General features: G+C 37.5%; 1 protein-coding gene and 2 pseudogenes across 5 annotated transcripts; 1 reads left to right on the top strand and 2 right to left on the bottom strand.

Moving 5' to 3' along the window:
• Positions 1-77,153: 77,153 nt before the first annotated feature.
• LOC131819624 (TAR DNA-binding protein 43-like) lies at positions 77,154-78,653 on the bottom strand (annotated as a pseudogene).
• A 31,054-nt stretch (positions 78,654-109,707) lies between these two features.
• Positions 109,708-249,918, bottom strand: EMCN (endomucin). Of its 5 annotated transcripts, none has more exons than XR_009353030.1 (14): positions 249,654-249,915; positions 211,446-211,565; positions 204,929-205,006; positions 194,602-194,712; positions 182,098-182,136; positions 171,652-171,747; positions 171,148-171,201; positions 169,337-169,432; positions 166,201-166,225; positions 164,744-164,805; positions 159,437-159,510; positions 113,157-113,254; positions 110,089-112,420; positions 109,708-109,892 (listed from the first exon to the last, which is right to left on the bottom strand). XR_009353030.1 is itself a non-coding variant. In XM_059172246.1 (13 exons), exons 3-12 carry the CDS (start codon positions 211,483-211,485, stop codon positions 159,476-159,478), a joined length of 636 nt encoding a protein of 211 aa, XP_059028229.1. In that variant the 5' UTR covers positions 211,486-211,565; positions 243,894-243,986; positions 249,654-249,915; the 3' UTR covers positions 136,967-137,517; positions 159,437-159,475. The 5 variants fall into 5 exon arrangements, 3 of the variants coding, with proteins under 3 accessions (XP_059028229.1, XP_059028203.1, XP_059028221.1); XR_009353032.1 differs by having other exon boundaries at positions 112,295-112,420; XM_059172246.1 differs by lacking the exons at positions 109,708-109,892; positions 110,089-112,420; positions 113,157-113,254 and adding exons at positions 136,967-137,517; positions 243,894-243,986.
• On the top strand, positions 128,708-130,523 carry LOC131824084 (tubulin alpha-2 chain-like; annotated as a pseudogene).
• Positions 249,919-288,358: the final 38,440 nt, after the last annotated feature.

Raw genomic sequence — 288,358 nt, 5'->3', positions numbered from 1 at the left:
TTCAAAAAGGAAGAAAGAAAAAAAAAAGAAAAAAGAAAAAGAGGAAGAAATTAAAAGAATTAAAAAAAGAAAACACATAACAAAAGTATAAAAAAGAAAATATATATATATATATATTAGATAAACTAGTTAAAAAACGTTAAAAAATAAAAATGTAAAAGTTAAAAAAAAATTTTACCCGAAGGCGAGAAAAAAAAAAAAAATGAAAAAGAAAAAAATTAAATTAACTGCAAGACTAAAAGAAATCACAGGGAAAAATCCATGAGTTCCGTGCTTGGCTTTCTCCTCCTCTGGAATTCTGCTGCTCTCCTTGGTTTTGAGACTGCACTCCTTGGTAGGTGAACTTGGTCTCGGCTGGATTTCTTGTTGATCTTCTGGGGGAGGGGCCTGGTGTAGTGATTCTCAAGTGTCTTTGCTCCAGGCGGAATTACACCGCCCTTACCATGGGCCAGGGTGAGTAATCCACTCGGGTTTGCTTTCAGGAGCTTTTGTTCCCTGAGCGCTTTCCGTAGAGTTCTGGAGGACGGGAATACAAATGGTAGCCTCCTGGTCTCCGGCCCAGAGGAAACGAGAGCCCAGGGCCCCACTCCTCAGTGCGCCCTCAGAGAACAGCGCCCAGTTACTCCCGTCTGCCTGACCTCCGGCCGCACTGCGAGCTCACCGAGCCTGCGACCGGTTCAAGGTAACACAGAGCTGTGAGCTTACTGTCGGCTCTGTCTCTGTAGCCGGCTTTCCTGTTCCAATACCCGCAAGCTCTGCGACACTCAGACACTCCCGATCCTTCTGTGACCCTGCGGGACCTGAGGCCATGCTGACCCCGCGTGGGCTTCGCCCCGGTTTAGCCTCTGGAGCGATGACCCTTAGCGGAACACACTTTTAAAAGTCCTGATTTTGTGCGGCGTTGCTCCGCCGATTGCCGGGAGCCGGCCCCTCCCCCTGGGGTCTATCTTCCCGTCGCTTTGGATTCACTTCTCCGCCGGTCCTACCTTTCAGAAAGTGGTTGTTTTTCTGTGTCCAGAATTGCTGTTCTTCTTCTCTTCGATCTACCGATGGATTTTCAGGTGTTTGCAATCTTTAGATAAGCTATCTAGCTGATCTCCGGCTAGCTGAAGTAGTCTCAGCCTCCTACTTCTCCGCCATCTTGACTCCTCCTAGTCTTGCTATCTTTTATTGTGGTTTCTTATTCCATCAATTCAGATACCTCATGAATTTCTCTTCTTTGAGAGGTTATACTCAAAGAATGCAAAAAAGAGTCTATGGACATGTTTATCCATTTGGTTGTTGGCTTTTGACCCTTTTGATGAAATTAAACAGAATCCAATTCAAATTGGTTATTTTCCCAAAGTCTTGCAAGAGTTCTTCCTTAAACAGATTTCCTCTGATATCCAATATGCCATCAAATCATGTAGAGTCTAGTTTTAGGTAGCACTGCTGTGCAATTTGTAACTGCTCCGAATTGGATATCCTAACTCATATTCTCAGGGTTGTGTAGGCATCTGATACCTTCTAAATTGCTAGAAATGGACCAGAAAGGAGAGTCTGACAGTTTTTATTATTCTGTTTTCCTTCTACCTTTATGACTGAGAGACTGTCATCTTCCCTGTGGGACTAGCAGGAGAGACCTTTTGGAATTAAAAGCATGTTCCAGGATTTCCTTTATGTGTAGTCTTGCTCAGTGTCAGAGCTGGATATTTGAAGAAGATGATGGGGCTCCATGGTCTTAGTAGAAAGTAGTATATTCTGGCAGGTGGAGGGGTTAGTAAATAAATGACAGAGACCTGCCAATCATGAAGGCTCTGCCCAGGAGTCCAAGATTATGATACTGCTCGATTGTGGTTAGATTAGGCTCAGAAGAGTATCTTAGGAATTGAGCACATCCCATTACAGAGAATCAACAATGCAGCACAGATTTGTGCTGGAGTACCCCAGCAACAATGTAACGGTTTCTTAATATCTACTTTGGTGCAGGCACCTTGATCAGTCTTGATCCATGTTATGTATCATTAAGAGATAAGTATTGTTGTTACCATTTTTTATAGATTAGGAGACCAAAGCTCCAAGACTCTGCTTGATCAAAATCATATACCTACAGGGTAGAAGCAAGATGAAAACCCTGGTTTTTGTGACTTTGGTAGTCCTGCTCAGAGGCCCATGGGGCATTATTACTCACAGCACCCTGGCCAGTGAAAGGAATCAGGGCACAGTGTACAAGAAAATGCTGAAAAAACTGTTGAGGGGCCTATTGGGGAAGAGTGGAGGGAAAGGAAGGTTGTGGAAGGAATGGAGGCTGTTATCAAATATTTTAAGGGCTATAATGTAGAAGGGAGGTTAGATTCTCTCTCTCTCTCTCTCTCTCTCTTTTTTCTTAATGACTCCAAAGGAAATAAAAGGATTTTTGGTGGGAGTTACTGAGCCATAGATCAAAGAAGGATCTTACTAACTCTAAGGGGTATACAGAATAGGGTTGCTTTTGGAAGAAATGAGATCTCTGTCTGTAGCTGTGTTGCATAATTGGCAGAGGTAGAGTAGAAATGTGCATTAGATGTGTGGTGGGCTCGCTTTAAAAATTTTTTTCAACAGTGAAATATGTGTATAAACACACTTTGTAGACTAGAGAACATTGATCTGGAAGCTCATGCATTTTAATAGGCTTTGTACTTAGAGTTGTTTTTGTAGTAACAATGAGAGTAATCCATAAGCCCTGTCTTCTTTGGTTTCCTCAGTGTTTATACCATGAACTAATGGGATGTTTGTCACAGGGGTTGGGGTCTGCGGTTGGAGATAATCAAAACGATTCCTCCTCAAATAAGTCTGTTACTTTGGTTTCATTTATAACATGCTCAATTCCAGTATTTTTTTTAGCTGCTAAATGGACAGGGTGGACAAAAACCGTGTTTACACCAAGAAACCCACTTGGAAGTCAGGCTCTTCGTTATCCTTTCTAAGGTGGAAATAATCCATCACACTGGTGAAGGTGAAAAGAGTGTATTCAAGCCTTGATTCGGCAGTAGCAACTTTGGATATTCCCTTTTAGCAATCAACTGCCTTGGGGATGCTCCGTTTCAACATATCTCTAGTAAGGAGTTCCTAATTTTGGTGCCATTCTGTTTTTAATTCACAACATATAAATTCAGAAGTTGTGTGAATTGCTTACTAGGCAGTGTAATGATCTGTGGGGAGGAGCAGGGGCAGCACAGAAATCCTTCCAGATCTGGGCAGATAGGACTGTTGTCTATTTTATAGTCTCTTTTATTATCTTGTTCATGTTAACTTTTTATTTTTATCAAAGGATTTATTGTATACAATTTTAAAAGTCAAATGATAGCACGAGGTTTACTTTATCTTCTTATCATCTCCTTTTCCAGTCCCCAGGGATAACCATTTTCAACTGTTTCAGCTACTGATTCTGGTAATTACCTAAATATTTCTAACAGCTTGTTTATTTACACTACTGCTCCAACCCATGTTATATTTTAGATGTTACCTATTGGCTGTAGACGATGAAGATTTTGCTTTCTTATACCCTCTTCACCCACAGACACCTTTGTTCTTCCTGAAAACTTATAAAATAGCTTCATGGTTAAGTCCATCAACAGGGTCTTCATTATTTTGTCTTTGTAAATATTAACTATACTTTTGGTGCAAACTTTTATTTTTATGAATATATTACCCCTTTCTTTCTTTTTTTCTTTGGCTCATCTTTCTTCAAGTTTCTGGTTAAGACTTCCTATATCCTCCAATGGTTCTCTAAACTAACCTTCAATCCATGTCTTCCTTTCTGCTTAGCTATGCTCCTGGGACTCCGCTGTTATTCAAAGAGATCTTCTCTAGCATTACAGCGCCCGCTTCTTGGATTTTATGTCTTGATCTTTTGCATTTAATTCTTTGTTTTGATGGAGCACATCTTTGGAGAGTTTGGGTGTCTGAAAATGTGTTTATTCTAGTGTAATGTTTGATTGATACTGATTTGGGTTTGAAAAAGTTGTGCTCTCTATAGGGGAGAACTCAAATGGTAACAATCTATGGTCCCCAACAAAACTGTCTGATCTCATTTGCATTTAGGAAGAGAGTGGCCTGAGGGCAAATTCAGGGCCTACTGGCAGCAGCTTCTCTGGATATCAACAGAACAAAGTGAATTCATTTTTATTACTTAGAGATAATTGGCATTACATGAAAAGATGATGGTTTGTTGTTATCTTACTGGGTAGTAATGTTACATATCTACTGGCAGGTAATTTTCCATCTATTATTAGAAGGGAGTGGGTCACACCAGGCCATGGGATTGTGTGTGACCCAAGTAGAATATGTACTTGCACTTTGAGAAAAGAAATGCACAGATAGAAAGATTATGAGCTCTAAATCTGACACTCTTAACCTGAAGTCTTCTATAGATCATCTATGTGGTTCTTGAATTCCCCGAAATTGGGTGCAAATTTTATTTTGTGCTACTTACATAGTCTAAGCTTCAGGGGCCTATTAATAAGGTGGAGATAATATTAATACCTCCTCATACAGTGGTTGTGATTTTTAATATTTAAAGAGACCCACGACCCACCAAAATGTTGAGAACAGTTGAACTCTAATCCTGTCTTTCATCCATTTAATAGATGGAGAAACAGATTCCATAAAGGTTAGGTATTATGCTAGTGTAACAAGTAATCCCCCACAGCTGGGACACACCCTTGGTTTTCTGCCTCCTTAACTGGGAGTCTTCCCACATCAGCTTCAGGTAAGATTATATTCGAGCCTTATCTATCTACCTTCCTCACCTACTTTCCAAGGGAAGGTCGAGGTAAAGGTCTTTTTTATGAGATTCACAGTCAAATGTGGCTGAAAGAGGCCTCTGAAACCAGAAAACTGTCAAGGGAGCAACATTTATTTTTGTCATTACTCATTCTTCTGGCTCGGCCATGAGAGACATGGGAATATGGATAAATCAAGGTAGATACAAAATCTTGACTGTATTACTTGGCTCAAGTGTATGCTGGAGTCTCAAGATAATTACTACCATATTGGAAGAATAAACATTCTGCTAAGGCACTTTTGACAAAGGAGACTAGGGTCTTTGTTAAATTGGCTTCTTTTGGAGAATAAGTTCATATAATTCTATGGGACTCAGCTACTTAGTTGATAACCTGTGACCACAAAATATTAAATGTTGATTACTAATTACACGTTATCTCTTACATGTATATACTGTTTCATTGTTTACAAAGTGCTTTTACTTATTATTTTATTTAAGAACAATCTGGAATGCTACAGTATCATTCCCCACATTTACAATTGAGAAACTGAGGACAGGGGACTTGATGAGAAGTGCTTGAGGTCATGTTAGCTAATAGGGTTAGATTTGGAATAAGACTACTTGCCTTCTGGTTCAAAATCTGGTTCTTTTCCCATCCTACCATGTAGCCTCCTAATAACCATTAGTCATGCTACCTTTCGTACTCCAGTGATGGATATGTTTCAAAAGTAAGAGGGACATCGCAATGGGCATGCTGTCCTTGAGGGTTTGCAGCCACTCCCTGCGTGAAGGAAACATGCTCTGCTAGCCTGCCAGACGTGAACAGGCTGAGGACATGTGGACTCAGGGACTTGCCAGATACAGGATCCTAGGGAACTTGGATGAGCACGGTCATTCAGCAAGAGATCAACTTTACTCTTTCTATTTCAGGTAGGTGTTAATAGTAGATAAGGGTACAAAATTCTATACAAAGAACATGAGGCAATGCCTCCCACAAAGACTTATTAAGTTATTATGCTCCTCGAAGGACCTAATATAATGTAATTCATGTCTAGTTTTCTACCAACTATGTGGATCAATAATGGTTTTCTTTAAAATGATGGTGAGTTAGGATTTTCATCCCTTGGTTTAACCTGATAATTAAAAGCACATAAAAATGTACCATACATAAATAGTAGCTTTTCATTAACCTTATCTTTTTTTAATTTAGATTTTAATGAAAAGAAAATTTTAAAACCCTAAATTTTTTTTTCTTTCTTTTTTTTTTTTTTTAGAATTTAACTTCTTTTTTGAGGTATAATTGGCATACAACCTTAGTTTTGATCCTCTATTTTTTTTTTTTAGTTTTTATATAATTTTTTATTTTTTATAAACATATATTTTTATCCCCAGGGGTACAGGTCTGTGAATCACCAGGTTTACACACTTCACAGCACTCACCAAAGCACATACCCTCCCCAATGTCCATAATCCCACCCCCTTCTCCCAAACCCCCTCCCCCCAGCAACCCTCAGTTTGTTTTGTGAGATTAAGAGTCACTTATACCCTAAATTTTTTACTTTGTGAATAAATCTGCCATATGTCAGGTCATGAGTTGATGTTACTGATGAAGTGAACACTTCTGACTCTCTTGAGGTGGAGAGAAAACTTTTAAATCCTTCTTCTGTTCTTGATTTAACACAGGTGGGATATCATACGGCCATGTTCACGATTAGTGGTGTTTAAAAAAGAGTATGAATTAGGGGAGCCTGGGTGGCTCAATTGGTTAAGTGCTGGACTCTTGGTTTTGACTGGTGTCAAGATCTCACAGTTCTGGGATCAAGCCCTGGGATTGAGCCCTGCAACTGGCTTCTGCAGAGCCCTGAGTCAGCTCTAGATTCTCTCTCCCTCCCTCCTGTTCCGCACCCCCTTCCTCCCCCACCCTTTGCTCTCTTGTGTGCGCGCTCTCTCTCTCTCTCTTTCTCTCTCTTTCTAAAACAGATAAATAAAATCTAGGGGCACCTGGGTGGCTCAGTTTGTTGGACCTCTGCTTTTAGCTTAGGTCATGATCCCAGGGTCCTGGGATCAAGCCCCGTGTTGGACTCCCAGCTCAATGGGGAGTCTGCTTCTCCCTCTGTCCCTTCCCCCAATTGTGCCCTCTCTCTCCCTCTTTCTCTCTCAAATAAATAAATAAAAATCTTAAAAATGAATGAATGAATGAACGAACGAACGAATGAATAAATAAAATCTTAAAAAAAGCAAGAAGAGTATGAATTGTTGCAGCTGCAGTAGGAAGCCCAAAACAAATCCTGAACCTGATGATCAAGGACTACAGAACTCCAGACTGCTCTGGATGCACGACAGACATTGGTCTCACCAGACCCTAAACAGGACCTCGCTTTCTCATAAATAGAGAAATTCCTCTTTAGCAAGGAGCTTATAATCTTCTATGTAAAATAAAAGTTACCCTTCTTAGATCATATTCCTGCTGGAGTCCTGAAGAGTATATCTCCTTTCCTCTTGCATGACTGCCAATGTTTCCAACACTGTATATACTTACGTTGTTGAAGACACTGTTTCAGAGATGCATCAGGAGCCACATAAGAAGAACACTCAGCTCCAAGTCCAGCAATCTTGGCTCTAACTCCTTGATCACCTCGTTTTGCCCTGCCTCCATTTTTTCTCACTCCATTCTCTCTAAAATACTGACCGCTCAGACTTTCCTCTTTATTGTCTCCCCTTCAGCACAGTTTTCACCATTGCTTGTGTTTTCCTACGTGTTTTTAGGAATTTGAAGGAGGCCTCTTGGGGGGCATCTCTGCCTCCCTCTGGTCATTAGCTTTATGCTGCCTCTGCTCACAACCCACCTTTCTGGCCTCTTGGGCAGAGCTCAGACATAATGTGGGGGTCATTGAAGAGGCTGTGTATGAACCCTAGGAAATTACTAACCCAATTAAACAGACAATTTACAATTAACTTCCATTTGGCCACCTCTACATCTGTATTGGTACCTTCTAGGTGTTTCTGTCTATAAAGTCTTCAGTATTCTACTTGCTGGAGAGATGGCAGGTGGGCAGGCAGTGTATGTAAACAACCAAGCAACCGCTGGAAAATCTTGATGGATATGCTGTCCATTGCCTCTGCTATTTTCCTTTAACTCTGATTGTGGTCTTGAATTCTTTGAAGACTAAAGGGAAAAGCCTGCATTTGACAACTGAACTAACAGCAAGACTAGGGGAAAAATACTGCTGAAATCTGTCAGTGAGTGTTGCTAACATATGTTACCTTTATAGACAGGGAGAAAACTAAACCTGGCAAGTCCTTGGAAAGATGGGTGAGTTGGCTGACAGGTGTGACATCTCAGGACAACGAGTTAAAGGAACACTGAACAATGGGTTGTGTCCAGTGAGACTTGACTGGCCACAGAAGACAATTCTGCTCACTGAGCTATTTCTCTGGTGTCCATGATGCATATCAAATGCCAGGCGAGGCTTGTTTCCAATAACAAGGTTGGAGGTCAGTTAACACAGCATAGGGTTTTAGTTTTCCATAGCTCAATCAAGCCATCCAGGCACTTCCTGGGGGATTATCCCCGGGATGAGTTAGATAAAAGAGGAGCTGAAAGGGGTTTCTTCCTGAGGCAATGCTTCAAGTAGCACATGGCAGAAGCAGATACCTATCACTTGCATGAGGAAAAGTATAGCAGATATTTTTTTTAGCCAAACATGTTAGATAGACCAAGTTTGAAGATTGTAAGATAAACTCAGGTACAAGCTGGATGACACACAATCGTGGAACAAATGGTTTCAATCACAACCAATGTTGGGACACATGTTTTCAGAGTGGGTAAGGAACAGGTTCTGTGATGTTGAGCTGTTTATGCGTCCATTCTGCAGTGTGATTGACTATCAAGGTGTTTGTGTGTGTTGATACATTTTCTTGTGTTTGATGCCTATAGTAGACAGGGTCCTGTAAGCATAAGAAAAATAAAGTGTATATATTTATTTTGCTAAATATATTTTTATAGAAGGTGCTTAAAATCAGGAGTGTTAATTTAACATGGTGTGTATAGAAACCATAGATGATTTTTTTGTCTTTTGTCTCCAGAAATCGGTTATGCGAGAGCCTTAAAGTGTGAGTGTGTTCCTGCTTCAGATGATCACACTTTTGGGGGGAGTTGGTGAGCATTAGTAACAAAATTATATTTATCATGTAATTTTAAATTCCTTTGGTCAGGGTTTTCAAAGAAACTCAGAAAGTTCAATTTAAACATCTGTATTCTTTGTGGCCCTCTATGTCCAATTTATCACTTCTATCTCTATGCCTCTCTCTTCAGATATTTATTCATCAATAATTCCACAAGGATCTGAAGCAGATTAAAACAATGGTATGAATAATAAGATAATAATATAGAAATACAAAGTCAAAATTAAATAAATCCCTATTATAAATAAAGGGACAATAGGTCCTAGGGAATTATTTAAGGTGCATAACAGAATTCGGAATCGGGAACTGAGAGTGCTTGGATCTACACTTCCAATTCTTTAGTCAGACAAGAGCTCTGTGTACCATCAATGACCAATCGCATAGGATCTTTAGTGGTTGGAGGACAAGTCAATACATTTTGTATGTCCAGAAGGGACAGCAAGAATTAGATTGGTTTTGAAACTAAGTTTACATGACACCAAAATCAGCAATTAAAAAGATTTTAAAAATCAGTCTATTTTCTTTTAATTTTTTTCAACAATTTTCAGCAAGTTAGCTGCTTGATGAATTATCTTAATGGGATGTTTGTGTTTTTATGTAGATCCATTCTGTAATGTTTGCACACACCAAGGAAAAACATAGTCCACAGGCTATGCATTTCCTTTTTCTGGGCCATTCATCTCTTTGGCATGCTTGCATGATTGTTTGCAATCTGTCATCATTATGGGGAAGTCATCTATTAAGAACCATCTGCCGAAGAAAATTCCAGTCCCTAATACTACATCCCTGCTCGATCTGTCCATGTTCCTCCCCACTTTGGATTCTACACTCGGCACGGAGTCTACTTAAAAAAAAAAAAAAAAAAAAAAAGAAAAGAAATACTTCTGCACAGCAAAGGAAAACATCAACAAAATGAAAAATCAACCTATGGAGTGGGAGAAAATATTTGCAAACTATGTATGTGATAAGGGGTTAATATCTAAAATATACAAAATTTTATACTATCCAATAGCAAAATATTCCACAAATAAACCAATTAAAAAATGGGCAAAGTACCTATAAACACTTTACCATAGAAGACATACAAATAGCGAAGAGGTAGATAGAAAGATGCTTAATATGATAAGTCATCAAATGCAAATCAAAACCACATGAGATGACATCTTACACCTGTTAGGATGTCTATTACCAAAAAGCCAAGGCATAACAAGTGTTGGTGAGAATGTGGAGAAGAGGGAACCCTTGTACACTGTCCATGGGAACATAAACTGGTACGCTATTGTGGAAAACAGTACGCAGTTTCCTCAAGAAGTTAAAAATAGAACTACGTATGATCCAGCAATCCTACTTCCGATATTGAATCCAAAAGAAATAAAATCAGTATTTTGACAGATATATATACTTTCATGTTCATTGCAACATAGTTTATAATAATCAAGTTATGGAAACAACCTAAGTGTCAGTTGATGGATGAATGGATGAAGAAAATGGGGGATATGTATACAAGGAGTATTATTCAGCCTTAACAAAGAAGGAAATCCTGTCATTTGCAACAACATAGGTGAAACTGGAGGATGTTATGTTTAGGGAAATATGCCAGATGGAGAAAGACAAATACTGCATGGTATCATTTATATGTGGAATTCAAAAGAAATTTAAAAAGTTGAACTTATTGAAAGAATCGAAGGGTGATTGCCAGAGATTGGGGTGGTTGGGGAAAATGAGAGAGGTTGGTGAAGAGGTATAAACTTTCAGTTGTATAGTGAAGATCTGAAGATCTAGTAGTGTATAACTTGATGATAACAGTGGATTATAACTGTATTGGATAATTGAAATTTGCTAAGAGTAGAAACTAAGTCTTCTCATAAAGAAAAAAAAGAAGGAGAAAAAATATGGGAGGTGATGGAGATAGTGATTAACTCAGTGGAGGGAATCCTTCTACAATGCACACATATATCAGATCATCATGTTATACACTACTTTAAATATATTACATTTCTGTCAATTATATGTCAATAGAGCTTAAAAAAAGTAAAAATATTCATAGAATTTCTGGGAGGATTAAATATAAAATATTCACAAAGTGCTTAGAACTATATGCATGCAAATATTACTATAAAAGAAATCAGTAAATGAATATTTAGACTTCTATTTATTACTATCAGAAAGAAGGAAGGAAGGAAGGAAGGAAGAAAAGAAAAAAAGGAAAGGAAGGAAACCATGCCTTATAGCTAGTTTTTCCAGCGATGGAGCTGAGAAAAGTCTCAAAATGGATTCTGCTGTTAGCACTCAAACTCATGGCTAGTTATCTAGTTCTCCCCTCTTCTTTATGCCTATGGGGGCACTAGTTGGGGCTCCCTCAGGAATAGGCTAGCAGAGGAAAGCCACCAGCTCTGATCCTTCTCTGCTTGCTTAACTTTGCCTTACAATGAACAGAGGATTTTACCCTTTTTGTGAAGGGTATGAACTTGGATTGTAGTTTCTTGGTCAATCCAATGAGGAGTTAAAGTCAGATGATCTTTAAGTTATTACCATCTCTAGTTTATTTATTTATTACCGCCCTATCTTTAAAATGTTACTCCCGGGGTGCCTGGGTGGTTCAGTGGTTTAGGGCTTTGCCTTTGGCTTGGGTCATGATCTCAGGTTCCTGGGATTGATGCCTGCATGAGGCTCTCTCCTCGGTGGGGAGCCTGCTTCCCCTGCCACCCCCGCGCCCCCTGCCTGCCTGCCTCTCTGCCTACTTGTGATCTCTGTCAAATAAATAAATGAAATCTTTTAAAAAAATAAATAAAATGTTACTCCCATGCTTATTATACCCAGGAGCCTCATGGGCTCTTCGAAGGTTTAAACTATTTGCTCATTTTTGCCTCACCAGCACCGACAATAGCCTAGTATACAGAAAGTGCTCTATAAGTCTGAATTGCCGTGAGTCATTTGTTGCTATTCCTAAATCTGCAGACACTGCCATACTTCCTAATTTCTAAAGGTTATGAAGATGTTCAGCGCTCAGGAAATCAGGCTTTAGCCCAGCTGAAGCTACCTTCTCTTTTCAGTCAATGGTTTTGTTGAAAGCTCATTTTAATAAATGTACCAGAGAGGTGTTTTTGAATAGGCAAGAGTCATTTGGTTTTGTAAAATGTTGAGGTGGAATAAGTATTAGATGCTTTTGTTATTTCTGCCACTTTGGTTAATGAAGCTGTCTCCTTTACAATATAATTAGAGCAAGAACAATTCTCTCCCCAAATATAAAGTGACACACACAGGATCTTGTTGCTCGAGTGTCCCTCTGAAGAGTCACAGGAAACCATTCAAACACGGGGCTAGACATATGAGGGTAAATACAGCCAATTAAGAAAATGGTAAGTAATTTCATGAGAGAAATTGCAGTTCTCACTAAAGATGTTCAAACGTCCCTTTTGGATCAAACCACCTCTTATTTTTTAAGATCTGGAGGAAGTTGCTGCGTAAACATGTTTTTGTTTTCTCTGGGTGATACATTATTATAGGGCCATGGTCACATTTACATTTCTAAATGCAAAATCAGAATTCAAGGAGAAAAAAAAAGTGTGATTATAGTGATCTCCTTGAGACCAAGACAAAATTAGTCTTTTAAATTCAGTGTTCTGATGCCTCAGAGGGCCAGATAAGTCAACAAAAATCATAGAGCTCCCAAGAGAAGCAATTCAGCTCTTCTTCATGGTTTATTAGGCTAGAAACTTTTCTATTAGATAAGACTTTCTTCAGTCTACCTCGTGGAAATTAGTATTATACATAAAGTGTCAACTCCACGACACTGGTTTGGTTCCCATTTTCATCGCCTGACTTTTCCTTCCATCCATCCCCCAAAATGCTTGTTTTCTAGAACAAGCATTTTTTTTTTTTTTCCTCCAGGACTTGATACATCTTTCTTAGCCAAAGATGTCTATAGACAGTCAAGAAATTGGGCTTCATAGAATTGAAACATCTTGGGCTTTATCTGAGACACATTGATTTCCTCCACCAGACTGAATGACTTGAGATCTGTATCAATCATTCAGAGTTGTACTGTAGTTGAAGTATGATGACTTTTTTTTTTAAAGCCATGAAACAACTTATATTGGGATCTGGCAGAGATCTACACTAAATCTTAGGCATCTCTGAGTTACTAAAGCAGGATCACACACACAGGATAGATCATGTTTGAATTTGTAAAATGTGTGAGATTTTAGGTTTGCAGGGTTTTGACATAGGTAGGTTCTCATGTTGTTTATAAAGAAGAGGTAGATATCCTAATATTATTCCTCTGTCAAAACTTCCTTCTTCATTCAAAGATGTAGGACACTTTTGGGAAGTACTGAGCTTAGTTAAAAGAATCTGAGATTTAGCATCTGAGACAATGAGAGTCACATCTCCATTCTGTCATTTACTAGATTTGAGGCTTTTGGCTACCTCTAAATCTACCTAAATCTTGTAAAATGAGGCCAATAATACCTTTGTCCCAGGATGAATGTCAGGGGGACAAAACTGACATTTACATTGCTTGGTTTTTGTATATAGCAGGGGCTAAATAAATGGTAACTATTTACCACATTGTTCTGTAAAATTTTAATATTTGTTTTGGGGAATTCTGTATAATAGATGTTGTTTTAATTGACTAAAATGAAAAGCATATTGTAATTTATAACAGCATTTATAGATAAAAAGTTCCTAGACCTGGGGCCCCTGGGTGGCTCCGTGGGTTAAACCTCTGCCTTGGGCTCAGGTCATGATCTCAGGGTCCTGGGATCGAGCCCCGCATTGGGCTCTCTATTCAGTGCAGAGCCTGCTTCCCTGTCTTTCTCTCTGCCTGCCTCTCTGCCTACTTGTGATCTCTTTCTCTCAGTTAAATAAACAAATAAAATCTTTAAAACAAAAAAGTTACTAGAGCTATTCAAATTATTCTGAAAGCAGTGTTACTAGATATTTTTACCCTAGTCACCAAAGAAAGGCCATTTAATTCTCACATTTTGGTTTTCCATTCTAGATCTATAAACCAACATGGCTGTGCCTTCCAGGGCCAGTCAGAGTGGCCCATTACATATGGTAAAATTGTTTGTGTATGTTTTGTAAAAGAAATTCCTTAAGTTGTTAGTTTGGGAAAGGGGAGATGAGACACCAAAGATGTGCTTGGGAATTACTTAGAAATGAACAGAATGAGGGGTGCCTGAGTGTCTCAGTCAGTTGAGTGTCTGACTCTTGATTTCAGCTCAGGTCATGTTCTCAGGATCTTGAGATGGAGCCCCATGTTAGGCTCCGTGCTCTTAAGACTCGGTTGGTTGTGCAAACATGTGTGTGTGTGTGTGTGTGTGTTATTTTTCCCTTGGGAAATTGCTTGAGAATCCTCTCTCTCCTTCTGTGCCTCCCCCTCCCATACTCTCTCTTTCTCTCTAAAATAAATAAATAAATTTTAAAAAAAGAAAGAAAGGAAGGAAGGAGCAGAGTGTGGATAATTTAGAATGCCTAAAGAACAGAATGACTAAATCATTTTAAAGGTTGATGTGTAGGAAGTAGAGGGACACTTATCAAGACAAGAACCAATGGGAGGTTCATTGCACAAAGCAGTAAAATGGTAGGGGTGGAAGTGGTGAAAACATGTTGTGTGGAGTTTTTTTAGCCCTCAGTTGGTCAGACTGTGGGAGGGTAAACAGATTGAAGACCCAGTTTGCTTATCGACAGAATAGCTGGGAGAAAATTACATGAAAATGAGAAAAGACATTTTGGGTCATTTTGCTACATTTAAAGTGAAAACTTTAGATACAACGCTGACAGAGAACAAACTTTAATTAAGCATGGGTTGTTTGTGTGAGTGTATGTGTGTTATTTTTCCCCTGAGGGATTCTTCTTTAAAGACACAACAGTCCATCTGAATTATTTTTTTATTGGATTTTGTGTAATTTCTCCACTCACTTCAGCAATGGTGTTATTGATGCAGTTGGCGCTGGTTTCTAAGAGCCCTCTTTGACTTATATCATGACCTCATTGGCATTTAGTACAAACACGAAGAAAATTCCTCTTTTATAGGCAAAGTATCTGCAAAATATAGGGTGCTCAGTATTGAACGCAATGCCTAGTATTTTGAATTTTCTGGTATGGAAGTATCAAATATGCCCAATATTTTTGTTGAAACTGTGTGGTACAACTATGACTTCATACTTGGCTATATTCAGTTACAAATATTTTAACAAAAAGCCAAAAGAAAGCCAGACAAGATGGAGGTCACAATGGAAGTTTCCTGTGTTGGAAAACCTCCCTCTTCCTAACCAGAGCCCTGTTGAGGTATTGGTGGGGGAGTGGCTTCAGAAACAGGGGAGATGTGGGAAGGAGAAACGCCTTGTTAAAAAGACTGAGGGGACTGCCAGCTGACCTGAGCTGGAAGGATCCAGAGACTGAGTGATAATTCCCTCTGTGGCCCTTGTGCTTCTGGCATATTGGCAAGGACAAATTATGCTTTTTGAAAGATTTGGGAGGGATGGTCAGAATCACTTAATGTATCCCAGCTCTAGTTATGAATATGCTATCAACAAACTCACTATATGACCTGAGGCTAGTAATTCATCTCTAAAAGGAGGGAGTCCAATTAAAATGATCACTGAAGACCTTTTCAGGCGTTTTGGTTGTTGTTAATATTAATTCTGTTCAATGAATGACACAGAACTGCTGTGACTTGGAAGAAAAACCAGGGACTTTGGTAGAAAATAGTCAAAGGCAAAATTTGCGCATATGATCCTCAGATATTCAGATTTTAGAATGTGAAGGAAAACACCAGAAGACTTCCTCTTTGCTCGGAAGTGCTGCTGTGTTAGAAACCGTTGGACAGCATGTCTGTCGCCTGGCTTTCCATCTTCCCCACTCCACTATTTGCTTTGGAAAATTCACTTTAAGGAAGGCCAGAATTTGCATTTATAACGCAAGGGAGATGAGAAGTAGGTGACCATTTCTTCTTAGAAGCTGGGAGCACGGAGACAACAGAAATTACTTTTAGAAACTGTAGGCCTATTATCTTGGCCCTAGAGCTTCATAATTCTGATGCTGGATACATATAATGACCTCTACAGACAAGGTTGCACTGAGCCACTGATCTTTGGATTCTTTGTAATGTGTTTGCTGTTTTCAGAAAAACGAATGGTGGTTTAAAAGAACTTAACTTTGGACCATTGGTACTTATTGAGAAGACCTTACAGGGTCTCAGTAAGAAGAACTTACTGGGGGATATACAGCCTTAGGAGCGATTAGCCCATATTTATTGCTGAAGGCAATATACTGTGCTTTTCCATCTTGATTTACAGAGGAATGTGGAGTAATTTTCTACTAAGCAAGGAATCTTCCTCTTGCCTATTCAAGTAATGTTTCACCTTTGTTTTCCAAAATAATTTTAAGATTTAGAATGTTTTTTTTTTTTCAGGACTTTTCTCATCTGTATGACATTATTAATTTCAATTAAAAATTAATTAAGAAGTTAAATCCAAATCCCAAGCCTGATTTATCACTGTTTCCACCTCTGGATAGCCATCTTGCCTTAGGTAATTCCCTCATTGGATGTAGCCTCAAGATGTTTTCTACAACCCTAGATTCATTGCCTGCTAATGAAAAGTGCAATCAGAGAACTGGTTGTTTGTTCTGCAAATTCCAAACCAGCAGAATAGTTACCTTCAATTAACTGAATATAGACAGAACCATGTGATTATTTCTTCAGTGTGTCCATCGTCATTAACCCACTGAGCCACCCAGGCGCCCCTGTGTCCATGGTCATTAAGGCTCAGACTATTAAAAGGCAAAAGGTACCTATAGGCTACAGTGTACATATTCATGGTAGGGTAAAGGGGAGATAGGAATAGACTCAGATGATTTGAACCTTTCAGGGCAGTCTCACCTTCTCTTTCACAAAGTATTTTTCCCCTCTACTTTTAAGATCTGCCTTTAGAATTTTAGGGAGAACTAAAGGGTCTACTTTAATTCTTGATATTAAATGTCAAAGAACACAAGTGGTCCTTTGCAGAAGTTACAGGGGACATTTTTTGAGGTAAATTTTTATAAAAACGTGATCTGGAGAATGGAGCACTGGGTGTGGTGCAAAAATAATGAATACTGTTATGCTGAAAATAAAAAATAAATTAAAAAATTAACAAAAAAAATGTGATCTGGATTTTAAATACTTAATCCAGTGAAGTAAATAACTTGTTAAAATTTAGGTACTCAGTGGTCCATTTGTTCATCATCAAATTATGAAGTGTCTACTCTGAGCCCACCTAGCCCTTAAAGCAACAGGAATTCCTGCATAATTCTTACAGCTGGGTTCATTATTTTGGATGACTTACCACAGGTGCTTTAGCAGATTGCACAAAGACTTCTGTTCTTCATTCATTTTGCTTCAAGTTGGAAGGTTGGAAAAATATGATGCCACATTAACCTTCAAGTGACCATCGGCCTTATTTAATTTGGAAGTGCAAGAACCAGGATTCTTTTTATTTTTTTTTTAAGATTTTATTTATTTATTTGAGACACAGAATGAGAGTGGGAGAGAGAGAGAGCATGAGAGGGGGAGGATCAGAGGGAGAAGCAGACTTCCCACTGAGCAAGGAGTCCGATGTGGGACTCTAGGATCATGATCTGAGCTGAAGGCAGTCGCTTAACTGACTGAGCCACCCAGGCATCCCAATGAGCCAGAATTCTATTCAGAGATTCTTGCCAAAATAAGCAAGAAGAGCGGTGCCTGGGTGACTCAGTCGGTTAAGCGGTCTGCTTTCAGCTCAGGTCATGATCCCAGAGTCCTGGGATAGAGCCCTGCATTTGGCTCCCTGCTCAGTGGGGAACCTGCTTCTCCCTCTCCCTCTGCCCCACCCCCACTCTTGCTCTGTCTCTTGTTTTCTGTCTCTCTCAAATAAATAAATAAATAAACAAACTCTTTAAGCAACAACAACAACAACAACAAGACAAAGTAGGCAAGGGGAAACCCAGATCACACTTAACAGGGGTTATACAGCTGTACGGAGAGGGGGTTACAAATGGGAAAAGGAATAGTAACATTAGAAGTTAGGAGTATCTTCACAATGTAAAGGAAGTAAGGGAAAGTGATTCAGGATTTTTAATTTTGCTCAAATTTTTAAGCAAAAATATTTTGCTTAATATCCATTTTTCTATTAACACCTTCTAAATCCACTTCTAAAAGTGGTAGCCTGGAGATTTAAAATCATGTCTTGGGCATGTTCTGGGTCCCTTGCAACCCAGTGTGTTAGTTTCTTGTGGCTGCTGTAACCATAATCACCACAGATTATGGCTTCAACCAACAGACACTTGGCCTCTCAAAACTCAGAATGCTAGAAGTTGAAATCAGTTTCACTAGGGTGAAAGCAAGGTGTCAGTCGGGCCGTGCTCCCTTTGGAGGCTCAGGGTGTCTTCTGGTGCTTGCTGTCTTTGCTTGCGGCTCTATTGTTAATCTCTGTTCTGTGGTCACACTGCTGCCTCCTTGGTGTGTGCAGAGTCTCCCTTCACCACCCCATTACAAGATACAGGTAGTTATACTTAGGGTCCACCCAAATAATCCAGGAGAATCTCCCCATCTCAAAATCCCTAATTTTATCCCATCTACATGGACATCACCCCCTAAAAACTATGTAAGGTTATATGATCAGCTGCCAGATATTTTAGGATTAGCCATGGATATCTTTAGTGGGGGGGGGGCGGTAATTTTAGCCTAGCACACCCAATAGCTCTCAAGTGATGAGAAAAGCTAGACGCGATTGGCTCAGTGGTAGAAAAGAGTTTCATCAAAGTTGGCCCATTGAAGATATTTCCCTTTACTGGCATTCTCTCTCCTCTGTCTTCTCAGGAAGAAACATGGAAGCCAGACAAGCAACCACAGCTGTCTGCTGCAATTCTTTATCATTGTCTGTCTTGCGGGAAACATCTTGAATGCAATCCTAGACCCATGTTGAAGGATCTAGGCCATTAAGTTTCCTGTGGAGGAGGGAAAGGGTAGGAAGGAGAAAAGGGAGAGAAAGACAGAGAGAAGAGGGAAAGAGAGGACAAGGAGGAGGAAGACCCATGAGAGAGAAGAGAAAATGTACAAGGCACATCAGGTTTCCACCCTTAAACCAGAAATTTTAGCCAATTTTAAACATTTTATTTATTTATTTTAGAAAGAGAGAAAGAGAGAGAGTGCAAGAGCACAAGCAGTGGGGGGGAAGAGGCAGAGAGAGAGAGAGAATCTCAGGCAGACTCCCCGTTGAACGTGGAGCCTGACGGAGGCTCAATCTCATACTTTGAGGTCATGACCTGAGCTGAAATGGTGAGTCAGACATTTAACCGACCCTGAGGTTAAGTGACACTGAGGCATCCCATTTTTAGCCATTTTGGTGGAATTGATCATATGTTTATAATCAAACAGTAACTATTATAATACAGTATATGAACATTAAATAAGCATCACTCATGTGCAATTGTGTATCTGAGTAATTCTGTAGAAACAATGGACACAGCCTGAGTAGAAGAGTAAAATGTCATCTCTTCTCTGATATTGGTTTTGAGTTCTCTGTGTAGGATTACTCATCCTATCTTGTTTGCCCCCAGAGGATAGCTACGTTCACTTGCAGTGTTGCTCAGGACTGCGTGTTGCCCACTTTTCTGTCTAGTAGATTGCGAGCTTTGTGAGAAGAGGAACCCTGTCCTCATAACTTCTATTTAATGAGAACTTGATATGTGCAAACCACTTTATGTGTATTTAATATTTAAATAATCCTCCAAGGCAAAGATTTTGTTCCCATTTTAAAGATGATAAAGCCAAAGCAAAGAAAGTTATCAATTGTCAAGTCACAGAGCGGGAGAGAAAGGTAGAGCTGAGATTTGGAAGTAATGGTCAATGGTCTGATTCCCAAACCTTTACTCTTATATCATCATTACATTATGCGACCCTGCACTGCACATAGTATGGTAGTTCAGTTCCTTGAATTGGTAATGGTCAAATTCTTTCAAAATCCAACAAGTAAAGTATATGTATGAAAAGCAATCTTATTTTATTTTTTAGCTGCAGTTTTATTTTGTTTTTAGAATTTATTTTTAAGAAGGTTATTGCCTTACTCTTTAGATTATGTTTCTTTCCAAATCAGGAAAAGTGTGGAATACCTCTAATTATGTAATCAAACAATGTAAGCTATAAAATGTTGTGATAGACTCAAACTTCAGTTTCCATCGATGTTAGAGGGAGAGGAGGAAAGGTAAAATGAATGTCTTATTTTAAGCTTATTTTCCTAATAGATGTAATTTATTTTGCAGAACTCACAAGTGCACTCAGAAGGCCAGGATGTAAATGCCATCTACATCATGAATAAAAAGAAGTAGACAAAGTGGATTTCGTGGAAGAACTGAGCCACCATACTGCGTTCATTGATGTATTCAAGAAACATTTATTGGATGCCAATCTGTTTAGAGTTATTTTTTAAAAATATTTTATTTATTTCTTTAACAGAGAGAGAGAACATGAGAACAGGGTGAGAGCAGAGGGAGAAGCAGACTCCCCGCTGAGCAGAGAGCCCGATGCGGGCCTCCATCCAAGGACCCTGGGATCATGACCTGAGTTGAAGGCAGACACTTAACCCACTAAGCCACCTAGGTTTCCTCTGTTCAGAATTTTTCACAAGAAACTCAGAATGTAAGTTGCTGAATAGTATCTCTGCTTACCTTTGAACCATCAGGAAATCCGGGAGTGTCACTCCATAGTTTGAACTTTGGTGATTTTTTGGATAGCTTCTCTTTTTTTCTTTTCTTTCTTTCTTTCTTTCTTTTTTTTTTTAAGATTTTTTTTTTTAATGGTTGAATGATGACTTAGTGTGTACCACATCTACTTTATACCCATTCATCCATCAATGGACATTTAGATTCTTTCCATGTGTTGGCTGTTGTAAATAATATAACATGAACATATATCTTTTCAAATAAATGTTCTTGTTTTCTTGATATAAATACCCAGAAGTGGAATGGATGTATTATGTAGTAATTTTATTTTTAACTTTTTGACGAATTTCCACACTGTTTTCCATAGTGGTTGCACCAATTTACATTCCTAGCAGTGGTGTGCAGTTTTTCTTTTTTCCACATCCTTGCTAACAGTTATTTCTTATCTTTCTGTTAAAAGCCATTCTAGAAGGTGTAAGGTGATATCTTACTGTGAAGACTCCTGCATTTTTTTTTTAAGATTTATGTATTTATTTTAGAGAGAGGGAAAGAGAGCTCATGTGTGCATGAGTGGGGGGAGGGGCAGAGGGAGAGAATTCTCAAACAGACTCTCGGCTGAGTGCAGAGCCTGACCCAGAAGTAGATCTCAGGACCCTGAGATCACAGTGGGAGTTCATCACATGAGATCATGACCTGAGCTCAAACCAAGGGTTGGACACTCAACCAAATGAGTCACCCACACACTCTAAAACTCCTGCATTCTTTTTTTTTTTTTTTTTAAGATTTTTATTTATTTATTTAACAGAGAGATTGTAAGTCGGCAGAGAGGCAGGCAGAGAGAGAGGAGGAAGCAGGCTCCCCATCGAGCAGAAAGCCTGATGTGGGGCTTGATCCCAGGACCCTGAGCTCATGACCTGAGCCAAAAGCAGAGGCTTAACCCACTGAGCCACTCAGGCACCCAAACTCCTGAATTCTTGACATTATATCATTCCCTTGCTTTCATTCTTTCTCCTGACATTCTTTCTAGCCAAGATTCTTCGGAGAACAGCCTGTAGTCACTCTACCTGTGACTACCTTCCCACTGTACTCTGGTGCTCACCCCCCTGACTTACACAGCTTTGGCCAAACCTCGTGGATTTTTCTACCCTTTCCTCTTAGGCTCCTATTAATAAGGTAGTTTTGGAAAATACTCTAATATATTAATAGAATTTTTCTTTGACCTTCCCTTACCTCAAACTTCTCCTGTAGGTGGTGATGCCAAGGGTTCATGTGTAGTTCATGGTGAAGACTCTTCCTGTGTGATCCCCTCATGTTTTCCATTTTAACTATTATCTATATTAATCCTTCCCAAATCCCTATATATGTATTTGTGAAATTTCCTCTAAAGTGCAGATTTATGCCAATTCCTTTCTGGATATACACATTTGGATGTTTCTTGAACACTTTAAAATCAACCATTCTGGCAGGATCACTCACATGCTTTTTATAACTGGGACTTCCTCCTGTGTTTCTGATCACAGGAAACAGTAACACCATCTACTCACTTATCCAAACCAGAATCCTGGAGTCCCTCTAGATCCTTTGCTTCACTATCCTCTCTATTTCACTACCTAAATGCATCTTATGTTCAGCCCATTCTCTGTGTTTCTGTATGTATTTTTCAAATATGTTTCTCCAGCATCCAGTTTTGCCCCCATCAATCCTATCATTCCTGTTGTTGCTGGAGTAATTCATCAGACAACACTCTTCACTCTTTCATTTGCTTCATTTATTTGTATCATGTTTTTAGTAACCCCAGTGTAACACACTGATGCTGGAGTGCTCTCTTAGAACCAAGCCCTATAGGTACCCTGTAGCACAAGCATGATTATGTCACTTCCTAAGACCCTCTAATGCGTTCTGATGACAGTTGAGATGAAAATTTATAATCATTTTTGGCCCTCAAGCACCTGCTGCGCCCCTGCTTGTTTCTCAACCTAATTTTGAACCACTTGCCATCTTGTTTTCCACATAGATCATAAGTTTGTAGGACCTGCTAGGCTGCTTCCTGCCTCAGGGCCCTTGGATGTGCTACTCCCCCATTGCTACTCCCTTCCCTCCTTCTTACTCTGGAACACATATACATTTAAATGAAAATAAAATGGAGATTTACTTTTGAGGTTATTCTAGGATCTCAGAGAACTATGTCCCTTTCCTTCAGAGGACTTGCTTCAGTCTGTAACTAGATAATCATAAATACAGTAATTTAACTAATGGCTATCTTCCTCAGTTCCCTGTTAGGCAAAAACAATGACAGTTTTGCTTATCATAGCAACTGTGCATCAGTTCTGTGCATATAGTAGGCACTTAATACATGTTAATTAAATGAATGTTCTTTTTATCATTTCTGATGTTTTAGGTGACCTTTTTCCCCCAGAGAATCATCTTCAATAGACACTCATTTATCTATAAGAAATGGCAAATGGGGTTTTTTGATTGTAAAGAAATCTTGATCTCTCTTAAAACAAGCAACACACACACTCTGCAAGGAGGAAAGAACATGTGGGGAAGGCAGATGTTTTCACTGAAGTTTTAATTTCATTTGGGATTTTCTCACAGGAGGAATGTGTATCCCCTACCATACTTGGTTCTGAGGCATTAACTACCACCATCCCTCTTTATATTCTGTGCCAAGAGGAAAACATTCCCTTCTTTTATTTACTCGTAGCCCTGTTGACATTTCCCCCCTAAAAAGCATTTTCTCTGTAATATGGAAGAAGGGGGGTAAATATTGCAGCTCCCAAGGAACAGACGGGTTGCTGAGTGCAGTGTCACTCTGTGTGAGGATGGCAGATTTGTTTCCCCTCTCACCACATCTCACTGGTAGTGGCTGTCTGGAGACATGTGTGAGAGGGAATCTGAGGGCATGGCCAGTCTCGGTGGGAAAGTGCCCTGTGACTAATTCATTCAACACATACTTATTGAGCACGTGTTATATAATTACCAGGCCGGCCAGGGGTGTGGGAGGAGAGAGAGTCAGCAACCCGCTAGTCCTTCTCTATACACGAAGGGCTGATACAGTTTTATAAGCATCTTGCTTATTTCCTTTCTCCCCTTACTCAAAGCTTATCCATCACTTGCATGACTTTTGGGCACCATTGTGACTTGCTGATTTCAGAAACAGGGCTAATAGAGAATTTTGTTCTGTCACTGGACAGGAATCAAAAACTCTTTCCTCACAAAACCCCCAAATTTTCATGGCTTAAGCCATACATGCATTCACTTTCCTCCTTGTTTTTCTACCTCCCTCCTTACTCCCGTCTCTCTTTCTCTCTTCCACCGTTTTTTAAAAAACGATTTTATGTATTCAAGAGAGAGTGTGCATGTGGGGGTGGCAAAGGGAGAGGGATAAGCAGGTTCCCCACTGAGCAGGGAGCCCAGAAGCAGGAGTTGATCCCAGCTGGGGTCCTGGGATCAATACTGGAGCCAAAGGCAGATGCTGAACCCTAGTACCCCTCTTTCCTTTTCCTTACCCCTGACTCCTGTCCTTCCTCCCCTCCCCCATACGCCCTTCAGCCCTCCCTCCCTCCATCCTTCCTTCTTTCCCTCGTTCTTTTTTCTCCTCTCTTTCTCTTTCTTCCGTTCTTTCTCTCTTTCTTTTTTTGAGAGATATACTTTGCTCCCATCTAATTTTTACTGACAGGTCCATGAACTCTCTGAGGCGCCTGTAAATAGTTTGGCCCTTAATTCTTGAGCTATGGCAGACTGCTACCTGTTTGTCCAGCATTCATTTTTTTGTTTTCTTTCTTAATGGCCACTTACTGGTCACTGGGTAGGGATGCACATTGGATACTTTCCCCCTCCTTGTAGGATACAGAGTGCGGGATGCAGGATGCAGGATGTGATAGCTGGAATTTCAGGTATCATTTTGTGGCTTGGAGGCTAGAAATCATGAAGGTAGAGCAGAAAGATAGACCCCTGGTCTCTGCTGAACCTAATAGAGCTACCCTTCAAGCAAGAAAAACAATATGTTTAAGCTACTATAGTCTGGTTTCTATTATTTGAAGCTAAATGTAATTCTTAGCAGTACATGGGTTATTCAGTTCTGGTTTCTCTCAGATTCTTTTATTATATGCTAATTCATGTGATACCTTTTTCTTTTTCTTTTACTTTCAGGAAGGAATCTCACATTCACGTTCCTCTAAGACTGTGTATACTCCATGAAGGCACAAAATGTGACTATTCCACAGTTTTTCCTTTGTCTAATGCATTGCCTGACATGGAGTAGTTGGCTGAATAAATAACTGATGTCTAAATGAATTAATAATAACACATACTTTCTTCAAATACAAGTTATATTAAAAAGAATTAACAATTGTAAAATGATCAGAGAGCCAATCTCAGTGTTTAATTGAATATCTTGCTTACCTAAAGGCCAATAAATACTATATGTAGTTGTAGGTTTTTTGTAATAAGGAAAAAATAATGTTCAACATTAGAGCACAGTATAGTTTTGGGATCCCTGGGTGGCTCAATCAGTTAAGCATCTAACTCTTGGTTTCAGCTCACATCATCATCTTATGGGTCTTGGAACTGAGCCCTGTGTCTAGCTCTGCGCTTATCAGGGATTGTGAAGATTCTTTCCTTCTGCCCCTCCCCCAACTCATGCATGCGTGCACTCTTTCTTTAAAATAAACAAATCTTTTTAAAAAAACACAATATAGTTTGAAATTTGATAATTTGTAAGAAATTTGAATTTGATATTTGTGAACTTAACTATAATAATAGTAACATTTCTTTAATGTGCTCACTTAAGAGCATTCCACACTCTTCGTGGCTTAGATAAAAGAAAGCATGTTAAAACCTTCCCACAATGTACACCTGTACTTTTTAGCTTTAATCTTTGCTGAATGCTTCCTACATATTGAACTCAGTTACAATTGCTTTACATGCACTGGCAGTTGTAATCTTACCAATGAAGCAAGAACTATGTTTTTTCCACTCTATAGTTGAGAAAACGAAGTTACAAGAAAGCTTAGGTAACTTGCTGGTCTTAATATTGTATTTGATAGTTTTTAGGAATGTGTTTATTCAATCATATGTTCATCCATTCATCAAACACAAATTATTGTCTGTTTGCTTATTGAATTTTTTGACTTGGAGGCTAGAAGTCATGAAGGTAGAGCATTACCTGCTGGACACTGTGCTAAGCTCTGGGGAAGTAGAAATATTTTGTTTCCTCCACTAAGATATATATAGTACAACGTAGCATGATACCTGTTTTGATAAAGAGCATACCTGGACTATCCATCTAGATGAGTATGGGTAGAGGAAAGGAGAGATCCCAGAGGCTTCCAGGAAACAGTGGCAATGCTAGAAAATTGCAAGACTTTCAGATTTGGCCAGATAAAGAACAGGGAGAATGGAGTGTTCCATTCTAAGGAGGGAGGTGTGTAAAAACATGAGGGTAACAAAGCATGGCTTATTCCAAAAAACAAAATGTAATGAATGTGGTGGAGGTATAGCCTGGAGTGGACAAAATGGAGAGACATATGACTCTCAAAGGCGATCAGCTGTGGCCAGGTCATTGAGGGCTTCCTTCACCCAAGAGAGCTCAGATATTATTTTATTTGAACCAAGGAAACCAAAAAAGAGTGCTGTAGTTACCTTTATAGTTCAGTAGCATAACTGCCTGCAGTGTGGAGAATAGCACAGAATAACTCCTGAAGACTCAGGTAAGGATGAATGAATTAAGATCCCGCCATATTGTTTAATTTGAATTAATTAAATTAATGTGAATTAATTTAATTGAAACGAGATCGCCTGTAAGTTTTGTAAGTCAATCCCCATTTAATCCTGAAAGTTTATAAGCCCATGATGTATCTGCATTATGGTTGAGTATTTCAAATAGGGTCAAATTTTTATTTTCCTCCCTAGTGAGGAGAAACAGAGAAGTGTATAATACAAAGAGGAAGATAACTTAAACTGGTTAATTCTATTTTTGATAATTCTATCTTGATAACTCTATTTTAGGAATTTCTAATATCATGAAAATATATTCCCAGAAAACACTGTGCAGAAACACTGGGAGAGCCTCAGGAAGTGTTCTATTGCTCCATGCTGATCTTGCCTTTCTGTCCATAGTCTCCCTCCACTATATTCCATTCTGGGCATTGCCTGCTATCTTCTCAAAAAGATGCACAAAAACAGCTTTTCCTCAAAACTTCCGGATGGAAGTATTCTTTCTTTTTTTTAATTTGACAGAGAGAGAGAGAGGGAGGTCACAAGCAGGCAGAGAGGCAGTCAGAGAGAGAGGGGGAAACAGGCTCCCTGCTGAGCAGAGAGAGAGAGGGAGGTCACAAGTAGGCAGAGAGGCAGGCAGAGAGAGAGAGAGGGAAGCAGGCTCTGCACTGAGTAGAGAGCCCAATGTGGGGCTCGATCCCACGGCCCTGAGATCATGACCGGAGCCGAAGGAAGAGGCTTTAACCTACTGAGCCACCCAGGTGACCCGGATGGAAGAATTCTTTTTTTTTTTCTTTTTTTAATTTTTTATTTTTTATAAACACATATTTTTATCCATAGGGCAGTTTTTTATCATAGGGCAGTTCTATTTTCAACATTTTGAGGAACGTCCATGCTGTTTTCCAGAGTGGCTGCACCAGCTTGCATTCCCACCAACAGTGTAGGAGGGTTCCCCTTTCTCCGCATTCTCACCAGCATCTCTCATTTCCTGACTTGTTGATTTTAGCCATTCTGACTGGGGTGCGGTGATATCTCATTGTGGTTTTGATTTGTATTTCCCTGATGCCGAGTGATATGGAGCACTTTTTCATGTGTCTGTTGGCCATCTGGATGTCTTCTTTGCAGAAATGTCTGTTCATGTCCTCTGCCCATTTCTTGATTGGATTATTTGTTCTTTGGGTGTTGAGTTTGTTAAGTTCTTTATAGATTCTGGACACTAGTCCTTTATCTGATATGTCATTTGCAAATATCTTCTCCCATTCTGTCAGTTGTCTTTTGATTTTGTTAACTGTTTCCTTTGCTGTGCAAAAGCTTGATCTTGATGAAATCCCAATAGTTCATTTTTGCCCTTGCTTCCCTTGCCTTTGGCGTTGTTCCTAGGAAGATGCTGCTGCGGCTGAGGTTGAAGAGGTTGCTGCCTGTGTTCTCCTCAAGGATTTTGATGGATTCCTTTTGCACATTGAGGTCCTTCATCCATTTTGAGTCTATTTCGTGTGTGGTGTAAGGAAATGGTCCAATTTCATTTTTCTGCATGTGGCTGTCCAATTTTCCCAGCACCATTTATTGAAGAGGCTGTCTTTTTTCCATTGGACATTCTTTCCTGCTTTGTCGAAGATTAGTTGACTGTAGAGTTGAGGGTCTATTTCTGGGCTCTCTATTCTGTTCCATTGATCTATGTGTCTGTTTTTGTGCCAGTACCATGCTGTCTTGATGATGACAGCTTTGGAATAGAGCTTGAAGTCCGGAATTGTGATGCCACCAACGTTGGCTTTCTTTTTCAATATCCCTTTGGCTAATCAAGGTCTTTTCAGGTTCCATATAAATTTTAGAATTATTTGTTCCATTTCTTTGAAAAAGATGGATGGTACTTTGATAGGAATCGCATTAAATGTGTAGATTGCTTTAGGTAGCATAGACATTTTCACAATATTTATTCTTCCAATCCAGGAGCATGGAACATTTTTCCATTTCTTTGTGTCTTCCTCAATTTCTTTCATGAGTACTTTATAGTTTTCTGAGTATAGATTCTGTGCGTCTTTGGTTAGGTTTATTCCTAGGTATCTTATGGTTTTGGGTGCAATTGTAAATGGGATTGACTCCTTAATTTCTCTTTCTTCTGTCTTGCTGTTGGTGTAGAGAAATGCAACTGATTTCTGTGCATTGATTTTATATCCTGACACTTTACTGAATTCCTGTATAAGTTCTAGCAGTTTTGGAGTGGAGTCTTTTGGGTTTTCCACATATAGTATCATATCATCTGCGAAGAGTGATAATTTGACTTCTTCTTTGCCGATTTGGATACCTTTAATTTCCTTTCGTTGTCTGATTGCTGAGGCTAGGACATCTAGTATTATGTTGAATAGCAGTGGTGATAATGGACATCCCTGCCGTGTTCCTGACCTTAGCGGAAAAGCTTTCAGTTTTTCTCCCTTGAGAATGATATTTGCAGTGGGTTTTTCATAGATGGCGTTGATGATATTGAGGTATGTGCCCTCTATCCCTACACTTTGAAGAGTTTTGATCAGGAAGGGATGCTGTACTTTGTCAAATGCTTTTACAGCATCTATTGAGAGTATCATATGGTTCTTGTTCTTTCTTTTATTGATGTGTCATATCACATTGACTGATTTGCGGATGTTGAACCAACCTTGCAGCCCTGGAATAAATCCCACTTGGTCGTGGTGAATAATACTTTTAATGTACTGTTGAATCCTATTGGCTAGTATTTTGTTGAGTATTTTTGCATCTGTGTTCATCAAGGATATTGGTCTATAGCTCTCTTTTTTAAAAAATTTTATTTATTTATTTGACAGAGAGAAATCACAAGTAGATGGAGATGCAGGCAGAGAGAGAGAGAGAGGGAAGCAGGATCCCTGCTGAGCAGAGAGCCCGATGCGGGACTCGATCCCAGGACCCTGAGATCATGACCTGAGCCGAAGGCAGCGGCTTAACCCACTGAGTCACCCAGGTGCCCCTATAGCTCACTTTTTTGATGGGATCCTTGTCTGGTTTGGGATCATGGTGATGCTGGCCTCATAAAACAAGTTTGGAAGTTTTCCTTCCATTTCTATTTTTTAGGAACAGTTTCAGGAGAATAGGAATTAGTTCTTCTTTAAATGTTTGGTAGAATTCCCCTGGGAAGCCGTCTGGCCCTGGGCTTTTGTTTGTTTGGAGATTTTTAATGACTGTTTCAATCTCCTTACTGGTTATGGGTCTGTTCAGGCTTTCTACTTCTTCCTGGTTCCGTTGTGGTAGTTTATATGTTTCTAGGAATGCATCCATTTCTTCCAGATTGTCAAATTTATTGCCGTAGAGTTGCTCATAGTATGTTCTTATAATAGTTTGTATTTCTTTGGTGTTATTTGTGATCTCTCCTCTTTCATTCATGATTTTATTTATTTGGGTCCTTTCTGTTTTCTTTTTGATAAATAATTCTTTCAAAGAACCAGCTCCTAGTTTCGTTGATTTGCTCTATTGTCTTTTTGGTTTCTATTTCATTGATTTCTGCTCTGATCTTTATGATTTCTCTTCTCCTGCTGGGCTTAGGGTTTCTTTCTTGTTCTTTCTCCAGCTCCTTTAGGTGTAGTGTTAGGTTGTGTAACTGAGACCTTTCTTGTTTCTTGAGAAAGGCTTGTACCGTTATATATTTTCTTCTCAGGACTGCCTTTGTTGTGTCCCACAGATTTTGAACTGTTGTATTTTCATTATCATTTGTTTCCATGATTTTTTTCAATTCTTCTTTAATTTCCTGGCTGACCCATTCATTGTTTAGAAGGATGCTGTTTAGTCTCCATGTATTTGGGTTCTTTTCAAAATTCCTTTTGTGGTTGGGGTCTAGCTTTAGAGCATTGTGGTCTGAAAATATGCAGGTAATGTTCCCAATCTTTTGATACTGGTTGAGACCTGAATTAGGACCGAGGATGTGATCTATTCTGGAGAATGTTCCATGTGCACTAGAGAAGAATGTGTATTCTGTTGCTTTGGGATGAAATGTTCTGAATATATCTGTGATGTCCATCTGGTCCAGTGTGTCGTTTAAGGCCTTTATTTCCTTGCTGATCTTTTGCTTGGATGATCTGTCCATTTCAGTGAGGGGAGTGTTAAAGCCCCCTACTATTATTGTATTATTGTTGATGTGTTTCTTTGATTTTGTTATTAATTGGTTTATATAGTTGGCTGCTCCCACGTTGGGGGCATAGATATTTAAAATTGTTAAATCTTCTTGTTGGACAGACCCTTTGAGTATGATATAGTGTCCTTCCTCATCTCTTATTATAGTCTTTGGCTTAAAATCTAATTGATCTGATATAAGGATTGCCACTCCTGCTTTCTTCTGATGTCCATTAGCATGGTAAATTCTTTTCCACCCCCTCACTTTAAATCTGGAGGTGTCTTCGGGCTTAAAATGAGTTTCTTGGAGGCAACATATAGATGGGTTTTGTTTTTTTTATCCATTCTGATACCCTGTGTCTTTTGACAGGGGCATTTAGCCCATTCACATTCAGGGTAACTATTGAGAGATATGAATTTAGTGCCATTGTATTGCCTGTAAGGTGACTGTTACTGTATATGGTCTCTGTTCCTTTCTGATCTACCACTTGTAGGCTCTCTCTTTGCTTAGAGGACCCCTTTCAAGATTTCCTGTAGAGCTGGTTTGGTGTTTGCAAATTCTTTCAGTTTTTGTTTGTCCTGGAAGCTTTTAATCTCTCCTTCTATTTTCAATGATAGCCTAGCTGGATATAGTATTCTTGGCTGCATGTTTTTCTCATTTAGTGCTCTGAAAATATCATGCCAGCTCTTTCTGGCCTGCCAGGTCTCTGTGGATAAGTCAGCTGCCAATCTAATATTTTTACCATTGTATGTTACAGACTTCTTTTCCTGGGCTGCTTTCAGGATTTTCTCTTTGTCACTGAGACTTGTAAATTTTACTATTAGGTGACGGGGTGTGGGCCTATTCTTATTGATTTTGAGGGGCTTTCTCTGAACCTCCTGAATTTTGATGCTCGTTCCCTTTGCCATATTGGGGAATTCTCCTCAATAATTCTCTCTAGTATACCTTCTGCTCCCCTCTCTCTTTCTTCTTCTTCTGGGTCCCAATTATTCTAATGTTGTTTCGTCTTATGGTGTCACTTATCTCTCGAATTCTCCCCTCGTGGTCCAGTAGCTGTTTGTCCCTCTTTTGCTCAGCTTCTTTATTCTCTGTCATTTGGTCTTCTATATCACTAATTCTTTCTTCTGCCTCATTTATCCTAGCAGTGAGAGCCTCCATTTTTGATTGAACCTCATTAATAGCTTTTTTGATTTCAACTTGGTTAGATTTTAGTTCTTTTATTTCTCCAGAAAGGGCTTTTCTATCTCTCGAGAGGGTTTCTCTAATATCTTCCATACCTCTTTCGAGCCCGGCTAGAACCTTGAGAATTGTCATTCTGAACTCTAGATTTGACATATTACCAATGTCTGTATTGATTAGGTCCCTAGCCTTCGGTACTGCCTCTTGTTCTTTTTTTTGTGTTGAATTTTTCCGTCTTGTCATTTTGTCCAGATAAGAGTATATGAAGGAGCAAGTAGAATACTAAAAGGGTGGCAACAACCCCAGGAAAATATGCTTTAACCAAATTAGAAGAGATCTCATATTGTGAGGGGGGAGAAAGGGGATAAAAAGAGGTTCAAAAAGGAAGAAAGAAAAAAAAAGAAAAAAGAATAAAAACGAAAAGAAAAGAATAATAAAAAAAAGAAAACAAATAAGAAAAATATAAAAAAGAAAAAATATATATATTGGATAAACTAGTTAAAAAACGTTAAAAAAGAAAAAGGTAAAAGTTAAAAAAAAATTTACCAGAAGGCGAGAAAAAAAACAAAAAATGAAAGGAAAAAATTAAATTAACTGCAAGACTAAAAAAAATCACAGGGAAAAAGCCATGAGTTCCATGCTTTGCCTTCTCCTCCTCTGGAATTCTGCTGTTCTCCTTAGTATTGAAACCGCACTCCTTGGTAGGTGAACTTGGTCTCGGCTGGATTTCTTGTTGATCTTCTGGGGGAGGGGCCTGTTGTAGTGATTCTCAAGTGTCTTTGCCCGAGGCGGAATTGCACCGCCCTTACCTGGGGCCGGGGTGAGTAATCTGCTGGGGTTTGCTTTCAGGAGCTTTTGTTCCCTGAGCGCTTTCCGTAGAGTTCCGGAGGACGGGAATACAAATGGTGGCCTCCTGGTCTCCGGCCTGGAGGAGCCGAGAGCCTAGGGCCCCACCCGTCATTGCGCCCCCAGAGAACAGAGCTCAGTTACTCCCATCTGCCTGACCTCCGGCCGCGCTCCGAGCTCACCGAGCCTGTGACCGGTTCAAGGTCACCCCGAGCTGCGAGCTTACTGTCGGCTCTGTCTCTGTAGCCAGCTTTCCCGTTCCAATACCCGCAAGCTCTGCGACACTCAGACACCCCCGATCCTTCTGTGACCCTGCGGGACCTGAGGCCACGCTGACCCCGCGTGGGCTTCGCCCGGTTTAGCCTCTGGAACGATGTCCCTCAGCGGAACAGACTTTTAAAAGTCCTGATTTTGTGCGCAGTTGCTCCGCTGCTTGCTGGGTGCCGGCCCCTCCCCCCGGGGTCTATCTTCCCGTTGCTTTGGATTCACTTCTCCGCCGGTCCTACCTTTCAGAAAGTGGTTGTTTTTCTGTTTCTAGAATTGCTGTTCTTCTTCTCTTCGATCTGCCGATGGATTTGTAGGTGTTTGCAATCTTTAGATAAGCTATCTAGCTGATCTCCGGCTAGCTGAAGTAGTCTCAGCCTGCTACTTCTCTGCCATCTTGACTCCTCCCCTCGGAAGAATTCTATTAGAAAATTGCAATCCCCAATTTTACTCTGCAGTATTTGAAATGAAGAGAAACAGGAGCTATCAAACGTATCGGTCAGTGATATCCATCCATGCTTTCCTCTATGTGAATTTATCATTTTTTATTTGTAGTTTCCAATCCAAAAAGCTCTGAAAAACTTAAGTATTTTCAGTGGCTGATTTGTCAGCAATACCTGACTAACTCTGAATGCACCTCGCCACAAAATCTGACCTGAGGTGATGAAAGATTATTTTATAATCTGCATTTCACTTGGAGTGAAGACTCTCATGCTTTGCTGAAGTATTAATATGTTTAATGAGTCTTGTAGGGTCACATAAGACACCAAATATGCATTTTATTGCCTTTTAAAACACTGGCCTTAAAAAATTTATTTTGATACTTATAGATTCACGTGCAGTTGTAAGAAATAATTGATGCAGTATAACTTTCACCGAATTTCACCCTTTGGTAACATCTGGCAAAACCTTAGAACAGTAGTACAACCAAGACATTGACATTGATACAAGTCATTGACCTTATTTGGGTTTGGCCAGTTTTATATACCCTCACTTTCTGCCTATGTGTCTGTGTATTTAGTTCCATGTAATCTTGTCCCATGTAGGTTTGCATGACCACCACCACAGTTGGATGTGGAAGAGTGCATCCCACGTATCTTTCAGGACTACCCTGTTAGAGTCACAGCACTCCCCCTCTGCCTAACCATTGGTAAACACTAATCTGTCCTCTGTAATTTTATTATTTCAACAATGCTAGATAAATGGAATCATTACGGGATCATCTACAATTGGCATTATTTACTCAGGATGATGTTTTGGGAAATTCGTGTAAGTTGCTGCATGTTTTTTAACATCTGAAAATTCTGAACTCCAAAATGCTTCTAGCCCAGAGTTTTTGGATAAGGAGTTGCCGAGCTGCCCTGAAGGTCTGCTGCCACAGACAGAGCCCTGCCTGCTCTTGGAACCATTGAGGAACTGGGCTGGCAGGACGTTGGTGGCATGTTCTCATCAGTGGTGGTGTCTGGAAACAGCTGGAAATGTACTTTTCTGGTGTCTGGTTTGAATGCTGCTTCTGCTGCCCCTGTGACATTTGCATTGTGGTGTTGCAACTCTTTTTAGTCTACATTCACAGCCAGCTGCCTCACTTGCCTTCCCCTGGGTTTCTCATTCTCACTGCATTTTCCCTCCTGGCCATCAATTCTAACCCCAATTAAGCAATCTGCTTTCCTTTTGTTTCTATCAGCCCCTTTCCCTGGGACTGCACCTGGTTTCCTGTATCACTTACACTGACTCCAGTCCCCAGCTGATCTAGGACTCAGGGCTCCAATTTCAGCACTTGCTCGTCCCAGGCCTGTGCTGTGTTCTTTCTGCCCCTCAGACTCCAGAAGTTGGATACGGGGTCTTTCCTGGAGCGCTTCCAAGTTTGGATTCTCATCATCATAGAGGAAGTTCTGCTGTCTATAAAATTAAACCATAAGCATAGCAAACGCTTTTGTTCTAAAGCAAAATTTGCCCCATTGAGGCTGACATACAGTTCAAAAGATAACTTTGGTAAATTCCACAGCAGACACTGCCACTAAATATAATAAGATAATGTTCTATTCTTTTTTTAAAAATATTTTATTTATTTATTTGCCAGAGAGAGAGAGAGAGAGAGCGCGCGAGCGAGCGTGCATAGGCAGGCAGAGTGGTGCAGAGGCAGAGGGAGAAGCAGGCTCCCCGCAGCAAGGAGCCCGATGTGGGACTCGATCCCAGGACACTGGGATCATGACCTGAGCCGAAGGCAGCCGCTTAACCAACTGAGCCACCCAGGCATCCCGATAATGTTCTATTCTTGACATTTGACATTTGACTCAAACTTATCTCTGAGAAGTATGTGTGTGTGTGTGTGTGTGTGTGTGTGTGCGTGTGTGTGTGTTCCTCGAAAATTGCTAATGATAGATATTTAGGGAAAAGGATACAAGACAGAATGACCCAAGAAAGGGCATTTATCATGTTCATCCTTCAATCTCCATTCTCATTCCAGCCTGCTGTAAGGAAAAACATCAAGATTGTCGATGTTATAATCTTATGGTCCCAGTTGACCTTGATTAAAAATGCATATGCAGAAGAATGAAACTGGACCATTTCCTTATACCACACACACATAAAAAGACTCAAAGACCTCAGTGTGATGAAAGACCTCAATGTGAGACAGGAATCCATCAAAATCCTTGAGGAGAACACAAGCAGCAACCTCTTTGACCTCAGCCGCAACTTCTTCCTAGAAACATAGCCAAAGCCAAGGGAAGCAAGGGCAAAAATGAACTATTGGGACTTCATCAAGATCAAAAGTTTTTGTACAGCAGAGGAAACAGTCAACAAAACTAAAAGACAACTGACAGATGGGAGAAGATATTCACAAATGACATATCAGATAAAGGGCTAGTATTCAAAATCCGTAAAAAACTTATCAAACTCAATACCCAAAGAACAAGTAATCCAACCAAGAAATGGGTAGAAGAAATGAACAGACATTTCTGCAAAGAAGTTATCCAGATGGCCAACACACACATGAAAAAGTGCTCAACAATACTCAGTGTCAGGGAAATACAAATCAAAACCACAATGAGATACCACCTCACACCAGTCAGAATGGCTAAAATTAACATGTCAGGAAATGACAGATGTTGGCGAGGATGTGGAAAAAGGGGAACCCTCCTACACTGTTGGCGGGAATGCAAGCTGGTGCAGCCACTCTGGAAAACAGCATGGAGGTTCCTCAAAAAGTTGAAAATAGAGTTTCCCTACGACCCAGCAATCACACTACTGGTATTTACCCTAAAGATACATATGTAGGGATTCAAAGGGGCACACGCACCTGAATGTTTATAGCAACATTGTCCACAATAGCCAAACTATGGAAAGAACCTAGATGTTCATCAACAAAAGAATGGATAAAGAAAATGTGAGATATATATATATATATATATATATATATATATATATATATACCATCCAAAGAAATGAAATTTGCAGCTACGTGGATGGAATTAGAAGGTATTATGCTGAGTGAAATAAGTCAATCAGAGAAAGACAATAATCATATGATCTCAGTGATATGAGGAATTTGAGAGGCGGAGTTTTGGGGGGTAGAAAAGGAAAAAATGAAACAAGATGGGATTGGGAGGGAGACAAACCGTAAGAGACTCTTAATCTCATAAAACAAACTGAGGGTTGCTGGGGGTGGGGCCCTAGGGAGAGGGTGGCTGGATTATGGACATTAGGGAGGGTATGTGCGATAGTGAGTGCTGTGAAATGTGTAAGCCTGATGATTCACAGACCTGTACCCCTGGGGCTAATAATACATTATATATTAATAAAAATAATTTTTAAAAATGCCTTCCTTTTGGGGAAAGCTAAACCAAAGAAGGAGTTGTTGGATCACTAAGATTTTGTGTCTAGCCCTACAGCTATTTAAAAAAACACACATCCAGGTGAAAAGTAAAAAACTTGATTTCTAGTAAAATTCATGGAATTTGTTCAGGTGAAATGATGTTCTGGGAAATTTCCAGATGTTTCAACGTTTCACTTTCCCACCTGGTGTTTGCCATTGTGAAGAACAGTGTAACATTGTCCTGTGATACTTTTGGTTAGCATTGGCTTGCCAAAATTTTGCTTGAGAATGTTAGTAGGATCCGTTGATCCCCTGAAGTCAATTAGGCAAGAAGACGAAAGAGAAGAAGAAAAGGTAATGTCTAATCTTGACTCACTTTCTCATCTGAAATATTGTTAATCTTCTTTCCAAAGAGAACGAGTGACACAGATTTGGCGACTAAGAAAGAAAATAAGGGCAAATTAAAAATAGGTAAGGTAATTTGAGCAATCTTAAATATCTATACAGAAGAAATAAGAAAACTGAATATGCCTTTTTTAGAGTGCTTGGAAGAAAGGAGATAAACAAATAAACCAGTTTTCCTTCCTTTAAAATGTTTTACGTCTTCCTGTGGTTTTAGAAACTCCTCCCATTTTCTCAAAATCTCCCAGAATAGCAATGAGAGGAGTTCCTCTGTGTGATTTTTACCTTCAGTCAGAAGTCTTTTTTATTCAAGTGCATCCTCACTGAAGAAACAGCCACACTGATAAGCCTTTGCTTATGCTTTGCATGTCAAATCTACTCTCTGAAAAATAATTTTTACTCTATTTCGCAATTCTATTCACAGTTGAACAAATCAAACAGCGCATAAACTGAAAAGTATTCAAGAAAGTGGATGTGTCTGGCTGGTTACCCATTATGGAATCAGTGAGGTTAGGATAAATGAACATGAAAATACATGCAAATGGGTTTCTATTTTTCAGTCTAAATTAGAGACATAACTATTTGTTGTCATTATCATTGGTTTGTCTTGAATATTTAAATCACCACTTCAAGCAGGCCTTAGAATCTTTTTACTATTGGGTATCCGGAAAATTGGTGGACACAAAGTGGGTGCTGAATAAATATTGACTGATCAAATGCATGCATGAATAAGGATCTCTGTATTTATTCTTTCTCAGTCCTTAAAAAAATATCATATGCCAGTCCCAGCACCTTGACCAGAGCAAGTGTGACTTTCTGAGTCTTGAACTAAAATGATTTATTTTTGAAAAGTGGGAATGCTTTGCTTGGGGAATTTTAGTTGCACATAATATAATAGCTACAGAAATAAAGATTTTTTCTTCTGCTATCCGGTTTAATTATCTAATTAGAACTCAGTAAGCTATGCAGAGGCAAATCCCTATGGGGCTCATTAAGCCAGCAGGGTTAGAAGTGTTGCAAGTGAAGAAAATACATTTTTGAGTCAAGCCTGTTGTTGCTGAAAAGCCATTTGGTTACTACAACAGTGTTTGCGAAGAGGAAACAGCCTTGGGGCCAGATGGCAGGCAGGTATCCTGGGAGGACTAGGGGCCCGAAGTCCCGGGCAGAGGAAGAGATTGGCTTACAGCTCCGGGACTCAGCGCCCAGGGAGGGGGGGGGGGGCGGGGAGAGGGGCAGGGACAGCGGGGTTCTGCTGATGCTCAGGGTCACCCAAACTTCATCTTTTGAGCTGGCTGACCCCAGCTTCGCTGCCAAAGGAACAGTTTGAATCACCATGGCCTTTGGATTGAAATCTAAGCTCCAGGGGAACATGAACCCTTTCCTGTTGCTGCCTTGGCGGTATTGGCTGCTAATGCGGGGGATTCCAGCGTCTTGGTCTCCGTGGCCTCTGGATCTAAATCATTTTACCAGCTTGAAAGTCTCACGGAGTTGTTAGAAAGAAAGAAAGAAAGAAAGAAAGAAGGAAGGAAAGAAAGAAAGAAAGAAAGAAAAAAAGAAAGAAAGAAAGAAAGAAAGAAAGAAAGAAAGAGAGAAAGAGAGAAAGAGAACAAAAAAAGGCACACACAAAGCCACAGGCCCTTCACATCTAGTTTTGCTGGACAGGGAATCATGCTAATTGGAAAACAGACCGCACAGCCTGTTTCGTAAACTGAGAGAGACTTGGGTGCTGTTTGTCTCGTATTTTAAACTTGAGATCGCCATGCCATGAATTTCGTAACCAGAAAACAGAACAGTTATTTTTGCACCTGGATATAAAACGCGGCAAGTTCGATAATGTGGCAAGCTGCTACTGTCCCACAAAAGGCCCGTTTTGTGATGTTGAGTTACACTTCCAAAGTGCAAAACCACTGAGTTGTCAACAAATCTAACTCCAAATGGCTGGATTCAAAAACAATCTGGAGGAGGTCTGTCGTTTTGATGTTTCCGACAGCACGGTGTGTAGCTTTCTGAGGGCTCTTTTCATCGTTTGAGATGGTTTTCTGTTAGGCTATTCCTCGAATGAAATGCATTTCCATGTGAATTTACTGGGGTTTGCAGCCCTCCACGGCGCCTGTCCGCCTTCTTGATTTTGGCTCTGCTACCGGTTCCTTTTATTGGTTTTTGGCAAGTGGCTGAGGGCATATGTTTTGGACTTTTCTTGCCTAATTTGTGAGATTCTGCTGACATCCAGGAAAGTGCCGCAAAAACCTGTTGCTCATATCCAAGCTTATGTGTTTCATGGCAAATCCACCAGCACTGAGCTCAAGTTTCTTGACGACAAGGCTTATTTATGGAGGAACAGACGTAGGCAGTATTTTGTGGGGCCATGCTGTTCTTTTTCTGGGAGCAACATTTGGCATTTTCACGCAGAAGGGCAAAGAGTTTTTAAGCATCTCCTATTAAATGGGTGTCCTGGAGGGAGTGATTAGCCGCCCCCATCGCCAGCGGCAGCCGTACCATTTTATCCAGCAGGTTCCATACACCAACCAGTTTGTCCTGATGCATCACCTCCAAGCTGCAAGGGAAATGCTCTTGAACACATTTTGGAGATGAAGAAACTGAGGTTAAGTAGCTTTCCTACAGTCTTAGGGAGTGGTGAAGCCAGGGTTTTAACCTTCAGACTTTCTGTGTCTAAAGTTTAGATCTTTTTCCCCCAGAGAAATCTGGGACACAATGCTGCCCCTTGGCTTTTTTAATAAAGAAAATTTTGTTTTGTCATTTCTGTTCAATTTTATAGCAATCAGTAAATATGTATAATTTGCAGTCGTTGGTGTTGTGAGTAACGAGAAAGACTCAGACCAGAGCAATCTTGTTGACTAGGGGTGATTTTGCCCCATCCAGGGAACATTTTCCAAGGTCTGGAGCCATTACGAATTGGCAGGTTGGGTGAATGTGTGTGGTGCCTAGTGGGTTAAGACCAGGGATGTTGTTAAATGTCCTAGAATGTACAGACAAAACCCTGCAGCAAAGAATTTTCTGGCCCTAATATGTCAACTGTGGGCTAGAAGCGCGACCCTGAAACATGGTGGGATTTATGCTGTAGTTTTAAAGATGGTGGGAAAGATTGTATATTTGTTCAAAATACTTGCTGATGCTCCCTTTTGGGACCATCCATGTGGGAGAATTATACATCCTACTCCGTTAAATACCAGGCACGGCCATTTGCCTTGTCGACCAATGAAATAAACATACCAACATACAGAGCCATTCTGTAGCTTTCTTTCCCTTCTGTCTCAAGACTCAAGTTCCAGAAAGGACTTCTTCACCTGGAGCCTTGAATGAGGATGCCATGGAGGAGATACGAAGGCCGCTCAGAAGAATCGGTATCGCATGCAACAAGTAAACTTCTGTTGAAAGCAAATGAGAGTTTGGGTGTTTTTTTCCTGCAGCGTAACTGAGTCCATGCTGGCTGACATAGATGTGGTTATATTGGCAAAGCTGAGGATAAAACGGGGCCATAACAAGAGGAAAACCTGGAAGAAAAGACTGGAGCCAATGCATGCCAGATGGCAAAGAGTGGGTTTGAACTTTATGGGTGGGAATTTTAGTGGGGGTGAGGAAAAAAATCAATTCTGAGAGAGCAGAGGGAAAGAGGAATCAGAAAGGAATAGACACAGGAGGCCAGAAATCAGAGTGTGTAACAGTAGTCTCAATGAGAGAAGCAGGAGCCTGAACCTGGGGAGGGTCAATATAGGTGAAAAGTTGGATGCTTACACAAGAGTGATTCGGAAAGAGAAAACAATTGTTGGCCATGAAAACTGACTTGGTATGGACAAGAAGAAGATGATGCAAAGGTGGTATCAAGATTTTGAGAGTGATTTTCTTGGAAAATGGTGTCACATAAGAACGTATTTTGAAATAGATGTGATGATTTCCCTTGGGAGTATGTTAAACTTGAGATAAAGATGGGCTGCCCAGTGGGAGATGTTTAGAGGCAATGGGCTATGAGGGTCTGGACAGTGGGAATCCTGATGTGATTTACATATTTCACATCATCTGCAAACGGGTGCAATTTGGACAACATTAACTAGGGATAGTGACTGGAACTGAAAGAGACACTCAAGGAAGTGGAAACTGGAGTTTGGGCAAAGAATGAACCTGATGGGAAGAATTTCTGGCATTCAAGTAGACAGTGCTGCCAAGCTAGCATGTGAAGAGCTGCTTGGATCTTGTAGAGGTAATCAAAAGTGTAAGGAGGCAAACTGATGCCTACTTCTTGGTGCTTAGATGTCTTTGCTATTATTCTGAAATAGTTAAGCTTTGGTTAAAAAAAAAAAAAAAGTAGTCCATGGTTACAAGGTCAGGAATGTGTGAACACTCAAGATGAAAGTTTAAGTTTCAAGTTTTCCTTAGTGTAAAAATGAAAACCAGAATAACAGTAGCACTTACTGGAAAAAAGAAATCTTAATTTATATTTGAAAGTGTAGTTCTAAACTTTATTTATTCTGTTTGGGCTATGCTTATCAGTTAGAAGTGAGTTTACTACAGTCTTTATGTATTGGTTATATTTTGAAGTAAAGTTGTTCTTGATTAGGTCATGGTCAGTTATCTTGCTTCTCAGTTTCCAGACCTCAGAGAAACCTAACTAGCAGACTCTTCACTTAACAAAAGGTCCGACCGGGCTTCTTGTCCATACTGTTTCCCACCTCCTCCCTGGTTCACAAGTAAGACACTCATTAGTTTTGAAGTTTTGCCAAGGCAGCTCGATGGATAAAATAGGCTGGTGATATGTCACGTTCCTGGAGCAGAAGTCAGAGCACCACTTACTTTCTCTTCCTCTGGCTTCACGCTTCAGTAGGTTAGGATTCTGGGACTCCATGGCAGAGAAATGCTCTCCTAATGGCTCACCATCAGTCAGCTGGTGGCCGCAGGAATTACGGACAGAGCGCCTGAGAGAAGTCACAGGGATGCATGTGATTGTCTTAGGGGAAATAGCATTAAACAGGAGTGTGTTAAATACCACTCTTCTCTGTGAAAATAGAACTCGTCTCTCTTCCGAAAGCAACACTAACCGGAGTGATCTCATCCGGAATAATAATTTCCTTTCATTCCTCCGCTGTACCGGTCTGTCAGTTTGTATTTACTGTGACTAAAGACCCGGGGACCTTTCTCTGATTTGGAGAGTTTAGAACACGTTCCTCTTTCAGGATATCTAGTAAATTATTCAGTAAGGCCAGTCCTTTGTAGATCTTGCAATTTACAGCAGAGAAGGCCACTTGATCTTTTATTTTCTGCGGCTAAGCAATCTTACCACCACCAGTAAAACATCTCCTCTGATTGTACAGTAAATTGGAATTGTGGAGTTAAGTTATGGAGCCTCTTGTATCCAGGCCCTGAATTCACCAGGTTCTACCGCATTTCCTTTTCTGGAGGCCCAGTGTCCTCACGTGCCCTCTGCAGCAACCTCCGTTTCTCTTCAAGCTCTGACCATTCCTTTCCATCTTTTTGGAAATGTTGTGCATGTTGTCATGTACCTGACAGCTCACTGGCATTAGTGACAGACTACTAATTTGATTAGCTAATCACTGGAATATGTTATAGGGAGTGGCCATCTCAATGGGCTTTTTCCTAGGTTCTATATTTTCCTGTTAATGCAGACCTTCCAGACACATAAAGCATTAACCCAAAGAACTGTCATTAACGGAATAATGTTCAGGAGGGTAGAGGAGATATATCTGAGAAGCCTTCAGACCTCCTTTTCATTATACGACTTCATTGATCAGCAACTTGTCCTCTCCACTCTGTGTCGGGAATCATAATTGAATGCCATTCTGGTGTGGCTTGAGCAGAGATAAAGCTATGGCCCATTTTTTTTGTATTGTTGCATTTCAATTAATGATGAGCGGGGGATCAGATGATTTAGCTTTAGTCTGTTTTCTGGGTTCCAGCTTTTTTATTGTAATTTGTAGTGCAGAGTCCTGAGGAAACAGTGACTAATTCACAAGAGGCAATGAAGAAAGAAGGGGGGAAGTGTCAGGGTAGGCGCCCTGGTGAGGAGGGTGGCGTACCCGATCTTGTGATTCTCTTAGTGATCCTCGCTGTTGCTCTCCCCTGGCAGTTTAGTAGGGAGGAGAGTCATTTTTTAAACGACTTTTGCCTTTCAAGGCAAGTCGTTCTGTGGGTGAGGTAGTGCTATTGAGAGCTGGACGGAACAAGGGACAATAAAGGTGAGGAGACTGAGGAGGAGAAAAACAAGCAGGCTGTGGCTCAGACAGTAGAGGAATGTGCCCCTCCTGAAACCATTCAAGAACTGGTTTTGGACTGGGGAATAGCTGAAGCCAGAGAGCAGGGAAAGGCCTACGGTAATGGGATCCGACAAACGCCAAGAGCAAGAGCTGGACGCAGGGGTCCTGGGTGACTCCGTATGTCTGGCTGCTTTGCTATGAGGACAGACCTGCTCCTTTCCTCTGGTTTGACATTTTCTGGAACATGCATCTCTGCAATATTCAGACCCTGAAGGGTCTTCGGTCATGATGGGCTCTAAGAGAAGCTCAAATGTCTGCACTTTTGGAGGCCAGAAAGGATGGGGGAAGGGTATCCTTCTGTTACTTACAGATGAAGAAATGGGATTAAGCAGATGAACTTACTCATCCCCAGGTCTCTCAAAAAGAGAGAAGAATTAGTTTTTGGGTCACATACTTTTTTATTTCACAGCTTGGGTTTTCCACATTCATTCTGTTGTGTTAAAGTGGCACAAAATACGGATGCTGCAAATACTAAAATACAGCGAGTGACTCTTCATAGGTATTTTCTCTTTTCTCAGCTATCCATATGTTCTGGGTCCCTCTTGTGGTGGTTGGGATGGGCCAGGCAAGGGTGTCACGCAAAGGGCCTGCGTGGACGTGTCAGGTCCTCCAGTCAGATGGAATCCCTGAGGTCTTTGCCAATGACAGTAACAACATTCAAGGTGAGAGAATTCATACCATGGATTAGGAGTAAGACAGAGAGGTCTGAGGAAAATTGAAATAATCAGAAGGGAACTTGCCCAGATGCACACTACCTCATCTAAGTGCAAACAGCATCCACACTGTCATAATCTGCTTTCCTGAATTTCTGTGCCCTCAGTACCACCAAGCTCTCCACTTTCTCACTAGATCCCATCAACTGTCTCTCAAAGGACATCCCTCCGGCAATTCTTTCTTCTATCTTGGATCAACTTTTCACTCTCTAGTGGTTTCTAGAAGCCATCACATGTTCTGTTATTGTCCTAGTTTTAGAAAAATCTACCCTTGACTCTTTTCTCTTTTAGCAACTGCAAATGCTGAAAATTTCCTTTCTTCCAATTCTATTTCCAACCCACTCCAATTTGACTTTGTCCTGGACCACACTACTGACACTGCTCTTGCCAAGGTCACTCATGACCTCCATGGTGCCAAAACCCATGGTCAGTTTTCAGTTCCATCTTAACCCACCAGTAGCAGGTGATAGAGCTGGTCTCATTCTTTCCTCTGATATACCTTCTTTGCTTGATTTCTAAGGTACCATAGTCTCCTAGTGAGTGGTTCGTCTCACGGGCTAGACTCTCCTTTTCTGTCTTGCTTCTTCTTTCTTTTGCTCTTGACCTCCTCCAGAGAACACGAGCATTCAACTTTGATCTTCTCCTCTTCTTTGTCTACATTGACTCCCTTGATGCTGTAATTCAGTCTCATGGCTTACAGTTCGACCTATATCTTAAAAATTTCCAATTTATGTCAGCAATCCAGATCATGTTGCTTTTGTACTCAAAACCCTCTAGTGAATTCCCACCTTATGTAGAGTAAAACCTGAAATCCTTCCGTCTTGGAGCTCATTGCCTGCTATCTTCTCTTCTCTCATTCCTTTCTAGGCACACAGTGCTTAGGGCTTTTGACCTGGAACACTTTTTTCTTAAACAGCCCTGTAGCTAACTTCTTCACTCTTTCATGATTTTTTCAAACATTCTCTCTTCAGGGAGACCTAACCTGAAAGCACCTCTTAAAATTATAGCACATTCTTATCCCCCAGCACTCTGAAATCCCATTACACTGTTGTATTTATTCCTTTCCCTCATAATATTTATCAACTTCAACATACCATGTAATTGACTCATTTGTAATATCTATTGTTTATTGTCTGTTACTTTCTGGAATGTCAGCCCCACAGAGGCACAGACTTTTGTCTGTCTTGTTCCCTGATGCTTAAAATATTTAGAAGAATTGCTTGGTATGCAGTTGATGATGGACATATTAAATGAATGAATGCATAAATACTTTCCTTTACCAGGGGGAAGGTTATCATGGGGAGGAGAGAAGGTGAAGCAAATGGTCCAGGACGAGGATCATGGACAAGCCTAAGATGGTAGAGCTTTGTTTTATGATGTAGAGGTGGGTTTGACTTATGTCAGTCACCCCAAAGCCCTGGAAACCTAGTTCATTCCCAATTCTTATGGTGTGGCTTGCAGGAGCTCTACTTACCTTGATTTTCTCCTTCGCATATATTTTAGTATGTTGGAATCCTTTTTTAAAAATATGGTGCTCAAAATGAAACATAATGTTCCAGATGCACTCAGACCAGCAGCCCATTAATGTAGTCAGTTCTCATCTCCCTCTGCCTAAACCTATACATTGAGCAATTTAGCCAAAGAGATCGTTAGCTTTCCAGGGTCAAATGACACATGACTCAGATTGAGCCTGCTATCAGCCAAGCCACAAGCTACTTTTATTTATTTTTTTCACATGAACCACACACATAAAATTTGCTCAATCCTATTCTTTTAACCATATGCGTATGACTCTCATTTTTTTTCTATGAAATTTATCTTTTCAATTTAGATCCATTATTTTGATCTGTCAAGGTCTCAATCCAGAATTGTAGTTTACTTACAGAAAAAGATTGTCAAGGTATTGATAAAGTGTTCTGGGCAGGGTCCATAGCAAAAATCTGTGCCAAACACTTACACACCTTTATTTTCATAATAACAGTATCTGTTTAATTCTCACAATATATAGGTTTAAGCCGGCTATTTCTTAATCTTGCCCACAAGAATGTTACTGAATACTTTTTCAGATGGTTAGCTGAAATCCACATGTCCTATGCCTGCTGGATTTTGCTGAGTTTCCAGTCTAGCATTTTTACCAAAAGAGAAAACGAGGGCTGTTTGGCATAATTTTATTAGATAAGCCTGTGTTGGCTCTTCACGAGGCCATTAGATGAGCTCACAAGCCATCTTGTATTAATTCTGTGTTGAGGTCAGGCTTACTCTTTGCAATTTGAAGATCTGATCTTCTCCATCATGGTGACATCTTATCTCTGTTTATTTTGTGACTTATATTTGTAAGGAATCATCCCTTTCAAACTATTCTTTCTGGATGGGTGGCCCTTGTCATTTAAAAAAATATGAAAAATTGTAATATGTTGTTTTATATAAACACATATATTAATCTTATCATACAGATTTGAGTGCTGTCTTTCCTTTCCTGTTTTGCTTGGCCCTCTTCTCTCCTTATCTCTCCTCCTCCACTCATATTGTTGATTCTGTATTAACACCTACTGAACATATTATGTTTTCCTGTATTTTAGCACACTCATGTAATCCTAGGTGACCTTTATGAACTCTTAGCCTATTCCAAAGAGAATCAGTTTGAATATCCTTCTCCAAGAGATGATATTACCCACGAAACTGTTCTGGAAGCATTTGTTAAAGACTTTGAGACCCCAGCCTAAAAGTAATAGAATAACTCATTTGTCATTTCTTTCAGTAAGACTTGCTGAGCACCTCTTGTGTGCTCGGCACCGTGCTAGGGTGTGCAGGAAGTCCCAACCTTTCAAGGTGTTGTGTTTAATCCATGCCTCTATCTTTTCATTTGCATTTGGGCGGGGAAAAAAAAACCAACAAACAAAACCCCAAACAACAACAACCACAAGCTCTCTTGCTTAGGGTGTTTCTTTAATAGACAAAAGGTTTGCATCCTCCTCAAAATCATATATTGAAGCCTTACCCACCAGTGTGAATGAATTTGGAAAGTGGCCCTCTAAGAAAATAAAGTTAAATGAGGTCATGAGGGCAGAGCACTGATCTGATAGAATTCATAGCCTTTTAAAAATACTAATACTAATACTAACGATACTTCCCCAGATGACAATAGAGCCTGCTGACTGAGAGCTTCAAAGTGCCACAGATTTCTACCACAATTTTTTTTTTCTTTCTGGGGAGGGGCTTGGGGCAGTGAATGAGAACATATTCTGCAGTATAGAGGGAAAATATCTTGATTTAATAACATTAAAGGTTGTAAGTATTCATTATCTGAATATTGCTACTTGGGTGGCTTACTTTCTCTCAAGACTCAACCATGCAGATTCCTGCTAAAATATTCAGCAATATCAAATATGAGTGTGCATATTATGAGCTGAATTGTGGCCCCTCTCCCAAACCTTCTAGTACCTCAGAATGTGACTGTATTTGGAGAGAAGGCCTTTAAGGAGGTGAAGAGGTGAGTAAGTAAACATTGGGTCATTAGTACGGGTCCTACGCTAATCTGACTGGTGTCCTAAGAGGAAGAGGATTTTAGGATGCCAAAAGAGACACCGGACTTCTGCCCACAGAGGAGAGACTGAGTGAGGAGACAGGGAGAAAGGGGCCTCCTGCAAGTCAAGGAGAGAGGCCTCAGGAGAAAGCCAGGCTGTCGACAGCTTGATTGTGGACGTCCAGTCTCCACAACTGTGGGAAATACACATCTGTTGTTTAAGCTGCTCAGTCTTAGTATTGCCTTATGGCAGCCCTAGCAAATTCATATGGACTGGATATAAACTTGGTCTCTGTTTTGTTTTTCAATTTCCCCTTCTCTCAGGTTTTCTAGGTACTGCAAGACCTTGTGGTCCTTTTGCTATTTAGAAAAATTCTTCAGGTCTGCTTTCAGATACACTAGCACAGTATCATTTCTATGAATATTAACTATTGGCAGATTCCCGTGAAGACCATTATTCTCTGCTAACCAAAAAGCTGGTCATAATGGGGTTAACCAGGCATTTTAGAAAACATGTAGAGTACAACACTCTGTCTATTAAAAAATTGGTTCTTTTATAACAATGAATAGCCTTGCCTAGGACACACTCTGAAAGCACTTTCAATTTATTATGAAGTTTAACATTTCATTTGCTTGAATTTTCCTTCCAAGTTCTGCCTGTGACATTCTCCATCTCCTTTTTACAAGGATAAAATAGAAGTGTACTCATGCAGATGGTAGGAGGTTGGTAGAAACAGACCTTAGAATGAGCCTTAACTCTTAAAGCCATGCTCAGTCCTCAAGGCCAAGGTGACTCAATGTAGCATGCAAAGAGATGAAGCTAGGGCCTGGGCTCATGCCAGGCTGTATTCAAAATAAATAAATAAATACAGGGATAGAGACGGGAAATAGCTGGAGTGACTCAGAACTTATTCCCTGGAGCCCAAATCTCCTTGAGGTTCCTTAGCTAAATTCCCACACTTAGTGTATTTTATGGAGCCAGTTTCTAATCTGTTCCTTGCTTTACCACGGAAGCTTTTGCCCTGCAGCTGGACCTCATTTGGTTTGGATTTTTATCTATAAATTGCTGTCAGTAAGAATCTTTTGGTCCTAATTGGTGAAAGTGACCTAAAAAAGGGAACCCCAGAAAGGAACCAGAAAGAACTGAATTTTCATCCGTTCTTCTCCCAAGAATTTGTATTACCCTTTGCCAGGGAACAACTAGCTTTGAAGCTGGAGTAATCTCTTTTATTTAAAAGCTAAAAACCACCTTAGATGAAACGCCATCAAACAAAGTTTGTTTCTCAGTCCTGGAGTTGAGTACGGAGTGGCTAGTGTTTGCGATTCAAAGTCCCATTTGGACACACTTCAAAGAGAGACTCCAGGCAGAGCTGCTAAAAGCTCCACCAGCACCAGGACATACGGATTGCCAGTCACTGGGGCCTGAACTCAGTTCCTGCATCTGAGGAGGAACATAATTGCTGTCCTTTTAATCTTCTTTGCAGCCTGTCAAATGGAGGCCACTTCACAGCAGGACACATAGGTTCACAATAATAGTAGCAAAGTTTATAATGGTTTGATGTTCCTTAAAAAAAAAAAAAAACTTTGCAGTGAAACTGGGGCTTAAATTGGAACGAAGGACTTCAGGAGTAGCTCAGATGATGGAAAAGCAATTCTGTCATCTAAGAACTGGTCATGGGCCAGGTATAGCTGTTGTGAATGTCTGTTTGCAAACTAAGGTGTACCTACATATAAATTTTTGTATTTCTATAACAACCAATTTTTAATCTCTAGATCCCATGCTATGAAGGTGGAGTAACTTGATCTCAGTCTTTTCAGTGTCCTCAAATCCAGATGGTGACTCAAGATCATCTGTAAAAATGTCTCAAATAGGAAGTTTTAGAGTACTCGTGATGCTGTTGGGACTTGACCATGTGCCTAAATGACTTGCTATCTTGATGCTTCTGTACCTACCTAAGCCCACTGGTTCCAGCAGCTTTGTTTAAGACTTCCACTGTAGAGTTTGGGACACAAGAGTCGTTAGCCCACTTGACACATGGCATGTGAGGCTCACTATGGGTCTAGACCAGCCATTCAGCCAGTACCTTCCCAGGGTCCTGCCACTTCCTCGAGGTTCTACCAGGTGAGACATCTATTCTTCTGCTTCCGGAGTTTTCATAAATCTTTCCGTTTGGCCACATTTCAGGGACAGAGTAAGTGCCCTCTCTAGACTTACCAATGTTTCTTTTTTTTTTTTTTTTTAAATTTATTTGACAGAGATCACAAGTAGGCAGAGAGGCAGGCAGAGAGGGAGAAGCAGGCTCCCTGCTGAGCAGAGAGCCCGATGTGGGGCTCGATCCCAGGACCCTGGGATCATGACCTGAGCCGAAGGCAGAGGCTTCAATGCACTGAGCCACCCAGATGCCCCTTACCAATGTTTCTAACTTCATCATTTCGCCACCAGCTCTTTCTCTGCCCCCAGCCAGGGGGACATTTTTTGCATTGGAGGTAGAGAGAGACAATGTGAGGAACTCTACTGTCCTTAAGTCTTCCTGGATTGGGCAACCCGACATTCCTCACTTCTCTTGCTCCCAAAGAGTTCTCCCTGTCACCAGTCCTTTCCGTATCTAAAGACTTTGTCTTTGAAAACAATATACAGGAAGATATTTCTTGCTCTTTTGTTGTGATATATCCTTCCCCTAGGGCAAGAAGTGCAGGGTTTGTAGGAATTGGGGTGAGGGAGAGGGATGTAAGATGCAGAGAAGAGACAGTGAGGAAATTTTTAGGAAAAAATAGTATTGACGGGCGCCTGGGTGGCTCAGTGGGGTAAGCCGCTGCCTTCGGCTCAGGTCGTGATCTCAGAGTCCTGGGATCGAGTCCCGCATCGGGCTCTCTGCTCGGCGGAGGGCCTGCTTCCCTCTCTCTCTCTCTGCCTGCCTCTCCATCTACTTGTGATTTCTCTCTGTCAAATAAATAAATAAAAAATCTTAAAAATAGTATTGACTAACATTTCAAAAATATGATTGTAGGGTGCCTGGTTGGCTCAGTGGGTTAAGCCTCTGCCTTCAGCTCAGGTCATGGTCTCAGGGTCCTGGGATCGAGCCCCGCATTGGGATCTCTGCTTGGCGGGGAGCCTCCTTCCTCCTCTCTCTCTCTGCCTGCCTCTCTCTCTACTTGTGATCTCTGTCTGTCAAATAAATAAATAAAATCTTAAAAAAAATATGATTGTACCTTGGTAGCTTCCTATTGATAGATCAGAGCTCACAGTTGACTACACTTGGATCATGCTTGCCAACAATACCTCAGCTTCCACTTATAATTTAGACGCTTTCCTTGTCTATTCTGCTGTTCGTGCCTCTGAACACACTCACCCCACCTTTACGCTCTATTGATCTTAAGCAATTTTTTGGCTGGACAACCAAAAATCCTCATGCTCTAAAATTTCTTTCCACACACGTGCTTTCCCGTTCTTGAAGTCCTTTCTAACCAATCCCCAATGGCTAGAGTGAGCTCCCCCTGCTATTCACTTTTCTCCTGCCCTATCATTCTCCTCTCATAACACACTCATGTCATAGCAGTGAGTATTTAATCATGCTATTATTTGCTAAATATTCATCTTGCCCACTATGAAGATAGGAACCCGTCTTTCTTGCTCACTGCCGTTCCCACAGCACTTGGTATCTAGCAAGTGTGTAATAAAATATTTATTAGCTAATGAATTAATGAATAGTAAACCAGCTAGATGTAAGGGGAGGAGAACAGGGGACCAAATTTGAGTTCCTACTATTCCAGGCACTTTCACATAAACCTTACCTCAGTCCTCTGAAAAAAAACTTCATTACCCCTGTTTTGTAGTAAGGTTTCTGAGGGTCCAAGAAATGAGGAAGGTTCTTTCCAAGATTCTTCAGTTAATAATTGATAAAGGGCAAATGTTTGGTTGCTTCTCTACTTAGCCTTGTGTTATTCTTAGCATCTGGCTTATGTTTGAAAATAACTTTGTAACTTCTAAGAGCATCTGATATCTTACCAAGTGATACTTGCTTTTTTTTGTTTTTGAGCAGAATGAGTATCTCATCAGGTGAGTACTCTGTAGAAAGGATTTTAGGCAGATCACGGTGACAGAATCTTTTGGAAATCCTTCCATAAATTACTTACATAGAGATATACCTGTGTTTTGCCTGTTGCCTTCCTGTCTTCTAAATACTAAACGTGTTTCATTTAAAATATTGCATCCATTCTATTTTTAGGGTCTTGTTTCCAGAATATGAGTTTGGAATTGGGGATAGAACATCCACACTGTGCTAAACATTAAAACAAGGCAGAATAAAAACAAACAAAAGGAACACATTTCTATGATAGTAGCTTATACTGTCAAATGCAAGAACCATGTGACAACATATATATTTAGTCCAAGAAATATATGATGAATTTGGGGGTTTAAAAATGCATCAGGGCAAGGAGTGACTGGCTGAGGGAGATCAACACAGATAGGGCATTAGAAGGGTTCTTGGGGATGAGGAGATTTGGGCCAGGCCCTGAATGAAGCATAGCATTTCTGCAGACGGATAAAAGGTGATCGCAGGGAACGTGGACATTCCAAGAAAACCAAGTGGTTTGTTCTGGCTCTAGATGTCCAATTTATAGAACTTCCGAGAAGTACAGGCAGCCCCAGTGTCAGCTTACACGTTGTAATATAACACATGGGGTTTGAGTTTCTCTGAGGTTTCAGTGTGTCAAGGCCAGCTTAGGTGTTCCTCGAGCAGAGCCAAACTCTGGATTAGTTTCAGCGCGTTCCTGATTTCCTGGAAATGCTCCTGACCACAAGACCAGTCTTCAGGTCTGAGCAGATGAAGAGATCAGGAAGCCCTCCCCAGCATGGCTCCCACCCCCTCCAGATGGAGTTAATAATTTCCCTGCCCCAGCAACCTCTGCAACTCTTACTTCCCTGGCTGCAGTCACCACATTGTTCGTTTTGTGTGCAGGCTGTCTTCCCTCCATGCTCTGAACTCCTTGAGAGCAAGCCTTTGTTTTATGCTCAGTGGCTCCAGGTGTCTTCAGCATCTAATACTTTTCTAGCACTTAGCAGAGAAGGGACTCAATTAATTGAGGGTAAATGAAGAGACATCGCTCCCAATCCCAATTCCCTGCTAGGCTTTACAGAAGCAGTGTGTTTTTTATATAGGTTGTTATGAAACTCATCTAGCTTTATGAATTATTCTTTAAAGAAATTACTTGGGTATATTGACACACAATGTTACATTAGTTTCCGTCATACAGAATAGTGATTCAACTCCTCTGTATGTTATGCTATGCTCACCACAGGTATAGCTACCATCCCTCACCATCACCATAGAAGACTATTATAACATCATTGACTATATTCCCTTGCTGTGCCTTTTTAGATATTCTTATGTTACTATTTGACAGATGAAACAGTGGAGGCTAAGTGATTAAATGACTAGCTTGCATTGTTAATAAGTGCATCTTCTAGACTTGAATTCCATTTTTTTCTTTTCCTTTCCTTTCTCTTTTCTTCTCTTCTTTCTTTTCTCTTTTCTTTTCTTTTTCCTTCCACCTATCTTTCCTCCCTCCCTCCCTTCCTTCCTTGGTAGCAGATATTGTGCTTTGCCTTGAAGAGCTAGTTTCAGATCTATGTTTAGGAAGAGGAGCAAATTCTGAAGAAAAGATTAATGAGAGTCATGAAACTCCCTAATTATATCTATGTCACTTACCATTTGTCATGAATTCAGAAATGTCCTTTTTAAGAATTCTATTAGCATGATCTTCACAAGATTCCTTTTAAACTTCATACATTTTCTGACAGCAATTACTGATAATAGCGCTTACATGACGTGGGTCAGTTATTTTTCCACAAAAAATAATAAACACTTGATAGTGCTTTCCTAAGTGCTTTATATATTTTATTTCAATTAGTCTTCACAACCACCTAATGAGATAGATACTACTGATGTCCTCATTTTACAGACAAGGAAACTGAGGTTAATATACATGAAAAAACTTTACAGAGATGATACAGGAAGTGGCAGAGCTAGTATCCCAGTCTAGTAGATGCCCAACGTTATCAAATATTTATTGAAGATCTGCTCTATACCTCATACCACGATGTGCCGAGAAATAGAGTGATGCACGAAATGGATAAGTTTCTGTCTTCATGGAGCTTTTATTCTAGAAGTGGGTGACAGGCTGTAAACCAATAAATAAATATGATAAATCAGACAATGCTAAAAGCAATGAAGCAAATATCTAAGGCAACGTGATAAGGTCTGACCAGGTTAAAGGAGGAGTGTGGCTACTAGAGATAACATGGCAGGGAAGGGAGGTGACAGTTAAACAGGACTCGAAGAGTGGGAAAATGCTGCCTATCCAAAGTTCTATGAGAAAGGAAGAGGGAAGACCATGTTTCTTCTGACTGGAGCTGGGGAAAGAGTTGTGCAAGGAGAAGAAACGGGGCAAGGCCACCCTGTATAATCACAGTAAGAGTGAGTTTATTCAAAGTACAATGGGAAGAGTTTTCCACAGGAGAGTCAAGTGATCTGGTCTGTGTTTTATACACATCACTCTGGGTTTTTAAAAATTTTTATTTGTTTTATTTCTACATAACTTTCCACATAAAGAAAACTTACCTTTGAGGTCAGGAAATGTACAGTATCTCTTGTTTGTATCCCACACAATAAAGAACACAAGCCAATCATGTAACACATGTTCAACATAAAATAATATCCCTACTTCATAGGTTTACTGTGAAGATGAAATCAGTTAAAGCATGTACGATGGTTGGAGTAGTGCCTAGCATGTGGCTAGAGAGCAGCATGTGTTTACTGTGACTACGACTACTGTTGTGGCTTTCTTAGTTTTCTTTGATTAAACCTCTTGCACCATTCAAATGAGTTGAAAAGATGAGGAAATTTAACTGGCTAACCCAAATTGAAGTTACTTACAGTAGATAGAGAGTCCGGCCTTGGCCATGTGACTCTGTTTTGATCAGGGTAATCCGGAGCTGGTGTAGATGTGGGAGTAGGGAGGGCAGTGGGGAGGCCACAGCACGGTGCTGGCCAGTGATGGTGGCTCCTGGGGTGAGCATGGTGGCTGCAGGAATGGCGAGGAGGGACTTGGGTGGGAAACATTTTAGAGGCTGAGCCTATAACTCTTATGGTGGTTTAAGAGTGGAAAACAGGAAAAGAAGGAAAAGAGGCCAACTTCTATATTTTTTACTTCAGTTACTGTTGGAATCTTTGTGTCATTTTATGGAGTTGGGGGAGGACTGAGGGAGGAACTAGTCTTGAGCAGTGTGCTGGAATTCAAGAATTTTCATTTGAAATACGATTTTGAGTTTCTTTTAGATCTCCATCTGGAGCATTCAGGAAGCAATTGCGTGTGGACTCAGGAGCTCGGAGGTTGTCCACTTGAAACAGAAGCTGGGCAGCCAGATTCAATAACATCACCATTGAACTTTTGTAGTTTCAACATTCTGCTCTAGAGGAGAATCCACTTTTTCAAACATATGCCTTAACATTGAAAGTTTTAATTCTTATCAAAGCAAGTAGGCTATAATTTGCATCACCACCTCAGAATGGCAGTAAGGTAAATTAGGAAGAATATGGAGGAAACAGGCCATGCTCTTCCGAGAGATAAAAATTGCAGGTGTGTGCACGTGTGTGCACTGGAAGCAAGCTTACACTGTTCCTTGGAAAGCAGGTCACAGCAAAGATTGTCTAGCAGAAGTTAAGAAAGCTTCTTAATGAGACTGCTGAAGATATTGCTGTTAAAAATGGAACTTTGAACAAATACAGAGGTGATGCCTAGTAACACAAATATAAAATGCACCTCATTCCGTAGTAGAGCAATGTAGAACTGGAGTACATGTTGGGCAGATTAGCAAGATATACAATACAAGGGGAAGCTGAATTCACACCACATCAGAACAGAAACTATTCTCTCAGACCTATCCTAACAAAGGATTTTCACCAACTTGTGGTGATGAGGAGCTAGAAATTTCTGTCAGAATTCCCATTGTATATCCTGTATAATTTCTTTTAAGATTTTATTTCTTTGACACACACACACACACACACACACACACACACACACAGCAGTAGAGGCAGAAGGAGAAAGAGATTTCCCACTGAGCAGGGAGCCTGATGGGGGTGGGACTCGATCCCAGGACTCTGAGATCATGACCTGAGCCAAAGGCAAATGCTTAACTGAACCAAAGGCAGAGCCACCCAGGCACCCAATCCTTTATAATTTTTTGAGTGCCTGAGTTAACTGTGTAATAAGATAATATATCTAATTTTAGTTTTGGTTCAATCTTTTAATGAAATCCATTTTTATTTTCATACCCACTAAGTCTGGGATAAAGAGAACCTCCAGATTTTATTAGTGCCCTGCTGGCTATCACAGTTAAGATTCTGGTATCTGCAGGAGGAGCAGACCCAGTTAGCAGAACTGCCCACATGTTGCTCTCTTAGTCGAGTTAATTCCTTCCTGGATCTGGTACAAGTTTTGAGTAACACCTTAAAACATGAACACAGATAAGCTGGTCATATTTCCTATCTGAAAGCTAGCAAAGAACAGTCCTAAGCAAGTAGGACCTAGCCTAAGTATTTTGTATTGGCAAGAGGGGATATGCAAATGTGTGGAGCAATCAGCCCTTCTAAGGATAAATGGCCCTGGGTTGTCCGTCTTATCTGCTGGGGGAGAAGATCCCCACCACTACTCCTAGACTCAAATCAATCTGTCCTCCATAATTACAGAACCCAGGTATTGTCCCTTTAGACCTTGCCCAAGTCCCTAAATTGCTTAGGAAGTCAAGCAGAATTATTCATCCTTGTCAGTTAATGTTTACAGCTCATTCCCTCTATGCTGGCCATTTCACTGACTAGGCAACTCGCTGTGAACCATGCTCCCTGGGATGTTGAGGATTAATAGAGCAAGACAGAGGATTTGGCAAATTTGGCTCCCTGTGGATAGTCTGTGTTTTCCAGGGAGTTGAGCACTGCTGGGACAGTGACTAAGCCAGAAGTTCATCTTCCAGAGTTCTACTTGCTTTCTGTTATTTTATGCCACTCATCACGCCCTGTGTTTGTGGAGTGTTTATTTGCCTACCTAGATGACCATGAACCAGATACGAGAAAAGGTATCACAAAGCCGGTTTGACAAAGAAACAAAACTCGAACTCCTGTTAGGCCTTATTAAATGCATTCATGAAAGTATGTGGACATATGTACGGGGCACAGATAGTAACAAGAAATGCACCCTTAAATCATACAAAGAGATATCAAGGAATGACAGAGTCAGATGTTTCTTAAAAGATTTCTAAGTCTTAGAAAGCTTTCTTCAACTGAAGAGTTGTGCGGAAGCCCAATGTATAGAGTAAGGGTGAGGGCTGTCTTTCCTAACCTTCCCTGAGGCACTTCCCTTGAACTGTAGAGGTTGGGCAGGATCATTCTGCAGGTCTAGTTCCCAGGCTTTATTGCTAAGGTAACTGTAGCTCCAAGGAGCTCCACGGTGATTGTCCAAGGTCATGTCATAAATTACTTGAGTAATTATGGCTAGAACCTGGTTTTACTGACTCTGGATCCATTGCACCGTGCATTAGGAATCTATGTTACACACTCAAAAATTCTGTGTAATCAGTGAATAAAGGACTCTATAGTTACTGTTGTTTTTGTTTAGATCTTCTCCACAGTCAAAAAGGAGTTGGATGGTTAGAAGGAACCACATGGTTTTATAATTTGGCCTTTTCTATCTGGCTGTTGGGAAAAGTCCAGCTTTCTCAGCTAAGGATGTGAGTTCCTTAGGTCTGCTCGTGCATTGCCTCTTCAGCCTGCAGACAACTCCATGGTCCACCCACCTGACACACCAGCTTCTCAGGGTCCTATGCTGACCTCTTCCCTCCCCCTCAGCCCCACATGTCTTGACTCCTGCAGACTCTTCTCCGGATGCCCTCTTCCTGTTGTCTCTTGCCCCTGATACCCAAGCATCTCAGCTGTTCCATTTTCAAATGCCCTTCTGCTCTTGTCTTCCTTCTGCTATTTCTCCAATGAGCACTTGTCTGAGATTGCCTGTTATTCATGTTAGTTACTGTGTATCTATCTCCTTCCTTCTCAGTTGTGAATTGCTAAGAGAGATCTGGGAAATATTCATATTTATATCTTCGGTTAAATCCCTGCCCATACCCAAGGCCCCCAAATAGTTAGTGCAATAGAATTGTATAAATATATTGAAATAGTCTTACTTTCAAGTTTTGATTACATGTGACAGTAGAAGTCCAAGATGGTCAGTAGAGATAACCCAATTGTGAGAGTGCATGGGGCTTTGGAATTTTTAAGATTTATTAATTTTCTTGAGAGAGAAGCAGGGCAGGGGCAAGGGAGAGAGAGAGAGGGAAAGAAGCACACTCCCTGCTGAGCGTGGAGCCCCACTTGAGGCTCGATCTCACAACCCTGAGATCATAACATGAGCCAAAATCAAGAGCCAGCTGCTTAACTGACTGAGCCACCCAGGTGCCCCTGGAATTATATATTTACATGTAAATGTAGGGATATTCCATATTCAAGGAATTGAACACTATCGAAAATTTTACCTCAATTTTGAGTATGTAGGACTTGAGTTAACATTCTTCCCAGTTTTTTATTCTTTTTGGAATAGTGCATCTCAGTGGATATTTAATTGCATGATCAGAAATAAAAATTATTTTTTATTTAAAAAAATTCTAGAACTTTTTTCCTGGCTTGTTTTTCCTAGAAAGTATGAAGGTATTGATAGTTAATTTATTTTCTGTATGTAAATATATACAATACATATTCTATCTATTCACCTATCTGTCTGTCTCTGTAAGATGGGAGCAGGTTTGAAAAGACTATCGTTTTGGGGGCACTTGGGTGGCTCAGTGGGTTAAATCTCTGCCTTCGGCTCAGTTCATGATCCCGGGGTCCTGGGATCAAGCCCCGCATCGGGCTCTCCACTCAGCGGAGAGCCTGCTTCCCTTCCTCTCTCTCTGCCTGCCTCTCTGCCTACTTGTGATCTCTGTCTGTCAAAGAAATACATAAAAATCTTAAAAAAAAGAAAAAAAAAAAAGAAAAGACTGTTGTTTTGGTTTCTGCTTGATTATAGACTTTAGTAGAGGAAGAGTCACCCATGTTTTTGGGCCTGCTAGAATAATCTTTCAAAATATTTTTACTTGGGGCACCTGGTTGGTTCAGTTGGTTAAACATTTGACTCTTGATTTTGGCTCAGGTCATGATCTTAGGGTCCTGAGACTGAACCTTGTGTCAGGCTCTCCACTCATCAGGGAACTTGCTTGAGATTTCTTTCCCTTTTTCTCTCTCCCTCCCGCTCTTCCTCTGCTCCACCCTCCACCCATGTGCATGCTCTCTCTCTCTCCCTCTCTTTCTCAAAATAAATAAATAAACCTTAAAAAAATTTTTTTAATTTGTAACGAAAGGCCACATGATATTATAATCAAGTGCATGAACTTTGGAGTTAGGCTACCTGTATTTGAGTCACAATTCTACTTCTCAGTTGTGTAAGTGAGGGCAACTTGTTTTAACCCTCTGTTACCTTGACTGTAAAATGGGGCAATAATGGTACTTACCTCCTAGAGGTGCTATGAAAACCAAAATGAAGTAACATGTAAAGTACTTAGAATGGTACCTGATACTAGTTCTAAGTTCCAGTTTCATAGGTACTAGTTGTTATTTTATTCTAGTACCCTCTTTTCATTTTCTTTCTCCTACCTCTACCCCCCCCCCCCCGGCCCCTGCACATGCTCTTGGATACATTCTTGAGCATTAGTTTTATGGCTGAGATGTACATGAGTAAACACAGACATACTCACTGCAAAGAACACTGCATACATCTTTTCACAGAGTAGCCATTAATGGCACGAGAGCGTTCTTACACCCAGGGTTTTATGAAGGTGTTAATGGCTTTGTTCAAAACTAAGAGTAGAATATATGGAAGAGTGATTAGAAATGCAGCCACTGCATTAAATAAATTTTCAGATAATATAGCATGGGCTTTACCACAGGCAACTTTAGTGTATTATTAAAGGATGAGCAGAGCTGTATATCTCAAAAAGCCATTCTAGACTGAGAAGTTTGCTGATGTTAAAGAAGTGCAAATATATGCAGTTAATGGGTGAACCATAGGGGAAAAGTGTTTGCTGACTCAGCCCAATATCCGGTTCCATCTGATTGATATTATTTACAGCTCTTTGGGAAAAAAGTCCTCCTGGATTCCTTGAGATGGTTTTAATGATCCCGTTGCTTCCCATCAATCTGCATAATAAGATTAACCTTCATAGGCATTTTCCCTGAGTTCTGAGACTCTGCAGGTTTTTTTCTTACCCTCTTTACATTTCTAAAATGTATGTGTTTAGTAGAGAAAGGCTCCAAATTGTGCTCACCGTGCTTGATTGGGTGCATAGCTTTTCCACTTTGGGTTTTAAACAGATTTGCAGATTCAGGAATCTGCAGAGGAAAAGCTGCTCTATGCCTTCCTGAATGGACAATCTAAGGCCCCTGTAGCCAGATAATTCAGCACTCACCAAACTTCGCAGTTGTGTTTGCCATGCTAATTCATAAGTGCAAATTCCAAACCTTACATTTACCATTATTTTTAGTATTATCAATTACAGAAAAAATACTGTGAATCCTTTGTTCATAGAAACTGTAGAAGGCAAGACAATGGTAATAGGAAATGAGGTGTATATAATATATATCTGTATCTATCTTATCTCTCTCTCTCTATATATATATATATAAAGAGAGAGAGCCATTGAAAGTTGTGGCATGACTGAGGAGCCTGACAAGGACTTGTCTGGGAAAGTATAGGTTAATGCCAGATACCTAAATAAACACCAAAGACTTCATATAGATATTCACACATCCTGTCTACACAATAGCAGATATCCAGAAGCATGAAAATATTTGCATAATCAAGTAGATTCTATCTGACACTGATGTCATTTAGAGGTAGACCTGACCTAAAGGGTTACATTCATTCTTGGAGGTCTCTAGTGCTTTCTTCTGTGTTTGTGACCTGAGGAGCTACTGGAGAATTAGAGACTTACCTGCTTATCTACTTAGCTTGGAATGATACCACCTTGAAGAATGGATCTTAGTGATCTACTAAGTTAATTCATCACGGATGATAAGCTGCTTTCTGAAAATAACTTCAATAATTTAGAAATGATATAAAAACATCTTGGGAAATTTGGCTTTGTTTCTAAAACAAATCAAGAAAAATTTTGTGTTGCATTACCTGGAGTCACCACTAATTGTGACCACATCAATGTTTCTTAACCAATTTGATCTTTAGTTCCTTCCCAAGTAAGGGGGGCATAACTATATCAATTTTGGAGTTTTTATGAGAGTAAGTAAGAATATTTGTGTTAAAATGCTAATCCAAGGGCACCTGGGTGGCTCAGTGGGTTAAGGCCTCTGCCTTCGACTCAGGACATGATCCTAGGTTTTGGGATCGAGCCCTGCATCGGGCATCAGCCTCTCTGCTTGGTGGGGAGCCTGCTTTCTCCTCTCTCTCTGCCTGCCTCTCTGCCTACTTGTGATCTTTGTCTGTCAAATAAATAAACATAATCTTTAAAAAAAAATGCTAATCCAAGACCATGCATAATAGGTGTTCAATAATTGGTAGCTGAAGGTTGGCATCAGATACTTGGATTTATTGACAAAACTTTGAGATTGTGTAGTATAATTGCACTCAGTCACATGGTAACTGTGGCATGAGTGTTTGATGTTTTTCTCTCTTATTACTTCTCAATAAAGTAAGTTTTATTTTTAATAAAACTGGGACTTGAGAGTATGCCATTCTGTAGTTTTCGGTTGAGAATGCTTGACTAAAGGGCTTCCCTCCTCGAGAGCTCAAGTTAATAGTTGATAGCCTTTCTGTTAGTCTCTGCTGCCCAAAGGAATTTCTCTCTGCTCCCAAAAGAGGTAAAAGAGACAGATGCAATGTTTTATCAGTTTGGGAAATGATTATTGAAGGTAATGCTTACTACTGCATGATTTTGATTCTCAACTTGCCAAAGATTTTGAGGAATTTAAACTCCTAAGTAGTTTCCACCTATTAGATTTTTTCTATTTAAGTAATTATTGGGAGGAGTAAATATCGTATGTAATTAGATTACTTTTGTGTGTATTAACTCAGGACCATATGCTACTATATTTCAGGGATCATGAATGCTCAGAACATTGGTGGCCATATTGCTAGGAAACAGACATGAATAAAATGTGTCAGGATGATTTGAACTATGGACTCCTGGATATTGCTCCCAAGAACCCCAAGATGAAGGTTGGAACTTGAATTCTGAGTTCTCTTTCCTGTTAGGAGATGGTGCAGAAAAAGAGACCTCCTGTCACTCTGGAGACACTCTTTCCTTGCTCCTTCACCAGGAGGCACAGAAAAATAGGGTCTTAGCAAGGGTCCAGTTTTGAGACAGAAACTACACTAATTATTTTAACAGAGAGAATTTAATGGGAACCACTGTTAATTTGGTATTAATGAACTGAAAACGTCAAAAATGAACATTATTGTGTCCCAGAGGTAGTCCCTTATTGGTAGAGCTATCTTCATGTGTGTGTGTGTAACCCCTGTGCTTGCACAGGATCTCAAATGTAAAAGGCCCCATGAGTGATTTAATACTCTGCTGCCACCGTCTTGAAATTCTTGGTAATTTTTGAACAAGTGGTCCACATTTTCATTTTTTTTAGTGGACTCTGTAAGTTATGTAGCTGGATCCACCTGGAGGAAGCAGTTACCATTCTTAAGGGTAAGGAGACAACCAGAAGAGGTTGACATTATTCAACAGAAAATCTTAGAGAAGGGGGCCTCTGAAGTGTGGATGGTACCTGGTACTAATATCTCTGACTACAAAGAAGGGACCCTCAGATCAGGACACTGAGAGTGGGTGTTGGAGTTGTAGAGGGGCATGCCAAAGCTCATTCTAGAATGCCATGAGGCTACTTTCTTGAGTTTTAGAACCTCAGACTGGGCTGAAGAAGGATTGTTCAAGGATGCCAAGAAAGCCACAGCCCAAGTGGGGCAGGAAACAAAAGAGATCCAGGAAGTAGAAAAGAGGAGCCAATGCCTTCTCCCTTTTCCAATCTTTCCAATTTCCCTTTGTTCCCTACTGGCAGAGTTTAACAGGCACCGAGCTGAGAAGGCATCCCCTTGGGCTGCAGATTTAGACCCTGAGTCATAAATAAAGACAGAAAGGTGAGTGTGAAGGGAGAGCTTAGTAACTTTCACCAGCAGTCAGACACTAGGAGACATGGACAAAACATCTCAAATCTCTGTCCCCCAGCTGCCTCTGCCATAGCCTCTCTTGAACCTGTTTAGGCAGAACTTCGCAGGGCTCAATGAACCAGCCAAAATGACCTTCTTGAAGTATTTGTGGCTGCACTTTGTCCCGAAAACTTTATGATAAATCATGCAATCATTCTGGGTCAGACCGGTAGAGTCTTCAGATAGATGCCCGTGTGTCTGAAAAAGGTAGGTAATCCTTTGTCATGCAAAAGAGTGTCTTTGTCTCTGAGTGCTTCCTGGAAGAAACATTTGAAGTAAGCATCAGACATTATGTTCCTCCCTTCGTCTTTTCTCAGGTTCGGAGTTGTGTTTGTTCCCATACCTGGGTGAAATCTGAGAAATGTGCAGTTCACATCTAGTACCATCATATTGTGGGGGTGGTTGTTCTTTTCACTGTACTCAGGGAAAGGGAGGATTATTACTTCATTTTAAATGACGTCTTTTGCATTTAAAGATTCAAAGTTACTATACAAGAGGCCACCCTCCAGGCTAGTGGGTGGGTGTGTTTGCTTCTCAACTCCATCTCCTCAAGCTCTTCCTGGGGAGGTGGGCTCGCATCTTGCCCCAGCCCCGGAGCCATAATGAGCAGTTCAGCTGTAATAGCTTTGTAGGGTTAATGAAAATCAGGTTCTGTGATGCTACTTGATAAGAGCCGCTTTCTTACCACACATTTTTTTCCTACATCCTTTTTTTTTTTTTTAATGTACACAATCATTGCTTGATAGTAAATTTGCTGAGTTGTACAACCATCACCACGATTTTAGAACATTTCCATCACTTCAAAAAACAACCCTTTTCTTTTACTTAGCACCCTCCAATCTTTTCAGCACTCCTTACCCCAGGCCTCAGTAACAGCTCATCTACCTTCTGTCTATACATTGCCTTATTCTGGACATTTTATGTAAGGCTATACTTTTTTTTTTTAAACAAGTCCTTGGATGAGGATTAAGTACCATGTTTCCCAACACACGTATGTGTTAAAAAGAAAAGCTTCATTAGAATAATGATGCCAGGCAAGGTAACTATATGAATTTAAACTTAGGCTTATCCTCCTAAGGCTAGTTTCTCCACCTCTAGGCCTGCCCCCCTAACAACGCCTTTAAAAATCAGAGGACTATGGTAGCCAAAGTTACCCAACTTGTAGAGGGAAGAGAGAAGGTCTGGGACAGAATTGCTTTGTTCGAGTTGTTGGCAGATGAAGAACAAGTACAGTAATAGCTCATATGCTTGTCATCCATCATCCATCCCAGTCAAAGAAGAGTGTAAGACACCTTGTACTAGAATCTCAAAGCTTGACCTTGGGCAGTTCAGCCAGCCCCAGCTGACATGCTCAGCTTGAGCTGTCATTCAGGGACATGAAGATAGGTAGACAGGTTAACTTGATACACTTGATTTCAACATCATCATTGGATCAAGGACAGAAATAGCAAAGGTGATGAATTCAGAGAAGTTATTGCTTACAAAATGCCAGAGGTGGGTTCTACACAAAAATATATAAGATAGATCCCTCTGTGAGATGCATTTTCTTCACAAAGTGCACAATTTACCACAAAGCATGCAAGAATAAAGCTACCCTTCCTGCTGCTTGGCTTGTCTCTCTTTTTCATTTACCAGCACGGATCCCCAAATTATATAGACATGTAGAGACTTTGGTGCACTTCTGGGGAAGGCAAGAAAGAGACCCAGCTGTATCAGCTACCTAAACTACTGCATTATTTTACCCTGATGGTTTTAATTAGAGAAAAATAACTGCATTGAGACCATCTGCATATTCATAATGTGGAACATATGGCTGGTTTTCAGGATTTTGAAAAAAAGAAAATGCATTAATAACCATGCTTCTTTCCATTCATTTCTCACATTCCAGGTTATTTCTTTGAGAAATAATATATTTGAAAAATCTCTACTTTTTACGTGAGCCAAATGTTCTCATTCCTTTAGGCCTCGTGTGTTGTGTCTGCTACTATTGTGCATTTCAGCAACAAATACTAAAAAGGATATGGTTATTTATGATTGAGAATGCCCCATAAGTTGGTTCAAAACACTTTGTAGATGTGTATTTACATCAACACATTGTCTTTTGTTAGGCATGAGTTACTGGGGTTAGATTCATGGGAAAGTCTTGTCAGAATTTCCCGAGAGCATGCCAAGAACTCAAACCAAGATGGGTGTGTGTTGGGTGTGCTCATGGACATGTGTGTGTGCCTGTGAGATGAGCATGTGTATCTCAGATAAGACATAATAATACACATCTAATTAGACCAAGTGAAAAAGTCAACAGTTGCAAAAATGAAAATTATCAAGTATATAAAAAGCATTTTGGACTTAATGTCGTTCTGGTAAGACAGTAAATGAGATGGATTGATTTCTGAATTTTAAATTCTTTAACCCACTGAGCCACCCAGGCCCCCCTGAATTTTAAATTCTTAATGGAAGGAAAAGCAATCTCTATTTATAGTAGAAGAAAGTAGAAAACCAGTAGAAGTGTGTTTTTTTTTCTGGCTTTTGGGTAGTCACTGGATCAATAAATCCAATTCCCAAGGTGAGATAACAAAGAGGAAAACAACCAAAGAACTAGAACTAGCAATAGTTGCCTCAGTAACAAAGCAGAAAAAGGTGTAAACAGGGGAGAAGAAAAGATTAGGAAAGAAATGATATTTTGCTCTTCTGAGACCAAGCTACCATGTTTGTAAAGCAAAGGTAAAAGAGAAGAAGGGAAATAAAATTCAGATGGCAGAGACATATATGTTGAGAAGAATTGGAGGAAATCCATCTGTTCCCTAGGAGATTGTCCTTGAAGAACTCGCCCTGTGGGCCTCGTGTATCTTAATTACTCTTGGTGCCCCAAGGAGCTCTAAGGCCTCCAAGGGCTCAAAGATACAATTTCTTTCTTCTGTGTTGCCACATTCTTTCAGAGTTTAGCTGGGGTCTTAGGTGCTTGGATAAAACAGCTTAAAACTTCCTGCCCAATTCACAGACAAAAAAATGGAGATATTTGGACCAGGTATTGTTTATTTAAAAGAAAAGCCTTCAAGGTAGGGGTTGAAATAAACAAATAGCTTATATGGAAATTATGCCAGAGTATCTGTGTTAAGAAAAGAAACAATTTGACACTTCCATTTGTTCAGTGAGGGCATTGGAGAATTCCAGTATTTCACAAAATCTACTGGGATGACTCAGATTGGGAATGAGCTTGCTTTTATGGGCATAGTGAGTGACTCCTTTTCAAGGAATTGACTTAATCTGAGTTAATTCCGTCCTTTTTTCCCATTCCAGTTAGAACATTATACCTATGATTTCACCAATATCCTGTTTTGAAATAGACTGTACTAACTCCGTTCAAATGCCATACCTCTTTAAATAGTAGAAAGGCTGTCTTCTTTGTTTTCCTGATCATCCCCTTTCTAGTGACGATGATACAAAGTTAATAATTTTCTTCATATGGTTTTGAAATTCATTTTATATTTTCTGTCTTTATATGTAGCAAAAATTCCCTTCGCTTTATATGGAACTTTTCCATAATGGGTCCAGCCTAGTGTTCCTTGTGCATACATTTATCTTGGATAGACGCAGTATAATGTAGGTATTCTTTATGGTCTGGGTACCATATTGTTTTATTTGTCCTACTCAGGATTTTTGTTTTCTATCAGTTTTCTAGTATTGCAGAACTCGCTTCTAGCTGATAACATTGCCCCCATTCTCTGTCAGGAAACAAAGGATGCTTAGATGTAGAAACGTGCCATGTTTTAGTGAAATATGGACCATTGGATCAGTGTGAACTCTTTTTCTTGTTAAACTATGTTTGGCTTCATGCCAATCCAGAAGTGACCATGAAATAAAAAATCTTCATCAATAACTGTTTTTCTTTTCTCAGTGACTTGTGACAAAAGACGATCGATACTTTTTAGTTCTGTGCATTTGACAATTCCTCAAAAACCTCAATCAAATCATTATTCAATATGAAGTGACCAAACATTTTGAATGAATTTTCCTTTTTCTTTTATTGTGGTAAAATATATGTAACATAAAATTGACCGACTTAACCATTTTTAAGTGAATGGTTTGGCGGCACTAGTACATTCACGCTGTGTGAAACCATCACCACCATCCATCTCCAGAACTTTTCACCATCCCAAACTAAAACTCTGAGTTTACTCAACCATGACTCTGCCATCTTCCCAGCCTAGCCCCTGCTCACAACTATTGTATTATCTGGCCCTATGACTTTGACTATTCTAGGTACTTCATATAAGTGGAACCCTACAATATTTGTCCTTTTCTGTGAATTTTCCCTTTTTGAATAATATTGCAGCATGAAGGAGATAACTTGGACCCCAAAAATGGCTCCTTCATCTTCCAGTCAGCAGAATATGGTCAGAGACCCACGAGGGTTTCCCCATTAGTCCCAGTAAGGGTATACTTCAGTTAACTTCATCGAAAACAAATTCATCTCACATACTACCAGATGATAGAATATATATACTCATATGAGAATACTTTTAAGTTCTTGGAGCCAACGCTATAAAAATATTTTGAAATAATACACTAACTCAAAGTATTCCCTCTTGAGTGTGTGTGTTGTGTATATTCTCATAAAGGAAAGGATTTTGCTTGGTAACATTAATAAATAATCTCGAGGGGCGCCTGGGTGGCTCAGTTGGTCAGACATCTGTCTTCTGCTCAGGTCATGATCCTGGATCGAGTCCTGCATCAAACTCCCTGCTCAGTGGAGGACCTGCTTCTCCCTCTCATTCTGCTTCTCCCCCTGCTTGTGTGCGTGTGCTCTCTCTCTGTGTCAAATAAACATTGCTTAAAAAAAAAAAAAACTAATCTCCATAAGCCATATTGGAGTTTACAAAGGATTTTTCACAGGCCTCTTCCTATGAAACATCAGTCTTGAAAACGGTAATGTTCATCCCCATGTTTAGATGCTACAATTCAGTCTCATTGAGATTCACTCCCTTGCACACACAAGGCAAGTGTGTGATGTTGCTGGGGCCCTGAGCGTTGTCCATTTGTGTTGGCCCCACACCCCTCCATCTCTCTAATGACCCCCCAGTGGCACCGGAAGTCATGTCCGCATGTGGAGTCCCAGTCTGTGCACTATTCAGCATGGGCAGTGCTCTCCTTCATTTCATTTGACCTTCTAAGACACCCTCCTTTACGTCCAGCCCTCTGTTAATTACTACGCCCAATACTCTGCTACTCCCAGAGCCAGCACTTGACCTACACATTGTGCGATTCCCGGAGGGTCAGATACTTCCCACGTCTGGCAAAGAGTTTCTCCCAAGCTGCTACACTTAAGGGTCAGGAGCTCTTTCATCTCACCAAAACTGGGTCAGGTTACAGATAGTGGGGAGAGATAGTGTGCGACTAGTTCAGAGTGGCAGCCGACCAAGTTCTGCTGCTGGCAATGAAAGTGGAAAATGGTTTATGCTAACATCCAACATGAAATTGCAGAGAATTAAAATAATAATAAAAAACGCTGCCAATGGTATTTAAAAAAAAAAAAAAAACGCTCAAAACTTAAGGAACATAGTGTAGAGCATCTTGGTTTTGCCTGGTAATCTCTCAGCTCTGCGTGTCTGGTCTGTGGAGGAAACCCGGCAAAGGGAAGGAGATATGAAGCAGAAACCTCGCGTCTGTGCTTTCTTAACTCTTGGAACCTCATGTCCCCAAGAGAATTGTCGGAGTGGTTTCTAAATTAAAAAAAAAAAAAAAAAAAAAAAAAAAAAATGTAGCTTGGCAGGGCTGCAGAGTGTTTTATTTCTAAAACTCTAGCCGGCCGCAACCATTGACAGAACCATCTTCAGCTGGTCCTGGGAAGCTGCCAAAGTAGGGAAATATGCTCTGCTGTGTGGATTCATCTCTCCCTCCTTCTCATTTGCTTCTATTTTCCGTGGCCCTTTGATCCTTTCTCCTTTTCCACTCCCAATTGGTCCCTGTATGTCCTGTGCCAATTGGCATGCTTCTGTTAAAGAAGTACTTTGCTAATAATATCCTAGCTGCTCTGACTTCTCTACGGTTTCTCCTGCCCTGTCCGGGTACACTGTCCCTTGCTCTGAATCCTGCTGCTGAATCTTGCTAGTGCAAGAGGGTTTAGCCTTACCTTCTTTACCTTATGTATCGATTTACCAAACATCTTTGTTCCAAAGAGTTTAAATGTTTTCCAAAGCTTTTCTTTTTCTAGATAACATTCTGTTTGAACAATTTGATAAAAAGATAGTCATCAAGAATTAAGGCTAGTTTGTTAATGTCACCTACCACGTTGAGGCTAGTTTTGGGTTTAAAAAAGTAAATCTGATCAAGAGATACCTTAACAGAACAGCTCAAATGCCTGTCCTTCCCACCAGCTGTGCTCTCCCTCCTGACTGAGGGAGGCTTCTATTCTGCGTCACAAATAAGGAGTGGAAGATTCCACTTGCCTCCTGCCATTAACATGCAACAATTCTATGCATTTCTAAAATAAAGAGCAAGCTTGGCTTGTTGCCCGAGGACTCCTAAGACTCACATTTCAGATACTCCTGGCTATGGGTTTCTAGAAATTAATTTCCTCGTTAGTCCTTTTTCAACTAATTTTGAAATTTGGATTTTTTTCTGTCTCCTTTCCCCCTGTAGCTCCATTCCACATCCTATAGGTGCCTTAAAACAAAGCTATATCAGCCACTGAGAGCTGTATGTGACATATAAGTAAGAGAATTTCATAGAAGAATAACTTTTAAGGTGGTGCCCTTCTGTACTTTTCTTTTTTAGCCTGCTGAACCGTTGTCAAGCATAAATGTGATTTCTGCGCTTTGTTTGAATTATGTGGCTTGGTTTACATGAATATTTTATCATTATACATTAACTTTATCTGGAACATGATTTTTTAAAGAGTTCTGTTTGAGTAAGGAGGTTTTTATTATGCCCTAGGCCTCGTTTTTTCTATGGAAATGTGCTTTCAGCATTATAATAGAAGTCTATTGGAAACAGGATTAAAATAAAAGCACTTCATTTTGAAAGCAACCTTTCAGTAATACTGTGTCTAAGGCCTTGATAAAGTTTTTAGGCTTTTAATATTTAGTAAGGTAAGTTGTAGTTTTGAGAGAGCACTCATATTGCACAGAAAGAGAGCACACCTCACCTCTGTGTTTCATCAAGGAAGATGTCTAGGTCTTAAACTAGGGAGCCTTGGACTTTAATTTCATACCGCCCCTTAGCTGAGTGATATTGGATGAGTCATTTCACCTCTTTGAGCCTTGGCTTTTCACCTGTAAGGTGAGCACACTTCCCGGGATTAGAGCTCAACCCCATCTAGCTCCCAGGAGGCACAGAACGAACAATATTTGGATGGCTTTCTATTAGGAGATGGGACAGAATCCAGTCCTGCCTGCTGTGGGGTACCATATATTATTTTTCTTTTGGACTTAAAGTAAGAATTCACTAGGAACAATTGTGCAATTTAGCTTATCACCTTAATAAATTTGTCTTTAAATGGTATCTACCAATGGTTTCTTTCATACCTAAAACTGAACTTTTATTGTACCCTCAGCCTTAAAAATTAACTGCCACCAAAGTGAGTCAGTGATTTATTAGATTTTTTTTTCTTTCTAGCTGAACAGTGCTTCTCTGCTTCTAGTATATAGGTGAAATCTCCATCGTATGTCATTTTGCTTCTCTATTGGTATTCTAATTTGAATCAGCAACATTTCTCTTTCTGTCTCAGTCCTCCCTTCTCTGTGCTTTTCTTTCTTCCTTTCATTTAACATGTATTTCCTGAGGGTCTGTTACTGGTGTGACACTGTTCTAGGTCCTAGGGATACAGCAGTAAAAAACTACGAGGCCTTCTTTAAAAGAGCTGCTTAGAGAAAACCTCTCTGAGAGGGTACCATTCAGGCTGTGCAACCTTAATAATATGACATTTGTGACAAAATACTATTGTGTTGCCGTCACCCAGAGGCTTCTAAACTGCTCCTGTTTCTTCATCCATGTCTCAATCTTTGTGGTTACACTTTCTAGATATACACAGTTACCTGGCTTTGTCTTAACCTCATCATGAATTCCATTTGATTGTTTCTCAAAAATACTTGGGAGGTCATATATGCCAAGGGTGGCTCTACCCACTTTTTCCTATAAACCTTTCCAATTGAACTTTTCAACATGGACTGAGAAGCCATTAGTGAGTGGGTGTCCGTGATGGTTAATTTTATGTGTCAACATGATTGGGCCACAGGATGCCCAGATATTCGTTAAACATTGTTTCAGCGTGTGTCTGTAAGTGTTTCTGGATGAGATTAGCGTTTGAATCTACAGACCCAGAAAGCAGACTGTTCTTCCTTATGTGGGTGGGCTTCACTCAAGCCATTGAGGGCCTGAATAAAGGGCAAAGTTGGAGGAAAGGAGAATTTACTCTCTGCCTGACTGCTTGAATAGCATATTGGTCTTCTCCTGTTCCAGGCTGGAAATTCTATCATTGGGTCTCCTGTTCTCAGGCCTTTGGACTTGGCCTGAAACTATGCCACTGACTTTCCTGGAACTTCAGCTTGCAGGGGCCAGATCACAGGACTTCTCAGCCTCCACAAATGAGTCAATTCTCTTTCTCTCTCACGTGTGTGTGTGTGTGTGTGTCTGTGTGTGTGTGTGTGTGTGTGTCTGTGTGTGTAATATACATATTATCAGCTCCCTTCCTGCCACATGGATGGGAATATGACCCAGACTTAGACAATTCTGTTACCTTGCATCCTATGCCTTCAACACCTGAAAAAATCCTATGAAATGGATATTACCATAACTTACAGATGTGGAACAAGGTCAGAGATGTTATGCAAGCTAACAAGGTCATCAGCTAATAAGTGGTAAGGCTCAGTTTAATGCTCTTGTTCTCCCACTGTTCCATGTTACCATTATATCATAATGTTCATTTTAGTGAACAATACTATTGCCTTAAATCCTATAACTAAGATGATTAGCAATACTTCTTTTCTAGCTAGCAGATACCTTATACATTTAGCCAAAGCTCTCATTAACTGAAAGATGAAGTTGAACCAAATACTCAAATAATTTAACTTTAAATAATATAACTTTATTAGCATAAAAAGGGGATTAGAGAGCAATGGCAAAGGTCATATGTTATTTTTGTTTGCTTAGCATCTCTTCCTTTAGGAAATTACCCTACCCCCACATGGGTCTGGACATATTTTCTTTCTTTAAAAAAATTTTTTAAATTTATTATTATTGTTTTTTATAAACATATAATGTATTTTTATCCCCAGGGGTACAGGTCTGTGAATCACCAGGTTTACACACTTCACAGCACTCACCATAGCACATACCCTCCCCAGTGTCCATAATCCCACCCCCTTCTCCCAACCCCCCTCCCCCCAGCAACCCTCAGTTTGTTTTGTGAGATTAAGAGTCACTTATGGTTTGTCTCCCTCCTGATCCCATCTAGTTTCATTTATTCTTCTCCTACCCCCCTAACCCCCCATGTTGCATCTCCATTTCCTCATATCAGGGAGATCATGTGATAGTTGTCTTTCTCTGCTTGACTTATTTCACTAAGCATGATACCCTCTAGTTCCATCCACGTTGTCACAAATGGCAAGATTTCATTTCTTTTGATGGCTGCATAGTTGTGTATAGCTCCATTGTGTATAGCTCCATTGTGTATATATACCACATCTTCTTTATCGATTCATCTGTTGATGGACATCTAGGTTCTTTCCATAGTTTGGCTATTGTAGACATTGCTGCTATAAACATTTGGGTGCACGTGCCCCTTCAGATCACTATGTTTGTATCTTTAGGGTAAATACCTAGTAGTGCAATCGCTGGGTCATAGGGTAGCTCTATTTTCAACTTTTTAAGGAACCTCTGGACATATTTTCAATCAACTCCTTTGGCAACCAAGTGCCAACACCCTTAGCTCCCTTCCTGCCATGGTGATGAAAATGTGACCCAGATTTGGACAATTCTTATATCCTAAGCTAAATGATGCCTCTGAAGAGTGGAGTCATGACTCAAGGAAGGCCAATGAAAATCTTTTGCCAGGACTGACATATTGTTGTCAGGAGAGAAAAATTTATTTTGGTTGAAGAACATACATATCTACTGACAGTAATCATTTCTCTGAAACATAAAGTCTGCAATATGATGTATACACATTCATATACATATGTACATAGAATATACATACACACATATATACTTTTTTTTGGTCTCTTTCTCCAGCTACAAACCCAAACAAATTCTGATTAATAGGAACATTTCAAGAGGCTATAAAAAAGAAGAGGCATTTAAAGGTTATATCCTGAGCTAATGAGAAAAAATAAGGGCCAGAAAGTCTAAATATATGCTAGCTTCATGGATCCAGGGTTAAAATTTAAGCCAGCATTTGTGTTTCTTATTTTGTTGTTATTTCTATCAAACAACACTATATCAATCTTTCAGAGATTCAAGTTTGCCTGACTTGATAGGAGAGGTAGGAGGCATTTACCATATTCAGGGAGCATGTTAAGTGTTGCAAGCGAAAGGTGATCTGGGATCTCACAGAGTTTAAGGCAAACCATAAAACTTGTTCTGGTGCCTGTTATTTCCAGGCATTCCCAGGGCCCAGGATAGGATCTAACTAAATTGATGATTTTGTTGGTTTATTCATTCTTGAATGAGGATGTGATGTTCTTACACTGGGGGCCAGGGCATCACTGAACCAATATGCACTGAGAGCCTACTGTGTCTCAGGTGTTATACTGGAAAGTAGAAGGGAATGCTGATGACACTGAATTTGATTTCTGCTTTCATGTAGATTACATTCTTGCCTAAAGGTAGACATTATGCTTCTAAACACATCATTATTTACAGAAGTACATAAATGATAAAAGTATTTACATTGTATTTGCATGTGTTTTACAATCCTGTGAGGTAGTTACGGGTTATAGCCCATGTTCCAAAACTAAGTATCCTCTTTCCCCACATGGTTATACAGCTCGGCAGCACCACCGGATTCTCAGTCAGCATTCCTGCAGGAATACAACAAAACCTGCCTGATGGTTGTTTTTTGTTGTTATGTTGATATCTGCATTAGCAGTGTCAGTTCTGCATTCTTACTCTTTTTTTTTTTAAAGATTTTTTAAAAATTTATTTGAAACAGAGAGAGAACATGAGTGGGGCCAGAGTGGCAGAGGAAGAGGGAGAAGCAGGCTCCCTACTTATCAGGGAAGCAGTAGTTTTCTTGCCTACTAAATGGAGCAGCTTGAGCACAGGTGACCTTACCTCATGCTATAGCTCTATTCCTAAAAATGGCACTAAAGTTGGATGCTTACAAATCCAGATACTGACAGTGATGATATAGCTTGGAAGGCAAAGAAATCCTACACTGGAAATGTTAGCAAAACATACCATCTCTCCATTTATTTTTTAATTAGAAATTCAGTTTTGTGTACATTTGGCCTAAGGAAATATGACCTGCCTAAGCTGTATTCTTAGACTAGAGTTGTCAGTAGAAGCTTCAGTCTGAGGTTCCTTGTCAAGATGTCAGTGGTGAATGACCTTCCACTTCTCTATAGAAAAAACAAAGCTTCTCATCCGGCCAACATTATTTTTCAAAATTAGGGAATCACCTGTACTTCCAATCTGGTTTTTTGTGTATTGACTATTTTTATTTAAATAAATGTATAAAATATATACACTGTTAGTTTTGCAGGCTCCCCTTTAGCAGAGTGGCAGGTGGTATTGAAAAGCTTGGGCACAGCATTGCTCTTGCTCTCCATCAGTAAGTATGAAGTTTGGTGGGTACATAAGGAATATCATTCTCCTGGAATAGGAATTATTCTGTACTTCTAAGCCTTAAGTGTTTGGTGTGGGCCCCTGGGTGCCTGGGTGTTCACAAGCATCTGTCTCTTCACGCCCCTCGAGAATCTGCCCTGCATATTCCTTTCGCACTGGAGCCAACTTAGAACCCATCCTTTTCCAGCCAATGTCTTCTCCCTGGTCTTTGGATCTTGCTCATTCTGTTTGTGATTTGTCCTGATCATCTTCCTCAATTTTCTGCCTCAAAATTCATCCTAGCAAGATATAGCTACTTGTTTATGCATTTTATTGTTTTTTGAACTTTGCTCATGTTGCACTTTGGCTTGGAATGTCCGAGCCAATAAAACACTCACTTCTTTGAAGACCCAAGTCAGATGTCAATTCCTTCAGGATCACTTCCTCAGTCCCTAGACTAGGTAGATTGTCTTCTTTTGTTCCAAGGTAAACTGAATTGTAATTTCCAGTTTTGTATTATTTAAATAAGTTTGTTTAATAATTTTCACCGTTAACAACTCTTCTAGAAAAGCATCCAAGCACAGGACACAGAACTGCATTAAGCAGCATTTGTATGTATCCCTAACAGACATTAGAACTTTCACCCTTCTTTGTGATACCCCCAAACTTACTGGTGAACTCTGTTTTTGAATACTCCTGCGAAGCCCACCACAAGCTCAGTTCATGTCCTCAACCCACCAGCTTCCGTTCATATGATCACACTTACAGTGTAGTAGTAGAAAAGAACACACACCATATAGCATTCATGGTAGTTGGCAAAGGGGTAGGGGGAATACAAGTGTTGTTTCATTTAACACATTCAACTAACATGGGTTATCTAAGAACAAAACCCACTTAAATTCTGCCAACAGATGTGGATGTCCTTCAACTGCAAAAAAACTTTTGTACATTATTTGCTATCTTTGCCATCTGCACACTCTCTCACCAAAGACACAGGACTGAGAGACACACCTCGCCAAGTTGAAAAATGTCCATTATGCACTACCATGTCTCTGCATGGCCTTTCTCCTTTTCTTGCTCATACTAACCTTTCATGTCTTGGCGCCACCATCAGTCCCACACAAAATTTCAAAAGTTCCAACGGCCTTCTGGCTCCATATTACAGGCTTGTGTTCATAGCATTTGGACAACTCCATGAAATAAAGAGTAGCAGATAAAAATGGGACACCCACTGTCAAAAACACAGCCTCTGCAGCGTGCTGACAAATTTTTGAATGAGAAAGCATGTGGACAGAAATATTCCTATGGCAGAGTATTCACAGCACTACTTTCAATGAAGTGCTTCTTCCATAAACATTTGAAATGAGATGAATTGCAGAGAGTAAATGAAGGCTTCATAGTGCATTTTTGCATATGAAGAGAGACAAGTGTTAAAAAACAAAAGCAAAACCAAAAGAACTGAACACTGTGTTGTCATGATCTCCGAAAATGGAGAATCATCCTAAGGAAAAATGCATATGGTGGGGTTCAAATTAAGTCAAGGAGAAAAGATGGGGTACCTGGATGGCTCAGTTAGTTAGGAGTTTGACTCATAATTTTGGTTCAAGGTCATGGCTCAGGTCATGAACTCAGCGTTGTGAGATCTTGTCTCACAACAGTTCTGCACTCAGCCTGGGAGTCTGCTTGAGATTCTCTTTCTCCCTTTGCCCCTCCCCCTCCTTGCAGGTGCATTCCCTCGCCCCACCCCCATAAATAAATAAATAAATAAATAAATCTTTTATAAAAGAACAAAGGGAAAAGAATGTAGTTCTAATCAATGGTTTCTATTTTAAACATGCAAAGAATCCACTTGACACCTGCAGGTATAAACTCTTACAGGCAAAACTTTTTTAAAAAATAATTTTATTTATTTATTTATCACAGAGAGAGAGAGCATGCACAGGTAGGGGGAGCAGCAGGCAGAGGGAGAAGCAGGCTCCCTTTTAATCAGGGAGCCTGATGTGGTACTCAATCCCAGGAAGCTGGGATCATGACCTTAAGCCAAAGGCAGATGGTTAACCAACTAGTCCCCTCGGCGTCCCCACGGGAGAAACTTTCTGTTAGCAATTGTAGTGTGTTGGTTTTTACTAGTCAGGCAAACAGCTGTTCACTTTTAAACATATTCCTACCCTTTATGTAACAAAACTTATAAAATTTCTTTAGTTTTTCCTCTTTTTTTTTTTTTAAAGAAAAAGGCCCTCAATACTGCTGAATATACTCCACACTGAACAAACCTTTTTTTTAATGAATGACAACTGACAATTTTTTTTTTAATTATAGATTTTATTTATTTATTTATTTGACAGAGCACACCAGCAGGGGGAGAGGCAGAGGGAGAGGGAGAAGCAGACTCCCTGCAAAGCAGAGAACCCAGTGTGGGGCTGGATCCCAGGACCCTGGGATCATGACCTGAGCTGAAGGCAGATGCTTAACTGACTGAGACATCCAGGTGCCCCTGAATAAACCAATTCTGAAAATTCCTTGTACATATGTATTTTATAATATACTTACCACATGTTTAGAAAAATTTGAATTCCCATCAGTCTATACCAACCCTACTGTCTATATTCTCTAGCCAGAATATTTAGAATCCACACTTGAGCCAAAGCCTCCATTAATACCACTGCCTGACCTTGCATTTGAAAAGGATCCCCAACCCACTGCTCCACCTGAATTAGAACTGCTATGGGAGGGACGCCTGGGTGGCTCAGTTGGTTAAGCAGCTGCCTTCGGCTCAGGTCATGATCCCAGCGTCCTGGGATCGAGTCCCACATCGGGCTCCTTGCTCCACGGGGAGCCTGCTTCTCCCTCTGACTCTGCCTTCCACTCTGTCTGCCTGTGCTCGCTTTCACTCGCGCTCTCTGACAAATAAATAAATAAAATCTAAAAAAAAAAAAAAAAAAAAAAAAACTGCTATGGGAGTTATTTCCAGAACCAAAGGCCTGATTTGGCTCCCTGTTCGTGTTATCTTGGACTTGGTTATTGCCTGATGGAGCTGGCTGGAGTTATTTCCAGAACCAAAGGCCTGATTTGGCTCCCTGTGCGTGTTACCTTGGACTTGGTTATTGCCTGATGGAGCTGGCTGGTTCTGCTGAGTGGCTCATATGCCCCTCGAACCCCAGCTGCTCTGCAGTGCTGTTTGGGCTATACCCGAATAATGCCTAGCACCAAAGTTCACCCCTCCACCCATAATACTATCTTGATTGTTTTCAAACCAGCTCCCTGCCTTCTACTTTTACCAAATCCACCCTGATTCTCAAAGCCCCTTAGGTTACCACCAAGTCTTTCACATCTTTCTGTCTATTGCTATCCTACTTAGGTTCAGCATTGGATATATGAATGCCAATTCCTTTAATGATCAAGTCCTGTCCAAAGAGAGACTGGGTGACTGGATCATCTGCAAATATAACAAAGGCAGATGACGGGAATGGTCTGGGAATAAAGACAATGATCACTTCCCTGTCTTGGCAAAAGAAGTGCTGCCTCTCCTCAGCAGTCATGTCCTCTGTACAATGTCCAACAAAGGCCCTCCTTCTTCTCAAAGTCTCACCTGGGTGCTACTTAGAATTAGGAAGTTTCCCAGTGACACCATCGTCCATCAATCCTAGTTGCTGTGACTTTCCTTTCAGCTGGACTTCATATTCAGTAAAACAAAGCTAATCCTTTTTCAGTGACCACTTTTAGTATCTTTCCTTAGAACCATAAAAATGTCTCCAAAGGTACTAAAATATTCTTTTGGATCTGTTCAGTTGTTTTCCATTCTTAAGTCAGATGTTTTCTGGACAGCTTTTCATTTTCATAGCAATGAAGTATCGGTCTCGTCCATTTTTTTCCTTTGTTATCTTTGGGATAGTTGACAACAGTTACTAGTTTTCTCCAGCCAGTCTCAGGGACATGCAGAATTTCTTCTATCAGCCGGCTACCTCCCTATACTGAGACACTCCTGGAGCACAGCCCACATGTCCCTGGAAAGAAAGGGGTAACAGAAAGCAACACTGTCTCATCGTCTTCTGATGATACTTCAGCGGGTTCATTATTATCATCTTCAGTTACCTGAATATATTCAGTCATCTTATTTTTCCACGAGGCCACTGCTAGGAAACCTGACAGGGAAACCAAAGCAGCAAGGGACCCAGGAAGAGTCATGCTACCTCTTCACTCCCACTGTAATTTCCTGTTTGTATATATGTTTCTAATAAGATCCTGCTTCTGTTCCATCCCATTCCCACCCTCATAGCCTGTGAAATTGCTCAAGATAAGAACCAAAGCATTCATCTTTGCATGGTCAACACTCTAAGATATTGTTGGACTCTCAGTAAATGTCTGCTGGATGACCGAATGCTTCCTGGATCCATAGTCATTAGCTGGGGTCTTTATCAGTCTGGAAAACCTTTTCTGGAACCATGAGTCTTGCTCACTGGCCACGAATCCTTATCATGGACTTACCCCTCAAATCAGACTATGCAGAATGGGGCCAGAGTAGAGAAGATCCAGCTTTACCATTGCCTCATTAAAGTTATGGTATGCCAGGACCTTTGTAGAAGGGAGTTGGAGTTACTGTGAGAGACTTCCCTTGGGTTTATCTCTGTGGCCTGCATCCATTTATTTCTGGATGACTTCCACATCTTAATGGGCCCATTGTTGAATGCCCAGCAGACCTTGAAGTCTTGAGACATGTAAATTATAAGACAAACCTCCAAATGCCATAAATGTTCCCATCTTTGTACCTACTTTTATATTGTATCTTTCTGGAATGCCTTCCACTAGCTTCTCTGCTTAATTAAACCCTATAAATCCAAATTTTATTTCAGGTTCTAGCTCCTTTGTGAAGTTTCTTTAACCACAAAAGCTCATATTAATCCCCTCTCTTTTGTCCTCCCCACTCCCAAACTGGTTCTTGTCTTTCTTTTGTGTCATCAGTTTCTTTCTACACACCTATGCTGTCTTTTCAGTAGGATTATCAGCTTCTCTAGGGTGGGTGTTTTCACTTGGGAATGCCTAAAGTCAGAACATGTGGGGAATTCAGTGACATAGGCCACAAGAGGACAGAGGGTGGAGTGGCAGAACAAGGTCAGAAATAAATGGGGAGAAGTTGACCTGTCTATGAAGGGCTCTTAGGGGCCTTGGGGCTGGCCAGTGCTCTAGGTCCCAGCTATATGCGGAGATGAGAGGTGACTTATGCCTATGCTGGGATCAAGGGGACTAATCTGCTGTGTGGAATGGGATGATGTGAAGGGACTCTGGGCCATAGGATTTTGTTGTGAGTCCCGTTAAACAACGCTCTCCTAAGAGGAAGCCAGTCAGGCTGTAGGAGTAGTGAAGGCTCTGGTAATATTTAGGTAGAGTGTGAAAAAATGCTCCCAGATCAGTAGAAAATGAGGTTGGGTTAGCAGGTTGGGGCAGAAGCCCAAACAATATGGTGCAGGTGAAGAAAGGGTAGGAGGAGGAGGAGAAAGAGAGAGAGAGAAGGAGTAAGGGAGATAGGAAAGGGAAATGAGGGGAAAGTAGAGAGGCTAGTCGAGAGAGAAGAGAGAGAGAGAAGGGAGAAATAATGAAAGAGGAAAGAAGAGAAGGAAAAGAGGAGACAAATGAAAATTAAAGAAAGGAAAGAGGAAAGAAGAGAAAAAAAGACTAGAGGGGGAAAAACAAAGAGAAGAGAAGGAAATGGGAAGGTTTATCCCTGCACACCACCTGCTTAAACAGTCCAACCTGATGGTCATGTGAGAGGGTGGGTGAAGGTGCATTATAGCTCTCTAAAATCACCATCAACCTTTACTGCTCAAAGAGAGATTTTTGACATGGATAACTGTCATTTTTGGAGAGTGTGAATAAAAACATTTTAAGAAAATTTGGCTGCATTTGATTTGCATTCTTTATACATTCTGCATTATGTATATATAATCTAAAATTAAGTGTACATTTCATTTATTATACATGTATTCTTCATTGGACACAAATAAGCTGTGATTGTTATACTCATGCAGCTTTGGAACTGATTTTCTGACTGCCTCACTTTACCAGCAGCTTCACTATATCCACATTGCAACCAATAACCCTGAGTTCCTGTGCACACTCCTGGGTTGGTCTTGGTTCCAGTCATAGCCAGCTTGTAGGCTAGAGGCTGTTGATGCATTCCTGAGCCTCTTTAGAACTGACTTATCTCTGAACAGTGTCCAGATGGTTGATAAAGGTGTTTATGATGCACTTTTAACATCCAAGTAAGGACAGCATCAAGAGTCACTCATTCCCAATGTCCTAACATGTTAGCTATGACATAGATTAATGCAAGCAAAATAATACTTGGATGTGTCGTGGGGTTGTTAGGATGGAGAGATAATCACTTATGATATTATCTATGATACTTTCATTTGTATTATTAGTGATTACATTTTCACACGCAGTATCTTGCCTGGTGTTCACAGATGTCACAAGGCTGACAGAGCAGGTGCGATAACCTTGTTGGGCAAGCAAAAAAGTAGCATTTGGCTATGGTGATTCAAGTTCACACAGGGAGCCCCCATACTCCTCAGCTGCCTAGTTAAATGCTGTTTGTACTCTTGTGAGTAGCCTTGTCCAAGAAGAATGATTATTTCTATGTCATTTCAGAATGGGAACAAAATAATGTAAGGGATGCCCTGACAAGCCCCCAGTAAAAGATTTTGCAGCTGTATATTGCTTGATATACTTAAATTTTTTTTTGTTTTGTTTTAGCCAGAGTTTATTTCTGTGCTCTTTCTCCCTTATCTTTCAAAATTGGGAAAATAATCCTCAAAATTTTAAGGCTAAAGGGCCCCTGGGACCAAGGGTTCAAAATAAAACTGGCTTCAAAACTACTTTCAGTTTTATTAGTGTGTGTAAAACTGACATTGGGTGGTGATTGTGTGTGGTTTTGAAGTTATCCCTTGTTGAAGTGAAAAGACAAAGTGGTAAATCCAGGAGGAGAATCAGGATAGCCAATTTTTGGCTTGCTCTGTGACTCTTGACAAGTCATTTAATATCTATACCTTGTTATCTCCTAAATGCAAACTAGGGCAAACACCAGGGCAGGGGGGACATGGGGCATTGTGATGACCAGGTATCATGTATCTGACAGATTCTGAAACTATTTGTGTGGGAGCAACTTTTCCTTATAGGTATCAGAATGTTGGGTGGATGAACAGGCTCACAGTTCAGATCCCCTTAGGGGATACCATTGAAGGCATTGATTTGGGGTGTTGTACACCAGTTTGTATTCACTGGCTGCTTTGGGGGCTTGGTGATTTAATAAGGGACATACTGTGAGCATAGCTACTGTCTCTGATAGATGCATGTTAATTATCCTCTCATGGCCTCCAAGAGATTGTGGAAGAAAATCTTGAGAAATGACTTTGGATTCTACTCAGACAAAAGGTTTTCTTACAAAAGGCCTATAGTCAAGCACTGGTTATGATTTGATGAGGTATTTCAGGCATATTTTAAGTGTGTGAAACCCGAGGGAATCAAGAAATGTAAGTCTAAAGAGATCGTATTTCTTTCCTATCCATGTATTTCTTCATCAACTTGGCCATGATGCTTTCTTTACACCCTTAAATAAGGATTTTATATAATTTTCTTGAGAAACAGAGTAGTCTCTCAACCCTCCATGATTTTAAAGAACCTCCAAATAATTATTTTAGGATAAAATTTGCTCAGACACTAATTCATATTTCAAATTTATGGTGCTCTTCCCTATTGATTTTCACTCCCTAGGTGATCTCATATGGTACCATGGCTTTAAATACCACCTATGTGCTGACACTTCCATGTTTACATCTCTGGCCTAGACCTTTCCTCTGAACTCCAGGTAATATAACCAGTTCCCTGCCTCACACCTCCACATGGTGTCTAAAATCTCCTCAAGCCTAACATGTCCACAACGAAATTCCCTTTTCCCCCCAGCAAACCTGTTCTTTCCAAAGGCTTCTCCAATTCTGAATGGCAACTGCATTCTTAAGTTACTCAGCCCAAACAGTTGGGGTGACTCTTTATTTCTTCTTATCTCACAGCCCATATTCAGCTCCTCAGCAATTCCTATCAGACTGAGTTTTCAAAAGTTTCAAATGTGGAACCTGACCACTTTTTGCCACCCTCCCACCACCAGGCTGGCCCCAATCCCTGTCACCTTTCCTCTGAATTATTATAGCAATGTTCTAACTGGTCTTCATGTCTGTTAACCCCATAGGATTTCCTGTGTGATCCTTTTGGATCCTTTTAGAATGGAAGTCAGATTATGTCACCCTTCTACCGAAACCTTCTGGAATCTTCCCAACATAAGGACAGTAAAACAAAAGCCCTTAAAATGACTTACAAATTCTGCAGTGCCTATAACCTCCCTCAGCTCCTAATAGTCTTTCTTGTGTTCTGTTCCAGATGCTAGCCTACTTGCTCTTCCTCCATAATGCCAGGTACCCTGTAATCTTGGGTCCTCTGCATTTTCTTGTTTCTTTTCCTTGCAATGCTCATTCACTAGATAGTCTTGTGGTGGATTTTTATACTTGTCTGTCAACATTCAGATTCAGATAATTGCTTCCTCCCTTCCTTGCCATCTTTGGGTTATGGATGGTGAGAAAACTTGGGATAATGCACCGTTACTTGTAGTTCCCTTATATCACATCTTAGCAAATTGTTCTTTTGTAACAAGCCTTCCCTCAATCGTCCTAATTTGAATATGCCATCCTGCTATGGCCCTGAGTGACACAATAATTAATATTATATTTAGCATTCATGGTACTGTAAGTGGCCATTAGGAATAGGCCTATAAATTAGGATTATGATGAGTTTCTCCCAAATTCATAGAGCACAGGGATAATCATCTTGCCAGGGAAGGTGGGACATAGGCACTTCATGGAGTGAAGAGGCATTACTATTACCCAGATCATCACTGATGCTATAAAGGATAAGCAGATGGAGGATGTGGCAGTGGAAGGTCATTATGGCAACAGTAGGGATTATAAAGACTGTGAGTGCACTGACTTATTCTCTCTCTCTCTCCATAGCTTACTTAAGGGGAAAATGAGAGATACAAACTTATATAACACATGTGGAGAACCAGATGGCCTATATGGAAGATTTGAAGGAATTCCTCTTCTCTTACTGTTGCAGGATATATTTGGTGTAGGCACAAGTCCAAAATGTAATTGTAAAGGGTGAGGTATTGCAGAGTTAAATACTCATGTCTGTCAGGTTTCTCTTCTAAAGCAACTGGTAGAAAAGGAGTTGCACCCTGAGGCAGGGAATTGGGACATTTGAGCAGACACTGGGTTGAAAATTTTGACTCTCAAAATTATCCTTTCTGCATCATTCCCTTCCTCTAAGTAATCCTCCTCTGCAGAAAAGTTTTGAAGTGATTTGGCCAAAAGTTGTCGTCTCATAACCTGAGGTTAAAATTAACCTCACAACTCAACTTTGCCACCTGTCACTCCTTCTGACCTAAAATGAGGGTTATTTTACAACATAGCACAGTTTGAGAAGCTTAAGACCTGCCTCTGTGAGGAAGTACATATAGAAAAGGACCGAAGAATTGACTAATCTGTAACACCAGTTGCCTGAAAAGGTTATGTGAGAATGGATTCTAAAGGTTCTAGAGCAGGGGAGAAAACTGTAAGGCTGGATCAGGTCAACATCATCATGTGGGCCCACTTAACTGACAGTTAGATGGAAAGTGTTATCTCTAGGACCTGGAAATGGCACTAATAATCTATAAGGTTCCTTAATCAAAATTCTAGACTGATGTGTGGAACTTGCTGGTATATTGAAGAGGAAAGAGTCTTATAATTATGTTTATTCCAACAGATAAGTATTGGAATAAAGATATTATAAATAAAACTGCTTAGTCACTTCCTGGTCATATCCTTCCGGAGTACTCAGAGAATTCATCATTTATCATAGCATTAAGAAATGCATTGTTTCACATCAGAATGAAAGTATCTGTGATGGTTCCTCTTGCACTGCAGGTAATGGAGAAGATGATGCAATGTAATTGGGTATGCTGATCTTACTATGAATAATGGAAATCTCAGATTTGTAGAGGACATTTAATAACAATTCATTGTCAGAGAAGGGGTGGGTGCTATTACTATAATAAGCCACAGGATTTGAATGGTAGTCATGAAATTTGCATTTGAGGAATCTGTGACAATGCTTAATTGATGAGGGAATTCCTAGTAATAAAATAAATGGTAACCTATGTACAGGATTTTGACATATGTAAGAGGGAAAAGTTTTGGTCCACAGTACAGAAACCTAACTCAGATTGTTACAGTAAACTTCATGCCTTTGATACAATGTCTAAATCTAAGTTGGTTCATATACCTGCAGTCTCTTAACTAAGGAGTAGTCTGGGTCTCTTTAAAGACAGACATTTGGTATGGAGCTACCAATCCTATGACTCTTTACCCAAGACTTCCCTGGGAGACCTGAAGTCATTTATTGTGGTGACCATTCATGGAGAAATGGGTAAATGCCCAGACAGCTCCACATTCTGATGAGCAGAAGGATGGGGAAAAATACTGCAATTAATTCCCTTATCCAGAAAGTTTAACATAATTAATATTTTTAGGAAGAGACAAAATCCCTGTATTGACCTGCTGACCTATGAAGTGGGAGCAGGGGAGGGATGTTATAGTAGAAAAGATCAAGTAGAAATCCCAGAAACTGCCTCCAACTCTACCTGCTCTTCCTCCCATAACACCAAAAGCAATATTCAATTCCTGGAGATATTGCAGAGATTACTGTTGTTATCAAAATTTTGAGAAACAAAATGGCTATACTTGCCATATATTACTTAACATTACCCTTTGAGGTTGCTAAAAAAGTCAGATATATTATGAAGAATAATAGTAGACTGTAGCAAATTTGATTGTGTGGTGATAATATTTGCAGCAGTGCTATCATTCTATCAGAATGGTGCTATCAGAAACAGTTTGCATTTACATGGCAGAGAGTACAGCATACTTCCACTATTTTGCCCAAGGGCTATGTCAACTATCTTACTCTATGTTGCAACCTAGATGGACCTTAATCATCTTGTTATTTCACCGAACATCTCACCTGTCTACTACATAATGATGACATTGTTAACTGGGTCTGGTAAGTAGGAAGTGTCAAGCACTCAAGTTACCTTAATAAGATGTATGCATTCTAGACCATTAGGAATAAAAAGTATGAAATCTCAGGGTCTAAAATATGATTGAGCATAATGTCATCTTTTTTCTGAAGTAAGGAAGAAGCTGCTACATTTTACACAACACTCACCACTTAGAAAATGGTATACATCGAAAACCAGTCAGGATTTTGCAGACGACACCTCTATTTGGGGATGAGCCTCTCACCATTTATTGGCAAATCATAAGGCTACAATTTTTGAGTGGGACCTGTAGGAAGAATGGGCTTGGTAGCAGGTCTGGGTTGCAACACAGGTTGCTCTGTTATCTGGGCCTAATGATACAGGACACTATAAATAAAGGGAGCATTTGTGGCAGACAAGATATTCGTTGAGCCTCTGGCAAATTCTCAGTAGGAAAATCACAACACAGGGACCTGGAATGAGGCCATGTCCTTCTTTCTTGACAACTATTTTCCATTTGAAAAACAGCTCCTTTCTTGCTAGCAGGTTCTGAGAGACACTAACCACTTGACCATGGGATAGAAAATGACCTTGCAATCTGAACACTGTGTATATGGGTATCAGCTGGCCTACAGAATTTAAAGTTGAACATAAATGATAAAATTGAAATAGTATATACACATCCAGTCCTGAGCATCTTCACCAGTTATAGGGGCTGGTGGTTCCGATTCATATTGTATCTGCTTCTCTTGCTTTGTCATCTTTTCCTCATCCACACCTATGACTGCACGGAGAGTTCAAAAATAACTACTTACTTGTGGAGGCAAAGCAGGGGCCCGATTTATGGATTGACCTCCACAATTTGCTGGCACCAGATGAAGAAGGACAGATACTACACAACAATCACACTCAGTGGTGACCTTGAAAGACAGGTGCCAGTATGATGGAGTCACTAACACTCCATGAAAGTGCCACAACTGATGGAATTTCATATGTCCCCCGAGATGAGAACAAGTACTTTTCAGCTGGATGAAGGAAAACAATAAATGATGAGGGGCGAAGCACGTAGGCTTTGTTCAATATCTTTCATTTGAAGTTGCAGGTCAACTTTCCCACCCTGCTTAACTTTGATCTGTGTCCTGGGAGAATGATGTGTGTAGGCTACATCCTGGGCTTCTCTGAATTTTAGCTGGGTATGGCCAGTAGGGATCTCAGGCAGGAGATTGGAACTAGAGAGACTGTGTATTCCCATGCCTCTTCTCTTATGAATTCACTTTAAACCACCCTTGATTCAATATCATTGTTTATTTCAAGGTAACTTTTTTTCTGTATGACTCTATCCTTTTGTGTTCTGATCTGGTCCTTCCTCTTGTCTTTTTAGGCCTATGGGAAATTATAGTACTGTTCTAACCAGCTCTGAGTTACTGCACAACCCTTGTGGTTCTGATCCACTGTACCTACACCTTTGGAAATAGAACCTTAATTTAAAAAAAATCCTCTAAGATTTTCCAATTTGAGAGTGCCATCTGTTTCCTATTGGGAAATACACCTCAGGCAGTCTTCTTTCCTCTTAACTGTATGCTGTTTCATTATTTAGAGCTAATGTATTTGCAAGTGACAAAAATATTCCAACTAACCTTGCTTAAGTTGAATAAAGCTAGGGATTTATTAGCTTGCATCACTAGAAAGTCCAAGGGATAATTCTGTGTTCAGGCATGGTTGATTCCAAGAGCTCACATGATGTTGGCAAGGTTCTCCCCCTCTCCTGGCTCTACCTTGCATTCATTCCTTTCCATTTTAGGCAAGTCCTTTCCACAAAGTGACAAATATGGACACTGGTTCTGGCTAACAATGTCTTTACAGATTGCAATCTTAGGAAAAAGAGCATGAGAGATACTGCAAGTGTCCTAACATACACCGTGATGTGATTCCAATGGTGAACTGTTGGATGTACTTGAGACTGCTTCCCTGGCTGGCTTCATGTTGGCACTCACATAGAATAAATTAACAAACCCACTGCATTTTGGCAGAGGAGTGGCTGTGAATAGAAAAGAACATTGCCTGGCTCAGAGGAGATCCGTCTCCCAATCCTTCATTGGAACTGATCCTCTTTGAAGTATAGATTTGAAAACAGAAGAATATTGATAGTAGAGTGTATAGGGCAAACCAAGGGCAGCTTCTCTTTTAACTGAAATGCTTGTCTTGCTAGAATACAGTGTCACTTGTCTGCTTCAGAATAAAAGCTGATTTAGCAAATCCATTTGGAATGGCCTCTCAGACTCAGTTGGATTGCCAAATTCAATAATATTGTAAAGAGGGATTCCCTTGGGTGAACCATGAAGTAGAACTGTTCAAAAGACTTCATAAAAGACAAGAAAGCCCTTTGCCAACTTTGTGTTTCTTCTTTGGCAACTGTGTTGTAAATAATGACTTAAAACAGTTTGCTTGAATTTTTGGAATGACAGTGGATGTAAGGGAACAAGCTTGTCTGGGATGGTGGGTGTATTTCACCTTCCATAATACATAATGCATGATACAGCTGGATTATAGCAGCAGAGGGACCAGACAGGTAGGGTGGAGTGAGCTCCTGAAGGGAACAGCCCCCATTTGCATACTTAGTAGAGCCAGAGGAAACCTGTGTGATTTCTTATTGAAGCACAATGTGAGAGTGGCAGGCATGAGAGACAGCCTTGGCTTTCATTTTGGTAGACTGATGTTATAGCTGCCTACGAAAGAAGTGCCTGGGGTCTAGACTAGGAAATTCACAGTTTACTGGAAAGAAAGTAAGACAAAGAAATAAAGAAACAGCTCTGTGCTGAAAACAGAATAATATATGCTAAGAAATAGTAGACAGAATTCATTTGCCTTTTAGATTCTTGTTTGCAATACATGGAACCAGGAGCCAAAGTACTGTAGAAACACACACTGCATCTTTCACGGAACAGATAACATTCTGTGACTGGAGCTTTTGGCATGTTTGTTAAATTCTTCATTTATTATTATGTATTTAGTACCTACTCTGAAAATGAGTGTGAGATAGTGGAAAAATAGTTTTGTGGGTTTGTTTTTTGTCCTGCAAGATAGGTTTTAAATACCTGTTCTGTCCCTTACTAGCTTCGTGCTTTGAGCCAAATATCTGAACTTCATGCATAAAACACAGCACACAATTCCTAGCTCTCAGGATTTTTGTAGATCTTACATTGGATCCCGAGTACAAAGTGGTGGCCTAATTATCACTCAACAAATGGTTGTTGCTCTTATTACCAATCCCTTAATCAGGAAAGATCTTTGCTAAAACCAAAGCAGCATCATAGTTATAGTTAGTTGACGTGTATGTCAATATTTACTCCTACCCACCTACCCTACTTTAAATTATTTAAACAAATGGAACATGTGAAGTTTCACCATCTCGGACTTTCCAGCCTAGTCAAGGAAGGGGTTTGTGGTTTTTCTGTGGTCTGGTTTAATCCCCCATGGGGATCTCAAGGTGGCATATACATCACACAATGCATTGGAGGGGACGTAGCTTACCTCTGCTGAGATCTGCAAATCTAGATGTTGGAAATTTCTGCTCTACACCATGGACTTGTTCCCATACATTTCAATAGCTCCAATATCTTCACTGTGTATTTAAATGTCGATGTAGTGTGACCTCTGGATCTCCCCTCATTTTTCCACCAGTTAAAGCTGCCAGTAGAGAGCTTTTTGTTTTTACATTACCAGATTGGTGAGAGAGGTACACTTCAATGGCATTTATCTGTTCTCTTTTAAGGGAGTGAGTGAACTCGGAGAATGGTGCTACAGCAAGTGTACCAGCAGGGGGCAGGTGTGAGTTAAGGGCAAGAGTCTTTTTAACTTTTATGCACATCATTTTAAAAAATGATTACAACAAATTATATTTTCCTTATGGTTATTGGATGACTTTGGCTTGTTACCCAGTTTAAAATATGACTTACGGAAATCATATTTCGAAATCTGGAACTAGAATCCAATGTTAGAAACTGCTTTTCTTGGGTGCCTGGGTGGCTCAGTCGGTAAAGCATGGGCCTTCTGCTCAGGTCATGATCCCAGGATCCTGGAATCAAGTCCTGCATCAGGTCTCTTGCTCAGAAGGGAGTCTGCTTCTCCCTCTGCCTGCTGCTCCCCCTGCTTGTGCCCTCTCGTGTTCTCTCTCTCAAATAAATAAATATAATCTTAAAAAAACAAAGAAAAACCATGTTTTTTTGATCATTTCTAAAAATTAACATATAAGGTATTATTTGAATCATCAGTCTTATACAATTCACAGCACTCATCATAGCACATACCTTCCCCAATATTCATAAGTCAGTCACCTTATCCCCCTCCCACATCTTCCCCCAGTAACTCTGTTTGTTTCCTGAGATTAAGAGTCTTTTACGGTTTGTCTCCCTCCCATGTCCCATCTTCTTGATCATTTTTTAACCAGACAAAGTACATGGTGACTGGCATTTGTGGATGTATTCATTTTGGAAAATTTCTGTTTGCTTTGTGCTAATTCTAATTTAGAGCAAAGTATCCTGTTCTCATTTTCTTCTCAGTTATCTTACATTTGTAACTACTTTTCGATTTTCCTAGTTATGTAAAAGGATATCTTGAGATGTACGTTAAAGCAACAGCAAACAGGAACATAATTGTGCAAAGCAGAAGTATCTCATTTAAGTTACTTTTTGACAAGTTAGTTTAAGAAGTCAAGAATGACTTTTAAAACTAAAAAACATTGGTTTTAATTAGTCAATGTATTTCTCTATTCAAAACCTATATACAAGGGGTGCCTAGGTGGCTTAGTTGTTAAGAGTCCATCTTTGGCTCAGGTCATGATCCCAGGGTCCTGGGATCAGAGCCCCGCATCGGTTCCTTGCTCAGCAGGAGGCCTGATTCTCCCAGTCCCAGTCCCTCTACTTGTGTTCCCTCTCTTGCTGTGTCTCTTTCTGTCAAATAAATAAATAAAATCTTTTAAAAATGTGAGACATTTTGAGGTTGTAAAGAACAGAGGCATACTCAAGGTACCAAAGGTCAGTGTTCTCAGGGAGCATATAAAGAAGAGTGCATAAAGTCTTTAGAACATCATTAGGGAAAGCAGAGTAGTTCTGATGACCTGGTTGTTCAGCAACTACCAGCTGGTGGTGTCCATAAATGTTCTATCACTACAATGTGTCAGACATTTCATCTCTGTTTCAACTGCTTCAACCTCTCCTACCATTAAGGACAACTGAATTAATGTGGAACTCAAACTTTGTAAATTTAATCCTGTGAAGGGAGACAACCACAGAGACAGACTGTGGGACAGAAACAGAGTGAGGAGATATGGTTTGATGCCCTTTATGAAAACTTCTTATGCTTCAAAACACCTGGTCAACCTCTGGCTCAGGGTGGGGGGTAAGGAGTGGTGGGGACATCCTTTGTTCTAATCAGCTGTGGGCCAGAAGAGCAGGTCATCTATACAGAGCATGAGATCACATGCCTGAGGGGCCATCTGGTATAAATGATGGTGTCCTTTTATGTCTTTTCTAAATAGAGGACATTGTCATGGTAAACATTCAAAACAAGAAGGAGTCCTCTACAATACATGTCATTAAATCAAAATACAGAATCTAGAACCTTCCAGGAACTTAAAACACGTACGGTATTTCACAGCCATTAAGACAGCTGATGTTAAAAAAGAAACCTGGTAAATAACATGTGTAAGTGAGGATGTAGGGAAATTGGAACCCTTGTGCCTTGTTGGTAGGAATATAAAATGGTGTGGCTGCTAGGGAAGACGGTATGAGTACTCTTCAAGAAATTAAAAATAGAATTACCGCATGATCCATCAATTCCACTTCCGGGTATATATCCAAAAGAATTGAAAGCAGATTTTCAAGATATCCCCCCTTCCCCCCACGCAGAGCGGCATTTTTACTAACAGCCAAAAAAGTCTTCGTACCAGCACTGGCGAGCAGGGTGTGGTGGTATAGTGTGCACTCCCTGGAACCAGGCTGCCTAGGCTCCACTCTTACCTCTAGCATCCAAGAACGGTGTGATCCTCAACAACTTAACCTCTCCCAGCTTCAGCCTCCTGATCTGTAAAACAGGGATAGTAACACTATGTACCTCCTAAGATTGTTGTGAGGATTACTTGAGTAAATAGCTTAGAGTAATGGCTGGAACAAAACAAGTGTTCCAGAAATGGTAACTATTCTTACAATTTGAGAATGCATAAAATGTGATACTTTTCTTCTTAAATGAATTTAATAGATCAAAGTGACTTTGGTAGGTACATCTTCCTGTACAGTCTGAAATAAAGAATTTCTAATGGGAAGTCCCAAGGTCCTAAATGTGAAAGAACAAAAACTCTTTGCCTTGGGAACATAATAGGTTGGTTTCGTTAGGTCAGATGCATCTATATATAAACCCATATATTGTAATCTGTTAGTTTAGCGGTATTTTTTTGCATGTGATTATTTTCGATTTTGCCACTAAATGTATTTCCACATTGGATATTTTGTTTTCTCAGACTCCGTCCAACTATCCTCTCTCAGTTATTCTGGCTTTGTATTTATTGTAGCAAGCTTCTGAAACATGTCTGGGCATATCTAATTTGGCAAACCAGACGAGGCTAGACACAGAAGGATCATATTTGCATAATGGCCACAGTAACAGCTAAACTTAAAACATTTTCTTTTGCATAACAATGACATTCAAATGATTGTGCCGCTCAAGAAAAAGCAGTAAACTAACCGGGTCAGGTGTCCTAGTTCAATGTAACATACTGTGGTCCTTTTCTCCTGAACATACCTAATGAGGTTCTTGTTTATCCACTTTTTTCATGTCAGAATCCGTATAGAACATCTCACATGACTGTGTATGCGTGAGCTTGTTTGTGCATGAGATTCTTATTTAAAACAAAAGAATCTGTTTTCCTGATTTGGTTTGACTCTTTCTGAAATTATTTTCTCAATTTGTATTCTTATTGATGTAATTTAAATAATATTTAAAAGCCTAGTAAATATGCATCTATGAACAGTAATCATAACAATTTGTATCAATGTATACTATGGTTTTAGAGTCATGTGATTTCAAAGGTTTTTTTTTTTTTTTAATTAGATATATTGGAATATAGGAATTGAATTCCACAATTCCAATATAAATTGGCTGCCACAATGTCATGTTTTTCAGTGGCATAGGGAAAAATCTGAACATACAGTCTTTGATGTGTTCTTTTTTCCCTGAACAGTAGTTATGAGAGTGAGATTTGGCATCATATAGATCTAGGGCACTGCTTTGCCATTTACCAGTTGTGTCACTTTGGGAAAGCCAACTTTCTAGCCTTCACTTTGTATAGGCTGGAGCACTGATATATATATAAAGTGGAGCACTGATACCTATATCTGGTTACAAGGGTGATCACAAGGATTGAGTATGAAAATGTGGAGTACGTCCTCTGTCTTCGGGTGGCTTGATGCCGTGGTGGTAACAGGGCTAGAAGTAGCTCCAGACTTACATCTGACTGGTTAAATAACTCAAAGAAAGAGAACTACAAAAGACAAAGGATGATACTTCTGTGTCTCAGATCAAATGTACAGTCCACAAAACAATCCATGTGGCCAGAGGGAAGGAACAGATGAAATGGCCAGGGTCTCTTGCCTCCTATATTTTTTTTTTTAAGAATTTGTTCTTTTAAGCTGTACTGAAATGTAATCTACAATTAATCAAGTTCACCCATTTTATGTGTATCATTTGATGAGTTTTGATGAATGTATCTTTTTTTTTTTTTTTAAAAGATTTTATTTATTTGACACAGAGAGACACAACGAGAGAGGGAACACAAGCAGGGGGAGTCGGAGAGGGAGAAGCAGGCTATCCACTGAGCAGGGAGCCCGATGCGGAACTCGATCCCTGGACCACGGGATCATGACTTGAGCCAATGGCAGATGCTTAATGACTGAGCCACTCAGGTGCCCCAATGAATCTATCTTAATGTGGAACCACCACCAGATCCAGGTATAAGACATTTCCATCACCTCAACATCACCTCAACAAATTCCTCTGTGCCTCTTCAGTCAAGCACTTCTTTAGTCCCAGCCTCTGGCTACCTAGGATCTACTTGCTGTCACTATAGTTTGATCATTTCTTAGAATTTTACATGAATTGACTCAAATATCTTCGTTTATTTAGAATGCTAAATGCTTTTCAGATTCATCCATGCTGCTGCCTATGTAAGTAATTCTTTTCTTTTTCTTAGTCGTAATCTATTGTACAGATACAGCCACCCAGCGTGCTTCTCCATCACCATCTGAGGAATTTGGGTTGTTTCCAGTGTTTGCTTATTATGAATAAAACTAGTATGAATTTTCATTACAAGTCTTGGTATAGATGCATGGGTTTTCTTGGGGGGAGGGGAAGAGGAAACACCCAAGAGTGACATTTCTGGGTCATATAGTAGGTACATGTTTAATTTAATATGAAACTGTTGGGCTGTTTTCCAAAGTGTTTCTATAATTTTTCCTTCTAACTAAAGATTGTTGGCGTTCATCCTTGCCCATACTTGGCATGGTAATTTTTTTTGAAGTTTTAGCTACTGGGTTGGGTGTGTAGATATGTGTAATTGTCATTTGCATTTCCATAATAAATAATGGGGCTAAGCATTTTATAATATCCTTATTTGTTGGAGTTTCTGTTTGCACTTTTCTCTTTTTAAAAAACTGTGTTGTATATCTTCCTATTATCAACTATTAAATATTCTACATATGTTTAGAATACAAGCTCTTTATCAGATACAGGTTTTGAAATTTTTCCTGATACCCTGGTTTGTCTTTTATCTTCTTAATGGAGTTTCTTGAAGAGTAAATTTGTTTAATTTAATATTAGTTATCATTTAAATATTTCATACATTTTATATTTCATCAGATAAGTCTGTTTTTTCTTCAAGGTCACATGGATTTTCTCCTATATTTTATTTTAGCAATTTTAAAATTTTATCCATTATGTTTACATCTATAATCTGCTGTGAGTTATTTTTATATGGTGTGAGATAAAGGTACAGTTCATTTTATTGCATATAATAAAACAGGGTCCCAACATCATTTGCTGAAATATAATTATTCTCTACTGAATTATGCTAGCCTCTACCTTGGAAATCAATTTGCTATATATGTGTCTATGTCTACTTCTTGATTCCCTACTATGTTAAATATGTTCATCTGTATTTGTGTAAATATCATACTCTTGATTAACTTTCAGTTTTTATTAAGTTTTATAATGAGGTGGTGTAAGTCCCCCCAGTTTATTCTTCTTTAAAATATTATTTTAGCTATTTTTGATCTTTTAATTTACATATAAATTCCAGAATCAGTTTGATAATTTCTGCTAAAATCTGTTGGGATTTGGGGGAGAATTGACATCTTAAAAATACAAACTTCTAGTACATGAGCATGATTTATTTCTTCCATTTATTTTATTTTAAAAATTATTTAAATTCTATTAGTCAACATGTAGTACATCATTAATTTCAGATGTAGAGTTTAATAATTCATCATACATAAGATATACAACACCAAGTGCTCATCACACCAGGTGCCCTCTTTAATGCCCATCATTCATTTATTTTAGAAAGATAGAGAGAGAGAGAGAGAACATGAGCAGGAGGGGCAGAGAGAGGGGGAAAGAGAGAATCTCAGGCAGACTCTGAGCTGAACACAGGGCCCAAAGTGGTGCTCTATCTCATGACCCTGAGATCATGACCTGAGCTGAAGACAAGAGTTGGACCCTTAACCTATCATACCACCCAGACACCTCTATTTTAGTTCCAAATTTCTCTCAGCATTGCTTTGGAATTTTTCAGAGTACAGGTCTTAATACACATTTTGTTAGCTATATCCTTAATACTTTAAATTTTTATACTATTATAAATGATACATTTAAAATTTTTAATTTCTGGTTGTTCATTACTAATAAATAGAACTATATGAAATATTTGTGTTAACTATGTATCCTGTGATCTTGCTAACTCAGATATTAAATTTTAAAATATTTTCATAAATTACTTAGAATTTACCTCTTGGACATTCATGTTATCTTCCTTTTCAATCTGTATGCCTTTTATTTCTTTTTCTTGATGTAATGCTCTTGTTAGGACATCTAATACAATGCTTAGTAGAAGTGATGATGTAGACATCTTTGCCGCATTCTCAATCTTAGAGAAGCATTCAGTTTTTACCATTAGGTACAGTATTGGCTTTAGGTTTACACAGATGCTTTTTATCAAGTTGAGGAGAACTTCTTCTATTCCTAGCTTGTTTGAAGTTTTTCAGTAAATGGATATTGAATTGTGCAATGTGCCTTTTCTGCGTCTGTTGAGATGGTCACGTGAGTCTTTCTTTCTTAGTTTGATTATATGGTGAATATTTGATTTTGAATATGTATAGTAAAACAATCTTGTATCCCTGAAATAAATCATTCTTTGTCAGGATGTATTATGCATGAAATTGATTTGCTAAAATCTTATGGATTTATGTGTCTGTATTCATGAGAGATGTTAACTGATAGTTTTCTTTTTTGCCATATCTTTGTCTGTTTTGGCTATACGGCAATGAAAGCCTTGTGAAATGTTTTGTGAAGTGTTTTCTTCTTTATTTTCTGGAGCACTTTTGTGTAGAATTGGGATTTTTTTCTTCCCTCAATATTGGTAGTGTTCACCAGTGAAGCCATCTAAGCCCTGAGTTTTCTTTGTCCGAAGATTTGTAAGTACACAATTATTTTCTTCGATTCCTATAGAGCTATTTCTTCTTGAGAAAGCCTTGGCAGTTGGTAATTTTCAAGATATTTGTTTATTTCACTTAAGTTGTCCTATTTATTGGTATATAGTTGTTTATAATATTCCCTTATTATCTTTTTTATTCCTCTAGCTTCTGTAGTGATGTCTCCTTTCCAATTCTAGGTATTTGAATTTTTGTCATACCCCACCACCCCCAGATCCTCTTTACTTCTTGAGAAGATTTATCAACATTATTAATCTTAAAACAACAACGTAGGGGACTATATCAAACTACAAAGCTAAGCACAGGAAAAAACCAACCAAACCAAACCAAACCAACAAACAAAAAAACCAACCAAAAAAAAAGGCAACTTATAAAACAAAGGAAAGCATTTGTAGATCATCTATTACATAAAGAATTAATATCCAAAATATATACTCACGTATTTATATAGCCATTCCAGCTTTCTTTTGATTATTGTTAACATGTACTTCCTCTTATATCTTTTTACTTTTAACATTTTTCAAGTAGATTTCTTATAGGAAACCTACAGTTGGTTTTGTTTAGTACAATTTGACAATCTTTATCTTTAAATTGGTGTGTTTGGATCATTTAGATTTATTTTGGTCAAATTCCTCCTCTCCTTTAACAGTGTACCATGTATCATATTTTGAGGGCAACAACTGTTAAAACTTCACATTATAATTATTTCTCCTTACTCTGATTCTAGGCTGAAGAAGCAAATTTATTGTTATTATTTTGCATTTCATTGGTTTTCTGCAGCACCATAATGTATTGACAACTAACAAGATCCACTATAGTCTGACTCAAAGTTACATTCCCCATCATAAAGCTATCTATTGATAGTCCTGATTACACAGCTGTCTTTATAATCAGGGTCAGCCCCAGGAAACTAATCCCTTGGAGTGTGCTGCTGTTCCTCATAGCTGAGGTTTGTGCCTTCGAACATGATTAACCCCCTGAGATATTACCACCCTTGGAGGTCCTAAATGGGTGTTCTGCCTTCTCAGACAACACTGTTTTTGCTGTAACTAAAACAGGAGCTGGTTCTAAATGACTGTTTCTTGAACAGTGGCCTATGGAGCATTTATATTAGAATCATCCGGGGTATGTCTTGTAGTGTAGATGCCTGGACATAAACTCAGACTAATTGAATTTGTCTCTGGCAGGTAGGTCCCAGGAATCTGTAGTTTAATACATTTCCCAGGTGATTTTCATGCACATTCAAGTTTATGTTATGAACTCTGATAATTAAAGAAAGGCATCCTCTGTATTTATAGTAATATTTATAAATTTTAGGTGTGTGTTACTATATTAATGCTATAGAGAGCATAAACACAGGCAAAAATAATGTTAAAACGTTGAAACTTAAAATAAATAAAATTAGAAGTTCTGATATGTCTATATTCTAATGGTTGTATTGTATTCATTCAGTTTGGACATCCCTGTTCTAAACCTTAGGGCAGCTGGGTAAGTTGAAGGCTATTCTCAGTAATTTTATAAAGAGAAACCTAGCACAAAGTCTCTGAATGAATTAATGGGAGTATTGTTTTTCAACCATGACAATGTTCAGGGTACACCCCAGACAATTAAATATGAACCTGGGATAGGACTCAGGCAGTATTAGTATTTGACTATTTTTAAAAGTTTCCCATGCAGTCAAAATGTGCAGAAAGGTTGAGAATTTGCCATTATAACAATGCTTCTTAAACTTCAACATGCATAGGAATCACCTGGAGAGCTTGTTAAAACACAGATTCTTGGGCTCTCTTTGCAAACAGGCTTCGAAGAGGCTGATTTTGTGTTTTTAAACAAATTCCCAGGTGGAGCTGATGTTACAGGTTTAAACTCTACTCTCAGTAGCACGGTAGTAAAGTGATGGTGCAGCATCTCTGAACTTTCAGATAGCTCTTCACCTGTACTAATACTGCCTACCTTGTAGTAATTAAAAATTAAGATTCAGCTTATGCCTATATCAGTGAATTATTCCTTTGGGGATGTAATAATTACTTAAAAATAATTTCATCATAGGCTCTATCTTACATATTTCAGGAAGACCAATTATTTCTCTGTTATAGTGGGTCATCCTGAAAATAAATTCTGTGATCTAAATTAATTAATATCATGTCCATATGCTCTTTGCCATGTGATAACCAAGATACACCAACAAGTTTATTGACTTACCTTTCCTCCTTTACCGAATTTTTTGTTTAATATCATGTATTTTTGATACAAGAGTGAGCCTGATTCTTCAATTGCAGGTCCTTACTTTTTCTGGAATTAGGTCTTCCTGGACTTTGTTGGTACCAATTCTCAACTCTTAAAAGTGGAGGCAGAAGAAATCAGAGTGAAGACATTCCGTTCTAGCCTGAATTTGCCATTAATTCTCTGTGTATGTCTAAAAATTTATGTTCAATTTTCTGGGCCTCGTGTTCTTCATCTATAAAATAAGGAGTTGGACAAGTTCTTTTTTCAGTTCTAAAATTGTCTTCCCTATAATTTTACAAAATACTGGACCCAGAACAAAAATGTTATTATGTGAGTTTGTGTTGATTCAGTAATTCAGTACACTAAAAAAAAAAAAAAAAAAAAAAAAAAAAAGTTGAAATTCTTAGCTCTCTGGAGCTTTACTTGTCAGCTTTTAGGGCAGAGCAAGTACAATTAAAATGGGTATGGTTTCATGGCAGCTTTGCTGGATCCTGCTGTGGCAAGAAAACGTCTCCACAGAATCTTCTTCAACTATGAAAATCATCAGTTTCAATCTTCCTTTGGCAAAACAAAAGGACTCTGTTATGCTGGCAGATATTATATTCTTCTGTATGAAATTCAATGTGCCAAATAAAGGAACTGGATAACATTAGTGCCAGCTTAAAAAAGGAAGATTAATGATTTTCAATAGGTTACAAATTAGAGCTTCTAATCTGCTATCCCCAGGTAGGACTGACATGAAGCAGTTGCAATGAAGGGGTTTAGTATTTGACTAATTTTAAGGCCTAACAACCTAGTAATACACAATGCTTGGGAAAAATAGAAGCATTTTAGGTGTTTTAAAGAAAAGAAGTGGAAAAAAAGAAAGAAAAGAAGTGGATTATAAAAACTTATGATCACTTGACAATTCCACTTCTGGATATGTTTCCTGAGGAAATAATTAGGCACATGGTAAAAGTTGTGTTCATGAAGATGCTGAGGATAGGGTTATATACACACACACAAGAGGAAAAGAGTGGAGCAGCCTAATGTCCAATAATAAACCAGTTAAGTGAATCACTCCATTCGCAGGATTGGATAATATGAAGACATAAACTGTATTGTAATGATTATACAAAAACATGGAAAGAATAGTTATAATATGTTCATTGATGAATTCCAAGTGCAGAATATGTCCTATAATGACCATGATACAAAATCATGAGTATCCAAAAGGTGGAAAGAAACTATCCAATATGCAGTAGTTACATAAGACTGAAGGGGTCATGGGTGACTTTTTCCTCCACTTTCCCAACTTTCCATAATGTTTATGTGTTATCTATCTGTCACAGTGGTTCAGAGCACAAATGTTGCAGCTGCATGCCTGTATTCAAACCTGGCCCACCTCTTACCTGGGTGAATTTGGACAAGTTCTGAAGTGAGTATAAATTCTGAAATGAGTGTAAATTTAGCAACTCTCTCAGAGGTTGTGAAGATTTAATGAATTAATATATGAAAAATCACATAGATGGGAGGATATGGCATATGGCAAACATTATAAAAGTGTTTGCTATTTATTATTTTTTAAAATAATTTATCTTATCTCATCTATAATGTCTTTTCTATTGATAGAAACACTGCATTTATTTTTTAAAGATTTTATTTATTTATTGACAGATATATCACAAGTAGGCAGAAAGGCAGGCAAAGAGAGGAAGCAGGCTCCCCGCTGAGCAGAGAGCCCGATGCAGGGCTTGATCCCAGGACCCTGGAATCATGACCTGAGCCAAAGGCAGAGGCTTTAACCCACTGAGCCACCCAGGCGCCCCTCCATCTTTTTTTTTTTTTTGATAAAAACAATATAAAAATTGATTCATCAAATCACTTGGTCCCTTTGACACATATATACCAATTCCACACAACTCAGGAAAAATTACTGGTAAGTTTATGTAGTTTATGCACAGTCCCTGCTCTACTCAGACTCTCATTAGATCTTATTTCTTGGAAAGTTTCTTATTTGCAGTTAGCCACACCAATAGATTCATATGATTTATAGGCACTCACACAAATTTGAGGTTTGGTGATTACCACTGGGCTTAAACTGAGACATTTGGCTTATTTTTGCTTGAGTCTCAGAAACTCCAGAATTCTCTGGATGTCTTTGACATGCTATGATCCTGGTCAGCAAATGAAGAAAGCTTATATGTTTGACAACAGTCCACCATAGGCAATCTCATTTCAAAAATTGCTGGGAACTAGAATCTGACTTTAGTTGTTCTAAACTCCTTGGCACAGAATTTTTTTCCATAGTTATAAGGCAATACAGAAGAACCAAAACTCAAACTCATTAAAAATCAGATAAGAAAAAAAACTTTTAAGCAAACCTTTAAAATGATAGAATCATTGGAATATTTGGAAGTAGATGAGACTGAGTTATTGATAAATACTAGTAGTGACATGAATATATTTCTAATATTTAAAATTTTTATTTTATTTATTTTTTAAATAAGATTTTATTTATTTATTTGACAAGAAGAGAGACTTCCTGAGAGAGAACACAAGCAGGTGGAGTGGGAGAGGGAGAAGCAGGCTTCCCGCTGAGCAGGGAGCAGGATGCTGGGCTCAATCTTAGGACCCTAGGATCATGACCTGAGCTGAAGACAGAGACTTAAGGACTCAGCCATCCAGGAGCCACTAATATTTAAAAACTTTAAATCAGAAGAAAACTCCTAGCTCCACTGCTCCTTTGTCCTAATCGAGCTCCTCAGAGGCAACAACTTTTATTTTTCAGTTCTTACTATTGTTGTTACTTCCATGTATTTTTAAAAATTTCTTTTAAGTGTACCAGAATTCACTGTTTATGTACCACACCCAGTGTTCCATGCAATATATGCCCTCCATAATACCCACCACCAAGCTCACCCACTCCCCTCCCCTTCAAAACCCTCAGATTGTTTTTCAGAGTCCATAGTCTTTTATGGTTCATCTCCCCTCCAATTTCCCCCCCCCACCCTTCTCCTCTCCATCTCCCCTTGTCCTCTGTGTTATTTCTTATGCTCTACAAAAAAGTGAAGCCATATGATAATTTACTCTTTCTGCTTGACTTATTTCACTCAGCATAATCTCTTCCAGTCCTGTCCATGTTGATACAAAATTTGGGTATTCATCCTTTCTGATAGAGGCATAATACTTCATAGTGTATATGGACCACATCTTCCTTATCCATTTGTCTGTTGAAGGGCATCTTGGTTCTTTCCACAGTTTGGTGACTATGTCCATTGTTGCTATGAACATTGGGTTAGAGATGCCCCTTCTTTTCAGTACATCTGTATCTTTGGGATAAATACCCAGTAGTGCAATTGCAGGGTCATAGGGAAGCTCTATTTTTAATTTCTTAAGGAATCTCCACACTGTTTTCCAAAGTGGCTGTACCTACTTGCATTCTCACCAACAGTGTAAGAGGGTTCCCTTTTCTCCACATCCTCTCCAACACACATTATTCACTGTCTTGTTAATTTTGGTCATTCTAACTGGTGTACGGTGGTATCTCAATGTGGTTTTGATTTGAATCTCCCCATTGGCTAGTGATGATGAACATTTTTTCATGTGTCTGTTAGCCATTTGTATGTCTTCATTGGAGAAGTGTCTGTTCATGTGTTCTGCCCATTTTTTGTCATGATTATCTGTTTTGTGTGTGTTGAGTTTGAGGAGTTCTTTATAGATCCTTGATATCAGCCTTTTGTCTGTACTGTCATTTGCAAATATCTTCTCCCATTCCATGGGTTGCTTTTTGCTTTCTTTACTGTCTCCTTTGCCTTGCAGAAGCTTTTGATCTTGATGAAGTCCCCAAAATTCATTTTCGCTTTTGTTTCCTTTGCCTTTGGAGACATATCTTGAAAGAAGTTGCTGTGGCCGATATCGAAGAGGTTACTGCCTATGTTCTCCTCCATGATTCTTATGGATTCCTACCAGTGCAACAGAGTAGAGAGCCCAGATATGGACCCTCAAGTCTATGGTCAAATAATCTTCAACAAAGCAGGGAAAAATATACGGTGGAAAAAAGACAGTCTCTTCAATAAATGGTGCTGGGAAAATTGGACAGCTATATGTAGAAGAATGAAACTCGACCATTCTCTTACACCATACACAAAGATAAACACGAAATGGATAAAAGACCTCCATGTGAGGCAGGAATCCGATTTCGATGTATTTAAATAATGTGCTGGTATTTATGGATCTTGATTTTTTTCTAATCTGACAAACTGCTTTACCTGGCAAGTTTGAGCATTTGTATGTGTAATGATTTCTGGCATACCTGGAATGATTTCTACAATCTTATTCTGTGTTCTTTTTCTCCAGTGTTTTCCCCTTTCTCCATTTTTTTCTGTCTTCTTGGATTTATCAAGATTATAAAAGTTCTCTTATTTGCTTTAATTAGTTTAGAGGTTATGCATTATATGTCTGCTGGTCATTTGACTTAATAAACTTAAACTGATTGATTTTTAAATATTAAACTGAATTAGTAATTTGCATATAAATCCAATTTTGTCATGATAGAGTATTCTTTACATACTTTGCTCTTTCTGAGTTGCTAATAATTTAGAATGCTTTCTATCTATATTTATGAGTAAGACTGGCCTCTAACTTCCTTCCCTTTTACTGACATTGTGGGGACCAGGAAATACTAATTCTTAAAATCAGTTGAATCTGTTCAGGAACAGAAAAATTTTTCAAGACTTTGGAGAAGCTTGTCTACAGTTAGAATTATCTTTCCTTAAATATTCAGTAGAACTCAGCAGTGAAATAATCTGGATGATTATTTCCAATGGGGAAATAATCCCATTTGTATTGGGAAGTTTTACTTTGCTGACTCATTAATTTAACATTAAAATGTCTTAAGAATTTATTTTATACAAATTAAAATTTTTTATCTGTGGCATCTATAATGATGCCATGCTTTTTCACTACTAAACTGGGTACCTTTCTCTCTTTTTCTATCAGCCTATTAATTTTAATAGTTTTTTCAGTTACTTGTAAACCTCTCTATTGTGTATTTGTTTTCCATTTTGTTAATATCTTCTCCTTCTTGGAAATTATTTTCTTCACACTTCTTGTGAGGGATTCTCACTCCTTTATTTAAGGCTATATAATTCTCTGTACAGAATGATTTAATTGCATCTTGTGAATTTGATATGAAATATTTTCAGTATTTGATATGAAGTATTTTAGAAAGAAGTGGATCAGAGCAGAGCAAGAGGTGGGCTGTAGTAGATGCGGGGACAAATTTCCCAACCACCCTTCCAGAAGAAATCACTGATCCCCTCAGTGGCTGAGAGTCCTCCTTGGCAGAAGGCCTGCAGCTCGAGGCCCCCTTTGTATACTGCCTTGACTGATGAAAGTGTGTCTTGCTCATGATTATGCTTCCTTCTTTGAGCTCTCTGCACCCAGTGCCAGACTCACATGGGTATAAATTCCTGACCCTCTCTCTCCAATAGTCAGCTTCAAAATTTCCCCTGGAGTTAGCTCAGGTTTCTGTTGAAATTTCGTAGCTATACTTCTGTCCAATCTTGTGTTCTTCTTTTTACTCTCACAGGTATGGATCCTAAGATTTCCCTAAAAGTCCTCTAGTGGGATAATCTCTGTATCATTCTTCTCAGGGAATTAAACCCATGATAGACGGCTTTCTGGAAGAAATGCTATTCAAGCTGAGAACTAAAGTAGGTATATATAAGAATATATGTACTTAGTACCAACAGCTCATACGGCTAGGGAATAGAAGGTGTGTGCATATGTATGCATACTAAAGTAAAGTGATGGTGGAAAGACCTGGCAGTATGAGAGAAAGAGCTAGAAAACACACCTACCTAAATCACAAAGGAATTTATAATCCACCTTGAGGAGTTTGGGGCCTTGGATCCCACTAGCAGTATTACAGATGTAGGTACTAGGCATAGTTCATTGATTAGAGGGCTAGGTGGGAACTCTTTGCCAGAGAGAATTCCAGAAAGTAAGTGGAGCCAAATTTCATTCAAATAGTCAAGATATTACCATTTCTTGAAATATGATAGTACTTAGCCAACAACAAATGTTTGCAGATAGAAATGATCACTGAGTGATTCCAGAGTTTTTAAACATCCAGTTCCTTATTAGAAGTCCATTTCACTGTTGATTTACCCAGCAGGATTTTGGAAAATGTTTTTGCTCTATTGGGACCATGTAGCCTTCTATTCTCATGGCTTGCAGGCAAATAGTGCTCACAGGGAAAATTCTACTACACATTGTCAGTTCTCAGACATGCAACCAGATCACTGCTGGGCTTTATTAAAGACATAAATCTGAACTTGTGCAGAATATGTACAAAGGAAATTTGATTTGTACATCTTTATAACATCAAAGACTTACTCTAGTTTCCAAAGGCAGCCTATTTACTGTCTCATTAAAGAATCAGCACCATAGTCATATTTTCTAATAGTCGATTTCACTGACAGGCTGGAGTTCCCTATGTAATAAAGGCAGTGGAGAATGCGACATAATCATAAATCCCACTCAAGCTAATACCTACTTTTTCAGTTGTCAACAATGTATCAGGTATGGAAAAAGTACTGGTTTTATTATTATAAAAATGCAGTTAAAATTTAAGTTGTTTGGATTAAGAAAACCTCTAAATATTTAGAGGATCTAAGTTGAAGGAGATAGCAGAAGGAGAATGAAGAGTGGGAGAGGGAGAAAAGTCAAAGAATATCTACCTTTACTTTACTGGAGAGAAAAAATAATTATTTTATAAATATTTGAATAAACACTACAAAAATCTGCCACCAGCAAAAAAGTCAACAGTCACCTTGATAACGGAGTCACCTGAAAGTAGCAAATCCTGTTGCATAAATATAGTACTTCAAAAGCAAATTTGTGAGCAACAAGTTGTGACAGGTTGTGAGCCTTACTTGGTGTATCTAGGAGAAAACAATGTTTGTGTATAGAGTTTCATAAACAGAATTGGTAGGCTTAGGGATATTTTGTGGTCTAGCTCAACATGAGGGAAGTTATTTCTCACTGATGTAGTAATCCAATGAGGATCAGTCATATGTCCACCCCATTTGCAGTGGAGGCTGGGAAATGTAATCTGTGACTGTGATGCCACTTCTCAATGTCACTGTGATGCCACTTCTCAATGTCATCTCTATACTCTGGTAATTTAGTTAACTCTTCCACATGAGCCATCACTGTCCTCAGAAAATAGCAATGGATCCTCTTTTGGTTTACTCTTCTGATAATTTCCACATTGAAATGCAAACATCTAATCTATACCCAATCCTCTGCATTTAGAAAAAGATGATTATATTCAGTTCAGTTGAATAAAAATCATTGTCCTAAATATTAGAGAGATTTGATGTTGTTGAGTTTCAATGTTAAGTTCTGTGACTGCAATACTGTTAGGGTCCTCAGGGAACTCATAGGGAATATATTCTAATAAAACTCAATTCAATACAATGTAGTAAGTGCTAATTGTTTTTAAGAGTGCTAGAAGTTTATTCTTCCTATATATATTTTTGAAGATTTTATTTATTGATTTATTTTAGAGGGGGAGAGATAGAGTGAGAAAGTGCAAGCACAGGAAGGAGCATAGGGGCAGGGAAAGGGAGGGAGAAAGAATCTCAAGCAGACTTTGCACGTAGCACCCAGCCAATGTGGGGCCTGATGCAGAACAATGTGGTGCTTGACCCCACAATCCTGAGATCATGACCTGAGTGGAAACCAGGAGTCAGCTGCTTAGCTGACTGAGCCACCCCAGTGTCCCTATTGTTCCAATATTTTAATAAGTATCATTCATTAGAGGGTTGCCAGAAGCTCAGATACAATTGTTCTAACATTGGAATTAAGTTTATTTATATCACATGTCAAGAAATGAAACAAACTTTATTAAGATTTTACTGTATCTCTAAAATGTAACCATGTAGAGAACTTTACGCTGCATTGGAAATGTCTGATTTTGGAGAAAGCTCTTCTCAATTCTGTCTTTCCAAAGTGGAGGAATAGCAACCAGGCAGATGCAGAGTAGCCAATGCCATTTTTATTCTGTAACATAACACATGCAGTCAATCTTCTACTGATGGCTAATAATTGATACCTTGCTTTAACGAGCTTTAGTTCCAGAAGTTTTCCCCACTAAGGAATGACCTCTACTTAACAGCACAACCACAGCCCATACAATAAACACTTTGTCTTTCTTATATCATTACTTGCCGTGTTCTTTGGTCGCCTCCACAGCCGGAATTACCACTCCTCACTTCACTTCTGTACTTTTTGATAAAGAATCAAATGCATTTTTGGATCTTCAGATGGAATTAGATATGGTAATGGAAAGAAATGAAATCCCAAAGGCCTGAGTCTGCTGTGGTGTGACCTGAAATATGCATTTAACCATTCTGTGTCTTCATTCCCTCATGTGTGAAATAGAGTCTCAGTAATGAAGCTTTGATGCACTATGTATTTTGTTGAGTGAGTCAATTATTCTAGCACATTTCTGTATAATTATGTTGTCTATGCAGGAAATTCCAATGTAAAAAAAAAAAAAGTTGGGTGGTTGTAGGCTATATTCCTTCTGTTATTTAGATATAATTTACCTGCTTGTTCAATTTGGAAATCAGTTGTTTATGCTACCTTCTATTTATGTCTTTGGCTTCTTCTGCTCTTTATCTCTCTTAGCTCCATAAATACAAATTATCAACTACCTGAAACTAACTTCCTAAGCTACAAGCTTAAAAATTGCACAATTCTTATGTTTGGCAACACTCTAAGGGGGAAGATAATGTATTGAAAATAAATAGGCTTGGTTTTGGGAATGTTTCCAATTTTGAATCCTTGGCAGGATTGGACTTCCACTGGAAAATAAAATTAGCCAAAGCTCTAGCTCAAAATCTTTTGAAAGATAAAGCTATGGGGATTACTCTAATGTATTCAAGGTGTCCATGTGCTTTGAGTACAGCTAATAATAAGCTCCCTGGAAAATATGATGAAGACACTGGCAGATTATCAAAGTTCAACAAAAATCAACTTCATGCACATCTAAGACTACCATTTTCCAAAATAGATTGGTGGATTTTAGGTTTATTGTTTCATTTGGAATGTTAAGTTTGGGAGTGTGGGAGGCATTTTTCATAATCACAGGGAAGGGGACAATAAGGTCTGCCTCCCACATTCAGTGTGTATCCTCATGCTGTTTTATCTTAGCATCTGAAATTCAAAGTAGCTTCCTCCAAAGCAAGAGGCCACCCAGGAGCTGGAATGAAAGGAGCATGCAGAGGAATTTGTGGTGAAATTGGCCACAGTCCCTGAAAGCCCCTCTTCCTGTATTTTTTGAGAGTGTTGGGTAATCTTTGAGTGCTCATAATGTGATCGATGTTCTACCCACAAGACTCAGTCTTTAGGATTTTGGAGCCGCACGGTACTCTTCTCAGAGGGATTGGACTTCAGGAGTGACTGAAAGTTTGATTTGTCTTTTCCAAAGTTTAGAGAAACTAATGAAAATTCTTCAGACTATGAGAATTTCTCTAGTAATCTAACTACATCTCAGGTTCATAGAAAAGGGTTTAAGTTTCATAACTGAATAAACTCTCTTTCTATTCAGGAATTATATAACTTCCAGCAGTCATTTTTCAACCAAGGAGATGAAATGAAGGTTGAATCAAAGTCACCTGTGACACTTTCTCAACTCACACACTCTCTCCTCCCAATAGGCCCCATTTTTCCCCCCAGATTCTAACACCTTCTTGCCTGTGGGGTGGCATGGATAGCATCTGCCACTGTGATCAATAGTTACCTTTAAGAGTGAGTTATATCTCTCAAATACTGGGGTGGAGAAGAGGTTGAGAAAGAGCTCCGTTGTTTTGTAGTATCATTTCTCTACAGTGTCTCTGGCTTTTCCAGGATTTGTGAAGTTAGTAATGGAGACCTGCAGGCGATGCTCATTATTTTTTTTAAAACAACCTATATCTACTGACAATAAAGCTGCTCTAGCTGCAGGCTGAAACTGTGTCTCTTGTCTTCAAGCTAAAATTATATCAACTCACGGTGATGAGGTAACTATTGTAAGCTATTGTGGAAGCTCTGAAGAACACTTACATGTTCCTTGATGAATAGAAATGGAAAGCATGAATTTCCGTTTAATTAGGGCTAGTCATTTGAAGAACTATTTCAAAACCTGGGACTCATAGGAAAAAAACCAAACAATTAAAAGTCATGTGGAACTAAAATGTTTGGAAACTACTGACCTCAAATGAAGTAGGTTTCAGCACAAGAGAATGTCTGTTGATTTTTCCTTAATCAATAACTTTCTTACTTATAGTCATATCTATAAATACAGTTCTCTCTCTATATATATATGTGTACATATGTATATAATATGTATTTTATATGTGTCTGTGTACAGATTTGTATTTTGTTCTATAATTGGTGGACTGAAGAAAGAGACACAAATCTATTAAGGATAGAGTTCTTCATATATTGATGGCATAATCATTTATTAATTTTAATTATGATCTTTTAAAATTATTCGTGTTTGATTAATCTCCAGTAAATTTGAATTCCACACCCTTGCTCTTCCTGCAATGGGTTCTGTGGGTGGTGAGAACGTGGGAGTCTCAACTTCAGAATGCATTTTTACCAAATTACTCTCATCAGTAAGTTCTGGGTCTTACATAAGGTATGAATGGTTGACCTGAAAAATATATCTGTGAATATGATGCATATTAATATTGTTCTTACTGCTGTTTGTATAATGGATGATAAATAAAAGTTTGGATATTTGGGTATCTTTCTGTAGTATTAACAAGATTTTCTGCCAGCAAGCTCTCATTAAAAAAGTTGTTACTAAGGAAAAAATATTATGATGGGAAACCCTGAAAGCTACCAGCTTTTAACTTTTGAGGAACAGAAGAAAGCTATTTGTCCTTTTTCTATTTCTTTCCTAATACCAACTAGAATTGAAGCGGGAAGGACAAGTGTGGCAGTATCTTGTTACATGGCAGTGAGGAATAAGAGCACGAGAAAGGTGACCTAGGTTCCAGATGAACAAATATCTGGGTCTGATGATTTGATCTTTAATGTATCAGTAAGAAAACAATGGAAGGAGAAGGCTGACTTGCTGATTTTCCTTCATGGAAGAAAGCTGTCTTTTAATTCTGAAACTCAAGTGCTATTTTAGGAGAATTCCACTTTTTAAGCAAGAGCCAACAGGTTCTTGAGATTTCAGGTCGTCCTTTCAAGTTGCTACAACAGAGAGAAAGCATGCATGATTGTTTTCAATCCCAATTCATTGCCTTATTTATTTAACAATATTTTGGCACTCTTGGAGTGATGCTGGGCTATATGATTTATCAGTTAATGGTCATAGTGACTCCTCAGTCAGATTTTAACATAAGGAGGTTGAATAGAGAAAGAAAGATAAGAAAGAAAGGAGGCAAACCTTTGCACTGTGTGAAATAGTATCTGAATTCCTCTTTTTGAAATCCCTTTTTCATCCTTGCCTGTTTCCATTGTAAAGCAGGAATAATAGTTGGAAACTCGAAAGCAATTTGACATCTGTCCCACTTCACGTGTAGAATATCTGCTCTCCCTCAGCTCTCTAGACGTACACGTACAGAGGATGTACAGAGGAAGCCCATGGGACAGCAACTTGAGAACCAACACATGGTAGACCCTTCTATGGGCTGTCTTGTCAGATGGCTTAGAATGAAGTCAGGAGGAGAGTCTTCCAGGTTTACCTTTGCTCTGAGAGCCTACCAAACAATCACAGAGAAAAGTCAGAGGTCCCAGTTCCCTGGTCAACAATTCCAAAGTTATCTTCCCCCTCTTTGAACTTCTTAGTGAATTTTTTATCCTTTGTTCTCTTCTTCCTCATTACTGTATTTAATGCAGCATTCTGCACACACATCAGCCTCTCAGCAGTCAGGAGCAAGTTGGTTGTAAGTTAAATTTGAAGTAATGGTCTGGAAGAGAGGTGAGGGCCAGGCAAACTCTTCCAAGGCAAACTTGGATCTGCTGTGGGACGCATAGGTGCTGGAGGTCTTGCTGCTGCCTTCTGAACCCGTTTCTGTTCTGAGGCAAACCCATTCCTATAAGGGCAGGACTCCTCTTGTGGGTGACTTTGGCTTGCAGACTCTGGAGGCCTGGCTGAAACCTTTAGAGCTGTGTTGCAGTATGAGACTCTTCCCACCGACTCTCCTTCCTTTCCCCTTCCTTCTGCTGGAGTCCCATCTGCAGCCCTCTCCAAAGCCTTCTCCTGCTTCTTCCAGCTTCCCCGGACTCTGCCCCTCACAGGATTATTCTCCAGAAAATCTCTTGCAGTCTAACCCTATCTTGGCATCTGCTCAGGACCTGTGCGAACACAGGAGGGAAGTTGACTTTCTTAGAGCTCGAAATCTGAGTTAAAATAAGGTGTTATGGAAAACCAAGGCAGATATCCAAACAGGATTCCAAAATGCGTTTGGCCACCTTCTCTTTCCCTAACTCTTTTACCACTCCCCAGCCCTGGAGCAGGGATCAGCCAACTTTGTTGTAAAGGGCAATATAGTAAATGTTTTATGCTTTTGGGTGATAAGGTCTCTGCACAGCCACTCAACTCTTCTACTTTAGCATGAAAGCCACCGTAGGCCGTACATAAAGGAATGGATGTGTCTGTCGGCCTGTGATTATTTAAAAAACAGGTGGCAGGGCATATTTGGCCCCTGGGCCATAGTTTGCCGACCCCTGGTCTTTCAAGTGCACATCAGAGATTTTCTTTGTCTGACTTACTCAGTCATTTATTTAGACCTCTGGAAATTGAGAAGGTCTTTTAAGCTGGAGAGAACAGGAGGATCTGTGTTCTGTGCTAGCATCTCCTCTTTTAGAAATACCTCCCCTCTGCAGTCTGCATTGAAGGTTTTCTTCCCTGGGGGTCTTGTGGGGGGCCCTGTGTTTCCTGCTCCTCAGCTTTTTTTCATTTTGCTTGCAAATTGCTAAGCACATCGCTTCCTACTGTAACAAATGAAGCTTTATTTTGTTATTGTTGTTGCTGGAAATTTTAAAAAGTGAAATATAATAGGAGCATGACTGCATCTTATAAAAGCTTCTAGCAACTACAATAGGAGTCACCATGGCAACTCACAGTTTTTTTGGATTAAAGCATTTTGGAGTGGGAGCTGATGAGAAAAAAAAAAAAAAAAAAAAAAGTGTTGCACGCAGCCAACTGAGGTTTCGACTTTAGCTAGAAAAATACCTCCAACTTTTCCCAGAGGCATGGGAGTTGGAGGAAAGGAAGCAGAGCTGATAAAACAGCAGTGCTGTTCTAAGCAAGCCTGATAATGAACCCAGGTAGGAAGTCCATCAATCAAACAGCCAAGTACTCTGAAGCTACAGGTGAGATGGAAAGATTTTTACCTCACTGATTATGCTTAATTGGTGGTAAACATGGACATTCTGTGATTAATGTTTAAATGCTTACTGTGGCTTCATTTATATCCCTGCTTGGATGGCCTACTTGGATTGTACCATTCTCAAAGAAAAGATTTAGATGGGGGCACTGGGCCTGTTTGGATTGCCTTTGCCACTTGCTCCAAACTTTAAGACAGAATGGAAGATAATGGCCTCCATTCTTAGATGTGGTCTGGTGGCAACGTAAACCTTGGCTCTACCTCCTGAGAGAGCTCTTCGACTCCGAAGCGTTTTCCAAGCCATCCCTCTGTCACGTGGCACTTCACCCGGATCCTCTGTCCTTCCCTCCTTCTTTGTTGTCATTGAGGACTCAGGCAGAGCCAAGGCTGTGCAATAAGCAATAGGTGATAAAGCTTCATTTACAACGGAGCCGCTTAAATGATGACAGCGTGTAATAGTTTTAATGAAGCGTCCAGAGTTGTGAGGGTTAACCATTAAATTAGTGATAACACAGCGTATAACAAACACCAATCATTAACAATAACAATAAGAGTTACTAAGCGAGGGGTACCTGGGTGGCTCAGTGGGTTAAAGCCTCTGCCTTCCGCTCAGGTCATGATCCCAGGATCCTGGGATCAAGCCCCACATCGGGCTCTCTGCTCAGCAGGGAGCCTGCTCCCCCCACCCTCTCACTGCCTGCTTCTCTGCCTAGTTGTGATCTCTGTCTGTCAAATAATTAAATAAAATCTTAAAAAAAAAAAAAAAGAGTTACTAAACGAGGGACCGAGGCTGACCACAATGACTACTACAATAATAATGAAATGTGTGTCATCTCCTTTGCTTTTCACAGCATCATCTGTAGTTGCTGATGAGAAAGTTAAGTCTCAGAGTTTGATTCCGAGGATGTGATTCAACCAAGGGTCTAAAACTGAGAATTCACAGAATGGAAATTGTTGACTAGTCTGGCTTCTGCTGGCGGGGACAAGTGTTTAGGCTCAGAATTCTGGACTCAGACCATTAGGGTTGGTTGGAATCTCCACTCTGACCTAAGGAAATTTGCCTGATCTTCCTGAGCTTTGTTTTCTGTGTTACTGCAAAAATGGAGATAGTAAGAGTACTTACCTTATAGCTGCTTACAAGGTTACCTGGACTTAATGTAAAGACGTAATATGATGTGTGGGACTTACTAAGGGCTCTATTCTGGTAGCTTTTGAAGTAGCCTGGAAAACAGAGCAAACAAGATGTGTGTGTGTGTGTGTGTGTGTGTGTGTGTGTGTATTACACACATATATGTGTATACACATATGTATATATACATACAGGTTGCACATATATATTTACTATGAGGTGTTGCCTGATGCAACTATAAAGACTGAGAAGTAAACCCACTATCTGCAGTAATCAAGCTGGAGCACCAAGAGAACCAGTAGTGTGAATTATAATCTGTGTCTGAGTCCAAAGGCAGAAGTTCTATGTCCCAGCTCAAAGACAGTCAAGCAGAAACACTCCTTCTTATTCAGCCTTTTATTCTATTCAGGCTTCAACAAGCACCAGTCACATCAGGGAGGGTGATCTGATTTGCTCTACCTGTCGGTTCAGATGTGAATTTCATTCAGACACACGCATGCAGGAATGAATGTTTATGTCCCTCCAAAATTCATATGTTAAACACCTAAAATCAAGATGATGGCTTAGGAGGTTTTTGTTTTTTTTTTTTTAAAGGTGATTAGGTCATGAGGATGGAATCCTTTTTTTTTTTTTTTAAATTTATTTATTCTTTTTTAAAACTTTTTTATTTTTTATAAACATATATTTTTATCCCCAGGGGTACAGGTCTGTGAATCATCAGGTTTACACCCTTCACACCAAAGCACATACCCTCCCCAATGTCCATAACCCCACCTCCCTTCTCCCAACCCCCCTCCCCCCAGCAACCCTCAGTTTGTTTTGTGAGATTAAGAGTCACTTATGGTTTGTCTCCCTCCCAATCCCATCTTGTTTCATTTATTCTTCTCCTACCCACTTAAGCCCCCATGTTGCATTACCACTTCCTCAATCAGGGAGATCATATGATAGTTGCCTTTCTCTGCTTGACTTATTTCACTAAGCATGATACGCTCTAGTTCCAGAGGATGGAATCCTTTTGATGGGATTAGTGCCCTTATAAAAGAGACCCCAAAGAGAAAAGAGAGCAAAAAGAGAAAAGAGCTTACAGAAAAAAGACAGCCAACCATATAGGAAGCAGGTCCTCAACAGACATATCGTCTGTAGTTGCCATTCTACAGATGAGAAAGTTAAGTCTCAGAGTTTGATTCCGAGGACATGATTCAACCAAAGGTCTAAAACTGAGACAGAATCTATTGGTGCCTTGATCTTAGACTAACAGCCTTTGGAAGAGTGGGAAGTAAATTTCTGTTGTTTGTAAGCCACTCACTTTATGGCATTTTTGTTCTAGCAACCTGAATGGACTATGACAATGTTTAACCAAATAGGTAGATAGTCCATGGCCCAGTCAAGTTGTTAAATAAAATTAACCATCCACCTTATTATGGTTGTTTTTGCTACTGTTGTGTTGTCTTCTGTGGAGGCGAAATCTACGTAAGCACATCAATCAGACTAACACTGAATGACAGTCAAATGTAAATGGTTGGTACGGAGGTTAATGCATATGATATTTAAAATTTCTTAGAACACTCATATTATTCAAAGATTAATTTGCTTGGCTGAAAAAATAATTTCATCTATATTTTAAGGGCATTGCTTTTTATACAGAGGTATCTTGTTCGGGCACTAGACAATTTAAAAATAATAGGTTGACCGAAAAGACAGTGGCTTCAAAATAGACCGATGTATAAACATAATAGAACCTTCCTTAAGGGTTGGACTTTTAATGCATCAACTGGACAGCAGACTTTTCAAATTGGTAAATTAAGACAAGAGTTCTTGCAACACAGAGCACTTTCACATGTGAGGGGAACTTGGGAGATGGCACAGGTGATTTGCTAAAAAAGAAAGACTCAGAGGAAATTCCCTCAACCTGCCAGAGCAAAGCTGCAAGGGCTGGGCACAGCTCCCTCAAGCTGCCTTTATGAGTATCAACCTGCAGCCTTTGTAACCTGGAAGACAAGGGGCTTGTGTCATGATGGCCCCTGCCTTCTTTGTTTTGAGCTTTCACACTTTTTTCTTCAGCATCTTACCCCCTCACTGTAACATCTGATTGAATTTATACACAATGACTTAGGGTCTTGATTCTGTTAAGGTTTTAGGACACCACAAATTTTATCTAGACAAATTTTTATTTGGTGAAAGAGGAAATTTGATATCCATAGAGGTAAGAGGCAATGTTTTCTTAGTCACATGTAGACAAAGACAGAGCAGAGTAAATGGAGTAGACACTGCAGAGTAAGGTCATGGCTAAGCAGCTGGGGAACCTAAACTTGCTATGATCTTCTGTGGTACATTGGACTTAATCGTGTCCTCTCAAAATTCACGTGTTGAAGCCCTAATCCCTAGTACCTCAAAATATAACTGTATTTGGATATGGGGTCTTTAAGGAGGTAAATATGGTTAAATGAGGTTATTAAGTAGACCTCATCCAATCTGATTTCTTTATAGCAAAAGATTGGGATATACAGAAAGAGACTCAAAAAATGTGGCAAGAAAGTGGCCATCTGCAAGTCAAGGAGCAAGCACTCAGAGGAAGCCAACCCTGCCAGCACCTTGATCTTGGACTTCCAACCTTCAGAACCAGGAAAGAAATTTCTATTTTGTAAGACTCCCTGTTTATGGCACCTTGTTATGGCAGCTCTAGCAAACTAATACATCTTGATGAGAGAAGAGGGGATTCAGAAAAATAATTACAAATGAAGGAGAAAGAGTGCACAGGAATGGCCTTAACAACTTACAGCAAGATTGGGCTATTAGTATTGTTTAGGGAGGCTCAGGAGAAGCTAAATTCTCTCTCAAACCACAACACTCTTCTTCCCTGGGCACTCAAGGAAGAGATGAGCCAAGAGCAAGTCTATGATGCATGGTGGGTAATTAAGCATAGCTTGGTGTGGAATACCATTAGAGAACTCTGGTCTGCTGGGTGAGGTAGTAGGATGAGGGCTTCTTTCCTTCCAGTGAAAGGAAAGGAAATTCACACCTGTTTTAGCCCCTGGCTGGTTATGCTAGAGGACAGTATACACAAGAAGAGAAAACGATATTCTTGGCAGTTTCAGGTTTTTATTTCTTCTTGAGTAAGTCTGAGCTACTTATATTTCTCTATAAAGTCACTCATTTTATCAAGATTTTAAAATTTATTAGTCTCTTTAATTGTATGGGTTTTTCTTTTCTAATTAAAATAATACATCTTTTGTATTCATTATAGACCTTTTTTCATATTTTGTCTTCTTCCTCTTTTTTCTCCCTACTCTTTATTGCCTCCAAAGAAAAATTAAATCCTTCTATTATATTTGGTTCCCTTGGAATCTTCAAATCACTTGCTTTCACATGCTGCCATCCTCTCCTCTTAACCTGTGGGGTCATGTGGGTTTCTCCATTATATAGAGATTACATTCTTTCCAAGATTATCCTGATTCCTGTGGTGGATCACTTTCAGACTTATATTCTTCTTCTGAGTCTTCATCATTACACTCTGTTCTCCTGAACTGCATAGGTTGTCTTTAACTTGCTTGTTGTTGTCTCCTCCTTGAAGGAATAGATCTATATCTAGTGTTTATAAACAAATACAGTATATTGATTACCTTTGACCTTACTCACCAACCACTTGAGTATTTGTTCTGTTGGTTCCATCTTAGATGCATGACAAGAGAAGAGCAAATTATTGCACATAGTCTTTATTTCTATTTCTAGAGTTTGAAAGCCTTTTGCCTAATGCAACCCTGCTGAAGTTCAACACCTGATATCCCTTCTTGAACTTCCCCACCCAACTTCCTTTTATAATGAATTAAATTGGTGAACTGGATGAAAAAGAGTAGTACTCAGAATATTCTACTCCTCTGGCTCTTTCCATGCCTGTGCTTAAGACCTGTTCCTACTTTCTGGCCAGTTATTTTCTGAGTGTTGCATCCTCTAGATAGATATAGAAAGAGCAGTATGGTGTCCTGGGGGAAGGAGAAGCATGACAATTTGTTTGTCATGTCTTGTTTGCCTCAAAAAAATAGAGTCCACACAGCAGCAGGTTTCATGCTCAATATGTTGGTTGGTTCATATCCTCCTTTGGAGTGGGACAAAGAGTGAGGAAATCAAAAGATTTTTTCCTTTCTGTTATTTAAATTTTGCAGAACATATCTGCTTCTTTTCAGAAGCAAAATACATGTGGGATAATAGTTTTATTTACCAGTCCCATTTCATCATTTTAACTCTAGCTTTAGCTAATTGTATGAGTTTTCATCTTTTTCTTTGATTTCTAAGTGGCAGTGGGTTTTTCATTTTGCTTCTGACATATTCACAGTGTCTGGAATACCCTAGGTGTTCAATAAACAATTCACTTCATAAATGGGTGAATGTCACCATTGTTATATGACTGTATTATTAGGACAATTAGAATAAATTTTTAAATGAGACTTCACTATTATGGTTGGTTTCATTAAATTCTAGTGCTAATTTTATTTTCTTCCTACTTAGTAGTGTTGGTATATAACAGAAGCTAATAGGGGAGCCTGGGTGGCTCAGCTGGTTAAGCATCTATGTTCAGCTCAGGTAACATTCTCAGGATCCTGGGATTGAGCCCCACTTCAGATTCCCTGCTCAGCAGAAAGTCTGTTTCTACCTCTCTCTCTACTCTCCTCCCCACTTGTGCTCTCTCATTCTCTCCCTTTCTCAAATAAATAAATAAATAAATACAATCTTTAAAAAAATAACAGAAGCTAATAACTTGATTTGGAAATTTTGATATGTAAGAAATTGCATTAAGATCAATCTTTTTTTTCACAAACATTTATTACTTGTCTACTTAGGTTATCACTATGGCATGATAGAATTCTTTTCAGGTAGGGATTTGTGGGCAGCTATATAAATATGAAGAGCATAGGTTCAATATACAAATACATTTTTATATTAAGAGTAATTACAACATGCAGTGAGATATAATAAGGTAATGTAAAATGTAAAATGTACATGCATAATTACAACACACAGTGAGTTATAATAAAGTAATGTAAAATGTGCGATGAGTTATAGAAGGAATGATACTTGAGTTATGTTATGGGGTCTTTAGAGAAGATCATAAGGCTAAGAGTTCTGAAGGATAAAGATCTAAGAGGAAGAGCATTTCTGGGGAAGGTAGTAATATCCAGGGTCTACAATAGTCAGGAAACTATATGTAGTTAAATGTGATTGAAAAAAGAGGGTGAAGGCTACCTGGGAAGGTCTTGAAAATGCAGTTATCTATGGGTCACTGAGGATAGTTTTCCCTGGAATGCATGGATGATACCAGATTCAGAAGGGTGGTGGACCATAAACCAGAGTGATAATGACAGAGTTAGCTATGTGAATGTGGGGCTGTGAGTTATATAATTGGACAAAACGTCCTTCAAGAAAATGGATTTAAAATAGCCTTGGACATGTTAGAAGAGCATGCTGAGGGAATTATTGTGTACTTATGGAAAGAGAAGTGTTTGTGTGTGTGTGTGTGTGTGTGTGTGTGTGTGTGTGTGTGATCAGAAGCACACATAACCTAGAGTTTGAGCCGTGTTGCTCCTGCTTCACTCAGCCAGCATTTGTTTGGTATCTCTTGGAGTCATGGCTTAAAACACTGGCTCAACTCCAAGAGAGGAAAAGTACAGATAAAATTAAATCATGAACTAAGAATACTTGGAGAATAGAACAAAATGAACCACCAGGGAAATTGATAGGGAAACATCACCACAGATTTTCAAGGACTCTGAGCTGATGTCAGAAGAGGGATATATTGAGGGAACATATAACCTTAACTAGTAAATATAATTGGAAAACTATTAAGTAAAGGGTGTAGAAGAAGAGTAAGTCGAGACAAGCAGGATGTGAGGATTAGGATATTAAAATCATAAAGAATGGAGATTCACTTTTATTCAAAATGCAGTCCTTATCTCTAGAAACTTATATAAACCCCATCATTGACTGTACCAAATTTTCCACTTTATTTGTTTATTAATTTTAATTTTTTATTTTTAAATATTTTTTATTTTTTTAAAATTTTTTATTTAAAAAAATTTTTTTCAGTGTTCCAAGATTCCTTATTTATGCACTACACCCATGCAATTCATGCCCTCCTTAATACCCACCACCAGGGCCACCTAAACTCTCACCCCCCCGCCCTCTGAAACCCTCAGTTTGTTTCCCAGAGTCCACAGTCTTTCATGGTTTACCCCAATTCACTCTTTACCCCTCTGATTTACCCCAATTCACTTTTCCTCAAAATCAAATTCCACCCCACCAATGTTGGTTTTATTTCTTGCCTCCCCTGCATGGGCCCTTTGGCATAATCTAGGTTTTCTACACCTTTATTTCTTCATACTGTCATCGAGCAGTGGCATCCATTGCTATGACCTATGACAATTTATTTTTTTAAAATTTTTTTAAGATTTTATTTATTTGACAGACAGAGATCACAAGTAGGCAGAGAAAGAGGAGGAAGCATGCTCCCCGCTGAGCAGAGAGCCCGATGTGGGGCTCGATCCCAGGACCCTGGGATCATGACCTGAGCCGAAGGCAGAGGCTTTAACTCACTGAGCCACCCAGGTGCCCCAGACCTACGATAATTTAAATGTTGTTATCACACACACACACAAACACACAGGTAATTTTAAAATAACTTTTATATTTAAATCAAGAAATATAGTATGCTCAAGAATGTTCTTGAGATTTTTTTTTTGATAAGTGTTCAAATATCCTGTGTATGGAGATAAAAAACAATCACACTATTTTGCTATATCTTTTAGTTATGCAAATTACTTGAACAACCCAGAGGGACTATTTATGGTGCTGAGATAGATCTTTCAATGATGATAAGGATTCGTCATTATCCCGGGTAGTAGTTATTTGCCACTGAACATAGTGAAAGGGACCAAGGACATGATAATGCTCAGAATCATTCCTTAATGTTATTTAATATCTGGACTTCTTTCAAGAAAGACATGCACTCACTGCATTTTAACAATTGCTAGGAGCCACCATGGAAAGATGCCCTAGCTTTGTTGGGGTAGAGATGTGGGGGAGAATAAGAGGGTAGGGGAAATTGGAGCTGATTTTTTTTTTTAATCTAAGAAGTATTTAAGTTTGCTTTAAACATGTAAACACAATTTAAAAAGAAACAAAAATAGCAAGGTAAATCTTTTTGTTACTAGACATCAAATTAATGGATTAATGTAGATTTCATTCTGAGTGTCCTGATAACTTTGGCAAAATGGAAGATATGTTGGTTTCATGTTGTCCTATAAAGGAAATAATATCAGATCATCAGCAGAAACAAACTTCAATGGCACAAATTCAAAAAGATTAGAGGCCTTGTCATCTCATTTATTTCTCTTTGCTTGGCTTCTTTGCAGGTTTTTACCTGGTTCTCTGGGATTTTTGTAATAGGGAGTTAAGATAAGAAGGAGAGTTTGAAGGGAAGTCTTCAGATAGGACATGCAGAAGAATTCCTCAGAGAACCTTTAGAGAAGATTTGAGAAAGGTAAGTGTATTTTATGAATAAAAAGGATGGAACAGAAAAGAGAGTTTTCAGAATTTGTTGCTGTGGTGAGGAAATCTCCTTCAAGTGTTGAGAAATACAAGTAGAAGAAAGGAGATCTGAAAAATATAATTCATAATGACTTTTTGGTTGCCTAATTGTACATCTACCTGGACAAAAAGTCACTGATTCGATGCAGATACAAACAAAGAAAATGAAACACATAATACATAAATGAGTGAGTGGACGAATGGGTAGGAGCTCGGCCAGCATCATCCTCTGGGAAGACGGTATTTCATATCAGCATTAGAATTACTGCAGCTATCCCAGGTAATGTGTCATAACGAGAGAATTTTGTGGCATTTGACTTAGAAGGGGCAGTTTTGATTTGCAAATTTGTAAGATCAGGTGATGATTATTTCATAACAGTAAAGGTGCTTTAACAGAACTATATTATGATGAGTCTACTAAAATAAATTCATATGCAAATGTGTGCCAAAGCATTGAATAAACGGATCTGTTTGATGAGACTACTTAATATTTTCCAATTAAATTGTATTTACAAATACAATTATTTCAGTTTTAGTGTAGTTGGCATGGAGCTTTGTGAGCATGTATATATTTTGTTATGGCTAATGTTCAGCTAATATGTATAGTTATCTTTAAAGCACCTCCTTGTTATAAGAGTAAAACTTATTAATTTATAAAAGAATGATTACTCTAGCAGACAGCACCCAGTCATCTGGTAACTACTTAAATATATGCTGTAGATTGGGGACTTTAAAACCCAAGCTTGATTTTCACATCATTACCAATTAACTTTTTTTCCTCTTAATAAGCTTATTCCTGTTCTTTGAGCAGTTTTATTAGGAAATAGCCTCAAGGAAATATTAATAGCGTATGATCAAGGGAGTGATGACCCTATTTGAGTTATAGGTGGTTCCTCTTTATGAATTTGCAACCTGATAAGTGGTTGGTAAAATTGTCCTACTGCACCCTTAACTGTATTCCTAATAATAACCTCACTATGGATACCAAGCACAAATAGCTGCTGAGTTTATGTGTAGCATATTAAATTTAAAAACCTGGTGGTAATCTTTTGCAAGAAGAAAATTAGAGTGGGAATGTCTAGCAGGGAAACTGATGGAAAATTTAAGATAGTTTTTATTGATAAAGATGATACAGTGTAGAGTTTGAGGAGTTCTTTATAGATCTTGAATATCAGCCCTTTGTCTATACTGTCATTTGCAAATATCTTCTCCCATTCCATGGGTTGCCTCTTTGTTTTGTTGACTGTTTCCTTTGCTGTGCGAAGTTTTTTATCTTGATGGAGTCCCAAAAGTTCATTTTTGCTTTTGTTTCCTTTGCCTTTGTAGACATGGCTTGAAAGAAGTTGCTGTGGCTGATGTTGAAGAGGTTACTGCCTATGTTCTCCTCTATGATTTTGATAGATTCCTGCCTCAGGTTGAGGTCTTTTATCCATTTCGGGTTTATCTTTGTCTATGGTGTAAGAGAATGGTCAAATTTCATTCTTCTATACATAGCTGTCCAATTTTCCCAGCACCATTTATCTTCAGACTGTCTTTTTTCCACTGCATATTTTTTCCTGCTTTGTTGAAGATTATTTGATCATAGAGTAGAGAGAGTCCATATATGGGCTCTCTACTCTGTTGCACTGGTCTATGTGTCTATTTTTGTGCCAGTACCAAGCTGTCTTGGTGATCACAGCTTTGTAGTAAAGCTTGAAATCAGGCAACACGATGACCCCAGTTTTGTTTTTCTTTTTCAACATTTCCTTAGCAATTTGGAGTCTTTTCTGATTCCATACAAACTTTAGGATTGTTTGTTCCAGCATGTTGAAAAATGCTGGTGGAATTTTGATCGGGATGGCATTGAAAGTATAGATTGCTCTCGGCAGTATAGACATTTTAACAATGTTTATTATTCCGATCCATGAGCATGGAATGCTCTTCCATCTTTTTGTGTCTTCTTCAGTTTCTTTCATGAGTGTTCTGTAGTTCCTCGAGTACAGATCCTTTTTACCTCTTTGGTTAGGTTTATTCCCAGGTATCTATGGTTCTTGGTGTTATAGTAAATGGAATCAATTCTCTAATTTCCCTTTCTATATTTTCATTATTAGTATATAAGAAAGCAACTGATTTCTGTGCATTGATTTTGTATCCTACCACATTACTGAATTGCTGTATGAGTTCCAGTAGTTTGGGGGTTGGGTTTTTTGGGTTTTCCATGTAAAGTGTCATGTCATCTGCAAAGAGAGAGTTTGATTTCTTCTTTGCTGATTTGAATACCTTTTATTTATTTACCTTTTTTATTTTCTGATTGCTGTTGTTAGGAATTCCAGCAAACACAATGGTTGATATCCAAGATCTATAAATAACTCCTCAAACTCAATACAAACAAAACAGATAATCACATCAAAAATCAGCCAAAGGCATGAACAGACACTTCTCCAAAGAAGGCATACAAATGGCTAACAGACATATGAAAAAATGTTCATCATCATTAGCCATCAGGGAGATTCAATTCAAAACCACATTGAGATACCACCGTATACCTATTAGAATGACCAAAATGAACAAGACAGTAAACAACAAGTGTTGGAGAGGATGTGGAGAAAGGGGAACCTTCTTACACTGTTGGTAGGAATGCAATTTAGTGTGGCTACTTTGGAAAACAGTGTGGAGATTCCTTAAGAAATTAAAAATAGAGCTTCCCTATGACCCTGCAATTGCACTACTGAGTATTTACCCCAAAGATATAGATGTAGGGAAAAAAAGGGCCATCTGTATCCCAATATTCATAGCAGCAATGGCCACAATCACCAAATTGTGGAAAGAGCCAAGATGCCCTTCAACGGACAAATGGATAAAGAAGATATGGTCCATATATTCAATGGAGTATTATGCCTCCATCAGAAAGGATGAACACTCAAGTTTTGTATCAACATGGATGGGACTGGAGGAGATTATGCTGAATGAAATAAGTCAAGCAGAGAGATTCAAATATCATATGGCTTCACTAACTTGTGGAGGATAAGGAATAACATGGAGGGCATTAGGAGAAGGAAAGGAAAAGTGAATTGGGGGAGATAGGAGGGGGAGATGAACCATGAGAGACTCTGACCCTGAGAAAAAACTGAGGGGTTTTAGAGTGGAGGGGGATGGGGGGATAGGTGAGCTTGGTGGTGGGTATTAAGGAGGGCACGTATTGCATGGAGCATGGTGTGTGGTGTATAAACAAGGAGTCTCGGAACACTGAAAAAATAAAATTAAAAAAATGATATAGGTGACAAACATTTGGATAGTTTGACAAACATTTGATCTCATCATTAAGGACTGGCTCTGAACTCTTGATATTTTAAGGTATTGTTCTATCTTCTTTCTCCTCTGGGTATTGGAGTTACTAAATCCCAGGTCTGAGGTCCCTACAGTATTTGGGCCTAGTTGGTAGCCATTAAACACAGTGGCTATGTTTAGTTCAGGAAATCTCCCTCGTTTGAGCATGTGAATCTCAAGCATTGGAAATATGGTGAATTTGAACTGAGATAGGTTATAAGTGTAAAATGCATACCAAATTTCAAAGACTTCATTTGAAAAAAAAAAAGAATGTATTTCTTTTGTAGTTTATAAAAAATATGTATTTTGTGTATATGTTAAAACAATTAATTTTGTCTGCTTCCTTCTAGTTTTTGATGTGACTACCAGGAAAATTTAAAATTACATACATGGCTCACATATTTCTATTGAATAACATTGCTTAGACTTTAAAAAAATTGTCATAGGATTGCGGTCTAGTGACATAATTTGCTTAGGCAGTGAATATGTAAGCTTTAATAATTCCATTAGCCTAAAATATTCTGATCATGTGTCTTCAAATATATACCTATTAAATTCTTTTTTTTTTTTTTTTTTAAATTTTCTCATGAAGCTAAGATGTTGAAAACAATAACTTGCTCTTAACTTTTGGGTGACTGATTGACTTCTTGTTAACATAATGACAATTTTTGGTAATTCTAGGCAAGCCTGGCAAGCCATAATTTTTCAAGTCTAGGGAAAGCAAAAAATGTCAGCTTCCCTGATGGACATGGCTTTGAATTAACATCAGAAGTCCTGGGGTAAAGCCAAAACTTTCTTGGCCAGTTACAAACAGTTTGCATGTTCTCTAGTAATAAATTATCTTGCTGGGAGCCAACAATGTGTTTTCATATCTTTAAGAAGGGGAAAATTAATAATAGGAGCCCAACTTACACATGAAGTTGTTGTGGCAAATGGAATCAAATTTCAGTAAAATTTTTTGTAAATTATTATTACATATATAAGGTGTGGTTTTGTTGCCTTTTAATATATGGACAATAAAACTATATCTATACTTGTTTTATTGTGCTCTTTGAAGGAGAAAAATATATATGTAGTATTTATTTGATAAAGTACACAGCCCAAAGTCAGATTTACATTTACTCTCTGTCCCAGATTCCAGCTAGAGATAATGATCTTAACTATTTCTGTTTTCAGCTGTTATGGGGTTCATCACTATAATTGCAAATAATAAACCTATGTTTCTTTTCTGTAGGTAGTGGCTAATTGACCCCGTGCTATAAGTAAAAGAGACGTTAACTGGTACCCCAACCAGTTAAGTCTCTTTTACTCATAGCATGGGGTCAATTAGCCACTACCTACAGAAAAAAACATAGGTTTATTATTTACAATTAAAAAAAAGAGAGAGAGAGAAGTTAACTAAAAAACACTACCTCCCAAGTTAAATAACCTATATTGCTCTTCAGTGCTTTTATTGTTTTCTTTTAACCTTAAATAATATAATTAAGCCTATTCTTTTTTTCCATTAGCTTCAAGAGTGTTTCTTTCTCCTTGTGTGAAATACAGGCATTAGTGTCCCTACTGGATCTCTCACCTCTCCTCCCACAACTTCTTTCAACTTTTTTCTCATCCCATAACTTCTTTCAACTCTGCTGTTATTTTGGATCTTCTAAGTTTGGGTTCAATCTTAAATTCTGTTTACTGAATAATTCCAAAATTGAGAACCTGTGAACATATCTTACATTATTATGATTAGATAAAGTGTATTCACAGCAGAATCCAGGAGTAAGGTTTGCTTTAACTCAAAGGGTCTTTGTGCCATTTTGTGGAGGCTTCCTCCTTGTGGACTGAAAAGTCATTCTTGGAAAGAGAAAGCAGTGTGCTCTTCTAGTCCAAAAGGCAGCTTATGTATCAGGTGATGATTCAGTACAGGATCTACTTAAGTCATTGGAGCTTGAACTTTCATGGGAATTTTTGCCTGTGTGAAATTTTGCAATGTCTTCTAGAGAATAGTGGAGACCTGCCTCCCTATGTCCATAATAGGAAAGTACAGATTATAATTGGTTATTATTGTTGTCCATCACCTTGGGATAAAAGAAGCAGGCAGATTACTTCTAAGGACATATTCAGTGGTCTGTATACCTTGACCCTGAATTAATTAGTTTTAAAAAATCTAACCTTTTTAAGATAGGGAGAGAGTGGAGGGAGTTATCAAAAATCTCAGGACTTTGAAATAATTAAGGAAAGAGACACAGGTGAGGGGGAGTTTGAGAACCCAGTGTGGGTGATAGTTGATTACTAATTAAGTTGAGTAGCAAGTAAAGGGATTTTTTGGGAAATATTTAGACTAATGTTTGTATATTATGAGTGTGAATATTTTATTGCTTTGGTAAAATACTTCATTCTTAATTGGGCTCAGCAAGGAAAAGAATCCTATCAATCTTTGGCCAAAACTACCCTCTAAAATAGACCAAGACACTAAGAGTAGGAAATATAATTCTGTGTCATTAAATTGTTTCTCTTGAAGTTTGCTATTCTCAACATAAAATCACATATATTCTTTTGGGAATAATCTTGATTGTGTGTTTTCCCTTCCTGCATTTAAAAAAAAAGTCAAAAAGCAAAATTAAAAAAAGAAATCTCTGGTTTTATCTTCCCTTAACTGTTTCTTCCCCGTACTATTTGGCTGAAATACTTTTAGAGTTTCCTCAATACTTATAGAAAAAGAGGCAAAAATTTCCGGGGTACAGCTTATATTTATGCTCCAACCTTGTATAACTACTCACTTGTCTGTATTAACTCTCTGCTACATTTAATTTTTGTTGTTATTGTTGATGTTTTGAAGTGATTGTTGTTCATGCTTGGTTTATGGGGTAGGCATTGTGTTAAATGATTCGCATGCATTATTTTACGAAGTCCTCTCAAAACCTTAATATCACCTTTTTAGCATTGAGAGGCTAAATCTTGGAAGCTAGACTTGAGCTCCTGTCTAACTTGGAGCTCATCGTTCATTAGCTCCTTGCCCTGCACCCCACTGTACGCCACTTGGAGAACAAAGCAGTGTCACATAACAGTAAATGTTTTGCTCAGGTCCTCACTTCTTCTCACCTGCCCATAGTAGCTATAGGTCAAGTAATGCCCTCCTCTTTAAGCTATCTGTCTTCTCTTGTACCAGCAATACATTCTCAGAGGGAATTATCACCTAGGATGTCTTTTCATAACTCCTGTGCCTAAAATAATATTTTGGACTAGTAGGTGGTAATAAAACTTTATTGATCATAATAATGATAATAACTATTAACATTTGCTATTAATAGCAGATTTCAATTTCTGTTCCCTTCCTACATACATTTCTTAAAGATTCAACCTTTGAAATCTTCCCACACTTCTCTATCCAGACAGTTAGACTTCAGATCCATACTTCACACTCCGAACCTCCTCTGAGTGGGAAGCACAGCTATCAGAACTGTTCTTCTTTTGAAATAAAAATTCACACCAGTTCTAGGGAGTGGGCCAGATCCCAATAAGAGGATGGAGCTGAGACTGAGCACATATTCTCAGATGCCAGAGTTTCATCTGATACTTGACTGAACCTTTAGTCTTAGGTAATAGAGGCATGAATTAAAAACTGCTTCTTGTGGCACACACATGACAAACAGTGGTACAGCACTCGGCAAGTAAGTGGGCTTTACTGCAACGCCAGGGAAAAGCTCATCTGGGCTTCCTCTGTTCTATCAGATCATCTAAGCTCTTTGAGATAACTAAATGGAACTGCAGTGGGAGCAGCAGTGTCCTGGCTGCCAGTTTTTATTTTAGATGCTTTCATTTGCTTTAGTTTAAGTTCTAAGCAAAATGCCCTAAATCCTGCATAGTGCTTACAGTTAAAATTTAAATGCAGCATTATTATATTGCAGTGCAGTGCTGGCAAAAGATAGCCCTTACTCTGCCAATATATTGCCAACACGCCCCAAATCTCCTCCCTTTTCAGAGCGCATGTGCACGTGCTCTCTCTCTCTGTCCTCTCTCTCTCTCTCTCTCTCACACACACACACACACACACACAGACACATATGCACATGCACACATCCAGGCTTGGTTTATATTTGTGAGCAAGGAAGTGCATGGATATCACAAACTTTCGATCCTAGAGGAGGTTAATGAAGCCTTGACCCTAAATTTGAATGTACAAGTAAGGTGTTGTACCTTAAAACATTGCAAACATGATCTTGTTTGAGTCTGCTTAAATTGATGTGGTCCAAGCCTACATCAGGCCAACAAAACAAAGGTGTCCCAGAAATCAAACAAATCTGTATTAAAATTTTTTTCAAATTAGTTACCCTTATTGCCTTTTTACTCATTATAAAACACATCCCTTAAAATGAGTGATCATCAAAATATCTTTTTTTTTTAAGATTTTATCTATTTATTTGACAGAGAGAGAGATAGATCACAGGTAGGCAGAGGCAGGCAGAGAGAGAGATAGATCACAGGTAGGCAGAGGCAGGCAGAGAGAGGGGGAAGCAGGCTCCCTGCTGAGCAGAGAGCCTGATGCAGGGCTCGATCCCAGGACCCTGAGATCATGACCTGAGCCGAAGGCAGAGGCTTAACCCACTGAGCAGGCGCCCTGATCATCAAAATATCTAACTACAGGTGTGACATGGGGCATTGACTTATAAGAACAGATGGCCTCACTTTTGCCAGACATTATCCATTCAGGAGCTGGATCTGAGAGAGATCTAAGGTTCCCGGGGAGGGACAAGGCGGGCTGCTGTGGGGGCTCTCGGGAGGGAGTAAGCTTAGGATAGCAGCTATTTATCAATGATACTGAAACATTTCAATATTTTAACAGCTTACCAGATAAATGTTAACATTGGTAAGAGCTCCTTTATTTTGATAGGTAATCCTAGAATCATGACACTTGGAAACAGAGGAAGTTCTAGTCTAGTGGTAGACTAGAAGGGTTTAGAAATTCTCCCAGGTGTTGGAAAGGGATCTCAGTCTTGCCAATTAACTTTGAATACAAATACAAGTAGTTCTAACCCTGGCTGTCACTAGAAAAATCAAGGAGGGGAAGGGTTATTATATCTTGAATCCCAGTGCATCATAATCTCATTTAATTATCTCAGTAGCTCTGTCGGACTGTATTAGCTTACTAGGGCTACCATAATAAAGCACCACAGATTGAGTGGCTTCAATGAGAGAAATTTATTTTCCTACCATTCTGGAGGGAAGAAATCCAAAATTGAGGTGTCAACAGGGCTGATTTCATTCTGAGACTTCCTTCCTTGTCCTATAAATTGCTGTCTTCTCCCTGCGTTTTCACATGGCTTTCCCTATGGGTGTTGTCTCCTAATTTCCTCTTCTTGAGGACACCAGTCTTTTGGACTAGGGTCCATCTTAATAACATCAGCAATTTATCACTTTAATGAACCTATCCCCAAGGACTTGAACATATAAACTTTGGGGAGCACAATTCAGCCCATAACAGAAATTTAGTAATATAAACCCTTTTTTAAAAAAGAAAAAAAAAAAAAAAACTATACTGTCAGTGCATTACTTACCTCAACTCAGCTTGTCAGGGATGGAAGTGGGACCCGCTCTCTGCTCCTGTCCTCTGTACCTGCTAACCTGTAGCTATTACGCACAAGTGCTTCTCTATCTATCTTGGCCAGACTGCTGTTCATATCAATAATGCCTGCTGGGAGGCATTCAATATATCATATAATTGCCTGGAACATATAATTGCCTGGAACATATATCAGTAATTGCCTGGAACATGGCATCCAGCCCAATAGTCACATGCCAAGGCAAAAGACCACTGGGGGAAAAGATGACCCCTTCAACACCTACTTCAGTGAGATGGATCCTGGCAAGCATGTGCCCAGGGCAGTGTTTGTAGACCTGAAATCCATGGTCATGGATGAAGTTTACACTGGTGCCTACTTCCAGCTATTCCACTTTGAGAATCTCATCACCGGCAAGGAAAATGCTGCCAACAATTACGTCCAAGGGCACTACACCACTGGCAAGATTGACCATATCTTGTACTAAATTCAGAAACTGGCTCACCAGTTCACAGGTGTTTAGGATGTCTTGGTTTTCCACAGCTTTGGAGGGTGAACTGTTTCTGGGTTCACTTCCTCACTGATGGAACTCTATTGATAATGGTTTGCTGCCTCTTGCACCATGGAGACATCGTTCCAGAGGATGTTAATGTTAATGCTGTCACCATTAAGACCAAGCGTCCCGTTTGTAGACTGGTACTCCACTGACTTCAAAGTTGGTATTAATTACCAGCCTCTCCCTGAGGTACCTGGTGGAGACCTGACCAAACTACAATGAGCTATGTGCATGCTGAGTAGTACCACAGCTGTTGTTAAGTCCTGGGCTCACCTGGGCCACAAATTTGATCTCATGTATGTGTGCCAAGCATGCATTCACTGGTCCAGGGGGGAGAGCATGGGAAGGAGAGTTTTATTTCAGAGGGAGGAGAGATAGAAGCTTAATCAGACTCACCACTGAGTGTAGAGCCCAATGTGGGGCTCAGCCTCATGACTCTAAGCTCATAACCTTGAGATCATGACCTGAACTGAAATCAAGAGTTGGATATTGAACTGACTGAGCCATCCAGATGCCCTGAAAGGAGAGTATTCTGAGGCTTTTGAGAATATAGCTGCCTTGCAAAAGGGTTATGAAGAGGTTGGTATGGATTCTGTTGAAGAAGAGCATGAGGAAGAAAGAGAGGAACACTAATTACCATTCCATTCAGCACTACAGCATGTTAAACTCACAACTTTAGCTTCAACAGTAGCTGACAGGCGTTAAAGCTTTCTGGTTAAATTGTCTTCACTTTTAAGTGTGACCGTGTCTTATTTTTCCATGTGTACTTGTAGAATTTTTCCATAATGTCTTAAAGTAAAGGTTTAAGAAAGAAAAAAAAATTAAAAAGTGTATAAAATCTTTTTAAAAGTTAATCTTATTAAAGCCTATTTTGTACTTAAAATGATACTCATTTTAAGTGTACAGCTTGAGTTTGGGCAAATATGTACACCATCTAACCGATGCCACAATCAAACTGTAGAAATCTCTATCATCTCAAAAAAATTGCCTTGTGCTTATTTCCTGGCACTCCCCCTTCATCCCTGGCTCAAGAAAGCTACTGGTCTGATTTCTTTTCTAGTGTTTCATAAAAATGGAGTCGTAAAGTATGCACACCACTATCCCCTGGCTTCTTTTTTACCACATGATGCATAATGTTTTGAGATTCATCCATTTTTTGTGTGTATCGGCAGTCTGTTCCATTTGATTGCTGTGTGGCAATCCATTGTATGACTCTATCACCATTTGTTTATTGTTTACAGTTTCGGGCTATTATGAAGAGCTAAAATGAACCTTTGGTTATCCATCTTTGTATAGCCAGGACATGTGTTTTCATTTCTCTTGGATAAATATATAAAAGTGGAATACTGTGTCATATGAGAAGTATGCATTTAACTTTGAAAAAAAGTTATGAAGCAGAAGACTCTGCTACATTGTTTTCCAAATGATTGTATTATACTACTATAATCGCACTAGCAGTATATGAGAGCTCTAGGTCTTCTATATCCCCTCCAACACTTGGTATTATTGGTCGTTATAATTTTAGCCTTTTTTGTGAAGTGGTATGTCATTGTAGTTTTAAATATGTATTTTCATGATGACTAAATGATATTAAGTATCTTTCCATGTGCTTATGGGAAAATCATGTATCTTCTTTTGTGAATTGTCTTTTAAAATATTTTTCCAGTTTTTAGTGTGTTGACTTATTTTTAATTTTTTTGAGCTCCTCATGAATTCTAGATATAAGCCATTTGTCAGACATGTGTAATTCCAGTATTTTCTTCTTTTCTTTAGCTTGAATTCTGGGTTAATTAGTGCTCATTTTAAGAGCAGAATTTTTAGTTTTGATTAAGTTCAATTATCATTTTGCTTTTAGTTTTACCCTTTGATCTCCTATTTAGGGAATCTTTACTGACTCTATAGAAAGCAAATGTTATAGATCTGGATTTAATGTTTAAGTTTATGACACATTTCAAGTTGGTATGTGTATAATATGAGGTGAGTATTGAACTTAGTTTTTTAATGCACGTGAGTAAACTATTGTTCCAGAGCCATTCCTTTCTCTGTTGAATTAATATGGCACCCTCATCAAAAGTCATTTGAGTATATATGCATGCGTGTATAAGGCAACATCATATATTTATTTATTTCTGGGATATCTATTTTGTTTCATTGATTAAATTCTATTCTTAGGTTAGTACTACACCATTTTGATTACTGATGCTTTATAGTAAGTCTTCCAATCCAGGAGTGTGAGTAGTCCAAGTTTATCCTTAAAAAATTTTTTTAGCAATTCTAAGTTTATTTTCATATAAACTTTTGAATTATCAATTTCTATAGAAAATGAAAACTTGATTTAGAATGGAATTTTGATAAATATGTCAATTTAGAATTACATCTTAATATTGAGTAGTTTAAACTATGATCTGATGTTCTTTAATTTCACACAGATGTTTAACAGTTTCTAACGTATAAGGAGTGTACATATTTTGTAAAATTTATCCCTAAGAACTTCATTTTTTTGTAAATGGTATATCTTTTCAATTTTTTTGTTACTAGAGAAATCAATTGATTCTGTCTATTGAGCTTACATTCTATAATCAAAACAAATCTGATTATTAATTCTAGGAGATTTTTGAGGGTTTCATAAGATTAGGCAGGTTCTGTCATCTTTCTTTCCAGTCCCTGTATGTTTTTATCTCTTGCATTATTGCATTGGCTAAGACTTAACCCCCTCCCTTACTCCAGCCTAGAACAATGTTGAATAAAAGTGATGAGAGAAAGTTTACTTTGTTTCAAATTTTAGAGAAAAATATTTATTTTCACCATTTATATGAGTTAGATTTTCATAAATAAACCTTATCAGAATGAGGAAATTCTCTTTTAATCCTAATTTCATGAGATATTTTGTCATCAATGAATACTGAATTTTATCAAGTGCTTTTTCTCTATCTATTGAGGTAAGCATATGAGTTTTTTTCCTTTATTCAGATAATATGTTGCATTACAATAACTGATTTCCAAATGTCAGAAAACCTTGAATTCCCAGGATAAATTTCACTTAATATTTTTTATATTGTTGAATTTTAGTTGCTAATATTTAGTTAATAGGTTTTTGTTTTGTTCTGTTTTGTTTTGTTTTTGTATTTATGTTCATGAGGGCCATTGACCCATGGTTTTTTGTTTTTATTTTTATTTTTTCTTTATTGCAATGTCTTTGGCTAGTTTTGTTATCAGGGTAATACTATCCTGTGGAACTAGTTGTGAGTATCCATCCATTTTTATCATTTATGAGTCCCTCTTTATTAACCGATTTTTCTGCACGATTATAGACCACAGCTTACTTCTTTGGGGACATCTATATCATTTTAGATTGGACGATGACTATTTGGTACTTTACATTGTTGATGTGTTGCTTTGTTATATTTTGTTGTCTTTATCAAAGATTATCAGACCTTGTCCTGGGAAGCCTTTAAATATGTTAGTTTTTTTCATTTTTTTCAGGGCTTATTTTTAGGCTATGCTAGGGTTTATCTAGAGTCACCCTCACTCTAGGGGTATTTTAGCATAACTATTAAAGTGTGACTCTTGTGATATCATCAATTGACGTGATCAGTAAGGATTTTCCAATATAGCTGGTCAGACCCTGAATGTCTTTCCGCCCTGGATGATGTCTAGGAATTTTCAGCATACAGTTCTTTTTTGCCTGGTTTCATGAAGATTTACCCTAAGTGTTTGCACAGTTTAATATCCCATTATCAGCAGATAGAAAGTCACCTATATGCAGATTTTTTGGAGGTTGTCGTGTAGCTCCTTCCTGTCTGGTACTGTGCTTCATGAATTCCAGCTACTGTAGGCCCCTTGCTCCAATCTATGTCTCCTCAACCCAGTGTAACTTTCAGGTTCTGCTTAGGGATCCTCTTCTATGCAGCTGGTCTAAAATGTGTCAAAGTCAGGCCCTCATAGGGCTAACAATTTTATTTCTCTCTTTTCATGGATCATGGTCTTGTTCTGTCTTTTGTTCATCATTTGAAAAAGTTGTTTAGTTTTTTTAATTGTTTATAGGGGTATGAGAAATACGGTCCCTGTTTTTAACTATGGCCAGGAGTATAGTGCTTTCACCCATTTTTTTTTTAAGATAAATTAACTTAGATTAAAAAGACTAAGTAGTACAGTGATGAGGAACAGAGATTTAGGATTTAGGTTGGAATCCAAATTTTTGCTGTTTACGAGTTGTACAACCTGGATAAGCTATATAACTTTCTGTCTTGGCTTCCATATCTTTTAAAATGGATATGCTTATGTTTATGTTTATGATGATAACAACAATAAAAAATAATATAATATTAGAAATTATTTCTTACCATTATTGTGATGATTTACTGAGATGATGAATGTGAATTGTTTAACATAATGCCTGGCATGTAGTCAATTTGGATATGGTGTTAGGAAACTAATGATATTGTCCATGATCACATCAGTAGAATTCTGATTTCAAGTTCAGGAATGTAACATTGATGGACATGATATATTTTTTTCCATTATTTACCAAAACAGTTTTTTTTTTTTTTTTTTAAATATCCAGAACAGGAAAATATATTCAGGTCCACCCGCAGGGCACATCCCCCTGAAGCAATGACAAAGTATACTCATTTAATAAAACATGAGCAACCTAGTTTGTGTTGGTGGGGAAATTTTTAAGGGAATATCTGTGCATAATTCACCATTAATTCTTAGCTCAGGATAACTATTATTTAATTAACCACAATGATGGATATCTTGAATATGGGTCATAATAAACAGTCTCATATTTTTGATACTAATGTCATCCAAAGCATAAGTTTTAAAGGACATATCCAGTTTTCTTTTTAGAACCTCACAAAATTCTGAATAATCACAAGTAGGGCTCAACAGAGGAAAATCAAGGGAGGCTAGCATGTTCATTGATGAAGGTTTGTTGATGTCCTAAGTTGATCCTCATGATGGCAGGTAGACAAAAAATAAGACATAGATTTGTCAGATGTGTAATGGAATATTTCAGCTCAGCAAGGGGAATTTAGAAGTCTTTCTCTGCTAGCTGATCACAGCCCCTGTGTTGGCCAACAACATCTGCTTATTCTCAGATGACAACAGTGCCAGTTAATTAGCTCTTGTTTATGTTTTGCCTATTGATAGACTTAAATTATATTCATATTGTCATGCAGAATAAATAGATAAAAAGGTTTAGCTTTGATCTAATTACAGCCTTTCTATTGCTGCAGTGACATTTGAACTGTATATCAGAATAAAAAGATTATAATAAGTCAGGCATAAAAAGTAGATCTAAATCAGATAATTAAAAAAAACATCTGATTAATAATAATTCTGTTTGAAAACAAAATACACTACTTCAACAGAAGTTTAAAGTTGATTTATAAAAATGCAGACATTAGTGCTACACAATGCCACTAATATCTCTGCCAAGTCCTCAATCCTCTTTTCACTTGGATTGTTTTAAAGATTTAATGCTATATTTATTAGTATAAAGCATATTCTTTGTGGAAAAATCTTGAACTAGAATGAGTTGCATCCTTTTATGACCATCAAAAAGCTTTCCCTCTTCTGATCCTTATAAACTCTCTTCCAATAATACTCATGAAAATTCAAGTAAATGGTTTTTCTAGAAGCCAGAATAACGTATCACTTGTAGTAATTTAAACTGCAGGAAAGTTTGCTTCTTTGCAGTACGTTCTGTGTAACAAGACTTCCACTGAGGAGCTCAGCTCAGTACAGCATTCTAGGCGTGTTTTCACTTTCCAGAAGGAGTATTTTCCTTCTGGAGACAAATGTTCTGTGGTTGGCCTTCTCCAGCCTTTGTTCTTCCCATTTAGAGGCTTCTAGGTTAGAGGTGATCATAGTTAAAACATCCCTCAAGCGAAGTGTATGTATTGGATAGCCTTGCTTTTTTCTCTACCTTCTTGCTTGCTTTTTTCCCACGCCCATATCCCCCTTCTCTCTTCTCAAAGAAACACAAAGGAACACCATTCAGTAATACAGACATGCTTGCTTGGTGTGTCCTTAATTAGAAATAGTCCGGACATCAGGAACCTAAAACCAAGATGATTATACAATTCTTTAAGCTGGAAGTTTTGAAATATTGTGCAACAAAAGAAATTTTAAAAAACAGCTTTGAATCTACCCACTACACTGCTCTCCCATCACTAAGATAATTTAGCAGTGAAAACAATTTAGGTAATCATTAACTTAAAGAGCTGTCTGCCACTGGCAGCTTATTAGTTCCAAGGCTTTCCACAGAACTTCAGCCAACATGACATTTTGATCCCTTGTGTCCAAGAAGTGGTCAAGGTTGATCAGTCAGCTTTCAGCAGAAGAATTTGTTCTTGATGGAGGGGCAGCTATAATTGTACAGTATTTTTAGTAAAGTGATACACTGAAAAATAATACCATAATTATATATTTATGAAGTGTTGGTTTCTACAAACGGGATTTGATGGTGACTGCTAGAACAAATCATTACATTCCTAAAAAAATTAAAGAAAAAAAATGCACATACTGTCAACCAAATTGATTATGAAAAATCTCAATCCTGTTGTCATCTTAATGAATGCAGTACAGAGTGTCATAAATGCCCCTTACATCCTTGTCACAGTGTGAATTACAAATAGAAAGACCAAATAAATGCTAAACTGACTTCTCTTTCATGGAGTCTGATTTGTGAATCTTTTGCTCCTTTCTCACTTATTATAGATGCCTTCATTAGTGAATTCTCATATTCAAATAATCAGCCCCAAAATATTCATAATTATGGGAAGACAATATCATTGATATTTTCACAGTCACAGTATTTTTAGTGAGTTGAATATAGTAAATATTTATTAAAAGTAACACATGAAAATACAAATAAAGTATCTTTATGTACAAAGTGGCATGGCATGATTTCTACCTAATATTTAATAATACACTTGCAAATTGTCCCTGCATTAACATAGTACAAAACAATAAATACAAACGTCAGGTAATATAAGAACACCAAGAAAATAGGAAAGTCTCCATGGATAAGAACTGTTGGCTCTGGCAACTTTAAACTCGAAGGCATGCCATCATGAACCCACCTGCCTAAGCTGTCAGGATAACTGCTCACAAATGTCCTTCCTAAAACTCGATCTCCTAAGAATATTCCTGTAAAATGTAAGAATGTGCTTTTTCACTTCTCAAATGATGGGAGAGGCCCAGGCTTCTATGTGATTCTCTAAAATTATTGCATGTCATCTGGACATCACTTTATTGGGACAGGTGACTGGCACAGACTGGAGAGCAAGAATGGAAGTCAGGATTGCGTCCACAAATTGAATATCCCTTCTTATCCCTGGAGCATAGAAGCTGAAGATTAAGCCTGTGGGGGTGGAAAAAGAAAGTTTAGATTCCAAGAAAGGGAGGAAGTAGAGACGCTGGAGGGGCCATTTCTTGTTAAGAAGTGTTAATAACTTGCTGAATTTTTTCCACCCAGTGGAATCACTTGACTATCTCACAAGCACTTCCAAACTCAACATGTCAACAAAACACACTACAGTAACCTCACCCCCATCCCAATCCATGGTTTTGTTTCTCATGATTTCAGCTACTTGCAGTCAAACTCAGTCTGGAAGCAGCTAATCCTCCTTCTCATCTATTGTTCAGAAGGTCAATAGTAGCTTGAGGCTACGTCACAACACCTATGTCAGTCACCTTCATCTCATCAAGCAGACATTTTGTCATCTCACATCATCATAAGAAGGGTGAGTACAGTATAATAAGATATTTGGAGAGAGAGAAAAACTTCATTCACATAACTTTTATTACAGTTTATTTTTAAAACTCGTATTTTAGTATTAGTTGTTGTTAATCTCTTCCTGTGCCTTATTTGTAAATTAAACCCTATCGTAGGTGTGTATATACAGGAAAAAACATATATGTACAGGGTTTAGTACTATCAACTGGGGGTCTTGGAACATGTGTACTGCCTGCCAAACCTGTTCCCTCTCAAAATTCTAATCTTTGCTGTAACTTCCATGGTCCACCGAGGCACTCATGTTGGAAATGTGGATATATCTATATTCCTAATCTTCCTCATTCTCCAGTGCCCACATTCAATCAATCATGATCTCTGGAGACGTTTACCTTCCAGACATTTCTCTATTCCATTCTGCCTCTTCATCTTCATCCCTACTATACCTGCAGAACTGGTGAAACCCTTGAGCTTTACTTAAGCAATCAATATTGCAGCAGTTTTTTTAACTGCTCTGCTTCCAGTCTTATTCCTCTTGGATTAATCTTTATTAAACACTTGGTGATGTGTCTTCAGCACAAATCTCATCATATTCCTCTTCTGATTGAAGTCCTTGACTCTACCCTATCATTAATGGGACACACTTCAAGGTTTGTTCCTTGGGGTGACAATGTGAAAAACGGAGATACTTATTAGCATCTTTTAAGCTTTGCTGCTGGATGCTATCAGGGGGAAGCATGAACAGACAACTCTCTACTTCTTCTTCACAAGGAGAGAAGGAGAGCCAGAGCTTTCTTTATGACTTTGGGGTTTGCTTCTTTGCAGCGCAGAAACAACTTTCTCTGTTGGTCCCACAAGGAGCAGGAGATGGAGACTTTTGTGCCTAAGTGGAAAAGGGTAAGTGGTCTGACCTGGCAAATATTAGATGTTGTCATGTTGTTGATGGCAGGACTGGCAGTTCCCAAGAATCTGGATGGGGTAGGCCCTGGTACCAGGGGTAAAAACCTGCACCCTGCTCCTTCATAGCATGGTTGGTGACTGCAGGTACTTTGGTAGGGATGGTTAGTCATACTTCTGCCTCACGTGGAGGAAAACCAAACCCTGGTTGCCATGGTGGAGAGTGGTTTGGAGAGCAGTGAGTGGCCACAGGATCCATGTCAAGCTTTAGTCTATGGAAAAGATCATAAAACAGAGTATTTCTGATATCCTCCTAGAGTATCTGCAATAGACAGATGGTCCAGTTTATGTTAGAGCATGGCATAGCTCTAGAAGAAACACAGTGATCATAGGCATGACTGCAGAACAGAACCCCCCTCTAAAATTTGGAACTGATTTCCTGGATATTTTACATCCAAGTTTGCAGGATTAGGGGGTCTACCAAAATGATTAAATATCTACATGGTGTTAATGAAGAAAGAAAGAACCTCATTTTATTCTGTGTAGAAAACATATTTTATTCTTGCTTTCTGCAGTCCTTGCCCATTTACTGTGGAAAACAAGACCTCCCACTATCTGGTGTCCTCTACTGCTTCAGCCCTGTTTTCCAATATTTCTGAATTTTAACTATATCCTTTAGGCTAGTGCATCTCAAACTATGAACGATTAGGACAGATATACATTTTTTTCAATTTCTAATCAGCAGCAAAATGATACTAAAAAATATAATAACATGAATAGAATGTTGCAATGATATCAAATTGCTATAATAATTTTTAAAGACTCATACTCAGTTTCTATAATTAATCTAACCATAGAACAGTATCAACAGCTCACTGACCTAGCAGCAGATGTGCATAGCATAGCCCTAGAACAACCAGTTATTTTTAATTTCTTTCATATACCTATACTTGCTTATTCTAAAAGTCTCAGCTCAAATGCCATCTTTCTCAGCAATTAGCCATTAAGTTCAAGGTACTTATGTCTAACTTTACATACCACTATCTTATTATTTACCATATTAAAGTCAAATTATCTTCCTTATGTGTATTTCTCTTCTCTTCATGGCAACATGCCATGTACCTGGTCTCATATTTGGCAAAGAGCAGATCTCTGTTACTTTTTGTTCAACTGACCCAGACTCTTCTGTAGGTGAGTTTTCAGGTGCAGTCAAGAGTTTGCAGCACAGACCAACTAGGTAAACACCGGGATTTATGTGAATAGGATAATGCTCTTGATTAATACTATTGATTATATTTTTCAAGGATCAGCAAGTAATATGGGAACAAACTGATATTTTCATTAGAATACTCTTCACATTGATAATCTTTTTTTCAAGACTTGGATTTTGCTACATTAATGATTTTTTTCCCTCAGTTAGAAGTTTCAATTTGAATGTACCAGTAATCAGTATTTGCTTCTATTCTAAAGTTATAATCTCTCTAAATTTAGTGTGCAGTCTTCAGTAATAATAATGCATGACTTTATGGTCACTAAATGTCTCACAACCCTAAAATCTTATAAATCTATGATGCTTATAAGGAAAAAATGATCACACTCAGGAGGAAGCAAGATGGCAGAGGAGTAGGAAACTGAAATAGCATTGGGTCCCAGAAGTTCAGCTAGATAGTTATCTAACCATTCTGAACACCTACAAACTCAATAGGAGATAGAAGAGAAGAAGAGCAGCAATTCTAGGGACAGAAAATCAACCAGTTTCAGGAAGGTAGGACATGTGAAGAAGTGAATCTGAAGACACTAGAAGAAAATAGACCATGGGGGGAAGGGGTCAGCTCCCAGCAAGTGGCGGAGCAGCAAAGCACAAAATCAGAACTTTCAGAAGTTTGCTCCACTGAAAAACATTGCTCCAGAAGCTAAGAAAGTGTGGAGTCATCATGGGGACAGTGTGGTCTCAGGACCCATGGGGACACAGAAAGATTGGGAGTGGCTGACTGTAGTAGAACTGCCAGGTATTGGAGCAGGGAAGCTAGCTACAGAGACGGAGCTGAGGTGGAGGGCTCTCAGATCGAAGTTACCTTAAACCATGATCCAAGGCACAGTTGGGCCACTGCTCTTTGAGCAGGGACCCCACAAGTGGCATATCTGGAGATACCCCCTCCTTACTCCTCTGGGAGGAGTGGCACAGGAGTGCGCAACAGGAATCTGTTGGGTTTGGAGACTCCAAATGGGGCTGCACACCAGAGATAGAAATGCTCAGTCACAGGCTGGGTGAGCACAGACTGCAGCTGGATACCAGGGAGATGGGAGGGATTGACTGTTTTTTTCTGAGGGTGCACTGAGGAGTGGGGCCTCCAGCTCTCAGCTCCTCTGGGGCCAGAGACTGGGAGCCTGCCATTTTCATTACTGTCCTCCAAAGCTCTATGGAAAGCATTCAGGGAACAAAATCTCCCAAGGGTGAACCAGAGAAGATTACTTAGCCTGGCCACTGGCAAGTACAGTGCAGTTCCACCTCAGGCAAAGACAATCACCTCAACAGGTCCCTCCTCCAGAAGATCAGCAAGAACCTCTAGTTAAGACTAAGTTTATCGATCAACAGAAACCGCAGAATTCCAGAGCTAGGGGAAAGCAAGACATAGAATTCATGGCTTTAACCCCATGATCCTTTAGTCTTGCAAAGATAATTTTTTTAAATTTTATATTTTCTTATTCTATTTTTTTAACTTTTCCTGTTTCCTCTTTTAACATTTTAAACTATTTTATCTTATCAATACCTTTTAAAATGTTCATTGTTATAGTTATGCTTTACTCCTTCATTGTATTTAACCTTATTTTTTGTATACATGTAGGGTTTTTGCCTTTAAAATTTTGGGACATAATTTATTTTACTAGATCAAAATATACCTTAAATATAGCTCCAGCCTGATCTCCTCTTTTTTTTTTTCTTTTCCCAACCAACTTATCAATTCCTTTTTTAGAATCTTTTTAAAATTTTCATCTTTACAGGCATATTCCATCCCTTCATTGTGTTTACCCTTATTTTTGAACATATGCAGGTTTCCCTTTCTTTAAAATTTTGAGAGGTAGTTTCTTCTAAGAGACCAGAATGCACCCAGAATCAAGTGTGTGGCTCTGTTCTATTCACCTTTCCTCCTCCTCCAGTTTCACGTCCCTTCTGATTTGGTTTTCTGGGGTCTTTGCCACCCATTTAGTATTTTGCTCTCTCATTTATATATTCTTATCTGGATAAAATGACAAGGTGGAAAAACTCACCACACACACACAAAAGAACAAGAGGCAGTACCAAGGGCTAGGGACCTAATCAATATGGACATTAGTAATATGTCAGAACTAGAGCTCAGAATGATGATTCCTCAAGGTGATAGCTGGGCTTGAAAAAGGCATGGAAGATATTAGAGAAACCCGTTCATGGAGAAATAAAAGAACTAAAATCCAACCAAGTTGAAATTTAAAAAGCTATTAATGAGATGCAATAAAAAATGGAGGCTCTTACTGTTAGGTTAAATGAGGCAGAAGAGAGAATTAGTGATACAGAAGACCAAATGATGGAGAATAAAGAAGCTGAGCAAAAGAGACACAAATAAATACTGGACCATGAGGGGAGAATTTGAGAGATGAGTGATATCATAAAACAATATTAGAATAATTGGGATCTTAGAAAAAGAGAGAGAAAGAGGGGCAGAAGATATTGGAGGAAATTATAATAGAGAATTTCCCTATTATTTTGATCTAGGAGGCACAGAGAATCCTCTCAAAATCAGTAAAAATAGGTCCACACCCCATCATCTAATAGTAAAACTTACAAGTCTTAGTGACAAAGAGAAAATCCTGAAAGTAGCTCATGACAAGAGGTCTATAATATACAATGGTTACTAATACAATATTAGATTGACAGAAGACTTATCCATAGGGACCTGGCAGGCCAGAAAGGACTGGCATGATATATTCAGAGCACTAAAGAAAAAAATATGTAGCCAAGAATACTAAATCCAGCTAGGCTATCATTGAAAATAGAAAGAGAGATAAAAGGTTTCCAGGACAAACAAAAATTAAAAGAATTTGCAAACACCAAACTAGCCCTACAGGAAATATTGAAAGGAGTCCTCTGAGCAAAGAGAGAGCCTAAAAGCAATAGACCAGAAGGGACCAGAGGCAATATACAGTAATAGTCTCCTTACAGGCAATACAATGGAACTAAATTCATATCTTTCAATAATTACCCTGAATGTAAATGGGCTAAATGCCCCAATCAAAAGACACAGGATATCAGAATGGATAAAAAACAAACAAACAAACAAACAAACATAAAACAAAAAACCAAGACCCATTGATATGCTGCCTACAAAAAACTCATTTTAAATTAAAAGAAACTTCCAGATTTAAAGTGAGAGTTGGAAAACAATTTACCATGCTAATGGACATCAGAAGAGAGCTGGGGTGGCAATCTTCATGTCAGATAAATTAGATTTCAAGCCGAAGAGTATAAGAAGAAATGAAAAAAGACACTATATCATACTTAAAGGGTTTGTCCAACAAGAATATCTAACAATTTTAAATACCAATGCCCTGACATGGGAGTAGCCAATTATATAAACCAATTAATAACAAAATCAAAGAAACACATTGACAATGATACAGTAATAGTATGAAACTTTAACATCCTTCTCCCTGAAATGGACAGATCATCTAAGCAAAGGATCAACAAGGAAATAAAGGCTTTAAATGACACACTGGACCAGATGGACATCACAGATATATTCAGAACATTTTATCCCAAAGCAAGAGTATACACATTCTTCTCTAGTAAACATAGAACATTCTTCAGAATAGATCATATCCTGGGTCAAAAATCAGGTCTCAAGCAATACCAAAAGATTAGGATCATTCCCTGCATATTTTCAGACCACAATGCTCTGAAGCTAGAACTCAGTCACAAGAGGAAAATTGGAAAGAACTAAATACATGGAGACTAAAGAGCATCCTACTAAGAATGACTGGGTCAACCAAGAAATTAAAGAAGAATTGAAAAAAATTCATGGAAACAAATGAAAATGAAAACATTAACTGTTCAAAGTCTTTGGGACACAGCAAAGGTGGTCCTGAGAGGAAAGTATCTAGTGATACAAGCCTTTCTCAAGAAACAAGAAAGGTCTCCAGTACAGAACCTAACCCTACACCTAAATGAGCTGGAGAAAGAACAGCAAGGAAAGCCTAAACCTAGCAGGAGAAGAGAAATCTTAAAGATCAGAACAGAAATCAATGAAATAGAAACCAGAAAAACAGTAGAACAAATCAACAAAACTAGGAGCCGGTTCTTTGAAAGAATTAATAAGATGGATAAACCCCTGGCCAGACTTATCAAAAAGAAAAGAGAACAAAACCAAATTAATAAAATCATGAATGAAAGAGGAGAGATCACAACCAACACCAAAGAAAAACAATTATAAGAACATATTATGAGCAAATATATACCAGCAAATTTGACAATCTGGAAGAAATGGATGCATTCCTAGACATATAAACTACCAAAACTGAACCTGGAAGAAACAGAAAACTTAAATAGATTCATAACCCATAAGGATATTGAAGAAGTCATCAAAAAACTCCCAAAAAACAAGAGCCAAGGGCCAGATGGCTTCACTGGGGAATTCTACCAAACATTTAAAGAATTAATACCTATTCTTCTGAAACTGTTCCAAAAAATAAAAATGGAAGGAAAACTTCCAAACTCATTTTATGGGGCAGCATTACCTTGATCCCAAAACCAGACAAAGACCCAATCAAAAAGGAAAATTACAGATCAATATCCTTGATGAACACAGATGCAAAAATTCTCACCAAAATACCAGTCAATAGGATCCAACAGTACATTAAAAGGATTATTCATGACCAAGTAGGATTTATTCCAGGGCTGCAAGTTTGGTTCAACATCCACAAATCAATCAATGTGACACAATACATTAACAAAAGAAAGAACAAGAACCATATGTTACTCTTAGTAGATGCTGAAAAAGCATTTGAAAAAGTACAGCATCCTTTCTTGATCAAAGCTCTTCAAAGTGTAAGGATAGAGGATAACTCCTCAATATCATCAAAGCCATCTATGAAAAACCCACAGCGAGTATCATTCTCAATGGGGAAATACTGAGAGCTTTTCTGCTAAGATCAGGAACATGGCTGGGGTGTCCATTATCACCACTGCTATTCAGCATAGTACTAGAAGTCCAAGCCTCAGCAATAAGACAACTAAAAGAAATTAAAGGCATCTGAATCAGCAAAGAAGAAGTCAAACTCCACCTCTTTCCAGATGATATGATACTTTATGTGGAAGACCCAAAAGACTCCACTCCAAAACTGCTAGAACTTGTAAAGGAATTCAGTAAAGTGTCAGGATATAAAACCAATGCACAGAAATCAGGTGCATTTCTATACAGCAACAATAAAGCAAAAGAAAGAGAAATTAAGGGGTTGATCCCACTTACAACTGCACCCAAAACCACAAGATACCTAGGAATAATTGTAACCAAAGAGGCAAAGAACCTGTAACTAGAAAACTAGTTACAGTACTCATGAAAGAAATTAAGGAAGACACAAAGAAATGGACAAACGTTCCATGCCTATAGATTGGAAGAATAAATATTGTGAAAACATCTATGCTATCTAAAGCAATCTATACATTTAATGCAACCCCTATCAAAATACCATCAATTTTATTCAAAGAAATGGAACAAGTAATCCTAAAATTTATATGGAACCAGAAAAGACCTCGAATAGCCAGAGGAATGTTGAATAAGGAAGCCAAAATTGGTGGCATCACAATTCCAGACGTCAAGCTTTATTAGAAAGCTACAAACATCAAGCCAGTATGCTACTGGCACAAAAACAGACACATAGATCAATGGAACAGAATATAAAGCCAAGAAATAGACCCTCAACTCTATGGTCAACTAATCTTTGACAAAGCAGGAAAGAAAGTCCAATGGAAAAAAGACAGTCTGTTCAACAAATGGTGTTGGGAAAATTGGACAGCCACATGCAGAAAAATGAACCTGGATCATTTCTTTATACCACACACAAAAATAGACTCAAGATGGATGAAAGACCTCAATGTGAGACAGGAATCTATCAAAATCCTTGAGGAGACCATAAATAGCAACCTCTTTGACCTCAGCCACAACAACTTCTTCCTAGAAACATCACAAAAGACAAGGGAAGCAAGGGCAAAAATGAACTATTGGGACTTCATCAAGATCAAAAGTTTTTGCACAGCAAAGGAAACAGTCAACAAAACCAAATGACAACTGACAGAATGGGAGGAGATATTCACAAATGACATATCAGATAAAGGGTTAGTACCCAAAATCTATAAAGAACTTTTCAAACTCAACACCCAAATAACAAATAATCCAATCAAGAAATGGGCAGAAGACATGAACAGACATTTCTGCAAAGAAGACATCCAGATGGCCAACACACACATGAAAAAGTGCTCAACATGAGGTATTTGAGAGGCAGAGTGGGGCTGTGGGAGGTAGGGAAGGAAAAAATGAAATAAAATGGGATTGGGATGGAGACAAACCATAAGTGACTCTTAATTTCACAAAACAAACTGAGGGTTGCGGAGGGGCTGTGTGGGAGGGATAGGGTGGCTGGGTTATGGATGTTGGGGAGGGTATGGACTATGGTGAGTGCTATGAAATGTATAAGTCTGATGATTCATAGACTTGTACCCTGGGGCAAATAATGCATTATATGTTAATAAAAATAATTTTAAAAAAAGAATAAATGATCACTTTTGTAAAATTTTTTATTTTTTAATAAATATATAATATATTTCTATCCCCAGGGGTACAGGTCTGTGAATCACCAGGTTTACACACTTCACAGCACTCACCATAGCACATACCCTCCCCAATGTCCATAACACCACCCCCTTCTCCCAAACCCCCTCCCCCCAGCAACCCTCAGTTTGTTTTGTGAGATTAAGAGTCACTTATGGTTTGTCTCCCTCCCAATCCCATCTTGTTTCATTTATTCTTTTCCTACCCCCCATGTTGATCACCACTTCCTCATATCAGGGAGATCATATGATAGTTGTCTTTCTCTGATTGACTTATTTCACTAAGCATGATACCCTCTAGTTCCATCCACGTTGTTGCAAATGGCAAGATTTCATTTCTTTTGATGGCTGCATAGTATTCCATTGTGTATATATACCACCTCTTCTTGATCCATTCATCTAGATTCTTTCCATAGTTTGGCTATGGTGGACATCAATACTATAAACATTTGTGTGCACGTGCACCTTCGGATCACTACATTTGTATCTTTAGGGTAAATATCCAGTAGTGCAATTGCTGGGTCGTAGGGTAGTTCTATTTTCAACATTTTGAGGAACCTCCATGCTGTTTTCCAGAGTGGTTGCACCAGCTTGCATTCCCACCAACAGTGTAGGAGGGTTCCCCTTTCTCCGCATCCTCGCCAGCATCTGTCATTTCCTGACTTGTTGATTTTAGCCATTCTGACTGGTGTGAGGTGATATCTCATTGTGGTTTTGATTTGTATTTCCCTGATGCCGAGTGATATGGAGCACTTTTTCATGTGTCTGTTGGCCATCTGGATGTCTTCTTTGCAGAAATGTCTGTTCATGTCCTCTGCCCATTTCTTGACTGGATTATTTGTTCTTTGGGTGTTGAGTTTGCTAAGTTCTTTATAGATTTTGGACACTAGTCCTTTATCTGATATGTCATTTGCAAATATCTTCTCCCATTCTGTCAGTTGTCTTTTGGTTTTGTTAACTGTTTCCTTCACTGTGCAAAAACTTTTGATCTTGATGAAATCCCAGTAGTTCATTTCTGCCCTTGCTTTCCTTGCCTTTGGCGATGTTCCTAAGAAGATGTTGTTCTGGCTGAGGTCGAAGAGGTTGCTGCCTGTGTTCTTCTCAAGGATTTTGATGGATTTCTTTCTCACATTGAGGTCCTTCATCCATTTTGAGTCTACTTTCATGTGTGGTATAAGGAAATGATCCAGGTTCATTTTTCTGCATGTGGCTGTCCAGTTTTCCCAACACCATTTTTTGAAGAGGCTGTCTTTTTTCCATTGGACATTCTTTCCTGCTTTGTCAAAGATTAGTTGACCATAGAGTTGAGGGTCTATTTCTGGGCTCTCTATTCTGTTCCATTGATCTATGTGTCTGTTTTTGTGCCAGTACCATGCTGTCTTGATGATGACAGCTTTGTAATAGAGCTTGAAATCTGGAATTGTGATGCCACCAACTTTGGCTTTCTTTTTCAATATTCCTTTGGCTATTCGAGGTCTTTTCTGATTCCATATAAATTTTAGGATTATTTGTTCCATTTCTTTGAAAAAGATGGATGGTACTTTGATAGGAATTGCATTAAATGTGTAGATTGCTTTAGGTAGCATAGACATTTTCACAATATTTATTCTTCCAATCCAGGAGCATGGAACATTTTTCCATTCCTTTGTGTCTTCCTCAATTTCTTTCATGAGTACTCTATGGTTTTCTGACTATAGATTCTTTGCCTCTTTGGTTAGGTTTATTCCTAGGTATCTTATGGTTTTGGGTGTAATTGTAAATGGGATTGACTCCTTAATTTCTTTCTTCTGTCTTGTTGTTGGTGTAGAGAAATGCAACTGATTTCTGTACATTGATCTTATATCCTGACACTTTACTGAATTCCTTTACAAGTTCTAGCAGTTTTGGAGTGGAGACTTTTGGGTTTTCCACATATAGTATCATATCATCTGCGAAGAGTGATAGTTTGACTTCTTCTTTGCCTATTTGGATGCCTTTAATTTCCTTTTGTTGTCTTATTGCTGAGGCTAGGACCTCTAGTAGTATGTTGAATAGCAGTGGTGATAATGGACATCCCTGCCGTGTTCCTTTTTTTTTTTTTTTTTTTTTTTTTTTTTTTTTTTTTTTAAATTTTTTTATTTTTTATAAACATATATTTTTATCCCCAGGGGTACAGGTCTGTGAATCACCAGGTTTACACAGTTCACAGCACTCACCAAATCACATGCCCTCCCCAATGTCCATAATCCCAACCCCTTCTCCCAAACCCCCTCCCCCCGGCAACCCTCAGTTTGTTTTGTGAGATTAAGAGTCACTTATGGTTTGTCTCCCTCCCAATCCCATCTTGTTTCATTTATTCTTCTTCTACCCACTTAAGCCTCCATGTTGCATCACCACTTCCTCATATCAGGGAGATCATATGATAGTTGTCTTTCTCTGCTTGACTTATTTCGCTAAGCATGATACGCTCTAGTTCCATCCATGTTGTTGCAAATGGCAAGATTTCATTTCTTTTGATGGCTGCATAGTATTCCATTGTGTATATATACCACATCTTCTTGATCCATTCATCTGTTGATGGACATCTAGGTTCTTTCCATAGTTTGGCTATTGTGGACATTGCTGCTATAAACATTCGGGTGCATGTGCCCCTTTGGATCACTACATTTGTATCTTTAGGGTAAATACCCAATAGTGCAATTGCTGGGTCATAGGGCAGTTCTATTTTCAACATTTTGAGGAACCTCCATGCTGTTTTCCAGAGTGGCTGCACCAGCTTGCATTCCCACCAACAGTGTAGGAGGGTTCCCCTTTCTCCGCATCCTCGCCAGCATCTGTCATTTCCTGACTTGTTGATTTTAGCCATTCTGACTGGTGTGAGGTGATATCGCATTGTGGTTTTGATTTGTATTTCCCTGATGCCGAGTGATATGGAGCACTTTTTCATGTGTCTGTTCGCCATCTGGATGTCTTCTTTGCAGAAATGTCTGTTCATGTCCTCTGCCCATTTCTTGATTGGATTATTTGTTCTTTGGGTGTTGAGTTTGCTAAGTTCTTTATAGATTCTGGACACTAGTCCTTTATCTGATATGTCGTTTGCAAATATCTTCTCCCATTCTGTCAGTTGTCTTTTGATTTTGTTAACTGTTTCCTTTGCTGTGCAAAAGCTTTTGATCTTGATGAAATCCCAGTAGTTCATTTTTTCCTTTGCTTCCCTTGCCTTTTGCGTTGTTCCTAGGAAGATGTTGCTGCGGCAGAGGTCGAAGAGGTTGCTGCCCGTGTTCTCCTCAAGGATTTTGATGGATTCCTTTCGTACATTGAGGTCCTTCATCCATTTTGAGTCTATTTTTGTGTGTGGTGTAAGGGAATGGTCCAATTTCATTTTTCTGCATGTGGCTGTCCAATTTTCCCAGCACCATTTATTGAAAAGGCTGTCTTTTTTCCATTGGACATTCTTTCCTGCTTTGTCGAAGATTAGTTGACCATAGATTTGAGGGTCTATTTCTGGGCTCTCTATTCTGTTCCATTGATCTATGTGTCTGTTTTTGTGCCAGTACCATGCTGTCTTGATGATGACAGCTTTGTAATAGAGCCTGAAGTCCGGAATTCTGATGCCACCAACGTTGGCTTTCTTTTTCAATATCCCTTTGGCTATTCGAGGTCTTTTCTGGTTCCATATAAATTTTAGCATTATTTGTTCCATTTCTTTGAAAAATATGGATGGTACTTTGATAGGAATTGCATTAAATGTGTAGATTGCTTTAGGTAGCATAGACATTTTCACAATATTTATTCTTCCAATCCAGGAGCATGGAACATTTTTCCATTTCTTTGTGTCTTCCTCAATTTCTTTCATGAGTACTTTATAGTTTTCTGAGTATAGATTCTGTGTCTCTTTGGTTAGGTTTATTCCTAGGTATCTTATGGTTTTGGATGCAATTGTAAATGGGATTGACTCCTTAATATCTCTTTCTTCTGTCTTGCTGTTGGTGTAGAGAAATGCAACTGATTTCTGTGCATTGATTTTATATCCTGACACTTTACTGAATTCCTGTATAAGTTCTAGCAGTTTTGGAGTGGAGTCTTTTGGGTTTTCCACATATAGTATCATATCATCTGCGAAGAGTGATAATTTGACTTCTTCTTTGCCGATTTGGATGCCTTTAATTTCCTTTTGTTGTCTGATTGCTGAGGCTAGGACCTCTAGTACGATGTTGAATAGCAGTGGTGATAATGGACATCCCTGCCGTGTTCCTGACCTTAGCGGAAAAGCTTTCAGTTTTTCTCCATTGAGAATGATATTTGCGGTGGGTTTTTCATAGATGGCTTTGATGATATTGAGGTATGTGCCCTCTATCCCTACACTTTGAAGAGTTTTGATCAGGAAGGGATGTTGTACTTTGTCAAATGCTTTTTCAGCATCTATTGAGAGTATCATATGGTTCTTGTTCTTTCTTTTATTGATGTGTTGTATCACATTGACTGATTTGCGGATGTTGAACCAACCTTGCAGCCCTGGAATAAATCCCACTTGGTCGTGGTGAATAATCTTTTTAATGTACTGTTGAATCCTATTGGCTAGTATTTTGTTGAGTATTTTCGCATCTGTGTTCATCAAGGATATCGGTCTATAGCTCTCTTTTTTGGTGGGATCCTTGTCTGGTTTTGGGATCAAGGTGATGCTGGCCTCATAAAATGAGTTTGGAAGTTTTCCTTCCATTTCTATTTTTTGGAACAGTTTCAGGAGAATAGGAATTAGTTCTTCTTTAAATGTTTGGTAGAATTCCCCCGGGAAGCCGTCTGGCCCTGGGCTTTTGTTTGTTTGGAGATTTTTAATGACTGTTTCAATCTCCTTACTGGTTATGGGTCTGTTCAGGCTTTCTATTTCTTCCTGGTTCAGTGGTGGTAGTTTATATGTTTCTAGGAATGCATCCATTTCTTCCAGATTGTCAAATTTATTGCCATAGAGTTGCTCATAGTATGTTCTTATAATAGTTTGTATTTCTTTGGTGTTAGTTGTGATCTCTCCTCTTTCATTCATGATTTTATTTATTTGGGTCCTTTCTCTTTTCTTTTTGATAAGTCGGGCCAGGGGTTTATCAATTTTATTAATTCTTTCAAAGAACCAGCTCCTAGTTTCGTTGATTTGTTCTATTGTTTTTTTGGTTTCTATTTCATTGATTTCTGCTCTGATCTTTATGATTTCTCTTCTCCTGCTGGGCTTAGGGCTTCTTTCTTGTTCTTTCTCCAGCTCCTTTAGGTGTAGGGTTAGGTTGTGTACCTGAGACCTTTCTTGTTTCTTGAGAAAGGCTTGTACCGCTATATATTTTCCTCTCAGGACTGCCTTTGTTGTGTCCCACAGATTTTGAACCGTTGTATTTTCATTATCATTTGTTTCCATGATTTTTTTCAATTCTTCTTTAATTTCCCGGTTGACCCATTCATTCTTTAGAAGGATACTGTTTAGTCTCCATGTATTTGGGTTCTTTCCAAACTTCCTTTTGTGGTTGAGTTCTAGCTTTAGAGCATTGTGGTCTGAAAATATGCAGGGAATGATCCCAATCTTTTGATACCGGTTGAGTCCTGATTTAGGACCGAGGATGTGATCTATTCTGGAGAATGTTCCATGTGCACTAGAGAAGAATGTGTATTCTGTTGCTTTGGGATGAAATGCTCTGAATATATCTGTGATGTCCATCTGGTCCAGTGTGTCGTTTAAGGCCTTTATTTCCTTGCTGATCTTTTGCTTGGATGACCTGTCTATTTCAGTGAGGGGAGTGTTAAAGTCCCCTACTATTATTGTATTATTGTTGATGTGTTTCTTTGATTTTGTTATTAATTGGTTTATATAGTTGGCTGCTCCCACATTGGGGGCATAGATATTTAAAATTGTTAAATCTTCTTGTTGGACAGACCCTTTGAGTATGATATAGTGTCCTTCCTCATCTCTTATTATAGTCTTTGGCTTAAAATCTAATTGATCTGATATAAGGATTGCCACTCCTGCTTTCTTCTGATGTCCATTAGCATGGTAAATTCTTTTCCACCCCCTCACTTTAAATCTGGAGGTGTCTTCGGGCTTAAAATGTGTTTCTTGGAGGCAACATATAGATGGGTTTTGTTTTTTAATCCATTCTGATACCCTGTGTCTTTTGACAGGGGCATTTAGCCCATTCACATTCAGGGTAAGTATTGAGAGATATGAATTTAGTGCCATTGTATTGCCTGTAAGGTGACTGTTACTGTATATGGTCTCTGTTCCTTTCTGATATACCACTTGTAGGCTCTCTCTTTGCTTAGAGGACCCCTTTCAATATTTCCTGTAGAGCTGGTTTGGTATTTGCAAATTCTTTCAGTTGTTGTTTGTCCTGGAAGCTTTTAATCTCTCCTTCTATTTTCAATGATAGCCTAGCTGGATATAGTATTCTTGGCTGCATGTTTTTCTCGTTTAGTGCTCTGAATATATCATGCCAGCTCTTTCTGGCCTGCCAGGTCTCTGTGGATAAGTCAGCTGCCAATCTAATATTTTTACCATTGTATGTTACAGACTTCTTTTCCCGGGCTGCTTTCAGGATTTTCTCTTTGTCATTGAGACTTGTAAATTTTACTATTAGGTGACGGGGTGTGGGCCTATTCTTATTGATTTTGAGGGGCGTTCTCTGAACCTCCTGAATTTTGATGCTCGTTCCCTTTGCCATATTGGGGAAATTCTCCCCAATAATTCTCTCCAGTATACCTTCTGCTCCCTGCCGTGTTCCTAATCTTAGGGGAAAAGCTTTCAGTTTTTCTCCCTTGAGAATGATATTTGTGGTGGGTTTTTCATAAATGGCTTTGATAATATTGAGGTATGTGCCCTCTATCCCTACACTTTGAAGAGTTTTGATCAGGAAGGGATGTTGTACTTTGTCAAATGCTTTTTCAGCATCTATTGAGAGTATCATATGGTTCTTGTTCTTTCTTTTATTGATGTGTTGTATCACATTGATTGATTTGTGGATGTTTAACCAAACTTGCAGTCCTGGAATAAATCCCACTTGGTAGTGGTGAATAATCCTTTTAATGTACTGTTGAATCCTATTGGCTAGTATTTTGGTGAGAATTTTCGCATCTGTGTTCATCAAGGATATTGGTCTGTAATTCTCTTTTTTGATGGGATCCTTATCTGGTTTTGGGGTCAAGGTGATGCTGACCTCATAAAATGAGTTTGAAAATTTTCCTTCCATTTTTATTTTTTGGAACAGTTTCAGGAGAATAGGAATTAGTTCTTATTTAGATGTTTGGTAGAATTCCCCCGGGAAGCTGTCTGGCCCTGGGCTTTTGTTTGTTTGGATGACTGTTTCAATCTCCTTACTGGTTATGGGTCTGTTCAGGCTTTCTATTTCTTCCTGGTTTAGTTGTGGTAGTTTATATGTTTCTAGGAATGCATCCATTTCTTCCAGATTGTCAAATTTGTTGGCATAGAGTTGCTCATAGTATGTTCTTATAATTGTCTGTATTTCTTTGGTGTTAGTTGTGATCTCTCCTCTTTCATTCATGATTTTATTTATTTGGGTCCTTTCTCTTTTCTTTTTGATAAGTCTGGCCAGGAGTTTGTCAATCTTATTAATTCTTTCAAAGAACCAACTCCTAGTTTCGTTGATTTGTTCTATTGTTTTTTTGTTTGTTTGTTTGTTTTTTTCTATTTCATTGATTTCTGCTCTGATCTTTATGATTTCTCTTCTCCTACTGGGTTTAGGATTTCTTTCTTGTTCTTTCTCCAGCTCGTTTAGGTGTAGGGTTAGGTTGTGTACTTGAGACCTTTCTTGTATCTTGAGAAAGACTTGTACCACTATATATTTTCCTCTCAGGACTGCCTTTGTTGTGTCCCACAGATTTTGAACCATTGTGATTTCATTATCATTTGTTTCCATGAATTTTTTCAATTCTTCTTTAATTTCCTGGTTGACCCATTCATTCTTTAGAAGGATGTTGTTTAGTCTCCATGTATTTGGGTTCTTCCCAAATTTCCTCTTGTGGTTGAGTTCTAGCTTCAGAGCATTGTGGTCTTAAAATATGCAGGGAATGTTCCCAATCTTTTGATACTGGTTGAGACCTGAATTAGGACAGAGGATGTGATCTATTCTGGAGAATGTTCCATGTGCACTAGAGAAGAATGTGTATTCTGTTGCTTTGGGATAAAATGTTCTGAATATATCTGTGATGTCCATCTGGTCCAGTGTGTCATTTAAGGCCTTTATTTCCTTGTTGATCTTTTGCTTGGATGATCTGCCCATTTCAGTGAGGGGAGTGTTAAAGTCCCCTACTATTATTGTGTTATTGTTGATGTGTTTCTTTGATTTTGTTATTAATTGGTTTATATAGTTGGCTGCTCCCATGTTGGGGGCATAGATATTTAAAATTCTTAGATCTTCTTGTTGGACAGATCCTTTGAGTATGATATTGATATGATAAGCCACTGGTCCATCCACATCATTGTTCTTTATCTGAAGCTCCCTTTTCTACTTTAACTGTCAGGAGGCTTGAAACAGAATGGAGAGAGAGCCTACTGGTGGGGGAACAAGCAGGTTACTCTAGTTCTCTCCCTTCCCATAGCACAGAATCTCTTGTGGAACAATCAAATGCTTTCTTCAGTTTTAAAATTGTCCCCTCACCCATTTAACATATACCTTAGTCATGTTTGCATGTAATTAAAAAACCGTCTTGGGGCACCTGGGTGGCTCAGTGGGCTAAAGCCTCTGCTTTCGGCTTGGGTCATGATCCCAGGGTCCTGGGATCGAGCCCCACATTGGGCTCTCTGCTCTGTGGGGAGCCTGCTTCCTCCTCTCTCTCTGCCTTGCCTCTCTGCCCACTTGGGATCTCTCTCTGTCAAATAAATAAATAAAATCTTTAAAAAAAACCAAAAACAACAACAAAAAAACTGTCTTGAGAATTACTTTTGCTAACTTAAATAATGTCTTTAATTAGAAGAAGCATAATTTACTTGAAATTTCCATACCATTAGACATGTAAACTCTTTCTAAATGTTCACTAATATTCTTTGTATATTAACCTTTAATCACATTTCAAATAATGTCCTTATGAAAATTTCCTAGAAGTGAATTTACTAGGCAACAACTGTGAATATTTTAAGTCAACAGTGAAAATACTGTTCTTCAGAAAGATTAATTTATACTTTCAAATGCAGCATATGATATTATTTGCTTCATCAGTATGACTTTTAAAAATTAAGGAAAAAAATTTAAGTAAATTGAAGGTTATAATTTTTTTGGTCTTAATTCACATTTTTTCATTATAGTAACTCTTATAATTTTATATTACCATTTCTATTTCTTTCTCCATGAATTGCTTGTTCTTGGCCTTTGCTCATTTTTCTACTTCCTAATCTGTATAAATGTCTTTGGTATATGGTACATTTAAGATATTAGTTAACTGGCCTCATATTTATAGCAAACATTTTCCCAGTTTATTTTTTTAAAGATTTTATTTTTATTTATTTGACAGAGAGAGAGATCACAAGTAGGCAGAGGCAGGTAGAGAGAGAGGGGGAAAGAGGTTCCCTGCTGAGTAGAGAGCCCAATGGGGGATTCAATCCCAGGACCCTGAGATCATGACCTGAGCCGAAGGCAGAGGCTAAACCCACTGAGCCACCCGGTACCCCTGTTTTTTTGTTTCATAATTTTTTTTTATGATAATTTCTTTTTGTTTGAATGTTTTAAGTCATGGTGTGATAGAATTCCTATCTTTTCCATTGAATTTCCTTATGTTGTTTACGTTTTAACAAAAATTTTTAATCAGTTATTTAATAACATATACATAATTTTTCTTTTACTCTCCTTTTAAATATTTAGTTCCTTATACATCTTCCCACATATAGACCCTATTAACTAATGTCCCCAGTTCCACAATCATTATGGACAAATTTATTCATTTATTGGCATCAATGATAAAAAAAGAATGTAGTTTGACCGCTGCACATTTTTGCATAGAAAGTCTGGCCTTGGTGTAAGTTCTTTGTGACAGCAAATGATTTCCTTTAGCTTTGTTATCCTTACCACTCCTTTTCATAAAAGAATTAATCTCAGAAGAAAATAATAACACATTTTCACTATAAATGAGGAGATGTATATATCTATATCATATATATAGAGATATATCTATATATACATGGACATGCATATCACTAATATATTTCTAATCTTTGATTCTGGTGGTCTCCAAAACTTAACACAAATTATTTTTGCATTAATAGCTATTTTGAAGGTGGTACCAGCTAGTAGTTGGGACCAAAGTGAATTATACTGGCAAAGTTTCGGCTAAAATAATCCTTTTCTTATTCTTAAAAAGTTATGATCCCTAAGTAGAGCAGTGCATCTGCAGTGAAAGGATAACATTTTTGAAACCCTTATCGATCTTCCTATTGTTGATATAAAAGTCTCAGAGATTTTAGAATCTGTTTGAACTGATGAATCAGTATCAATCATGCTCACATAGCTTTTAATTTTTTTCTTTAATTATTATTATCTTATTTCTTAAATGTGATGTCATGTTCCCACTAGGCAAAGATTTGCAGAGGGCAAAGATCATAGATTATAAGTATTTTGGAAGTCTTGTCTATCTTGCCAAATCACATTAAATATAATGCTCTGCACAAAATAGAGGATCAATATATGAAGCACTGAGCATTAAATTATTCTGGAATTGGATTTTGAGATGAAAATTTTTAACACTGTGAACTTTCCATATTAGTGTTTGCTACTGCATACAGATCCAGACTTCTCAACTTTTATTCCCAAATCTCCTAGTTCTGATGACTATATTCCTATTTATTCTGAATCTCTGAGTTGAAACCTGATTTCTCATTAATAACCTAGAAAGTCATTCTCACTGGTTACTACATTAAAAGTACAATGATTGCCAAGAGAAACATACTGAAAAAAAGTAAGATGCGTTGTAGGATTGACATGTCAAACTTGTTTCTTCTCTTTACTTTCTGATCTTTATTCTTCAGAACATTGTTACATAATTCCAAAATTACATAGAAGAGCAACAAAAGCTACTTATTTCTCCAAATTGAAAGATGTAGAATTAAAGGCTAGGCAATTTTTTTTTAATTACAAAAAATTGGAAAGGAATAGGAAATGTATGATAATTTATCTTGTCAAACTTGTTTGGGTCACCAATATTCCTTATCTCTGTATAGTTTTTCTTTCTGACTAGAAAGAAGATTTTGTCTTTCTCTAAATTGGATGATTAGTCACAAAGAGTTAAGCATTTTGATCATTTAGAAAGCATCTTTTTACTAGCCACAAGGTTGCCAAGAAACCATAGTGGGTATGCAAGGAAGCTTTCCATGCCCTAGGTAGGTTTGGACCACCTATTTCAACAAACTTAAATTTCTCAACTTCTCAAACTTTGCATCTTAAATTGCCCAATGCAAAAGGATAGGCAGACTCTGATTTCTCTTTTTCTAATCCACTTTGATGGCTAGAAAGGGATAGGATTGTGATACTAGTATTCACATCTGGATGGTGATGCTTTGTCTCTATCTCCTACTACTGACCAGAGAAACATTGGCAGGCATCATTTTCTCAGCAAGCACTCTCTATGTGTCTGTAATAGTCCTGTGTTAGTGGCTGGATAGTAAGCATGGGGAGTTAACACAACAATAATGGTCCTCCCTCTGGACACTACCCAGAGTGCCTACCATAGTGGTCAGGTCAATTCTGGGCATATACATATTTATTTGGTATTTTGCTCTTTTACTCTTAGTTACCAAAGGATAAATTCTTCTTCAGTTTCTAAAAAGCAACAAACACTAATTGTGAGGGCACTTAATCACTGTTTCTTGTGAAAACTAAATTGATATCAGAAGAAGACCTCTTTACCCAATTCTAGGGAAAAAAAAGACAATCTCATGCTAAACTGAGAGGGTTAATTCCACAATGCAAGAACTTGGCCTGAGACATTTTATTGAAATAAGAAGTGAATCTGCATTGCACTAATTCCTGGACAAAGCAGAGGACATGCAGAATAACAGTGTTGTTCATAACCATAGTTTCAGAAGATTTCACATATTTATTGATTTACAATTGCTATAATGAGATTGTTCATTTGCATCTGTTCTCATAGAGACACTGGCGGACTCTGTCCCTCAGCTAGTTATACAGCAACAATATGCCCTTGTGACCAGCTGGGTATAAGAAATCCCAGCTGAGACTACCTTTTTGGATCACCTTGTTTGATGTGTCTTGTGTACACATCCACGGTTCCTGCATCCACAGAGAAAGTATATCCTGGTATAGTTTTTACCGTGTGAGGACGGATGAGCCTCCCACCTGCCTTTTCAGAAACCCTTGCCCTGACCAGCCTTTGGCCGTGATGCATATCTTTACTTGTGCAGCTGCTGTGTCATATCTTTTTCCTGCAATGAACTGAAAATTTGTAAGCATTCTCATTCTGGATCCTCTGTTAGCTATAGATCCCTGTCTAACCACCACTGTTAGCATGCATATACCTACTGAAGTAAAGGCAAATTGCTTTTATATGAAAACATTACCAACAGGCCGAGTGAACTGTGTCATTTCTGAGGTGGGCAAGGCAACTGGAAGAATCTTCTACAGCCCCCAACATATGCACTCCTCTGGCAAGGCTTCTTGGAGTTTGTTTTTAGACAAATAGACAAGGATGGTTTCATTGACACAAACCATTAACTTTTCAGCTTGTAAAAGTCTTTTGAAATAATCTAAGTCGCAGCACTCTAACAAAGCAGATACTAATGAGCATCGCAGTGAATAAAATTTAAAAAAAACTTACATATTTATTGCCCAGGTGTGGGCAGGATTCATCAAGCTGTCAGTTCTTGGATTTTCCTTGTGCAGAGTGCTCACCTACAAACAGAAGATGTGTTTTGATCTATGAGCTCAGAGAGTGAAAGATGAAAATAAAGTTTCTTGGCTTTTTTTTTTTTCCCCAGGAAAGTCCAATTTTCCTTCAAGAATGTCATTAGAGTCACAACTTTTCTCTTGGTATTGCTTGGAAACTGTTCAGCAAGATTTATGAGCTTTTTTCCACCATCAACATCATCCTTAAAGGAGCAATGCTAACTAACTCCCTGGGAATTGGGGGTGTGTGTGAGTTAACAAGAGAGGCACCCTAGGGAATGAGGTATAGATTTTTGTTTCTTCCCTGAGCCTAAGCAAAACTATGTTATATGTTTAAAGTGTCATTTTATCAAGAAGCCATTAGAATGGTTCCTCTGTTTAAATAATTGAGAGACTTTTGTAAAAATGAATTTAGAGGCCAACATAAACCCTTTGGTGATATACAGAGCAGCACAGGGCATATTACTCAAAATATCATGTTATTCCATCAGCCAATATAAATATTGACCTAGGCTGATGGGAAGCTGACGACTCCAAGTGTTTTTATATGCCCCTGACTCCATGATCAACATGTTCACACTACCTGGGTCTTTCAGGTAAGTTCAACTATCAACATCAGTCATACTATACAAAAGCAGTATGGGTCAAAGTTTCTGGCTTTGAGAATAAACGTCGTTGTTTTGCTCCAGCTTTTATATGTCACTTAGAAACCTGTTTCTGGGAACTCTGTTGATGTTACCTGTCACCAGCCTTATCGCGGTGATAATAGTGCCAGAGACCGATGAGGAGAACAAACTTGAGACGCCCTTAAGAACCTCTTAGGTGCTGTGTTCTGAGAGATGCCACTTTCAGAGTGACAGCCCTCCCAGACACCTTCCAGAACAACTCTTTGCTCATATCATTATTTTGCAGAAAGCACAGCACTTTCTGTAATCCATGGCTATGAAGGACAGGAATGAGAAGTGAAAAAAATAAACACTTATTGAACCCCTACTGTTTGTCAGGGTCATCTAAAGCAATCATATGAAAATCAATCCAGTTCTTAATATCTCCTTCTAAGTGCTGTCTAATTGGTAATAGAAATATGATAAAGATTCAATCACAGTATGAATCCAGTAAGTTATAATAATGATGTGTATGATAAAAGTGAGTGAAACACCTACCTAGGGAAAATAAAAAGCCAACTAGAAGGAAATATACCAATGCCAACAGTGATTGCATTGCATTGGATTTCATGAATAATTTTTAAGTCTTTTCTATTCTCTAGTTCTCCCTATTCTCTATTATGCATAATTGGTCTAATATTAAAATGGCAGTGTAACCCATGAAGAGATATCACAAGGCAATGATACATGTTGATTTGCCAAATGAAAAAAATAAGTTCAGAAGTGGGAGAGACTACGTACACCAAGGACAGTCAAGGAAGCTTTGGTGGAAATGAAGGGAATGGCCAAACATTGGAGAGCTGAGAAGGCAGACGCTGAATCTGTGAATGACTTTCTGAATTTTTTGATCTTCTTGCTCATCTTCACACTTCACATTTCTTTTTTGTTTGTAAAAATAAATAAGCAAAACAGTGACTGTACATTTAATAATTACCATAACATACTAATTAGTATTGGCATTCTAGTAATATGCTAATAATGTGTCATTACCATAATGGTGAAGTAGTAGAAGGGAAAGGGTGACAAAAGGGACCAAGGGACCATCTTCTCCTTCAAAAGAGCTTGAATTCAGCAAGAAAGACGGGGGCAGGAGATGCATGATGTCTGGAGAATATGAGTTAGTAAGTGGTTCACAGACTGAGCAAGAGAAGTCTTGGTGCGTCACAAAAGGCCTTTGTAGACATACTAAAGTGTTTGAACTTCATCTTAGATAATACAAACTTACCAGTTTTCTAAGCAGAGGAATATTATAATGATTCAGATCTGCTTTTTCTTCTTCCAAATTGTTCAAAATCAAGTAGTGCTTTAAAACTAAATTCAAAGATATTATGCTTTGTTTCTTCTGTGAAGTCAGCTATTCTTTCATTAATTTGAGCAGTTTTTCTTTGTAATTCTTAAAGTTTTTGATATTAAAAATAAGACCATGTATATTCACTTTCTGAGATATGCGCAAGTGGGGGTCATGTTTAAAATGCATCCTTGTCACATGTACATTTTGGCATCGGGCATGATGATGGTTTTTTTTTTTTTTTTTTTTTTTTTTAGGCATGATGATGTTTAACTGAGCAAGATTTCTTACTACAGTTGAGTGGGATCTTGTATGTTCTCATAAAGTACTCCTTGATCTGCCATGTTTGGTGCTCATTTGTTTCTGAAAGCAGATTCCTATTATACTCTAGCAAATGTTTTCTTTCATATTAAAGAAAACAAATAATCAAATTTTAAACATTTATGGGTTACATTTTTAGCAGAAGAACCCGTTTAAGAAAGAACATTGTAGAAGAAAGCAAGAAATGTTGATGGATAAATACCATGGCCTTTTTAGAGGAGGCTTTGGAGGAAGCAACTGTCTTACTAGGAAAAAATGACCTGAACAACAATCATGGTTCTTGGAGACTTCTGGAAATCCAGATACTTTAGCACCCACTGGCATTTCCACTGTAGGTGGGTTGCTGCAGAGCATTGTTTCCTTAGAAACATGATTTACTGACCTCCAAAATGGCATAATTTATTTTGAGATAGAAAACCAGAGCTTATAAATTAAAGTACTGACCAATCCAATGAGTTCTTTTGGCCACTGAAGCTCAAATTTCATTTTGTTACCACTGAGGCATATTAACATTTCATTTCTTAGGCCACAAACAAATAACATAAAATGTAATAATCATCAATTCAGAGTCCTGGGTAGACAGGTATTTATTCTATCAAACTCTTTTCTACATTTTTAAAAATTTTTATATAGGAGATAGTGGAAAATTGAGCTAAGCCTGAATTTATATCAAACTTCTCATTTCAGATTTTATTCTAGTTATATTTTGGGGAAAAATGTGATGGTCACGCAAAAGATGTTTAGGTAAAATAATTATAACAATGTAACTTCTATTGAGTGTAGTGAGCACAGTTTTATTAAAAAAGCATATTTGAATACATTTAAAAGGAAGTGAACAGAGATTTGTTGATGAGTGTTTCAGGAAGCAGACTTTAGTAAAAATTGTAGTATAAACAGGATTTGGAGATAGTTATGTTTTAGATTATTAATTCTAGGCGATTGAAACTGACTCTGAATGAGCAATTTCAGTTTTGCCCTACCACCAAATATCTTCCATGTTATTCAGGTAGGTTGACCATTGAGAGGTTATTTCATTAAAAGAGGTATGATTCCTAAGTTAAGACTGGCAGAAACAAAAAGACCAGAGAGTAGATTTTATTATTCCTGTGATGATATTTCCTCCTTAGACCTGTGACCTGAAAATTTACTTATGAGGGAAAGGAATCTTGGAGAACTAAGGGTCCTCTTAACTATCCCTCCATGGAGTATTCACTTGTTACTGCAATGATTATGGGAGTGGGAAAACCCAGATTATGTCGAATTTTCCCTGGACCTTAAAGAAGACTCAGATATTAAATTTGCAACCGAAAAACAAGGTTCTCTGGAATTTCCCACCCACAATCCCCAATTTGGTATCAGTTGTCATTTCCCTGGTAGAAATGGGAGGTAGGACAGGTGGCCCTACTCACAGGCCTCTCCTGACAAGGATAGCCAGGGCCTCTTAGATGGAGCCGGGGTCTCCCATAGCTTGGAGAGCCCTGAGGTTGCAATGTGTTTTGCTAAATCCCCATGGAAATAAGGACAGCATGCAAAATTATTGTTATGCTTTCTTGCAAGCTATAGGCAGATTCTGAAAGCTTTTCTTGGGAAATGGGGTGGTCACATTCAGGATCCTTACTTAGGATTAGTTCACATGTAGGCTGCTCTTTCCTGACCTGGTAAAATAGGCTTGGCAACTTAGTCAAGACTGGTGAATAATCAGGAGAAACCTGTAAGTGATTTCCAATTATCTTATGAATGAATTTTACTCCTTTGCCCATTCAGATTGTTACCTCTAAGAGAACTGTGTGGGACTAAAAGAAATGTGTGCATAGAAAGCGTAGAGGAGACATAAGAATGAAGAATGCTTCTCATAAGAAATTGACTCCCATGAGGGGAGTCTGAGCATGTCTGCAGATTCCGGGCACCCTCAAATTTTAAGGCTTCTCTGTCTGCATGTTGTAGTTTATTCTCATTAGACTTTTCCACCTAAAGTTGGGACCACATTCAACTGTTGGTATCTTGCTCTTGAATTGGGACAATATTGATTGCTTTTTGTTTGACAAAATTGCTTTTTTTGCTACATATATACAATGGAGTTTATTTTTCCATAGCTTTCACCTGACCAGGTATCTGTATTTTTTCACTATTTTGTATGGGTAAAATGGGGAGTGGAATATTGTGAATGTATTCATGTAACTTGCTATTTAAATTAGATCCACATGGATTGTTTTGTAGAGAGAATAATTGTTTTTTATATATCTGTTTTATAATATTGAGGTTTTAAACCTATGGTTTACTCAAAACAAGAAAAAAAACTATGCTTTTTCATGTTTAAATACGTTTCCATGTTTACTTAGCACCTCATTTTTCATTATTCTTGATGCAAATATAATTAATACAAATCATACCTATATTTTGAAAATTTATACATTTCACATCCAATTTAAAAATGTAGGAAATTGGGAAAAATAAACATAAATTTTTTCAACAGGAGATTGTATTTCCTCTTCATTGGGAAGCTCAATTAAAATTATATAAAATTTTATACATAATACAATTATATATAATATAATTTTATATAATACAAAGTAGGATTTTATTTTACATGATGAATCCGGGTTTCAGTTGACTATACGTAGTAATTACCAAAAATGAAACAAAGCAACAGCAATAATAAAAACCATTAAAGTCCTTTGTGCTACTACCACAGAGTAGAAAATCTTTCGAGTCATCACCCCTTCTTTGGAACATATTCATATATATTATAAAAAGCAACCTCTTAAAGTACAATAGTCCAATGATCTTACTAAAAATGATATTTCTAGGACTCATAATTTCCGTAGGGGAGAATTTTGCTTTGTGGGGAGTTACCTATTGTCTATTTCTTAAGAAATTATGCTTTTTGGTCATGTTTCACCTGAACAAAATCCGAGATAGATTTTGAAATAACCATTTGCAGCTAATCAGCAATCTGGGAGCTTACCAGACTCATGAGAAATCGTCTTAACAGTGAGAAGCTTCACACTCTCTTTATCGGACTGAGGTCTATTTGGAACAGAAAATATAAGTCAGCACCACAGTAATTAACATTGCATGTCTGTGAAAGAAAATATACATGATATAAACAGAATGAAGAAGATATGCAAGCACATGTATTTTTTATGTGTTTCTATGACAAACCTGTGTCTTTTTACATACAGACATAATATACCTTTATAGCACTTTCTACTTCTAGAATCAAGCCAATAAATCTCTGTCATACAGTTAAGCAATGATAGGTAAATCAAACACAAAATGGGGTCATGTGAAACATTGCTCACAAGGTCCATATTGCACAGGTCTCCAGTCCTGCATTATGAAAGGGAAGACATAGGGGTGTTTCCCAGCCTTTTGGACCCATGCCGAGGTCTGGGGAACTCTTTTCATGAAGCTGTGGCTACTGGAGTGAAGTGTCTGTTCTGACCAAGAGTTCCCACCTATCCTTTCCCACATTCGAAACAGTTTCAAACCCAGATTAGTTTCTTGGACATCTCAAGAGACACCAGTTTGAATACATAAGGATAGATGACCTAAGGATATTATTTTTAAAGTCCACTATTCGATGAACATACAAAAACAACTACGTGAAGGCAGGCTGCAAATTTGGGTCAACAAAGAAGTCTTAACTACAAAACTTGTTTTTGACATTAAAACAATTTATTTCTTTATAGAACCTTGACTGTAACAGCTGGCCGGATTGGTGACAACTGCTTTTTTGTTTTGTTTTGTTTTGTTTTGATAAACTCAAAATAGAATAACCATCTACTGCTAAGATAAAGCCACTTGGAGCTGTCTCATGGTGCAGTCATGGTTATCCCTTGTGATAAATATACTGAAAATTTCACTGGAAAAGCTCTTCTTAAACTCTAAGTATGTTTTCTTTGAGATTTTTCCTTATAGTTACTTATATTCATTCTTCTATCTTTGCATTTCATCTTTATTTTTGTTTTTATTTATTTATTTTAGAGAAAAAGAATGAAAGGGAGCACAGGTGGGGGGAGGGGAAGAGAAAGATGGGGAAAGAGAACCCCAAGCAGACTCCCTGTTGAGCATGGAGCCCATGGGCCTTGATCTCTCAACATTAAGATCGTGACCTGAGCTGAAATCAAGAGTCAGACGCTTAACTGATTGAGCCACCCAGGCAGGCGCCCCTGCATTTTACCTTTTGATTTCTCATTTTACTACCATATCCAAGATTTAGAACAATGTCTCTTTAGTTGTTGGAATTTCTCTGTTGATTCAGGGAATTCTGACAAAGAGCCAAACCTTGTTTCTTGGGCTTTTTACACAGATTATTTAAAAAATAAACCAAAATGTGTAAGTAGAAGATTAATTTTTTTCCCCTTATATAAAAGGCAGGGTCAGAGCTTCTGGGGAAAAAAAAATGATGTTGCTACTTACTGGTCATTTCCATTTTCCGGTGTGCCTAGGGAAGGAAAGAACAGTTATTAGAGCTGTGAGGAGCTTGACTATAAAAACAAACAAAAACAACCCCAAGTCCTCTGCTACTTTCTGAGCAGAGATGTTTATGATGCCATTTTGTAACTTTTTTGTCTTTCCTCCAGCTCCATTAGTCTTTTTCTCAGATATGGTTCTGATTATTCCTTAGGTACGGCTGATACATTCTTGGGATAGTCCTAAGTAGGCCAACTCCACTGAATTTAGTTCTGGACTAATTTCAATCTTATAGTTTCATATTGTTATGTGAAACTACTATCCATTATCACACATCCCACAGACGCTAGAAAATGTCTCAGTTAATTTCAGTATCTCTGAAAAAAAATTTTCCTCAAAGTATTGCATTACCTTTTTATACCAGAGAATTGAATTTTTGGCTCTACTTCATACACTGCTCTTTCTGGAGACACAAATCACTGTATTTGTGGTGAACAACATTGTAGACTTTGCTTCTAATTGCATCTGGAGCCCACTGATTTGGCCTCTCAAAAGTGCTCTGCAAAATGTCACTGAGGTTACTAACTGTAACTAATCTTTTTTTGTTTTGCTGGGCTGCTCCACCAGGGTCTGACAGAAGACATTTGGGGTATAGAGTGAGAATTCGGAATGATTCGTTCTTCACAAAGCCTTGAATGTTAGGGAGCTTCTGTTGGTGGTCAAAACCTGCATCATTAATCTGTGATGCCTTAAGCAAACTAATGTAATAGCTCAGAGTCCCTCCTGTTTTGCTTCCAATTTTTTGTGGTTTTATTTCATAGGTACTCAGCTTTTGTCTTCTTGGATTTCCTTTCACCTCTAATGTAGTCCTTGTCTTTGTGATATGCCCTTTAAATACAATTCTCTTGGTGGTGACCATCATTGTTTTACAAAGAGTTTGATTTCCACTGATATTTTGGCTACTTCTATTTCTGTCACCTTGGCTAAGATATGCCATCATGACTCTTAATCCCTAGGATTCAACTCATGGCACCATATGCTATTCTTTAACTTGATCTAACTTTATCTTCCCAACATCAGTAGGATTTTAACAGCATTTTTTATTCCTATTTTAAGTGTTATGTATGATATCACTTGTGATGCTCATAACCCTATTTCAGAATGAGTTCATACTTTTTTGCGTGCTTGTTTTAATACTTTTCCTCAGAATACTGTAATTCAGTTTCATTAGCAGATAGATGCACACCAAAAGATTACCTTCTGCATATAGGCTGTTCTTCCTTGAGTTAAAGCTCAGACTGCTGTCAACATTATCTAGATAAGCTTAATTTCATACCGAAATCTCTGATTCATGTTGTCTTCCACAGAGCAGAGAGGGTTTACAAATTTTCTGAACTTGATGAAGTCTCACCCACATACTTCAAGAGAGATTAACTGTAGGTGTTTAATGGTGCTAATTTAATAACAATGCTGTGAAACTTCTGTTTGGAAAACAAAGTTAACAATAACCAAATAGGTTTGGCTAATTGTACAATTGCTGAACTTTGTTATAAAGTATTATATGCCTCCACAATAACTCTCCATAGCTGTAGGAATTTTATACTTATTTTCCCTGAATGATCCAATTCACCCAATTCATCTTCTTCATTAGAAAATGTCAACTTTTCAAATAACTTATTTGTTAATATTCTTATGCAAAGCAGTCTTTCAGTGTAGGGTATTTTTACAAGTGGATTTAGCACATTAATTTTTTTTACCTATCCTACATACTCAACACCCACAGGCTTCAACTTGGATGGTCAATGTCCCATAAAAGATAGGACTGGTGGTTTAGAAACTTAGAGAAAGTGAACTGATTTATAAAATTGCTATTTCCCCTCTGGAAATAGACTAAGGAAACATATTTCAGACATTATTAAGAAGTTTATTCACGAACTCTCAAAAGGAAAGGCATTTATTTGTTTTCTGCTCATTTTCCAATAAGAGCTAAATGAACACTACTGGTTTTTTTGTGTTAACTTTGCCTTGTGTTGTCACGCTTGTGCCCTGAACTCTCTGTGTGGTGCATGGCGGAGACTGGCTGCAGGAACAGCATCCCTTAATGCCCTGGGGGCACACTCTTTATTGGGTAAAAAATAGTATGGCTTGAATATCTTATAAAAATAATCAATTTTGGGGTGCCGGCGTGATGCACGTGATCTGGTAAGTGTCCGACTCTTGGTTTCAGCTCAGGTCATGACCTTAGGGTGGTGAGAATGAGTCCAGTGATAGGCTCCTCACTCAGTACGGAGTCTGCTTGAGATTCTCTGTCCCTTTCCCTCTGCCCTTTCAACTCATGCTCTTTCTCAAATAAATAAATATTAAAAAAATACATTGGGTTTCAGGAGAATTTAGAGATTTATCACTTCCATACATCACCCCATGTTCCTCACACGTGCTCTCCTTAATCCCCACACGCGTTTCACCCACCTCCCCTCCAGCATCTCTCTGTGTGTTCTCTATAGTTGAGAGCAGCAGTAAAGAAGAGAAGGAAAGACTTTTAACAAAGCAAGGAAAGACTTTAAATGCCATGGGAGAGATTAAGGAGGATAAGAAAGAATTGTCAACCTTAAAACCCACTAAAAATCGCAATCATGTTTAGTTCTGAGAGCTGAATTAATCAACAAAACACACAGTCACGGAACAACCTTCCCTGGAAGGAAGCTCTGCCCCCCCGAGACAGCCCACATCACAGAATGCCCTTCATGAGAGTGTGGGGCCCTCACCTAAATTCTTAGCAATGCTTACCTCTATTCTCTGTCACATGGAAGTAGAAAAATTCTTCACTACAGAAAAGGTATGTCATTTTATGCCTCCGTTAACTACTATAATCCCCTGGCCACTCACAAAACGAGGGTTCTTTCATTAAAAAGACTTTGTCCATATCTGATAATATCTGCCACCAGCAGGTAATCATCATCAATCCATTCATCAGCATTTAGTGGATTTCTCTGTCCCTTCCCCTCTATTTCTGTGATCAAGCAATAGGGCATTTTATTTCTTTCTGTAATCCTTCTCTCCCTGGAAGAGTTTACATTCAAGTTTAGACTGAGCGTCCATTCGCCTTTGAAAAAACAAAATGAAACAAAACTCTGTTACCTACCTGGGTCTGTCTTCCAGCACATTCGATACAAACCCACAAGAACAAATGCAGAAAGTGTCACTACAATCAAAGCAATCACCACTGGCAAAATAATACCTAAAAGTATTGAAGACGTTGGCAATTAGAGTGGCTATTGAATTTAACAGTAAAGAATTTACAGAACAAAAGCAGGCATGCATCTTTCCTTCTTTAAACATCACTCTATTAAACATACTATATTTTCAGCAAAGATGTATCTGATTCAAAGGTTTCCCTCTAGTTGTCATTTCTGATGTATCCACTTGATGTCAGTCTTGCAGCCTTTTGAAATCAAGTTCCGAACGTACGGGAGCTGGTTTCCTCACCTTCTTAGAGACTAGAGAAGTGAGGAGATGGAAGACTAGAGGAGCAGAAGATGTCCTCTATACTATAAATCCACATTCACACATTGTATTATTTACTACTTTATAATACGGTTACCAGAATCGCTAGATCAATCAATCGATCAATCTACCTATCATCTATCACGTACTGGAACTGCTCTAGCTGTGATGTGGGCTTCCTAAAAAATTCAGAAATTCTTAATTTCTTGGGAAATGAGTGGATTTTTTCTATTCAGTCGTAGAATACACATGCACGGTATATGATATGTATGTTTTGGCTAAAACAGAGCATTTCTTTAAAGCCCATTTTTAACATAAGGTAAAGTTCTGTGAAGGTGAACCGTTCATTTTTATGGAGCTCTCTGCCAGTGCACTTACGGCTTATTTTTCCATAATAATATCTTAGAACTAGAAAAGGCATAAAATAGCATAAGTGGACATAAGTGCATATCAGGATGGATATGATTTCTAAAAATGAGCCCATGGTTCAAGAATGATGTACGTGTGTATGTGCACACACATTTAGGGGAGTGGTGTTGTGACAGTAAATTGAGGTGAGTTTTTATTCAGAAGAGGGTCTTGCTGTTTTGGTTTGGCTTTTAGCATCTGGTCTTCTTTTGTGACAGTCATTGCCCAGGTGAAAACAACAGTGATGAAAAGACAGAGCTGTCATAGTCATACAACCAGAGATGCAGAGGCCATAGTGATAGTGATAGTTTACTGAGTATTCTCATCGGCTTGCATATGTCCTCCTCGTATTAATCCAGTTTTCTGTAGGATGGCTTCTACTTCCAATTTTATAGTTAAATATATGCTTCATATTAGACCCTGTGTGAGATCATGAGTGCCTCCAAAAATGAAGATGCTGTGAATTAGCAGGTCGATAAATGCAGTGGTGACTTTTTGAATGGGATGGTTTTACCTAAATCTAGATCATCTTTTGTCATCTGCTTCATATACATTCATCTCATTCTTAATTTCTAGGGCAATGAGTGGATTTTTTTTTTTTTTTTTCTATTTAGTCCTAGAACACACACATAGGTTACATGATATATTTATGTTTCGGCTAAAATGGAGCATTTCTTTAAAGGCCATTTTTAACATAAGGTAAAGTTCTGTGAAGGTGAACAATTTATCTTTATGGAGCTCTCTGCCTATGCACTTTGGCTTATCTGAGACTAGTCTTATCTATTTACCTTGACCCTTGGTGGTAATCGCTTAATGCTGGGGTAAAAAAAAAAAAAAAAATCCCAAAGGTGTGCTCATTAAAATCAGACCCAACAGCAGGAAATTCTCAAAACAGGCAGTAATTAGGTAGGATTATAATGAAATTTCAGGTTCAGCAAAGTTGATAAAAGACTGTCTATAATCGAATCCTCTCTGTTCTCAGCCACATTAAAACATTTTGAATATTTGTTATACACAAATGAAGAAACGTCTTTTACTCACTGGAGTAAGAGGGGTTGGCTGAAGAAGAGCTTGCGTTTTTTGCATCTTCAGTACCTATTATTTTAAAAAAGAAAAACAATAGGTCACCTTTGGTTAATGTATGCCAATCCTCACAATCCACACCCCCCCAACCACCCCATTTAACTAAGCCTCTGTGATTTCTAGGTATGATGGTTTCAAGTGGAAACAAAACAAAACAAAACAAAAACCCTCCTTCTGAAAGGACTCTGTTTTGTAAATCAAGATTGGTAGGGAGTTAATGTATACAAGTTGACGAGTTTGGACAAATGCCTATACCTGTGAAACTATCACCATAATCAAGGTAATAGACATGTCTATCACTTTCAAAGTTTCCTTGTGTCCTTGCTTTACCACGGATATGCAGCTTTGTTTTGTATTTCACTTATACCTTGATAAAATTGTTAAAAAAAAGATTCATAAGGTTTTCTTTGTGAGAAGGGATCAAGGAAAGCACATGTCCACTCACGCACACAGAAGTCATACCTTGAAATTGGGAGTTGTTTCCTGGCATTGTTACTGAGACTGAGGGTGATGTACTGGTATGAGAAGTTGACCCCTCCGGAGGTAGAGAGCTTTCCCCTGTAGGGAAATCACAAATCCAGTCAGATGAGGGTATTAATTCTTCTTACTGAATTTCTTTGCTGATTTTACAGTTTGCATTTCTGAGGACCTGTGAAAACTGCTTCTTGTGGAATCATAGGATACACACAATCATACATTATATCGTAAGTTACTCTATTCCTCCTGTAAAGATGATTAAAGTTGGGATCACAAAAGCTGGGTATCAGTATCACATCTTGAAGAATTGGCCGAGAAAGCTGGAGTAAGTCTCTTTCCTAGGCTGCAGTCTATGTCACCCGCTGCATGAAAGTTTTGTGGGATGCAGATCTATTCGGAAGCAGCAGTCACATTTCAGATATTGCAACTTTGGGGGATAGAGATTTTTTTTTTCCTAACACATGTACTTCAAATAGACATAAATGCACAAGACTTCAGATTTTATCCTGTTTCTTAGTGATCGAATAAAAGATTGCCACTGAAGCTTTGGTTAAAAGGATTGAGGAAGATAGCATGGAAGATTGCTTCATTTTCACCTTTAAAATTCAGTGGTTCTTTACACGTATGTGCCTTTTCTAGAATAACTGCTGCTTGCTTGCATTTTCACCACTGTTTCACGCTCTTTTCTTCCAAATAAATTGTTAATTTGAAGTTCATCATTATTATTATTATTATTATTATTAATTTGTTTAATTAAACACCTGCCACCTTTCTTTAGAAGGGCTGAAACAAAAGTTCTAAATAAAAGTGCATTATTTGGGGCGCCTGGGTGGCTCAGTGGGTTAAGCCGCTGCTTTCGGCTCAGGTCATGATCTCAGGGTCCTGGGATCGAGTCCCGTATCGGGCTCTCTGCTCAGCAGGGAGCTTGCTTCCCTTTCTCTCTCTCTGCCTGCCTCTCCGTCTTCTTGTGATCTCTCTCTGTCAAATAAATAAATAAAATCTTTAAAAAAAAAAAAGTGCATGATTCAACATCTACTAATCTCAACAAGTTGCACAGAAATACCAATGTGTAAATGCTTTATAAGTTTGTAGTATCTGTTCTTGTGAATTTACGATGAAGCACTGTTTGTATTTAGAATGGTTTTGAAAAAGAATTATTTTTCAAAGAATGTAGTTTCAAGTAATTTCCTTTGATCACACCTGTTTGCCTTTTTTCACCACTGAAGTTTAAGTTCCTGCGGTGTGAAGGCCGTAACTGCCACCATACTCCACATGGGGCTCTAACGGCGGTGGGTATGCACTGAAATGGAGCTGGCTGCTTGGCTGAAGCAAGAGGCATTTCTTATAATTACGGCCCCCTTAGGAGTACTGAGGACGTGTATAATTGCATCAGAGAAATTGATATTGCCTATGACTGCCTTGGATCTTTCCCTTTTTGCCACCCACAGCCCAGCACGCCCTGCATGCTCATGCATTTTTGACATCTGTGGGGGAAGAATAATGTTTAGAGTCTGTACCGTTCTTGCCATGCAAGAGATGTGTGGGAGGAAGCTAGATATATGCCCAAAAGAACAAAGAAAAATGTCAGGCTAGTGCACTACACAGGCAGAAAAAGAAATATTAAATGAAAGAGTGGGAACTAGCTGAAACCGTGGTACTTTTAGCTGCTTTTTCCTTTTTCCTGCGTCAAGTGTTTTAGTGAGAATGTTGCCCTTTTGATTGTGTTGGTAGAGAACAAGATGGCTGATTAAATTACCAACAGTATTAAGCTCCCTGGGCTTTCCCAGTGGTTAATTTTCAAGATTCCATACCCTATCTTACTATCTTCTCATAGACAATCCAAGTGGTTACAATTCTGATTATTACCTCTGTGGTTTAGATAAAACTCCAAACTGCCCTACTTAACACATTGATTGTCCAGTGCCATCTGTTATTACTTACGATCCATAGGCTTGGCAATAGAGTTAACCTTCTCAAAAGAAGAATTTATTGGCTCCTTGGACAAAGACTTTAAAATTTTTGTTTTTCTTTTAACCTCAACCTTCAATTGATAAATCATTTCTTGGGGCATCTGCTGGCTCAGTTGGTTGAATGTCTCTGATTCTGGCTCAGGTTGTGATCTCATGGGTCGTTGGATCAAGCCCTGAGTTGGGCTAAGCTCTCAGTAGTAAGTTTGATTCAGATTCTCTCTCCCTATCTCTCTGCCCTTCCCCCAACTCATGCTCTTATTCTCTCTCTCTCTTTCTCAAATAAATAAATAAATAAATACAAAAAAAAAATTCTGAATCTGGTACACCTACACACACACTTACTTTGCCTCGGTTATGTGTAATGCCTCTGGTATTTTGTTTTCTATTGTCTTTTATTTATTTTTTTCCAAAACTAGCCATAACCCACTTGTTGAAAACTAACTCACCGTTTGAGGAAACTTGTCTATTAGCATGCTCATATCAATGAAATTATTATTCTTGGCTTAATTCATAAATTGTGGCCCTAATGAAATTCTTTCTGTGACTAAGATAGAGGGATTTATGATGTGTTCAGAGCTGATGATGTTTGTGTATTTTGTTGAGACTCGGTTATGCTACATTACTACTAAAACAGGATTGACAGAGGAGATACAGGAGTATAGTGGAGTAGTTACAGGCGTGATTCTGAAGTCAGAGTAGGTAGGTCAAATCATTCCGTAGAATGCTGGGCAAGTCACTTAACCTCTTTGTGCTTGAGTTTCCACATGTACAAGTGGTGATTTTAATAGTTCTATATCATAGTGTTGTAAAGTTAAATGGGTAAAATTAAATTTAAATGGCTTAGAAAAGTACTTGATACTAAGATATTTATGTTATTTTATGATAATATTTTATTATTATATTATTTTATAATATTTTTATTATATTGTGATTAGGCCTCTAAAGAGTTGTACTTTTCAACCACAGTCAACTTGTCCCATTTTTTCAAAAATTCTTGATGTAAAAATATATGCGATAAACTATTCAGACACCTCCATGTTTTTGGATACCTCTTTTCTCTAACCAGGAACTGGAATGACGAGTATATAGCACCTCTTAGACGAAATAGATTTACTGTGGGACCCTGACTTTTGGTGATTATAATGATTATTTAATTGCAAATATGTTGTGTCATAATTTTTTTAAAACTTTATTTATTTGTTTGACAGAGAGAGTACAAGCAGGGAGAGCAGCAGAGGGAGTGGAAGAAGCAGGCTCCCCTGCTGAGCACGGAGCCCAACGTGGCGCTTGATTCCAGGACCCTGGGATCAAGACCTGAGCTGAAGGCAGATGCTAACCCTACTAAGCAACCCAGGAGCCCCTGTTGGGTCACAATTTAAACCTAGTTTGCAAGCCAGAAAAATCAACTACAGGCCGTGTAATTGACCAAGCTTCTCCACCTGCTTTCTGAAATTCACTGTTGTGTTCTTGCTGATGCCATGCGTCCCCCAGGCTGCTCCTAGTCCGTGACTGAGCCTAGCAAAGATAAGGAAGCAGGCTTGTTCCTGGGAGTCAGAAACTCCTCTGAGGAGAGACTCAGACTGGAGAAGTCCCTGTTGCCTTTTAAGAGGGGGTATATAAGATACATAGATATTAATGGGAGAAAAGTGTGATTGGCTGTAGAGGAGAAGACATTCTACATAAAAAAGAAAGGAAAATTATATATTCTATTTTTATTTCTTGTATGTTGCCTACACTTCTTTCTAAAATGTGGACACTTAAAGTTAAGTACCTGAGAGGTTAAACTCAATTAAATTCAATGATTTTTTCCCATTACTTATAAATGATCGGTACTAGTGTTTAATTGCAATTTGATGGATTTATGTCTCATTTTAAAAAAATAACTTTTCAGTATTTAACACAATAAATCATTCACTCTTACTTAACCCTCCAATTTTATGTGGCTTGCAGCAGGAACACATCTTATGGCTTATTCTTCTTGGTCTCCAGCTGCTTCCCCTTTCTTTGTCTAACTCACAATCTTTGAGGGTCCTGGAGCTTAGTACTTGTCCTCATCTCTAACTACAATAATTTCCTTGACGATCTCATTCAATTTCAAGGCTTAAATACAACATCAATCCCACTGATCCCTGAATTTATATTCCCAGCCCAGATTTCATTCTTAAACTCCAGACTCATAAAGCTACATGCTTATTCAGCAAATAACAAACATCTTAAATTCAACACATCCAAACTTGAACTTCTACTTCATCTGCAGCCTTCCCATCTGCCAATCATTCCTTCCAATCTTTCAGGCCAAAGATCTCACAGCTATTTTTGTCTCATCTTTTGCATCCTAGCCCACATGCAGGATCGGCAGGAATCTCTATTGGTTTCACCTCCGAAATATATACAGAGTTGGAGACTTCACGCAACCTACCCTGTGACTACCCTGGTCCAAGCTAACAGCATTCCTCGCCTGGAAAATTTCCAAAATATTTTTGCTTCATCTAACAGGTTCTCCTTAGTTCTCAGATTTACATTTATAAGATATGAGTCAGATCATGTCACTACTTTGCTCCAGACACTCAATGTTTCCCCATTCCACTTATGGAAAAAGCCAAAGTCTTTGTGATAGCCCCCCCAAAGCCTAGGCAATCTGCCTGGCAAATCTCCTACCCCATTTACTCAGTACAGGCGCTGAAACACATGGGTTCTCTCCTCAAGTTCTAGCTCTGCCTGGGTGCTCTTCTCTCACAGACTGGTTTACTTACTTCCTCGCATTTACTCAAATCTTTTAGGTAAGCTTACCTTGATCGCTTTTTTCGGTCCTGCAAACTGGTCCCCATCTTTCTTCACCTAGTGAGCTCTCCTTCCTACACTGCTGTGAATTCTCTCTTTCTCATCATGTTGACCACCTTCTAAATTGAGGACCAGGATAATATTTTGGTCACTCATGTTTTCCAAATGTTAGAACAGTGTCTGGATGTAGGGTCTCTAAGTCCTTGCTTTATGGGTAAACAAATTTTTTGGCAGAAGTGACTACTGCTAAAGATTAAATGAATTAATGGGCATACCATTTGTGTCTTCATATTTGGATAGATGCATGTTTAAGATAATTGTATCATTAATATTTTCATTCATTCTATAGTAAGAAAAAATAGACACCTACTCCAGTTCAACAGGAAATATTGAAAGAAATAGAGTGGAATTCAAGAGGTAGTTATTGCATTTAAGGAGCTTATATTCTAGTAGATCATGACCTGAGCCAAAGGCAGATGTTTAATGGACTAAGTTACACAGGTGCCCCAAACTTGGTGTACTCTTAAAACAATGCAAAAAAAAAAAAAAATTACCTCAAATTTCTTTCACTTTGCTTTGGGTTATCAATGTGACTAACCTTGGTTAACAGAATCTTCTAACCCAGTGATAACTGTGAATGGAGATTTATTTACTTTATATAACTTTGTAGAATTGTATGTTGAAAAAACATGTATTTTTTTTGTTATTTGAATGTGAATAGTCATTAATTTCCAGAAAGCTGTATACAGTATACAAAGAATGAATGAGGCACTGTGTTAATCATCTCATTCTGTAATATTTTTAATCTTGTGCTTTGAATATGAGAGATACTGTGGCTTGGAACTAAGACATAAACCAAGTAGGACTTAAAAGTCTTTCTTTTCCCTTTTCATTATACCAGGTAGCCAACAGATTTTAAGTGAGTTAACTTCAACTTATTTGTTAATAGCATCATTATCAGTGAAATCAATGAAATTTTTTTCTCAACATTCTAAAGTTTTAGAGTGTTCTTACCCTTCCCCTAACATAGAAACATCATTTTACCTTAAATTCACAATTTGAATAACATGACCTCAAAATATTGAAAAGCATTATAATATATAACTGTGCCAATGTTATATTTTCTGAGAATAAGAAAGTAAGCATTTCAAAATATGGACATGAAAATATTAAATAGGATTTTTATTTTCAAACCCTTTCAGGGTTCTATGTGTCAGGCACTGTTCTAAGTGTTTTCAAATATTAACTCATTCAACTATCACGTTATAAATATTTGCATTTTACAAAGTGGAAACTGAAGCCCAGGGAGATTAAGTGATTTGTCCGATGTTACACAGCAAGCAGGTGTCAGTCAGGATTTGAATGTAGGCTCTCGAGTCTGTGCTGTCAAACATCAATCCATGCTGCTTGCTGTTGCATTTCAGCAGGAATGAGTTACAAGTTTATGCCTCTTATTTTTGTTACATTAAATATAGTCTATTTCAATTGAGACCCCAATCAAGACAAACTTGTTTCCATCAAGGCAAACTAAATACCTCCTTCCTTCAACAGGACAAACCAGACCATGCAGATACATACAAGAAGACAGAGAGAATTATTCCTAATATATTAGATAAAGCACATTGTAGAGTTTATAAAGCACACACCATTAGTAATAACATTGAAATGTACTCGCTCTTAAAGTGAATGCTGGGTAGCTAATCAGTTGAGACTGTGAGTTCTTATGGCTTTCCGTGTAGACTAGAGAGGCACAAGCACTTCTCAGAGACTCCACAGATTTCTGAACCAGAAGAGAAACCATTCAGCTATATCCAAATTTATACAGTTTCCTAAGTGAAAGTTTATGGCAGACCCTATCACCTTCGTATTGACATGTTCCATTAGGAAGTCCTTTTATTCTCAACTAGTCTTTAAAACATTTATAAAATTTCTAAGTTAAAAAAACAAAACACAATAAACCTCTGGACACTGCTTTACTATAGGTATATTTTTAGCTTGAGTGGATTCTACTTAAATAATTGTGTCAAGATTCTGTTATTCAAAGTTAGAATACTCAGGTAAGTAACCTTCAGCATAGAAGGATCGATGCTTCACGTTATATGAATTCCTAGAGGTCAGCAACTAATTCTCAAGCATTTCACAGGGTGTTGAGCACAATGAAGATGCCCGGCTGGAGCATTCTCCTTTCCAAAAGGCCAGTGGTCAGGTTTGGTAGGACTAGTAATGTCTGTTCTGGCTTCTAATTTTCCATCAAAATTAATGTCTACAATGCAATTGAGTTTGTGAAACACAGTTAAAAAAGTAAAGAAGATGGGTACAATGAGACCATTCTCAAGTTGTACTGATAGCTATGGGAATGTGGCTGCAAAGACGAATTTTATGTGTCAATTTGACTTGGTCATGGGGTTCCCAGAAATTTGCTCAAGCATTAGTCTGGCTATGTCTGTGAGTGTATTTTTTGGATGCTATTAACATGTGAATCAGTAGACTGAATAAAGTCTATGCCTCTCATCCAATCGGTAGAAGACCTGAATAGAATAAACAGGCTAATAACCCCTCAGTAAGAAACAAGGAGTAAAGAAGGAAATCTTCTGCGTCACTGCCTTGAGCTGGGATATAGGTCTTTCCTTACATTTGGACTCAAACTCAAATATTGTGCCTTTCTGGGTCTCGAGCCTGCTGGCTTTCAGTGTGGAACATACACCATCGGCTCTCTTGGTTCTCAGGCCTTGGACTGTAACTATACAATTCATTCTCCCGGGTCTCTAGGCTTCCTGGCTACAGATCTTAGGACTTCTCAGCTTTCAAAGTGCGTGAGCCAATTCCTTATAATAAATCTCTATACAGAGATATATAGAGTTTCTCTGGAGAACCCTGAGTAAAATTGAGGGCTAGTCATTTATTTCTTTCCCAATCCATGGAGGCGTATTAGTCCATTTTTCTTCAGATCTAAGGTCCCTTATCAAAGAAATTAAGTTTCACTTTCAAAGACACATTATTATCTCTGCTCGTCTGTGGCAAAATGCTAAGGCTAAAGAAAAGTGAATTTCATCATTGCTTAAAATTGTTGTCATGGCCATATGATGCCTGCATTTAACTCTTGGGAATAAATAGTCCGGCATCACTTTTTCTTTGCATTTCTTCAGTTGCTCTGAACTCGGAGCTAGAAAAATGAGTAGGCAGAATAATCTGGAAGATACCCAGTCACTTCTTTCATGAATCTTTTTCTCATCTTCCTTACACTGCTTTCTAAATCTGATGTATAACACAGCCATAGCTAAAGGGAGAGAAAAAAATCTCTCCTTTCTCCAATCTTAACTTGAAGTTAAGAAGTCTGAAGTTTGTCTATGACACATCATTGTAGACCTGTATGGCCACTAGAGTTATTACAGTATTTATTTATTTTTTGCCATGCTGATTAGTCTTCTTGGTAACCCTAATGACAGGCTCCAGTATCACTCATAACTCTTAGCTAGAGTTACATGTGAAGAAACAGAAGAACTATTTATTAAATGCCTGAGTTAGCAGTGGTTGATCAAATATATGGTTCTGTGTATTTAGTATAGTATCATACTAAATTTGTGGTCTTACCATACATATTATAGTTGGTAGGTGAAGTTTGACTTTCTCACATACTTCAGACACTAAGCCATTGTCAGCATTGTTAAAACATAACGATCCACCTCAAACTGTGTTTCCTCTATTGAGTGGAATAAATGGCCATGTTTTCAGACCTTGATAAATCATTTCCCTATTACTATGACTATGTTATATCTATGTACAATTTCTTATAACTGATGCTTTATGTACAGTTGCCTTGCTTATTTTGAATTCCCAAAAAGATTTTTATGTAAAAACAAGCATCAATTTCTATACTCTAAATAATAATTTTTGAAGTCAGTGGTTAAAAACACAATTTTTTCAAGAAAATGAAAGCTGGATGCATAATATGAAAGAAAATGCCAAATGTATAGCATATGATCTAATCAAAGGCTAAATGCATATTAGCTCATATTTATAAAAAGGAAGCAGTAATAATAATTCTGCAGACTAGAATTCTACCTCAATTTCTTCCTGAAAAAATGTTAATTATTTCAAGTAAGATGCTTATTTTTGATCATAGGAGTGACTTTCACAAATTTGATGATTGAACATCTTTGATAACAAACAAATAACTGAACAAACAAATGATTACAGTTGTTAACAGATGTGTAACGAATACTTTCATTACACTTTTTTTTTTTTTTTTGAGTGAGTCTGGATTTAATCTACCCATAACAAATACCTCTCAAGTTAAGATTGACTTTTCTCATAGTTTATTAAATCAGTCTCACTTTATTTTAATCCACTGCTCAAATCAATGACATATTTATTATCTGTCTTAGGGGAACTAGTTTCTATAACTCAAAATTTAAGCAGTATAGTTGGACTTTTTATTATAGTTAAAAATCAGCTATAGTTAAAGCTGACATTTTGTAAATTTTTCTCTTAAAGGATGCTTTGATCCCTCCTTTTAAGGACTTGATGATTTTGGCAGCTTCTCAATTCTCTTCCATATGTAACTTCTCCTGGATGACCAGTGCATGAAGCAGAAAGTAAGGACTTCTCTAGAGCAGTGCAAACCATCAGCCAAAGCAAAGTTGCCCTGTTTGTTTGGATGCACTGTTTTTATGTTTTGTTTTGCTTTGTTTTTCCCAGTGCTTTTTCTAGTGCATTTCTAGATTATGTAAATGGAAATAAAAATTAAAAAAAATATAGTGATGAGGTGAAATAAGGAGGATTAACATCAAAATAACTTTTATTCATGAGAAATATTGTGTAGAAGATAATTAAAAGTTAACTTAAGCACTTCAGTTCTGAGTTCCTTGAACACATGATGGGGAAGGTAGACTGTGATGATCGTTTTGTACATTTACTGTGAAAACAGACTCAGTCATAATTTTCATGACTTTATTTTTTTGACAGTTTTTTAAGTTATGTAAGCTTCTAAGTTAATTTCACATATTTCTCATTTTTATATATGCCAAATGTGACCGGGATTGAGAACCTAAGAAATTTGTCATTTATAAAACTATGAGGTAAAATGTAGGAAGAAAGAAGTTTCCCAGGTAATTACGATTTCAAAACAACAGAAAGACTCAACGGTTCCATCTTCCCCCGCCCAGCAATCTTTTCCAATTCCTATTGCATCATCACCCTCAATTTATTCAGTTTAAAACTTAGGATTAAAAAAAAAAAAAAAAAAGCTCTTCTTGGAGTGATAATATTTTAGGCTGTTAACTATGGTTTATAACATCAACTCTCGAGCTGCCAGTATCAGGCTGTGTTGGGAAACACAGAGAAGACAGTCATAGACACACTGTACTTCTGGGCAAGGGCAGGCTGACGGCAGAAATAGACCAGAACAGTGGGTTCTGGGCAGAGGACACTTGCACAGGCTTCATGCATTTACCAGGGCTCGTTCTACTTACTCTTGCCACAGAGCATTCGGGCACATCCTATGGTCTGGTCTGCACTTTTTTTTTTTTTTTTTTGAATGCAAGTTCTCCTAAACATTTTAGTTGCTATGTAATCTTTTCCCTTGTACTATTTTTTCATGCTCCTACACTGACTGATCTTCTTTATCTCATTTTGGGGATTTTACTCATGAATATTCTCAGAGAGAAAATAATTAACTTACCTGGTGTTCCTGCTGTTTTGATTGAACTCTGATTCTCAGCTTCAGAGGAAATAAAAGAAAAAACAATCACTGAAAGTAGTTATTGAATATCAGATTTACTCTCCCAATTGTTATGGGTGGTAAATGGGTATAGATCCTACTTCATTTTTAATTTATTTTTCTTTAAATCATAAAATCACACAGACTTTATGGTTAGAAAAACTTCAGAGCATGGGTCCAATTTTTTCTTAAAAGAGCCAAATAGTAAATATTTTAGGCTTTGTGGGTCTTTTTTTTTTTTTTTTTAAGATTTTATTTATTTATTTGACAGAGAGAGATCACAAGTAGACATAGAGGCAGGCAGAGAGGCAGAGAAGCCAGCTCCCTACTGAGCAGAGAGCCCGATGCAGGGCTTGATCCCAGGACCCTGGGATCGTGACCTAAGCTGAAGGCAGAGGCTTTAACCCACTGAGCCACCCAGGCATCCCTAGGCTGTGTGAGTCTTAAGTCTCTCTTGTAACTATTCAACTTTGCCATTGTACCATGAATGCAGCCATACACATAATACTTAAAGAGTAAATACGGCTGTATTCCAAAGAAACTTTACATAGAAAAGTAGGTGGGGTGCTAGATTGGGCCTGTGGGCCATAGTTTGCTGAATCCTGTTTTAGAGCATGTGGTCCAACTTTACATCCTCAATAAACCAGGATATTGCAGACAACTACCTAACTTTGGGGAGGGCTTCATGAGTGACACTGCCATGTGTCATATTCTCACTAAGATATGACAGATCTCTTGACTTGAGGAAGTTTCAGGAAGGCTCAGACGGATACCTCTCAAACTTAGGGAAAAGTAAATATAGTTCAGATGACCTTTCTACCATAAAATTACTTGAGAAAATTATAATGAAAAGATCACTTTAACAACTTTGCAAAAATGCACCATGAACAAAATCTGTCATGTGAAAAATACAGAAAATGATTTTAAAATAAAGAGAAGCCCATTAATGATAGTTTAAAATATCCATTTGCTGGTGCACCTGGGTGGTTCAGTTAGGGTTAAGCATCTGACTCTTGATTTCAGCTCAGGTCATGATCTCAGAGTAGTGAGATCGAGCCCTGGGTTGTGCTCTATGCTGCTTAAGATTCTCTATCTCCCTCTGCCCCTGCTCTCTCTCTCCCTCTCAAGAAAAAAAAAAAGAAAAAAAAAAAAAAAGAATCCATGCCTCTCTTGTGTGTTCACTTGACTGTCAAGTTCACTTGACTGTCGGCATCTGAAACTAAACATGCTTAAAACAGAAGTCCTGACTGGTATCCTTAAATCTGCCTTTTCCCATGCTTTCTTGGTTCAATGTGTGGTACCATTGTCTCCAGCTGCACAAGCCAAAGAACAGTGGCCTTTCTTGATGTTCCTATTTTTTCACCCTATGGGCTCTAGCTTCAAAATATATTCCAAATATACTATTTAATTGGTTGTTCATCTAGCACCCTCATCTCTCCCTGCAATGGCCACCTGGAAAAATCTATTTAAATTTAAACTTCACTGCTCTAATGGCTCCCTATACCTCTTACTATGGCTGCTAAGTCCCTACATGACATGGCCTCTGTCTTGCTCAGTTAATTTCCAACCATTCAGCCCCATTTCACCTTGTTTGGTAGATAACCTTATGGGGCTCTTCTTGCCTCAGGCTTCTCTGCTGGCTCTTCCCTATGCCTTGGTGTTCTCTCAGGCTACACGCTGGCTTCCTTCTATCTTTTGTAACTCTGTTCAGATGTCACCACTTAAAGAGGTCTTCTCTAACCCTCTCACCTAAAGTTGTCTCCTTATTTCTCTTAAAACTACTCTACCATGGGGCTTCATTTGCTCAACAGTGTTTTATTATTACAGTGCCAATTATTTGTTTTTTTCTAAAATGTGTTTGTTGTCAGTGACATTTAATTTTTTTAAATGTGTTTGTTGTCAGTGGAATATAAATCCAGGAGGACAGATATTACTTGTTTTATTCAGAGCCACGATTCTAGTACCTACCTCCAGGTCTCCAGTAAAAATGTGGGATGAATAAGTGAGAATACAAAACAAAAATAATAATAAATATGACAAATTCTGTTTATTCGAATTCAATTTTTAAGGAAAAAAAGGAATGATTTATTTAAAATTTGCTAGTTGGATAATGATAGCTACCATTTTTAAAGGAAGCTCTTAAGATCAGTTCCATATATTATTTGCTGGTGTCTGCAAAGGAGACATCATTGCATTCTGTAGATCTACAAATATTAGCTGAGAAAAGGGAAACTACTTTCTCAAGATGGGGACAATGATTATAAATCAGGTCTGGTCATTTTAATGTCTATCCTCTTCTAAAAAAGACGGATTTTCTATCCAATAAACCACTCTGCATAGAAAGCCTATGTAATTAATTTCTATTTTGATAAGGGTTAAAATACTTTTGAAAATGATATAATGCTGAGTTTGGAAGACACACTTAAAATATTTATCAGCTGCTAAAGGATTAGGATACAAAGAAAATCAAAACCCTCTGTTCCTCTTGCTATTAATATCAGGTCATAACCTTTCTTGCTGATAGACTTCATTAAGAGTAAAAAAATTTGAAGCTTATATCAGACAAAACTTTCTGACTATTCTTTATTTGAGTTTTTTTTAAATCAGCCTTCCGAAATGTATAATAATTTTAGAGAGACATGTCATTTAAAGAAAAACAACAGTGCTGTAAGGTTTAGATGAACTTTAAAAAATAATAATATATACCAATTTATAACCCTACATAGTACATTTTGTATTAAGTGTACTGAGAAATCCAGACATTTATATGATAATGTATACATTGTTATTCTGAAGACAAAATTCTGCTCAAATTTTAAATATTTAATCAAAACTGGAATATATGCCTTTTTATGGTCTGAAATCAAAGAGATACTATATTGAAGACAATAAAGTGTTTTCATATAGCACTTCAAATTTGCACTCAGTTCTGTTGATATAAAAGCTTACTAAAGATGAATGCTATGGAACATAATTTGAGTGTGAATTAATGAAATGTGAAGTCATTTGCAGTTATTCCTCAGGTTTACTTATAATATTCATAATGCACATGTTTTGAGAAAAGTCCAAACTCTGATCTGTAGTGAAATGAGTAAAGTAAGATAGCAAATGAATATAGGGCATTCTGTTAAGCTATTCTCAAACTTAGATATTTAGTAAAGACCAAAACCTTAGTCAAGGTGGTTGGTGACTTAAAATCTGTGAGTCGAGTTTGATTTAAAATATGATATGGAAGTCTTATGAAATGGAAATGAACTTCAAAATGTCTAAACTTTCATTCACCTTAATCCAAAGCTAAACTTTACTCAATTAGCTTTTAAAACAGAAAGCTTTTAAAACGGCAATATTTTACTTAAAAGATCTTACAAAGTATATTGTGTTTCTAGCTATAAATGCATATATCACTGTGTAGAGTTATCTATCGAAAATGTCATTAACAGGCAAGGAGAAAGAATATACATATGGCCATTCCCATATATATTCCATATATAATTCTTTATTGATTTGCCTAAAAATAATTTCCTATGAAAATTCAATCTTCCTTTTTTTTTTTTTTTTAAGACTTTATTTATCTGTCAGAGAACTGCACAAGCAGGGGGAGCAGCAGGCAGAAAAAGAAGCAGGCTTCCCACTGAGCAAGGAGCCCGACACTAGACTTGATCCCAGGACTCTAGGATCATGACCCGAGCTGAAAGCAGACACTTAACCAACTGAGCCACCCAGGCATCCCTCAGGTTTTCCTTATCATTCACATGTATACCTCATTGGCTGACTCATTATAACTGTCTAAGAGTTGGCTGACCCTCAACAGCATAGGTTTGAACTGTGTGCTCCTACTTAAACATGGATTTTTTCGATGTATTACTGTACTATAAATGTATTTTCTCTTCCTTATGATTTCCTTAATAACATTTTCTCTTCTCTAGCTTACTTTATTGTCAGGATACAGTATGTGATGCATACGGCACAGAAACGTGTTATTTGTTTATGTTACTGGTAAGGTCAACAGAAAGCTAATAGTAATTAACGCTTTGGGAAGTCAAAAGTTCTATGTGTATTTTCTACTATTCAGGGGGTCAGCGCCACTAACACCCATGTTGGTCAAGGGTCAACGTATATTTCTGGTTTGGCTAAACTGTGACTTGTGTGTGACTAAGACTGTGTTACCCTGATAATTCCTCTTGTATCTGCCCGCATGAAATGATACAAATGAATTAAATATCACATAAGAAATGTTCTGACAAGTTCCAAAATAAGTGGCATAGGTAAATGGTGCGATTCACAAAAGAAATAATGAGGCTGAATGATCTGGTAAATGACTGTTTCCCAAAGGCTGAGGTGCATAGCATTGTATGAGACGTTCCATATGGCAGTACTGGAAAGCGACATTAAATAAGATTGAAACATTCAGCGAGAACGTTATTTGCTTTTCAGCCTTCGTTCAGTTTATTTGGTTATTTCAATGAAGAACTTTCAAAATCACAATTTAAAGCAAATGTGTCATTAATATCTAATGTGCTTATCTCGATTTATTTTTTTATTTATTTATTTATTTTTTTTTTTAATGAGCAAGCCTCAAACTAAAAGCCTTTGGCAAGCAACAAAATCTAGCTATAATTTAATTATATTTTGTTTATATCAGTGATTTTATAGCTCCTGTTGATGCCTAGTGAAACAGTTTTTCATTTATGATGGTTTTCTTTTAAAAGTGCATCCGTTGAAAGAAAGCACTAAATAAATAATAGTGCCGACGGTTTACGTATCTCGTGACACTCATAAAGTTGTGGGAAATACTGAGGCAAAATCTTGTAGAGGCCTTTGATGGATGTGTAGAATTGGAAGAAGCAGTTGGAGGAAAGAAGAGGGGAAGAAAGAATAGGATCATGCAAACGAGGAGGGCAGGATGAGCAAAACCACAGTCAAGAATAAATCTGGCCTGGTGGGCGGCAGCAAGAGAATCACCTTTCTTAGAATCACAGGCTTATGTTCAGGGAGCCAGCCAGTCAGCCAATTTGTGTTATAATTATTGAACAGTTACTTGTCAAGCATATGATACACCCAATTAAAAGCAAGTTGTTTTCTACTACCTTTAGATACTTTATGTAAAATAGTCGTAATGAGGACAAGTGAAGAGTTTATAGGGCTCGTGGCAAGAAAAACAGCATTTGAATTTCATCCTTTTAGTTTAACTCTAGCCAAGTCATTTAGTCTTTCTGAACCGGTTTCCTTGTTTGTGAAACTGATGTCAAATACCAACCTTGCCTGGCTTGTATGAGGATTGTTATTAATGATATAATAGCTAATGTTTGTTGTGTTTACTTGCTAGACACAGTTCTAAGCTTTGTCTACTTTATCTCTTTTACCCTTTTTAAAGATTTTATTTATTTATTTGACAGAGAGAGAGAACACAAGTAGAGAGAGTGGCAGGCAGAGAGAGAGGGAGAAGTAGGCTCTCTGCTGAGTAGGGAGCCTGATGCGGGGCTGGATCCTAGGACCTTGGGATCATGACCTGATTTGAAGGCAGACACTCAACCAACTGAGCCACCCAGGTGCCCCATCTCTTTTATTCCTAACAATAATCCCATAAGGTTATAATCTTTTTTTTTTTACAGATGAGGGAACTGATGCCCGGAGAAGTTAAGTAGCTTACCAAAGGCCATGGGACAAATAAATGGTTGTGCTATTATTTGAACCTAAGCAATCCTGCTTCAGAATCATGCTTCATAGTCAATAAACCAACTTCCTCTTGGTGTGATTGAAGTGCCTAATTTTTATTTCAAGAAGGCAGTGTGCCTTCTACTGGGTATTTACCCTATAAATACAAATGTAGTGATCCAAAGGTGCACATGCACCTGAATATTTATAGTAGCAAAACCAAAGTATGGAAAGAGCCTAGATGTCCATCAACAGATGACTAGGTAAAGAAGATGTGGTCTATATGTACAATGGAATATTATGCAGCCATCAAAAGAAATGAAATCTAGCCATATGCAATGACATGGATGGAAGTAGAGGGTATTATGCTGAGTGAAATAAGTCAATCAGAAAAAGACAATTATCATATGATCTCCCTGATATGAAGAATTTGAGAAACAAGACAGAGGATCATAGGGGAAGGGAGGGAAAAATGAAACAAGACAAAACCAGAGAGGGAGACAAACCAAAAGAAACTCTTAATCTCAGGAAACACCCTGAAGGTTGCTGGAGGGGGGAGGGCTGGGAGGAGTGGGGTGGCTGGGTCATGGACATTGGGGACGGTATGTGCTATGGTGAACACTGTGAATTGTGTAAGACTGATGGATCACAGACCTGTACCCCTGAAACAAATAATACATTATATATTATTAATAAAAAAAAAAAAAAAGGTTGTGGGCTTTAAAAAGCAAGGCTTAGGCATAAGCTGTTCTCATGTTTAGCCACCAATGTATCTAAAATATCTATTTGGTTATTGAACAGTTATCTGTGGTTTTCATGTAAAAATAAATTCCATATTGTACTTGAATAAGTTATGCAAGAAGAATATATATTTGATAAACGAGTTACTATATATAAATGTTATTAACTCTTACTTAATAACCTACTGATGACTTATAGATATAACTCATTTCCACTTGACAAAAGCCAGGCTTTCCCTTCAGATTTTAAGTCAGGAATATTATATATGCTGATGTAGCAAAAAATCTGGCTGGGCAAAACCCTTAGAGGTATTCCCTCCAAATCCTTGCTCAGTAAAGTAATGTATTGGCATAGCGCCCATTTCAATGAACCTTCTACCTATCATCGTATTCCACTTTCTTTCCTCAGCCAAGTGAGAATTCACTGGAGAGAAAAAGAGCCATCATCCTCCCTTCCCCCCTGCCTCTGACCATGTGTACCACGCCTGCTTTCAAATCTGGTTACGGATATCTGAATCATTAAATCACCAGCAAGAAAATCACCCATTGGCCCTCTCCTCTCCATCTTCCTCTTACTTTTCTCTTCTGTCCTCAGAAACCAACAGGATGTGCTGGCATGGGAAATGAACAAAAAGAGTCAGAGAGGGCGTCACATTTTCAAGCCCTTAGCAGAAATAAAGAGCTCAGGAAGAGGGCAAGTTTTGTACTTGCACAACAGAGCTTTACATGTGATCCCGCCATAGGGTAGCTGTTGGGGAGTAGGGACTGTTGTGATTGACATTTCCTTTGAATCCCCCCTCAATGCCCAACAAGGTACTCCTGTAGATAGACAATGACAAATGCATGGACAACAGAATCTAGGTGTGGCAAAGGTAGTTCAAGATCTGATCTGGGTGCCTGGGTGGCTCAGTTGGTTAAGTGATTGCATTTGGCTCAGGTCATAATCCTGGAGTCCTAGGATTGAGTCCCACAATGGGCTCCCAGATCAGCAGGGAGTCTGCCTCTCCTTCTGACCCTCCCCCCGCTCTCTCTCTCTCTCTCAAAAATAAATAAATAAATAAATAAATAAATAAATAAAATCTTTAAGAAAAAAAGATCTTCTCCAGAGTAGGTTAAATGGAGATTCCCTGTCCCTAAAACATGTCTACCCAGAACCTGTAAATATGACCTTAATGGAATGGATCTTTGTTGTTGTAATGAAGTTAAGGATCTTGGTAATTCCAGGTATCTGTGTAAGAACAGAATGCACATTGCTGCTATAAACATTGGGGTACTGGATGTGGTACAAAAGCAATGAATACTGTTACGCTAAAAAGAAATTAAAAAAAAAAAAAAAGAACAGAATGCACAGACAGAAGAGAGACAGAGGGGAAGTCCATGGAAGACAAAGAGAAAAAGGTCATGTAAAGGCAGAGTCTGAGATTATAGGGGTGCATCTACAAGCCAAGGAATGCAAAAGATTGCTGGCCATTCCCAGAAGCAAAGAGGCATTCCAGGCACACAGATGCCCTCCAAAAGCCTTGAAATGAATACACTAATCTATTAATTCATTCAATAGGCCCTCATTTATTTAACTGTAAAGTCATCTTAAAAGTTCTAGGATTCTGGGAACATGGCTTCTCTGGCAGAATAAAATAGTTAAACAGAAATACACAGAAATTTAAGAGAATGGAAAATGAAGGGCACCTGGCTGCAACAGTCAGTTAGGTGTCCTGCTCTTGGTTTTTTTGGCTTGGGTCATGATCTTAGTGTCTTGGGATCGAGCCCCAAGTCAGGCCCCATGCTTAGCATGGAGTCTACTTGAGATTCTCTCTCTCCCTCTCCTTCTAGTCCTCCTTCTAGTGCTCTCTCTCTCTCTCTAAAATAAATAAATAGATCTCTATAAAAGATAATGGGAAATGATTAGAGAGAAATGCTTTGAGGACATGCTTGCTTTTGATCTATACCCTTCCTTTCTAGGGAGTAAAGCAATAAACCTCATTAACTCTACTCTAAATCAAATTTGCACTTGAGATGAAATACCCACAACACTTTTAGTCACTATTCAAGGGCCCATTGCCATGTGTTTAAGGGAGAGATGAAGATTCAGCTGTTCAACCTTCCCCACGATCACTTTGTTTTCTTTCTGTCTCTCTGTCTTGGCTTCGCTACTTCTGAATGCTTATGTGTGTGTTGGGTGGAGATGGAAAGGGAACATTGCTCTACTAACCGGGAATCTGGGTTAGCTCCTGGTTTCATCGGGCACAAATGGAAATGTGTGCCAAGTCATTATATCAAGTGGATTCCATACGAAGCAGCATGAACCTTAAGGAACCAGAGAGATCCAGGAAGGAATGGCTTTTATAACAACATATCTGAAGGACTTAGTATAGAACTGGTTAATCAAATGGCAAGTGCAAAGGGTAGCAGTAAATACTCTTATTGCATTATCTTGCTTTCTGGGGTGCCTTAATTTCAAGAAATGGCTTTGTAGGTGTATTTAAAACCACTTCAAACTGTGTTTAGAAGCTAAATAAATACAATAGTCCCCAGAACACAGATGCAGTGGGCATTTTAATACATAAATCAAAGGAAAATTAGGAGTCCTAATGGACTCCTGGGGCTGACCACACATTTCTGTATAAGTGCTAATTTTAATAAACCATGGTCCCTGAATAACATTCCTAATCAGTCACTTAGTGAGTGGGTATTAGTGCAGAATGCAAATTATTTGAGTTTAACCTTCAACTGCTATACATGCTTCAGTTGCATATTTACTTTTAACTTTGTTTATAAGCAGGACAATCATGGTATGAAATGGATAGGGTTTTAGTCTGCTAAAGATGTCTTTCAAACATATTTTGCCTAAAAATATTCTACTTATCAGAAGCCAAAACACTCCCACAAGGAAATGTCCTACATCTGAAGGAGAAAAGACCCTGCTCTTCAAATTTCTCTATTTGGTGATCTTCTCTTTAAATAAAATCACTAGTTTACAGTTGTGAAACTGTAAACTAGGTATGAAATTAGATTCCTTCTATGTAATCTTCTTTAGGTTCTGCTCAAGAGAATTACAATAAAATATGGGGAAATGGATGCTCCATGAGTGTCTCTAGATGAAAGTAGGCCTAGAACATCAGCAGTTCCCATCTGCCATCTCCTTCTACTCTAAAGGTCTCCCAAGAAAAGACCTGGGGACTGGAAGTCATTGATAGCTCCTCCTTATTGAGGACTGTGGATATGCCAAGAATGCCTCTGTTGTTTATAATGGACGGTATATGATAAGGCTGTTATGGCAGATGACTAGCTTTTCTAGTCAGGATATATTTGGACTAAAAGTACTGAGTACTTCATATCATTAAGGTCAGGATTTAGGAAGTGCTTATAGTGATGATATGCGTAGCTGGAGCTAGAAAGTTGTCTGTGCTCAGGGGATCTCTAGGCCCTACTGCTCTCTCTCTCATGAATAGCTTCATCTTGCTCATGGGATCTCTTCATCTCCTTGCATTCGTTCTCTCCATTCTTCCCATCAATTTTACTTCCTCCTAACATCTGTTCGCTCGTGCCACAGGTATGCCCAGGAGTCACCATGGCTGTCTCAGCCTCATTCTACTGAAACCTTGCTGCTTCAGGTTTCACAGCTAATCACCCTTTTGTTTGTTTGGGTTTCCTAGTTCATATTACACAGAAAGGAAATTTGATTGGCCTAGCTTAATCTCTTTCTTTTTGTATTTAAACCAAGCTTTATAAAGAAATTCACAACAAAATGTACTCATTTTAAGTATACAAGTCAATAATTTTTGGTAAATTTATAGAATTGTACAACCATCACTATAAGCCAGTTTTAGAGCATTTTTAACACAAAAAACTCCAGGGGGACTTGCTGCAGTTAATCCCTGGTTCCACCTCCAGCTTTAGACAACTACTTATATGGTTTCTATCCCTAGAATGTCCCTTCAGGATATTTCATTTAAATGGAATCATAAAATATGTGATGTTTTGTCAAAGTCTTCTTTCACTGAGCATAATGGTTTTGGGCTTTATAGTGTTATAACCTGGATCACTAATTTGTCCCTTTAAATTGCTGAATAGTAGTCCATTGTAAGGGTAACCTATGTTTTATAATATTCCAAATCCATTTCAGATGGAAAATCCCATGGAATATTCCACCTCAACAGTGAATGGGCATTTGGATTGTTCCCAGTGTGACTCCAATGAATAACGTTACTGTGAATATCATTTCACAAACACCTGTCTTGATTACTATAGCTTTAAAGTAAGTTTTGAAGTTGGCTTATGCAACTTTGTTCTCCTTTGACAAAACTGTCTTGACTATTTGAAGTTTTTTTTCATTTTCATGTATTATTTAGGATCAGCTTATCAATTTCTAATGATTTGTTATGATTCTGTGACACTGATAGGGATTCAATTTAATATATAAATCAATTATTTATCAACTTGGGGAGAATTGCCATCTTAAAATATTGAGTCTTTCAATTCATGAATATGTAGTGTCTCTCCATTTATTGAGATATTTAATGTCCCACAGAAATATTTTATAGTTCTGTATGCAAATCTTATACTTTGACTATTAATATCTTCCTAAATATTTTATCCTTTCTGATACTTTTGTAGATATCACTATTCATTTAATTTTATTTTTGGATTGTCATTGTTAACATACAGAAATATGATTTATTTTTTAATATCATATAGCTTATGATAGGAAATACTCTATTAGTTCTACAGTTTTACTGTTGATTTTTTAATTTCCTGCATAAAGATGTAGTCTGCTAAGAAAAACTATTCTGTTTTTTCATTTCTGCATGAATGAATCTCTGTATTTACCTACTACCTCTCATCACCTTATTGTACTATCTAGAACCTTCGGTTATAATTTTGAATAGAAGTGGTGAGAATGGACATCCTTGCTGTGTTCAAGATCTTAAGAGGAGAAAAGCATGAAATATTTAACTATTAAGAATGATGCTTACCATACATTTTTCGTAGATGTCCTTTTCAATTTGAGTACGTTACATTTTATTTCTAGTTTATTGAGATTTCTAATTAAAAGTGGGTGTTAAATTTTGTCAAATGCTTTTTCTGCATCTACTGATTTTACTAATATAGTGCATTGCTGTCCTTGATTTTAATTTATTAAAACAGTCATACATTTCTGGATAGATTTCACTTGTTTATTTTTCTGTCCCTTTTTTATATGTGTCAAAGTTAGTTTGGTAAGGATAGTTGCATCAATGTTCACGAAGGATAATGGTTTATAGTTTTCTTTACTTGCTTTTTCTTTTCATTTTTTTCCTAGCTTTGGTACCCAGATAATGTTGGTCTCAAATAATGACTTATGTGGTTTTCCCTCCTCCTCTTCCTGAAAGGGTTTGAGAAGAACTGGTATCATTTCTTTTGAAAATATGTAGAGAATATATAGATATTGAAGCCATCCTGCTGGAAATTTTCTTTGTGGAACCATTAAAAATTTCTAATGCAATGTAATATCTTGATTATTTTTATATCTTTTTAGACTACCTATCTTCCTGAGTCAGTTTAAGCAATTTGTTTCTTTCTAAGAATTTTCCCACTTCGGGGTGCCTGGGTGACTCAGTGGGTTAAAGCCTCTGCCTTTGGCTTAGGTCATGATCCCAGGGTCCTGAGATCAAGCCCCACACTGGGCTCTCTGCTCAGTGGGGAGCCTGCTTTCGCCTCTCTCTCTGCCTGCCTCTCTGCCTACTTGTGATCTCTGTCTGCCAAATAAATAAATCTTAAAACAAAAAAAGAGAATTCTCCCATTTCATGAAAGTTTTCTAATTTGTTGCCAAGCTCACTTGTTGTGTTAGGTGATATCATAGATTACTGCTTGGCCCTGAATTGATCTTTCCTGGCACCCACCCGTTTGTGGCTATGGAGGGATAAAGTTTCATGGTACAAAGCTAAGTTGCCAAAAGGTTGTCCTGTTCAACAGAGACTAGAGAAGACACATTGGGCATGGTTCTTTGGTAGCTATGGGCTGGAAAACATTCCCAGTTTAATTCTATCCACCACATAAGTTAAACATTTCAGCATAACTTTTTATACTTACTCTTGTGTTGGGAACTTTGTAATGTTGAAGAAACATTTGAAAGTGGAATCTCTGTCACTGTTGCATTTGTGACAGTTACCTCAATCTTCGTGATGACACTGGTTGTGGCTCCTAATTATGTAAAAACAAAAAGTAGCCATCAGGGGTGTAACCAATAAATAGACAGTCTTATTATCTTATTAGTACTAATATTAACATCCAATTATGACTTGAATATTAGTTACTGAAAGTTTTCTGATCAAATTTTAGAAATCCAACATTTTGATACTTAATTTTTAGTGATCCGGTTAATTTTGCTAAGAAAACAAGGCATATTTGACTCTTTTATATGTCTACTATAGTTTATCTTATTTGGGCAGACAGTAATCCTCTTAATTAAGTAGTAATTGTGATCATAATTTTATATATAAGACTCAGAAGACTTAATTTCTCCATTGTCACATAACTTGTAATAGGAGAGAGCTAGGATCTGAATCTAAGCCTTTCTTTTTTTTTTTTTTTTTTTTTTTTTTTTAAAGATTTTATTTATTTATTTGACAGAGAGAAATCACAAGCAGATGGAGAGGCAGACAGAGAGAGAGAGGGAAGCAGGCTCCCTGCTGAGCAGAGAGCCCGATGCGGGACTCGATCCCAGGACCCTGAGATCATGACCTGAGCCGAAGGCAGCGGCTTAACCCACTGAGCCACCCAGGCGCCCTGAATCTAAGCCTTTCTGATGCAAAAGTTAATTGATCACTCAGCTACCCTAGAAAGGGGGTGGTAAGGAAGTGGTAGTAGTTGAAGATGGGACCATGTTTCCATGCTGTCTTGGAAGAAATTTTCAGGTAGGGGGAATAGACAGCAGAAAAGGGATAATTGGAATTCCTTAAAATAAACTTTTAATTATACTTAGTTCATTTTTTGAGGGGGGGAGGAAAACTAACAACAAAAATAACCTGAGATTATGAAATAACACTGGAATAAGATTATTTGAAACAATTTATATTTGCACAAATATTAGAAAAATGATTAATGTTTTTCACTCTTTCCGAAGTCTAATGTGGAGATCATTGGTTAGTGAAGAAAAGACAGGCATGCTGGGTACTGCATGCTTAATGTTAACTACATATGATGCTGGGTGGAGATGGGAAGAAGCCAGTTTACTAGATATCTGTCTCACAATAGGCAGAAAGACTGAACTGCTGGTGTTTTCCAGAAGTGCCAATCAGCTTCCATTCTACGACAACAAGCATCTATACTGTAACGCAAATTCTTAGTGCAATTAAGAGATTGATGCCAGAGAAACTGAGAGTTTGCAAGAAGACCTCAGAGACAGTAGGTAAATATGTCTTTACACAAAAAGCCTTCAGGAATTGATATGCCAGCAAAATATAAATAATATAAATATAATATAAATATAAACTCAAATGTAGGCTATAGCATTAACACTGTATATGAGAAAGAAAGAATTGAAATAAGCAAAACTTTCAATGCATCTTTTTAAAAAGATTTTATTTATTTATTTCACAGGAGAGAGATCACAAGTAGGCAGAGAGGCAGGCACAGAGAAAGGGGGAAACAAGCTCCTTACTGAGCAGAGAGCCCGATGCAGGATTAGATCCCAGGACCCTGAAATCATGACCTGAGCCGAAGACAGACACTTCATTGACTGAGCCACCCAGGCACCCCTGCATGCATGTTAAAGTAATAAATTGAGAGAGAAATATTTGAGAAAATAAAGAAATATCTTATCATAGCAGACAGTGATGCTCGTGATAACATGGAAGTATAAAATATCACCCAAAAGGTAGAAGCTCAACATTTGAGGATCAAGGGACATGTAGGGATAAAGATTTTGCTCCAAGAACATACTCTTAGAAAACGTTGGAACAGGATTTCCTTTTTAGAAATTTTTGGTGGAGAATTCTTCTGCTGTGAAAACCATGGAAAAGATATCCTGATGGCCCAAAGGATTCCCTAGCATGAGACAGACTTAATGGTCTTGGACATGGAAAAGAGAATTTATATTTAAGAAAGATGTGGGAAACTGGAAGATTAGAAAAATACAAAGAAGAGAGTGGAATAATGGAATAACTGGGGATACAATGCCAAAGAGTTCCCTTCAAGAATTGCCTATTATTGATGTGGAATATACTTCACAAATGAGGGTAAAATGAGAGCTCTTAGTCAACTCAGGACAGACTGTCAATTTCACAGTGTCCTGCAGGCAATGGAAGGAATCCTGAATGATTTATATTTTTAAATATACATGCATGGTGGACCTAAAACAAACAAGGAAAGATATAGAGACAAATGTTGCCATAGCCATAAATTTTGAAATTTTACTAGTATACTGAAGTGTTTCAAATCCTAGATTCAAGAGAGAAGAAAATGGGTGATGTACATTTATTAAGATATGAAGATCCAATCTTGTATTAATGTTTTGTTTTAAAAATTTTCCCAATTGTACTTTGGGTTCACACTTAATAGATTCTGGACTCCTTCCAGGAAGCGATTGACATTTCAGAAAAATAGAACCAATCTTAAAGTTGTTCTTTTTAAACTTACGTGGTTTGCTTTCTTTCAGTTTTTCTGTCTGGCCATTTCGCCCCAGATAACACTACATATCTGCTTTAGTCTACAAGTGCAAATTGAACTATAAGCCTATAAATATAATATTATATTAGGTTTGACAAACATTATTTTTTTGAGAAATACTAATTTAAATTGTGACATCAAAATAGTATTGACTTTACTTTTAGGACTTGTGTTTTTGAAGTTCATGTCCTTTAAGTTCTTGGAACTTTGGTAAAGATAGAGTGAACTGAAGACAAAATATAAGAATTTTAAAACCAGATTTGACTTGGGATAAGAAGAGTCTAATACATGAGATGCTTGGAAAACCTCATCAATACCAGAGTATGAGAGCAAAGAAGACAACTTCACTGCATCCATATTCTTAAGTGAAAACCATTGGCGGGAACTGAGCAGAATGAATGGGAGAGAAGGGCTGTTTTATAATTGCTTTGGAATTATTATTATTATTTTTTTTGGAATTATTGATGTGAGATTCATTTTGTATATTTCATGACATTAAATTTTGGGGAGAAAGCAATAAATGTGGGTATTACTTATATTAGGAACATAGATGTGTTTATAACAGATTGACAATTGATTTGAGAGGGTTTATGGAGTTAAATTGTGCAAGGCATGGGATTAAGCAGTTTTATTCCTTTGGAATTATGTAATTTGAATTACAGTATTGTTTTATCTAAAGCACATAAGCAAAAGCTGCTTGTGTGGTCACTTTGTCTTTAGAAATAGAATACAGGGTAAGTGACTTTTTTTTACAAAGTTAGCATTTACTAAAGCATATGCTAAAAATACTATTACTGTGGTCTGTTAAATTGGTTTTATGTTTAAGGAAAGACATTTTGTAGTCAAATTAATTGGAGCTGCATAGATTGTAAAAAGGCTAAATGGATGTTTTTGTGATAGGATTATTAATATAAAAAGAAATGTTATTGTGTATTGTGGAACCCCAAGAAGGTAGTCTTTTTTTTTTTTTTTTAAGATTTTATTTATTTATTTGACAGACATAGTTCACAAGTAGGCAGAGAGGCAGGCAGAGAGGGAGAGAGAAGGAAGCAGGCTCACCACCAAGCAGAGAGCTCGACGCGGGGCTCGATCCCAGGACCCTGAGATCTTGACCTGAGTCGAAGGCACAGGCTTTACACCACTGAGCCACCCGGGTGCCCCGAGGGTAGTCTTTTTTAAAGCAATTGTCCAAGGACCTCCATTTCCAAGGATCATTTTATGGACTAGTGCTCCATAGAAATTTTGTATCTATGGCAACATGGAATACAACTTAATTAATGTTTTGATTCATTTAAGTGACTTCTGGGAGTAATAGTAAAGAGCCACTCATGGAAAGATTGTGAGAAGCCTAAGTACTTACTTATGCCAATGGGCTTACAGAGATGCATCAAAGCAGTGCAAGAACTGAAAAATGATCCTTCTTAAAATTTGTTCAGATTTTCTGATCTTTTTATAAAAAATAAAAAAAAAAAAAAAAAAATTTTCTTCAGATTTTCCGATCTTTTTTTTTTTTTTGGAGTAAAGAGTAATACATCAGAATGTTAATAAATTCAAATGTTAAGCACAGGAGCAAAAAAAGTGAAAGGGTGTAGGCCAATCGCCTGAAAAACTTAAGGAGAATTCAGAACTGTGGCTCTTCCAACTCAGATAATGAACAAGGCTACAATGGAGCTCCAGAGATCCTGAAGAAAACAAAATGGTGATGGTGGAGGACAGTCTGGGTGAAGTAGGACTATAGATACAAAGAGAAGGGAGTTTTATTTCTATGTGAATTTTGTATTTCCTTTTCCTTTTCCATATCATTTAGATAGTGGGTTAAGGTAGAATGAAGGACCCCTTGAAATTGTGCATTTACCAATATTCTCCCTTTTGCTAGACTGACTGGGATCTGGTTATAACCCCAGGGCAAAGGAGCCAGAGCAGACTACCAAGAGCTCCCTGACACTTTGGCTTTGGCTAACAGGGTGTCTAAGTGTCTTCAGATCTATCCATTTTCTAACTCAGTTTATCAAGTCAAGTTCATATAAAAATTTGGGACTGATTCCAGGCCAGGTACAAAGTTTTACCTGTATTTACAGTGACTCTTTGCTTATGTACCCCAGAAATCAAGTGATTTGCAGTGGTTTGGTGACCTCAGAGGGATGTGGTGATTTGGGATTCTTTTTAAGTCCTTGTTCTTCCTTAGAGAGTTCATTAATAAGTAAATATTGACTTTCCACTTAAAAAAAAATCTATTTTAAGAGTGTTTTGGAGCCAGACCAAATACTGGTAGAGTTGTCTCCTTTATTTTCTTAGGTCTACCAATCCTATTTGTCTACATGTTTTTACACATCAGTGAATAACTGGCCACAGTGCTTATGGGGATCTTAAAAGCTTTGGGAACATTTGAGCTGCCCCTTTTGAAAACTATAGTTCATGACAACCACCATGGGGTTACTCCCACGTCAGGTAATGGGCAAAAAAGAATTGTTTGTTTGTTTTCTGGATGTAGAATGCACATTACTTTTTAAAATTTTACTGTGAATGGCATTTAAATAACATAATAGTACCTTATTTAAGCAAGTTTAAACTGCACTACTGAAGCCTTAAGGGCTCAAGTGTGGAAGCCTCAAAGACTACTTTTAGCAATAAGAGAGAGAAGCGGATAGAAGTCCACCCTGCCCACATGCACGCACCACCACCACATTGCTTCAAATAAGTAATACTTACATATTCCATACATATATGTAATTTTATATGGAAATGTATTTTCCAATTAAAAGAATTCAGGTCACAATTGTCTTACTTTATAAGGAGGGTCATAAAATGTTAACCTTGCCATCCACACTAAAAGTAAAATGAAGAAGGCAGAATAGGAAGAAATAATGTTAGGTTTGAAATTGCAAATTGTTACTATGAATTACCATGAATTTTTTGCTTCTTTTGTTAAGTCATTTAGCCTCTCTGAAACCCAGTTTTTCCATCTTCAAAGAATAATTTAAAAATAAACTTTAAAAATGATAACACATTTCTTAAAATAAGAGCCAAATGCACTATTATAAAAATAGTGCATAAAAATAGTACTTTGAGAAAAATCGCAAAGCATTTGCAAGTTATGCTTATTATGCTCTGCCTAACAGAGGCAAGGATATCTCCAATATACTGTTGAATAGTCTCTATATCATTTTTTAAAATTTTATTTCTTTTCAGTGTTCCAGAATTCATTTTTTATGCACCACACCCACTGCTCCATGCAATATGTGCCCTCCATAATCATTTATTTTTAAAATTACATTAAATTAAAATTTAAAATTGTATGCTTAAGGGTGGTAACTTCTGGAAGGTAGTAAATACACTGAAGAGGAAAGAATTTTTTAAATGCAATAGGTAGAAATTTACAAACATGTATAAATTTAAAAATAAACTTAATAACCAATGGTCCAAGGAATAAATAACAAGGGATATTAGGAAATACTTTGAGATGAACAAACATGGAAATGCAATCTACCAAAATTTATGGGATGTAACAAAAATGGAACTGAGGGAAACTTGTGGGTGTAAACATACAGTTTATAAGGGAAGAAAGATCTCATATTAATATCCCAGTGTGCCAACTTAAAAATTTAGTAAGAGAGAACTAACCCCAAAGCCAACAGAAAGAAAAGGAAATAATAAAGACTAGAAAGAAAAATAAAATAGGTAAGAAGAAAGCAATAGAGAAATTAATAAAATAAAAAGTTACTTCTTTGACAAGATTGACAAAATTGACAAACCCTTAGACAGACAAAGAAAAAAGAGGGAGGACTCAAATTACTAAATCATGAATGAAAGTGAACACATTTCTATCATCCTTACAGTAGTAAGCGGGGTTATAAGGCAATACAATAAATAATTGTATGTTAACCAATTATATAACCTATATGAAATGAGAAAATTCTCAGGAAATCACCAGCTGTAGCCAAAATTGAGTCAAGAAGAAATAGAAAATCTGAATAGAACTATAATGAGCAAAGAGATTGACTTAGTAATCAGAGAAACACACACACACACATACACACAATGAAAAATCCAGGACCAGATGGCTTCGCTGGTAAAATCTACCACACATTTAAAAAATAATTATGATCTATTCTTCATAAACTCTTCCAAAAATTAGTAAAGGAAGAAACTTCCTAATTTGTCCTAGGAAGCTAGTCTTACTCTGATACCAAAATTAGGCAAAAACATCACACACTTATTTCTCTTATGAATATAGACACAAACATTCTGAACAAAATAATACAGATCAAATCCAGAAACATATAAAGAACATTATATGCCATGGCAAAGTAAGATTTATCTCAAAAATGCAAGGTTATTTCAACATATAGAAATCAATGTAATATGTCTTATTAATAAAATAAGGGATAAAAAACCACACAGCAGTCTCAATATGCTGAGAAAAGGCATATGGAAATATCTAACACCTTTGCATGATAAAAACATTTAACAACCTAGTAACAGAAGAGGACTTTCTCAACCTGATAAAGGGCACATTTGAAAAATGCACAATAACATCATACTTTAATGGTGAGAGAATGAAAGTATTCCTTTATAATTAGGAGCAAAACAAGGAAATTTTCTCTTATCACTTCTATTCAGTGCTGTACTGGAGGTTTTAGCAAGAGCAAAATGGCAAGAAAATTTTTAAAAATCATCTAAAAAAATAAAAAACAAAAAGCATCTAGATTGAAAAGGGAGAAGTTAAACTATATATATTTGCAAATAAATCTTATATACAGAAAATACAAAGGAACACACATACACGCATAGATGCACACAACACACAAATACAAATTAGACCAAATAAATGGATTCGACAAGATGGCAAGGTACAATATCAATATATGATGATAAATTGTATTTCTATACAGTAGCAATGAACAATCCAAAAACAAAATTAAGAAAATGATTTCACTTACAGTAGCATGAAATGGATAAAATATTAGGAATAAATTGGACAAAAATGCAAGTCTTCTACACTGAAAACTACAAACATTATAAAAAAAAGTTAAAGAAGACCTAAAATGAACAGAAAGTTGTCCTACATTCATGGATTAGAATATTTAAGATCATTAAGATGGCAATACTCTCAACTTGGTCTGCAGATGTGATGCCGTCCTTATCACAATCCCAGTTGTTATTTTGCAGAAATTGTCAAGTTGATCCTAAATTTCCTATGAAAACACAAGTGAGCCAGGGTAGTGAAAAAATCTTGAAAAACAAGAGAAAAGTTGGAGGACTCACATTTCCTGATTTTAAAACTTAATACAAATGGTAATTCAGAGTGTATGATTCTTTTTTTTTTTTTTTTTTATGATTCTTGCATAAAAATAGATACAGAGATAAATGGAATATATTTGAGTCCGGGGGGGGGGGGGAGAACCTCATACATTTATGGCCACCTACACAATTTAAACAGGGAAAGAATAGTTTTTTCAACAAAAGGTGTTAGGACAACTAGATAATTATACACAGAAGAGTGAAACTGGACATCTAACTCACACCATAAACAAAAATGAAAGACTTACATAGAAAAGCTAATACTATACAATTCTTAGAAGAGACCACTGGCATAAATCTTTGTGACCTTGAGGGCATGTGCACCCAAATGTTTATAGCAGCAATGTCCACAATAGTCAAACTATGGAAAGAATCTAGATGTCCATCAACAGATGAATGGATAAAGAAGATGTGGTAGATATATACAATCGAATACTATGCAGCCATCAAAAGAAATGAAATCTTGCCATTTGTGATGATGTGGATGGAACTAGAGGGTATTATGCTTAGCAAAATAAGTCAATTGGAGAAAGACAACTATCATATAATCTCCCTGATATGAGGAAGTGGAGATGCAACGTGGGAAGTTTGGGGGGTAGGAAAAGAATAAATGAAACAAGATGGGATGGGGGGGGTGGAGACAAACCATGAGAGACTCTTAATCTCACAGAACAAACTGAGGGTTGCTGGGGGGAGGGGGATTGGGAGAGGGTGGTGAGGTTATGGACATTGTGGGGGTGTGTGCTGTGGTGAGTGCTGTGAAGTGTGTAAACCTGGCGATTCACAGACCTGTACCCTTGGGGCTAAAATTACATTATATGTTTACAAAAAAAAAAAATTCAGAAATTAAAAAAAATCTTTGTGACCTTGAGTTGAGCATGGTTTCTTAGATTTTACCCCATTGACTGAAGGAAACCAGAATGTTACCCTGAAATATCTTTGACATAAAAATTATTTTGACTGCAGCCAATTAAGAGGCAGCCAACACAGGAAAAGCTTTTCTGCTTAAGGGCAGGATATAAATTCTCCTTTTACTGGAGACAGACTCTTACTAGCCCAGAGAAGAAACTAGCGGACTCCGCAAGCAAAACTTACTCCATTCGTTTTCCTTCCAGATATTTTCCTTCAATTTGTTTCCTGCCCTTGGAAGCCTAAACTACTTTCTTTTGTCCAGTCATTTTTCTACAAACTTACTGTTCTTTGTTCTAGATGTTATATAAGCCAAAATTCTAAACCACTGCTTTGAGTTAATCTTTGTTTTAGGTTTCTCATGTGTTGTGCACTGCCCATGTTAATAAGCTGTTTTTTGTTAATCTGTCTTCTTGTTAGTGTCCCAGATGAAAACCTAAAATGGGTAGAGGTAAAGTTTTGCCTTCTCTACATGAAAGATAAAAAAATAGATATATTTTGCTTCATTAGAATTAGAGATTATAGTGTTTTAAAAGTTACCATCAAGAAAATGGGAAGACAATCTATAGAATGGGAGAAAATATTTGCAAAATATCTGTCTAATAAGGCTCTTGGCTCCAAAATATATTTAAAAAAATATTTACAATCCAATGATAAAAGACAACCCAATTTTTTAAAAATGGAAAGAATTAAATAGACAGTTTTCCAAAGAAAATATACAATTGTCAACAAGTACATGAAAAGATGCTTGGTAGCATTCGTCATTAGGGAAATGTAAGTCAAAACCACAATGATACCACTTCATGCCCACTAGAATGACTATGATGAAAAGGATAGATAGCAACAAGTAGGGATTGTAATTAGGACAATTTATATCCTCTGACTTTTCTGGTGAGAATGTAAATAGTGCAGCTGCTTGGGAAATCAGTTCCTCAAAAAGTTAAACATAGGGTTACCATGTGCCTCAGCAATTCCACATTAAGATACGTATCACAAAAGAAAGGCCACATAAAAACTTGTATAAGAATCTTCATAGCAGCATTTTTTGTAACAGCTGAAAAGTAGAAACAACTAAAATGTCCATCAACTAAAAAAATAAACAAAATGTGGTACATCCAAACCATGAAATACTATTCACTCATAAAAATAAATGAACTACAGATAAATGCTGGAGCGTGGCTGAACCTAAGAACATTCTGCTATGTGAAAGTCGGATACAAAAGATCATATGCAATATGATCCTATTTATGTGGGTTTTTTTTTTTTTTTTTTTACATGAAATTTCTAAAATAGGCAGAGGGACCGAGAGTAGGTTAGTGGTCCCTGGAAGTGGGGAAAGGAGTAAATGGGAAGTGATTAGTAACAGATACAGGGTTTTTTTTTGGAGTGATGAAAATGTTCGAGAATTAGATAGTGTGACGGTTGCATAATCTTGTTGATATACTGAAAATCACTGCGTTGTCCATTCCTGAAGAGTGATTATGATGGCATATGAATTACATACATAAAAGAAAAATGACTGCAAATGATCATTACTCACCTCCACTTATAAGTGTTGCCGTTAACGAAGAATGTGTTGGCTGCAAAGATGTACTTGAGAGTTTCTCTCTGGTTGCTCCTAGTTTGATAAGATAGATGACATTATTATTAATCATAATTTCATCTCACCTGCCAAAGAATAAATGTCAGTCAAATCTGGAGGTAAACTAGAATCTCTCTACAGTGGTACTGTCAGCTTTTGTCGATCTTTAAGTTTTTCATTTCCTATCTCCTTTAGTGTAAAGTAAGGAACATAAGTACTGAATGCTTGGGTGACCCAAGGAAAACACACACACACACACACACACACACACACATACATTTTTTTTTTCTACAATAGGACCCCAAAACAAATTTTCACTGCAAATTTTTACTTGGGTATCTTTAAACATGCAAAAAATATATATTGCAAAAATACATGATTTAAAATTGTTATTTTTCCCAAGAGAAAAATAACCTGGTCAATAGGACCTTCCCCCCCAGAATTCCATTTCATTTTGTTGATTTGATTATGACCCTGCAACTTCCAAAATTACATAAATTATAAAGGAACTTGCAAATTCTTGTAATTAGATAATTTTTTCATTTATGAAACATACACTGAGTTCCCAGTCTGTGCAAGACCATTTTCTAGACTCTTGAGGGCAGTGTCAAACTCTTGGTCATCTTTGTAATCTGAGTAGTATCGAGGCATTCCTGGCATACGATAGGCATGTAATAAATGTTGTTTTCAATAAGCAGGGACTCATGTAGAACATGGGAACCAAGAAAAGACAAAGATTTGCTTTATGTAGTGAATACAACTTACAAATATGATAGCCCTACTAGTCAACATTCCCTTCTTAAAACACTTTAGGATATCCTTTTGTGATTAGGGCATAGGTTCTATTTTTATTGTATGACATATATAAAATCCTGGTTCTTAAAGGAATGCATGCTATATTGGGGGAGAAACAATTTGGCTCTGCACAGTTTAATACTTTAAAACCCCTCCAGAAAAAAGTTTTCAAAGGTAATCTGGCTGGATCTGTCTAACAGAAGAAACTAAGGAATCACAAGGAAGTTAAGATCTTTGAAAGGTCACTGGGGACAATTGTCTCCAAGCGGATGGTGGAGGTGTTCTCCTCTGCTCCTCTCTCCTCACTTCTTATTAGAGGAGATAGGTTATTATAGAAATGGAAAGTGGCTGTAACATGCAGATACTGGGAATTATAATATGTGGAGAGTGCTGAAGCACTTAAGACATTCTCAAAGTCTTCTCTACCCAATATGGGGTTATATTTTAAAAGAAGAAACCAACAAAGGACACATTATTCCTAAAAGCTAGGTTTGAGATTTTTGCATTGCCCAATCACAGGGATGCCATCTTTCTTTTTTAGAGAGAGAAAGAGAAAGAGAGAGTGGAAGCACACAAGCTGGGGGAAAGGCAGAGGGAAAGGGAGAGAGAGAGAATTCCAATCCCATTCTCCATGCTCAGTGCAGAGCTCAAGATTAGCTCAATAATTGAGCATGACCCTGAGATCATGACCTGAGCCCAAATCAAGAGTTAGGTGCTTAACTGGTTGATCCACCCAGGTGTTCCCAGAATGCCATCTTAAGGTGAAGATGCAATGATATAAATCAACTGTCCTTTCCAGCCAGATGTGGTGAATTTGTTTTCATTTCAGCACTACTCTTGGCATTCTTGGTACCAAGAACAGGCTAAATTGATTTTTTATAATTACCTTGCTTCATATGTTTCACTGGGATATGTCTCCTATTTCACTAAAAATTTCAAAAATAGGAATGATTACAGGAAACAATCAGGATACATATAACAATAATCATGAATATAAATAGAAAAAGTATAAGTGTGTGCAGTTCTTGAATTTCTGAAGCCCTTAACCCTTTCCTTTTATAGCTACCCTGACTTCATGTTTGACAGAGGAAAGAGAGGTGACAAATTTGAGCTTTGGCCCGAGCATCAGCCCAAATCTATTTGGTTTCAATATCAGTCTTGGTCTTTGGAAAACTGAAGAGCTGAATGGCTATCCATTTCTGGAGATCCTGAACTTTGTGAACAGTGAACCTGTAATCATGAACATGATCATTTGTATCTAATCAATGTTACTCTATCTATAACAGAAACAGAACACAATTATTTTAGATTTATATTTAATGTATGAATATTCACTTTCCAATATGGATAAGCATTCTACGTGTAACTTACAATAAGATTCTTATGTGCTAAGTATATTGAAATTCTGAGGTATAAATGCATCCTTATTAGTGCAAAAGTAAAATGTACTAATACTAATTAATGAGGATTGTGATTTCTGTTAATTTTATGTGCAATGATTAAGAACTTATTCTAGTTAATAAAAGAAATAGATTGAATTTAATATGAACAATAAGATAATACTATAGCCATATGTATTTAGGGATATTATATAATCTTGTTTATAAAAGACTATAGATGTTTATGGATATTTATAAAAGATTAAGATATTTATAGAAGATTAAGTCATTAAAATATCATAATTGTACTCTATTAAATTTTTAGTAAACTATCATCCATAATATTTTCCAAAATAATCTTTTGGACCTTGGTTTAGTTCCATTTAGGACATCAGGGTTTCAAGAAATTGCCTAATTTATAAACATTTTATATCTTATGAGTATAAACTAAAAGCAAAAAGCCAACTTGATAATTTCAAAACTCCGTGAAAATGAAAACCCAAAAAATATTGTACAAAGATACCCCAGGGAAGTCATTTTCTTTCTTTTTTTTTTTAAGATTTTATTTATTTACTTGACAGACAGAGATCACAAGCAGGCAGAGAGGCAGGCAGAGAGATAGAGGAGGAAGCAGGCTCCCCACCGAGCAGAGGGCCAGACTGGACGTGGGGCTCGATCCCAGGACCCTGGGACCATGACCTGAGCCAAAGGCAGAGGCTTTAACCCACTGAGCCACCCAGGTGCCCCAGTAAGTCATTTTCAATTCAAACTTACTAAGGTATATAAAGACAGTGAAAAAAAGAAGAAAGATATGGAGAAAATGTGGTACCCAAACCTATTTTCTCACTAATAAGAGAAAATTTATAAGACTGCCTTTTAAAAGTCCCTTCTTTGCAGTTTTATCTTAGTTTCCAGAAACGAAGTCCATTGTAAACATCACCGTGACTGGCATCCTATATGGAAGAGATGGCCAAAAACAATGGGCTCCTCTATTGACCTCAGCAGACACTGAATATCTATTTAGTATCAGAAATGTGAAATATCAGGGCTGACAAATTAATTCAGCTAATCCAAAAGAGTTTTATTATTAAAAAGTTTAAAAATCAAGCTGAATAATAATTGTTTTAAGAATGATATTTCAGGTTATTTTTCTCTCTGAGAAGTTTATCGCATGGGGCACCCGAGTGGGTCCATTGGTTAGGCATCTGCCTTCGGCTCAGGTCATGATCCCAGAGTCCTTCATTGGGCTCTCTACTCATTGGGGTGTCTGCTTCTCCCTCTCCTTCTGCCTCCTGTTCTGTCTTCTTGTGTTTTTTTTCCTCTCTCTCTCTCTCTGTCAAATAAATAAAATCTTTAAAAATAAAATATTTATTAAAAAATTAATCTCATGATGATGGACATTCAGTGTCTGCCAAGTGTTGATATTAACTCTGGCCACTTGGCCTTTGAACAAAATGGGCAGAGAACTTGGTACATAGCTAGGAAGAGATCAGGTCCCTTCTCTCTTATTGGGTAAACCTCTGAATGTGAAACCTACTCCAAGCAAAGCTGTCAGTCACTTCTGCCACTGTTGATACATTGCTACAAAAAGAGTTCTCATCTCAGTAGCACATTTTCCACTTTTCTGATGATGGAATTTCTGCCATTGTCGAGAAAAAGGAAATTTACGTGCTTTAGATAGACATAAGCACTATTAAATCAAGTATCTTTTGACTTCAGAATAAGAACATCTGGTTGGAAAGACAAAAGAAAAATAAAGATGTTTTCCATGTTTTTTGTTGTGGTTGTTGTTTTGTTTTTGTTTTTGTTTTTGTTTTTTTTGCAAATACTTTTATTTTGTCTAATGACCATGATTTCTGGGACACCAGTGTCGTTCAGTCAGTTAAGCCTCCAACTCTTGATTTTGGCTCAGGTCATGATTTCAAGGTCATGAGGTCCAGCCCTGCATAGAGTTCAGTAGGGAGTCTGCTGGAGTTTCTCTCCCTCTCCTTCTGCCTCTCCTGCTGCCCTCTCTTTCTCTCAAATAAATAAATAAATATTTTTTTAAAAAATCACTTGACAACCAAATAAAAATGGAGAAACAGAAAAAGGAAAAGGAAGGAAGGAAGGGAACAAGGGAGGGAGGGAGGAGAAAGAAAACGAAAAATAAAGCAAATATGGTAAAATTTTGATAATTATTAATTCTGGGAGATGGGCATATTGGGGATTAATTATAGTGCTCTATTGTGGGTACATCTGGACATTTTTGTCATAAAAAGTAAAGCTTCACTGGCCTATTACAATTTGTATAATTGAATGTGAGTAATTTAAAACTCATCTGGGAGAACTTTTAAAGAACACAGACTGGAGATTAGTTTTTGTTAACTGGTTTATATAAGACAGTGAAGTGCCCAGAAAAGAAATTTAGAAGAAGCTATGTGTGTGTGTGTGTGTGTGTGTGTGTGTTCTCTGATTTCAAGTGTTTTCCGAAGCGACTTGTTTCAGATAAGGGGCTTCAGTGACCCACTTTAGGAGGCACCAGTGTAAAGTTGTTAGGGTTATCTCTTCAGTTTATATGAGTAGGTAGAGAGTTTCCCTTCCAAGCTGGGCAGGTAAGATGAATTCCCAGTATCAGAAATGACAATTCTGCCTGAATTCCTTCTCTGAAGCTCCCGTCTTTCCCTTCCATGGTCACATAACATAACAGTTAGGGTCTGTGTTAATTTGACATTGTTAGTCACCACAGGTCACTATGGTCAGGGCTAGTAATCATCTCACTGAGAAAGCATAAGTTCCAAGGATTAATGTATAAATTGCATAACTTCAACCCTTTGAGTCAGTATGCAATATCAGTACCTACCTTCTCTTTATTGGTCCTTTTGGGGTGATTTTTTTATTACAAAAGTAACATGCTTTTACCAAATTAATGCAATTTTATGTCAAGAACACCACTGGCAACTCACAGAGAGAGTGAAAGAAAGAGAGAGACAGAGAGAGGAGAGCAGCAAATGCTTATACTTGGTGAAAGTATGAGCGTGCCTCTCTGCTTAAACCCGGAAAACATAGGGTTGAAACAATTTTTAAAAATAAAGGGCAGACAATCTCCCTTTGCTATCCTGCCTGCTTGTTCCCTTACAGTGCATTCAGTAAACTTCTATCTCATACAATACAATACAATATAATAAAGAAAAGAAAATATACAGTGCAGGAATTCGCTGGAGGCTCCATGGTCCTTCACTGTTTTTTGACTGTGTCATTTGAAATTTCCCCTGGTTGGTGATATTGGTCCTACCACATTCTGGGAACAAAATCCCCTGTGTGGCCCTTTTTGTGTAAAGCTTTCTCCAGTTTGGTACAGGAATTCTAGGAGAACTGGTTTGGTTTCATCTTAGAATTGCACATTTCAGAAATAACAGACTATATGCATCAGACCCTTTTTCTTCGAGGATCACCACCCCAGTTAAGTCTCATGAACCAGCCCTCATTGGTCCTCAACATTTTATTTGAACTTGGTCTTAGAATGAAAATTAAACGGGGAGGAAGTGGAGAGGAGAGGAAGAGAGCAGAGGAATTCCAGCTATCTCCTCGTTAGGGTATATGATTTTCAGGTCTTCTTGTGACGTCGGCATCCAGAGTTCCTGCCCATAAGCGATAAATAGGCGATTCTATATTTCTCTCTCCATTGATTACAGAACCTGAATGATATGCCTCATTTTATGTGTGTTGCAGGATGGACAAGGCGGTATGCATTGGATTGATAACCTCTTGGGTTTTTAATTAAATGACCTCAATGGCTCATTTTACTTTTCATGAATGGTAAAAATACCTAGAACCATAAAACATGATGAGGTTGCAACTCAGTTCAGTAACAATAATGATGACATTGCTACGGAACCTTACAAATTAGTTCTAATATTAGCCCAATATAACAAATAAGATCCTTGTGTTATTAATATGGTTTCACCCTGTTAATGGTGATATTTAAGTGGACAATTGGAATATTTAGAACATATTTTTATAACTAAGGAAATAGGGTTTTTTTTTTAATTCTCTAAAAATTAACTTTGTGTATGTAACATTCACAATAGGATTATTCTCAAACAGGAGATGATCCAGAGGGATATCATCAAAGAAGCCTACTGTGATCTCAGGGTTCTGTATTCAAACCAAAATAACACATAAATTTCAAAATAGTGAAATAGAACAGACCTTCATAACAATAGATGTAAGATCTCAAATTATTTTTCAGTGATTAGATTATATAGATGCTACTAATTTTATCTGCTAAGGTTAGAGTAAATTTCACTAAGAGTTAATCCTACCTATAGACATTTCACTCGTTGATCCCATAACAGTGTTCATTGTGGTGGTTGTTGGTACAGATGCAGTTGCCGAAGGAGTCGTTGCTGATGGTAATCCTTGAGGGACTATACTTCCAACATCTGCAAAAGGGAAACTGTGTTAAAGTAGCTGCTTTAAAGTTTGCATTTATTTTGTCAAATACAGACTAGTACATTTAAGCAAAGCCAACTGTAGTGTACTCCTGCTAAGACAGTAAGTAAGGCATGGATTTGAAATTAATTTTCTAATTGTAATGAATTGAGCCTTCATTTTGCTATTTATTCACGAACTCTATCTGCTTCTCACCAACAGCATGAATTTTCAAGATAGCCGTCAGGAACAGTCCATAGCTCTGAAACAAAATTATAGCTGACAAAACTAGTGAGAAATACAAGTACAAATTTGAAATTTAACAATATTTTTAAGCCAACCTAACAAACATTGTCAGATGAAATAATTAAATGGACGTTCTCTGGACTGTGGATGTTTTACTAAATATTTTTATAGCACATTAAAATTATTAAGCAGTAAAATTTCAGTATTAGTACATCTCTTTCTGATATTAAAAAAAAGGATTTCTCCCTCCTTTCTCTTTTTACATATATGCCAAAGGAAGACAAAAAGTCTTGTTTTTTAATTTTTTAAAGAAATTCAATTAATTTTAAAGAAATTCAACATAGCAACATGCCTAAATTTTTGGCAATGGAACCACCATAAATATGCATTTTCAAATAATTTAGTTCTCTAAATTTTAACAATCAAAGGCACCAAAATGAAGGTGGCAAAACAAAACTTTGTTTTGCTGTTATATGTTTATTTTTGATAATACTTCTTTGACAATAGAAAGTAATAATAACTCTTAAAACTCATCTTAAAATATTCTTGTTTTTTCAAAGTGAAGTATATAGAACATAATTCTCAATGATTTATGGAAATATTTGTTTTATATAATATTACTGAATTTATTAGCTTTTATAGAATCCTTTTAATTCTGTGTTTGTTGGTCCTGTCTCTATATACTCACTGTTGTATCGAAGATCAGAAAATAACAAACAAACGTGTACGAAGGACTTGGACAATCTATTCATGCCCATGGAAGGCATTGTGTTCATGTTGTTACTTCGTCCATAGAGAATATATGTAGTATAGCACATTAGTTAAGAGGATGGACTTTGAGCGACAAAGACTTGTGTCTTGATCCCAGTCAAACTGGATATGTCGTTAGAGTAAATACATGTCATTAGTATAACTTTTCAAATTTAAAATTTTATCCAAAATTTTCCTGTTTGAATATGGAAAAAATATTCTTGCACATCGGGGAAAAGCAATATTTCAGATGTGAGGAGACAGAGCACACTTCCTGTTTCATTTTATAGACTTGTGGTGCTTGGACGTGCTAGCACTTAGCACTGACTTTGTTTATAGGCAATATAGGGAAATGGGTTGATGTATTCAACACATATGGATGTGTTCAGCACATCCAGGAATCACAGAGTGCCTTTTCACAGGCTTTACAGAGATCAAGTAGAAAGCTTTTTCCACCTCTGGATACACTTCACACCCGTGTTCTCACCACTACTCCCTGACTCCCCCAACAGGGAGAAGGAACACAGCAAGCATGCATGATGTTATCTTTTCTGTATTAGTTATTTTTTTCCCGCTATTCTTTTCATCGCAGAGTTTGTGATGTAACACTGATTTTTCAGTTTAAACTGAAGTTGAAGAAGGTTATTCCAAGAAGCACACACCACTTTGGAAAAATCACCTATAAATAACTGAAATGATCCCTATCTGCTGACTTGTTATAAAGTAACAACTTCAATTTCTGGGTATAATTAATACCTTCAAAGCCTTTTTTTCTTATTTCTTTCTTCCCTTCGTCTCTTCCGCCCTTCCTTTTTTCCTTTTCTCTTCCACAAACACTTACTGGGCAACTAATGTGAAAGGCATGATTAGATCTAGTGAAAGACTATATCATACTACATGGTGTCACCTGTGAGTATCTCTCAGTCTGGTAAGGAACACAATGCCTATACACAATAAATAACAAAGTTATTCTGTGTGGGGCAGGTGGATCACTGTTTTTCAAACTGCAGTTTATGGTACAAGTAAAGAGTAATTAAGATCTAGTTAGTAGACTGCAGTCAGAACTTTGGCCAAATGAAAGAGAAAAGAAACATTAGAGGGATACTGCAAATAATGAGGGTAAGTATTGTTTCATGAAGTTCACATGCACGTGGATGTGTATATGTGTACTTGAGTAAAACCCGTGTCCACGCAAAATATGTTTCCTATTGTGATTTGGCTAAAAATTTTACTGGATAAAAAAAATTGGGCAAGAGTTTTCAAGATAAAGGATGACTACCCTGCTGGCATGAACAAGGACTCCTTTCTGAAGAGTGGACTTAGGAGCTAGAATTTGAAGAGTAAGTAGCATGTCCACTTGCCTAGAGGAAGAGGCATAGTCAAAGGTCTGGAGGAGAAGTGAGAGGTAATTGAGAGAATTGAGAACAGTTGTGTTTGGCTGGATTGCTCTAAACTATGAAAGTACATAGAAGGCCTTGTCTGCCACAATACTGGAGGCTAGATCATAAAGGACCTTGAACACCAAACCAGGGACTTGGGGCTCTCCACTGGAGAGCTCTGGAGAGTGACCAAATAGAAATTCTAATGTAGGAAAAATGATGGGGAAGCAGGTGCAGCGGAGAATGAGAAGACACCAGCTGAACTGAGCAGCTAATCCCCATTTTTATGTTTACTGATGTCTCTGACCTCTTGAAGTCATCACATGAGATCAGTGAGTTCACATCTATAAACTGATTTGTGGCCAAATACAAGTAGGCACATTTTTAATAAAAAAAAAAATTTTAGGGGTGCCCGGGTGTTTCAGTTGTTAAGCATCTGCCTTAGTATCAGGTCATGATCCCAGGCTTCTGGGACTGAGCCCTGCATCAGGCTCCTGCTCAGCGGGAATGGGGAGGAACAGAGGAAAAGAGAGAAACAGATTCCCCAGGGAGCAGGGAGAGCAGTGCAGGGCTCAGTCTTAGGACCCTGAGATCATGACATGAGCCAAAGGCAGACGGTTAATCAACTGAGCCACCCAGGTGAAGCAGGCACATTTTTAATGGTTGGTGAGGTAAGATTGAGATGTACTGCAAGGCTTGTCCTCACCAGACTGCTACATTTGGTCACTGATTTCCCTGAGTAAAATCTTAATCTAGTAGTGCTCATTAATGTCTCCATTAATAGTTCTTCAGATTGTCCATCAGAGAGAATGCCCTCCTTCGGCAAGGACTGACAAACCACCCCTGAAAATACTGAGTGTCAGTGTGTGCCAGGTCCATGAAAACATTTTCTGTGAATTAGCTCCTTTAATTCTAAGAAGAAACCATGATGCCCATACTCATATCATTCATCATTGTACAGATGAAGACAATGGGGCTCTAAAAAGAAAAAAGCAACTTGCCCGCATTATGCAGTGGGAAGTAACACAGCTGAAATTTTAATCCAGGCCCCTTGGAATCCAGAGAAGATACTCTTAACCACCACAGATTTTGCTATGGGAAGTTGGTTCCATGTAAAGCCACATCCTGCTGCTCTGCCTGTTCTCTGCCTTTGACGGGGTATGATATTAAAGGGGTAGAAGTGACTAGATACACTGATGTTTTGCCCTCATGTACCTAGGATGAGGAAACAGACAAAATACCTCACTGTTTTTTTTTCTTGAAACATACTATCATTTTGTCATATACATTTACATATATACACATATAAAATGTGTCCATCCATAAACATCTGTAAAATGTTTAGACTTAAATCTCTGAAGGCAATTTCCAATCTATTACAGCTATCTATGAAAAATAAAAATAAGAGATTTACTCAGTTGGGAAATTTGAGAAATAGAAACATTCTCTTACTCTACAGTGGGAAAGGATTATTCTAACTACTGCTGTTGAAGGTTTTATCGACTGTGATGCACGTAATCATCGGTTATGTTTTTACAGCATTTTCTCTAAATTTCTTTCAGGTTTGATTTGATCTCTTAATAAACTATTGAGGAAAATGGCTTATTTTGAAATATTTTCTCATTACAAGACATAATGAGGTAGCATTTCACTTTCCTTTATCTCCAAGGTAATTAGAGATAAATTTAACAAGGAGACCTGTGTTTCACATCTTTGTTTATGCCCAGCCAGATAGTGCTGCTCTTATCATGTTGTAAGAGAAACAGATGGCATTTTGTCCTGATTCCACCCTATACTCAGACACCAGCTGAGAGAGCACAAGAGATACTATGACACTTAGTTTTTTATGCTCGAAAGGATGAAGCAAGATTGGGATTTTTTAAAAAAAAATATTTTAATTACAGAAATCATGAGAAATTTGAAAATTCAGCATATGGCTGAAAAAACCAACTATCATATTTTTTCCTCTTTTCAAATGATTAGGTCATCTACTCCAATCTTCTTGAGATGCTTCGTAATTACATTTCTAAGTAACTCCCAAATGGTCTCTAGAAGTTAGAGTTTCATCCATCCTCATAATGAGAAGCTAGCTCTCCAATTATCTTTTCCCCTACTAAGTCTACATTTAAAGTCCCCTGGAAAACCACTACTAGAGAGAATAGGTCTTGGTTTCTCTAGATCAACACGAATACTGAATGACAGTAACTTAGAATTATAAAACTTGAGACCTAAAAAGAACTGTAAAAAAATTCCCCTGTAACAGAATCCCAACATTTTATAGCTTAGAGAATGTATGAGTTTAAGTTAGTTTCAAAAGATCATAATACAAATTACTAAAAAAGGTGCTAAAATTCCTAAATGAATACTCTGTATTATGTAATATAGAAAAATCTTTTTTTTCCCCCCAATTCTATTTGGGCATGTGGAATACACTTCTGACAGAAACAATGCTTATAGTTCCCTTTGAACTATAGGAATAAATATTTACTTTGTGAGTTTTAAACATAAACAAAATCTTAGAAGAAATTTTAAGCTCTTTAAGGAAATAAAGGAGTGATTTCTTTAGAAATATATAGAGTATATAGAAAATGTTAATTACTGAATGATCTTATAAACCTTAAAGTACCATTAGTAGGTAATAATTTCATAACCTAGATTAACTAATCTGTGGAATTAAAGACAAAGTAAATAATTTTGCATTTAAATATCTTGTATTTTAAATTTTATTTTTTTCAGTGTTCCAAAATTCATTTTTTATGCACCACACCAGTGCTCCATGCAATATGTGCCCTCCATAATACTCACCACCAGGATCACCCCTCTACCTATCCCAAAACCCTCAGTTTGTTTCTCAGAGTCCACAGTCTCTCATGGTTTGACTACCCCTCCGATTTCCCCCAAGTCACTTCTCTTCTCCATCTCTCAATGTCTTCCATGTTATTCCTTATGTTCCAAAAGTAAGTGAAACCATATGGTACTTGACTCTCTCTGTTTGACTTATTTAACTCACCATAATCTCTTCCAGTCCCATCTGTGTTGATATAAATGTTGAGTATTCATCCTTTCTGATGGAGGCATAACACTCCATTGAATATACGGACCATATCTTCTTTATCCATTCATCTATTGAAGGACATCTTGGTTCTTTCCACAGTTTGGTGACTGTGGCCATTGCTGCTATGAACATTGGGGTACAGATGGCCCTTCTTTTCACTACATCTGTATCTTTGGAGTAAATACCCAGTAGTGCAATTGCAGGGTCATAAGGTAGATCTATTTTTAATTTCTTGAGGAATCTCCACACTGTTTTCCAAAATGGCTACACCAACTTGCATTCCCACCAACAGTGTAAGAGGGTTCCCCTTTCTCCACATCCTCTCCAACACTTGTTGTTTACTGTCTTGTTAATTTTGGCCATTCTAACTGGTGTAAGGTGGTATCTCCATGCGGTTTTGATTTGAATCTCCCTGATGGCTAGTGATGATGAACATTTTTTCATGTGTCTGTTAGCCATTTGTATGTCTTCTTTGGAGAAGTGTCTGTTCATGTCTTCCGCACATTTTTTTTTTTTTTTTGATGTGATTATCTGTTTTGTGTGTGCTGAGTTTGAGGAGTTCTTTATAGACCTCTGATATCAGCCTTTTGTCTGTACTGTCATTTGAAAATATCTTCTCCCATTCCGTGTATTGCCTCTTTGTTTTGTTGACTGTTGCCTTTGCTGTGCAGATGCTTTTGATCTTGATTCATTTTCACTTTTGTTTCCTTTGCCTTTGGAGACATATCTTGAAAAAAGTTGCGTGGCCAATGTCAAAGAGGTTACTGCCTATGTTCTCCTCTAGGATTTTGATAGATTCTTGCCTCATATTAAGGTCTTTTATCCATTTCAGGTTTATCTTTGTGTATGGTGTAAAACTCACAAAGTAAATATTTATTCCTATAGTTCAAAGGGAAACTTAAGCATTGTTTCTGTCAGAAGTGTATTCCACGTGCCCAAATAGAATTGGGGGAAAAAAAGATTTTTCTATATTACATAATACAGAGTATTCATTTAGGAATTTTAGCACCTTTTTTAGTAATTTGTATTATGATCTTTTGAAACTAACTTAAACTCATACATTCTCTAAGCTATAAAATGTTGGGATTCTGTTACAGTGGGATTTTTTTACAGTTCTTTTTGGGTCTCAAGTTTTATAATAATATAAAAATAAAATATATTTATATTGAATATAATGAAAGAGAGAAACACATAAATAAATATAATACAGTACTACTTGCTATATTCCCATCAAAACAGCACCTTCACGAAAGACAAGACACTAACTCCAACTCCTTTTGATTATCAGTATCTCATCAGCGAGCCTTCTTTTCTATCAGAGCAAAATTCACTTTGGTTTATTGCCAACCAAATTAACAGTTAATTTTTTATCAATTAAAATAAAATAACAATTATTATGTGATGATGTGTCTTTGATGATTTCTTCTTTGCACTGTCCTGGAATTTCATAATATCTTATGTTAAAATGCATAAGTGGCTCACTAACCAATGCACTGTTTACCTCAATAAACATTTATTAAGCTTCTTTTCTTTTTAATATTTTATTCATTTATTTATTAAAGAGAGAGCCAGTGAGAGAGCACAAGCAGGAGGAGTGGCTGTCTGACAAAGAGGGAGAAGATGGCTCCCTACTGAGAAGGGAATCTGACAAGGGGCTTGATCCCAGCACCGTGGGATCATGACCTGAGCTGAAACCAGATGCTTCACTGACTGAACCACCCAAGTACCCCAAGCACTTATTTCATTAGAAGCTAAGCAAAAATAGAAAACCATATTTTTCCCAGAGGAACTTAAAGTTTATGTTGATACTCAAGCTATGCATATGTGAAACAACCATAAGATTATGCTAATGGAGCATATAAATTGGTGCTCATTAATACTAGGCATAGCTGGTTCTGTATGATGTTAAGTGAAGTCAAAGTAAGGTGATGAGTCAGGAATAATCAGAGTTACTTTCTTGGGGGAAGAGATTTCAATAGTAATCAGATAATTAGACACATCAAGGAAAAAAAATTTTCATGGAAGAAAAGAAAGAAAAGATATTCAAAAAGAAGAAAGTCAACAGTGCTAAGTAAAACAGAGGCCATACAACATGAGGCCTTGAAAAGGGACATTCTTTTGGGAGAGGAAAATTGGAAAATCCCATTTTCAATAAAAACGTGCCCTCCATAATACCCACCACCAGGCTCACCTGCCCATGCCCCCCCCCCCCCATATCCTCAGTTTGTTTCTCAGAGTCCACATTCTCTAATGGTTTTTCTCCCCTTCTGATTTCCCCCAACTCACTGCTCTTTTCCATTTCCCAATGGAGATGCTAGAGATAGAGGCAGATCTTGAAAGAAATTTAAATTGAAAGTACATTTTCTTTTCTTTTTTTTAAAAAGATTTTATTTATTTATTTGACAGACCGAGATCACAAGCAGGCAGAGAGGCAGGCAGAGAGAGAGAGGAGGAAGCAGGCTCCCCGTCGAGCAGAGAGCCGGATTTGGGGCTCTATCCCAGGACCCCAGGATCATGATCTGAGCCAAAGGCAGAGGTTTTAACCCACTGAGCCACCCAGGCACCCCTGGAAGTATATTTTCAATTAAGACTCACAAAAAACTGTGGTGAACACCCAAGTGTTGAAAATGCTTACATTTCCTAGGTGGAATGAATTAGGGAGATAAGGAAGAAGAAAATCTCATCTCTCACAGTGAGGAAAATATTCAGATAAGAGGGAGAATGCTGTGCCCGAAAGAGGAATCTCCTCAGGTTGCCAGCCATCTGTGAGGTGGGGAGGGAGAGCCAAGCCTGGCAGGCTCCAAGCGGATGGACAGGTGTCTCAGCCACCTGGCCCCTTGGGGACAACAGGAAGGCAGCATCACATTGGTGAGTTTCTTAAACAGAAAACAACAATATCTACAAAATGGACCTGAGAACTCAAGATATTTTGGCTCACGAATGGATGGAAGTGCACAAGGCGAATTTCCTTTACTCACCCAGATGTCAGGCTGGAAACGACAGGGCAGTACAGTTATTTGCCTTCACAAAAATAACTGTGATATTTTAAAAAAAATCATCCATAATAATGAGATATTTTTGATTGTGGACTCCATTATAAGCGAACTTTGGGTTTTAAGAGTTTCAACTTCTTGAGGCATAAAAAGAAAAAGGTTGTATTTAATATTTATAGGGGTGGGAATAGGAGGGAAAAGGAACAACCTAGCCATACTCTCAGACTTTTAGACAGTCGTCACACCATCCCTCTCTGGGCTGTAAACTCGGGCCAGAGAGGAATTGTGGTTTCGAAGCTAAAAAAAAAAAAAAAACTTCTTCCAAGAAAACAAGATGCTTAGGCTTCACGCATTCTTATAGGCACCAGCAGACTTCACAAGCAAGTCTCCTGGGCCCATCTCATGACTTCAGCAAGAGGATGAAATTGGGGGGGGGGGGCTTCAGTCCCAGGAGGAACAGCACTGTCCTGTCCCTTTGCTGGGCTCCAGAGAAGGGCAGTGATAATAAAGGAGAACATTCTCTGTTCTCTCTCTAATGGCACCTCCAACTTTCTTCTGAATGTAGAATGTAGTCACTTGAGATCTTGGGTCTTAAGTATAAGCTCTCCTGACGGTTTTTTTCTCAGAAGGGAAGGTCTCACTAGACACTGTTGACCAGTAGATCATGTTCATTTAGAATTTTAACTTATACCCATGAAATGACATGACCAGGAGATGGAAGCAAGACCCAAACCTGGCAATTCTGACATTAACTGACCGTGTAATGTGGTGTGAATCACTCTACCTCTCTGCGTCTCTGTTTCCTCTCTATAAAAAGTATCTGTTGAACAACTTCACTTCAACAATAAAATTGTATTTCCTCTAAGATGAAGTTGCTATGTAAATTATCCATTATGGCAAATCATTTAGTGCAAGTTGCATTTCTATATACCTATGGAAACTTGTACTTTAGCAGTCATACACAATGGCTTTATGGAGTCATCAACTTGCTACCAGGGAGAAATCTGAGCCCAAAAGGGAATTCTGTATTTCAAGAGGCAACAGTGACTACATTCATTTGCAGTCCAATAATGTTACCTGGACTAAATGTAGTCCCCTGTAGGGTGTTGGTCTATCCAGAACTAGAGGGAAATGTGAAAGACAAACTTTGAAATAGGCGTTGGGAATATTTTGTTTCGGAATTTTCTTTTCTTTTCTCTTTTTTTTTTTTTAAAGATTTTTTTTATTTATCAGAGAGAGAGAAGGAGAGAGAGTGAGCACAGGCAGACAGAATGGCAGGTAGAGGCAGAGGGAGAAGCAGGCTCCCCGCCGAGCAAGGAGCCTGATGTGGGACTTGATCCCAGGATGCTGGGATCATGACCCGAGCTGGAGGCAGCTGCTTAACCAACTGAGCCACCCAGGCGTCCCCGGATTTTTTTTTTTTTTCAAATAGAAGAGAAAGTGTAAGAAGAAATACTTTGTATAGGTGAATTAATTTCTACATGAATAAATAGAGCCCATAGCAAATAAGGTAGTCAACTCCCTCTCACCAATGTGTGTGTGTGTGTGTGTGTGTGTGAGCACACATGCTCATGTTTATATTTGATTAGTGACAACTGTATTTCCAAAAATTTTTGTCTGCAGCATTACATTTGAAGCCAGAAAATGGTATTTAGCTAAATTTTAGGTATCTTATTAATAACTTCATCTACTTTAATTTTTGTCTTCTCTAAATGTAAAGAAAAACTCTCTGACTGATTTAAAATGTGAAAATGTCTATGCTACCTAAAGCAATCTACACATTTAATGCAATTCCTATCAAAGTACCATCCATCTTTTTCAAAGAAATGGAACAAATAATTCTAAAATTTATATGGAACCAGAAAAGACCTCAAATAGCCAAAGGGATATTGAAAAAGAAAGCCAACGTTGGTGGCATCACAATTCCGGACTTCAAGCTCTATTACAAAGCTGTCATCATCAAGACAGCATGGTACTGGCACAAAAACAGACACATAGATCAATGGAACAGAATAGAGAGCCCAGAAATAGACCCTCAACTCTATGGTCAACTAATCTTCGACAAAGCAGGAAAGAATGTCCAATGGAAAAAAGACAGCCTTTTCAATAAATGGTGCTGGGAAAATTGGACAGCCACATGCAGAAAAATGAAATTGGACCATTTCCTTACACCACACACAAAAATAGACTCAAAATGGATGAAGGACCTCAATGTGAGAAAGGAATCCATCAAAATCCTTGAGGAGAACACGGGCAGCAACCTCTTCGACCTCTGCCGCAGCAACATCTTCCTAGGAACAACGCAAAAGGCAAGGGAAGCAAGGGAAAAAATGAACTACTGGGATTTCATCAAGATCAAAAGCTTTTGCACAGCAAAGGAAACAGTTAACAAAATCAAAAGACAACTGACAGAATGGGAGAAGATATTTGCAAACGACATATCAGATAAAGGACTAGTGTCCAGAATCTATAAAGAACTTAGCAAACTCAACACCCAAAGAACAAATAATCCAATCAAGAAATGGGCAGAAGACATGAACAGACATTTCTGCAAAGAAGACATCCAGATGGCCAACAGACACATGAAAAAGTGCTCCATATCACTTGGCATCAGGGAAATACAAATCAAAACCACAATGAGATATCACCTCACACCAGTCAGAATGGCTAAAATCAACAAGTCAGGAAATGACAGATGCTGGCGAGGATGCGGAGAAAGGGGAACCCTCCTACACTGTTGGTGGGAATGCAAGCTGGTGCAGCCACTCTGGAAAACAGCATGGAGGTTCCTCAAAATGTTGAAAATAGAACTGCCCTATGACCCAGCAATTGCACTATTGGGTATTTACCCTAAAGATACAAATGTAGTGATCCAAAGGGACACATGCACCCGAATGTTTATAGCAGCAATGTCCACAATAGCCAAACTATGGAAAGAACCTAGATGTCCATCAACAGATGAATGGATCAAGAAGATGTGGTATATATACACAATGGAATACTATGCAGCCATCAAAAGAAATGAAATCTTGCCATTTGCAACAACGTGGATGGAACTAGAGCGTATCATGCTTAGCGAAATAAGTCAAGCAGAGAAAGACAACTATCATATGATCTCCCTGATATGAGGAAGTGGTGATGCAACATGGAGGCTTAAATGGGTAGAAGAATAAATGAAACAAGATGGGATTGGGAGGAAGACAAACCATAAGTGACTCTTAATCTCACAAAACAAACTGAGGGTTGCCGGGGGGAGGGGGTTGGGGAGAAGGGGGTGGGATTATGGACATTGGGGAGGGTATGTGATTTGGTGAGTGCTGTGAAGTGTGTAAACCTGGTGATTCACAGACCTGGGGATAAAAATATATGTTTATAAAAAATATATGTTTATAAAAAATAAAAAATTAAAAAAATAATAATAATAAAAAAAATAAAATGTTGTTTAGTTTATTATCAGCTGAGAAACTATACTTTTAGTTATAAAGGGGTAAAATAAAATAATAAAAGAGTTATTTTTCTTTTATGAGAAGTCAATCTTTTCTTGCCCTGAAGAGAGTTGCTTGAAGGTATAAAACAACTTTAAAAATATGCTTTTTGAAGATTTTATTTATTTATTTCAGAGAGAGAGAAGGAGAGAAGGAGAGCAAGTGCAAGCATGAGCCAGGGAGGAGGGGCAGAAGGAGAAGCTGGCTGCCCGCTGAGCAGGGAGCCGGATGGGAGACTCCATCCCAGGACCCTGGGATCATTAACCTGAGCTGAAGGCAGACACTTAGCCAACCAACTAAACCACCCAGGTGCCCTAGGATCAAAAAACAAACAAACACACAAACAAAAATACCCCCCAAAAAAACCAAAACCAAAAACCCTTTCAATGATAGATATCCCAAGGACAAAAACTCATGTAACAGTTACTTTCGATTACATCAGCTGATTTTAACAACAATTTTGTGAAACAGTTAAACAGACACAAGTGTTAACTACACTTTATAGATGAAGAAACTGAGGTCCTGGTAAGTGACTGAGAATTATTAAGATGCAGAGTTAGAAGGTGTTAGAGCCTTCCCTAAACTCAGATGTTCTAATCCTTATTATCTCATCTAATTATCATGTTCTTTCTCTCAATACTGGCTAGAATCCCAGAACTGTAAGCTTACGTTTGCAGTTGTGGTACTGTTATGCCACTACTTTAATGACTTTAGAGTACCTAATTTTTCTCTAATATTGTTGATAATTGTTATCAAAATAATTGTAACTAATGAACATATGTAAAATACTAAAAGTAAAAAAAAAATCAGTACTATTTCATCTGTTTTTGGTTGATCCATAAGTGATTATTAAATAAATCAAATCAAAACAAAATCTCTTAGCTCAAAGCTTGGTCTTATCTTGTCCATGACTACAGCATTAGGGTGAAACAATTTTAATGAAAAATTAAAAAGGAAGAAAGTCAACTTTTATTGTAATAGCAAATCACACAGAAAATTTTTGAACAGCTTTTGAAGCTGTGACTTTTTTAGTCTCTTTTTCACGTTAATTGTTACTTGTCCTGGATTTAGGGTGACGTTATATAAATAAATGTTTATTTTCTTGTTTAGGGGTAAAGTCACCGTATTATTGTAAATATATTATTGTTTGGTCTCACTTAGCAAAAATCACTCATTACCTTAGTCACATCAAAAAACGATTTTATGGATTGAGTCCCGCATCGGGCTCTCTGCTCAGCAGGGAGCCTGCTTCCTCCTCTCTCTCTCTGCCTGCCTCTCTACCTGCTTCTCTGCCTACTTGTGATCTCTCTCTGTCAAATAAATAAATAAAATCTTTAAAAATAAAAAAAAAACGATTTTACCCTCTTAATTTTATTCACATGAAGTTATTTTTTAATATATATATATATCCAGTATCCCCATATGAATGTAAGAAAAGACACTAAATAAAGGAAAATAATCTCTTAGCGAGGTTATTAAACAAGGGGCTGTGTAGTGTTGGGAGTCATAACGGCAGGGTTCTGGGGCCATGTTGTCCAGTCCAGGCCCCTCCACTGACCAGTGATGTGACTTTCTGCAAATAGCTTCATCTCTTTAGTCCCAGTTTTCAAAATTTTGGAAGCCTACTCTATATGGTTTTTGTACAGATCAAACCACTGATATGCCTCGAAAGGTGAGGGGTACAGTTAATAGCTAGGTTACACTTGAATTTATTCTGATAAAAAACTCAGTGAACTGAAGCTCCTTTTAGAGTTCTACCATTAGGTCAGATAAATTATGTTTCTGACTTCCACTGCCCCTAAATACTTGATTAACTGCTTATAGGGCCATGTCCCACATAGTCAGGAAAAGTCTGCTAGAAAAGTCTGAAAAAGCTGAAGCTCTTCCCTAAATCATAACCACATTTTCCCAATTATGTCCTACCTTTGACAACCACTTTGCCAGACTTTATAAATTATTTTTTCATTATTCTCATTTTCTAATGAGAACCTGATTATAAGTAGCAAAACAGAAAGCTTGCAGGATAGAAAAAAGAAAATTGGAAAGTTGGTTTCATGTATAGAAGAAAGAGGTTTTCATGCTGTAGTCCTTGGGCACAAGGTTGTTACGATGCTGTGGGCATGGCGTTATTGGGATCTGCAGAGTTTCTGGCAGGGATCACTAAGTCTCACACAAGTACCAGCTGACGTACGCAAGTACATCAATACTACATTGTATTGTAAAATACTATATTGTATACCCCAAACTTATATGACTGCATGTTGACTACACTGGAATTAAGATAAAATAAAAACTTTAAAAATCTGTATTCACACTAATTATTGTCTGTGTATTAAAAAAGATGAATCACATATATAATTTATATTGTTATTAATAAAATACAAATTTTAAGTAGTTGCTTAGTATTTAGCACCATTCTGCTTCCTCAGATAGTGGGTGCAAATATTAACCTACTGGGAGGGGAGTTTGCAACTTTCCCTTGTAAATAAGGTGTTTCTTTTCAAAAAGTTTAAGGACCACTTCTTTGTGGATCTAAGTATCTCAATAACAGTAAAATTTTTAAAATTTGGCTGAAGGCATTAAAGGCATCACAAAACAGCCAGAATTTGAAATCTTGTCTTATCCACTGCAATACAAAGTCAGGGACACTTTTCACATACGAATGACTCATACTTATTAATTAGAAACAAATAAGCAAAGGCCAACAGAGTAGGGGACTTAGAGCCCTTTTGATTCTAGCATATACCAATTCTGAGTGCTAGAACAAAAGCATATCTTTTCTTCCTCTGCATCTGTCTCCCCACAGTTCCTCCACAATGGCGATGGAAAAACTGTTCTGAACCATATGCCCAGTAGGAGTCCATCATGTATTTATATAAGAACAAGAAAGTAGTCAAAGTATCTGCTTTCCGATTTCAGGGTCTAGCTTTTATGTATATTTTCCAAATTAATATTTTGAACATTCCATTAGGACGTCAACAAAGGAGTCACTTATGGTGGGTTAATTAAATCGAATACATTTAAAAATAACTCTGCGTGTTGTGGGACAGATGCAGCCTTTGGAAAAAGAAGGAGCCTACACTGAACATTGCAACAGATTTTTGTATTTAATAGTAGGCAACAGACACATTTCCAGAATATGCTTTCAAATCCTGGTTGGGAAATGTCTGCTCTGTGACAGCAGGAGAAAAAAAAATCCATATATAAAGTAAAGGAGAACAAGAAGTAAATTATAATACTTTTACTTCTCAATTACTCAAATTTACTTCATTATTTAAAAGTAGTGCCCCATTGCATGATATTGTCCAATTTCACCTAGAATAATGAGCTACTCCAAGAGCCTTCCTAAAATGTAAAGACAGAAACTAGGATAGAAAACTTGCTTTTAGCTAATTACAATTTGTCAGGCATACCCTTGGAAGAGGCAATTTTGGAAATTCAAAAGGATGTTCAGAACTGTAATAGATGTGATAGAAAGGTTTGGAGAGAACTGAATTGCTCTGCCAAATGAACTCAGTGTTTTACCCCAACAGTAAAAGACATGGGGGAAGAGGAGAGAGAAAAGGCCAAGGAAGAAGGTAAAGTGTCCAAAGGACTTTTCAGACCAAGGATACCTAATACTCTCTTAACTTTGCATAGCTCTTACGTAAAACCTGGCCTTCCAGTAATACCAGCTACTAGGCACAAAGTCTGCAAATTACCCATCAAGACTTCAGTTAAGTCGATCTTTTGGGCCATGCACGAAAGAAAGGGGAGCTGTCCTTTGGATTTTGCTGAAGTGGAGTTAAAGAAAAGCTCACATGAAGCCAAATGTCGTACCTGATTTGAGGGGTGCAGGAGGTAGAAAGAAAGGTGGGAGCATGAGAACCTACTCCTTCCCCTGCCATGAAGGATTTGCAGAAATGCAGGGCATTGGGCTTATACCCAGAGGAGAAAATAAGTTGAATCTGAACATAGTTTTACTTTAAAGGCTTTACATTAAAGTTGAATCTGAGTGTGGTGACATCCAGGTGACACCTGAGTTACAGAAAATAATTTCCTTGTTTTATTAAATGCTAGAATGAGAATCATATTTGCTAATTCATGATTATGACAATGCTTTTATTGAGAAGAGGATAATCATAAATTTGTTCTATAGAAAATCCTTCCAGAGTAGGTCCTAAATTGTTTGCTTCACACAGGTGGAAGGAGAGATTATCAGAACAAATAGACTCTACAGAAAAAAAGATATCAATACAGCATCAATAATTACTTAAATGTGAGATATTAGCAATGTTGAGCAAAAAAAATATTTCCTAAGTGTGAAGGTTAGCATTAGATCACAGATGACATTTACCTGTAAACTGCTTTATTTTTTTCCTGGTTTTGATGACAGATTCATGCCGAAACAAATTTATTTTCCTGACAAAGTGACAGAACTATTAATAAGGGAAAACCAATAGGTGTAATTTCACATTATTATCAATATATAATTGGTTTCCTTTATTGAGAATTCCTAAGAAATACAGTACTCTGTATAAACATGGTTATTAGTTTAGAATCATTATGTAAAACATACCAGAATGATAAATTTTCAAGCAATTCTAGTAAATAGCATTAACACTTATCTGTGTATCTTCAACTACTAGTATAGTATTTAACAACAAGCCCTTGTTAAATGTTAATTAAATGACAAATGTGAGTAAATTTTTCCTGAATAGTCAGAATTTTCAAAATATTGTAATTATTCTATCATTTTAAATAGAGGTACTACTGTCATTTTAAATAGAAGTACTACTTCCTAAAACTAGAAAGCAAAAAAACTTGGGTTGATTTTATAGTGAACATATGACTCATTGTTGAAACTTCATATTGAAATAAATTTTCTCCATTTAATGGTAAATCATTATTTCTTATACTTTATTACTAGTTGTAAATATATCTCTACTCTTATGTAAACTCAGTAGTGTTGAATAGTGGCTAAATTTGGATTTATGGTATTTTTCCTCATATAGGGTCACTTCAAAATCTGGGAATCATTTGTGGGGCATTTTCTCTATGTTCTTGGCATTTTTTCTTACCTCCAGAGAGACTTCTATGATATTTGAAAACACATTCTTCATATTCTTCTGGTGACAAAGGTTGAGGTAAAATGTTTTTGCTAAGTTCAGAAGAGTCACTAACCAACTATCATAGTGTCCTCAGAACTCTTGTTCATTTTAACAACCTACTAGCAAGGACAAAAGAGATAGTAAAGAAAATGCCAAAGTTGGCTCAACCTCTTTCCTGACGTTTAATCTCCAGGAAAATGTGCCCAAAATTTCATCCACTCCTGTACCACCTTTGTGAGTTTCTTCACATGCTTCACTCTACTTTATTACTTTATTCTACCTTACTCTTTTCCTTAAAAGTAAAATCACTTTTTAAAAATTTAATCCAGCTTTTAAAAAGAAATATTATAAGGGTACCACAAAAGAAGAGTAAGATCTCTGGTCATTAACCAGAAAAATAAAAACCATAAAAACAGTCATATTCCACAAAGATACCATTAACTATGGTGGTCCCATTCTTGATCCTGCATAGTCTGTGTTGAAAAGTGAAATTAGTGTTAGGCCATAACAAAAATTTAAGAACACAAAACATACACTGAGATAACCAAAAGTACAATAGACATTTGAGTCCAAATTATTTAATTCTCTGACATTTATCCCCCAAATTATCTCAGGCATGCCAGCTATATTCATTATATGCCCTGGAAATATTGTTTTAGGTGAAAGTTTCTTAAGGCCACCTAATTAGTCATAAAGTACCTTGAAATGCAACAAATTATAGCTTTTCCATATAGCAGAAAGTCAGCCCTAATTATTTTCTGTCCTTCTCTTTTCTCCTCAAACTAGCATACTTGTTCCCATCTGCTTTTAAGAACCAAAGTCAAAGAAGCTTAAAGCCAGCAATGTTTTAGGGACTGAAAATATAGGTATAAAGTAAAGGCTGAGCTGGTGATTAATAATGATGTAATGTCTTAAATATACCATAGACCTACATAGAAGCCTAGTACAATCAAGTTAGGCCTGAAAAGCTTCTGATTTTTGTCTCCTATGCCATTTCATCAACAAACTAGACAAACTAGAAGGCAGCAAACTATAAAATCAATTTATGAACAAAACTAGCACAAAATTTCAAATGAGTCTGACCTTTGCATTTTAAAAAATAATCCAAATCAAGATTTTAAAGGATAGTATGTTGAACTGGATTTTTAGTATTTTGGATTAAATAATAAGGAAATGAATAAATATGAAAATAATTAGATAAATCATTGTTTATTTATAAGATAAAGTTGAGTTGCAATAAATATAAAGTGAGCAACAAAACAGCAAAAGCAAAGGGTAGACAAATTTAATAGAATAGTATAAAGAAAAGATGTAAAGCGAAAGGAAACTCCAAGTAAAAAAGAATGAATTAATATAATATTTTATCTTAAATTCATACTTGCAAATGGAGCTGTAGTGATAGATCAGGTTATATAACTAAGAAGTAACAACTGCTATTTTGCTCAATAGTGGTTAGATTCTTATTACAACATTAATTCAATTTGATCTCTGTGTTTTGAACAAGTAGGAGCAAAATCGTCAAAGAAGAGTGAACTAACGTGAGTAAAGATGGAAATTGGATTCCAGTAGGAGAAGAAAAAGGAGTTGGAATGATTTACTGTTTAATCTGAGAAAGAAAGTCTGAAATTATATTTAATCCTTTCCAAATTTGTTTCTGTAATATCACTTGTTTCTCTAACCTAATTTTCCAATATGTGTATGACAGTGAAAAGAATTTCACCTTAAAATTTCTGAAGTTTCACTAGATGAAAAAAATTACCAATTATTTTACCAATATTCAGAGATATAAAATACAAATACAATTCATTCACAGCAATTCTCATATAAGCAATTTCTCATATAAGAAATGCAAATGATAACTAAGCCAACTTCATTAGTCAAATATATTTACAAGGAAAATAACATTATAACTTCCATTAATTACAGTGTATAACTTTTAAATTGTCTATGTTAGGGGGCACCTGTGTGGCTCAGTAGGTTAAATGTCTGCCTTCGGCTCAGGTCATGAACTTGGGTTCTGGGGATTGAGCCCCATGTCCAACTCTGCTCAGCAGGGAGCCTGTTTCTCCCTCTCCCTCTCTGTGTTCTCTCTATCTCTCAAATAAATAAATAAAATCTTCAAAATACTAAATTATCTATGTTGGACTATAGAAAAAATTATGTTGCTTATAAAATTTATTGCTACTATAATTATTTCAGTATTATAAACAAGGTGATAAAGCATTATTCTTGTTCTATCTGCACCACTTCTTCAACAGTAAATTAAAGCTTTGAACTTTAAGACTGTAATAAGGCAAGACATATAATCCTAAAGATGTTTTTCACTTTACGGAGCAGGTAATAATGGATCAGTTAAATAAGTTCAGTCAGTATAATTAAACATGTACTGTGTGGATATAGCTTGAGAGAAAATAATTTAACTTGAAATCTAGAAAAATTCCCTTGATACAGGAGTTCTTTCTGATCTGAATGTCAATCAAAGTTGTATCAAACACTAGAACATATTACAAGTTTGAATGATGGCACTTATATTAGCCACACATTGCTGTGTAACAAACCACACTTGTCTGACAAGGGTTGTTCATTATCTCATAGTTTTTGCTAGGAAGTAACTTGAGAGCAGGTTTGAGCAAGTCTGGCTTTGGGTCTCTTACAAGATAGCAGTCTGCAGAGATTGCAGCTGGAGCAGCAATCAGCTCAGTGTGTGATGGGTCTGCAAGATCCATTTGTGAGGTGGCTTATTCACATTGCTGGCAACTTGATGCTGGCTGTCAGTTTGACTCCAATAGGTCTCTCCACCGCATCACCTGACTCTTCTCACAGTGTGATGGCTGGTTTCCCCCAGAGAAACAATCTGAGAGACTGAGGTAGAAGCTATAATGTCTTTTACTGCTTAGGCCTTGGAAATCACACAACATCCCTTTCACGGAATTCTATGAGTCAGGCAAGTTAGCCCTAATTAAGTGTGAGAATGTTCCACCCAAATGCTTGAATACCAAGAAGCAAGGCTCATTGGAGGCCATCTTTGAAACTTGCTACCACAATACTTGAAATTTGTTGGATTACAAGCACAGAAATGATTAGATATTAAAAAATGAATTTCTGTATTTTAGAAAAAAATCTTCTAAGTTTTATATATAAACCGAATCTACCCACTCAACTTGCCCATTATTTCCCCACAGATAAGCTGGTTTCTTTGCCATCTTTTAAATATGGCATTTTTATTTCCTACTCTGTATTTTTGTTCCTTTTTAGAAAATTCAATAAAAATTTTAGAGAATATGGATAATTCTTTTCTTTGAAATTCTGCTAAAGTTGTACCACCTGCATGAAGCCTTATTAGTTCTTTCTAAGATGACTATCATCTCCTCAGAATTTCTATATTTTATATTCTTAAACTGCACAATTAAATACTTAATGAGTGCTTTTCATTAACTTAACAGACAATAACTGAGAATGCCCACTATGTACTAGGTCTATACTAAATGATGGCATAAAATGAATGATTTATTTCCCTTACCAATTCAAAGAATTTACTTGTATATCTCATATTCATGATACTAATACTTAATATATTAACTCTATAAGTGTATTTTCAAGTTGTTAAGTGTAAGCTTTTTTTTTAAATGTTCCCAAATACACATTTTGTGTGCAGAAAATGTTTTATAGATGTTAATTCAGTTTTGGGAGTATATATTCAGCTATTATTCAATTTATTAATACGAAAATTTAGCAATCATTTTAGAGACCTTTTAACATTTAATCCTATTTAAATATTTGGTTAAATTCTCTTAAATATGTAAAACTCTATTAATAAATTGAAAATATTTAACATATACCAGTTTGCCTGCTTTTTAGGATTTTGTAGAGATCAAATATATAAAAATACTTTGTAAACTCCTAATTTATGCATAAATATGACATTATTGTTATTAAATCATAAGGTCAGTTGTGCTTCTGTATTAAAATGATTCAATAGAAATCTAAGCACTTGACTTTGTTCACAAGTACTTTATTTTTTTATTTGAGAGAGACAGAGTAAGGGGGAGAGAGAGAGCGCACAAGTTGGGGGAGGGGCAGAGGGAGAGGGAGCAAACTCCCTGCTGAGCAGGGAGCCCAGTTGGGTGCTCCATCCCAGGATCCTGAGATCACTCCAGAGCCAAAGGCAGATACTTGTTTTATCAACTGAGCCACCCAGATGCTCCTGCTCATAAATACTTTCAATGAATATTTTATTATTTCTTAGAATGGCTGTGAATATCTTTAAACAGTACTTCCTTACCTGAATTAGATGGAGATTGGAGAATGTTGAATTTAAATGAAGTTAAAGACCTAGGAGGATTAAACATTGTTCCAACACATGAAAGCCTGTATTGAACACAAGCAACATAGCAAGCAAGCTTTGATTAGAACTTTGCAAGATAGGTTTCAGCCTCAAGGAGGTCTTATCTAAGATCAGAGATCTTGAGGTGCGTTGCTAGACATGAGTTCTCAGGTCAGCATTTAGTCTGATGGAGCAAAACTTACAAATAAATGAATGCATATTAAATTAAAGAGGATGAATGCCTCTGAGTGCTAAAATAATTATAGAAAGACAGAAAGCTAGCTCAGTACAAGTTGAAAAATCCAAGCAGGGTCAAATCCTACATGGAAAGCTTCTGACCCTAAATAAGTAAGGGTGAATGACCACCTAAAATTCAAGAGAAAAACAGAATGAGATTGGGGGAAAATGATAACATCTAAATAAAAGCTTAAAGTATACAGTTTCAAAAAAAAAAATAAAAGCATGCAGTGTCTTCCTATTCTTAAGAGTTTGTACTGCAGATGTGGTGGGGGCAGGGGGAGGGTAAATGGGGAATCACAAATTTTGTATGAATAGTGACAGTAGAGATTTATTTAGTAAAAAGGGATTGCTCTTGTCATCAAATGCTTCAGAAGGCTGCTGATATTTCTCTCCATAGCTTTTTTTTTTCCCCCCTTGGTATTTCTTAAGGTTTTCTGATTAAATATCTTCAGCTTTTGGTACATATTTATCACTCTTGAAACCTCAAGGAGTCTTATCATCTACCCAATAAGACAGCTAATTTCCCTTTTTATAGATCCCAGCATCATTTTTAAGTTTCTTAAGCTCAAGCTCTGTATCTTATGCATTCCTCCTAACTTTTGTTAGGATTATAAAAGGGTAACATAAATGGAAAAGTGAAAAAATATAAATATGCATATTGTGAATAGATATTAGTCAGAACCTGGTTTAATTATGACCCAAATTAAGAAATAGCTGGAGTGTAGTGGGATGGGAGGGATGGGGTGGCTGGGTGATGGACATTGGGGAGGGTATGTGCTATGGAGAATGCTGTGAATTGTATAAGACTGATGATTCATAGACCTGTACCCCTGAAAAATATAATACATTATGCATTAATTAAAAAAAAGAAATAGAATATTCCCAGGAGTGCAGAAACTTCCAGAGAATATTCTATGAATTGTATCTCTCTCCCACTGTTCTAGAGGTAATTTGTAACTAATCTGATTTATGGTAATTATTTCTAGCCTTTCTTTATATGTTTATTGTCTATTTGCACATCTGAATATGATAGAATTTAAACTTGACTGTTCTTAACTACATAAATTACAATATATTGTAGTATTTTTTGTTTTGTTCAATATCATCAATTTTAAGGGTTTTTTATTTTATTGATTATAGCTCCAGTACATTCATTGTTGTTGCTGCCTATGGTTTATTGAATGAATAAGCCATAATTTATTTATCACTTTTGTAATCTATAGGACTTTTAGCTGTCACTAATTTTTATCTATCATAAAAAATATGCCACTATAAGCATACTTGTGTTCCGTTTTTGTTTTCCCACAAAAATGAGGTACCTATTTAAGAATGTTTTCGTTTTTGTTTTTAATTTTCCTTCCTGATTTGTAGTTTTTTCTACATATTCTAGTTGCATCTTTTTTTAGTCAGTTTTATCCATGTCAAATAACTTTTCCCATTTTGTGGCTGTCTTTTCACTTTTGCGTGATTTCTTTTGATAAACATAATAATTAATTCTAATGCAACTGATTTATGGTAATTATGTCCTTCATTTATGTTTAGTGTTTTTTTGTATGTGTTTTCCTAGAATAAAGTTACATAGATATTCTTTCATATTTTCTTCTTAAAGTTTTAAAGCTTAAATTCTACATTTACATCAGCATGTAATTCATCTGGATTTCGCTTTTGTGTATGTTGTTACATGGGAATCAATTTTAATTCTTCCCTAGAACCTACCTGATTGTCCCAGCAACATTTATGAAAAAGGCCAATCCTTTCCCACTGCTCCGCTGTACCATCTTTGTTCTATATCAAAGATCCACCTATCTGTAGGTCTGTTTAAGCGCTTTCAATTTTATCCACTGATCTATGTGGCATTAATGCCGCCACCATTGCTTGATCCTTCTACCGTGCACCAGTTCCACAGTTTTAATTACTATGTCCTTATTATGGGACTTGATAACTGGTAGAACAAGTTCCCCTTTTTTGTTTCTATTCCTTAAGAATTACTTTTAAGATTTTCTTGACTTTATGCATTTCCATATAAAATTTATATTCACAATAAAACTTATTGGGACTTTATTGTAATTATATTGACTCTCTGGATCGGTTTGGAGAAACTTAACATCATTTAAACACTGGGCTACCCAATCAATGAACATGGCTCATTTTTCTAACTTTTAAAGCTTTCTTTAATCTTTAATTTTGTTCAATAAATTTTATTTTTTTACTTTTAAGAATCATGTCTACCTTAAAAAAGTCATGCATTATTTATAGATATTTGGTGTTCTTTTTTTGATGTTTTTGTAAATTGTATTTTGCTAAATTTACTTTTTTTAAAATAGCTGTTGATAGATAGAAATACGATCAATTTATATAAATTCTATATCAAGAAACCTTAGTTAGGTATTTAATTCTAATAATGTATCAGTAAATTCTTGTAGATTTTCTACTTATGCAATCATACCATCTAAGCTTTTATTTTTTCTTTTCCAATTATTGTAATATTTATTTATTTTTTTGTTTTATAGAACTAGGTAGCATATTTGGTACAATGCTTTATAAGAGTAATATTCCTGGGGTTCCCTGGGTGGCTCAGTCCTTTAAGCCTGCCACTCTTGATTTCTGCTCAGGTCATGATCTCAGGGTCGTGGGATTGAGCTCCACATGGGGCTCCACACTTAGCACAAAGTCTGCTTGAGATTGTCCATCTCCCTCTGCCCTCCCCCACCACCACTTGTGCTCTCTAAATAAATAAATCTTTTTAAAAAAGCAATATTACTGGACAAGATTATCTTGTCATTTGCAGAGGAAAAGCTAATAATTCTCCACTATGCACGATGATTGCTGTAGTTTTTGCAGCTACTCTGTCAGATTAAAAATATCCCTTATAGTCTTGTTCCCTAAATGTTTTTTTTACAAAGAATAATATTGAATTGTTACAAGAGTCTTTTGATATTTGTTCGGATGATTATATGTGGTTCTCCTTATTCTGTCTATCTAGTGAATTTGTTGATTGATTTCATAGTTATTGGATGGGTTTTTGTTTTGTTTTGTTCTGTTCATTTGTTTCCAGGAATCACTATGCCTAATGTGGAGCTCAAACTCACAGTCCTGAGATCAAGAACCACAAGCTCCACTGCCTGAGGCAGCCAGGTGCCCTGACTGATTTCCTGGATTTAAACCAACTTCACATTGCTAATATAATCCCAACATGGGCACATTAATGTTTTGCAGGATTTTAAATCTTTTTTCATAATGAAGTTGGTCAACAGTATTCCTCTCTTTAAATACTCCTGTCAGGTTTTGATTTTAGCCATGAGCTTACCTCATAAGATAAATGGGGGAGTAAAACTTCTATTTTAGGACTCTGGGAGAATTTGTGTAAAACTAGACCTGTACCCCTGGGGATAAAAATATATGTTTATAAAAAATTAAAAAAGTATAAAAAAAAAATAAAAAAAATAATAAAAAAACTAGATTTATTTATTATTTGAATGTTTAGTATAATTTTCTGGTGACACCAGCTGGATTGAGATTTTTCTTTGTGAATATATTATTAATTGCCAATGCAATTCTTTAATGGTTAAAGTCTACCAAACTTTTGTATTTCTTCTTGAGTTAGTTTTGAAAGGCTTATTTTTCTTGAAATTTGTTCATTTTATATAAATTTCCAAAATTATCGACTTAAAGTTTTTCATGATAACCACTTAAATTTTTAGTGGCAACTATAGTAATGTCATCTTTTTCATTTTTCTTTGTTTTTTCTCTTCTTTTTCTTGATTAATATTGGCAGAAGTTTAACAATCTTATTATATACAGAAATTTTCTGTTTTATAGATATATTTTTTTCTATCTCATGAATTTTCACTCTTACTTTTCTTAACTTCTCCTGCCTACTTTGTTTGGGTTTACTTTGTCCTTTTATTTCTTCTTTTCTAATGTGTATATTTAAGACTATAGTGTTCCCTGTAATCATTGACTTAATTCCATCATACACATCTTGGTATAAAATATTTTATTTCTCTTCATATTCAACATATTTTCTAATTTCCATCATGACTTTTTTTCTACAATCCCTAGGTTGTTTGTAAGAAAATGTCTTTATTTCTAAACATACATAGAATTTTATTGTTCTAATTATAATATTGATTTATAGCAAAATTACATTAAACTGAAAAAATACACATTCAAATTTTTAGCTGTTTCAAAGGAAAGATTGGCACAGAATACTTGGCACAATATGTGAACATTAAAGTTTTATTTGGTTACTAATGTATGAGAAATCACAAAATTGTGAGAGAAATAATCACATAAAATTTTTCAAATAAAATAGCTAAAATCTGCCCTGTGGACACTGGAATCCCTTTTTCACCCTGGAACATAAAAGTGTGGAGAGAGATACATAGATATATTTTTATAGGAGGCTATTGCAAATTACTTCTTTTGAAGAAATATCGAATTCCTTCATCCCAAAGGAGCAAGGCTCGCCTGGTTCTGCTATTCAAACCTCCCTTAAAATATGTTGTCCTTATAGTTGAATGACATAGGGACAATGACTCACATCTGGTAAAATCAACAGAATGAAAGACTGCTGGCTAGCTGCTTTGGTGTAGGACCAGGGGAGTTATTACTATGCTGAGAATGACTGCCCCAGCAGGGATTATTGCAGAAAGAGACACGTGACTGTCTCCTGTGGATCAAATGAAGGGAAAGAGTGAGAGAGTAGACTTAGAGCTGTTTTAAATCCTGTTCCTCAGGGCTATTTAGAGAGTTGGGCATTTTAGCATCTGAAACTCTGGGTTTAACACAGGATTACCAGGGTTGTGGAATGAGCAACCAGTGAACTCCCAGAATAAGGATCCGTTCTTAGGAACCAAAGACCTGCAAAGAGAAAGGCCCAAAAGCACACCTTTGAGGAACCCATGAAAATGTACCACTCTACAGCTCTGGGCACAACTTATAGTGCCAGGTCAAGTAATACCTTTCAATCAACTTTCTCACTCCTTCCTCACTCTGTTTACAACATAGAATGATTAGAAGGAAGCTGGAGAGGGGACAAGGAAGCAGAAAAAGAGACACTGTAAAGATCTCACTTTGTAGAATAGAATAGTATCTATGTGCCTATGGAGATTTCAACACTTCAAATAATATTTGTCTTGGCCAATCTAGTTTCTATTATAAAAACTAGTACAAGCCAAAAACAACAACAACAAAAACAAAACAAAACAAACAAAAAAAAAGGATCACACTGAAATAATGTCAAATTCTCTCTAAAAGCACTAGACCCTAGCAGTTTTCTTTAAAAGTATTTAAAGGTAAACACCTCTGGTCATTTTGTGGGTATAGGACAATGGAAAGAATTCAGATGGCTAGTCAGGAATTTGGAGTCTAGTCTAGGATTTCTCAGAATGTATGTCCATATACCAGTGTATAAAAATTATTCGTAGTAATTGCTGGAAGCATAGTTCTATGGATTTTACTGGAAGAAGTCTTGGGATCACAGGGTTGAGCCCTAGGACAATCTATTTTTAACAGACACCTTAAGCGTTTCTTATGAGTAATAAATGTTAAGACTTACTGATCTCAGTTCTAATGTGTGTGTCCTTGATAATGAACCCAATAACAGCAGCCTGTATAATCCCCTAGGCAATGGCAAGGAATAAATGAGATAATTGATCAAAAAGTACTTTGAGGGGCGTCTGGGTGGCTCAGTGGGTTAAAGCCTCTGCCTTCGGCTCAGGTCATGATCCCAGTGTCTTGGGATCGAGCCCTGCATTGAGCTCTCTGCTCTGGGGGAGCCTGCTTCCTCATCTCTCTCTGCCTGCCTCTCTGCCTACTTGTGATCTCTGTCTGTCAAATAAATAAAATCTTTAAAAAAAAAAAAAGTACTTTGAAAAATGTGAAGTATTTTGCAAATAGAATGGATGGAGAGATGAAGGACAGGCGAGATTTAATGATGAGAAGAAAGAATCTGGGATGCCTCGGTGGCTCAGTTGGTTGAAGTCTCGGACTCTTGGTTTGGGCTCAGGTCATGATCTCAGGGTCAAGGGATCAAGCCCCGCCTAGGGTTGCACCCTCAGTACAGAGACTGCTTGAGGTTTTCTCCCTCTCCCTGTGCCCCCCACCTTCTCTCTCTCTCCCTTTCAAATAAATAAATAAAATATAAAAAAAAGAAGAAGAAGAAGAAAAAGAAGAAATAATAGTACCAAATACCACGTCTATTAGAGTAGCAAGAGTGGCTAGAAGGCTTATGGGGAGCATTCTTTCCAAACTATTGGACCATTTGTTACACATCCTTCCCCCTCCCCTTCTCATTCCTGGTATTTCCCCATTCCAAATCTCTCCGAGAAGCTTTCTCTCTTTCTCCTAGCCTGTGGTACCTTGTCAGTCTTCTTTAATCCCATCTTTTCTCTCAATCTCTTTCTGGATATCAATGAGCTTCTCTTTCTCTCTCTCTGTCCTTTTTTTTTTAATCCCTCCCACCATCATGTGTCTCCGGTTTATATACAAATAATACCCCATGGAAAATGGAAAAAGCGGTCTTTTGTCGATGTGTACTCTGAGAATTGTCTCTCATGGCAGAGAACTGACCCTTTACATGAGAATCAGTTACTATCTTACAGACTTATCTGAAAATTCCCAAAAGAAACAAACATTAGGGAACAGAATTGAGCATCTTGGTCCAAAGTGAACAAATCTAGGAATAACAGGATGAAAGTGAAGCAAGATAACTTGAGGCAAAATATACAGAAATCACTTGTTACAGAGAGATCATACAACTGTAGATCTGGAAGAAAACTTCAATATCATTTAGTCAAACTACACTCTTATTATTGATGGGGAAATTAAAGACTTTAGAGGTTAAAATATTTGCTTGGTTCAGTCACACAACAAGCTTCTGACCCCTGGTAACTAAGACCAAGAGCTCTTGACTTAGCCAACAGTATACTCCACCATTGCACAGGGCTGGCTTGTGACACTGGTCAGAGCTCAGTGAAAAAAAAAAAATTTTGTTAAATTGCCAAATATATGCATACAGCTAAAGTAGACTTTATGTAATATACTAGTAAATGGTATACACATTGTAGGTGCTTTCTGTCTTTATTTGGCAAAGTAAAAACTTGAGAACTCCCTGTCAACTGTTCAAAAGGCATTTGTTTATTTACCAATCAATGGAATTTTTAAAACTTAGGAATAACTGAATTATCTAATGCCTTTGCCTCTGGATAGGATTCGAATAAAGTTAATTACTCAACACAGTGAATGAAGACCTCAGAGTTAGAGTGGTAAAACTTTAAATCAATGCATCTTTACAATTGCATTTTCATAATTTTGCATTTTGGTAGGCATAAGGAATAGTTTTATCTGTTTCAGAATTATCCAATGAATGATACACAGAATTATGGGATACCATTTTTTTCTCATGAACAAGAGACAGGAATGACTCAACACCTGCATTCTGATACACCATTCCTATGTGATTTGAATAGTCCATATAAACCAAATTCAGGCATATTCTACTATTTAAACAGCAATAAGGTCAGTTTCATAAAACAAATCACATTGGTTCAGCCAACTGAGAGTATCCCAAAAGACACTCACAGCTTCTCCACTATACAGGCCAAGGACAAAAATTAATATTGTCCTCAAGTTACTGAAAACAAATCCAGGAATACCTTGCGTATTTCAACTCTGCTGACTTTTGAAGAAATACAGTTCTCCAAATTAAAGCAAGGGATAGTTAGTAAGCATCACTTATGTGTTCAAAGATAGGTCCTGGGGAAACGATATCAATTGGACATTTTCTTTGTTGCCAACAGATTTACATTCAGTTAGGCTGTAAACAGAATCTAATAACAGGTTTTTAAATGGTTTTAGCATTGTCATTTTTCTTTCTTCTACTTCGCAAATCTGTAGAGTTGTAAACTTTAATATAAAACTTGTACTCAACAAATGAGGCTGTTGAGAAAAGAAGGAAGAAAAGAAAAATAATAAGAAGCTTATGGATTCACATAATTTCATTATCTTAATCTCCAAAATGCAATAACTATCAATAAATCTTTACTTACTTAATTCTGTGCATTTAAAATAGTGGGTCTCATTTTTTAAAACTGTATTTGCAGGGAGAGTTAGTTGACGGACGTTTCACTGTTGAAGAGGGGAGTTCTCACAATGGCCATGAGCTGGCAAGTACAGGAGTGGCCTCTGAGCCCTAGGGACAGTGTCTAGGAGCTCAGTGTTTATGTCCTCACACTTGCCGAATGCCCTGGGAGGACGATTTCACAATTCATACCAAAGAAAACAATTTCTTTTCCCATTTTAGTTAAAAAATAAGCTCAATGTAAGATACAAATGGTTTCCTGTGTTTTGTGTGTGTTTTTTATAACTTAAGCATTATTTCAACACATGGTTCTTTGAATACATAGCAGCCATAGAGAAACATATAAAGGTATTATAGCCAAAAGAGCAAGAGTGGAAAGGCCATTATAGACCAAGCCAATAAGGAAAAGTTCTCAAATTTATGAAATGTCTTCCTACTTATCCCTTGATTCTGTGAGTTAAATGTTAGCTTGTGTATCAATAACTAATATTTAAATAGTAATTTATGACTTACAAAGCACTTAAAACAGGTTTTTGGATTTCCATGTAACTCTAATACTGTGTCAACAAATATCATTTGTCTCATATTTAGATAAAGAAATAGAGGCTAAGAAAGTACTTAATATCTTGATCAATTTCAGCACACTAAGAAGCTAGACCCAAACTTGTTTCTCACATTAAAATCAAGGTTCCTTCTACTAACATTCCACTTCTCAGATTAAGCAGTGCTCAGTGCTAGAAGACAGGTAATAACGTGTGAGAATGTTGACAATTCCCAGACTCCACAGTTAGAATCTGCATTAAAAATAAAAATAATTTTATTTATGAATTTCAGGGATTAGTGAGTTAAATAACCTACAAATCTGGAAAACACTGTATACAATCTGTATATAGCAAATGGTGCCTTATATAATGTGATTAAAATATCACTTGGCAATCACCTTTCTAGTATCTCATACCAATTCTTCCATGAAAAATATTCATGTGTTGGCTTTTCATTTTGTGAGAATTAACATAGTAGTTATTTAAATATTTGCTGATTTTGCATTAGAATCAGTTTGGAAATAAGTCAGTTTATCTAAGGAATGGGATATAATAATGTATAGGTCTCTGAGTTCCAAAACTCAGCAAACCTTCTAGAGTTCTCACATGCATGACACTATGTTGGGTGCTTTGTGTACATCTCTTCACGTGATCTCCCTAATACTCCTACGAGGTAGGCACTGCACTCATCCCACTTTACAGCTGAGAAAACTGAAGGCAAAGTAACTTGCCCACGTTCACAAAGACAGTAAAATCGGAGAGCTGGAATTTGAACCCAGACATTCCGGCTCCAAAAGAATTATAAATGTGACACTAAGTGATTAATTCACTAATAGTTATTTCCTCTGCTTGTTTTCTTCTCCTCCAAGTCCCATATCAGCTGCACTCACATTTATATTACAAAAAAAATTATATATATTTTTCAACTAACTTAGCAAGGGGTAGGTAGGCAAATACCTGCAACTCCTTTCAATGCATCTTCTACTAGTTAATTGAATCAAACGTCTGAAGAGGATCATTAACATTAAGCAGAAACTCATTTGTGGCACTTAGTTTGTGGTTTAAAGGTGTGGAAGATGTTAGGAGAGGCAGCAGTGGCTTCTGAATTACTCAAGTGCCAAGTTTCTCTCCTTCCTCTCTTCTATTCGAAAATCTCAACTTGCTACAGTTTCACCACATTGGAAGGCAGCAAGCTATAAGGAGGCTTTTGAAGAACAACATCCTCTGGTTTGATTTTAAGCCACATTGCTCTAGTATAATTTTATAGCCTCGCTTCCTAAAGTGGGAATCATAAAATCGGCCTTAAATGCTGTGATGGAAGGAATCTACATGAAGGGCCAGACACGATGAATGGTAGATGTCAGTAAATGTTGTGACGGTACTCACCTGGGTTCACTTGGACCCGATTCAAATGAGTCTGGGTTTTGACCCAGCTAATTTGGGTTCAAGCCAGAACATGACTGAGTAGACAGATGTCAAAAGCAGTTCATATTTCAGATGGGCAGCACACCAAGAATAAAATCAATGACTCCAACATTTTTGGCTATCAACCTCACAATTTAGTTCATTACTGACTCTATACAAATAAGCAAATGATTGCCTTAGGACAGGGTCTGCTTAGAACATGATTGAATGTATTCAATAAAAGGCTGATAAAACTTCTCATTTGTTCGTTTTTTAAATGAAGAGGAAGAAAGGTAGTGAATAATAATTAGAGTATCAGAGGGGTGCCTGGGTGGCTTAGTGGATTAAAGCCTCTGTCTTCAGCTCAGGTCATGATCTCAGGATCCTGGAATGGAGCATCGCATAGGGCTCTCTGCTCGGCAAGGAACCTGCTTCCCCCTCTCTCTCTGCCTGCCTCTCCGCCTACTTGTGATCTTGGTCTGTCAAATAAATAAATAAAATCTAAAAAAATAATAATAATAATTGGAGTACCAGAGAAATGGTGATCATCTATATCTTGGTATATATTGTCATTCAAACCAAAAGGTTCTCATTAAGAAAAATAATAAATTCTGGATTTCCTCAGAAAGCAGAGCCTGAGACAAAGGTTTGTGGGCAGACAGTCTATAAATGAGTGAAGTCAAGGAAAAGCTTAGAGGATTAAGGCGGTGAAATGGATCAGGAATAGAGGAGGAAAACATTCACTCACTGGCTCCATCCCCCCTCTTGGCATGACTGGTCTCATAGAGGGCTACTGCTCCTGCTCTTCCAGTTCAGACATACATCACTGCCATCAGGGGCTCTGCAAGTGACACATGCCTTGTTGTCAGAATAACAGCAGACAGGAAAGCAAAAGATACAAGTTCACATGAGGTTACACATGTGCATAACAGGTTGCCATAGCAATGGCTGGAGTAAGCACAGCCAGAGAGGGTACAGGAAAAGACACAACAGGTATCTAATACTTATACAAGGGCTGCTTCTATTTAGAGACTAGTTACGAATATCTCTGCTAATATTTCTAAAAGACACAAAACTTCTATTTAAGTTGAGAAAACGATTTTTCTTTTCTTTCTTAAAAATGATTTTTCTTATGGTTTTCCCAAATTCAGGACCCATATAGTGGCCTTTCTAGATGTAATTAACATCACTAATGTTTTTCACATGGATGCTGATGTGTCTGCAACAGCACAAAGAGGGTCTTGTTTGCTAACTGAAAGAGTTTCTTTTAACACCCAACAGGCATTATTATCCTACCCTGATAGAGCTATAATGACCCACAGGAATTCAGTAACAGGAAAGGAGGCACTTACTAACAGGAATTGAAAGTCCCTTAGAGTACATTCCTGCTTTGACATTCAGTGTTTAGAAATGTGCATCTCGAATTGTTCTCAAAGATGAAGAGGAAGTTGGAAAGAGATGACCAAAAAAAAAAAAAGGCATAGAAATTTCTTGAATTAGATAATTACTCACAAGTTAAAATTGTTAAAATTTGTTAAAGTTAAAAGCTTGAAATGTACCTTTATCAATGAAAATGAGAGAACGGGCAATGATCCAGTAAAATAAAAGCTTTCTGAAACCCTCAAATGTGCATCATTTTTTTTCCCTGAGTTACCTGAATAATTAAAATTAGCAAGATAAAATCACCAGAGAACTTTCTGGTGACAGCTGTTATGAGTCTTTTGAGAACAGGAATTCTAGAATGAAATTATATCTACTTTTAAGCAGAGACTATTAAAAAAATGAGTTGTGGAAAAAAATGAATGCTAAACGAATGGTTTGGGGACTAAACACTTTCCCATTGGATTTGTTTGCATATTGGTTCATTCTTCCCACAACAGATCACTTATTTTAGGTAAGATTTTCTGATAGTGATGAAGCTAAACAGAAGTAATAAGTAAAATGATCTGCTCTAGAGCAACTCATATGCGATCTAAAATAACACATCAATTAAGGATATGTGGTATTTATTTAACTTTCTTAAACTTCTTTTATGAACTTCGTTTTTTAAAAAAGCCATTTTGTATTTTTAAGAAGTTGGTTGAGCATAAATTTTCTCCTTGAATATTTCTTACTATAAGAAGATATTATGTAAATTATTTTATACACCAAAAGGAAAGGTAGAGCCTGTTCTTTTTACATATTCTTTCCCCCAAAAATCATAGTCAGAGCAGTTTGAATCTCCAGATTTTTTGTCGATTACTGTCACCTGGTACTAGATTGTCCATCTATACCTATCACCTTCTCCTCTGGCTAGACTTTGGGAATTGGCTTACCTTTGATAAGAAGCCCCTTTCTTTGTATTTGGTGCCCATTTTCATAGCCAGGGATCAAAGTAATCCACAACTTGTATCCATGTTCTATGCTATGTGTTATATGTGTCCATAATCTTTTCACAAGGACAAGGCAGTAAACTGGTAAGTGATTGTCATTGGAAGAAATTAAAAATGAAAGAAAATAAAGGCAATTGTATCATTAATCTAAGTGTTCATTCAGCTATGCCCTTATTATATGTTTAAAACTGTTACTGCACAGGAGTGCCTGGGTGGCTCAGTGTGTTAAACATCTGCCTTTGGCTCTAGTCATTGTCTCAGGGTCCTGGGATCAAGTCCCACATCTGGTCTCTGTTCAGCAGGGAGCCTGCTTCCCCCTTCTCCACTGCTTGCCTCTCCCCTTGCTTATGTTCTCTCTCTGTGTCAAATAGATAAATAAAATCTTTTAAAAAAAGAACTATTATTGGACAAACTACATATGGTAATATATATGGTCCCTACTTTCAAGGTGCTTATAGTCTGATAGAGGAAATAAGATATGCCTACACATAATTATGACAGAATTAAAAAACAAGTGCCATAAGGGAGTTAGAAATATGAGTAGTTGGTGAGAAATAAATTGTCTTTCTATGTTATTAATTCTACAAAAAGCAGGACTAAGAACTCCTGGGATTCAAGAGTAAAGAAAACTCACCCCCTCATCCAGCTACAGAGAGATTCCAACTACCCATGGATTTTAATTTACATTGTGCATTTCTATTTAAATATCTTACTGGGATTTCAAACTCAGCATGTCCAAAGTCAAATACATGAATTTTCTCCTTAAACTGTCTCTACCTCTCTTTCCCTCCCTCTCTTCCCAAACCATTTCCCTACTCCTAGTATTCAGATAATCCTTTCTGTACATCACAGTCACTTTCTCCCTCATTGTTGGTCAAGAATATGTCAAATCACTAACTATCTACTTCCTTTAGTGCTTCCCCAGATCCTTCTTTTTATTTTATTGATAGGCTTTCAAACTTAGAATAACATTTGCTCTATTTTCTTTTATCTTTTGTCTCTCTTGACTACAATAGTCTAATTTATATTCTGTTGACAGATTAATCTTCCCAATTTATATCCCTGATCATGTAGCTCTCACATTCAAACGTATTTAGAGGCTCTAAACTAAACAACTATTCAATTTTAACTATTTACTCTTAACTAGTCAATAGCTCTTATCCTGGTAGTCAGTATATATCTTGAGGCTCTATTTCCAACCTTATTTTCCAAAAGTTAACCTATGTCCAATCTTTGACCTTCTTACATGTGTACTTTAGAATATCCTCAGGTTTTCATGTTCCTACTCAAGAAATTTCATCAATTTAAAATCTGTTTTTCAAATTTCAAAGTTTATCACAATTTCCACTTTTATATGAAGCCTTTACTGATATCCCACACTGAAAACTAAGCTCTGGACCGTTCTTTATTTACCACTTAAGACTTACAATATAATCAAACTTATAATTACTTGATTCCTCCTCTCTCCCTCATTTCAAGGGTCATGGCCAAGTCCTACTGATCTCTATAAATCTATAGCATTTAGCATAATGTCTGTCTCACAATCTTTACGATCCATTTTTTCCCCATGAAACTGAATGTTCAATCCCTAACAAATGAATTTCTCCAAGCAATGATTCTTCAGATATCAATAAAATGATGTTTGTTCCTGTTTGCAAATGCCTAATACATTCTAATCTCTCCTAAATTAGTGTAAAATTCAAAAAACAAATGGTACTGGGAGAGTATATTGTTTTCTGGGCCTCCTTTCTCTTGGAATCCCTCTTCATTTAACTTCTCTTGGTCCTGACAGCCAAAGGCTCTTCCATCTAGGCCTATAAACCAGAGGGGTTTAAAAGCCACAGGAGGAGGGGCTGTTCAGTTTTAAATACAATTCAGAAAACCTTGGGAAAGAATGACAATTCTTTTTCAGGAACCTTCCCTGCATATTTCAACAGAAGAGCTTTCCAAATTGGAGATGGTAAAATATTATACCACCAACCAAGTAATAGAAGGTCACTGGCTGGCATGTAAAAAGATTCACTTGATTTTCACAAAAAGCACAAAAGACTACATTGTATGTATTTAAATCTGTGACTGACAAAAATGTCAGAAGGAAAAAGAAAAGTAGTCTATTTCTCTAAAATATCATTATTTAGGAATAAATTGCTATGCAAAGAAGCATGGATATTCTTGACAACTTGTGAATTTAAGGCCAAGAAATTGCCTCCCTCCTCATCCCTAATAATCAACCCTGCTGAGGAAATATGGTAAGCATTCTAAGTTTGGGCAAGGTACAAAGCTTTAAAATCAATGTGTTTCCGGTATAGGGGGTTAAGGAAAGAACTTAATAAATCAGCTTAGGAAATGCTTCATTTCCTGTGCCCTGTCTGGGAAGGGAAACATAAAACCGGCAGAGCCAGGTGTGACAAAGCATACACCTGGATGGAAAATCTCTTCCAGCTCCTTCCAAGCACCACTCAGATGGTCAGTTTACGCTCTTGTGCTAGAACTTCCTTTTCTAAGACAAATAGCGTAGTTTTTGCAGACATGCTCTTTAAGTTAACAAATAGGGTTGTTGGCAAACGTTAAGGAGATAGTCATGATGTAATTATTATCTCTGCTCAAAAGAGAAATTATCCTACTTGCGCTAACTGTTCCTTAGAAAGAAGACACTATTAACAGGCTGGGCTCATTACCAGTGAGGTAGAAGAGCTGGAGTGGTAAGCAGCCTAAGCCAGACTTCCAAATTTATATTGACCTGACACCTGTTTGTGAGCAGAGTTTTTCATGGCATCAGGATTTCCCTTGCATACTGAAGAGTTATTTACACGCTTATGCACTGATTTCTGTGGCCCTTCATACTCTTTATTTTAAAAAATCAGAGGCTTGGTAACTCTTCTAAGTTAGAATTTCCGGTCTTTAGACCTGTGGCAACTTAACTCTGGAAATGCCAAGATGCATGATAAGCAATCATACATGATTTTGAAATGTTTGGGAATGTATCCTAAATTTGTATATGTATTTTGGGAAATTAATGACAAAGATTGTTGAAAGGCTGTGTCTAATTTTTCCTACACTATTATTCTAAATTAGAATTTTTGTAGGAAGCAAACTTTTGAAAAGAGCACACGTAAAATGAAATTGAACTGAATGTTTTCCAGGGCCCCTCAGAATCAAGATTTCCCAACTGTGTTCTTTTATGATAGATGATACTTTGGTTTTCACACTTGCCAAATCTGTCTTGTATTAGAATTACATATTTGTTTTTCCCCAATAGTACATTTACCACTGTTAGTAAGGACAATCATTGGTAAGGACATCATTGGTAATCTTAATCATTTATGTATTCTTTGCACTGGTAAGTACTAATAAATATTCATCAAATTTAATTGCTTACAGAGAATCTCTCAGAAGGGGCTACAGTAATATGTAATAATTTCTTGCAAGTGGTCATTAATATAGTCAGAGCTTATAGTGGTTCATATATATCTTTATTAACAAATTTCTGAAATTGTGGTCCATCTACAAATTTCTGAAATGTTGTGCAAAATGTTGTGTGTATATGTGTAGGTATGCACTTATTTCCGGATGAAATGTTATTAACTTTAATCAAATGACTCTCCTCTTAACCCGTCCTACCCCCTCGAGATATTAATATTCACTTCCCCAGGCAGCTTGATCCAACCTCACCATTTATCAGAACCAAAAGATAGTTGGGACAAATATAGGCCAACATCTGCAATGCAGTATTTCTGATTACAGCCTTTCACCCATACGTGACAATCTTGTTATTTCTAGGCTTAACGCCTGAGAGGAACATTTCTGAGAAACAGTACATTTGTAACCAGCATTTTACCCCCAGATTTTTATTCTTCAAAAATGCTGTCATGCATTCTCAGTACCTTTATGGTGCCATCAAATAAATACACAGCAAGGCCACTGCACCAGCAAGCATTTCCTTCCCATGCAAACAAATATCCTCTCTGTGGAGCCTTCTCCACGCACTCCAGATCAATCAATACCCATGCACCCGACACAGCAAAGGAATTGCTGCATCCAAGTTTCAGGGGAAGGTCCCTGAAGGTCAACTGAGGCTGAGTCCCCTCCCAGTGAATTCTGATCCACCCTGTCAGTGGAATAAGAGAAAACGGTACCTGTGTTGTTGTTACTGCTACAAAGACTGGGCAGAAGAAGACAAAGGATGGTCACTTGAATGAGTTTCATGGTGCTCGTGGATAGTCTTGTGGATCGTCTCAGTGGCGCTTTTCTCCAGAGTCAGACAGGGACAACTCCCTTCCAGCCTGGCAGGGCCTTATTAGCAAATGGAAAAGGTGCGCGGAGTGTGAGCAGCCACTGCCCATTCCCACTTATTTCGGGGGCTCTGATAAAGAACGGGAGGAAATACACACACTCCCTTTGGGAGTTCAGCAGAGAGGAGATTTATTGTTTCAGTGCCTTACAGGAACTTTTTTTTTCTCTTCCTTTGGCAGCCACTTGTGTTTTTGTTACTCCATTATTTTGTTCTTCTTCAACAAAAAGGTCAGGGCGGGTTCTGAACAGAAACAGATCTTTCTTGAGAATGGATCATACAGCTTTCTAACTTTTGTTTTGAAAGTGTGTTTCAGAGTGGTTATAAAAAGAGCCTTATTAACCAGAGACTCGCTTTGGATAAAGAGGCTTTAATCACCCAAGGGTTAAAGTTTAGAGCAAAATGCACAAGGAATCAACTTTTCTTCCTTCTCTCCAACTTGGAAGCCAGAAGAGCAAAGACCACCTTCTGGAGATCAGTGCCAAACCATATTAAATAGGTCCTGCTTTGCTCTCCAGTAAGCAAGAAGACTTCTTAGGGATGTCCAGGGAGGTTTTTCAGGCTATAGAATTAAACAACAATCTGACCATTCACTGCTCATTCCTGGCTTTTATTGGTGGAATTCGATGAAGTATAAAGAAAAATTAGTTACACAAGAATCACTTGCTTTTGGAAACTGGCATTGGGTGTTTGCGTTGCCCCAGCTGTTGCAGGGACAGTAGGCAGCCAGACTGGCCCTGCCCAGACCGCCCTGGGCGACACCCCTCAGAGCCACAGCAGCCTTGAACTGTATCCTGGGAGCATCTGGGCTTTATCTCAGTTGATCTTATGCTTCCATTAGCACGATGTATCCTAAGGTATGAGAAAAGCTCAGGAAAGTTTATTTTGGGAAGAGTGGGCTGGGAATGCTCAAAAATTTCTCCATATAAATTAATAATTGCTTCTTCACTTTACACCATTTCCACTTAGGGACGTTTTCATAGGATGCTCTAATTGCAAATAGCGTGGAAAACTCCCCCACCCTTACCCTCCACATTTCACTGCTGCACTATGCTGAGGAGAACTCATTAAAAAAGTGGTTAGAGCAAGTTAACTGATCAGAATATTCCAAACCCTAGCTTGTTTCTTCCTAAACTATACCAAGTCTCAGAAGAAGCTCCAAGTTTATATTTTGTGCATAAGCAAGACTGGATTTTACCCTCTCTTCTAATTAATTTTCTAAAACAGACTGCCTTTGGACTTGTTACTTTATTTGGCATATCCTGGATAGTATAAAGATAGTAATGTATGTGAATAGTTGTCACATGTGCTTACCAGAAATAAACTGAGGTGTGGCCATGAATTCACAGTGGAGCACTCACATTGCCTCACTTCCTGCTCCTTGCTCTGCGGTAACTGTGGAGTTCTCAGAACACAGAGTCACCACTAATATTGACCATGCTTGTTGCTATGCTGGTTCCAAGAGCATTTTGACTTCTCAACCCTAACTGCTAGGCATTTCCATGAAAAAGACTAGATACCTATTTCAAGAATGCTTGATAATAGAATATGATGTCTATTTAAAAGACAGGACCTGTAAATTTAAAAAAAAAAAACCCACAAAAGCCTAAAATTAAAACATAAACTAAGAAAATTCATTTTTAACAGTATGGAAGTTCCTCAAAAAGTTAAAAATACAACCACTTTATGTTGCAGCAATTGCACTATTATGAATTTACCCAAAAGATACAAAAATACTGATGTGAAGGGATACATGCATCCCAGTGTTTATAGCAGTATTATCTACAATAGCCATATTATAGAAAGAGCCCAAATGTCCACCAACTGATGAATGAGTAAAGAAGATGTGGTATATATAAGTATAAGGAATATTACTCAGCCATAATAAAGAATGAACTCTTGCCATTTGCATTGACATGGATGAAGCTAGAGAATATAATGCTAACCAAAATAAATCAATCAGAGAAAGACAAATACCATGTGATTTCGCTCATATGTGGAATTTAAGAAACACAACAAATAATCATAGGGGGGAAAAAGAATGGCAAAAACCACAAGAAAAATTCTTAACTATGGGGAACAAACTGATGGTTACCAGAGGGGAGTTAGGTGAGGGAATGGGTTAAATAAGTGAGGATTTAAGGAGGGCACTTGCTATAATGAGCACTGGGTATGTTAAGTGTTGAATCACTGAACTGTACACCTGAAACTAATATTACACTGTATGTTAATGAACTGGATTTAAATAAAAACCAAAAAACAGAAAGAGAAGAAAATCATTTTTTTTTTTAATAGAGAGTTTGAGAGAGAAAGAGAGCAAGAAAGCATGCATGAGCCAGGGGAGAGGCAGAGGTAGAAAGAGAGAATTAAACAGACTCTCTGTTGAACTTAGAGCCAGACTTGGGGCTCAATCTCACAACCCTGAGATCATGACCTGAGCTGAAATCAAGAGTTGAATGCTCAACCAACTGAACCACCCAGGTACCTAAAGAAATAATTTTTAAATGGCTTAGGCAAGAAAAAAAAAAAAAAAAAAAAAGGAAAAATAAGAGTGATATGGTGGGTCAGTTTTGTTAACAGATCAGAAAGTATTTTTAAAGTAAAATAATTCATTAAAATGATGGTGATTGCCAGAAGAAATAGATCATTTGCATAAAATAGGAAGTATATGTATATTTGTACATACATTTAATACTTAGATATATCTGCAGCTATGTGTATGTGTGAGAGATATTAAATACAGGCAAATTGAACAACTAGTACATGTGATGAGCAGGATGTATTACTTAATAAGCGGTTTTTGACAAGTTGTTAATCATTAAAATAAATACATTTAGGTCCCTATTTTGCTTCAAATACCAAAATAAAATTTTTTTATGTTAAAAAATTAAATGTGACCAACAAAAGCAAGATTCTAGAAGAAAACATGGGTGATTATTTGCATATAGCTGGGTTGGTGAGGACATTTTATGTATAACACCAAACAGAAGATTTGATCTGTTCCTTTTAGGTCAGGAACACGACAGAGATGCCCACTCTCACCACTGTTGTTGAGCATGGTACTACAAGTGCTAGCCTCAGTGATCAGATAACAAAAAGAAATAAAAAGCATTCAAATTTGCAAGGCAGAAGTCAAATTCTCACTCTTCACAGATGATGTGATACTTTATGTGAAAAATCCAAACACTCCACCCCAAAATAGCTAGAACTCATACAGCAATTCAGCAGTGTGGCAGGGTACAAAATCAAGGGACAGAAATCAGTTGCATTTCTATATACTAACAATGGGAATGAAGAAAGAGAATTTAAGGAGTTAATCCCATTTACAATTGCACCAAAACCCATAAGATACCTAGGAATAAACCTAACCAAAAGGTATAGGATCTGTACTCTAAGAACTACAAAACACTTATGAAAGAAATTGAAGAAGACACAGAGATGGGAAAACATTCCATGCTCATGGGTTGGAAGAAGAAACATTGTTAAAATGTCTATGCTGCCCAGAACAATCTGCACGTTCAATGCAATCCCTATCAAAATACCATCAACATTTTTCACAGACCTGGAACAAACATGGAACAAGAAAAGATGCTGAATAGCCAGAGGAATGTTGAAAAAGAAAATCAAAGCTGAGGACATCACAATACCTGACTTCAAGCTATATTACAAAGCTGTGATAATCAAAACAGCATGGTACTGGTGCAAAAATAAACACACAGATCAATGGAACAGAATAGAGAGCCCAGAAATGGGCTCTCAACTGTCTGGTCAACTAATCTTCAACAAATCAGGAGAGAATATCAATGGAAATAAGTCAGTCTCTTCAATAAATGGTGCTTGGAAAATTGGACAACCACATGCAGAAGAATGAAACTGGAACACTGTCTTATACCATACCCAAAGATAGACTCAAAACAGATGAAAGACCTCAATGTGAGACAGGAATCCATCAAAATCTCAGAGGAACACATAGACAGCAACCTTTTCAACCAGCCTCAGCAACTTCTTACTAGACACGTCTCAAAGGAAAGGGAAACAAAAACAAAAATGAACTATTGGGACTTCATCAAGATAAAAAGCTTCTGCACAGCAAAGGAAACAGTCAACAAAACTAAAAGGCAACCTGTGGAATGGGAGAAAATATTTGCAAATGACATATCAGATAAAGGGCTGGTATCCAAGATCTATAAAGAACTTATCAAACTCAACACCCAAAAAACGAATAAGCCAGTCAAGAAATGGACAAAAGACATGAATAGACACTTCTCCAAAGTAGACATATAAATGGCCAACAGACACATGAAAAAATTCTCCACATCACTTGCCACCAGGGAAATACAAATCAAAACCACAATGTGATACCTCCTTACACCAGTTAGAATGGCTAAAATTAACAAGACAGGGAATGACAAATGTTGGTGAGGATGTAGAGAAAGAGGAACCCTCCTACACTGTTGGTGGAAATTCAAGCTGGTACAGCCACTCTAGAAAACTGTATGGATATCCCTCAAGAAGTTAAAAATAGAGATACCCTAGGGCCCAGGAATTGCACTACAGGGTCTTTACCCCAAGGATATAGATGTAGTGAAAAGGATGGGCACCTGCATCCCAATGTTCATAACACCAATGTCCACAATAGCTAAACTGTGGAAGGAGCTGAGATGTTTGTAGGGGAAGGAAGCGAAATAGAATCGGAAGAAATCAGAGAGGGAGAAAATCCATGAGAGACTCTTGACTCTGGGAAACAAATTGAAGGTTGTGGAAAGAGAGGTGTGTTTGGGGTGGGGTAACTGGGTGATGAACATTAAGGAGGATATGATGTGATAAGCACTCACTGTTAAATGCAACTAATGAATCACTGAACACTCAGTAAAAACTAATGATGTTAGCTAATTGAATTAAAAAAAAAAAAAAAACTAAAATATTTTTGGCACAAGAATACACCCTAAGATGAAAAGGCAAATGAAAACCTTGTAAAAAAAATGCAAAATAAAAATTTGATATCCTTAATATGTAAAGATTTCTTGCTAATCAACAATAAACCAATGACTCTATAACTGAAAGACAGACAAAAGAACATCACAAAAAAAGAAATAGAAGGTTTCACAGAAAACCTCCACAGAAGGTTTTTTTTTTCTTTTCAAAACAAATATTTAATATCTTAACTTTACCAGGAAAGAAATTTAAATAATAGGTACTTATTTTTGTTGTAGACTTGATCATTTCACAAAGGTGACTAAACAAACAAACAAACAAAAAACCAGTTCTGTGAAATTCAAAGAAAAGCACTGGAAATCTTCAGCTCTCCACTTTAATGGCCAAAGATACCATACAGACCTGTGCGATGTCATCATATTCATATGTTTTCCTTAAGAATGTGTCTGTGAGTCTTAAGCCGGAGACACTATGCAGTCCCTGTACTGAAGACAGCAGAGTAAGGGCAAGGCAGAGAGAAGAACTGCGATGCAGCTTTCCAAGCTGTCTTCCTGAAGTGTCACACCAGTGCATAGAATTTGTATTGCACATTTCCAAAAGCAGATCCATTGTCCTTTCACTGTAGTTTGTTCATATGCCATATGCCATACTCAAATGGGAAAAAAAACGTATTCATGTCATTAGAAGTCAAAAAAATGGATATTCAGGAATTGAGATAATACTTTTTGTCTGTCAAATATAATTGGTTATATTTTCTGGCAATATCCAATTTTGATGAATGCTCAAATAAAGTTACTGTTTTATTCTTGGGGTATGAACTTTCTGGTTTATTGCATATGAGAGAAAGAAAATGTCAGCAGTGGCTTATCTCTTGATAGTGAATTATGGATAGTTTTATATTTGTGTTTTTAAAAGATTTTCTAGAAGAAATGTATATATTTCTATCTTTAAACAAATAAACAAAGCCCTTATTTTACTTGATACTTTTAAAAATTCAATTTAATTTTGAGGCAATATTTATATAAAAATTTTGTATTCCAATATACTGGAATGCTTGAATATTTTTTAAGATTTTTATTTATTTATTGAGAGAGAGAGATCTTTTGATAGGGGAGGAGGGAGAAGCCCTCAGAGTGCCCACTGAGCAGAGAGCCCGATGCAGGTCTTGATGCCAGGACTCTGAGATCATGACTCGAGCAGACACTTAATCTGACTGAGCCACCCAGATGTCCCTGAAATGCTTGAATTTTTAGAAAGTGTGTGATTTAAGAGAACTTTAATGAAAGAAAACAGGTGAAGAGAGCTAAACCACCCTAGCCTGAGAGATAAAAAGATGTTTTTGTTATTTTTACACAATATGTCTTCTGTATTCCTTGTCTAATCTGAAAGATAAGCTCTTGTGAAGTTCTGCAAGAGCCATCTCAGAATTCTTTCCAAAAACACATTAAGGCTGGTCGCTGCCATCTTTGACACTGAAGAAATTGTATAATGAAGCCTCCAACACTGATGAGTTTATGTTAACTTCTATGGTGCTAAGAAAATTTCAACTGGCACCATTATTACACCCTCAAATTAAACTTCCTCCCAATACTTGCCTTCTTTTTCTCTGCCAGCTTGTCACTGAATAAAATCATCTAAAATGGAAGGAATGTCAAAAAACGATCTCATAAACTGGCAAAGAACATGAGTCCTGGGTTCAAATTCTGACTCCCTCCCTTAATCATGTGTCTTGAGTGAGTTACTTGACCTTTATCTGCTCTGGATTTACAAGGGGAAAAATGGGGATAATCACTATGGCAACTATGAACGTTGTTCAGAGAATTAGGTGACAATTCAGAAAGTCTTCTAAAAGTATATATTGAAACAAATAACCTTAAACTTCTAGAATATTCAGGCTAAAAGAAATTATCTTAGTTCAGTGATATATATTCAGGTTGTTAGCATTTTACACAAACCATCTCATTCTAGAATGATTAACCAGTTTCCTAAGAAATGGTGTAAATCCCAAAATACTGTTGAGATCAGATTAAATAGATTTCTAACTCCTATTTTCAGAGATTCATTCCATGTTCCACTTTAAGGTACTTTAAATATCAAGTACTTTTTTCAATTGAGGATGAAACTAATAGCTTACTTTTATTACTTGCCTATCTGAAATGGGAATCATGGAATCTTCTGAAGGTATTGAGATCAGAGCTGAAGACAGAGAGATATTTAGGACCCATGATACTGGAGATATTAAGTCCCCATCCTACACAGCCAAATGGACAATAAGCATCAGTAATGGACAGGCCTTGTCATTTGGCCTAACTTATGCCAGTAAAATATTTTCCTTAATTACTGTGTTTCTTTTAAAGTCAACTTCCAGTGGCTCCAAACCAGTATGTTTCATATTGTTCAAGTGAAAGAGGATAAGACAAACTTATTCTTGAAGTTTCGAAAGATTTTCTCTCACATTCGCCAATGGGTCATCACAATTTTACTACTCGACCTATAAAGACAGTCCTCTTACCTCAAACTAACTTCTTAATTTGATAGTGATCTATCTCTCTGGATCTTTCTTGAACTCAGAACCCTGAGATGGAACTGAGCTGAGATCAAGAGTCAGATGCTTACCTGACTGAGCCACCCAGGGGCCCAGATAGGAATCAGTCTCTTAAGGTTTTTGATACATAAAGACATGAATAAAAGCAAATAGTTCAGAGGTAAGATATATAAAAAGTTACTTTAAAATAGACTCAAAATGGATGAAGGACCTCAATGTGCGAAAGGAATCCATCAAAATCCTTGAGGAGAACACAGGCAGCAACCTCTTCGACCTCAGCCGCAGCAGCATCTTCCTAGGAACAACGCCAAAGGCAAGGGAAGCAAGGGCAAAAATGAACTATTGGGATTTCATCAAGATCAAGCTTTTGCACAGCAAAGGAAACAGTTAACAAAATCAAAAGACAACTGACAGAATGGGAGAAGATATTTGCAAACGACATATCAGATAAAGGACTAGTGTCCAGAATCTATAAAGAACTTAGCAAACTCAACACCCAAAAAACAAATAATCCAATCAAGAAATGGGCAGAGGACATGAACAGACATTTCTGCAAAGAAGACATCCAGATGGCCAACAGACACATGAAAAAGTGCTCCATATCACTCGGCATCAGGGAAATACAAATCAAAACCACAATGCGATATCACCTCACACCAGTCAGAATGGCGAAAATCAATAAGTCAGGAAATGACAGATGCTGGTGAGGATGCGGAGAAAGGGGAACCCTCCTACACTGTTGGTGGGATTGCTAGCTGGTGCAGCCACTCTGGAAAACAGCATGGATGTTCCTCAAAATGTTGAAAATAGAACTGCCCTATGACCCAGCAATTGCACTATTGGGTATTTACCCTAAAGATACAAACGTAGTGATCCAAAGGGGCATGTGCACCCGAATGTTTATAGCAGCAATGTCCACAATAGCCAAACTATGGAAAGAACCTAGATGTCCATCAACAGATGAATGGATCAAGAAGATGTGGTATATATACACAATGGAATACTATGCAGCCATCAAAAGAAATGAAATCTTGCCATTTGCGACAACATGGATGGAACTAGAGAGTATCATGCTTAGCAAAATAAGTCAAGCAGAGAAAGACAACTATCATATGATCTCCCTGATATGAGGAAGTGGTGATGCAACATGGGGGATTAAGTGGGTAGGAGAAGAATAAATGAAACAAGATGGGATTGGGAGGGAGACAAACCATAAGTGACTCTTAATCTCACAAAACAAACTGAGGGTTGCTGGGGGGAGGGGGTTTGGGAGAAGGGGGTGGGATTATGGACACTGGGGAGGGTATGTGCTTTGGTGAGTGCTGTGAAGTGTGTAAACCTGGTGATTCACAGACCTGTACCCCTGGGGATAAAAATATATGTTTATAAAAAATAAAAAATTTAAAAAAAAGCCATAAGGAAATTAAAAAAAAGATATATAAAAAGTTACTTTAATACAGATATTTACATAACATTGTCATTTGTCAGGAATCCCCTTGACAAATGACAAGTGAGCCTGCATGTCAACAGTTGAAATGATTGGAACCCATTACTCTTTGAGGCAGCCCATTATTTCATTCAACCACTCTTCTTGTGGAAAAGTTTAACTGCCTTTTCTTCATCCTTATCTTCATTCCAGAATGCATCCTTAAGCATTCTGGACATCACTTTCATAAATTGTTTTTTTAATATACAAAATTGAGTTGAAGAGTATTTGTTCCATTAATTATAGAGATCATATTAGTAAGAAAATGAGATTTTTCTAAGAACTTCTTGGGAATAAAATGGAATGTAATGTATTTTATTATATCTACAAAGCATAGGTATGATGATTTCCATAACGTTCTGGAACATGTAAATGAACTCAGAAATAAACAGGCAAGTATAAAGTTCTTTAATAGTTTACTTAACTTTCCATTTAGCTCAGTTGTTGCCATATATCACATGACCAGGATTTCTGCTCAGATGTGTCATTTTTGGTGTGCCAGAAATAATAGTGTCTTAGAGAAATATTATTTTCTAATGTCAAAAGACACTCTTAGTGTGCTGTATATACCAGGGATTTTTCACAGGTATGTTCATACAAAAGTATGACATGTAAGTGAATCGCATCTAAGTTAACTTCACTTTTCACTTGATAAATGACCCATCTAGTTTTGCTAATTAACCTATATAGGCTTTACTTCTTTTTATTCATTCATTTTAGTTTTTGTTCTTAGTTTTCCAAATCCTTTTTTGCACTGTTCATCTCGGTGGCCAGTTAGAAATACTTAAAAGAATTTTTCACAGGACCAGATCTGAACCAGTTTAAAAGCATGATGAAGTGATTTATTTACTTCTCCTTTCTAAACTTCCAGACAGGGGTGCCTCAGTGCCTCAGATGGTTAAGCATCTGCCTTTGGCTCAGGTCATGATCCCAGGGTCCTGGGATTGAGCCTTGCGTTGGGGTCCCTGCTCTCTCTCCCTCTACTGTTCCCCCCGTTTATGCTCTCTCACTCTCTCTGTCCAATAAATAGAAAAAAAAGAAGTCTTCATAAATAAGTAAAAATAAAAAATAAACTTCCAGACAAATGGGGAATAAAGTTAATTATCTAAAAACTGTGGGCTCCCCATCTTTCTTTTTCCAAATAAAGAAAGCCAACTGTAGGAACAGCTTTTGAGTATTCATAGAAACCTATAAACTTAAAGTTAGAATGGAGTCTCTGTGTTGGCTCATTCCTCTTAATAAACCACTTTATACACATAACTCAGCTAAAGAGTTACCTTACAGGTGCCTCTGTGGCTCAGTTGGTTAGGCAACTGCCTTCAGCTCAGGTCATGATCTCAGAGTCGTGGGATTGAGTCCTGCATCAGGCTCCCAGCTCTGCAGGGAGTCTGCTTCTCCCTCTGACCTTCTTTCTCATGTTCTCTCTCTCTCTCTCCCCTCTCACAAATAAATAAATAAAGTCTTAAAAAAAAAAAAAAGTTACCTTACTCACTCTTTATATTTCATTCCTAATCTTCTTTGGTCATTCCCTTCCAGGATTCTGACTTTTAACCTAATACATGTTCCTCAGAAGAGACTACCAGAGGTGTTCTAGTTTGGTTTTTCTCCTGGATGTTGTATTTCAGTTCAATATTCTGCTAACCTGTGGAGAGATTTCCCAGATTACAATGTTCTATATCATCCTATTTGGATTATTGTCAAGGATGAGATCTGTAGCCAAGACTTTAACTGCTTACTGAGTGCCCAACTTTTTGTATTAGGTAGGTTCTTGTGGCTGGTTCCGGCCAGAGGATATATGGCAGAGTAACATGTATTACTTCTCTGCATAAAAGAGAAAGTATGAATCTTCTATGCCTTATATTTCTCTTCCATGGAAAACTTTGAGACCATGGATTCCTATGGTGCCAGTTTGGATCTCTGAGTGACTGTATGGAGCAGAACCCTCCACCTCCAAACCATAGATCTGCTCTGAATTTGTTTCAGCAACACACAAACATTTATTGTATTAAGCCACTGAGACTTCAAGTTTATTTGGTTACCAAAGCCTATTGTGTTCCGTGAAAAATCCTATTTACGTTCTCTTGGAAATCTTGATGTGAAAGAATTAAGATCAAATTGGTTGTACTTTGAAGACATCATCAACCTCCCATACTAGATAGCAAACTCTTCAATGGCAAAGTATTTTTCTTGGTCATCTATCCCCATAGGTTAGCAGAGTTCCTAATACAAAATATTTAAATTTTATGTCAACTATGTTGACCCCTCAGCTCTGATCTTAAACCTTTAGGAAGGTCTTATACTGAATCCTAGTTTCTTTCCTCCATTTATCTGCTCCATTTTTCCTGCAACAATAAAATGCAATGGAAGTTTTATTGCTCCAGTTGAAGGCTCATTATTAGTTCAGGAGGTGAGTGGGAAAAAAGGAGGTCCAGACAGTTTTTTAGAGATTCTGTAGGTTTCCTCATTTTGCTGAGAGAAGTTAGTATATCAGGAAGACTTTGGCTTTGGGGGTAAATAACATTAGATCAACCATTTTCTAAAGCCCTTTAATCTTTAATGGAGAAAAATGGAGAAAAAATAATTTTCTTGAGGAGCTGTTAAAATAATGCATGCTGTCATATATGTAAATTACCTGTAGCAGTTGATACTCCTCCCATTCTAGTGCTGTAATATGGCACTAAAATGGAAGTAAATTTTTCTTTGAGTCTTATTTTACTCGTCTATAAAATGACTGTGACAGTTCTTGTTTCTGAAACTATCAAGTGGATAGCTTTGTTTCAAAAATCAAAGATAATTTAAATAAAACTGAAATTCTAATACTCTTTAGTTTCTATATAAAAATAAGATACTCTCTTTTCAGTTTCTGAAAATTAAGAATATGTTTCATAAGTAATGCAAATAGTTTTAGGAACAGGGTGTTAATAATTAAGAACATGGCCATTATTAAATGTGTTGCCTTGCCAGAATGCAAACAATTTTAGCAAAATGCAAATGGTCTTTGCACCAAACTTCTCAAAATAAATCATTTCCATTTCATCACCAAATAGAATTGTTTAAAAATGTTTTCAACTTCACTAAACTATCATTGACTTAGTGTTTTCTCATCCTGTACAACTAAACATAAAAATATCTTGGATTAACAACAAAGCTGGGACCGAATTCAACCCATCCTTCCAAATCCAGACTTTGGTCAGAGGAAATGACATAGTCATGGCTTTCACAAGCAGCTGATTGCTGCATCACAGCACATTTCCAACCATAGAATTCAAATTTCCTGCTTTAGGAGGTTTTAGATTCTGATATCCAGGACTGGCTTAACCCTAGAGCACAGGCAGTTGTGTGCACAGTTATCCATGAGTTTTTATATCAAAGTTACTCTATGGAACTTTCTAAAAACATATGTGTTTAAGGGGTACCTGGGTAACACAGTCAGTTAAGCATCTGACTCTTGGTTTCAGTTCAGGTCACAACCTCAGGGTTCTGGGATCAAGCCCAGGATTGGGCTTCATGCATTCAGAGCAGGGTCTGCTTGAGTTTCTCTTTCCCTCTGCTTCTGCCTCTCTCACTCATGCTCTCTCTCTTTAAAAAAATTAAAAATTAAAAAAAAAAAAACCATATATGTTTAAGCCTGACCCATAAAATTTCTATTTAAGAAGTCCAGGGTACGGGGCACCTGGGTGGCTCAGTGGGTTACGCCGCTGCCTTCGGCTCAGGTCATGATCTCAGGGTCCTGGGATCGAGTCCCGCATCGGACTCTCTGCTCAGCAGGGAGCCTGCTTCCCTCTCTCTCTCTCTGCCTGCCTCTCTGTCTCCTGGGATCTCTCTCTGTCAAATAAATAAATAAAATCTTTAAAAAAAAAAAAAAAAAAAAAGAAGTCCAGGGTAGGAGCCAAGCACACATATGAGAAAAAATACATATACTGGTGATTCTGGTGGTTACCCTCAGTTATTAACTACTAATTTATAATATTATTTTAAAAGATTTTTTTTTTTTAATGTGTGTTTGCTACTGTTTAAAAGGAAGCATCCGAATTTTCTGATCCTCACTCTTGGCATTCATTCCAAAGTCTCACCATAAGATTCTGTAAGTGTTTCTAACTGACTCCTATCAAGCCTTCACAACATCAGTATAATGAAGTTTTAAAAAGCAGCAACAATATTTCAGAAACTCACTTCTACAGAATGTTTACTGCTTTGAATTAAAATATGAATTCCATTTATATTGTCAAACTCACAGCTAATTAAACCTGGATTGATCTTTTCAAGTGGCAATGACTCCAGCCTATGGGAAAATATAATTAGTTTTTATGATTTTAAGCCCTTAAATCCCAAACATTCCAAACTGCCTTGAATAATCCTTCGTGAATCCCATCCTGAATCTCATTATATTTGCATCCTGAATTATGGAAAAAGAATAAAATACCTCCAAATTTTGAGGTTACGGTTTCAGATTCTTTTTCCTTTCTGTTTGGTCAAGGTGAACACTCAGATTTGAGACATGGTGACCAAGGTGTAATTCCATTAGAATGTGATTCTGTCTCATCTGTTTAATCACATACTATGTTTTATTTCATGCTATCCCAAGTAGAATTTTCTTCCAGGAAAAACAAAAACAAAAACATGTTGATCCATAAGACAAGTGTCTCAGATGCTTAGCAGTAATTATGTTGTATCTAAATTAATAAAATTAGCATTTGTGTTTTCTATACAACCAGTGTCTTTTGGACATGACTAATTTATTAATTCTCCAGATCTGACAAATTTGAATTTCTGCGTCTAGGAAACCAAAAACCAGATGCTGATCCATTGTGACCCAACCAAATCATGCCTCTGTGAAAGCCCTGCCTGTGTGTCACTGGAAAATGTCTCTCTTTTTATTGTTGCTGTTTCTGACACACACACACACACACATACACACACAAATCAAATTTCTATTGCTGTCTTCTTTTTTCTTTTTTTCATTTTCCTCAAACAACTATTTTAAGCTTCAAGAATGGCTCACTAAGCCTTGAATTTAGTTGAAATTTAATTTAATGAAGTTAAATGAAAAAGTTCACATTTTTCTTTAAATTGCTTTCTTGTTTTTATAAACTCTGATGGTGGTTATTTTGTTTCTTTAGGTACCATTTCATTAAAGCTCTGATTTTTAAAAATCATTTATTTCTAAAGAAAGATGGTTTTTGTTTTGTACTTTTATTCACATCTAAAACACTTTTGGTGGAACTTTATTGCACATTGTGGAGACGCATAAATAATAAACACAACATTCTCACAATACCATAGCCCTATGTAAGGTGTAATCATTGCTTGCATTATAATAAAGTGCTTCATCCAGAAATTTTTCTTTACAGTCTTCTTTTGCATTCCAAAAATAAGAAGATTCTAAAAATTTCATAACTGATATTGGTTTTGAATTGAGTAGCTTTGAATTTACAAAACTGATTTGATTTTTTAAAAATAATTTCTGTCAAAAATAAATAAAAGAATTCATGTAACATTCTATAGCAGGCTAGGCACACTTGATCTTAGTGGCTACTTTGTCTCACTAGCTATCCTGTTGGTTTGCTTTTTCTTGAGTGTAATTTTTGGAAGACATTTATAGTTTATTGTGAAGAAAGGAGGAAAGTTGTGAGTGATTTAAAAGGGTAGCTTACAATCGTTGAAAATAGCAAGATTTATCCACACCAATTGCTTGTCTCAATTCTCATTATTAACTTCTGGGAAATATCTTAATTTGGCATTTTAGAATGTTTAAATGGATTACAAGGCCAAAAATACAGCAGGAAAAGAAAAAACAAAATCTAAAACAAAACAACAACCACCAAGATACAAGAAAGAAGTTTAGATGTGGAAAGACAAAAAAGAGAAAACACAATGCTTCTCTAAGTGTGGTGGTGCACTGTAAGCATAAAAGTCACCAGGCATGCTTGTCAAAAAATAAAGAGCATACATTTTGTCTGGGCTAGATAGTCAAAAATCTCTAAAGTTAAGACCCTAAAAATCGTATTATTGAGAGGCTCACATATGTAATTCTTATGCATGCTGAAGTTTTGGAAGAGCAGCTGTGTTGTGTGTGTGTGTGTGTGTGTGTGTGTGTGTGTGTGTATTCATTTTTGATTGCTTATTTTCCCCAGGATTTACTACATGTTCCTATATTGGACATTCTGGATCAGCTCCAAAATAAGAGAGTCCATCAACACTCAGGATGCAGCCTTGCGCTGCACATGTCATCTCTAGCTCATTAGTAAGTATAGGAATGTTGTTGAGGAGTGAAGCAAAAGGGAAAGCTTCCATTTACTTAAATGCTGACTTAATGATTTTATTCAATAGAGAAAACAAAGCCCCATTCACTACAGACTCAGACATATCACTAAGTTCAGACTTGCATTATAGTAAAACATGTGTTTGGGGAAATTTGTTCATAGGTAGACCTGAGGTTGAGATGAGTAGTTGTCTTATAGAAGGAAGTGATTTGCTTGATTATTACAATGATTTGAGACTCTTGGGGGCCAAGGACTGTTTTTGAGCAGAAACACTGACATTAGGAAGATATCATTGGAATTTGAAAAGAATTCATAGCCTACTGAATCTTTGTGTTTTCTGTTTTTTAGACATGTGCTTATTATGTTGGTTTTCATTTTGTGCACAGTAGACAAACTTAACCTCTGAAAGGAAATAATAGAGCTTGTCCCTTTCGCTTATTTTCTTCATGATGAAAATATGAAAAATAGATGCACTTGCTACATCAAACATAAATTCACTTTCCCCTTGATGTTTCAGGATACAAAAGATTTAGAAGACAAAATATGAGGTTCCGGGCTAATGGCCCTTAAAAAGACCATGCAGAGCCCCTGCTCTGCAGGAGGCCAGATTTCCTCTGCCTTACCATTCTCCCCCAGACTTTATTCTGCAAGAAAATACATTGATGGATGAGACTTCCACCAAACACAGATCTGGGGGCAGAAGATGTTTACCACAAAACTAATGAAATTTGTTCTTCAGAGAGTTTCACTTGCATATGCTAATTTCAAGGTCATCTGGGTGGGACCTAGGAATGCTTTCAAGTAGTTATATGTTTTTGCTGTAAAATTTGCAAAAGGAAGATGTTCTAACTGTATCAGTTTAGATACAGTTAGTTTATTGTCTCTCTATCCACTGTTTCCCTTCCTCCCCTTCTGTGTAGTATTGGAATGGATATTATAGGGATATAGATGATAAGGAGAATTTGAGTTGGGAATTTAGTTAGGATTTAACTGTATATATGTTTTATGGCTTACCGTCATTTTTATGTACCATAAGTTACAGCTATCTGTTCCAGTGCACTAGTGTCTTTTAAGAATGTTTTTGTTGGTCACTGCATTTATTGGCCTTGTGTTATGCATGAATGGGCAAGGCCTGTTGTCTGACTATAATTTGAATGTGTTTATGGCTCTTAGTACTAAAACTTTGTGGATTGTAAAAGCAAAGCAATGTTTGAAATGTACAGAGTTGGATGCAGTTTGTGGATAATTCTTCTAATCATTAGATTATATGTTCACCATGTGTTTCCCTTTGTTCTCTTCTGTAAGGAAAACACTTATTAGATACCATGTATTCAAGCATAAGTGCAGGTAACTTTTTTGATAAGCATCATGAGAAATAGAATTTATCAAGTTGCCTGCATTTATCAGATTAATATAACAAAAAGCAAGTGCACATATATGTGCAGTCATGTGTTTAAGAACTTCAACTATAAGTATGTAAAACAAATTTTGTTCAACCACGTTAGAGACTAAAGTTCTTTGTCTTCCCTTCTCCCTGTAAAGAAATGGTTTTATAAAGTTTTATCATATGAAAAATTATTATAAAACCAAACATAGAAAACAAGTATTACAGAATTTTGGTGTTCTGTGACATTTGTGATATTTGTCAACTTTTAAAATTTATAATTTGTTGTACTTTTTTCTCTTATTCCAAATAAATAACTACCTTCCAACCTTTTCTGTTTTCCTTAAAAATAACCATCATACTTTATAACTTCAACCCATAAAATCTTGTCCTTCCTGGGGGAGCTAAATGGAAGATGTGAAAATGTCTAAAATGTCTAAATTTCAACTAAAAACTAATGTGGTTCTCAAAAAGTCTCAAAAATTGTATAGGTTAGCATGGAACTATACCAAGTCTCTCTCTTTCTCTCATTTTCTCTCTCTCTCCTACTACCTCCTAAGCACACACATTACACACACACACACCCCCCACACACACACAGGCTGTCTAGGCTTTTCATACATCAGAGAACAGAACGGATATTCTCTACATTCAACTTTGTAATTGGCATAGACCACTAAGCCTCAGTGAGAGAATTCTGCAAGAACTTTATTTTGCCTCTCTCCACAAAAGGCCAAATAATACTTCCCTTCTATTGACTCCAAATGTACTTGGAAAGTTTACACTTCTCAAGCCTCTGTGTCTTTAAATGATGTTTATCTGCCGGGAGCTTCTGAGGGTAATCTTTAAACTCCTCTTATATGTCTGTCCTTGATTGTTATGCTGAAGATGCTAACTAGGCATACACCTCAAAACCATGAAGAAGAAAATTTCTTTTCCCTCTGGGAAAACTGCAAGGAAGATACCCCTTGATCAGATGAATGGATCATAGAACTAAATCTATGAAACTAGTAAGTGGATTTCTTTGGTACCCAGCTTTCAAAATAAAGAAAAATCATTCAGCTGAGTGAGTTTATACTAAGAGAAACTTGAGGTCTTTATTTAGTCCAACACTCCTACCAAGTCTCAGAAGCTCTATAGGTCTGTGTCAGGATCTGAACCAGCCTCCCCTTCTCATTTCAGCATTTTTCTGGTCACACTCCCATACCTTGTCTAGAACTCCAGCAAGAGGTAGCAGGACTGTAATAGCCATGGATTAAGATTCAACAACACAAAATTAATTCAGGGATTAAAATCTAGATGAGGTTCAGACTTACGGATAATTTTGGAATTCTCAGAAGAACTGGAGTAATAAAAAAAAAAAAAGCAGCAGTTTATGAAGATTAAGTCATCATTTGTCCAGCAAATACTCTTAAGTACCTGTTATGACCCCATCTCTGGTGTAGGGACTTGATATAGAACAATGGACAGGATATATTAGTACTTGCCCAAATGGTGTCTATGGGTGAAAACAAATCTTTATTATTTTAAAAGTATTTAATTAATAATATTTAACTACTTATTGTATTTGCTTAAGCTGCCATATATACTGCAGACTGGTGGCTTAAATAATAGATATTTATTTCTCATAGTTCCCAAGGGTGCAAGTCTAAGGTCAAAATGTTGGTTGATTTGGTTCCCAGTGAGGACCCTTTTACTGGCTTGCAGATGGCCCCTTCTCATTGTGTCCTCACAAGCTGAGAAAGGAAACAGATATTTAGATCCAGTGAGCTCTCTAAGTGTCTCTTTTCCTAAGGGCACTAATTTCATCATGAGGACCCAACTTCATGACCTCATCTAAACCCAATTACCTTCCCAAAGCCCCATCTCCAAATACCATCACATTGGAGCTAAGTGCTTCTGCATATGAATTTTGAGGGGACACAATTCAGTATGTAACAGTTATTTAATTAAAAATATAGAGACATAATTATAAATATTTAATTATTAAAATGATCACTCATAGTTATGAAGAGAGTTATAAGAGAAATATAAATTATGCAATGGAAATATACAACAAATTAAGTCAATTCTAGACTTCCATGGACTATGGCACAGAAGGAGGATCCTAGGCTCACCTCATCCCATGGATACATCCAGGTGTCACCCACATTAGTATAAATAATCTAGAAAATGACCTGAAAACTGATAGAAAACTCTTTACAGCTAAATATAGAAAAAAGACCAAATCAAAGAGAATAGGGAGGGTCAAGACACAGTTGGGTCAGGAGCTAAATGGATGTCTGTAGCAGGGAGGAACACTGGATCACAGAAAAGGGAGAGGAATAGATACCACACCAGGTACCCCAGGCATGAGGAACCCACACTGGGAAGATGAATGTTACAGGGGTAACATTTGGCTTTGAATACCAGAAGGACCTAACTTTTCAAGTTCTTACAATTAGTGGGGTTTAAAACTTGAAACTTTAAAAATCAGCAGGCATAGATCTAGGAGAGCTGGAAGGTGAGAAGAAACTGAGTCCCTCTCCTTAAAGAGACAGCATAACAAACTGCCCTGCTGAGTTCCAGCATGGAAACCGTAGCTTGAGAAATGCCTGGAGTATACAGGAAGGAGATTTATTTACTAATCTCAGAGTAAGGGGTTAGTAAGGGGACCTTTAGGAGACTTCTCTGAGAATAAAGGAGCTGGTGGGCACTCTTCCCTCCCCCATCCCCAGTCTAGATTCAGGGGCAACCATGAGAACCAGTGTAGCAGGACCCAGTATAGATCAAACACTCTCCATTTAACTTGCTAATAGTGTCCCTAACCCCATGCTTTTCTGAGGAGCAGTCCTCCATCCTGGCATCAGCAGTTTTGCCAGGCAGCTGCAGGTCCCTTCCCATCCACAGCAGGAGTACGTCCAAGTGACACCACAGTATGGCAGTGTGCAAATGTCCCCCACAGGGGCCAACACCACTCCAAAGTGACTCCTGCCTGGGAGAGAGGAAAATAACTACATACAACAGTTGGCCTGTGGCCACAGCAGTGGGCTGGGGGGCAGATATCTGGTCTGACTTGCAGGCCTCCCCTACCAAGTAAAACTTCTCAGGTGACAACACAGGGAAAGCACCTGTAGCTTGGTGCTACTGCAGCTCTAGCAAATGCCTGGTCTGATTCAACTCAAGCTCAAGGCAGCTGCAGACTAGTCCTCTAACAACACAGGGACCAAACCCTGCCCAAACAGGAAAGAAGAGCCATTTCAGATGATTGGCCTAAAGGCAGATGCAGCTCAGCCACAATGTTGTGCACACAACACACATAAGAGACACCCAGGAAGTGCCAGGTTCTGGTGAACAGTGGACACTGCACTGCAGGACAGTATAGAACCTCTTCTTCCCAAGGCCACTACTTTCAAGAGCAGGAGGTGTAGCTGACATTCCTACACATAGAAACAGACACAGAAAGTTAGGCAAAGGGAAGAGACAGAGGAATATGTCCCAAATGAAAGAACAGGACAAAATCATAGCAAGAGAAGATAATGAAATAGAGACTAGTAATACACTTGATAGATAATTTAAAGTAATGGTCATAAAGATATTCACTGAACTGGACAAAAGAGTGAAGGACCTCACTGAGACCCTCAACAAAGAGACAGAAAACATAAAAAAGAAATAATTGGAGATGAAGAACTCAATAACGAAATTAAAAATAATCTAGAGGGAAGAAGTAGTAGACTAGAGGAAGCAGGAGAACAGACCAGTCACCTGGAAGGATATAGGAATGGAAAACAATCAAGCTGAACAGGAGAGAGAAAAAAGAATCGTTGAAAAATGAAAATAGACTTAGGGAACTCAGTGACACCATCAAACATAATAACTTTCACATAATAGGGATCCCAGAAGGAGAAGAGAGACAAGAGGGGCCAGAAAATTTATTTGAATAAATGACAGCTGAAAACTTCCTTAAGCTGAGAAAGGAAACAGATATTTAGATCCAGGTGGCACAGAGAGCCCCCCCAAAATTAAACTGAGGTGGTCCACACCAAGACACATAGTAACTAAAATGGTAAAATGTAATGATAGGTAATTTTAAACACATCAAAAGAAAAGAAAACAGTGACATGAAACTGTGACAGAAACAGTGACAGAAACCCCATAAGTTTATCATCTGATTTTTCAGCAGAAATTTTGCAGGCCAGAGTGAGTGGAACAATATATTCAAAAGTCTGAAAGAAAAAAACAAAAACAAAAACAAACCTCCTCCACCCACCCCCCATAAAAATCTACAACTAAGAATACTCTACCCAGCATAGCAATCATTCAGAAGAAGGAGAGATAAAGAGTTTCTCAGACAAACAAAAATCCAAGGAATTTATGATCACTAGATCAGACCTACAAGAAAATATTAAAGGGGACTCTGAATGGAAAGGAAAGACCATAAGCAGGAGTAAGAGAAGTGAGAAGCATAAAAGAAGTAAAACTAGGTATATCTATAAAAAACAGTCAAGGGATTCACCAGATAAAAGAATCTAAACTATGGCACCATATATGTGATGGGGAGGAGTAAAAATTTAGTGCTTTCAGAATGGGTTCAAATTTAAGTTATCATCAACTTAATATAGACTGCTATATGTATAAGATGCTATATATAAATCTAATGATAACCACAAATCAAAAACTGGTAATTGATATTCCAAAAATAAGAAGAAATGAATCCAAGTATATCATTAAAGCCAGCAAACCATAAAAGAGAGCAAGAAAGAAGAAAGAACAAGGAAGAACTACAAAAACATTCACAAAATAAGTAACAAAATGGCAGTAAGTCCATACCTATCAATAAATACTTTGATTGTTAATGGACTAAACACACCAATCAAAAGACACTAAGTGATAGAATAATTAAAAATCAAGACCCATTTATATGGTGCCTATAAGAGATTCATTTCAAATTTAAAAACACATGCAGATTGACAGGGAAGAGGTGAAGAACATTTATTATCCAAAGAAAAGTGAAAAGAAAGCATTTTTTTTTTAAAGATTTTATTTATTTATTTGTCAGAGAGAGGAGCAAGAGTGAGCACAAGCAGACAGAGTGGTAGGCAGAGGCAGAGGGAGAAGCAGGCTCCCAGCTGAGCAAGGAGCCCGATGTGGGACTAGATCCCAGGACACTAGGATCATGACCTGAGCCGAAGGCAGCCGCTTAATCAGCTGAGCCACCCAGGCATCCCAGAAAGCATTTTTTTACCAAATAAAATAGACTTTAAAACAAAGACCATAACAAGATACAAAAAAGGACCCTACATCATAACAAGGGGACAATCGAATAAGAATTTTTAACAATTGTAAATATTTATGCAGCCAACATGGGAGCACCCAAATACAGAAAATTGCTAACAACAAACGTAAAGGAAGTAATTGATAGTAATATAATAATAACAGGGAAGTTTAATATACCATGTACATTAGGCCACAAAACAGGTCTCATCGAATTCACAGACTGAAGTCATATCATACACCTTTCCTAACTACAATGCTATGAAACTAGAAATCAACCACAAGAAAAAAATCTGAAAACACAAATACATAGTCACCACATGACTCTGAAAAGTCGAGTAAGTGAAAATTGGTAAATATTATTTGGGTTTAGGACCATGGAAGTCACTCATGACTATCCTGCGGGCCAGTTGAATATAAAGTTAAGTCTAGTTTGAAAACCACATATCAGGGTTAACAGGATGTAAAGAAGAGACTCCATATACAGACAACCATTTCAAAAGTTTGTAAAGAGTTGAAGAGGCAGGAATATATTTGAGAAGCTATAAGGCTGTATCAACGATAAATACTATGTGACTCATGTTCCTTGGGGACTGTCTGCCTCTCAGATCCTTGGCCTCAATGCATGCCAACCAACTCTGATTGGCCAACACAGGTTCTTCATCTGGGTTTGATCAGTCACTTGTCCTGGGAGCACTAGATGCTTCCTTATGGCTACTCTATGCAGCCAGGCTGACCCATTGCACCACTGGATTTTCTGGCTTATTTTATCACTTCTGAAATTGGATGAATCCTAACCACACTAACAGATTCCAGTGTGGACTCTGGCATCCAAGAGTACCAGACCACCACAACTCAAAAGAGCAGAGAAGTTAACCCCTAGATGGCCACACATTGCCCAGTTGAAAATATGGGCTAGAAGGGACTTTCAGTTCCCTCATATTTCTTTATCCCCAGGACTATTAAGGGCACATTTTCTTCTTATTGCCTGTCCAGGGATATTGCAAGTGTCAAATGGTCATTTCTGTCAAGCAATCTGCTATATATATACTTTAGAGTTGATAGTGAAGGGGTCACTATTTGCATCTCATTTGATGTTGCTTTATGTGCTAACTTGCCTCACTATTTTTTTCTTCTCAAATACAGCATCATCAGCACTTGAATTTTTGTATCAGGCTCTCAAGTTTATAAAAAACCTGAGCTAATAAAGGGGAAGGGTCCAGGAGAATTTCTTTGTTTTGTTTTGTTTTTATTTTAGATGGGGGAATACCTGAGCATATTTCATAGTGGAGAGAGAAGGATCTTGTCAGGAAGAAAATGTTGAAGATGAAGGAGAAAGGGAGAATCATCACTGGGGTGTAGTTTTGAAGTTAGGAGGCAGAATGGACTCCATAGCATGAATGGAAGGGGGAAAGGAAGTTTTGTTGAGCTCTAATTATGTGTCAGGCTCTCTACTCAATGATGGGATATATTATTATTATTATTATTATTCCTCACAACATGTGCTGAAGTAATTCTTATCATTGTCCTCATAGTTCAGATGAAGAAACCAATGATTAGAACTTAGGAATTTTCCCAAATAACACAGAATTTAAGTGGAGGAGACAGAACTGTATTTCAAAGCATCTATTTCCAGAGCTATTATTCTCACTCACTGTATTTCACTGGAAGAAGATCATTTCCCCATTGTGATTAGAAGAAAGGGAGAGGTTTGGCATAGATACGATGCTTGTGGTGAAGAGGTGAGGGAGTTCCCGTCAGATTGCTCCAAATTTCCTAGTGGCCCGAGCCACAGTTAAGAGCAAGTGGAAAAAGGTGGAAAATAGGAAGGGATAGGGAGGGAGCTTTCCTTCCACCAGAATTTGTCTCAGAGAGCTTTTGTCTCCTGTTCTCTACCTTAGACAAAATCTTAGACACTTCTTATGTTTTATGAATCTTTAGATAGATAAGAATTAAAGACGAATCAAGGGACGCCTGGGTGGCTCAGTGGATTAAGCCTCTGCCTTAGGCTTGGGTCATGATCCCAGTGTCCTGGGATCAAGCCCAGCATTGGCTCTCTACTCAGCAGGGAGCCTGCTTCCTCCTCTCTCTCTGCCTGCCTCTCCGACTACTTGTGATCTCTGTCTGTCAAATAAATAAAATCTCTAAAAAAATAAAGATGAATCAATTCTAAGGTCTTGATAAAATTCAGATGGGAGTTATTGTTAGATATATAATCATTTTTTTCAATTAAAAATTTGTGTGTGTGTGTCTACAGGGTGCTGAAGTTCAAACCTTAAGTTGTTTGTTTTTTCATCTAGGAAAAACTTGTATTTGTTGGCAAGTTTGTGAATTGGCCGCTCAGATGCCCTATCCAATAAGTGTCTCAGTCTGAAGGGTCACAGACCAGGCTTGGAATTCTGGTGTGTTAGTTAGCACATTCCCATCTAGTTTTCCACTCCCAAGAAGTGGAAAAGCTTGAGTCATTTAGTGATAAGAAGCTTCCTAACGGTGAAAACAGGTCTTCTAGGGCAGTACACAGTAGTGTTAGACCTAGCAAGAAGGGAGAAGACAGGCCATAAGGAGTCATTGTAATGAGAATTAAAAGAAGATACCGTGATCTTCAACTGATTAACGGCACTTCCTCAGAAATACCTGGTTTTTCAAATGTGCTGGGCACAGAAAGCCCCAGAGGTGTTTGCTAAATGCCAACTCCTGAGTCCAACCCAGGACCTAACAGGTAAGCCCTTCTAAGGCAGTGCCCCAGAATCTTAACATTTAGTGAATGCCACAGCTAATTCTATTCTAAGTTGTCTGTAAACCAAACATGAACATTGTTATAGAACATAGGCTATAATAATTTAAAAACCCCACAAAATTAGCTTCTAAATTATCAAATTGGTGAAAGTGAGACACTAAAGTCTCTGTATTTTCCTATAGGAAAAGTTTATACTCACTTTCAGAGTCTTTTTCTTTGTACTTTAAACAAATGTATAATACCATTGCCTGATTATTCATTTTAAGTTTCTATAATTGAATCAAAACAGCAATTAGAAGAAAGAAAGATGCCTGCTAGAGCCAGGGAAGCTGAAGTGTGATAATAAGAACTAACAGCTGAGAGTCTGTCAGGGAATTAGGAAAACAAGAGCTATTTCCGAAAGCACATAAGAGTGCGGAAAGAATTGCAGCTTAGGACCTCCTTAGGTAGGGGTAAGCCTATTGCAGGGCTTCCCGAGTGTATCACTGCATCACAGACTAATAATGTCCTTGAGTTAATAATGAAAGATTCAGTTGATTTTAGTATACTCTGTTTAAGACTTCAAGGAGATGTAATGAGTCTTACAAAAATTTAGATGCACAAAAATAATATTAAATATAGATTAGAGTAAATCTCAGGTATGGGAAAATTAACAGAAGCAGAAAAGTTTATTCCCCAGAGAAATGAGATAAATACTTTCTGTGTGGATAGTGGTGCAATAATGCCTTTCAGCTGCACCTGGGGCTGGTCTGGCATAGGAAGGTCTAATGGGTGGTGTCATAGTTTGTATTCAAGGTGCCAGGAACTGGGTAGGGGGGGGCTGGTGTCTGAGAGAGCACAGGGCAGTGAGAGTCTGAGAGGAAAGACACACCAGTGTATGCTAGAGCTAGCTAACTCCAAGGCCAGTCTCCGGACCAGCAGCGGCAACATCACTCGGGAGCTTGTTAGAAGTACAGACGCTCAGATCCCACTTCAGACCTCCTGAGTCAGAACCGGAAGTCTGACAAGATTCCTGAGCACCTTTCTGTTTGAAAAGTTGTAAAATTAGTGAAAGTTGGAATTTCAGCATGAAAGGATGTAGTAGAGGATGAAACTCTGAGTTCAGAGTTCGGTATAACAAAGAAACTGGGAATTCAAAACCAAGTTCAAATTCTATAAAACTGCCAAGATTAACTCCGGGGTATCCATATAGCTCTTAAAGAGAAGGCATGGGTGATCAAAATCATAAGCAGGGCAGTTATCTTGCCCATATTTATGTTAAAAATCTTACAGCTCATCTCAAATTTTCTCTAAAGTGTTTGTACTGTAACATAATGTAAATATTTAAAAATGCACAAATATTTAAAAATGCACAAAATTTTAAAGCTATTTTAATGAGGTGAAATTTATATGCAGTAAAATCCATGATAACCTTTGATAAATGTGTAACCCATGCAATTACCCCTCTTGTCAGGACATACAACACACTCATCAGTCCAAAATAATTTTCTTCCACATAGGCAACTGCTAATACACACACCCAAACCTATGTACTTCTTTTGTGTCTGGACCCTTTCCCTTCACATGTTCTGAGAGTTACATTGAGAGTTTAAGAGTTACTTACATTGTTGCACACATAAGTAGTTTGTTACTTTTTACTAGTAAACAGTATTCCTCATATGACTATACCACATTTGTTTATCTATTCTCTTACTGATGGGCATTTTTTCTAATTTCTTGCTATTATGAATAAAGCACCTATAAAAATTATACAAGGCATTTGTGGACAATGCTTCGCTTCTCTTGAGTAAATATCTCGGTGTAAATTTGCTGTTGAGTTTCTAAGAAACTACCAGTTGTACAAGTAGTTGTACCATATTATGTTCTTTCCAGCAATATATGAACATTCTAATCACTTCACATCCTTGCCAGCATTTAGTGGTGTCATCAGTCTTTTTAATTTTAGCCACACAAAGTGGTTATGGCTGTGAAATGGTGTCTCATTGGGGTTTCAACGTGCACTTCCTTGTCAACAAATGATGTTGAGCACTTTTTTGTGTGTGTCCTTTTTTCTCATCTATTTTCTTTTGTGAAGGATCTGTTGAGATCTGTGGCAGACTATTTTTCCCTCCCCCAAATAATAATAACAAAAATAGCCATAACAATATGGAAGCATAACATATTTTATCATATAATGCCATCATGATATCCTTCCTTTTTTTTAAAAGATTTTATTTATTTGACAGACAGAGATCACAAGTAGGCAGAGTGGCAGGCAGAGAGAGAGAGGGAAGCAGACTCCATGCTGAGCAGAGAGCCTGATGAGGGGCTCGATCCCAGGACCCTGAGATCATGACCTGAACTGAAGGCAGAGGCTTAACCCACTGTGCCACCCAGGCACTCTCCTACATGACATTCTTGTCATCAGGTATCAAGGTGTATGTCACTTAATTTTAAAAATGGGTAAAGCTTAATGACTGCCTTGGTTGCTAGAGCATGGCAGAAGTGTTGCTATATGACTTCAGAGGCTAGATTACGATGAAAGTCTGTATGCTTTATATCTTCAAGGATGTTCTTCCTTGAAAGCTAGCCATCATGCCGTTAGAAAATATAAGTCGCTTTGTGGAGGGGTCCATGTGGATAAGTACTGATAAACAATACCAATTTGCATCATGTGAGTGCACCATCTTGGAAGTGGATCCTCTGGCCCCATTTGAACTGCCATTACTAAGTGGAAAAAGAGATAAGCCATCTGCCCTGAGCTTTATTCGGGTTACAGATTCATAAGCAAAATGTATGGTTGTTATTGTACTGAGCCACTTAGTTATGGAATGATTTGTTATTCAGTGTTAAAACGGATTTTAGTTGCTACACAACACAAACTAAAACATTTGACACTGGCTTGTGATTGAATGGTGAAAGAACAGCAAAGGATATTAGTATAATCTTGAGGACCTCAAGCAGAAGCTCTAAAGAATCTAGAAGCCTGTCAGTGATGGTTTAAAGCAATGTGCAGAAAACATTGTTAGAAGCTAAAGGAAAGGGAATCTTAATAATGTATTAATATGATGTGTGGCAAATAGGAGCATCTAAAGTAACATGGAAAATGGAAAGTTTGCCAGATTTACCAAATGAAATCCATGAGCAGTTTATCAGGGGTCAGCAAACTTTTTCTTAGAGGGTCAGATAGTAAATATTTTAGGCTTTCAAGATACATGGTCTCTGTTACAACTACTGAACTGTGCCATTGTTGTGTGAAAACAGCCATGGAAAATACACCAAAAAATGTACATGACTGTGTTACAATAAAACTTTATTTACAAGAATAGATGCCATTTCATGGGCACAGTCTGCTGACCTCTCCTCATACAGCTCAAGAGATGGCCAGGCAGAATATTGAAATACTCACCTTATGTATTCTTATTGCCTGCAATAAAATGGGAGGGGAGAGAGATGAGTTAAAGAATGAACTCTTAAATAAAAGGAGCCAGAACTTCTGGATTTCAAAATAAAACTGTTTCTCATTCTCAGCCTGTCCAGATGGCAAAAGATCCTTAGAGTGAGAAAAAATTTCAGAGCAAAGATCAAACCCCAGGAAATACTTTAAGATCCATTGCTAAGATCTCAGTAAGACTGAAAGAGATGCTTTACAAAATCTTTTAAATAGGGGAAAACAACAACAACAAATATGTGTGAAACCATGAGCTCTGGCAAATCACTTCCAGGAAGCAGTTAGCTGGCCCTAATCAAGAAAGTGGCAATATAGATCTGGCTAGATTTCCAAATTGCTGTTGACCAGTGACTGCCGGGGACCTCCCATTCTTCTTCCCTTTGAATGTGTCTGTAGCATTTATTCCATTATTTTTTGTCTCTTCCACCAATATATGTGGGATATGTAGGAGGCAAATAATTTCATCTTTTGTTCACAGATCTTTGTATTGAAAGAAATTGTATGTAAGAGGTTAAAACAAATTAGCTTTATCTTTACCAGTATCTCATTTAGATGACAATATCCTGGACTTGCAATGGAGCTCGATAAGGCAATGTATGAGATATTTGAAGGGTTTTTTTTCTGAAGGTGGTGAGTAATTTTAGTTGTGAAAGGAATACAAAAAAATTGTAGGTAGAGTGTGGGCTGTGGTAATTTTAAAAGGTAGTCTCCAAATTCTTTCATACTTCTTTGATTAAGTGACAGTTTCTATGGCCTCTTCTATTGCATCTAGGCTCTGTGATTGTTAGACAAATCTACCACTATGGCAGCTTCATAAGAAGGGGTCTTACCAAGAGAAGTACCTCACAGCCTGTGCAGGACTTCTCACTTTGTGTGGGAAGATCTTTTCCTGTTTCAGATTCAACATGTACTCCTTTGTTCTACTTAACTGTGTCAGACAGGTCCTGACTAATCCCAATGCTGTATCTGTCCACTATGGGGAGGAGAAAGGGCCCTTCTGATGCAACACAAAAAGCGTGTAGGCAGGCTAATCGTCCTGCATTGGCTGTGGGAGGGACCCACCAGCAATGGGTTACAGATAACTATTACTGAAGCAAGCTCTGTCTCTTCTCTATATGAGTGCTTGGCAACTCTGACACCAAGATGCAGTGGGCAGAAGTGTTCAGACTTCTACTCCTGACAATAGACAACAGATGCCATTTGCTCCCTGTGCCAACTTTTAAGCCTAGACCTTAGTAACCTACAGCTTCCACTTTCTCTTGGGATGTGTTTTCTTGGAACCCAAACACTCTGCTATAAGGAAGCCAAACAGACACATGGACAGCATATGTGCAATGTGTTATGGACAACAGCCCCTGATTTAGTACCTTAGGTAATTTCCGTCTAGAAACCAGTTCTATACATTTAAATAAACAATGCTTTAGATGATTCCGACTCCAGGCAAGGAGTTACCCTGAATCTTCGTGCCATCTGAGTTATTGCTGCATAAAGCAGATATATGCTAGCCCCTCTGAGTCTTGCTTAAACTGAAGATTTGTGAGCAAATAAATTATAGTCTTCGTTTTAAGTCATTAAGTTTGGTATGGCTCATTGTTCAATGATAGACAATTGGAATAGTTCTTTGCTCACTTTTAACTGGATTGCTTTTTTTTTTTTTTTTTTTTTAAAGCAAATCCATTTCTAAGCAACCTTCATATTTGGGATAGAAGGCTTTGTCAGCTATATGTATTAAAAATATTTTTTTCTAAGCCCGTGACTTCCCTTTCACATTTTTTAATGATTAGTTTGGTCAGCAGACATTTTTAATTTTGATGTGGTACAATTTATTCTTTCTTTTTTTTGTGGTTAATTTTTTCTTTGTCATCTTGAATAAAGTAGTAGCTACTAAGAGTTTATGAAGTTTGCCCCCTGCCCCAAGAAGCTTAATGATTTTAGCTTTTACAGTTAAGGTCTATGATATATCTGAATTATGTGTGGGGGGGCAAGAGAATGAGGTAAATGTTTAAATTTTCTATATGTTATCCAGTTTTTCCTCCATAATTTGCTAAAAAAGACTTTCCTTCTCCAATTGAATTACCTTGGCACTTTTTGTTAAAAATCCGTTAACTCTCTCTTCTGTTCCACTGATCACTTTGCTTTTACACTGATATGATTAATGTGGTCTCATAGAAAGTCTTGAAATCAGATAGTAAAGTTCTTCCAACTTGTTCTTTTCTTTAAAGATTTTATTTATTTATTTGACAGAGAGAGAGAGAGCACAAGAAGGAAAGTAGCAGGCAGAGGGAGAAGCAGGCTTGCTTCTGAGCAGGGAGCCAGATGCAGGACTCTCTCCCAGGACGTTGGGATCATGACCTGAGCCAAAAGCGGATGGTTAACTGAAAGAGCTACCCAGGCACCCCACAACTTGGCTCTTATTTAAAAATTATTTTGCCCATCCAAGATCTTTTATATTTTAACATCTTTAATTTGAATTTGTAACTAGACTGATTTATTTAACTTTGTGAAAAAATAATTCAATGCTTTGGTTATGTGATAAAAATATTTAGATAAAACAAATTACTTTTATTGCAATTTGAAATTGATAAGAAAAACTTGGAGTACTTGAAAACATAAAATAAGATCGGTTCTTGTATTTCTACAATAGGGTTTATTGGAATATTGATGGACATTGGATTGCATCTTAAAATCGGGGGAGAGAATTGTGATATTAACAACAGTTTTCTAATCCCTGACCATGGTTCATTGCTCCATTTTTTCAGATCTGTAGTCTCAGGAATGTTTTATAGTTTTCAATGTGCAGTGGTTTAACAGCTCTTGTTAAATGAAATCTTAAGCATTTTATATATTTTTTATATTACTTTAAATGGATTTTTTAATTTTCCTTTCCAATTTATTGCCTCCAGCATAAAAAAATACTACAGCTGATTTTTCTACGTTGATTTCGTATCCTACGACCTTGTTAAAATTATTTCTGAGTTCTATGAGCCTGTTTTTTTAGATTTCTCAAGATTTTCTATGTAAATAATTATGACATCTGATGATAAAGAGTTTCAATTCTTCCTTCTTAAGTTTATGGGTATGATTTCTTCATCTTACCATATTATGTTGGTAAGAACCACCAATTCAATATTGAATGGATATGGTGAAGGGAGGTCTCACTCCTCTTTTTCTAGATCTTAGGGGGGGAAATCTTCGTTATTTTGCTACTAAATATGATGGGCTAGGATATTTTTGTAGGTGTTCTGTATTAGATTGAGGAAATTTTCTTTGATTCCAGGTTTCATAAATGTGTTTTAAATGTCATTCAATGTTTTGGCTGCATTTATTGAGATACATTTTTCTTCTTTATTTTCTTAATATAGTGAATTACACTGACTGATTTTTTTACTGTTAAACCAAGCTTGCATTCCTGGAAGAAATCCTACTAACTCATAATTATTACTTTTATATATTATAGAATTATTTTTGCTACTATTAAAAATTTTTGGTCACTATGTTCATGAGGGATAATGAATTCTAGATTTTCTAGTGTCTGTCAAGTTTTGGCAACAGAGCTCAGTATGCTTCATAAAACAAATTTGGATATGTTCTTTCCTTCTGTATATTTTTTAAAGAGTTTGTGGAAGATTGATGTTATTTCTTCATTAAATATTTTGTAGGAAGCATCACTGAAACCATCTGGATCTAAATTTTATTTATGGGAAAATTCTTGAAAACAGGCTTAATTATTTAATAGATACATAAAGCTATTTACATTCTTTATTTTTAAAAAATGTCTTGAAAACTTGTGTCTTTTAAAAAATTGTTCATTTTTCCAGCTTGTCAAATTTATTGTCCTAAGTTATTATAATATTCCTTTACTATCTGTTTAACGTCTGAAGGACCTGTAGAGATTACCTCTCTTTCATTATTGCTCTTAGTAATTTGTGTTTTCTCCCCACTCCCGCTTCCAACCAATCCTGCTAGTGTTTTTTCAATTCTATTGATCTTAAGGAGCCAATTATCATCTCTGTTAATCTTCTCTATTGTTTGCTTTTTTTACATTTCATACTTTTTTTTTCTCTTATTTTTCCTTTGTTTTGAGTTAATTTACTCTTCAGTTTGTCACTTATTATACCAATTTTAAACTTTTCTCATCTTCTAAAGACATACCCTAAATATATTGATATAGTGCATTTTATTATCTGGTTAACAATATTTTCAGAAACTTTGTGATTCTTCTTTGATCCCTGGGTTATTTAAAAGTATGTTGTTTAAATTCAAAATACTTAGAGTGAGATTAGATATCTTATATTACTGAATTTTAGCAATATTGTTAACAGATTTTAGTTTAATTTTGCTCTGTTCAGAGCATATCTGAATGATTGTATTATTTTGTAATGTATTGACATTTGTTTTATGGCTCAGCATATGATTTGATGTAGTGAACATTCTATGTCTGTGTGAAAATAATGTGTATTCTGCAGTTCTTGGGTGTTCTATAAATGTTAGTGAGTTCAAAGTAGTTAATAATATTATAAAATTTTTGTCTCATTTCAGATTTTTTTTCTTGCCTACCAATTGATAAGAGTTGAGTAATAAAATTTCCACCTATGATTGTGGATTAATGTATATTTTCCTTTTATGTCACTTTTCATTCTATCATTATGTAATATCTTTATTTATGTTGCTCTTTCTTGTGAAATAATTTTGTCCAATATTAATATAGCCATGTCAGCTTTTGTATGCTTACTGTGTGCACAATGCATCTTTTTCCACCTTTTTATTTTCAATATATCTGGATTTTAAATTTAAAATGAACTTCTTGAAAACATATTTTAGTTAGGGTTTTTTCCCCCATTTTGTATTTTCTTGAAAATTTCAATAACCTAGTAAAACAAATACTTTTATGAATACTTAAGCAATGGGGAAACTCAGATGGAAAACATTTAGAAGTTTGATTTATTCAAACAATTCTAGTTTCTAATACTATGTTATTTGAATGAGGTAACTAAGACAATTTGATTTATCAGAAGTGATTTTGGCCTAAAACAGCAACCAAAGTAGAGGTTAGTGGAAAATGTTTTAGGACTTATTATCAGCCTTCTCTATTTAGTTTCAACTCTAACTCTGTTAAAATGACCATTACACCTAACCTCAACCTATCTTTTGAGCTCTGATTTATATTTATAATACATTTTTGGATATTCCTATTTAGATATATCATAGATATCATAAGTAAATAATTCTGCTTCTTAAATCCCTTTTGTCCATAAAATCAATGAGGTTTTTTTCTTATTTTGATTTAAAAAAATTGGCAAACTCCACCAGCCAAAGTCTTTGTTTCTTATTTATTCCTTCTACCTAATTAGTCACCAATTTTTTTCCTTCTACTTAAAATAGTTCTTGCACCAATTTCTGCTTTTTTGAAATATTAGATCTAACCTTCTTAGTGGTAAAGTACTTTTCGAGGGTGTTGTAATTAGCCTCTTGCTTCAGCCACATTCCCCAACAAAAATCACAGTGATATCCAATTTAACCAGATATATAAATCTTTTCTGACGGAAAAAAAACCGTTCACACTCTCAACCCTTCCTTGTTTGCATGATAATGGCTAAGTTTGGCAGAAACCAATTATTTTCACCATTGCCCAAATTTGCCATGACATCTATCACACTTTCATGCATTTACTCTTACTGACTAGGGTATTGTTTCTGATTTCTTCTTGGCCATAAACTCCTAATTACCGCCTATCTATCTATCCATCTATCATCTATCACCTAACCATCTGTCTGTCCAAATACCTAGCCAGCTACTCAGCTATGTATCTATCTAAATGTCTATTCTTTGAATCCCAATACAAATGGAATTCAAAGTTTATTGCAGTTAGTTGCTTCCTCCTCACTATTCTCTGTTCTTTATTTTGACATCATAGATGCTTTAATTTCTTCTTCCGTCATGACTTTAACATAACAATCTTTAGAATATGCTTAAAATATTGAATATCAGACACATTTTTTAAAAATATTTTATTTATTTATTTGACAGACAGAGATCACAAGTAGGCAGGCAGAGAGAGAGGGGGAAGCTGGCCCCTGCCATGCAGAGAGCCTGATGTGGGGCTTGATCCCAGGATCCTGGGATCATGACCTGAGCTGAAGGCAGAGGCTTAACTCACTGAACCATCCAGATGCCCCCAGACACATTTTAACTATCACCATAATTATAATATAAAGCAAAGATTGTAAAAATATAGTGCTTGTATCACCATGTGTAAATTCTTTTAATATAAGTATTCATATTATATCTTGTATGTTTATGTATTAGTAAGAGGATCAAAAGGGTTAGACCATGCAATGACTAATTTTTTTTTTTTTTTTAAGATTTTATTTATTTATTTGACAGAGAGAAATCACAAGTAGGCAGAGAGGCAGGCAGAGAGAGAGAGGAGGAAGCAGGCTCCCCGCTGAGCAGAGAGCCTGATGCGGGACTCGATCCCAGGACCCTGAGATCATGACCTGAGCCGAAGGCAGCGGCTTAACCCACTGAGCCACCCAGGCGCCCAATGACTAATTTTATAGCTTGCAATGACTTGTAATTCTAGAATACTTTTTTTGAGTGAATTTATATCCACACCATGTGGAAAAATATTATGTGCCAGAAAGAACTAATCTCCCAGGTCTCTCATAGTAATTTGTATTCATTTCACCTTTATATTGTAAATACCTTTTTTGAGGTTTCCAAATATACTGTGAATTATTTGAGAGAAGAAATCCCCAGTTTTGTTTATCTCTGTCTTAATTTGAGAGAAGATCCCCAGTTTTGTTTATCTCTGTCTTATTTATCCTTCATCACATTGACTAGCACATAGTAGGCTTTCAACAATAAATAGATACAGATTTTTTAAAAGCCTATGACTAGGGAAACCAGACTGAAAAGACTGTATGACATAAAACTATAAAAGGATAATGAGTTTCTTTTAGTAGTTTATTTTAGAGATTGGCCACTGAGTTGAACAGACCTGGTGGAATAAAGGAGCTTGGGAAATAAGACAGATCTATGTGAAGAATCTCATTAAATGTTTAATCAAAATTTCATGATCTGTGGAGGGAATTGAACAGATTCCCTGAGAAGTCATAAAATTAATTTGAAAGGGAATTAAAAATGGAGACTCATAGTGCTGTGTAAGTGATTTTGTGTCTTATAAAGCTCCCTAAATGTGTTTATGAGCTGAGCATCCTGTCCCAAGCTCATGAAATAGGAAACAATGCATCAGTCTTGGCATCTCTTGGTATTTGAAATGCTTGGAATTATTATCTCATACTCTTGGCCATCTCGAAGGAAACAACACAGAAGTGTATGTTTGGGTCACACTTTAATTTTCCAGAAGACTAAAACAGTCAATCACTATCTACCCAGATGCAAATCTCCTGTGCTTTTTCTTTGATCACAAAGAGTTCATTCTTCTGGACCTGGGTCCACTGTAATGGGCAGTCTGAGAATGTGTAATCCGAGGAGGATTTTAGCATTTGCTCCACATTTATTCTCTCTTCTGTCAACTTTAAATCCTGGTAGAGATCACCATGTAAATTTCACTAGCTTGTTTTCTTTCTTTATTAATAGTGAGTAGAAATAATAAAATGCTAAGTAAGATTGTAAAAATATAGTGCTTGTATCACCATGTGTAAATTCTTTAAATTATACCATTTTGGACTACAGAAATATACTATGGAAAAATCTAATGAGTGTACACATACTTACTCCAGAAAATTGAACAAATGAATGTCAATATAAAATAAATGACACTATATGTTAAAGTAATAATGTTTAAATGTTAAAAAGTTATCATATTTAGAATGAGCATCCAGTCATATAGTTTCACTTACTTTTGGAGCATAAGGAATAGCACAGAGGACATTAGGAGAAAGAAAGGAAAAGTGAAACAGGAGAAATCAGAGGGGGAGATGAACCAAGAGAGACTGTGAACCATGAGAGAAACAAACTGAGGATTTTGGAGGAACTTGGAGTGGGGGATTGGGTGAACCTGATGAAGGGTACTAGGGAGGGCCCTTATTGCATGGAGCACTGGGTGGGGTGCATGAACAATGCATCTTGGGACACTGAAAAGATAAAATAAAATTAAGACTTTAAAAAAATTAGTATTCACATAAGTAAAATGATTATTACACACATGTTTGATAATATAACCAAGATTTCACAAATTGACATGTGATATAAATGCTAAAGAATAGTTAATTAGGAACAAAGTCAGGACTTTTAAAAATACTTTAAAATTTGACTATGAGATGATGACCACAGGTTTTTAGGCTTTTCTTCTTTTAGATGTAAAGGTATAGTTGAAAGCAAAATATGTGTTAATATTTCAATTAGAATTATATTTAAAGAAGTAGACATTATAAATTAGAATTTATAATCCAATACATATTTCTTAATAAAGAGACAGATATTTCCATGGACAAGTCATTGTGTACTATAGCTTCCTTAGTAACAAGAAAAAGATGATCACACTTTCATGAATACTAAAGTAACCTTGACATTAGACACAGGGGATTTAAATAAAAGTAACTGATAATGGTTGAAACTAGCTAAAGTTAGAGGTGAGGAAAAATTAATAAGTCAGCTATGAGCAAACCTCTCAAAACCCATTAAATGTCCAAAAAAGGAATAGACAGTTTACTATGTTAATGTATTACAGAACTGCAAAGGACTGCAAGTTACCTGAGACCAAAGGTAGCTGGGAGTCATCAGAATTCTTCAGCAATTTCCAAGAAGCATGTTCTAGAAACTTTTGGAGGGTGGGGATTGAAGACCATTAATGTAACCAATTAGTCTACCTGGTTTTCCTATAGAAGGAGAAAGGGAAAGATTTGATCCAAACTTTTTAATGTCCTCACTCTAGGAAATAATCTAGAAGGAAAATTCAGAAAATCCAGAAAGCACACAAAAATAAAATTAAAAATTATCCAAAAGAAAAAATGTAATTCAAAAGAGAAATAGAAAAATAAACACCATTCCTTGAATGGATATCGGATCTGTGCTCTCAAATCACATATAACATATCACACATGCTCTCAGATCCTTCTAAACCAACCCAGAATAACTGAGCTTTTTCTCTATTTATTGATGAAGATATTGAAGTTCATAGAGTTTAAGTAACTTGGCCAATATCATGTGACTAATAAGTGTCAAGGTTTGAATTCAAGCCTAGATATGTCTGACTCAAAAGCACATTCATTACCTAAACAATAATCAGGAAAAGTATCTGTTTTAATCTTGATATTGAAAAGATTTACTGTGGTAGGTGGTGATTCTTTTACTCAAAGAAGCAGCCATCTAGTAAGTTTTTTTATAACCACCTAATATGGCTTTTTATTTTATTATATGAAAGAGATGATGGAGAGAAATACTAAACAATTCAAACCTATTGATCACACCTTGCTTTACCTGATGCAGAAAGTTGCATATTAATGAAGTCTTTCAAGAAACCAGGAGCATATTTAATAGTTTCAAAGTTTGGGGTAGGGAAATAAAATATAACTGAGCAAAAACTTTATTTTAATGACTTCTTTTTGAAATAGAAAGGAAGAAAAATAAATAATGGATTATGTGGATAGTAGCAAAAAAAGATAGAAGGGAAGGAACTATTTGACACACTAAATAGTACTTTATGGTAATAAAAAGATGGAATTATTCTGTGGGAGATACTGCCTAGTATTTTCATTAATACCCAGGTTTTCATTTTTCTTGACACATCATTAAATTACATTCTAAATTCCTTTCATCAGGGACCATGTGATGATTTTTCTCCAATGGAATTGAATAAAGTAATACATGTCTAGATTAATGTGATTAAAAATGGAACACTCTTTCTATTCACTCATCTATCAACCTGACACTGAAGACCCAGTTGAGTATTCCAAGGCCCTAAGGAATGGTCAGACCCCTTAATTGAAGTAGGCTGGTCCGTAAATGATCATGGGGAGCGGAGTCTCTATTGACATTAGGCTACACAACACAACACAACAAAACAAACAAAACAAACTTTTATTGTATTTAGTCACTGAGATTTTTTAAGTTGTTATTCCAGTTAGTTTGCTCTGCATGACATCAAACAGATGGCATGTACTTTATTCTTAACAACTAACTATGCTGATTACTGATACTACTAGTAAACAACTAGCTAAGCTGATTATTGTTTTAAGCTGAATTTGAATTAGAGAAAGATAATACACTAATAAAACAATCCAGTGAAAATGTATGGAAAAACAATATTGAAGAGTGCCCACTAATTCTCAGGATAAAATAACAGAAGACCCATGAGGAGCATTTGTTTTGAGATGACTATACATCAGGATTCAGGTATTCAACAAAGTAAACTTGAAGAAGGTATATACTGTCTCACAAATATCAGTAGGACATGGTGGATGGACCACTTGGCTACACTATGAAAATATAAAAGAAATCTGTGTTTACTAGACTAAACTGGTTTGAAGGGGTGGCCCCCTTGGGTGTGTAAG

This window comes from Mustela lutreola, chromosome 1 (assembly GCF_030435805.1).
Source record: "Mustela lutreola isolate mMusLut2 chromosome 1, mMusLut2.pri, whole genome shotgun sequence".
NCBI lineage: Eukaryota > Metazoa > Chordata > Mammalia > Carnivora > Mustelidae > Mustela > Mustela lutreola.
Note: the sequence above shows the minus strand (reverse complement) of the source record. Positions and strands in the feature narration are given on the sequence as shown.

Coding starts and splice junctions, on each gene's coding strand:
- EMCN (XM_059172220.1), bottom strand. CDS start 249,723: ATGAAACTCATTCAAGTGACCATCCTTTGTCTTCTTCTGCCCAGTCTT. Junction 171,202..171,651: donor AAACAACTCCCAATTTCAAG/GTATGACTTCTG, acceptor TTAAAATAATAG/GTACTGAAGATGCAAAAAAC. Junction 159,511..164,743: donor GACGATTTCTCATGAGTCTG/GTAAGCTCCCAG, acceptor TTCTGTTTGTAG/GTGAGCACTCTGCACAAGGA.